Source organism: Mastigoproctus giganteus, chromosome 3 (genome assembly GCF_048544385.1).
Source record: "Mastigoproctus giganteus isolate SK-2022 chromosome 3, ASM4854438v1, whole genome shotgun sequence".
Lineage (NCBI taxonomy): Eukaryota > Metazoa > Arthropoda > Arachnida > Uropygi > Thelyphonidae > Mastigoproctus > Mastigoproctus giganteus.
Window position 1 is genome coordinate 225,746,948 of NC_143577.1, and position 288,358 is coordinate 226,035,305.

Below are 288,358 nucleotides of genomic sequence, written 5' to 3' on the forward strand. Positions count from 1 at the left end.
GTGGATCGATGAAACCACCCCCCCTTCGAACAGTGCAGCAAACAATATCACCAATCTTTTTTTTTTTTCTTTTCTTTCCAATCTCGGCATCAGAACAGCTCGTATTTGAGGCACAAAACTGAGGAAACTGTTTCATAGGATTTCCTGCGTCTGCAGACGTGACGTCATTGCTGAAGAATTTCAGGAGAGTACCCAGCTGATTTTTTTTCTTTTTTCTTTTTTTTTTTTTTACATAGGAGAAAGGCAAGCCCGATAGTGGTAGGCATTTCGCATGGAACATTGAAGATTAGGATTCTGCCCAAATCACCGTGGGGCCCCCTAGTTTACTTGGAACTTGAGAAGGCAGTCGATAAGCTCGCCCCCCGTCTAAGGGGCGTCTTTTCTGTGTTAGGAAAATACAGGTGAGTATGTACAGTGGCACTGCTTCCAGGAAGATCTAGTATATAACTTCATATACAGTGGCCTTCTTGTCCCCTGAACCCGTCACTATATACTTGTCGTCCGAAGAGATGTCGCAACTGAGAACTGAAGACGATTCTTTGGACTAAAAGAAAAACAAAAGGCATTTAGAATGTCAAATAGTCAAAACCTACATCAGAATTTATTATAAAATTAAAAATTTACAATTAACAAAATAATACATTTTCCATATTGGACTCCCACAGCCGAACTACACGCGCCAAAGCATTGATACGTAAGCTAGAAAGGTCTGTGCGACTCAAAAACGTGCAGGGAGTCTCGGAACAAGTGGTTTTATTACGAGCGAGTGTATGACGTGAGCTAGAAGTGGGTGCTTGACAAGATATTTTAAATTACGTTAATTAGGTGGGTTGTTTCATTAAGCTAATTTGCATACCTTATCTTTCCAGAGGAAGACGTTCTTTTAATAACCTGCTTCTAGCAGTCCGCGTGCGCCCTAGCATTAGCGTTGACAGTGCTGTAGTCGAGTTCTGATATAGATATGAGGCACTGTTAAAAGTTTCCGTGCTAAATCTTGGGATCCTATTTCAGCAAGGACTAATGAGGAGGGGCAGACGTTGTTTACGAGTTCACTGCACGTTCGCTGAGTCACACGTGGGTTGATTCATGGGAGGCCGGCTTGCATTACCAACACGGCCACCATGAATCTCTCCCACTTCTGATATTAAAGCGTTTTAAACAAGTAACAACTTTGGCTTCTTTAACTTGCATCACAAAAGCCACAGTGTGGTAATTAAGGACCGGAATAAGACATCAGGGCTCACCTGGAAAATGCTAGCTCCGTAAGGTGTACGCCAGGCGTTAAGCAGGTTATCTTTGCCCGTGCTTACGAACCACTTGCCGCAGTAGGCAAATTTAAGGGACAAAACGCAGCTCTCGTGGAGATGGAGTTGGTACTTGTCAGGTTTGGTGCAGTGGAGGACTTCCACATTACTACTCTCCATCCTGGAAGAAAATTCCATATTGAAAAAAATAAAAAGAAGTTATATTTTTATATATTACTTATTATTCTTTATATTTATTTTTATATACCGTATTTGTCCGCTTATAAGACGCACTTCTTTTCCCCTAATAAATACCTTAAAAATTGTTCTGCGGCTTAGAAGCCGAAAGTGGCAATAAAAAGGGTAATAATTTTAATTTTCCATTGTATTAACAATAATTTTTTTCCAAAAGTTTATTCTTAAATTTACCATTCCATTCCAAAATTAGGGTGCGTCTTGTAAGCCGACAAATACGGTATTTGTATTTTGTATTATTTTTCAATTTATTATTTTTTATATTATATATGTTAATTTTTATTTTATTTTTAATATTTTATATGTTATATATTTTTATTTATTATATTATATATATAACTTTTTATATAAATTTTATATTTTTATTTTATTTATTTATTTATATATTTTTTATATTTTATATTATATTTTATTTTTTCATTTATTATTTTTTATAGTTTATATATTATATATTATTTTTATATTTTAAAATTATTTTTATAATTACTTTGAAAAAGATATATAAATTAAAAATGTTTTTTTTCAAATCAAATAACTTCTAATGTCATTAATAATTAATTTCGAAAAGAGATAAAAATTAAGCTGGTTTTAGAAGGTGTAATAAAACTATTAAATTATTTTTAAATATAACTCTTTTACACGTGATAAGTTTAAATTTAGACTTGCTGATAAGTGAGAATAAAATGTGACAATTTTTTGACTCAGTCAGTATTTAAATTTAAATGGCAACGTTTCTGCATACCTTGTTGGATTTCGTCATCAGGGCAGAATGCGAGTTTTAAAAGAATCTAATAGGGAAAAGAGATTTTTTTTTGTTAAATTTAATTTTAAGAAAATATACTTTAGATTAAGGTCGTTTTCTTTATTTATTAATTTATATATTTTTCAGATGTCAAGCATCTTCAGGAATCCAAATCAGGAATTCAGAAAATTTTTTATTCAAATATTGATAATTGCAGGTCAAAAATTTCTAAAAAAAAATGTTTCCAGACTTATAAATCTATTTCAAAATTTACGTTTCGACACTTCTTAAAATGAATCATCATCAGGTATTAACAATTGATTGATTAGCTGTGCTGCTAGACTGTTTCAGCAGCAGCAGAATGTTTCAATTGACGTTTGAACGCGCCATTAAAATCTAAACACTGAATAAATGTTTTTTTAAAGGTGGTAACTGAGGCTGAGGGACTTACCCAACGGCGAGCCATTCTCCTGTCGGACAATACCCCAGCGAGAAGATCTGGGAGGTGAAGTCGTGTTGCTGCAACTGCCGACCCTAGAAAAAGTTTTGTTACACTCAGATTAAATGCTAACAGAATCGATAATTGGCAATATAAGAAAATATCCATTGAACTGCTTGTCGATTACCACTTAAGTAAAAAAAAGGATGATTTCATGATCAGACAAGTTCTCTATTTTCGTCTGCTCCTGAAATTTTCGTCTGCTACGGAAGCCATAATCGATAAGCTGCTATAAGTTTGATAAAATTTTGGTGTACTTTATAAGAAAAGTTACACCAAACACCTAGTGATTAGGCGGGCAGAAAAACCCTTTCTACAATAGCGCCATCTGTCGACATAATTATTAGATTAACGAAGATTTTAAATATAAGAATTATCGTACAAAAGATACCTCTCTCAGATCCCAGGAACGAACTGTGTTATCCAAACCACCCGTCCATAGTTTGGTGCCATCGCTGGAAATATCAATACAACTAGCGCCATCTGTGTGACCTTGGAACTGTCTGTAAACAAAAACAACGCTTTTAACAATTGCGACTTCAAAAATATAAAATCTGTTTCACTACAATAATACACACTACAAAAATGAAATTATAATCAAGTTGGGGGCCCCGCAACGAGGACCGGGAAGAAGAATGCAAACCCCCCCTCTCCCCGACTCTGACAGCAGTTGTTCGCTTTTGTCTTTGCGGTTTTGACTGTCAAATGAAGAAAAGTAAAGCTCTTAAAATGCAGTTAGCAGAAGAAGCCCGAATATTGCTGGCTGAACCCGGGCTGTGCATTCGAAGCTGATGCCAACTGGGGCAAATAATTCTTCCTGTGAGGCTGCAATTTCATTACTTCTGCAGCAGCAGCAGAAGTCGTGTTGACGTGAATATAAGAGGTCAGCTCGGCCTTGATGCGCGGTGTCGGCTGTCAAAAGACAAAGCGGATCAGCAACAGTCGCGGGAAAGCAAGCGGGGCTCGCAGTGATAAGGAGATCCATTTAACTTTCTTATCTGCAACGGGCAGACGAATACTAATTTCTTTAACTCCTACAAGCAGAAATACAATTTCTCCTCTTCTGCAGCGCATTAGAAGTTCTACAACTGGAAAAATTGGGGCGGGTGGGTGAGTGGGTGGGGGGGTCGGTGCGGTTGGGAGGGGAGTGAGAGTTTTGAAAACACGTTGGTGGCTCCGGGTTTCGTAATTTTGTTTCGCTCTGTGGTTCCGTTCATCAGGGGAAAGGTTCGTGCACGAATTATCGGAGAACTCGTCGTTATCCACTTGAAAACAATTAAGCGGGAGAGATTAATGGAGGAGAGAGCAATAGGGGAAGAAAAGAGAGAATGATGACCGGAAGAGCTAAAGAGAGAGAAAGAAAATCGAAAAAAGAAAGGGAGAAAACAGAGAAAGAAGAAAAAAAAAAGATACAGCAAAGGAGAAATAAAAGAGGGAAGGAAAAGAACGAAAAAGAAATAAAGGACCAAGGAGTGGAAGACAAGAAAGTAAAATATAAATGTGGCATAAAGTTGAAAAGAGAAATAATTGCTAAAAAAGGGATACAGGGACCGAGGGAAAGAAAGACAGAAGAATAGAAAGAGAAGGAAGAGCAAAAATAAAAGAGATGAAGAGAAAATAAAGAAAACGAAGAAAAAAGAAATAAAAGGAAAAGAAATGAAACAAAGAGAGGAAGAGAAGAGAAGAGAAAAGAAAGAAAGAGAGGAAAGGGAAGAGAGAAAAGAGAAGAGAAAGAAAAGAAAAAAGAAAGAGAACAAAGGCAAGAGAATATAAGAGAAAAAAGAAAGAAAAGGAAGAGAAAATAAAGAAAAAGAAGAGAAAAGAATCAAAAAGAAGAAAAGAAAGGGAAGAGAAGAGAAAGAAAAAGAAGAGAAAAGAAAGAAAGAGAAGGGAAGAGAAGAAAAGGAAAAAGAAAGAGAAAAAAAAGAACGAAGGCAAGAGAAGGTAAGAGAAAAAAGAAAAGGAAGAGAAAAAATAAAAGAGGTAAAAAAATAAAGTGAAAAGAATCAAAAAGAAGAAAAGAAAGGAAAGAGAAGAGAAAGAAAAAAAAAGAGAAAAGAAAGAAAGAGAGGAAAGATAGGAGAAGAGAAGAAAAAGAAAAAAAGAAAGAGAAAGAAAGAGAACAAAGGCAAGAGAAGTTAAGAGAAAAAAAGAAAGAAAGGAAGGAAAGAGAAAAGAAACAAAAAGGAGGGGAAGAGAAGAGAAAGAAAAGAAACAAAAAGGAGGGGAAGAGAAGAGAAAGAAAAGAAAAAAGAAAGAGAACGAAGGCAAGAGAAGAGAAAAAAAAGAAAGAAAAGGAAGAGAAAAGAAACAAAAAAGAGGGGAAGGGAAGAGAAGAGAAAAAAAGTAAAAAAGAAAGAGAAAGAAGAGAAAAAAGAAAATAAAAAGAAAGGAATAGAAAGCGATTGAAAGGAAAAGCCAGAAGGAGTAAAAACCGAAAAGAGAAAGCGAAAGAGAGAAGGAATTGCTATAAAAGGAAAGAAAGAGAAAGAGAAAGAGAGAAAAGAAATGAAACAGAAAATAAAGAGAGAGAAAGAAAGAAAATAAAGCGAGAATAAGAAAGAAAGAGAAAGACGTCGAGGAGAGAAAAGGTACAAATGGGAAGGAATGAGAGAAAGAAGCACCAGGAGAGAAAGAAGAATAAAGAAAAGAGCAACGGCCGAAAGATTAAAGAAAGAGAGAGAAAGACAAGGCATATCTTCTATTTTTTTCTCTTCTTTTTTGCACAAGACAAACGAGAGCCTGTCAGAGGGGCCCTGCTTCTTCTGGCAAGATCACCGGAAGGTTATTAAGGGCCGAAAAGTCCGAACAGATCGAAATCCGATACGTTTATTCGCGCAACAAATTTTCGGACAGGAGGAAACGCTGCCCATTACCCGATACCCCCTCCCTTCCCCTCCCCCTCCCCCATCAACCCAAACAGAAAACACAGAAGGTTTTAAAAGTTGAACGTACCTGACTAGTGATTGGTTGTGCAGGTCCCAGACGGCAATGTTGCCATCACTACAGCAGCTGAAGCACACCTTGGAGTCCGGACTGATGGCGAGGGCGTAACACGCAGGGGCACTCGAGGTCAGCTCGGCCTTGATGCGCGGTGTCGGCTGTCAAAAGACAAAGCGGATCAGCAACAGTCGCGGGAAAGCAAGCGGGGCTCGCAATTAAAAGCGCTTCCGTTAAAAAGACACCACGTGGGCACCGTCCGTGGTCACGTGACCACAGACGGAGAAGAAATCGGCGTCGTAAGAAGCGGGTTACATTTAAATGCGCCACGTGACCCACACTAATTGAGACGAATCAACGGAGTCCATCTACACGCATGCGCAATCGGATATTTAAATATCTTGCCGATTCCTCATCGGGGTTTACATCGGAAGTTGTGACTCATGGCCGCCAGTGTCAACACCTGATCGTTATCGTGGGAGGTAAGCGGCAATTGACAGACGATATCTTTCTGTTCCATCGTCTGCCTTCATACCAGCTTCCCACTTCACTGATTTGGAATGCGTCACGTTCGCCCCCCAATTTCCCCCTTCCATCTCGTTCCGCCGCCCTCTAATTCTTGAAATCGGCGGCACACTGGCGGAAATATGTTCGCTGCCACGTGTTTCTGTCCGAATGAACGGCACCGTGGTAACGAGGAGTCCGTGTCGAAGTCACGTCCAAATTGTCGCTTTGTCCACCTCATTTCGTTGTTCGAAAATCCCTCAAGTGTGAAGGGTGGATTTCATGGCTGTACGGCGGGTCTACAGTTACGCAGACGACTCCACCGATGGATTGTTTGACCTCTCCGAGAGGTTCCTTCCTCTGGCTCCAACAACTCCCTTCTATTACGAAAATTTTCGTGGCAATTTATATGGTTGCCCATCTGGAAGCACTATGCGCATGCGCTGCACTGTCCAGGTAGCGCGTCCAGTATCGTCTCTACGCGGCAGACGATATTGGACGCGTTCTTAAATGGATCAATTACCGGTTTGTTAATGAGGTGTCATTTATTAAATTTATTATTTAATTAATCCGTTTAATTTTATATTAATTTAATGAATTACCAATTTTTATTTTTATTTTTATTTTTGGGAATATCGCCAGATAGTTATCGAAGAAACTTACCGCATTCTTTACAAAAATTTATAATCATGAAAAATAAGGTGTAAAAGGACCCTTACCGCTCCAAGGTCCCAGATACAGATCGTGCTGGCCTCTCCTCCAACTATTAGAGTCCTTCCGTCGGGTAGTAGTTTACATGACCTGATGTAGTTATCCCTTTGCTAGAAGGAAAGACAAGTTGAGGTAAGGCCTAGACGTGAGGATAATAAATCAAACCACACTTAATGACAAAGAAAACAAATTTTTCTAAAAGGACCTACAGGACTGTTTGCAATCTGTAGGATCTTTTAGATCCATGCCAAGACGAATCCAGGCTGATTTGAGGTGTACACAATAACGTGAGCACTCAGTGTAGTTTAAACCTCCATGGTCCTAATAATGTTCCTTGGCAGTGTATAGGTGAATGACGTATTGCAGTGGTTGCATTACTTAATTCAGTTACGTCAATGCTTTGGTTGCACTGCAACATTGATTTCCCCAGCAACCGCTAGAGTTATACAACAGTGCATATCTTGTTTGATATATGATCTGCAGAAAGGAGTACTCGGAATAAAACCCAATCAGATGAATTTAAGCCCTAGGAAATGATGATCAGACGATTCCTAGCCCTAGGATGATTCCTAAACCTTTGAAACCTAGCTCCTAGGTTTCAAAGATGATGGCTCAGATGATTCCTACCCAATGAAATGATGACAGATGATTTCTAGTGCTAGGAAATGATGATCAGATGAATCCTAGCTCTAAGATGATCCCTAACCCTAGTAAATGATGATCATATGATTCCTCGTAAATGATGATCATTTGATTCCTAGCCCTATGATGATTCCCAAACCTTTGAAATTATGTTAATATGATTCCTAACCCTAGGAAATGATGATCAGATAATTCCTAGCTCTATGAAATGATAATCAGATGACTCCTAGCTCCAGGACCATTCCGAAGCCTAGAATATGATGATCAGATGATTCGTAGCCCTAGGAAATGATGATCAGATGAATTCTAGTCTTAAGAAACTGATCATATGATTAATAGCCCCAGGATGATTCCTGAATATTTGAAATGATGATCAGATGATTGCTAGCCCTATGAAATGATGATCAGATGAATCCTGATACTAGGATGATTCCTAACTTTATGAAATGATGACAGATAATTCCTAGTCCTAGGAAATGATAATCAGATGACCCCTAGCCCTAGGATGATTCTTTAACCTTTGAAATGATGCTCAGATAATTCCTAGCACTAGAAAATGATGACTAGACGATTCCTAGATTCCTAAACCTTTGAAATGATGCTCAGATGATTCCTAGTCCTAGGAAATGATGATCAGATGAATTCTAGCTCTATGAAATGATAATCAGATGACTCCTAGCTCCGGGATCATTCCGAACCCTAGAATATGATGATCAGATGAATCCTAGCCTTAAGGAACTGATCATATGATTCCTAGCCGTAGGATGATTCCTAAACCCTTGAAATGATCGGATGATTCCTAGCCCTATGAAATGATGATCGGATGAATCGTGGCTCTAGGAATCATCCTAGGGCCAAGATTTTATGAAATGATAAAATGATGACAGATGATTCTTAGCCCTAGGAAATGATGATCAGATGATTCCTAGCCTAGGAATCAACTGATGCCTAGACGCGACAGAATCTTCTAATTCCGTTTCTAAGGAACAAAAGAGAAAATAATTCAGAAATTATACTTACAAGGCAGTCTAGCTGGGAGACGGGAGTCTTGCTTCCAGGCTGACTGATGTCCCAAACCTTGACGCACCCCTGGAAAAACATCAGGAAATCTCATAAGATTAATCACCAGCGGAATCGAATCTGATATCAATGATTTTCATCCGGATAAGAAGAAGGACGCTTACCTTTCCTCCCGTGTAGACGTACTTTGTAGGATTACTGATCGTCACGGCACACACCACCTCCCCATGAGTTAAGGTGTTAATTTGGCGCGCGTGCCTAGGAATGCCTGGTCCAATTAGAGCATCAGGAGGAAAGGGAACTGGTTGCATCTGTCCATCGGCACTCACGTGGAACGAATACGCCCTGTGCACAGAAAGAAGAAAAAACGGAAAATGCACGCACACAGGTACATGGAAATAAAAAAAAAAAAAGAAAAAAAAAAGAAAAGTCAGACATCTCATCACCCCTTCATTCGTATTCCCTGGCCACTAAAAAACCACCTTATTATCAAATTCTCGATCTACTAATTGGTATAAGACACTTGGTATAAGTCACCAGTCTGCCCCTTCGACAATACACAGATTTTCCATCTAATAAGTTTGAGATGGAACCAAATATCGGGACTCATACAGACTTCACATCCTATAAAAACCAACCGAAGAGGCAAAGAATGTTCAATCCAAAAGGAGGTCCATCTATAATCCTTCTTGTGCCACATGAAAACATAGTCCCAAAAAGAAACATTAAATTAAATAATATAGTAACTGCGAAATCTCTATGGTTCCTGATTTTTGGTCCCCCTCTCTGCAATTAAAGGAAATCCCCAGGTGGCTCCACCATGGGTTCCACTGATGCAGAGATCAATATATTTGTATCTACCAACTACATATATACCACACTTAAGCAGCCTACTTTTGTAACTGTCAAAGCCTGATGATTTAGACTTATAATATCTAATAAAGTGACAATAAAAGTACACTCACTGGCCAAAAAATTAGAAACATTTTGTAATTGGTGTCAAGAGGTTTGGTATGTAAATGTAAGTTGTCAGATGGTGTGATCACAAATTCTTTGTGTGTCGAAAGCGGCCATCTCAAAAGCATGCAATGAGTGGAAGATGGAGAATGCAGCTATAAAAGGAAGAGATGTGGAAAACAGTCGGTACTCCAAGAACGAGACCACAGGAATTTAAAGGGAATTGTGCGTCAGAATAGGTCCAGTGTAGCAAATGACAGTAAAATTCGATTTAAGTTAAAAAAGTTCCATTTCCAACGGATTGTGCGGCAGAAGTTGAAGAATCTGGGATTTGGTAGTTCGACTGGAGTGATGGAAAAAAATCCAGTTGTCTGAAGAGTCTTGATTTACCCTACTTTTTGCCCACCAATGGTAGGGTAAAAGTGTGGCGTGAACCTCATGAAGCTATGCATCCAGACCATCTCGTGTTCACCGCTCCAGCGGCTGGAGATGGTATCATGGTATGAAGTATGTTCTGTTGGTATGGACTGGATCCATTGATGCAGTTATAAGGCCGTGTTACTTCCAATAAATATTCTTCTATCGTATCGGATTGATTTCACTCTTCAATGATTCATTTTTACCCGGAGTGCGATGCGATGCATTCTTTGAAGAAGACAACTCAACTATCCACTTTGTAAAAATTGTACCTGAATAGTTCGCAGAACATTCTCAAGATTTTCAACATCAACCCTGGCTGACTAATTCTTCAGATCTGAATCCAATTAAAGATACGTCTGGGATCTATTCTGATGGAAGAATGGTCAAATCTGGAGCTCCTTAAGACTAGTGGAATCCATGGCACGAAATGTACAAGCTGCAATTCGGGCAAAAGGTAGATCTATTGAATAAATGTTTATAATTTTTTGTACAGTGAGTGTACAGGATTCTCTGTAACATCTAATAAGAAACATTGCAGATGGATTGAGCCTAAAAATTTCATCTCTAATCCTGACCAATTACTGAATTAATATCACTGGATGAGTTTTTTTTGAATATTATACACTTGCCATAGTTATGCACATTTAAAAATGAATGAAACCTGACCTACGAGGATTGTTCAATTAAAACATGTTCAGGAAAATCCAAGATCGCAGATGTGCCCGGTCCTTCCACCCCACGATCTTAAGAACCAAATAAGCCAAAATTAACTCAAAATTAGAACCTGAGCATTAAAAGTTATAAACATGTTTTAATTGGACAACCATCGTGTATGAAATATTAATTTAGAATTTTAGAACAGTGCATGTATTTGAATATGAAATTCTACACTACATATACAAAAGTTAGAGCTCAGATATAAACATGTGGCTTAAAGAGGAAGAACTTAAAACTTTCTTTGAACAAAAATCACGTATATCTTTCCTTTTGTGTTTGGCCAATCATAGTTGCGTAATGTCAGCTGGTCTGTCACATTCACACAGGTTTCTACTGCCGCGTTTCATAACTTTTAACACAGACACAGAGATACATCATACAACCAAAGTTCACAACATTCACAACATCGCCATTTTAGATGTCCTTAGTATGTACTATCACAGACACAGTTTGTAAATTCGTCCTCTATCGCTTCTGCAAAGAGATCAAACCCGGATGACGACTATCCCCTTGAAAGGATCAGGATTGAAGGAAGATCACAAAGGAAGAAGAAGAAGAAGATTCCTGGAACGCGTAGCACACTTAAGTGTTTAGAGTTCTAACGATCTGTTGCGCAGTTAAGTCCACTAATAAAACCGGTGAAATCGTTGATTTTAATATTTAAATGTTTATTTTATTACATTAAGGACAACACGTAAGATATAAGGAAGTAGTTTGGTTCACCTTATATTTCTTGACCATTACGAAGCAAAGGATATCTTCAAACACGCAGACGTTTCTACTCAATGTTGGCTTGGATAATAAGAATTGAAAATAGCCTGGCAGTCCTTTGTCTTCGCTAGAGTCTCTTTAAACCTGAGTAACAGTTTATTTTTCCATAAGAATTTTGTTTCCACCCAGGATCCATCAGGAGGTCACTTCTGCAGAAGAAAAATTAACACCGAGCATCGCCATGATATACGAGATACAGGAGAAAAGCAAGAGTTTCCATTGGACGCGCAACAGTCCACGCAGAACTCGATAAGAATCAATTTAACATCCAGCGAATCTGTTCTTCGAATAGTTTTTGTTTTGTTCAAGCGTCCGCACATTTAAACTAATTACAAACTTCATTACGAACTGCGTCACTACTTACGGCTTTCCTCCGGGTATACTGCCAAAGCCGGGTGCCCTGATGGAAGGATGCGAATCGTACCCTACCTGGAAAAGATGCAAAGAGACTGCTATACATCACACATCCTTCTCGGGGAAAAAAGCAGCACAACATAATAACAGATACAAGTACTTGAAATTGAACTGCCTTTAATCCACGCTTGAAATCATGCTTTTTAATCCATATTTAATCTAAACAATACAGTTAATTCTTATATACATAATGAAGTTAATTCGTCTTTAATCCCAATAATATCAATTCAATCTGGTTAAACCATAATTAATCTCTTCAATCCTAATTTTACTCATTTAATCCCTTAATCCCCATTTAATCCATATTTCACTCTGGAAATCATCTGTGGTATTCTGGTCTTCTTACTGTACCAAGTAAAATGGTATCCATCTCAACTGAATACCGATTTCATCAATGGGGATTCGCCAACTGGGGATATCAAACTTCTTTCCTGGATTGTTTCCCCTCAGTTCTTCTCTAGCAAGCATTACCCAACACTAAAATTCCAATTAATAGTACTAAATATAAATTGAATAAATCAAGAGATTAAATATGGATTAAAGGCAATTGATACATGTTATCAGCTCTTTTAATGCACATTTAACGTCTCATTCATTTAATTTACATTCACACCTGGTAATTCATGTTAATCTCAACTTAATCTCAATATAATCCAGTTAATCCACACTAAATCCATATTTTACTTCATAGAAATCCAAGGTAGAATCTTGTTGTGTACCACATAAAAAGAGACTAATCTCAACAGGCTTCTAATTTTATCACCTTGGAATGGCATAACCAAATCATCTAGAGTAAGTTATAATAGCTGAGAACTGGGCAATCAGTCCTTTTCTTGGATTGCTTTCCTTCAAATTTTCACTACCTAGCAGCATTCAACAATAGAATATGGATTAATAGGATTAAATTACTTGAAGATACGGATTAATAGGATTAAATAACTTCGTGAAGAGATGTATAATTTCTCTTTAACTCTCATTAACCAATATTTTAACCAATATTCAATCCCCACTAATTATTTTAATTCAGACATAAATAAATCAATCTACTTCTAAAGTAGATTGATTTCATCCCTATAACTGAATCTGTCAACCCACACTAATCCATATTTAATCTGCTTCCTAATCCTCCAATCCGTCTAATCTGTTAATTCCATAAATCCCTAATTGCTCTTTTCATTCATCATTTAATTCCCATTTAATCTCTTCAACTCTCACTAAGCCATATTTGATGTCTACAACCTCTCTTAATCCCATTTAATCTCCTCAATCGTCATTTAACACCTATTTAATCTTAATATAATCATTCCTCATTTAATACCTATCTAATCTTAATATAATCATCCCTTGTTTAATACCTATTTAATCTAATCAAACCTCTAGACAAGTATCATTTAATCTCTTTGACCCTCACTTATGCTGTATTCAACTCTACAACTCTCTTAATCCTTATTTAATCTCTTCAGTCCTCATTTATTCCCTATTTAATCTTAATATAATCATTCCTCATTTAATCTTAATATAATCATCCCTCATTTAATACCTATTGAATGCAATCAATCCTCATTTAATCTAGTTAATTATCATTACATCTTTGTGATCCTCACTTATGCCCTATTTAATCTCTACAACTCTCTTAATTCTATTTAATCTCTACAACCTCTCTTAATCCCTATTTAAACTCTCAGTCCTCATTTATTCCCTATTTAATCTTAATATAATCATTCTAATTTAATCTAATGAGTCTACATGTAATTCATAATTTAGTGGTCAGGTGCGCAGGGTGTATAAGTACACGTGCCTTGAGTGAGCAGGGTTCAAGCCCGTGACTGCTGAATATGGTGCTGTTTCTTGTATTATGTCTATCTTGTGAACTCCTCTGACCGTTTGGTTGTCCCGGAGTATAAACAGAAAATTTATTTATTCATTTAATCTTAATATAGTCATCCCTCATTTATTCCCTATTTAATCTTAATATAATCATTCTAATTTAATACTTATTTAATCTAATGAGTCCACATGTAATTCATCATTTAATCTTAAAATACCTATTTAATCTGAATATAATCATCCATCATTTAATACCTATTTAATCTTAATATTCATCATTTAATCTTAAAATACCTATTTAATCTTAATATAATCATTCCTCATTTAAAACCTATTTAATGCAATCAATCCTCATGTAATCTAGACAGTTATTATTAAATCTCTGTAATCCTCACTTACACCCTATTTAATTTCTACAACCTCTCTTAATCTCTATTTAAACTCTCAGTCATTTATTCCCTATTTAATCTTAATATAATCATTCTAATTTAATACTTATTTAATCTAATGAATCCACATGTAATCCCCATTTAATCTAGTGAATCATCATTGAACTCGATTTAATCTCTACTACCTGGCTAATTCCCCATTTAATATAGTGAATCATCATTGAACTCGATTTAATCTCTACAACCTGGCTAATTCCACTTAGTCTCTTCAACCCTTACTTATGCCCTATTTAATCTCTACAGCTCTCTTAATTCCTACAACCTCTCTTAGTTCTCTACAATCTCTCTTAATCCAGATTTAATCTGTTCAGTTCTCATTTAATCCCTGTTTAATTTCAATATAATTATTCCTAATTTAATCTAATCAACCCACATGTAATCCATATTTAATCTAGTCAATCATCATTTAAATCCCCATTTAATCTCTTTGATCCTCACTTAAGCCCTATTTAATCTAGTTAATCATAATTTAAACCCTCATCTAATCTCTTTGATCCTCACTTAAGCCCTGTTTAATCTTTACAACCTCTCTTAATTCCTATTTAATCTAATCAACCCACATTTAATCCGCATTTAATCTAATAAATCCACATTTAATCCGTATTTATGGTGTTATGTTTGTCGACTGCCAAATAAAACGAGATTGAGGACAGGCTACCAATTTGATCACGAGTTTTCTGTTCCTGGATCAGTTTCCTCTCCTTTCTCTTTGTCTCGTGTCCAACACTAAAATACTAATTAGCGTTCCATTAACCCACTAATATCGTAACCTGCGAAGATCGCAACCACTATTTATAGGTTCAGAGAAACACGCAAGAAATTAGCGTGTGTGGGTGGGTGGGTGGTTGGGGGAAGAAACAGCGGTTATGCACACCATTTCGCGGCTAGCCACGAGCTCCTTAACAAATGATGCACGTCCAGAGCCCCTAATTGGCTTTAATGAGCGTTATTTGTTCGTCGCTGTTAACGCGAGGGCCGTGAGCATCAATCTCCAATGAAAAATACGTTTTAATTATTTAAATTGACAAAAATTGAAGCCGATCGCGGTAGTACGTGAAACAAGCCGCGCACACATTAATCGGATTCATTCCTCCATTTTTTTTTCTTGACTTTGTAAATCTGACAATCAGGTAATGAACCCTGTCCCCTCGAAGTCATGACACCGTCACTGCAACTCGATATAACAAACGATCCATATAATACCACGAAGTGTTTTTCTTTATATACATCCCCTCGCTGGTACTCAAAGCTATCGACAGGAGAGGTTAAACATCCCGGATCATAAAACCGATCGCATTTCCCCTGTAAATAACGTTTCCCCGTAAAGACCGAATGCAGTCGTTTACAAGGGAAGGCAACATGTTTTATGGGTAAGTGGATGGAATATACAACCCCCCACCCCCTTTTCTCTAAATGAGTGAGGGTGCTTACCAGTGATCGGGAGTAGGAATTGAGTGCAGGAGAAATGTTGTTATGTAGAACTCCTTGGGGATAGGCCGCTGCGTTGGAGCCGAGGTCAGCTCCGAGGCCAGCGTGAGTTGCTGCCGCAGCTCCATGTAAGCTGTACGGATAAGGAGGACCTAGATAGAACGAAAAAGAAAGAAATGAATTTATTAGAGCATATTTTTAAAAAAATCGTACGATATTTACTGTTTTGTGTACCTTTCAAAGCTTTTTACCATTTATACTTTTAAGTTATGTTAGAAAAAAGGTGTTCAATAAATTTTAAGATAGACATTTGAATTTCATTAATCAAATCATTTTATTGTGAAGATTTTAAATGTTTTTAAAACTTTACAAGTATGATGGAAGTTTCAGGCTAGGACGTCATAATTTGGTTATGTTTCCATTCCTTAACCTAAATGACACGTCTGGAAGGTGGGCGGTAACGTTTTCGATAATTCCTCGAAGTCCTCACCGTGATGAGGAAGTTTGGTAAGATGCGGTCAGCAGACGTATGTTTACATAAGAATTCGCAGAAGAATTTCCTGTCTTTCTCCTAGATTTAGAGCTCACGACGTGTCAAACATGACAAAATATGATTGCTCGCAGCATGCATAATACATGTCCCAGCCATCCCAGCTGCCTCCGCTGATCCCATTTGCTGTCTTACGACTGTACCATTTGTTATCGAGATCCCTCGCGGTTCTGGATGTGTCACCATTATACAATTATTCCTCAATAAAGCTATTCAATAACGCATAAAAGTTCTCTACCATCCTTTTAAACGTAACCATTTCCCAATCGTCTGGAAACCAGCCGTCTGCATACATTCTGGTGTGCCCCACCCTGCCCGTGTATGGATATAGTGGCTTAAAGAGAGGCCCTTCATTGTCTGCTTCAAGGTGTATAATTGAGCTGTCTGCTGAAGGACAATAAAGAGATGTTACCGCATCTGACACCATCCACAAAATAGTTTTCTACATTTTTTCCCTTGAGGTTAGAAAGTTCATCTACTCTTATCATTAATAGAGTTAAGAGAAAACAGATAAAACACTTACCTAAGGGGTGTTTAGGGATAGGTTTGATACTGCTGGAACTAGGAGTTGTGGAACCGGAACTTGTAGGGGTGACAGACTTCGAAACCGGTGTAGGGGACTTGTCATTCTAAACAATATGAACAAAGATAGATTAGTTTAATCAGGAATCTAGAAGCCAATATTTTTAATGTTTGAAAATTAAGCTCCACGACTTAGTCAGTTTAAAGACCAGATGGTAGAATGAAAGAAATCTCCACAAATGACTTTGTAGATGGAAGTAATCATATAGGTGTGGATGGTCCTCCCGCCATGATACCACACATTGTGGTATGGTACTAGAAACTACCGTTCATCTGATGAGAGACCAGTTGATCCTGAAATAGGCTGTCGTAGCACTCTCATCTTTGACACAAATAACCTATTGGATTTGAAAGAAGTTCAATAAGTTCAACATGTTTAAATGACAATACCAGATGGTCTTTCAACCATCTGATAAATTCCACTGATGAGTCCACATAAATAATAACAGATTTTGGTAATATATCGACGCGTGCAATGGTTCATGCAATGATTCTTGTGGTGTTGTTTTATTGAACATCTTGAATAATTCTTAAACAACCATATGGAAATTACCTGATTGGGGAAGGCTATAAATCGACAGAGTTTAAATTACACCGGAATCCATCTAGCTAGTAAGAACCCAATGGGTCCGGCCATGGAAATACAAAAGTTTGTAAAAAAAAATGATATTTTTAGAAACGAAAATTAACTCGAGGTTATGGAGGAGAGATTACATGAGTGGATACGTAAGAAGATTCTCTTCTTACGTAGGAGATGCATATTTCAGCTCTTTGGAATGATTATATGGAAGACTTTTAGAATGAAATGATAGCAGTGTTCGAAATTAAACCGAGGAAAATGCAACATATCTAACAGGTGGAATTCTTCTGGTACAACAAGTATGTAGTTTGTAGGTAAATGGATCGCGTCTGGAATACCCCCAGGAGTCAAAATGAGATATTAAAGGAGATGCTAAATCTTCGGGAAGTGATACCGGTAAAAGAAGGGTTCTTGGGAACAGAAGACGAAGAATCAGCGCGAATAGTGATAAATAAATCGATTTAGGACAGTTTGGTCCCTTGAGAATAAGGTGGAAGTAAACCTAACAAGGTTGAGAGCACACGGGATGGAATAAATCTCGGGTCCAATCTGGTCTGAAGTCGTAATACGATTGCACAATGTCTCTGTGTTCAGAGTACGAAAAAGATGATGGGTTTGTCTCGCGAACTTCAGCGTTAGATGCCATGGATCGCATTCGGCCAAGAAATATACGCTATTTCATTTGGCTCGTTTTAAATACGCTTTCCGGCCCTTTACGACCACACAAACAAATGCAAATCGCTCGCTACGTAACACGAAAATCGCATCGATGCGAAAGAGACAAAAGAAAAAGAAAAATAATTTGGAACCCGCGTGGAAAGATCACAACCTTACAAAGACAAAACGGAAACATTGATTTCAAGTATGGAGAGTGAGAGAGAGAAGGAGAGAGATCAAGGACCGGATAAAAAAAGAGAGTGAGAGACAGAAAGAACGATTTGTGTTTCGCAGGCTGCATTACTTACCACGTGATCTTTGTGCTTGGTAGAAATGGGTGTACTACGGCTAGATGATGACCCACTTCTGCTGGGTGGCCGATCGCGTTTGATGCTCCGGTCAGTGCCATTTTCTCGAGGCGATGGCTCTCCATTAGGGGGTGACAGGGGATCCTGTCGGCGAGAAGAAAGAACAGATGACACACTGTAGATACAGAGATATACACACGAAGAAGACAGACGTCATCCACTCATCAGATCCTTATTGCGTTTTACAGTCTCTTTGTTTCTATGGAAACAGCATCTAAAGCGATGCGTGGATACAAATTTTTAGGAAAAAATCGAAAGTTGGTATTTTGACTTTCTGCGAATATGTGGGACTCAATACCACAACAATGGTTGTCCAATGGGTGGATGGTGACTGCCCATTAAAATTTACAATCACTCAAATACATTTAAAAGAAAAAAGCATTAAGATTCATCGATTTCAGTGTTCCCCTCGTGATTGACAAAAGTGGGAGGATATTTTCCTCTGCGCATGCGTGCCTGTCTGTTTGTCTGTGTCTCTAATGTCATGGGATGCTCCGAGGGAACAAATCGTTTCGGTAATGTCCCTCCTGGCCGAAATCGCACGATGGGTGTCAATGATTGATGACTTGCCTGACATGTGAAAGGGATTAAACAGCGTTCGGGGGTTTGGAGCACAATGGGCAGTTATCTTAAGCAGGATATGGCAGTAAAGGCTGTAAACGTGTTTTCAAACGTACAATGGATGTTGATAGGCAAGAATGCAGAGTCCACTCGGGCATGGCATTTGTGATGCTAATTCGTTTCAGCCTCAACAAGTCTTTGTGGTATAATCAGCTGTCTAATTTAGCCCGGGAACCTTTTAATACATCTTATACATCTTTCTCTGACCACGAACAGCTAGTAGTTTTGACGATTTTCAAAAATGGAACGCTAAATGAGATGGTATTAGTTTCTGGCATAGCTTGGTCTTAACTTCTACTGGTCTGCCAGCGATGTGAGCACACTTCGCTCCACTGTCAGACTGCTCCCGACACAAAAAAGTCGATAGATGGAGCGTAGAAACATGCCTACTGTTGTCTGGCATCCCTGTGCTCGTATGGTACCTCCCGTTTATTTAGTGGAGTAAAATTTTACTAACTTTTGGCTGCAAATGTTTATGGATGCAGCGATGTTCTCATGTTCAGAGGAAGTTTACCAAAAAGTGGGAGGAAATTTACAATGTTTACGACGCCAATCCTCCTCGCTTTCGTTGGGGACTAATTCATAGACGCTAGCTCGTAACATGATGCGTAAATTCATGTCGTGAACACGATCTCAGCAGGTTGCCAGCGTGCTGACAAAGAAGAGGTTGCCAAATTCCTGTTTCTCTCATATTACAGCTTCCAGCAGAAAATGCTCGCTATTTCGACAAGTAGAGTCGCTTCAGAGGATGTTAAATGTGGCTTAGCTTGGTACAATGAGAATAGTTTGGCAAGATAAAGGAGAGAGTCAGTAGACACCTCTTTAAACGAATCGCGAGAAAAGTACTTCGAATATAGGGCATCATCCGGCAAGGGCTTATTTGTTAACGAGTGTCTTCTTGGAAATGAATATCTAGATGGTGAATTGAGTTAATAAAGGGGTCATCGTAGTGGGAATGAGGAAGGCGGTGAAAGCAGTTTAATTAGATGGCATTTATATATTAAAAATTCAGCAGTAACTGGAGACCATCAGAGGGATGCTCAATAAGAACTGGAGACCATCAGAGAGATGCTAAATAGGAGCACATCGCTGATGGATGGGAAGAGATTTCTAAAGATCTACTGGTAGTCGGACCAGTCAGGGAAGGAACCGACCCAGATGGAGAAAGAGAGGGCTTTGGCCAATTTAACCACGACGGGACTCAGGTAGAAAGGAAGAGACATTAGCCTGTCCGTTGAGAGACATCGCCAGGTGGAAATTGGATTTGCGTGTGTGTTTTGTGGATCCCCAATTATATATGGTATAACTACTACAAATACATCAAAGGTTTCATTCTTCTTTGAAAAACACGTGTCTGAAATGAAAATTAATAAATATTAGCAACTGTAATAGTTAATACAGACAGATTATACAGCCTTAACCAAAGCTATGACAAATGGAACATTCAAGATACAGATGCTAACCTCATTGGCGATGTCGACAACCAGATCTTGATCGCTTTTCTCTCCATCACTGCCCTGCTGGGCCGGGAAGCATAGGGCAGCAAGCTCACTCCATGTGACACCCTTCCCTGACTGGATATTTGTCGGGGGAGAAAGAAAAATCAAAAAGTGGGCGTGTGTTCTTTGGTCTAAACCTACACTCAATTCTGAGAATGTGGTTTAGCTTTTGTACAAAGTTAGTTTGAAAAAAAAAAAAGAATCTTAAACCAAAGCATCAAAAGTTTGTTTTATAAGAAAAATAGAAAAAAAAGAAAAGATCTTTTAAGTAAACTGGCAAACTCTGTTTCTGACAACTGAGGAAAATTGTTTTGAAACATCTATAAAATAACTGAAAATAAAAATCAAAGAAAATTTCAACTTTACCGATTCAATAAAAATCCATTAAGACAAAGTTAAGAAAGTCTTAAGACAACGAATTATCTTGGCAACATTTTTTTCTTAAAAGAGTTTATAATTAGTGATTTCAGCTCCCTTTCTTTTGAAAACTAACTGAAAGGTAAAACTCAACCACGAAGCGAAGCGTGGAGAACTTCAATTCATCCCTGAAATTATTCAAATATCTGGTTTTAATGCTGTAGGGCATACGGGCAAACTTCCCTCCAAAGAAGTGGAATTCAGTACCACCCATCTGGGAGTTCAGAAGGTTTACGTAATTAATTGAGGAGAGATTTCAACGTCTTTAGACACTGCGGCAAACCCGCCATGGATATAGTTGTCTGATGACTGCATCCGTTAAGCGTGAAGCTGTACCTTAATCAACCCCTCACAAGTAAGATTATTAAGACATAAATATTTACGATGTATTAAGCCAACACAATGATTAACTCCCCTTGGATTTAAACTGACGCTTAAAGTCAATTGGCACTCAGACATCACAATGTACACAATTCAGAAAAAGTTTTAAAAATGGCCGCCTAAAAAAACTCGTTTCATTTAATAACTTTCTCACTCTCTACTGATTTTCATTTTAATTATGTCTTGTCTCCTCTTTCTTTTATTTTTGATATTCTTAAAGGTTCGCTTAATTCTTAATTATCGTTTCCCTTCTTGCGTTAATTCAACAGATTCGTTCATCAAGAGTCATTGTTTTTATACGTATTTTACTAAAACAAAAATTTGTATTGATTTATTTAATTAAATATACAAGAAAACAAATATTTAATCAACAGAAAATTACGACAAGAACAAATTACTAACAGAGTAGTTGTACTGTTTTAATATGATCCCCCTCCCCTACCTCCTGTACATAATTCTTTCTAAAACTATTGCTCACAGTATAACGACTTCTCAATGTTCGGATATTAAACACGTTTAATTTATTATTTTGATTCATAAACTCTTGACGCCTTGAATATTTAAATACCGTTCTAGGATAAGAGGAAATGCCGACCAAGAAACTGTTGAGTCACTCGTGATCATTCTCCCTCTCTCTGCATCTGGCTCTTTCAGTCTCTCTCTCCGGATCCCTTCTTGATCTCTTAGCCTATGTCTCTTGATCCCTTAATCTCTTTCTTCATTTCTTTTACTCTCTTTTTCTTTTAATCTATCTCATACTCTTTTAATCTTCTTCTAAATCTTCTTAATCCACTAATCTTCCTTTTATCCATCTCTTGATCTTTACGAATTCCTCTTTTAATCTCACATTCCCTCTACCGCTTAACTTTGTACATCTCTTCTCGACCTCCATAACCTTTCATGCTCTCTAAATCTGTTTCTTAAACTCATCTCCTAATCTTTAATTTCCAAACCAATTAATTCTCATCGAAACCGTTTCTTAATCTTCCCAATATTAATCCCTTTATTAATCTTTTCAGTTAACTCCTTTTTGAATATTCTCAATTAATCTGTTTTTAATCTCTCGGAATCTGTTTCATAATCTTCTATCTTAATGCTTTTCTTTCTCTCTTTCTCACTCGACCTCTTGATTGTTCTCTCTCTAATACTCTTTTTCTAATTAGCCTCTTAATCCTCTTTTAATCTGCTTGATCTCTATGAGGTTCTGATTTAATCATCCCGAACATTATCTCTGCCTCTGAACCTCCGTTTATCTCTCCTCTATCTCCTTAACTTTTCATAATTTTCCTTAAATCTGTTTTTAATCCCATCTAATGTCCTAACACCTTTCTTAATCTAATCTCCTAATTCATTTTAATCTCGCTGAAACAGTTTCGAAATTTTCCCAGTTAATTCATTTCTAACTGACTCAATTAACTCTTTCCTTAATCTTCTCAATCTGTTTTTAATCTCTCAGAATCTGTTTCATAATCTTCTATCTTAATGCTTTTCTTTCTCTCTTTCTCACTCTACTTCTTGATCTTTCTGCTTCTAAAACTCTTCTTTCTAATCAATCTCTTAATCTTCTTTTAATCTGCTTGATCTCTATGAAGTTCTGATGTAATCATCCCGAACATTATCTGTGCCTCTGAACCTCCGTTTATCTCTTCTCTATCTCTGAACCTCCGTTTATCTCTTCTCTATCTCCTTACCTTTTCATAATTTTTCTTAAATCTGTTTTTAATCCCATCTAATGTCCTAACACCTTTCTTAATCTAATCTCCTAATTCATTTTAATCTCGCTGAAACAGTTTCGAAATTTTCTCAGTTAATTCATTTCTAACTGACTCAATTAACTCCTTCCTTAATCTTCTCAATCTGTTTTTAATCTCTCAGAATCTGTTTCATAATCTTCTATCTTAATGCTTTTCTTTCTCTCTTTCTCACTCTACTTCTTGATCTTTCTGCCTCTAAAACTCTTCTTTCTAATCAATCTCTTAATCTTCTTTTAATCTGCCGCTTGATCTCTATGAGGTCCACATTTAATCGCAAACATTCTCTCCACCTCTGAACCTCCGTTTATCTCTTCTCTATCTCCTTAACTTTACACATTTCTCTCTAAATCTCATCTCCTAATTCCTTTCCTAATCTCATCTCCTAATCCATTTTAATATCGCTGAAACAGTTACTCAATCTTCTCAGTTAATTCGTTTCTGATCGACTCAATTAACTCCTTCCTTAATCTTCTCAATTAATCTGTTTTTAAATCTCTCGGAATCCCTTTCTTAATCCATTATCTTCTTCCCTCTTGATTATTTTCTCGCTCTTTTTCTTTATCTCTCTTGATCCCTTTTTTATTTTTTCTTTATCTCTCTAAATCTGTCTCTCTTAATTATTCTTGGTCTCTCCTCTTGATCTCTCCCTTTCTCAATGCCCTTCTTAATTTCTCTAAATCTCTTTTAGCAGCTCCTTCTCGAACAATGACATAACTCGGCGAGTGGCACAAAAGAGATTGTCTGGATCTCCTTCAGCATCGGGAGGGATTAATACGCATCATTTCCATTGAGTGCCAATTACTCATGACAAACTATAATTGTACACCGACAGCTCGCACAACGCTTCTAACAGCTGAAAACGCAGCGTCTTTGAAATGATCGAAGTTCGAATGAGGCTGGCAGATAATTCGTTATCAATAAGACTTCCAACAAGATAATTTTCTATTAATTTTTAAACAATATCATTTGAACACACAAAGAGAGTACATAAATTTAATTATTCTATCTAATCTGTATTTAAATATCATTTAAAACAATAAAGATAAAAATGGCTCCATCGATTTAATAAATCACTACCAATTGAGATAAACTATTCAAAATAACACACTTTTCGATGTTCAGAAACATTACGTACAAGTTGCCATACAAAAATATGCAAAATAATTCTAAAGCTAGTTAATGAGGCGACTGAATCTCCCATCTGGTGTTTGTTCTGAAAATTAAAAAGGCAATCGAATTATCAGCAGAAATAAATAGTCCCGACCTGCATTAAAATCAAGCGAAATATAAATAAAAGTAACGAATGTTTTCTTTTTATTAATTACGTGTAAAATTGAACGGAAACGAAGATATCACCACCCCAATGTCAGCCGAGTAATCAATAATCAATAAAGTGGTGTCCGTTCTGAATAATCAAAACATTCTGACATTAATTAGCGGGCCACAAGCTGTTCTACTGCGTGCAACATCGCACGAGGCATCCCATAAATCATTTCGAACATTTAACACTAATTTCTACTCGCGCTAAAAGACAATGAAAGCAGCTGCTTGTCTTGGGAACAAATAACATTTTATTTGCACCAGTTATCGTACAGAGCAGCAAAAAGAAGAAAAGAAAACCCTTCGCAAATATGGGCGTGTTTAAATCGCGCTACTTATTCGTAATCTCATTAATATCTTCTATCTGTTGACTGTTTCGGGACAGGAGAGATTTCTTTTCCTGTCAGGGCCTTCCAAAGATGCTGTCCTTGCGACTAAAAGGGAATAAAGAAGAACAATTTCTTTACATTGGCACAAAATGGAGTAACAGATTTCACAAGTGGACACCAGAAATTGTTTCCGTCAACGTTTCGATCGTAGTTGCACACCCTCTTCATCAGAGTGACTATCAGCAATAATAACTCTGATGAAGAGATTATTAATCATCTTTGAAACGTTTATCTATTATTGATAAACAATTGGTTCGTTTATAAAATTAATGAAAAGTAAATAAATGAGAATAAACATTTTGATAAGTCTGCTTATTCTTATTTATTGTTTTTATTTTTTTAAGTATACGGTGCCTCATCTTGTTCTGTTGGTTCGTTGCTTCCAACGACGGTCCAGGATCAGGGTATCAGACTTTCAGTTGGATCTCCACAAACTGGACACCACTGAGCCGGGGAGAAGCCCCTTTAGCAATAAATCAACTCTTATTCCCTCCCCCCCCCAGGCTTATTTTTTATTTGGATCAGGATGTTCTGTTCATTCTGACGTGAGTCTGTTCAGAATATCTCAAGCCCATCAAGGATCTATCGATCTATCATCAAGCTTCCATGGGTATTATCTTAAATTATAAAAACCTGTAAAAAATTTAAAAAAAAACAGAAAAAAGTAGGAAAAATATTTTCCTTTGGATAAAATGGATGAAAATAAATGCACATAATTTTCCCGACTTAGAATGACAAGAGTATAATCTGTTACGTCATCAGCGTGACGTAAAAGAGTGTGAATAATTGTGTTATTGAAAATTAAAATTATAACTTTCACAGTTGATCAAAATGATTGCAATGATTTTAAAGTGAGGATTAATAGTCAAATTTTTCTTTTCTTATAGAGCATTACTTTGCAATTAAAGTCATGTAATTAATGGAGTTTTATAGTTAACAGAGGGATTAGAAATTCAACGTGAATCTGCTTACATGGTCGTGTTTTTCCTCTTTTCTCCGTTTCTTGTCAGGATCCATGTCTGGTGAACGACTCCTGGGTTTCTCCCTTTCGTGGGGAGATATTGAATTTCGCTAAAAGACGAAACAAATCTTAAAAACTTAGAATTAGCTTTTCCATACATTAAATTGCACTGAATGAATTGAGTTATTCTTGATAAACCACTTGAAATAACGGGATGAAAAACCTCGTCAGAATTGTTAAAGTAGTTATATTTATAACTATTTTTATTTCATAAACTTCATCGCTTTGGAAAGAAAAAAACCAGGTCTGGGTATAGTCCAGGGTCGGTATTGTTAACCAATCACAGCTCCCCCTAAAATAAAAGTAAATGGAAGCATGATCTCCTATTACTACAACCATACACATGCATGGATTTCTGGTATGGATTAAGTCCCTTTATTTCTCACACAATTTTCGAGAAATGGTGGATGGGTGTGCTTTGTGGTGATCGTATCTTTCAAGACGATAATATCTGCACACATCACATCTGGAGGAGAGGGGGGTTGATGGGGGATTGCATTGATTTAACAAGGAAAGAGACGTTCCATCGCTTGTCTCATGCAATCACTGGATCTCAATCCAATTCAGACTGTTTACAGTTATCTCTGCTTGGGAAGGTATTCAACACGCAAAAGTGACATTATCTAGGGGGAAAATGAGCAAATCTCAAAATACTTCACCATTTTATACATTTTTGTTTTGAAAATGTATAAAATAGAGAAAACATTTTCGGTGCTTAGTTTTAGTAAGCAGTTCAATTATCGATATTGTTATTTGAAAGAGGAAAGAGATTAATACTGGTCGCTTTATAATTAAAGAATGGATCTCGTTTGTCCAAGCACAAAGAGAAAAATCGTGTATTATATACAATAGGGAAGGATAAGGATTTACTAAAATTTTACAATAATCCAAAGTTGGTGTTCAGAGCAACTCAATTTTTAACATATCCATAGTCCTGGTTTGTGATTGTTTTTCGATAACCTCAAGAAAATATCAGTGGGGGTTAAATATGGCGATCTTGGGGACCATCGGATAGGTATATACGAAAGCTTATTCACTTTCCAGGAAGTTTTTCAACCATATTTCTGTACGACAAGAGATAATGAGAAGAGACACCATCTTGCTTGTAATAACCATCTTTTTCCTTCAGTCTGCTGTAACCGTATATAGAATAAAATCTCGAGGGATTCCGTCAACCGCCATCGAGAACTTCAGGAAGAGTTCGTATCTTTTTCAATTCGTCCTGGATAATTTGGATACAGGAGTCAGTTCGCCTCCACTTGAACTTCCTTGGTCTGCTATATCTCAGAAGATTGTCCACACCACGCATATTATGAAAAGTACGTATCATTCTACAAATTGTGGATCGTGATGGTGCTGGAATAGCATTTGTCTTTTAGGCATTACGCCAACAATTTTATGCTTCCTAGGAGAGGGGAACTTCCACCTCCAGAAAGGAGCAAATTTCTCCTAGAAAGGGACAGAGTTCTCTCTAGGAAGAAGCAAATGGAGAATTTCTGGGGAAATCTTCTTCGCCCCTTCCTAGAAGAAATCTCCTCCCAGGAAGGGTCAAACATTATGGAAGAATCTATCCCTCAGACGGTATGAAATAATATGAAATCCAGAGGGGGAAGTGTCTGAGACTACGTGTTCTGTCTGTAATTCCTCCCACTGCTATTTACAGCTATCCCTAAGATCGAAAGTGAATTCTACAGTCGAGTTAGGGGGTCAGACAGTGGTCTATTATTTTTTCTGTCCCTATTGTTAGCACAGCGGGGGAATTACTTGAACAGAACAGGGTCACCGAGCTTTCATCCAGCAGCCTCTCCCTTGCACACACACACACATCGAACTCATCATATATATGCCTGTAGAGGCAAAATCAGTCGGCAGCTACGCCCCGCCGAACGTGCTTTCACTGGTCCCTTATGTACTCCCCCCTCCCCCCACATTCCCGCCTTTCGTCTCGCTAACCCGTCATCTGATGTGCCCGCCTTTGTTCCCAGTAGCTCGGGGAAGAGCCAGGCCAGGTCTTGTCCTACAATGGCGTCGGGTGCAACCATGAGTGCACCCGTCACCCATGGCAACAGCAACCCTCTGCGTGCATGCAAAACATCGGAGAGATGACGGCGTTCGCGAGTGATGAACGGCACCGTGTCATCCATAATAAATTGGTCGGTGGCGTTGGCAATAACGTCGACGCGATGTTGGGAAGAACACGGAAAGAAAGAAGAAAAAAAAAAAAAAAAATGGAGGGAGGGGGGAAAGTTCAGTGACACTCTCCGTGCACAAAGGGAACATGACGCTTTGCTTTGTAGTGTTTGCGGTTCGTCCGTAAACTAAGGGTAGGTCTCAAGGCGTCTGGAAGGTCGCCTTGGTTTCGAATCGGACGTGAGATATTTCAGCGGGGAATATAAATATGGAAGGTGACACCTTAGCTAGACAGAAACGCAAACAGAGTGACAAGCGGAGCGTTTATTTGCGAATGAATGTGGTTTAGTGGATCCTGTGGAGAAGCAGTAGCTGGATGAGACGCTGGTAATGAGAACACAAAATCACTCCAAAAAGGGAACGTAAAAAAAACCCACTTTATTCCAACATTTAAAAACAAGAAGATGATTGGAAAAACAAGAGGGATTAGCAGTCCAAAAATAACGAACAGCAAGTCGAATTTCCTGGAGCTGTTCCCTCCCCCACGAGGAGGGGTCATGGTGTAACTGTCAACCGCCATGAACCTCAAGACAAATTACTTTAACTAACAGCATTTGATAGCGTGGCTAATGAAGATCTAAATCCAGACAAGATTGCACGACGTTGTCACCAGCATTGGACAGTTTAATGACGTAATGAATCCGTCATAGTCTGTAATTGATCCGTTCGAAAGCTCCCTTTCCATGGACGGACTTCGAGATTAAAGTAGTGCACCAATTTGTTGGTATTCCTATAACGAATCACCAACAGTGTAATTTTATTGATATAAAGATCGTGGTGTTGAATGCTGGATCTTTAATAGAAGCGCCAACAGTGTAATTTTATCTTGGTGCCGAATGCATTTAACACCAGGCAGATTTCCAAATGAATGTCAACAATTTAGAGAGGTTGAGAAAGCCATAAGAAAAGAGGAACTATTGTTACAACAAATTTTTGGAGCCTTGTTAGAATGTCTGGTGTCTCAGTCAGAACTGAAAATTCCAACGTTTAAAAACAAGAAGATGATTGGAAAAACAAGAGGGATTAGCAATCTAAAAATAACCACAAGTCGAATATCTCTGAGCTGTTCTCACTGCTACAACGTTGGGGAGGGGTCATTGCTGTTATTGTTTGGAGCATTAGCAACTAAGGCCATATTGCTCCGGGATATGCGGTGGTCATTCCCTGACCTTTCCGCATCTTCCATATTTGGTGGTGACGGGCTCGAACCCCGGTCTAATCAAGAAGCGTGTACTACGCACTGCTGCTCCTTCCCACCTGGCTACGGAGACGCCTGGGGAGGGGTCATAGTGTAACTGTCAACCACCATGGACCTCAAGACAAATTACTTTAACTAACAGCATTTGATACAAGATTACTCGACGTTGTCACCAGCACTGGACAATTTTAATGACTTAATGAATCAGTCATAATCTGTAATTGATGGTGGTACAATGATCCGTCTGAAAGTCTACCTTTCCATGCACTTTTGGAAGGACTTCGAGATTAAAATAGTACACCAATTTGTTGGTTTTCCTAAATGGATTTTTAATAGAAGTGCCGACAATACAATCTTGGTGCCAAATGTCGAATCTTTAATGGAAGCACCAATTAAAGATGCCAGATCTTTAATCAAATTAAAGATTCCGGATCTTTAATAGAAGTCCAACAACGTAATCTTATCGGTATAAAGATCTTATCTTGGTGCACGTAAGACCAGACAGATTTCCAGATGAATGCCAACCATGTAGAGAGGTTGAGAAAGCCATAAGAAAAGAGGAACTATTGTTACAACAAATCTTTGGAGCCTTGTTAGAAGGGGAAACCTCTCTGCACTGGGGGAAAGGGCTGTTCGCTACGTAAACAGGATTAGTAGCTCTCCTGGGTTCGCGATGAGAAACAAAGAGGCGCCGACTTGTAGTCGGATCAGAGAGTGGTGTATTCAGAAACGGCAGTAGATGCACCCCTGCTGACATTAATGGAAGAATTTTTACACGTCAATTAATAGGGGTTCCTGGTAGTGGAAAGAAAAATGGCTGTTCTCTCACGGCATCGAGAATACTTGGCACAAAGACTCGCAGACACATTCAAATAGCCCGAGGCAAGCTCGTAGGGTATATAGGAACTCGACTCAGTTCAACAAATAGAACGTTGCAGAGTGTACACAGTCAGCCAAGTGACGGGAACCGCGAGGCAGTAGCAGTCATCGCATGCAACCCCCCTGCTCTCTTTTCATTCCCCCTGCCCACACTATACAGAAAGCAAAGGAGCAAACGGAAGGAAAAGAGGGGCGAGTCTGTCAACAGAAGTTGTACGCAGATAAACGTGAGCAAACATACAGCAGTCCTGATTTGCGTGACACTCTTTTGGCGATCGATCAAGTGAAAGTCTTTGAGCGAAGCCATTGCCGAAGCTGCCAGCTCAAGAAGAGTAAACTACTTGTGCCGAACTCGACACAAGGCTAGTTTTGTGTCGATAGGAAAGCAATAAGGTTTCGCTTCATGCTGCCATATGTCGTATTTGCGTCTCATTGTCCTTGGAAAAACCTTGCCTTTTTTTTGGAGTTCTCTCGATGCAACTGCACGCCCCATTCGGGCGGTTTCTGATCCACCTTTTAGGTGAAAAATCGGTTGGTATAAACGTGATGATTCCAATTATTTCTAAGAACTGTTCTGGGTTTTGATTGACGCCAAGAATACCATAATACGTCCCTCGCATTATCCAAATAAGTTGATTCATCTTGCTCATGTAACTGAAATTGCAAAATGTTACCATAATCTTACACTGATTGCTGCCTTTTTAGGGATGAAAGTCTACAAAGAAGAAGTAAATATCATCTTCCCACCAATTTCTGCGTTTTGGACTGTGGTGAATGGCCTTCATCTTCAATCCTTATTACCATCTGTCGAAGAATCATTAAAATTTTCTGTGAAAACATCGACAGATCATGAATTGGTGAACCCCACTAAAAACGATGAAAGAATAATTACCAATCCTTGAAGATCATACCATAAATGAAGGGTATGGAAGGAACAGAATTTAGATCTCTGGAATCAGAATAAACAGTGGAGCCTCGAGCCTTTCACTGCCTCGAAGCTCCAGTTAAGTATACTGTGGTCAGTTTGCTGGATGAACCGAAGTTTCCAAGAGGTTAAAAACAAGATCCTTATCTAGCACGAGGTCTGAAGAAACTAATTTTCTTCGGATATAAGTTCCCATTGCGTAATTAATTCTTAACAAGTATAAACAAATTGCTTTCTATTAGATATGCTTGAGTGTGGCTTGAACATGACGCATTTATAATAGAGGGCGCATATGATGGTTTATTCAAAGTCTGGTCGATACTTTTGTCAATATAGTGTATTTGACATGAATTGTAATACGCTTTATTAGGGCAACTCCATCCGATTTGGTTTTTCACTTAAAAAAGAAGATTGGAAACTTTGGATGGCTAATTTTTAAACTGCACTACACTGACTTACCAAAAGTATAGGAGCACTCCTTATTGCTGCTAGCGCTAAACGTACCTATCAGTGGTGGTGGCGACGTATTGGGAAACGCGTTTCAGTCACGATGTCATCTGTCCGATTCATTTGGGTCGCACGGGACCAGAGGGGGAGGAAGGGCCTCGTGAAAAATTGCAGTTTGGAGAAAACGGGGAAACGTGAAAATATGCAAATAAATTACAATTATACGAGAATGTGATGCTGCGCGGAGATTTCTTCCCGTTTAATTACTAATTAAGAAGGAGGTCTCGTAAAGTAAGATTTACGGTGCGCGTGCCATATATCCTGGGCGATGTCGAGTGCAAAGGGAAGATCACATAAATCACTTAGGAAGGTTCATTAATTACGTGACTGCTTACTTTATGGAACCGAACCAATTAGCGTGTGAAAAGTATTAATTGCCGCCGTGCGTACTGCGGGCTCGTGACGAGACCTAGGACACTTCCACGTGAGACACAACCGTATATACTTCACAATTATCAGTCCGGTCTGAGGAACGGCGAACTTGGTTCGTAATTAATCTTCTTGCGCCGATCGGTACCCTCGGCACGGTTTAGTTTAGTTCAAATTCCACGCACTTGTTAAGAAACGCTGCCGGAGACCCGCCCTCCCACCGCCAAGTGCGGCCACCATTGGCCAATTCTTTCGCTTCTCGTGGCCGCCTTTAATTTTCCAAATTATCTGGTCCCCGTGGTTTGCTTACGTCGGGTTTCGGGAAAAAGCGCTCGAAGAGAATCTTGGAAGACGTAAAAGTGGGTTGAACACCGCTGGGCGCGGTAATTAGTCGTCCCCTGAAGGGTGCGAAGGGGCAGCAGCGAGTGGTGAGTTCCGTACGTTGATCTCGTCCATCACAGGACAGTGAGATGCCATCGTGAGGATTAAACCTTCTCTAAATACCCAGTGGTAAGCATCGTGCCACTTGCAGTTGTAAATGTTCAATCTGAGGGATGAAATGACCTTGGGGGGTGGATACCAACTGGGGTCGATGCTTGCCCATTTCGCTACTATCGGCGATTTGATTTTCAGAGATAAAAGTTGGTGAATAACTGGAGAGTGTCAGATGGTAAATTTCCACAACGTCGTGGACCATTATGAGTCAGCAACCAATGAACTAAATCTCTGACCATCACTGTCTCATCCCTTCAGCAACCCGATTGACATCATTCAAGCTCTTGTCTCCATCATTCCTTCTCCTTCGTTTCTCTCCTCATTTTTCTCTCTTTCGTTTCTTTCTTCTTCTCTTTTGCTTCTTACCCTTTCTTTCTATCTTTCCCTGCTTCTCTTTTGTTTCTCCTTCTTTTTATCCTCTTTTGATTCTTTCTATCTCTTTCGTTTCTCATTTTCTTTCTTTTTTCTCTGCTTCTCTTTATCCCCCCTCCCCTTCCTCTTATATATTCTTCTGTTTCTTTCTCTTCTTTCGTTTTCTTTCTCCTCTTTTGTTTCTCTGTATCCCTCTATTTCCTTTTTGTCCCTCTATCACGCTCTATCTTTCTATCAGTTCTCTTTCTTTCTTTTTTGTTTCTCGCTCTTTCTTTTTCTCTTTTTCTTCTCACTCTTTCTTTCTCTTTTGTTTCTCGTTCTTTCTTTTTCTCTTTTTCTTCTCACTCTTTCTTTCCTTCTTTTTCTGCTTCTGTTTTGTTTTGCTTTAAACCCCGTTTCTATCTCTCATTCTCTTATTTTTCTTTTTCGTTTCTTTCTTTCTCTGTTCTTTTGTTTCTCCTTACTTCTCTACCACGCTCTATCTTTCTCTCTCCCCCTCTCGGTTCTTTTTATCTCTTTTTCTCGTTATCTTTCTTCTCATCTGCTCCTCTTTCTCTTTCCTTTCCTTTCCATTCCTTTCCTTCTCATTATTTATCTTTCTCTTTCGCCCTCGTGGTAGCACATTTGGTAGAAACACCATCCTCCTCACATTGGGTGGAAACCACCTAGGTTCGAATCCCGTTAATGACGTGAGTAATTTTTATGGGTATTTTTCACAACGTAGCTGAGTTAGTCAGTCTCGAGCGAGGGTAGCATGGCTTTTTCTCCCGAAAACTCGGGTTTTTCGTCCATTAAACAGAAAATGACCTTACAGACAATATACACACACGGAGCAACATGGCTTTAGTCGCCGATGGTTCTAAAAACCCAACAACAACCAACCAATCTCTCTTTCTTTCTCTCCCACTCTCTAATTTATTATTTTTCCTTTTCATTTCTACATTCACATGGCGCTACGTTATACAAATTTCTACTCAGTAATAAACACTCTACTACTCTGAGGTAGACAAAAAAAAAAGCTCGGTGGAAAGAATACCTCTCATCAAGGAGCAGCAGGAATTATGAAGAATACATGGTATAAAGAGAAACAGCCAAACAGACAGTCATAGCAACAAAGTCAAATCAAAATTTCCCGAAACGGCAAAGAACGAAAACCAGAAACTGTTCTACAGGGTCCCCAAGAACATGAAGAAGGAGAAGGAATGTCCCTTGACGTTCAACAAATCGACGGGAGGTTCGCTTCTAATCGAGGCGGGTGAAGTTATGAAAAGGTGGGAGGAGTATCTCCAAAAACTCTTGGCAGGGAATGAAGATCGTGAGGGATCCAGCTTATGTGATGATATTGTAGATGCAGACAGCAAGGAGAACTATATCAGTGTGGCAGAGCTGAGTGCGGCTTATACGAAAGTTAGAAGCCGGTGGGGCAGCCGGACATGATGGCATAACACTTGAGATGGTGAAGTATGTGGGTGATGCAGGAACGGATCTTTTATGGAGAGTGATACATCTGGCATCGAAGAGTAAGAAGATACTGGCAAACTTGGATTTAACAGTCATTGTGCCACCATCCTTAAAAAGGGTGGCAACCGGGAGTGCCAAAACCATCGAGGCAATTCCTTGCTTAGCGTCCCGGGATGGTGTATTCTCGAATACTAGAAACAAGGCTGAGCAAAGAGATGGAAGGGCTACTGAAGGAGGCACAATGCGGGTTCAGATAGGGAAGGAGTACACAAGATCTTATCTTTAAGCTCCGGCAGATTATTGAGCAATCCATTGAGTACGACTCAGAAGTGAATCTTTGCTACCTTGATCTTGAGAAGGCATTTGACAAGGTTCCATGGTGTGAGTTAAGGAGAGGGCCAGAGAAGAAAAATGTTAACAGAAGTGAGAACTGGAAGCGTAAAGTCAGAAGAATTCTTGACAACATCGGGTATGAGCCAAGGAGGCATTTTCTCTTTGGATCTGTTCATCATCATCATGGATGATATCATCACGGACTACAAGGCATATACCAGGAATGGTCATTAGCTCTGGCAAGACCAAGCCTACGGTAGTTTCCCTTAGACCTGTGTAGCATCTGATCGCCTTAGATGGGAGAAACATTGAAGGGATTTGGTATTTCAGGTATTTGAGATCTATCATCAGCGAGGATGACCAAATAGATGAAGAGCGAAATCAAGGATTACAGCCTAAGAACGCCTGTACCATGCCATAAACTGAGGACTTATCAGCAAGAAGGATGTGAGCAAGAAGACCAAGTTAGATGTGGGTCATGGATCCTTTCTTTTCAGCATCGGAGCCTACTGCAGGCTGCCGAGATGAAGTACCTTCGTAGAGTGAAACAGAAGACAAGATGAAACCGAGTCCATAACCTGCATTAAACGTAAATCCGCTTCAAATGCAAATTCAAAGAAGCCCAAATTGGATGGTGGGCGACAATTGGTTTCCACGTTTGCCCTGACAAGCCAAACCCTTTAGGGGGAAGGCCACGTATGAAATGGGCAGATAACATCCATAATAGACTAGCTGAGAGGGGAGCGTACTGGAGACAGGTCAAAACCGTTGCTCGTGACGAGAAAAGATGGCGATCTCTCTGTGAAACCTCGACACCAGCTGGTACAAGAGGAGCGATTAAGTAAATTCTATTCAGTTCATATATTTTTCTCAAGATACCATCACGTGATTTGGCATTACCGGTCATGCGGTTCATTGTCTCCCGTCCATACACACTTAGATTACCACAGAGTGTTATGTGATAACTGATTAGTAGTCAAAGTCACATGATTGTGACGTCATTCCAAACATGGCGTCATACTGTCTATCAGTTCAATTCCAAACCGATCCGTCTGTTCTTTTGTGAGACCCGCGCAATTATATTCACCACCTTATTCTCCAAAGATAGACAGACGAAAAAACCTTCCACGTTTTGGGATGAAAAGTAGCGAAGGAAATCCGAGATTACGCATCCACACAATACGGTAACATCAAGACATCTGTCGTCTTCCAACGTCTATAAGAAATCGGTAGAATGGTAGAGGGAAAAGACACAAAGGATTGCGTGTGCACAAACAGACACCCCGTACTAGCGACATAATGTACACGTCAGCGGATATAAGAGCACAATATGGACACCCGTTGTGACGCAGGAGGGAAGACACCGTCCCTTCTCCAGCCCCCGTTCATAGAGGGAACAAACGACCTATTAACCACGTTCACCGAGCATCGCAAGGGGGGAAGATGATTATTAGTTTACGAGGTAGAGTACACCTGTTGTGAGCGCAGTGGATCCGACGGATGCGATAATCTAATATGATAAACATTAGACACCACCCACGGTTTGGCCATCGGAACAGATTGCCAAAGATGGCTCACTGACAGAGGTTTAACTTCAAAATATCGTTGGAAGATTGGAAAAAGGTGAACGCGTTCTTTTAGTTTTTATCGTTGGGTCATTAACACGAGACGCTGAAGAAGTCCCTTTCCAGGATTCCCTCATCCCCAGCGAGTATAAACAAACACTGTCAAGCTGGTGAATGAAATGAGTTACTCCACAAAATAAAGCCTGTTTGCTTCAATGGCGGACGATGGTAGATTAGTTGGCTGAGCAGATACAAGACCGGATGTTCCTGTCCCATCTGCTCTCCCCCCTCCTCTTTCCTACCGTCACTTCATTACCCCACCACAAAAGCGCGCATTTGCTGATATCGTGGTGACGGATCGCCTCGATTTTCGGAGACCGCGAGAAGGAAATAAAAAAACAGAAAAAAAGAGCCGACGCTGTTCTATAGAAGCAGGAATTCCTGACCGTGGAATCAATGGACACCAAAATCATGGCGCGAGATAGGTGAGGTCCCTGTGTCACTTATCTGCAACCCACTAAGACAGAAAACGACAAAATAATATCCTTTGAAATATCAGAAGGAATCTGCAGTGAATGTAGGGGGAAGGGGAATACGCCCCTCCCCTTTTCACACACACGCACACACGAGTGGGTGAGATTACTGGGAGTTTCAAATGGAGAGGATGAAACCGAGTACGATGGATCAAGATGCGAATCGAGACTTGAGCGAGAGAATTTCGAGACCCCCCGCTGTGGCTGTGACAAAGGTGTAGTGTTGACGTAGAAATTGAAGGAGATTACACAAGGGGGGAGGGGACGGGGGAACTGTTTTTATGAAACGATGCCAGCTTTAAGCATCATTTGGAGAAATATAAGGAAAAATTACTCCAACCACTTCTTATTGGACTTCTTTACTCCTTCAGATTTATGCACGCGTCACCACAATTCCCACTGCCTCCCGGATGTAATTACTACTGATGGGCGTAACCGAATAATCGAATAATTAAATAATCGAATGATTAGTAGTTACTAATACTTATCATTCGAATGATATAATTCATTTGAGTAATATTATCATTTGACATAATCGAATGAATCATTCTATTAATTCTGAATCATTCCGAATGATATAATCGAATGATGTGTCATAATCGAATAATGATTTGATACACTCTAATTCGATTATGTATTCGAATCGTTTCCATAATCAATGATTTTGCATAATCGAACGATTTGTCATAATCGAATGATTTGTCATAATCGCATGATTTTCCAAAATCGAATGAAATAATCTAACGAAATAATTGAATGATTGTCCACAATCGAAAGAGATAATCCAATGAAATAATCGAATGATATAATCTGGCGAAACAGTTGAATGATTTGTTATAAACGAATGATTCGATTATGGAAAAATCAGTAGATTTTCCATAATCGAATGAGATAATCTCATGAAATAATCGAATGCTTTGTCATAATCTCATGGCTTTCTATAATTGAATGATATAAGCAAGTGAAATAATCGATGATTTGTCATATTCGCATGATTTTATAATCTCATGATTTTCCATAATCGAAGACATAATCCAATGAAATAATCGAATGATATAATCGAGTGAAATAATCGAATGATTTGTCATAAAGGAATCGTTTCCCACAATTCAATGAAATAATCGTATGATTTGTTATAAATGATCGAATTTCAATAATCGAATAATTTGTCATAATCACATGATTTTCCATAATCGAATGAGTTAATCCAAAGAAATAATCGAATCAGTTAATCCAATGAAATAATCGAATGATTTGTTATAAACGAATGACTTCCCATAATCGAATGATTTTCCATAATCGAAGACATAATCCAATGAAATAATCGAATGATATAATCGAGTGAAATAATCGAATGATTTGTCATAAAGGAATCGTTTCCCACAATTCAATGAAATAATCGTATGATTTGTTATAAATGATCGAATTTCAATAATCGAATAATTTGTCATAATCACATGATTTTCCATAATCGAATGAGTTAATCCAAAGAAATAATCGAATCAGTTAATCCAATGAAATAATCGAATGATTTGTTATAAACGAATGACTTCCCATAATCGAATGAGATAATCGAAAGAAATAATAGAATAATTGGTAATAATCGAAATAAATAATCGAATGATTTGTTATAAATTAATGAATTCCAATAATCGAATGATTTGCATTAATCGCGTGATTTTCTATAATCGAATGAAATAATCGAATCGACTGAAATAGTAGAATGTTTTTTCCCATGGCATAACTTCCCATGGTTGAATAATCGACTGATTTTCCATAATCTAATGAAATAATAGAATGATTTGTCATAATCGAATGATGTAATCGAAAGAAATAAATGAATGATATAATCGAAAAAATAATTGAATGATATAATCGAGAGAAATAATCGAATGATTTGCCATAATCGAGAGAAATAATCGAATGATTTGCCATAATCGAGAGAAATAATCGAATGATTTGCCATAATCGAAAGAGTCATTCAACTGATACAGTATTAGTATAATCGAAATAATCGACTATGACCTCTTGATCATGCCCAATTACACCCATATATGATTCATCGACAAGGCGGAAGTGGTGTTTTGTATCATGAGGAGCGTCAACGTCGCCAGGTTGCCAAGATGCAAAATAAACAATCTCTCTAACTGAAGCTCCCTTTACAATCTGTTTTCCTGTTCACTTCACCTGACCCTTTCCATTTAAATACTTTTGCATAGGTTGCGCATAGTTGAAATTTCCTATGGTTCTAATATTGCTGCCAGGTAGTGTATAATCAATAATAAAATTTCTTTGGGTTTCACCAGCAAGTTTTAAACGAAAGATTCATAAAACAGTAGAACAACTTGTGATGTCGGCATTACTGAAATTGCCAAATGACCCACTTTCCGACTTCATGCGCATTCAAACAATTGAATGATCCTTGGAAGAGCCTTTGTGATCCTGCTGTAGCAAATGAAATCCCATGGGAAGCGCTACACTAGATGCTCTCTAATTTCTCCATGTGCGCCCGCTTCAATAGGACTCGGTCCAGCTCATAGGACTGCATACTGGTCGTATTGTCGTCTGATGCTATTTTAGAGTCCGCCGAACGCTTCTAACCATTAACAAACAGATCCTTGGCCCCCCTCTATGACCTCTCGTAATCTCCCCACTTTGATCAGTCGTTGTTTTACGAAAATCAAACTTCGGCTGCATTAATGAACAATATGGAGGGTTTTCCGATTGCTTGTAAAGTTTCATTTGAACAGGACACCCTCCGAGGAACCGATATTCATGCATCTGGGCTGGAGGAATTTCATTTGCATATGTGAGAGTCCAATGCATAGATTTCGGATTAGACAATGGTAATAGGCTGACACAGTCATCACTATACACGCCGTTGTGCCGAAATGCTCTGTATTTCCCCTAACTGATTGGAACGATGGAAATCCAAAGGGATCGCGACTACAAATCCCCTAGAAATTAGCTGCACTTAACAGCCTTGTCGAGGAATAAATGCATAGTCGAATATACGCCATTAACTGTGATTCTGTCTGAGTGCAGCTGAGATATAAAAAAAAAAAGGACGTCGATTATCCGAAACGTCTATTATCCGAAAAATCAACAGATAGCGCCGCCATATGCATATTTCAGTTTATTTTATTAATCGAAATTTTTGTCAATAAACCAAATTTATTTTAAAACTAACGAGAAATGACTTCTTTTCGTTCAATATAAGGTATAAAAAGAAAAATATATTGATGTACGGAATTCTGTTTGCGTGAAACTTTTGCGGTGAGTGAGAAATTGTATATATTTTTTTTTTATCGTGGTAATATGGCGTACAGCAACTATTCTTGTAAGTTTTTAAGAATAAATTTAATTGAGGGCTCTTAGTCAGTGTGCGATTTATAGTTGTTTCTGAGTGAAGGGGATCAAGTTGTGTCGTCCACTATACCGAAAAAAGGGTGACTCCTTTCATCAAACTCTTCGGCCGTGTCATGAATATCCTGTTTCGCCTGGCTATTCGTATTCGTGTGTGCCGTCCTGTCGAGGTCATCCGTTTCTACCCGATCGATGTTCTAGTTTTGTCTCTCCTGCCATGTTCCACTTCACCACTACATTGTTCACAGTTGATGTAGTGACATTAGCAAGGTTGATGTTACTCTAACAGCTGTTCCCGCCGTACAGCAACCTGCGACCACTGCGCGGAACATGTCATTTAAATACATTCTCTACGTACGCCAATAGCGGGCGGATACGATGCCCACGACACGCAGTGTACAATTCAAAATAGGGCACCATAACTTTTGACCACTTAGTGTATAATAGTTTGAGAAAAATTAGCAGCTAGAGCTCAGCCATTTCTTGCATCTGTATAAATAGGTGCTCCTATTGTTGATATTAAAAAATAATAAACAAATAAATGATAGATGGCGCGACAATCGTATCTCCAAAATAGGACACCATAACCTTTGACCACTTAGTGTATAGAGCTGAGACATTTCTTGCATCTGTATGAACACGTGCTCCTAGCGCGACAATCGTATCTCCAATATAATTGTGTATAATTGAAAATAGGGCGCCATAACTTTTGACCACTTAGTGTGTAATAGTTTTAGAAAAATTAGTAGCTAGTGCTCAGCCATTTCCTGTATCTTTATAAATACGTGTTCCTGTTGTTAATATTGAAAAAATAATAATAAATAAATAAATGAAAGATGGCGCGACAATCGTATCTCCAAAATAGGACACCATAACTTTTGACCACTTAGTGTATAATATTTTGAGAAAAATTAGCAGCTAGAGCTCAGCCACTTCCTGTATCTGTATAAACACGTGCTCCTATTGTTGATATTAAAAATAATAAACAAATAAATGATAGATGGCGCGACAATCGTATCTCCAAAATAGGGCACCATAACTTTTGATCACTTAGTGTATAATAGTTTGAAAAAAATTAGCAGCTAGAGCTCAGCCACTTCCTGTATCTGTATAAACACGTGTTCCTATTGTTGATATTAAAAATAATAATTAATAAATGATAGATGGCGCGACAATCGTATCTCCAAAATAGGGCACCATAACTTTTGACCACTTAGTGTATAATAGTTTGAGAAAAATTAGCAGCTGGAGCCATTTTCTGAATCTGTATAAATACATGCCCCTGTTGTTAATATTAAAAAAATAATAAATAAATGATAGATGGCGCGAGAATTGTATCTCCAAAATAGGGCACCATAACTTTTGACCACTTAGTGTATAATAGTTTGAGAAAAATTAGCAGCTGGAGCCATTTTCTGAATCTGTATAAATACATGCCCCTGTTGTTAATATTAAAAAAATAATAAATAAATGATAGATGGCGCGACAATCGTATCTCCAAAATAGGGCACCATAACTTTTGACCACTTAGTGTATAATAGTTTGAGAAAAATTAGCAGCTGGAGCCATTTTCTGAATCTGTATAAATACATGCCCCTGTTGTTAATATTAAAAAAATAATAAATAAATGATAGATGGCGCGAGAATTGTATCTCCAAATAATTGTGTATAATTCAAAATAGGGCGCCATAACTTTTGACCACTTAGTATATAATAGTTCGAGAAAAATTACCAGCTGGAGCTCAGCCACTTCCTGTATCTGCATAAACACGTGCTCCTATTGTTGATATTTAAAAAAATAATTAATTAATAAATAAATAACGGATGGAAAATAAATAGCAGATGGCGCGGCAGTCGTATCTCCAAAGATCTCGATGAAAGCGCTTCTGAAAATCGACTCCACTTCAGCGAAAGAATTTCTGACATCTCTTATAATATTTCTACACTACAGATTCTGTTTTTTCTTTCTTTCTTTCTTTCTTTTTTTTTTTTACTCCAGAAGTAAAGCTACCATTAAGAGAAGAAACAAACGTACAATTAAAGGAAAAGTTAATTTTTTTCCGATCGCTAATTCCAAGCCAGTGCCATTGTTTTCTATGTGACGCGAACGTTTCCTTTAAGCACCCGAGCATAATAACGAGAAGTTTTTAAATTCTCTCCTGCCGTCGCTTGTACAGCGGTTGCGGCGCGCGTGGCTGAAAATCCTCATCACAGCGTGATAGATAATTACCGAGAGAAGCGAGAATTAGCTACAGTGTTTTATTTGCCCTCCTCCATCAACACCATTTCGACGTAATTAAACAAGACGGTTAATTAATTAGCCGTTACATTAAGCGATAACGTCGGCACAGGCTACGGCAGTGGCGGCACCAATCCACACTTGTCTAGTCGAGAACTATGCTTGTTGACACACGCTACATTAAAGCCTCCTAAGTACAAAGAGGGTGCGGTTTCGTTTTCGGCAGAAAGAGTGCAAAAATACTTGACTAGAAACAAAAGAAGAGCTTGAATGCGCTGTCTGTAGACACACTTACAAGTTAATCGCTTCTTAATTACAATAAAAGTGTTTGACTTCAGTAAATAATCGGCCTCGTAAAACAGCGAGCACGCACACGGAGCTGCCTGCCGTGGGAGGGCACGATATACAGCGATTTTCGCTGAAAGGGAACACGCGAATGGAAACGTTGTACGACCCACTACCCCTCCCACCTCTTCCTGGGACTGTTTCTTTATTTGGGAAGTTTTTCAATTCCATACTTGTTAATTGATTCCGGAAGATTTTCCATCCTATATGGATGAACTGACATTTTTTTTTCTTTCTTGTCCCTTTAGTACAAAAAGAACATTAATCGTTGCTTGCTGGATCGCACCCCCACTCACCCACTTTTTTCGCTATCGCCATGTAAATCCATTAGTTTTTCTGAGAGTTCAAGCTACTGGCATAACGTTAAAAGCCTTGAACTAACTCTAAAGCCTTTTGAAAAGGGAGGCGATCTACTTATTGGATTTCTCCAGTTGCTTTTGATGTACTTCATAGGCTTTTTTTTTTATCTGTTTCTTTTAGATTTTCTACCACGTCTTTGAAGAGATATCTTCAGTTTCGCCTTGAATATTCTCTTACAGTAATGTGTATAAAATCCGAGGGGGGGCTCTTCTCCCACTCCCGAATGTAACATCGCTTTATATATTTTATCTAGATCTTTACACTTCTCTAGAAAAATTTCCAAGGAGATGTGTATGCATTATGTTATTTTTGTTACTTGTAGATAAAAAATTTTAATTTTGTTGAAACATGCTAGACGGCATAAAGACCTTCACCCAGTACTCCCAATTTACTAAAACTCTACAGGCTACGTGTCGGATTCTCTATGGAATCCTTCTTCGGGTAAAATGGGGATAAAATTAAGAAAATAATTTGTACTACCAGTACTTCCAATTTACTAAAACTCTACAGGCTACGTTTCGGATCCTCAATGAAATCCTTCTTCGGGTAAAAGGGATAAAATTAAGAAAATAATTTGTCCCAAAGACAACAGAAAAAAACTGATTTATTAAGGAACAATATAATAATAAAAATGCTATAATCTGATAGTTATTATCAAATGCTTTTGTAGAATAATTTTTAAACATTTATTGTGATATGTAATTATTGGAAAAAATATTTGAAAATTGTGTTTTGCTTTTCCAATTTTTCTATTTAAAATTAGATTTGTTATTTGAAATAAAATTAAAAACCCCAAACATGGTGTTCTAACCTATATGATATAACGAACTGAATGAAATAATTTAAAAAACTACCAAACAGAAATTTCAAGTTTTATATCAAATTATTATTTCTATTAATAATTAACATTACAATTAAGTAGAATGATTTAACTTAAATTTAAAAAAAAAATTACGAGAAAAATTAAATGAAATAAGAGTTTTTAGTAAATGCTGACAATTCTGCTGAATATGCAGATTTATATTATTTATTTATTTAATAAAAATAATAAAATATATTTAATATTTTTATATTATGTTTTATATTTTAAAATATTTAAATAATTTTTAAATAAATAAATTAAGATAATATAATAAATAAATGTAATTTAAATATTTAATTTTTTAAACATTTGTATTTATATTTCTGTTTTAATTTACCTAGATGGCAAAGTTCCAGTATAAGAAAATATTACATGTATATAATTAATAAAATATACTAGAGATCTCCAAAAGAATCAGAACATATAATTGTACATATTTAAACCTCAATAGCGAAAAATGTTATTTAATATACGGTCATATTTCTTTTAAATGATTATTTTCTATTCCTTATTTCATCATTCTTTAGTGCTTTTTCTATTAAAGTTTACAAACTATCAAAATTTGCATGTTCTATTAAAAAATAAAATGGGTGAAAGTTGTATTGGTGAAAATATTATCTACAGACAGGCAATCAATAGTTGAAACTTAAAAGGTAAATTAAAAATTTAAAACAATTTATGCAGATTCTGAGATATGTTAAATAACGAATCATATATTTTTAACATTTAAATGCATAAGATTTAAAAAATTAAATTTTTGTATCAAAGTCTATCAAATCTTACTGCATAATTAATATTTTTAGGGTATTTCAGTTCACTGGCGAATAACGAGAAAAGTTTTAGCATGTTGATAGCTGGAAATCTAAAAATTTGAATTTTCGTCCATATTTTCTTAAACAGGATGTGCCATTAAAATGCTTCACTAGAGGGCGCTGTTCTTTCTGTGTGGCTTCCGTTTTGTTCGTATAGTACCAACCAACAACTAAATTCTCTTATAATCAAATTTCAACTTAAAAAAAGAAAAGGTGGCTAAATAAATTGCTTTTAATAATAATAAAATTTAATTAAAAATATAACTTACTGAATAAAAGCATCTTTAAAAAAATTAATAATTTTGTAATATATGAAATTAGAGCTATTTTCTACAAAAGTATTTCGTAATTTATAACATTTAAATCGGTAATATTAAAAAAACTCAAATTTTTGTATCTTTGATTTAGTTATTTTCTCACTTGCGAATAATGAGAAAAGTTTTATCTCAAATTTTGAATTTTCGTCCATATTTTTTAAAACAGGAAGTGCTATTAAAATGCTTCAACTAGAGGGCGCTGTTATTTCAGCACCGCTTCCGGTTTGTTCGTATAGCATCAACCAAGTAAACTCTTTTATAAGTCATAAATTTCGCCTTAGAAAAAAGAAAAGGTGTCTAAATAAAGTGCTTTTATTAATAATAAAATTTAATTAAAAATATAACTTATTGAATAAAAGTATCTTAAAAAAATTAATTATTTTTTAATATAGAAATTTAGAGCTCCTTTTTACAAAAGTATTTCGTAATTTATAACATTTAAATCCATAATATTAAAAAAAATCAAATTTTTGTATCTAAGTCTATTAAATCTTACTGCATAATTAATATTCTTAAGGACACTTGCGAATAATAAGAAAAGTTTAATTGAAATTTTTGAATTTTCGTCCATATTTTCTTAAACAGGAAGTGCTATTAAAATGCTTCAACCAGAGGGCGCTGCTATTTGAGCACGGCTTCAATTTTGTTGGTATAGCAACAAACGACAATTAAACTCTTTTATGTCATAAATTTCGCCTTATAAAAAAGGAAAGGTGTCTAAATAAATTGCTTTTAATAATAATAAAAGTTAATTAAAAATATAACTCATTGAATAAAAGTATCTTAAAATATTAATTATTTTTTTAATATAGAAATTCAGAGCTCCATTCCACAAAAGTATTTTCCCACTCATTAAAAACAAATTTATTCAACCAATTCTGAATCGGCCCCCTAGCGGCGATAATGCGAATTAAGAATTATTATTAGCTAAATTTCCTTTTTCGTAAAAGCAAAGATTTTATTATGAAACGAGGATTTTTCTGTTCTTAATTAGTCGACCTGATCTTTGCAACCGGGAAAGAAATTTTCTGATGACAGATGCGTGTTTAAAAAGAAAAAAAAAAGTGTCGCTCACAATTACGATGAGCATTAAGAGAAATAAAGAGGTTGACAGTGCAGCACTTAATAAAACTACAGCCACTTTCATTCGCCGATGTTTGCAGTAATATCACATTTAGAAGTACAAGAAAAAAAAATTGACGTGTGTCCTCTAATACATCATCTTTTCGTTCCCGCTTTCCTTGAGGTATTTAATCAGTACTGCGAGTCTCCGTCGAGCCATACCGTACGCCTAGATTACTCCACTTCTCAATCGGAAGTCTCTCTAAGCTATAACACACTAAAAATTTAATGTTCCGTTCTCCGTCAACTGCCGTACGATGCCCTCTTTCCCAACACCACCCTCCCGCACGACCGCCATTATGGCAGGCTTCAGAAGAAAAGATTTATTGGCTGACTGGATGATGAGGCACGAAGGGAGGTCTGCTGGATGTCACCGAGTCCCGGAGCTAGTATCAATCATACGGGCAGGCTGCGTGCCCCATCTGGTGGGCAAGGAGAAGGGGGGAGGGTGGCAAAAACGACAATGATGAGCCGTCTCCTCGTTCCACGTGCACACAATTGGAGGGGTGACGCTATGTCGTCCCAGAGATACGATCACAGATTGGAGCTAATCTGCGGGTCGCTATATCAAGGTCAGAAGTAAAGCAATAGATCATAACTATAGAGTCATTAAAGTGTAAAACGCTGTTCATGCTTCGGCGCGATCGAAAGTGTCAGAGTTGAAGGTTTACTCCGTTCTTCATTAGCACGCGAAGATTTAAAATACGAAAGAGGCGCTGGTAAGTACTTTTTGTGAATCGAATATGAGAAATAGGTTGATTATTATTCATAGCGGGTAGAGTGCATCGTTTTACGCATGCGCGTGGTCTAATGTCTATTATGTAATCATTCCGGCTTCTTCCATATGCGAAAACGCTTTCGTAAATTTATTACTGTCGCCAGCTACTAATTCTGTCAACGGAATACACGCGATAGATTGATGCCGCAGAGGATATCTTCACTCAGAAAGGTTTTTGTGACAATTAACCAACGTCTATAGTCCATTATCGGTGTCGTTAGAAATCCAAGGCGAAAGTTAACAGCTTCCAGGCCCTAATTAAATCCGGATTATAATGATAAATAAAGCATGCGAAGCCACATTAAGTACAAGACAAGCAGTATCACCAGACTCTGTGATGTCTGGCGAGGAGACATTTAATGGGATCAGGGGAATTTTTGGCTGATAAGATTTTCTCCTTCAGATAAAAATCAGTGTCGTGCTACACGTCTGCTAGCAGGGAATGTAGCGAGGCGTATAAATTTTTGAACTTAACGTACTCCGACAGTACGTGACACCCATTAAGAATGTATGACCTTGTCTCAACTATACATGTACGGCAGTAGATTCTGACTACGTGCAATCTCAGTTCGAGTTCATCCCCCCCCCTTTCCCCAGCAATCGATATAAGCCGTTGTCAGCATGTTAACCGTATTATTTTTTCCCCTTACCTGTATAAATCATGTATTTCGGTGTAAGTATACAAGATTTATTAGTGTAGCTAACTCCGTTTCTCATGGGGTCGCGTGCGAGTTTTTTTTTTTTTTTTTTTTTTGCTGTAATAGTGGCAGGAACATATAGTAGCAATATATTATATACATACAAATGGTACCTTAAGTTCAGAGATTAAAGGCTAAAAAGAAAATTGTACTACCACACCTGTTTCACACCGGGGTTGGTGGTAACAAGAATTTTGTTACATTTGGATAAGAAGTATCCGTTTCTATTAACGGAGGATTTTAAGAGGTGACACAAAATGGTGCGCGTTAAGTGTTTCTCTTTGCACAGAGCAGTTTAAGTACCATGGGCGTTCAATAAATTATCTACCTAAGGTACTTCCAATACTTATATTTGAATGATTCATTATTTATCATGTTCCTACATATCTCAACTTGAATCATACTAATTTTGATCCCATTATGTTTTTAGGTGGTGCTGCTGTAACAGAAAGAAGGAGGCACCTGTATAGAATTATGGATTTGCTGAAATTGGAGCATCATTCAGTCACAAAAGAAGGAAATGGGTCAACGGTCATTCATGAAAGGACGGTGGCTGCGTAATGGCAACAATGCACCTTCAAAGTACCAGGTGAAACTCTGATCAAGGCAATTCAAGTGGGTAGAGAGAGTCCATCGAATATGATCCACGTCCAGGAAGGCCTGTGATAGCGACCACTCCAGAAATGTGTCAAGTGGAAACCCTTCTGCTGAATGACAGACGTTTAAAGGTGTCTCAAACCTCTAGGAAATGTGACATATCTGAGGGAACAGTTATAACCACCTCCATGAACATTTTGAGATGACTAAGGTCAGTGCAAGATGGGTCCCCAAATTTCTGACCCTAGTGCAGAAGCAATTCAGAGTAAGGTGTTGTGAGGAGAATTTAGAGCTTTATGGAAGGGATCCCGGGACCAAGCAAGAATCAGTGCAATGGAATCAAAAGGGTTCTCCCTCACCCAAAAAATTTCGAACACAACCTTCAGCAATATTATATGGCCACCATTTTTTTGGGATGCTGAGGGAATTTTGTACATTCACTACTTGGAATGCAAGCAGACAGTCTCTGGGAAGTTATATGCATCTCTACTGTGCAACATAAGGGAAGTCATAGAGGAAAAACGCCGTGGAAAACTTTCCAGAGGTGTGCTACTTCTTCAGGACAACGCACCAGTGCACAGGTCACATACTGTTGATTTGGGAGGCTGTGACTTTACAGAACTTACCCATCCACCTTACAATTCGGATCTGGCCCCCAGTGACTATTTCCTGTTTCGACACCTCAAGAAAAATGTACGTGGACGCACTTTGCTGATGATAATGAACTGAAGTCTTCTGTTTCTGCATTATTTGGTGGACAGGATAAAGAATTTTATTTTTCTAGTATTTCCTCATTGCTAACAAAATGGAACAAGTTCAAGGGAGTTACACTGAAACATAAAAAAAAGATTTTGCCTCCATCTCATTTCCTTTATTAGGCAGATAAAAACAAAAAAAAAAACGTTATTTCACATCAGTAACAAGCTCCACATTTTTGTGAAAGAAAATGGCTTCTCTATCCATGACTTCAACTACACTTAACTAACAAGACACAAATACCCCAGCTGAACGGTTGTGACATCACACACATATATATAATTTACTCTTATAATTATTATATAGATTATCTTGTAGAAAAGAATTCTTTTCTGTTCTTTTATTCTGTGCAATTCTTTAATAAATCGCACGAAATAAAAATTAATATTAAAGAAAAAAATATATACAAAAATTTAATAATAAATCCACGTATTTAATTAAATTACATATTTTAAACATATGATAATATAATATTTTTATTAAATTACATTTTTAAAAATTTCTTTCATGTTCTTAAATAATAAATATACACAATATAGTACAATGAAAAATGTTGCTATTTTATTATCAAAACACGTGAGAACGTATTTAAAATTCGTTGCTTAACAATAATAATAATTATCCTAATTATAAAAATATTCAACTGTAAGTGGTTGCCAAAGCGTTTTTCTTAGTGTTGAGTGAACTAAGTTTGCTAATTAGTGCACTGATCTCATATTGAGGTGGCATCCTTCCCACGAGTTGCCTTGGTCTATTATAAATAAAACGCACTGCTCAAGTGAAGAAATACATTCCTATTTTATTTAAAGTTTTTGCCACTACCGAAACTCTATAAATTCGACTCTTTTTGGACCCTCATCAGTGAGCAGGTAGGCAATGAAAGGTCCACTGGAACAGTGAGTTTTATTTATGGTACTCTAACACCAAGGCAACTCGTGGTGCACTAATTAGCAAACTTAGCTCAACACTACATAAGAAAAACGGCTTTCTCAACCAAGTCACTTAAAAATAAAATGTATACTTACTTGTCTCTCATCACTTAAAGCTGGTGGCCATACGTATTATCCACAATGATTCAAGGGCAATCAGAGAAGACAATGGTTGTTGAAAGAGAAAGTGGGAAAGGGAGAAAAATAGAAAAAAAAAAAAATGTTGTTGCAACCAGTTGAAAAAATAGCAATAAAGCAGATATCAAGAACTAATATGATTTTAACATTTTAGATTGAAAAATACAGCGCAAAATAATTGTATTTCTTTAAAACAACATAAAATTATGGTATCTAGAACTCATTTGTGGGTTAAGAAGTCTTTTAACCTGAAAATGTGATTTCTCCAGGCTCCCAAATTTACACTTTATTTGAGTTTCTAAAACAAAGTTAAACGACATTTTTCACATATAAATCAGAAGAGAAAATTTATTCCAAAATAATTGTATACATAATATTTAAAAATATAGAAATTAATATTCACTAATATATCATACGTCATATCCGGAGACTTACATCCGGGCATTTATCTATATATATAGTATTTATTCTGGTGTGTGAACGTTATTAATTATAATAAATTTAACTTTAAAATGTTCAATATTAATTTATAACAACAACATTATAAATAAGTTTTATATATAATATATATAGAAAATATTTAATAATATTTAAATTTACATTCTCTAGTGCGTTATACGTAACTCTCCCAGTAACTGAGCGAATTTTGACACTAGTGACACACATCCGGGCATTTTCCCATATATAGTGTTTATTCTAGTGTGCAAGACAATCTTAAATTTTTTTTTTTTTTATTATTATTATTATTATTTTTGTTAGAAAAAGGCCAAAGTAAATTCATCATTTTCAATACCTTCCTTGCGTCTGTCAGCTACATTCTTCTCCATTGAACAAACTTTTTTTTCTTTTCTTTTTTTCTTTAAGTTCTCCATCTGTCTGGGAGTTGCCAGAAAGGATTCTTCCAAGGCTTTCAACGGACAACGTGGCAATGGAACGATATTCACCAGTTTTCTTACTGTCGTTGACTGTCACGTGATGTGTCACCTACCTTACCGACGGAAATACACGATGTAGGTTATACTGTCGTGACGGCGTTCGTTAGTCAGTCACGAAAGGAAGAAGTATAAAAAAAAAAAAAGCTCGTGCTTCAGACACCTTTTCTACCATCTTCCTCGAATTCTAGGACATTCGTCCTAAGCGACAACAAACTTTACAGTCGGATGGCACGCATCAACAAAACTCTGTGGTCCACTATCACCAAAGCACTTAACAAACAATAAGTTAGCTTAAAATATCAGACATCCATAAATCTCTTGCTATACTTGGAAGATGTCTTGAAAGCTAAAGTTTGCCACAAACTTAAAAACTTTCAGGATTTCTTAAGTTGTTCTTTTATGATGGCTGACCGAAAAAATAAGTCTTAATAATAAACGCTATTTTAGAATATTTAAATGCTTTAATGGAGTGTTTTGCAAACTCCTAGCACCAGAATGAAACTTCTTTTATTTATTTTCGTTTACTTATCAATCCAAATAACGTTTGTCTGAAGACAGATGAGCTTTTGCAAATGGAAAGAATATATCTCAAAGATAATGCGTTCTGCGCATGTGCAAACAGATGCGTAATGATATTGCACATGCGCAGAATGCATTATCTTTGAGATATTCTGCGCACGTGCAAACAGATGCATAATGGTATTGCAGAATGAGGTACGGTACATCGCATCTAGCTTCTGCAGAAGTTATAGAAATATTGGTGGCTTGCTATTTGATGACCATCTTTGAAGTCTGTTCAAATGATCCTGAAGGAGCGCTCTTGGCACTGATCGCTAACGACTCTGCCATTCTTTAAGCCTGCAAATTTCGTCGATGTCATTTATGAAAATGAGAAACAACAGTGGTCCAAGAACTGATCCTTTAGGGACCCCATTCGTGACATTACACCAATCTGAAGAATATCCATTAATCACAACTCTCTGTCTTCTGCTCTGCAGCCACCCAGTGATCCATCTTATAATCTTACCAGGAATCCCAACAAGTTCAAGCTTATAAATCAAGCTCTCATGAGGAAACGAGTCAAATGCTTTGCTAAAATCCAAATAAATTATATCGAAATTGTTCTCTAAATTCAGTTCATGAGTAACTGTATCAAAATAGCCTATTAAGTGCTATATATGTCCCTATCTACATGTCCCTGGATTGCAATCTTACCCACAACCTCTAAGATTTTTCCTACCACTGAAGTCAGACTAACCGGTCTGTAGTTACCAACTTCACTCTTAAAATCTCTTTTATATATTGACGATTTTCAGACATTTTGTTCTCAGGCGAAATTGTGGAGTAATGTTCCAGTTAGTATATTAAAATACAGTAAAATCTTACTTTTACAAACTAATAAGACGAAGGAGTGTCTTTAATTGCTGAATATTCATTAGACGCCATTTTTATCCTACATAATTGACAATTTAAATGCATGCGCATTAATAACAATAGTACACTTAATGTATGTAGGATTGATATAGCATTGATATATATCCCTCGAAACGTTGTAAAGGCGACGTTCTTCTGTATTTTAATTACATTAAATACATTCTTCTGCATTTTAATAATAGTAGAATAAGATTGTAGGCGCATGCTTTCTCTTTACTCTCTGGTGTCAATAGTACATTATATGTATGTAGGATTGATATAGCATTAATATATATCCCTCGAAACGTTGTGAAGGCAAAATACATTCTTCTGTATTTTAAAAATAGTAGAATAAAATTGTAGTTATTTAAACTTAGACTTGCTTTTTGCAGTTTTTTTTTTTTTTTTTTTTTTTTGAAAGGCATCTTACATCTAGAACAAAACCAGTAAGAATTTGGGAAAGTTTAATTTTCTTATTTTTTTTTTATTCCTATAATGTACGTGCAGGGTTTTTATCTAAACGAGAGTGCACGTGCTGACAGTGATTGGCCAGCAATGCGTGTTGTAGTGAAGTAGGCTGCCGATAGCAGTAGCAATTAAAAAATAATCGTCTCTTGCTAATCTACTGTGACTACTGAGGCTTATAGTGTGCCTGTTCTCTAATTATCTTTGTGAGCTCATCCCCAACCACTGGCGATCATGTTTCATTAACTACTGCTCCCTTCTCTCTTATCAAAGGCTCGTATATTCCCTAAATAACTCCCCTGTTTTCATTCATTTTCCATTAAACCCCCTATCGACTGTAAAGTTCACCCGAACCAGCGAAGATAGTTCAAATATTTACTCACTAGGGACCAAAGAAACAATTAAGGTTCGTACAATTCGAGCTCCTCTTCTCTTCACGATGCTCCTTCAGAGCGGAGGAGGCTGCGGCAGCAGCTGCTGACAAGTGAGAATTCGGGGCACCCGCTGCCAAGGAACTTGAAAGGGCTAACAGTCCTGCGGCGCTACTCGGTGGCAGGGTTGGAGGCTGCAGGCCCGCCATAGCTGCAGCGTGAGGCATCATGGGAATGGGCGGTGCGTGGGCGTGAGGCGGTAGTTGCTGGGCATGCATCTGTTGCTGAAACACACAAAAGAAAACATTTTTTTTTTTTTTTTTAAATGATCGCTGTAACCTTTAGTGGTTTTGCGCGCGCATGCGCAGTTAATAACTGTTTATTTTTCAATAGCGCACTTCATAATATGTAGCATTGATATATATTCCTCAAATCGGTATTCGAAGTTATTAACGAATATATTAAAAAAAAATTAGAGAGAAAAATAAGGATCATCATTTGATTTCTTCTAATAAAGGGCCCTGAGGATCCCCTCGCCTCGCGTCTGAACCACCTCTTGAATCATATAAATATGAATAAATAAATTTGCTGTTTATACAATAACAGCACCGTATTTAGCAGTCATGGGCTTGAACGCCGGTCACTGAAGACACGTGTACTTATTATTTCAGGACTAAGGTGGTCCCTCATTAGATAGCCATAATGTTTCCCAAATTTTCTGGTTGGATTTTAATAAAAACTGAAACAACATGTATTTCAAGCATCTTCTGTGATTTAATAAAATGAATCTATTTGTTTATTTTATTAAATCAATTTTATTCAAGACAGCAGAATAAACTTGCCTTTAGGAGGAGTTGCCCTAGTATTGCACTACTTTGAATGAGACTGCTATGACAGCTTATTTCAGGGATAAGTGGTCCCTCATCAGTTTTCAAAGTTGTAATATAGCTGTTGAAAGCAGTTCAGTGCCAAGGCAAGTTTTTTCTGCTGTGTAAATTAAGACCATTGCATTACCTAAGTAGTTTAAAGCGCCGGATTTTAATTAATGCAATAATAATTCACTATTTATATATCTATCTAATTAATAATAATTATTATTACTATATATAGTTCCAAAACACATGAAATTAATTAGAAAGAACCACAAATATGCCGAAATTGAGGTGACCTTTTTTCAGTCACGTTAGAATTTTTCTGGAAAATTCTGCTGGAAGAATTTTTCCAGCAGAATATTGTGCCCTTTTTAAAACATAAAAATAGAAGTGCGTCGTATAGGTTAAACAATACGGTAAATATGAAATCATTCTGTTTTATACAATAATTCAAAGCAATAAATTAAATGTATACGACTGATAGAATTATTTAGTTTTATTGTCAGTTTGCAACAACTGAGAAGCATACTTCCTTAAGCATCGAAGTGAAATACTTGAACTAATTTCTGGAGATCAGCAAAATCATGGTGCGCTCGCAATTAGTGATCAAAGGAGTTTCTAATGTTGCCTCCAGTCAATAATGCTACGGCGATCCGATAAATTGCAGATAATTATTTCTCATTCTTTACTTTGTTGTGGAAGAAGATAAGTGATGCAGTTGCCTTAACGTGGTACACCGATTAACCTTCAATAGTTTATGCTTAATTTAGTTTCAATAATTGTCTGCGTGTTCAGTCATTGCAGCTGTATCTTCAGTAACACGTCTCAGAACTTTAAGAATTATTTAAGCTGCCCAGTTTGAAATTGCTTTTATCTAATGATGGAATTCTCCATCCTCTTTGCTTTTCTTCTACCACTGAGTCATCCGTTTCTTAATAGTACGAAGACTCCCTCCTAACAGTGGGATATTTGATCTTCAAGTCGAAGTATACTCACTGGTCAAAAAATTAGAAACCTTTTGCAATTAGCATTAACAGATCATGGTAAGGACTTTTCTAAAAAAACCAACCAAGGAATGTTTTTTAAAGTAAATCAAAAATAATTGAGAAAAAATCTTTGCTACACGTTCATTAAGATAAAATAGCTCTCCAACAGAGGTTCTTTATATAATTCCTTTAATTATAATCACTTCAAGTGTGTTTTAAACAAATAAATATAAATAACAACACTCCGAAAATACTAAACATATAATGCAAATCGTTATGAATGACATCACTACTTAATGGATGTCTGTAAATACGTCACTGTCATGTGATCATTTGGAAAATAAATAAAAAGGTGTTTAAATAAACTTTCATTTAGACTGTTATATTTAAGAAAGAAGCTAATAAAAATTAAAGAAAACAGAAATATTTTACATTTTTGCTATTTATATATACTATAAAATAAAAATAAATTGTATTGGCACAATTTTAATTCACTTAACTTAGAAAAGCCTAACGATACTACTACTTGATTGTTCCAACCATAATGTGTCATTATTTAAGTTTAAATTCTTAATTTTATTTACACTATTTATCATACTATTAGTATTTAGTTTACTAGACCTTTTTAAAGCGATATACACTTCAATTAGGTCACTACACAGGTGCCTAGGTTCCAGATAATGCAATTTACAGAATCTCAATATTTCTTAGTAAATAATATTCTCTTGTGTCCCAAACTATTCCTGTTTCCCTCCTTTGCATCCTTTCTAACAGATTTATCCACCTGTACTATTCCGGATGGCTTAACCATTGCCTTATACAATGGGATAATAATGTCTTTGTCCCTGATGGCAAAGTTCTTATATATCATTGACAGAATCCATGAGCTTTTCTTGCTAGTTTGCACTGTTCAGAGGATTTCATGCCAGTCTGTACAATTGCCCTGGGTCCTTTTCCTTCTCAACTACCTTGGGTTTGGTACCACAAATGGTAGGATAATCTAAGGTTAACCCACCATCTTTGGGGAACAGTATCAAAGGTTTTATTGATGCCTACGTATATGATATCAAAATTATTCTTTGCATTCAGTTCTTCTATAACCATCTCATATTGGCTAATCGGATTGGTCAGACTTGATCTACCTTTAACAAATCCACGCTGTGATCTCCTTATCGTTCCACTCCTATAAAGATGATCTCTGTATTAATTCTCTAACTACTGACTCCATTATATTACCTGGCACAGAGGTCAAACTTACAAGGTCTGTGGTTATCCACTCACTCTTCGAACTGCCCTTGTATATAGGAAATACATTTGTACATCTCAAGTCCATAGGGACTTCTTCAGAATCTAGGAATGCTCTCATTATTGTGGTCAAGGGTTTAACTACATCTTTTGTAGTTTCTTTTAATATTATTGGACAGATTCCATCAGCCATGTTCTTTGCTCACTTGTAGAAGCTTCTCCTCCATCTTCCTTTCCGTTATTATAAAATCATTTAACTCCAAGTCCATATTAGATAAACTTCTGCTAACACTCTCTTTAAAAACTTGTGTGAACATAGCTTCAATATTCAATTAATTTATCAGCAATCTGTACAGGATCATCAAGTTTGCCATTTATGTCCTATGGACCAATTTGATTCATCAGAACCATCTCTTGGTATACGAAGAACGTTTCCCATTCTTAAAAATATTTTAAACAGAAATGATAGCAGTAGTTCTTAAATAAACAAATGGGAAACAACCACGTGAATTAAATAACTTAGTGACGTCACTTCCTACAAGATGGTCTTTGGATATTGTTCCACCGATGGCTTGGAAGTCAAATTACCCTATTTAAATCCATTTTTTGAATCTTTAACGTTTTATTCCACACAGAAAGGAGGAAGCATTCTATAGGAGGGATACAAATTGTTTAGGGATCACCCTAATGTAGTTCTTAAAAGGAAACAAAAAAAAGTTCTTCAATATAGCGAAAGGAGAGGAGAAATCTGTTTACTGTAACGTTAGACAATTTGCACACGCTGGAGAGAGCGATGAGAATATCATCGGAGATAAGGTGGTGGTCTCGTGTATACACTGAAATTATCGGACACTTTAACGAGTGAAGAGGGTTGGGAACAGAGCAGTACTTGAGACTAACAGTTTCTGAGGATGCTGCTGTTTACTTATGGTTAATGTCGTGACCTCCGTGACAAGGTAGTGTTGACATAAGACACCCGTGTAACCACATCGGCGAGATGTTTATTATTTTAATGGCTCCTCAGAGGTCAGAGCTGGATAAGAGAATGATAAAGTGCGACAGCCTTAATAAAAAGATATCAAATAGCTACCGTGTCATGATAGCATTCACCGTAACTCAATAAGGGATTGATTGTGAAGATTGCCAAATAACTGGATCATTTTTCTTGAAAACGATTCTAGTCTATTAAATGAATAACAGTCTAATTCTTACGTTAGCTAAATATAAGTTTATCAACTTGGAAGTTCATAAAAACGGTTTAGAAAATTGGTTAATACCAATAAAAGCATGATAATGCGGACAAGTTGTCTTGATGTTGAACTACTTTTCAACAAACAGATCTGTCGTTTATTTAAATAATGAGACAATGGTGTTGAACTGTAGTTCAATACCAAGGTAACTTGCTGTGAAGACATTCTGCTGTAAACGCTAAGACATTTAAAGTTTAAATCCTTCCAGAAGATTTACTATTTTAAAAACAAATATTATCAAATGGGGAGGGGGGTTTCCCAGGAAGAAAACTTTCCTTCACAATGTGGATAAACTAATTATTGTTTTCTAATACATATAATAATAATAATAATAATAATTTCTGCTTTATTTTACCTAAATATTGACTTCAAATTAATAATTTTTTTGATGCGAAGATCACAATCTAAGGGTTCGCGTGAGTATGCTATATTTCATAGTAAGGAGAAAAACACTGGCAGCTCAGAGTCATTACCTGCCCAGCCACACTACGAAGCGAGCGACCTTTTAACCACCTACTGTTTTTTTACTTACTATAACAGGAAATTTCCTACACTTCTGCACAGAGGATGGGTTACACCGGCTTGGGAAGCGAGAGGAAATTTGATACACAGCCAATAGACGTAAAGAAGATATTGTTTTTATGTTAGCGACGTGGATGGGTTGAGGGCCGAGAAATCCAAAAGCTTTTGATCGACATAGTAGTGCCCAGCAACCTTCAGAGAAACGTACGAGGAAAAGATCAGGAAGAACACAGACCTAAGACAGGGAGTCAATGAAATGTGGCATATGGAACAAGTAATGATTCCAATCATCGTCTCAACCACACGATGATTGGGATGATCCACATGATTCCAAAGAGCCTCCACCGTCCTATTGTGGACGGTGTCCCAGGAGGCGAATATTCCATATAATAGGCATCCTGCTATGCAAATTTCGAGTATCCAATAGAAATCGATCTACCACGACGACGCCATTGCACATAGAGCTCACGCGGTGAAGAAATATCTTGAAACTGAAGATATCCAACGATTGCCGTGGCCAGCATGATCATCCCACTTAAATCCGATTGAACATGTAGACGTCGCATTGCACGCCGACAGCCGACTCCTCGGTCACTTGGTGAGCTAAAGTCTGCGCTGATGGAAGAATGGGATTTGTTGTTACAGGCCCTTATAGGCACCCTTATATCGAGTATGGTTCATTGTTGTCAGGCCTGTTTAGCTATTGCAGAGGATCATACGCTTTACTGATGTCATGTGACTATATTTTCGAGCATCTTGTACAGACTTCTGTAATGTGACCTTTTGGTAATTCTTATACAACCACTATAAGTGTCCCTTATACTGTCCGAAGTTTCTCTCTGTCTCCTCATTTCGTCGTTATTCTATGGTACACCACCATACCAAATTTTGTCTCGCTTCATCGCAAGCTGCACGAGTTACACTACGTTTTCTAAGTGTTCTGTTAATTTTGTCTAGTAGTGTATTATGCCTATAAATTGTCTATGTGCTATGGTCGATTTGCCCGTTTGTTGGATGAAAAATCCTAGTTTATTAGAGAAATACCATGCTTCTGTTGTCTAAGATTCCTCACCTCATCGATGGGATTCGAACTCAAATCTTTCCCATCTTGGCCTCGCATCCATAACGTCCATATATATATGGACGTTATAGTGCCACCTGGATTCTTCTGGGCAATGTATATAGCAATCCACCTTGGCTAGCTATCCATCATTGGCCGGTCTCTTAATAATGTTTTATCACTTTTGAAGAACAGAATCCTTTGTTAGCAGTTCCTCAGCAGTTTAAAATTTTTTTCCGAGAAAGTATAAATCCTCTCCAAAAGTAAATATAGAGACTTAATCTGGACTGAGTCAAAATCTGATCTCTAGGTATGCAAGGATTGTTTTACTTAAGCGCATAAAGATAGGTGGAGATTGATTTCTTTGCACACTATGAGTGGGGTTGGATCTGTGACCAAAACTTTGTCTGGAGACATCCTTGAAAATAAACTTTTTAAGGAATTTTAAGAATGGAGACGTAATTGAGATTAGTCAAAATTCAAACAGCAATTTGCAATCTGCCCTCTGCTACCACGAAGTAGATACTTTGGATGAAAGATATTTATGACTCTTGAATGATCTTATCCTGTTTTAAGTGGTGATCTCTCTACTATATGATACAATTTTTAATCCAAAGGTCAGAGTCCTGTTGCTGCTCATAGTAACTTTCTTTGGTATCGTGTTAATGTTAGAATAAGTTGTCAGTGAGATATTTCCAGGCTGCCAAATTAGTGAGAACTGCTGAACCTTATCCAAATGTATGTCAGCAGTCTTCGACGAAGAAAGTGTTCGTTCCATTCCTCCAAATTTAATAGAATTCTTGCGAAAATTCCAGCATTTTCACATTCGAGATAATGTTTTCAATGGGAAAAAAAAAATCGAAAAACTCTCCCAGCAAGTAGCAGGGAGGAGAGGAGAGGAGAGGAGAGGATGGTTTTAAAACGTCCACTGGACCATTGTCATAGAGCAGTCATTGTCTTCTAAAGCTCTGTCCGACGCTAAAATCTACAAGAGTGTGGCTGGCCGATCGCCAGAAACCTGCTGAAAAGCGATCCCTAATGATACGACCCTTACTAGAACAGGCAGCAATTTAGTAAAATGTTCCACGCATGTGACACTTGTAAAGACGTGCCACGAAAAAGAGGGGAAATTTTAATTTTAAAGTTAAATTAACAGCAAATTCTGTTCATTATTCAGGTTTGATCTTGCAATCTTATAAATGCTTTTGAGAATACCGTGGACTTCAAAGTTGGGCTGGTGGACTTCGTGTAAATTGTTGCCTGAAAATTCATTTCTAAAGCATATAAAAAAGGATTAAAATCTAGCGTTGGGGTTGAAGAAGTTCTACGGCCATCACAGTACCTCAGTCAACACTTCAAAGTGATAGACTGTCGTCCTTTGTAGAGCAATTAATGTTCCTACAGAATGCTGCCTTGAGACTCCAAAAGGCGCCATCAGAGAGTAAAATATAATCTAGAAAGCAATACTCATTGTGAATGGTATACGCAGTTATTGCTATTTACTCTGTCCACAAGTGTAGTGAGCTATATAATTTCTTTAATTCTAATTTCTAGTATCTTAAAGAAGCCAAAAGTGGGTCGAACTGTTTGGAGTTGTTTGATGGCCTATTTCTGTGCATTAGAAAACCGATTATTTGCGCTATACACTTATAATTAAGAGTAATTTCTCCCCCAACTCACTGGACATTTCTTTTTGTTATCTTCAATCAAATCCGCACTCTATGACTATCAGTTTAACCGCCAGAGTGCTCTGGTTCCCTCTCATAGTACACTGGTTCTCGTACCCTGGTTCTCGAAAGATGAAGAATATAAAAATGTGAATACATTTTTAAATACAAATGAAAATAGAGCTAAATGTTGGTTATTTAGAACCAAAGCAATGTATTTCTGTTCTCCTAAATAAATTCTTTTATAACCTGACAACATGCTACTAATACGTCCAAAAGAGTTTTCGTGTTTGTTCTTTACTTTTGAGCGTCAGTGTAGTTCCTTGATGATATCTGTTTAAATCTTAACATCTAGAGATCTCAGAGGGATCTGGAGGCGTTCGTCATAGCAAATATGGTGTTGTGTTCGATGTTTAAAAGGCGGAATGGAGAATTGTTACAGATATCAGAGGCATACTTTGCAAAGATATGTATAATCAGAGAAGTGGGCAGATGAGAGTACTTGAGATGAATTCTCCAATGTGTATGCATCCCTGTGTCCATATTCGACACAAAGTGTTCAGTGTAGAAAGATGCCTGAAGTCTCTATAACGGATTCTTCATATAATTCGAACAAGTGTATAGAAATCCCTTACAAAACTGCTGCCTTGGCAAGATTGGTTCAGAAGTACGGTTGGGTACCAGTTCAGAAATGGGCTCCTATCTGGATGGAAGCCAACATTGATGTTACACAATATCATTCGACCATAGCAGGGGACCATAGACGACAACTAACATGGTAGTTTGTCCATCGGGAACATGGGATAGTCAGATCTGATGATATAAACTATAAAATATTAATGGTCAGGTGAAGGGTAATAGTTTCCATACACAGAGAAACTCATCGCTGAGAGGAGAGCCTTTAAGGTATCCCTACATTCAGGCCACAAGGGATATCTTAATGTAGCCCTATATTCATCTCATCGTGCAACCCTCGAAATTTTTGTGTAACTTTCGCGCTTTCTACAGAAGGTGTTCATATCACGGGATGAAAAATTATGTATCTCTCGCCTAAGCCTGATTAACTCAGCCACGCCTTGAAAATTATCTATAAAAATTAGTTGCAATAAGTGAAGCATGGTCTGACTTTGGACAGCGATTCTATTCACAGTCTCGCCAGTGAGGGCATATTGGTGGCTTGACTCTCAATTTATTAGAGCCTGATAATTTGGTTTGTCAGAACACTTTCACCACGTGAGAGTGTTTTTGATAAAGACTCCAGGCATGTCTAATCCAGGGTGGATTGTATTGTAAGCGATTTTATCTCATTCAGAAGCTGCGTGTCCAAAGTGGATCCGTCGTTGAAGAAAATCATTTCATCTTAAAACAAATACCAGAAATGTTCCTCACCCCTAACCCCTCACTTTCCAATAATTTTGGCTTTACAGTCCAATTCACACTAGATTTGCCAAAGGCGTATGAGATGATGATGTTCATTTTAGGTTTTAATGGCGCAAAATCTTCGCAGGTTATAATGCGCGCGTATGAGAATTATGCTAAGTGTCGCCATCTTGTTTTAGATGGCTGACACTCAAATTATAAGCACAAATGTAGTACTTGCGTTTTTACGTGAGAAGGTATTGGGTACCTGACAGTGGTAATTTTATTTCAGTTCGCCATCTGAAATAGTCCCCATTTATGATATTGAAGGAATATGAATGTAAACCCCATTAGTTTTATTTAGACTCTTATGCTGGTTATATCTATATAAGATTTTTATATTAACAATCAAGAATTTTATTAAAACAAGTTTATAGTGCAAAATTAATTCAAATTTGTGCACAAGTTAGCTATCCCTTGATGCACACTTCAATTCTTAAAAAAGTTAACCAATGCCCACATATTTATAACTAGCATATCTCCTAATTCAGATATCTCAATTATCAAGATTATCGATAAAGTGCGTCATCCCTTCAAAGTGCTTTAGATTAAACAAGCTGTCTATGCAACTCATGCAAGGGGACATGCCACATGCAACGTCATGCAACAGTGAGGTAAATACTTCACAAGTGCATTTAACAGAATAAATTCACCTTCATGGATTTTCTCCCTTCTGGATGGAGCAAGCTCTGGAAAAATTAGAAAATTTTCGAGAGGAAAATTGGCAACATTTTTTTACGCACACATCCTTAAAAGTATTCAATGGTATATGACAATACTACTACACTGTCCTACTAAAATATTAGAGAATACAGTCAATAGGAAGTTGGTCTTTCTTTAGAGGCAATGCGACAGAAACCATCTTGTTAAGGTTCCTAGAAATTGTGCACATGTATCGCTGATGATGTTGATCTATTAATCTTCAGGCTGGCAGCTGCTGTAGCCCTTGGACGTGTCTTTTCACATTATCCACAAGTTCTTGACATTTCAATCACTTGAAGATTCTTTCCAGTAACATTTCCAGGCAAATTTGTGATTGAAGTCAGAAGTAGAGCATTTTGAAAGCAACCTCACTCATTAAGAGTTAGTAATAATTCTTTGGTTGTTAAATTTTAGAGTTATTCTGGATTTTTACTGTCGGAACATTGTATGCCTGTTCAAACACCCAGCTGCTTAGCTCCCGGAATGGAACTGGTCGCTATGGATACCTCCTGCACAGTATTAAAGTTGACATTGAAGTGCGGCTCTCCTCCATACATATTGAATAACATGGACCATTCATTTCAATTCGATAGTAGATGGAGCTCATCTAAATGTCTGATTCTCTAATAATTTGGTAGGGCAGTGTATTACTAAGCTCACTAAAAGGAGTTACACGAACAGCAAAAAACTAGTTGGTGCTAATTAAAAACAATTGTTTTAATCGTAACAGGGGATATGAAACAGCACAATTCTTTTTCCATTGCATGCAACACAGCCTTAAATTCTCGCCAGGGGGCGTACACCTATACACACATACAAGAGAATGCTAGTTATTAGTGTAATTAATCGTGTCAGTTTGCCACGCTGTTGTATTTCATGCAGCTAGCAGAGTCTGCACTTGCATAAACAAGAGAAGATTAGATACTCTTATCGTGAGACTATTCGCCACACACATCCGAGCATCCGGTGGAGATAGGAGAGCATCGCAATAGCGTGCTACCAGAAGAAGAAAACTGGATTCATTAAGCATATGAAACACAAGCTCCATTTCACAGAGTTTAGCCTCTCGATAATTTCACTCCATTGCTCTAAATTTCCGTGAAAGCAGTGAAGCAATAAAACCCACTTGAAACAAACAAACCCTTGCCGTTCCTACAGAATGGTTTGTAATGTTCTGTGGTGGCCCATGGAGACTCGTGGCGCTTGCTCACTAAGAATAATTGCAGTGTTTTCATTAATTTCTCGACGGGAGATTTTCGTAGCTACTTTCTGTGTGGAGTTAGTCGGTCCATATGACAACTAAAGAATATTCTTGTGGGTGGGACGGCGGTAACGATATTTGTTCTTCCATGCCATGTGGAAAAGTCCCGGGTTCAACACCGTCTTGACAAGAAAGTTTATGGGCTTTTGAGATTGACTAACTTACTGTGGCCGAGTTAGTCGGTGTCAGGCTTTTTAGCCCCAAACTTCAAGTTTTCATCCATCAAACCTGACCATAGACTACAAGAAATTTATAAATGAATGCATTAATTTAAAAGCAAAAGAAATTAGCTGAATGACCAGAAATAATTCATCGTTAAGGCAAAACAAGAAATTGAAATATATATATATAGGACCGCACACACAGCTGTTGTTCATATTGTCAAAGAAGAGGGACCACCAACAACCTAAAGCGGCTGAAAAGTGTTCAATTTACAATTATTTCGACTTATCTTCTGTAGGCAATCTGCAACAATTAATATAACTTAAATGGGCTCATATTTCTTCAGAGGCTGGTTGGCTGTTGTAGGGTTTCTCGCGCATTCAGCAAATTAGACTAAATTGTTGCCGTGTATAAAATGTCTGTAAATTGCGTGCTCTGTGGTCTATTTGCTGCCTTGCTGGACGAAAAAACCCAGGTTCCTGGAGAAAAAACCATGCTACCCTCGTCTGAGACCAATTAACTCAGTCACTTTGTGAAAAAGACCCATAAAAATTCCTTGCATCATCGACAGGATTTGAACTCAGGTCTTTTCCGCCCAGTATGGGGAGGATGGTGATTATACTAACTGTGCAACCCACGAGGGCCTAGAGACGGTCTAGTTCACACTACAACAACTATAGAATAACTTTTATGAAAGTAATGGATAAGTGCATGGTACATGTAACAGGTAAGATCCACTTTATGTTAAATTTAATTGCTTCAATTCTAGGATTAAATTTCTTTGAATTAATTTTAACAAGTAAAGAATCTGCATTTCACAATGATGTTCTACGATGAGTCCTATCGTAGAACACCATTTAAATATAGATTCCTCCAAACACGAAAAGCTTGCAAGCATATAAGTGACAATCTTCTAAGTACCATTCTGATATAACTGGATCACACCTGGTATAACTGGTGTATAACTGATATAACTGGATCTCATGGTGCAGTTCGAAATCAGCTCGTGTGACACTTTTCGCACGAGTTCCTTAGATTGTCAATCTCTTGCTGGAATGCTTCAGTAAGCAAATATTTACAATGACCTTCGATAAGAAGGTGATTACGACATGGTTCTAATTCGATACCAACGATCATGCAGGAAATTCATCCTTATGTATTCAGATCTGAGTAAACATTCCAAGAATTATGGTGTTTCTTAGCTCGCATGTGTTTTAGCTGTTCCTGATTTCACTTCTAGAGAGATCACACCTTATAATGGCTGTTTAGCTTCACTTTTTTTAGGTTTCACCTTAGGCTGGATTAAAGGAACTATACATAGGTCCAAAAAATATTTGGACCAATCTATGTATCATCCATGCATGCCTTGATAGTACAAACACTGGCGGTTTGCAATTCAATTTCTTTACACAGCGGTGGAGTGTCCACGTTACTACCTACACCAAGTGGAATATGAAAATATTCCACGAACAATTTCGATTCAAATACATCTACATTTCCAAGTCCCACAGAGTTTAAAGTTAAAAAAAGAACACCACAAAAATAAATTGAGTTCAATCCACTTTATCATGGTCTTCTCAAGAGAATACACGACGTAAAATTAGCAGCATTCAATCTCATAAAAAAACAGAACACGATTACGTAGTTTAAACCCGTCCCTTAGAATAAGTCTATTGTTTTTAAGTTAATAACTTAGTTGACACTGCACCCAAGTGTTTAAAAAAGGAACCTCAAAATTATGAGTCGATTAAGATGAAGAAACGTGTTCCGATTGTAACAGAAATTAATCTTCAAAAGAAAACAAAAATCGTACACAGATTGCAGAAACTCTTAAGTATGTTTACGTTCCCAGCTACTTTTCATGTTAAGATACAACATGACTCAATGGTTCCGCTTAAAATATAGCGTTTAAGTTGTTTCTCTTTTCTTACTTCGGTTTATCGAAGATGCCTTTCCAATCTGACAAGATTCATTTAGTATCGAAGTGTAAACATTTCTCTTCGGCCAACGTTAAATGTTTGTCCAATCACAAAACAACCACAACATTACATACAGAAATTGGATATTTCTTTGCTTACGTTAAAGTGTGTGGCGGAGAGTTAGGGGTCGAGACATTTCCCCCTCAATTCCCCACGTTAAACCAAACAAGGCGAGTAGAAATAAAAAAAAAAACATCTCCACGTCCTTCAAGCCTCTCTCATTTGTCAAGTGCTCCATTGATTACTGAGTAAATAGATGAGATAGCAGAGTGTTAAAAGTTGAAGATAAAAGTACTTAGGAGCGGGCGCCAAAGGAAATAATGGTAGCGGAATTTTACACGCTCATCTCTGCTCCTAACGTCATCGAGACTGCTGAGTTTCAACCAGGGGCGAAAAACAGAAACAAATCAAAAGATCTCATTAACACTTGGCGAGGCGTAAATTAACTCCTGTCTACCACCCTTGATCTTAAGAAAATTACTTTACTCTTCTTCACCCTTTTGCAGATATCCAGATTGTTTATGTAACAATTTATCTCATTTAGCAGATCATGTGCTGCAATCATTATTTGGCATAATTTAAGTTTCAAGCATAATCCCCAGAATTTTTCGAGTTTTCTTCTGATTTAAAATTCATTATATTGGGGACCTGTAATACACCAGTTAAGTGCTGTTGTCTTTTAATCAATAAGATAATCGGACTATCAAATATCTTGTTTTCTAGTAGTAGTGAATTGTTCCTAAATTTAATTTACCTCAAACTTTAACTGTTTCACCCAGAGACGAGCTTTCCTGGTGAGCTCTTGGACTTTTTCCGATGAATATGAACGTCATGTTGACGGTTTTTTAACGACATTCGCATGGTCTAATATCTGTTTTCCACTCTGGTCATAGCAGCACAGCCCGCAATCGCAATGCTCATCAAGTATACATAGATACTGAGAGAGGATGCCCATTTTTCATCCTTGATAGCTCACAAGGTCTACTCTGGCGTACAAAGGTCATTCTGACCTCTGCCTGTACAAACTTACTAATCAATTGCTGTAGTCTTTCTTGTAAACATACAAGAAAGACTACAGCAATGTTACCGTATTTATGGTGTCATGTAAATTACTCAGTTCTTTCACCCGATCATCGTATAACCTCTAGATTATCGTTGTAATGAATAAATGGAAATACGGTCTCATTAATATCAGCTTTCCCTTAAGGATAAGGAAGACAAACCCTAACTACCTAAGATTTGCTTACCCTTTACAACAACCACACATTCACCCACAGATGACCTGAAAAAGGTCCCTCGTGTAGGGGCATTAAATATGGTTAGAAATTTCCAGAAATGACTTTATAAGTAAGTTAAAACTTCACTAACCAATTATTTTCTTTTGTTTCCTTCAAAATACGTTCCTGGGGTTGTTTCATATGAAGCTATTCTTTCCTCACAAGAGTCGAAGCATCTTTTCGGAACTCGTTCAGTGATATCAATTTTAATGCATTCTATATACTGTTAGATTTACTTCAAAAAATTTTCAGGCTCAAAATCTGTCCCTTTCAGCGAGATATTGATACTTCGGAATAAGAAGCAGTTATATGGAGCCAAATACGAAAAGTAGGGAGAGAATACGCTGAGTGATACCGAATTATGACCACCCCTATGAAAACTGAATGCGACCCGTTGACCATGTGAGGTACGAGAGTGCGGAGTTAGTCGACCTACGTAACATAGATAAGGTGTCAGTGGTTCAGTAGGTAGTAAAATTCCGAGCCTGATGGGTAAAAGGAAAGATTTATCGGACTTTTATAAAGGACAGATTGTGGGTGCTCAACGAGCTGGTGTCTCGATTTCCCAAGCGGCTGAACTGGTGGGGTGTTCGAGAGCCGCCTTAGTTAAAGTGTACCAGGACTGGCGTCAAAATAGTCAAACAACGATCCTACGGCAAAACTGCAAAGGTCAGCGAAAGGTTGATGTTACAAGTGAGCGCCAGGTCCGATGACTCGTACAGGCGAACAGGTGCAGCGCTGTTGAAGAGTTGACTACCCAATACAACATGGGCCAACCCGGAACAATATCTGGTATGACCATGCGTCGCACACTCGCACGTATGGGCTATACCAGCAGACGACCCCTACGGCATCCTCTCCTAACCAAGGTTCATCGGCGTAAAAGACTCGCCTGGTGCAAAGAGCACGCAAGTTGGACGTTAGAAGACTGGAAGAAGGTGTGCTGGTCGGATGAGTCACGTTATTTACTCCACACCGTGGATGGTTGTGTACGGATTTGGCGTCAACATCATGAGGCACTTGATCCATTATGCACGGTATCAAAGGTGCAGGTCGGTGGAGGCGGTTGTATGGTGTGGAGTATGTTTCACTGGCAGGAACTTGGACCCCTGGTGCATGTGGAACAACGTATCTGGGATCTTCGCTATCGTAAACTGCTTGCTGACTGTGTATATCCAGCTATGTTTCACTTTTTCCCGAATGGCGATGGTGTCTTCCAAGATGACAATGCGCCGAGCCATCGGGCACTTGTTGTGCAGGAATGGTTTGAGGAACGCAGTTCTGACTTCCAGCATATCGATTAGCCTCCGAACTCTCTAGATATCAATCCCATAGAGCACTTGTGGGACAATATGGAAAGGCATATCAGGAGTCTGTATACACCAATCACCTCCATACCTGCATTGCTGACCGCATTACACACAGCTTCGTTGGCCATACCTCGGGAACGCTTCCAACAATGCCACGTCAGACAGCTGCTGTACTGAGGGCAAAAGGAGGACCTACGAAGTATTAGGTAGGTGGTCATAATTCAGTGATCACTCAGTGTATATCTGAAGGATCTGTGTTTCAGTAAATTCCCCTCATCGATAACTCAGAGTGAGCAATCACATCGTGATGCAACATTCACTTCTCCGCCGGCCACATTCTGCATCTTTTTCACTCAAGCGCTTCGCAACTCGAAGATAAAATGTCCAATTGCCTTTTCTTCTTGGGATCACACTGAGATACCCATATTTCATAATTCGTCCCAATAATATAATTCCCTACTCATGATCAGCATTCTTTCCCAAACTTGAGTTTTTCATATCTCAAAAAGTAAAACCAGACATTAAACACGATATACCGACTTAATAACATAAATAAAAAAACGCACCTCATTACTAACGCTACATTGCAGACAGTCTAATACGCATGCACACTACAAACCCTCTTCGAAATCTGATCATTAGATACAATAAAAGTAACAGTGATACTGAAAATTGCAGTTCGCCATTCTTCCAGAAATAGCAACCTTTAAAACGCCTTGATTTGCAGAGAAAGTGAAATATTTTCGATGCGGTAATGACGGCGGACATCCAGTTCTGTTATCGCAGTCTCGCGCTTAATGAGAATTTTTAAATCGTTCCGTAAATGGATAAGGAGAACTTTGTGCGCCTTCTGTATTTAAATCTTCATCAGTGGAATCCTATTACTTGGATAATTTCACTAAATTACGTTGCCCACGTTTTAATATTTGTCCCGTCCACCTCTAAATTGTTGAATATTATTCTTGGAGAAGCTCGTTCGAGGTGCCAGGTACTTTTTGTTGTGTTGATTAGGTGTTAGAACATTAAGATATAAGTTCATACGTTTAATCAAAGAAAGAAAACGAGACAAGTTTAATTAAATTGGAAAACTGTGCTCGAAATGCATGCCTTACGTGTTTTCTAAAATCTTCAAGAGAACATTACGGAAATGATAGCCTTAAACTGGATTAGAATCCTTATTACCGCCTCCCCATATTTCGCCGAAAGAACACATGTTCTGACAATAACGAGATAGTTAAGTACAGTAATTAAGACGTACAAGAGACCCTTAACGATGCGCAGCCACTAGTTCTCACCACAAGCTTTCCGCCATGTCTTCTATCTGAAGCGATCGAGCAAATTTAATTAGTGTGCACTTAATAGCTAATTACCCTAATTGAGATGAGAGAGGGAAGCGCTTACACCATGACGACATAACTGCGCTAGAGGGAGGTGGTGGTAGGGGGGATTTTCCACGTGCATGCTTCACTGAAAAGATTGTATTGGTGTTTCTTTTTCAAATTCCTCTCTCTCCTGTTTTTTTTTTTAAATCCTGCCTTGTATTTAATCAGAATCATCGTTCGGTATTTTACGATATTTGTATAGCAGAGTTTTTTATATTTTAAGTGAAAATCGGATAGTTTTCTTCATTATAAAAATTTAGGTTTCAAGTATCTTAAAACCTCTTCTCTGTTTTCATTAATTAGAATTTTTTTTATGAATAATTATCTCTAAATTACGCAAAGCCAAACGATGATTTTTACATTAAAATTGACTCGATTGTTTTGTTTGACTGTGGTGACGAACTCAGTGTCCTCTAGTGACCGATCGGTAAAATATACCAAATATATACGCAGTGACCTCTGGCAACTGCTCTGTTATTAGTCATTAGACAGAATACTTCGAAAAAAAAAATGGAAAAAAAAATTCCGATTTATCCGAAACAAAAGTATTTATTTTTTTTAAGATCGGATTAAATATCAGAAAAATTTAAAAAATTTAAATTTTCGATTCATACATTAAGAACAAAATGAAATTGTTCAAAACAATAAATAACAGAACTATAATTTACAATTGACAATTTTCACGCTCTATGATTTAGCTATAAAGTGAAAATCCAGAAAATAAAAATCATTTAGTGAAATTTGTTTGAATGTAGTCTTATTCAATTACTGGGTTGAAAGTCAGAGGGACAGGGAAAGAGGAAGAGGCCACTGCTTTTGTAGCGGGGAATGTTTAGGAAACAGTGGTACTTGAAATACCGTGGATCGACATCTGTAATGGTGTCAGCAGGCTCATCCAGCCTAATTTTAGTCTAGTAATAGTAATAGTAATAGTAATAGAGGCATGTGACGCAAGAAAGCAAACGTATGAGCTTACGTAGAATCAGCCAAAAAAAAAAAATTCACACAACCATTCCCTCTAAAAGTTTGTCCAATTCCTCCTTGAATTTATTAAATCAATCAACTTCCACAACGACGGATGGAAGTTTGTTCCAGCAATTAACCACCCGCTGGCTAAAGACAAATTTCCGCACATCTATTCTACATCTGTCCTTTCTTAATTTGAACTTATGTCCCCGTAGGTTGGTAATCTGAACAAGTGGAAGGATCCCATCAGAATTCAGCGTGCTCAACCCATTCAAGACTTTATACAACTCAATCAGATCACTTCGCATGTGCCTAGTCTCCAGTCTCATCAATTTGCAGAACTTAAGCCTCTCTTGGTAAGAGGATCCCTCCATTCTCCTCACCAATCTTGTTGCCCTTCTCTGTACACGCTCAAGAAAATCTACATCCTTCCTAAAATGAGGCCTCCAGATCTGTACGCAGTACTCAAGGCGTGGCCTGACCATTGCTCGACCTGACCTGACCTCCCTGCTAGCAAAATTTCTGTATATCATTGACAAAATCCAATGTCCTGCTCTTGCAGCCTGTCTGCATGGCTCCGAAAACTTCATATCTGACTGCACAATTACTCCCAAGTCTTTTTCATTTTCTACCAGCCTAAGTGTAGTACCACACATTTGGTACGTTCCTCTGGGGTTACTTCTACCCATATGCAGTACCTCGCATTTGTCAATGTTAAACTTCAGTTGCCACTTCTCAGCCCATTCTAGCACCGTGATGACTATGAACATCACGGGTGCTAGCCTGTCCTCACTGAACATAATCACTCGATAACACTTCCCTCCCTGACCTGCAATATTTGCGAAGTACTGTATAGTTTTCAGAATCCAATTCGAGCGATCTTCGTCTTACCATAGACCTTTTTCTCTATAACATGCAGGCAGCAGTGTGTGTAGTGGCGTCAGCCGCCGTAGCCTAGTGGTCAGGCGCGCGGGTGCATAAGTACACGTGCCTTGAGTGACCGGGGTTCAAGCCCGTGACCACTGAATACGGTGCTGTTTCTTGTATTCTATCTATCTTGTGAACTCCTCTGACCGTTTGGTTGTCCCGGAGTATAAACAGAAAATTTATTTATTTATTATCTACTACTACAACTTATATTAGACGATGTCCAAATCATAATGCAATGGGACAGTACTTGCAACGGTTTGGCGGTTGTATGGAGCTCTAATTATTCCAGCATGTCTTGTCCGATAACACTATCACAGCCCTCTGGGCTCCTACCATTATCTCCCATTCAAAACGTTGTCACGTTACTTGCCTATTTCTGAATATTCTCTGTCATCCTGTAAGGTCCCAGCCTTACAATAATTTAATAAAGTTTGTTAAATATTGGAAGAATTAATTGTGGCGTATATAGTTAGTTTCAGACAAGTATCATTTGTTAAGAAACACTGAAATTCGAAGGTTAGTCCAAACACACCCAGTTAGTTAAATCTCGGTTGTATGGAAAAATTCCTTAAGCGAGTCAGTAAAAGCAATCATAATGGACCGAAACAAATCCCACTTAAGACAGGAGCATATACACTATAGAAAGGGCACTGAGTGCGGAAGTGGCCCTATTAATAAATTTCACGGTTCGACCTCTAGCAGGTGTGGGCGACGTAGTAATGGGGGGTGAGGTCACAAAGAAAGCCTGAAACTCTCTTAGCTGACCGGAACTTACGTTTAATTTCGAGAAATTACCAGTATTTTCCAGATTATCGGAAGTTCGGTCACACTAGGAAAAAGAAAGCACGCCCACGGAAATGAAGGGAGACGAATAGGATCACGAAGGAAAGGATAGGGAAGTCAACGATTGGCCAGGAAGAAAGCGGTGGGAAATTTGAGAGAAAGGAGAGAAGGGAAGAAGAAATGGATACTGATCATTCGGAGAGGAGTTTTTGTGGTGGAAGCAGTCCTGGAGAGATGGAAGCTGTAGTGGGAGAATTTATTATAAGAATTTATTTTGTGAAAGTCTAGAGTCGGAAGTATCGTTCCCTTGAAGAAGTTAATGCAGTCTATGGAGGAAGAATGGTGAAACGCCATAGAGGCAAATTTCTCGATTGAGCAGTTGAGTGACTAGTCGACCCGGAAGGTATCCCAGTCCTCGGACGCAACGCAGATGGAGGAAGAAAGGAGATAAGATCCGGTATTATCTTCAGCCGTGCAGTACCCGGTAGAGAAACCCAGGATAGATTACTATGTTCCCCGGATGAGCAACCTTTCGCTTTCCAGTCCTCACCCCGAGCAGATAGGAAGAGAGACCGAGCAGGGAGGAATACCAGACCATTGCGTAAGTGTTAGAATAAGTACTGAGAATATAATTTGTAAAAAGGGGAACTAATTTAATAATGAAAAGGACTCTAGGAGGACGCTATAAGTTTTAAGAGAGAATGTCAAAGTACTAAATATATATACATATATATTTGAACGAGTGTAATACTTAAGGAGTGATAATTTAATTTAGTATAGAGATCAGAGTAATGCAATTTAAGAGTAAGTTAATCTGTAGTAGGAAGTAAAAATTTTGTCCTTGAATTATTGTGAATGTTAAATTGCTGTGAGTATGACTTATTTGGGGTAGAAAATGATTAAACAGGTAAACAATTAAATGAGCATCTAGCCCTAATTGTGAAATAGTGGATTAATTGAACGGAAAGGTAACTAAGTAAATTGGTTGGATATTGTTGACTGTTTGCAAGTAAGGATTCTGGAATGAATATACATGTATTTCCTAATAAGTTGGGAAACGAGCACTTATGAAATTATATTTTGTCTGTTCATTGGCTGATGGTGGTTTATTGACTTACATGGACTGTTAAGGAGCAAAGAGACAGATTGTGCATTGTGAGGGGTAATAAATGCCCGGACCTACTGAAATCTTTGTAGAGCAACATGAAGAGACACAGTGATATATATGTAGATATATATAAGTATTAGGATTTAGTAGTTCTTTTGATAACAAGGTTGACTGTAAATTACAAGATATATACACATTTAAAAATTAGTAAAATAACAAGTGTCAAACTAAATACTGTATTCTGTTAAAGGTTATTGTAATTTTCTTATATATAATATGACAATAAAAAACAAATTTGTATATTCTACATTCTTGTGTGTGTGTCTGTCATTTCTAAACTCAGCCAGTCCAGTGGAAGAATACCTTAATATATTAGGGGTCCCCGTGAGTCTGGGAATTTTCTGAAATCAATCAAGTCAGGTGTAAAAGTGGGAGGGGTTAAAATAAGGGGATATAAAAAAAATATAACATAATATAATATAATTGTAGGCCTCTTTGAGGAATAGGATTTTCAGAATAAATAACATAACGAAATCCCCCCCCCCACAATTGGCGAGCCAGAGCCAGGATAATTCTTCACGACGGAAGGCTGAGTTCAGAACGACAAAAAAGAAATATATATATATATATGTATATATATATATGTAATCCAGTTGCTGAAACTGATAGAAAAAAATTCAGCTGGCGAGCCAGAAAGTGAAAAGTGAAAAAGTAAGTAGTTAAAGTGGGTACTGAAATAGAATTTCCTTGTGTTTAGAATTAGGTGAATTAAGTTATAGAATAAGAAAGGTATTGACAACAAATAACGAGTTAATTAGATTAAACCCCAACCTCGAAAGATAAGTCATGGCTACAAGGAGAGCGAACAGCAGTAGGGATAGAGAAAGGGAGGAAAATATCAACGGGCAGGAGACATCAGGAGAAACAATTGTTAGTATAGGGAATGATAATAGGGGCCCAATTAAGTTAAGCAAATTTTTAAAAGTATTTAAAGGGGAACCATCAGAAAATGTGGAACATTTTCTGAGAAAACTGAAAATGATTAAGGAAAAGGAAGAATTAACGGAACTAGAAATAGTCATGATGGCGGAATTCAAACTGGAAGGCAGGGCCCAGACTAGGTATTTAGAGGAGACCCAAGGGATGGAAATAGAAACATTAGACAAATTTGAAAAGATATTAAGGAAGTTATTTTCCCCAAAGATCACGTTCCTAGAAGGAATCGGGATATTAAATAATTATAGTCAAAATAATCGCGAAAGCATAGAGGACTATTACAAAAGGTTTTTAACAGTAAAATTAAATACAGAAGTATCAGAAAAAGAAAATAGCGCCTTTGACAAAATCCTGATGGGACAATTTTTGATGGGGGTCAGGGATAAATATAAGCGAGAAATCCTTAGGAGAAAACCCAATTCATTAGCTGAGGCCATGAAACTAGCCACTGATGAGGAAAAGCTAGATCTCCAAGGTCGGGGGGCAATAAGGGGGGAAATAAATGTATTAGCGACAGAAGAAGAGACAAAACGGAAAGGTAATAAAGAAAGGGAAGGCGAAATTAAGTTAGAAGGGCTAGAAAAACAGATAGCGGGAATGGAAATAAAATTAAATAAATTATTAGAGCAATTAAACACAAAAAAGAATGCACTAGATGAAAATAATAGGCAGGGGGGCGAAAGACCACAAACAGGGCAGAGAAGATAGGCGAAATGGACAGAGGAGGTGTTACATATGTGGGGGCAAGGAACATCTCGCTAGATATTGTCCACACAGGAATAGCCAAAGGGGATACCGCGGAGGTAGTAACTACAGCCAGGAGCAAAACCCTGGGAGGAGTGAACAAGCATTACACATAAACACAGCCAAAAGAAAAAACATATCTTTAGGCGCTGTAAGTGATAACGGAAGGGGGAACGACCTGTTATATGTAAAGGGAAGCTTAGGAGGGGTACCAGGTAAATTTCTTGTAGACACAGGAGCCTCGAGGTCAATATTAATGTGGGATTACCTCATCAGATACTGCAAAGGGTCAAATAACGGAGATGTGAGATGTTGCCGCGAATTTCTTGTGAAAGGGGTAGGTGCTGAAGAAATTCACACCAACTATATAGTCAAAGACAAGATAAGAATACAGGGATGTGAAATCATGATACCCCATTCATATTTAGTGGCAAATAGGGTGAATAGTCGTCGACATGACGCAATACTAGGCACGGACCTACTAAAGAAGTTAAGAGCCAAGATAGATGTGGGGAGTGGCTGCATTAACTTCGATAATGATACCCCTGTGAGTAATAAAGTAGGCAGAAGGCAAAATGCTGGCGGCAGAGCCCAGTATGAGCCAGAGAGAGGGGAATCTTCAAAGGGAACGAGTGTGAAACAATTAGAAGGGTGTAAGGCAAACACTGTTAATAAAGTTCTGGTGGCACAAGAAGAATTAAGGGAATTGAAGAAGAACAACAAAACTAATAAGAATAATGAGAGAAAGTGTCGAGAAAGTGGAAGGATGCTACACGTGGGAGTTTTGGAAATGAGAGAAAGGGTCAATAGAAAATCTGGAAAGAAAACGTCTCGAAGGGAAGAGAAACGTGAAGACAGCGAACTGTTAAATAAAGTGGAAGAAAGTGGAGGTGAAAAGAATGACAACTTGGTAGATGAATCAACAGAGCCGAAAAGAATCGAATGGCCATGGAACCACAGAGCTGAAACTTCCTATGGGGAAAGGGCCCTCAAGTTGAAAGAGACAAACAGGCTACAACAAATGTATTTAGGAGCAGTATTTAATGAAAACATAGGATGGGAATAGTTTAGTGGAAAAAAAAAAAAAAAAAAAAAAAATTTATGCAATTAATTAATGTACATGTATATAATTGTATATAGAAAATTTAGAAGGGGAGATAGATTGTAATTAATAAGTAGGCCCTGGAAGAAGGCACATCCGCCTGAGGACATGTATAAAATTTATATATATGGGATATAAATTTTAGGGGGAGAGGAATGCAATGTAAGGTCCCAGCCTTACAATAATTTAATAAAGTTTGTTAAATATTGGAAGAATTAATTGTGGCGTATATAGTTAGTTTCAGACAAGTATCATTTGTTAAGAAACACTGAAATTCGAAGGTTAGTCCAAACACACCCAGTTAGTTAAATCTCGGTTGTATGGAAAAATTCCTTAAGCGAGTCAGTAAAAGCAATCATAATGGACCGAAACAAATCCCACTTAAGACAGGAGCATATACACTATAGAAAGGGCACTGAGTGCGGAAGTGGCCCTATTAATAAATTTCACGGTTCGACCTCTAGCAGGTGTGGGCGACGTAGTAATGGGGGGTGAGGTCACAAAGAAAGCCTGAAACTCTCTTAGCTGACCGGAACTTACGTTTAATTTCGAGAAATTACCAGTATTTTCCAGATTATCGGAAGTTCGGTCACACTAGGAAAAAGAAAGCACGCCCACGGAAATGAAGGGAGACGAATAGGATCACGAAGGAAAGGATAGGGAAGTCAACGATTGGCCAGGAAGAAAGCGGTGGGAAATTTGAGAGAAAGGAGAGAAGGGAAGAAGAAATGGATACTGATCATTCGGAGAGGAGTTTTTGTGGTGGAAGCAGTCCTGGAGAGATGGAAGCTGTAGTGGGAGAATTTATTATAAGAATTTATTTTGTGAAAGTCTAGAGTCGGAAGTATCGTTCCCTTGAAGAAGTTAATGCAGTCTATGGAGGAAGAATGGTGAAACGCCATAGAGGCAAATTTCTCGATTGAGCAGTTGAGTGACTAGTCGACCCGGAAGGTATCCCAGTCCTCGGACGCAACGCAGATGGAGGAAGAAAGGAGATAAGATCCGGTATTATCTTCAGCCGTGCAGTACCCGGTAGAGAAACCCAGGATAGATTACTATGTTCCCCGGATGAGCAACCTTTCGCTTTCCAGTCCTCACCCCGAGCAGATAGGAAGAGAGACCGAGCAGGGAGGAATACCAGACCATTGCGTAAGTGTTAGAATAAGTACTGAGAATATAATTTGTAAAAAGGGGAACTAATTTAATAATGAAAAGGACTCTAGGAGGACGCTATAAGTTTTAAGAGAGAATGTCAAAGTACTAAATATATATATATATATATTTGAACGAGTGTAATACTTAAGGAGTGATAATTTAATTTAGTATAGAGATCAGAGTAATGCAATTTAAGAGTAAGTTAATCTGTAGTAGGAAGTAAAAATTTTGTCCTTGAATTATTGTGAATGTTAAATTGCTGTGAGTATGACTTATTTGGGGTAGAAAATGATTAAACAGGTAAACAATTAAATGAGCATCTAGCCCTAATTGTGAAATAGTGGATTAATTGAACGGAAAGGTAACTAAGTAAATTGGTTGGATATTGTTGACTGTTTGCAAGTAAGGATTCTGGAATGAATATACATGTATTTCCTAATAAGTTGGGAAACGAGCACTTATGAAATTATATTTTGTCTGTTCATTGGCTGATGGTGGTTTATTGACTTACATGGACTGTTAAGGAGCAAAGAGACAGATTGTGCATTGTGAGGGGTAATAAATGCCCGGACCTACTGAAATCTTTGTAGAGCAACATGAAGAGACACAGTGATATATATGTAGATATATATAAGTATTAGGATTTAGTAGTTCTTTTGATAACAAGGTTGACTGTAAATTACAAGATATATACACATTTAAAAATTAGTAAAATAACAAGTGTCAAACTAAATACTGTATTCTGTTAAAGGTTATTGTAATTTTCTTATATATAATATGACAATAAAAAACAAATTTGTATATTCTACATTCTTGTGTGTGTGTCTGTCATTTCTAAACTCAGCCAGTCCAGTGGAAGAATACCTTAATATATTAGGGGTCCCCGTGAGTCTGGGAATTTTCTGAAATCAATCAAGTCAGGTGTAAAAGTGGGAGGGGTTAAAATAAGGGGATATAAAAAAAATATAACATAATATAATATAATTGTAGGCCTCTTTGAGGAATAGGATTTTCAGAATAATAAAGATAACGAAACCCACCCCCACAATCCTGTACATATATTCCCATGATATGGCACATTAGTACATAGCAGTACACTTGATTTTTTTTTTTTTTGGAAATGCAGATGTGATGCGTATTAAGCACCAAAGCAACTAAGGCTATGATGTCTCAGTTTATTGTGCTTGCGATTGCTTTTATTCTTTAGTAGGTTTACTGGATAGAAAAACCGAGCTCCTGGAGATAAAACCATGTCACCTTCTACCCTGACAGACTAACTCGGCCAAGTTGTGAAAAAAAAATTTCCACCGTCACTGATAGGATTCGAATTCAGACGTTCCCACCTGGTGGGATGGTGGACAGTGATAAGAGGTGGTTTTTCTCTACCGCAAATAATGAATTATTTTTCTATGAAAAATGGTGAATACTCAAATTCTAAGTACCACTAGTCAGAACTTGTGTTCAAAAATCAACAATATACGTACTCGAAATTTACAGTATGGGGGAGGGGGAAGAATGGGTTCTTAAGGTAAAAAAAAAAACAAAAAAAAGCATCTTTATTTATTAGATTTTTGTTTTAACCTTACAGTTCGTCATTTATTGTCATGCGCGTTCGATTAAATATTTCCTGGAGTTGCAAAGATACCTCCAGTCTACTATTTATATTTACATTCAGCAATAATATTATACATAATCTCGATATCAGATGATTTATGTACCTCACGTATACTGAAGCTTAAAATTTGGATTGGCTAAGAAATCGTTATGTTTAAGCATGATCGCTAGAACTCTTGTTTAGTTAGCAGCGAAGAAATTCTACAAAAACACCGATCAGATTGAACCATGCTATTTGCGTATAGATCTAAAATATAAACTTAAAAGATACCTTGAGACGCTTTAACTGCTGTACAGGAAATATCATCCCACGTGAGTGAATCACTAAAATCCTGGTGTCGGTAGGAGCAGTTATAAAAGGAAATATTACAGCTTATAAAGTCTCCCAGTAGCTTTCTCCTTCCATAAAATCTATGGCGTGAAGTGTCTGAGGGTAGCTCATAATTCGAAATGTAGTTAGATGCAATTCTGTAGGGGAGACTCCCGACCTCTTTTAAAGTGAGAAACACTTCTCAATAAATTATTCCCAGAGGATGAATATGTTTGCAGATAATCGCGGAACAAGACACAACTTCAAACGAGGAGTAATTTGTTTGAGAAATACAGGAATACATCTTTAAAAAGTCGGAATACCGGTATAAGGTAATTTGATTTGTATTTGCGATTTGTAACTTTTTCTAGGGTTTAATTAGATTGGAATTCCGTGGGCTGTACAAACCTCCTGGGGAGATATTTGAAACCTTTTTACATAAAATATAGAAAACCATTAAGTGTTGTCGAACCATAAACAAAACAAAAACGGTTATCAAATAAAATTTTGCCTTTCTTTTAACTTTGTTATTCAAGAGTTGTGTTTTCTTGTCGAAAAATTAGATCCTGATTCACTGTCAGAACACAAATTCGTTATTTTATTTAGAAACAATTAAAGATATTCAGAGCAATGTGACATCACTACTGAAAGGACTTTATTGTAAGATCTCACGTATTGTAGGCGACCTGAATATCTTTGACAGGGCAGATCGAGCTCTTCTTAATGAGCCTTAATCCATAACTTTGTCACGTCTTAGATACAGGAACTGATGATTGAATCGAACTACACATATGGTCATTTCACCCTTGCCCTCTTGGGGAACACGGTTGATAGAATTGCCGTCCTCTCCACACCGAAATGAAAAGACCAAAGTTCGAGTCCCGTCGATGGCATGTGGAATTTTTATTGGTCTTTCTCACAAAGTTGCTGAGTTAATCGGCCTCAGGCGAGGGTAGCATGGTTTTTCTCCTGGAAACTCGAGTTTTTTGTCCAACAAACAGAAAAACGACCACAGAACACATGCAATTTACAGACAATATACTCGGAGCAATATGGTCTAAGTCGCTGATGCTCCTACAACCCTATTACAAGAACATTTCGCACTTAGTCATCCTTGAAAAACAAAGTTACAGAGCTGAAGACGTCATTAGATACAAGAACTGATGAGTGAATCGAACTAGACATATGGACGTTTCACACTTAGTCACTATCGAAGAACAAAGTTCCAGAGCTGCAGATACTGTAGAAAACGACTTAATGAATTCCCAAAAAACATGACCAATCGCATGCTGAACTATCAGTTGCAAAAATAGCCACTTATATAGCACCCTCGCGTGGTTCTCTGCTCAAATTTACAGCTTCGGGTATCTAGCAGGATTTATAGGATCGGGGGTCGGCGAATAACGGCATCCTTCTGTCCTTTCTTCCTTTGTGTGACGGATCGATATTGTGCACCGGTAACATTGGTCTCATGATATGGCGCGATGACACGACCCTCACTGTGACCACCTACGGAACGGCCGATTACGCTTTCTCTTGTGAACGGCGCAATTACCGTGGAAAAGAGTAATTGCCGATACCTCCTGCGTCTCTTTTATAGCTGATGCTCTGCATGATTGGCAGGAACCAGGCGATTTATATCAGATGGTATTCTAAGCTCTTGGAAGGAAAATGCAATTGAATACCCCCGCATCGAGATCACAATCAATGTCTAAAGTTAAATCCAGTCTCTCCGGTTTAGTCCACAATTTCACTGACGTAACACTGCGCCATTCCGCGTAACCCAAGGGAAATTTTCCAAAAGGTATTTTTTGAAATATCAGCTAAACTGATGAGCTTTTCCTAGGCAGATGAGTGGTACTCACATAAGGTTAGAGTTTGCAATGCTACTGTGGAATTAATAAGACTTACGAGAGCAAATTTTATACAGGAAACGATCATTGAGGGATCAAAGGATAAAGTGTATTGTGTTTTGTTTTACTTCGGTCAACCGTTTAATAATTGTGAGTTCAGTTCTCCATACATCGGAGGTGTAATTTAGTGTTTAAGCATTGTAACAGGTTCAGGTGTCAGTTCAGATAATGCTGAGAAGCAAGTGAACGATCGTTAGAGTGGTCTGGATAGGTTTACATACACAGACAGATAAGAATTAGCTAAGACAGAGAGATAAAGATTGTATAAGATAGAGAATAATTTTGTTCAATTCAGAAGGCCAAATGTGCAGGCAGTAAGTTTTAAATCACTAACTAGAGAACACGATTTGTTTTCCATAATTATCAGCTAAATTTATTTTAATAATGACTCCAGGTGGGAGTGTAATAAAAGTCAATAACAGGCATTTATGATAAATATTGTCCATTTAACTTTTGTTGCTGTTTCAAGTTGCTTTACCAAAGCCACTCATCGTAGCAATAATAGTTTGTATTATAGTCATATGGCTCGGTCATGTGGTATATGTCAATGTGTGTTTTTCAAATTGTACTGACACACAATATATAACTTCCGCAACGTGCGATGTGGCATTTGTACCAGCCACACCAGGCTACTAATTGTAAAGTGCCATTTCACTCACGTTCACGATTCCTCCTTTTCATAAATCGATGCTGCGAGGACTCTTTGAGATGACTTCCAAATATAGAACTCGTAGAAGAAGTATACCTTCATCAGGTACAGCAATACCATCGTAAATTATTATAATGTTCTCTTCAATATTATCATTGTGATAAAGTTGCTCAGCTTTCGTTCTTTAAAAGAGATTAGAACGAAGACTCTTCTCTGATGGTCAAGAAGAGAGGAAAGTGGGTTGGTGATAAATAGGGTGAATAAGACAATGCTCCCAAACGTCCATGAATGTTTCAACAATATACATACAATAGTAGAACTTTTTTTTGAAAGCTTTCCAAGTTTTCTCAGCAAAATAGTTCCTTAAAAGATTCATGCACCACTTTGGAATCATCCTATCACCAAGTACGACTATCAATAAAGTCACGTGATTTTTAAAATCACCTTACCTCCCAAGTTATAGAAGTATTAATTAATTAATGCTGATCAAGTTAACGTAATCTATTTTGCAAATATACAAGTGACTATAATAGCTGGAAACATTCGCTTTCTGTATTATTGTTAGCATCTGGACCAGTTCCAGTAGACTACACAATTTCATGACAACGTAGGCTGCCAACTCAAATTATCTAAAGAAAATGAGAGTTCAGTTACTTGGAGTTTCGTTTGACTTATTCTATTCTATTTCGATTTTTGCCAGTGAAAATAATCCAACGATTTTCACTTGGAGAAGTTGCAATAATACCGCAGTTGTATAGTCCCATACACTACAAATTTTGTTTTATACGCATATTTATTTTTCTTGCTGCTGCGATTAAGATGTACATGCTTAGCATGATATAATAATGTACAGAGTAGCGCACAAAAATGTTCTTTAAGACACTGATCTCCATTTTCGAGAGCAGTGTGTCTCTTTTGGAAACTCATTATTCTTCAAAATACCCACAAGAAGAAATGAATAATTGTGAAATTTATCTCTAAAGGGCACACATTTCAAGTACTGTTTTACAGAACTCCAATAGTTCTTTATCTTCATCGGTTAATTGGTTGAAATTGGCGTTCAAAGAGATAAAGCCCAGAGTGGAGGATCCTTTGAATCTTTTGCTTATTTCTAAAGCTGCCGATACTTTCGTATTTTCCCTGGAACTGTTCCTTACCATATCAATTACTTCTGGTGCATTTCGTGTTCTTGGATTGCCAGTATTTCTTTTATTTAGATTTAAGATAGTTCCCATTTCCTGAATTTTGCTTGCCATCTTAAAAGTTACAGTTTAGAACAGTATTCTGTCTACAAACTTTCTTTGAAATGGTTTCTGTTGTTATAGAGTTTTAGGTGCATCAGCAACTTAAGCCATATCGCGCCGTATATAATATTTCTTTAAGTTGCACGTGTCCTGTGGTCGATTTGCTGTTTGCTAGACGAAAAACCAGGCGAAAAACCAGAGAAAAACCGGAAAGGATGAGACCGACTAACTCAGCCACGTTGTGAAAATGATCCATAAAAGTTCCACGCGTCATTGACAGAATTCAAACTTAGATCTTTTCCACCCTGTGTGAGGAGGACAGTGATTATACCAACTGTGCTACCCACGAGGGCGAAATGGTTTCGCAGCGACCTCAATTTTGTTTCTATGCAGTTCTTAATAGCCAACACTCTGATTTTGTCTGAAATGGTGTGGAATAGTTTTACTTTACCTGAAACAAAGAGAAAAGTTATAATTTCTGAATCAGTTGATATGATATATAGACTCCTAACTTCAATACAAACTTTAAAACTGATAAGACAGGATCCAGACGGATAGGAATCAGGGTGATCGGTTAGCTCATCTCACGGGGATGACTTACCCGATCATCTGCAACCTATGCAGCAGCATTTCTCCCCATCCAGGACGGTATCTTTCATGATGAAAATGATGCACCACATAGGACACTTATTCTCAAGAAGTGGTTCAGAGAACATGAGGATGGAGATAACCAACTGACAGCGCTATCATCAACTGATATTATTCCCATAGAACTCTTGTGCGAGTTTAATGGCATCAACAACACAGATCTCCATTAACTATCAATTGGTGACTCTCTTTTGGATGAATCGTGCCAGATCTCTGTAGGACCGTTCCGTAGTCTTGAATTTCTTACTGTTCCATATCGGTGTCCTTCAGGTTTCGCATGGTAATTCAAAAGCTTCTGACTGACTTCTGATAGATGTTTCTATTGCTTTGTCCACCATCTGTGGTACAATCCAGCCGCGAAAGGCGCCTCCGTAGCCAGGTGGGAAGGAGCAGCAGTGCGTAGCACACGCTTCTTGATTGGACCGGGGTTCGAACCCATCACCACCAAATACGGAGAATGCGGAAAGGTCAGGGAATGACCACCGCATATCCCGGAGCAATATGGCCTTAGTTGCTAAGGCTCCTAAAAACCAAATAACAAACAAACAAACAAACCATCCGCGAAAAACCTCTGTGATTATGAAGTGGCGGACTATCGTGATGAAACAAAAAATCTGATTATTATTGTTTTTCTCTAGCAGCTGGAGTAGCAATATATCTAGTAAACTGCAGTACACGATGCTTCTTTTCCTTTTCAGTTGGTCCTTAAGAAAATCTCCAGGAAGAGTAATTACAGATTTTCTTGGATGACAGGAAAGTACACAAAACCCTTCTTTGGGTTGAGATGAATGGACCAATTTCTAAACTGCTCTTTAATCCAAGCTATAATTTTGGGCCGATCTCAGGTGGTGGAGTAGTAGAGTTCCCACTTCGCGAGTAATTCCGAGTTTTTCAGCCCGCAAATCGGGCTGTAAACATTCACTTCTGCAGACAAATAAAGCTATATGGATACGAGTAACAAGCTCTAGTTCTGTTAAAATAATAATTTGAATTTGTATCTTTATTACTTTTTTCAGAATAAGATTTTTAAATCAGAAAGATCATATCTAATAACCCTGCAATGCTTCTTCATACTACATTATCACATCACTGCTTTTCTAACTCGAGTTTTGCTAAATTTCAGAAATATAACGGAAAAAAAATTTAATCTTAAAATTGCCTAAGTTGCATTGTGGACTAAATAAGAAAATTTAGAGTCATATGTGTTCTGTATTACCTTAAATATATATGTCTGATGCTGTCGCAATGCCACTTTTATACCTCCCCGTTTGCATGTTCTGGAGCTTAAATTGATATTCCAACGTCATATTCGGATTTATCATATTAAATTAGAGAGAATATTAAATTTACTACATTTTGGTTGGACCTTAACTTTTGAACACCAGTGAAGGTGTTCACTATTGAAACCAAGATCCAGCTTAAATGGAGAAACACCCTCTCTCTAATTCTCTCGGTTTATTTCGCCTTGTCTTTCGATCTATGAATTTCTTTTAACATTCTTTATTCTTTTAATTAAGATTTTGAAGCGAATCTATTTGAAGAAAGATAGCGATGTTTCTGGTATGTAGTTAAATTAGCCATGGTGGAGGTATTCATTGCAATCGGAAGTAAAACAAGCCCTATCCTCCTTGTCCTTCTCCTCCTCTCTCTCTTTCTGGATTATTATAAAACTTCATTGTTACCATAAGAAAAAGTTGAGGCTAATAGAAATTACTGATCACACAACGAGTCCTGTAGGCACAAAATGAGTTACATCTCTTGTTTCACATATATGATCCTTTTTCTAATTTAAAACTAGAAACCGGAGATAACTTAAAGATCACTACAATGTAACGAAGCTCGCCACGGATAAAATCCAATTTTCTTTCTTAAAGATTGCTGATACCAAATTATCTTATCGGGCACTGGCGTCTGTAAACAAATAGAATACAAAGGATTAAAAAAAAAAAAAAAAAAAAATCAAACCTTCACTCAGCTATTGCGAATAGTAGTAAGTAATCGCCCCACAGATGTTTCCAAGGAAACAGATGACGTCACGGTTGTTCTAGAAAGCGAAAAGGTAACAAATGAAGAAAAAAAGGTACACCAGTATTGTAAGTTAAACAACTAATGAGCGAAAATGAAAGTATACGAACCATGAGGTGGGCGATCCCCGAGTGCTGTTGCTGAAAGAAACAGAAAGGCAATTATTATTTTTATAATTCCACAAGTGAAAGAAATGCAGCATTAGCAAAGACAAATGGCACTTAAAAATAGAAAGGGGAAATTAAAGTATTTTAGAAGTAAATGCGTTATCCTATTGTGCAAACAAATTAGAAAATATTTATCTTTGCCAACTACTCAGGTAATTGAAATACAAGGGAATTATGAAATACTCCACATTTCTACCGGGTACTACTGATATTAAATAGGATATTTATTAACATAATTTACTGCACTTGCAACTGTGAATATTGCAAACTTTTTTTTTTGCAGTAAATATTCCGAAATGCATAATACTTTGATAATACATCAAAACGAATATTTTATCATTTTCGTATGCAATCAATGGTAGTAGGATAATTGTAGTCTTAACATAAGTAGTTAATTAACCCTTTATTATTATTATTTTTTAATTTATCCGTTCTTTAATTTATTCAGTTCTGTTTTATAAAAAATTATAAAAAACAGAACTGAATCCCTTACGAAGACTACACAAGATGAAGCAGGAAACTACAAATAGCAAATAATAATCTCGTACAATTTTGATAAATGAATCTATATGGTAGCCATTATTAATTTGCTTCTAAGCAGAAATCCAACAAGGCTCTGAATTACAAACGACTTCGTAATTAAAAGAAAGAACACAACGCCACCTGGAATTTTTTATGCTCAGTGAATTATGTTTATTATTATATATGTTAAATATTATAGGATGTCTAAAACTGGAATTCAATGTAATCAAAGATAAAAGAAGTTATTTTAATTAATATTATAAAAAAAAGAATGGTTCTCTTGCATTAATTATTATTAAAACTAAGAATTTTACGACTTCGTAATTAAAAGAATAATATATAACACAGCGCCACCTGGAATTTTCTCTAATCCGTGAATTATGTTAAATATTATACGTTACGAATATGTCAGTGTATAAAACTGGAATTCAGTGTAATTTGAGGTAAGCTCATACAATTTTAATAAATGAATCTATATGGCAGCTATTATTAAGATCTTTGTTAGATTTCTAAACAGAAATCCAACAAGGATCTGAATTAATAACATCGTAATTAAAAGAATATAACACAGCGCCACCTGGAATTTTTTCCGCTTGGTGAATTATGTATATTATTATATATATTAAATATTATATGGTGTATAAAACTGGAATTTAGTGTAATCAAAGCTGAAAGAAGTTATTTTAATTAATATTATAAAAAAGAATGGATCTCCTAGAGTAATTATTATTAAACCTACAATTAACAACTCTGAATTAAAAACCGTAATTAAAAATATATAAACAGCGCCACCTGGAATTTACACTGCTTCGTGAATTATGTATATTATTATATATATTAAATATTATAGGGTGTATAAAACAGGAATTCAGTGTAATCAAATGTGAAAGAAGTTATTTTAACTAATATTATAAAAACGAAGGGGTCTCCTATGTTAATTATATTATTAAAATCAAGAATGACAGTCCTGTGATTTTAATTAATATTACAAACATGATCGAGGTTTGATTATTTTTAATTAGCATTAGAAAGCAAGGATGGAATTCCAACACAGTGATTTTAAATCACTACTGATTTTACGAGTACTAAAGTTCTTATATATTTTTTAACAAATTATTTATTAATTTAATCATTAAATTATTAAAATATTTAGAGTAATTTCCCTCTAATAAAAAAATACTTCAATACATAAGTGTGGATTTTGTGATTTTTTTTCTCAACTGATCAGGAAACACGAGAGCTGTAAATGTAAGTGAAAGCAGTTTGATTTCACCATTTTATCGCTGGACGATCTACACGCTAAAGTAACATCAAGAAAACCGGGATAATTGCGGATGAAAGCAGTGAAAAGCACACAACACTAGAGCTAGAGCTGCATGTTAAAAGTAATAACTGTATTTTCAAAACCACACATTATCTGTTGCCCAACAAAATTGTTCCTTAAAAGGCGCAAAAAAAAAAAAAAAATTGATGCTCTTTAATTCCACACGTTACCTCACTCCCTTATATCGCTATAGGTCCCCTGCAACGCCTCGAGGAGTATTTTTCCGCGTTTAAATTTAAATTTCATTCCACCTCTAGCAAAGAAAAGCCCGTAGATTACATTTAACAGCGGCGAGAGTTCACAGACGCACAATACAAGCAGGCGGACAGCTCTAGGCGAATGAAAAGCCTTCTCACTAGAGCAGTAACAATTCTTAAGGAAGACTGAACAAGAAAAATCTCGCAGTAATAAGAGTAGTCTTTGAACTGCAAAATCCCCGCATTTATCTTCATCAGAGCCCGGAGATTAGAGACAACCAATGCCCTTGTGATGGAAGCAAGCACTTATAACCAGCCCCTCTCCCAGTCTTTTAGCTAGCAGAGATTAGCCATTTTTAATGGTCCACCAAGTGCTGGTGAAACAAATACACCTCCTCTTACTTCTGTCACGCACCAACGGCGCCGCGCTACATCAAAGCCAGAAATGTCGCTAACCGCCGCCCATCTCTCTCTCTTTCTCGTTCCTTACAGGCACTCCTAGGTCATGTACGGTGCAATCCCTTCCATTTCCCCCCTCTTGGTCTCACCTGTCGAGCGTGAAATAGGACTGCCAAGATCGGTCGTGCTTCAGACGACCATACAATAGCCTAATGGTCCACACATTGTAGTTTCTGTCCTGCTCCTGGAAGGAGGTCGAGCTACAATATTAGCATCCAGTCAACTGGTTTGTTGTCGAACGGTGAAGACGTGACACGCAACGTAATGATCGTTTCCGAATTAATGGGTGGGATTACAGTTTCAACTAAACAAGTCCGCCAGAAAGTTAGGAACTCTGTTGTGTAGTCTTTTGTTTGAGGGAAAAGTGGGCCAAGAGACACCTGAAGCACGCATTCAGAATCCATTTAGACATTACTGCGTCTGATGTAGCCGTTACCAATTCCGAATGAATAACGGCCACGAAGCCTACTCGTGAATCTTCAGTGTGTTTAGAGTTAAATATTAGAAATTCTGACAACATTTTACGCATTTTATGAGATTTTTAACAGCTGCATTGTTAATGTATGTATTCATAGTTTTTGTTGGCTGATATGGGAGGAAATTTAATAGATATTTAAGAAAACGCCACCTATAGGTTATTCAAAGTTATTTTGATGACGTCATGCGATAATAATTATCGTAGGAACATTTCATTTCCAGGTCATTTTTTGTTTGAAAATAAGAAAAGGTGTCTTTCGTATATTTTTTATTTTTTAATGAATATTGTAATTAATTTAAGAAAAAGATTCAGTAGAGAAGCCTAAATTTTAATTTTCAATATTTTTAATAAAAATTATAACGCTTTAATCAGGAACAGCAATTTTTAGGGCAGAAAATCAAGACCCATATCATCGAATACATTTCTTGAAGCAGGAAATGACATCACAGTTAAAATAAAAAAGAAATGCGCATGACAGGAACTTTATCTGCATAGCGCAATTTAAAAATTTAATTTTTTTTCAATCAGCTATTAATTTTAAAAAAATATTACATAGGTGTAGATTAAAATTTATGAAACTTTATCGTTCTTTCTTGTGTGATTTTAACTGCCAGAAAACCGAGTGGTTTTAATTCAACGAACTTCGTTCTGCACGAGTTGCCTTGGTATTGCACTATACTTAAAAGCCCAGGCTCACATAGCCCCGGGCTTTTAAATAAATGTCAGATTAACCAGGTGATGTAAATTGTTTAAAAATAGTGCAATACCGAGGCAGTTGGTGGTAAAAGACAAGTAGATTATGTTTATATCACAGCACGACCACATAGTTAACAGGTATTTAGTTAACAACTAGTTGTTTGTGACAATGAATACTGACATTAACCGTATTTAGCGATCACGTGGAATCGAACCATGGGAAACTCAAATGCATGTACTAATGCACTCCTTCTTTCGCCACTCTTCTACGTAAGACTGTTCTGTTCATAACACGGCACGATCACATAGATTAGAAGAGTTTGCAGCTAACAATATTGATAAGGTATTTATCACGTGGCTAGAACTGCTGTCAACTCAAATGCGTGTGCTACACCGCACAACTTTCCAAAACAAATGCATCACTAAGTTCTCAAACAAGCCATCATAGCAGAGGCTCATCTTTTAAATAAATTGCAAATTAACCTTTTAGAGATGGCATTTATATGAAATCTAGATACATGTATAGCCACCAGCTGCACAACTTGTATACACGTATGTGGCACGAACCTCTTCACATAAAACCCACGAGGAAATTTTGTTGTTTTTAAATGGATGTAAATTACCTTTAAAAGAAAATATAGACTTTGCCAACCAGTGGATGTTGTTGTATTCAGGTGCATGCCATGCCAGAATTGTACACAGCTGGTTCCAAGAACATGAGAGTGAATAATTCAACCTACTGCAGTGGCCGCTTCAATTACCAACTCACAATCCAATTGACTACCTGTGGGATGATGTGAGCATACCTTTCGGAGTAGGGATCCTCAACCATCCAATTTGTGAAACAGCATTATGAAGTAGTTGAGTTAAATGGTCCAGTATCTCTGTGGCACACCTTGAACACCTCACTGAGTCCACCACACCATGAATCCAGGCTGTTCGAAACGCTAAAGGAGCGATGGCTTTCTTGTACATTCCGTTAGTGGAGTACATCTTATGTCTCAGCTAGGCATCATTCAGATGGTGGATTGCATTCTCTGGAAACATTTTGCTTTGGCTTTCCATGTTATTTGCATCGAATCTAAGTCGGAACTTTGAGTTTCTTCTTGGACTCAATCGGATGACAAATTTAGTAACTTTAAGTAAGTCGATCATGTACTAGTGAACACCCCTAAATAGAAGCTGCTGAAACATCAGGTTTAACGAGCCCCTACTCTAGTCCATGAACTAAACTTCTCAGGAAAACCAAAAAAAGAGAAAAATCGAACTCTCTTTCAAAAAGAAATTTCTTTCTTATTAAGTTTACCACATTTATGAAATTTCCCCTTAATTTCGCGTATTATCCGGGAAAACTAATGTCCCAACCATCCCGGGAGTTGGTTCTGGTTGTTGTTGAGTTTAGGAACATCGACAACCATGTTGATCAGTGTATATTATCTGTAAATTCCATATGTTCTGAGGTCGATTTTTGTTTGCTGGATGAAAAACCCCGACTAACTCAACCACGTTGTGAAAAAGCCCCATAAAAATTCGTTCCGCGATCATACCAACCGTGCTACCCACGAGGGCCCATCCCAGAGTCTAGTATAGTGTATAGCAAACAATATGCTTCCAAGCACAAGATATAATAATAATAATAATAATAATAATAAAAGTTTTAAAATTTATATATTAACCTGCTTCCAGTGCATGGATGAAAAATTAGGTTTGTCAGTTCCAGTACGTTTCCCTGCTGAAGTTTTGACACTGGACGTTAAAAGATTCAGATAAGAGGACATCAAAGACCCACAACTTTTCAAACAGCATTAAACTTGGAAAGCGATATCATAAAAGCCACGAAAGGTGCAAGCATCGTAGCCCGACAGACTCATTACCCCCCCTCCCCCCACCACCCCATCTATAATTAGAACCTAGAAGGAGGCAGCAGATTAATTATCTAATTATGCGGTAGTTGATCTCATTAAATGACCTGTCTCTTCCGCTAGTTTATGTGCCGAATAAAACAACGAACCAAGAAGTCCCGCAGAACAACCCCCCCCCCCCCGACCCCGGCGATCTCAGCTCTTTCGTGTGCCATTGTCGGAAGTGATCCCGCAACAATTTCGTGTCACCTGCGTGTCCGACGGGACACGGAGAAGGCGTCTGCTCTTCTCTGGAGAACAGGACAACACGACCGAGTCTGTCGGGGTCACAACGTGTTCGTCACGCGCTTGGGTGCCTCGGTGGGGAGACGAACGGACGGATAGAAAGAGAGAGAGAGAGAGAGAGAGAGAGAGAGAGAGAGAGAGAGATGTAGGTGTCTCCGCTGGTAGTACGTCTCCGTCGGCGGAACCACCGGAGCATTCAGACGAAAAGATCCATAAAAACTGCCTTGTTCATGCGTCATTTTCGCTGAGCCAGAAGGGAGCCGAAGCGAGGGGGAGGGGGAGAGAGAGAGAGGGGGACGGGCAGAGAGAGAGAGAGAAAGAGATAGTGGAAAGAGAGAAAGAAAGAGTGAGCGAAAAACGCCAAGTTAAAGCAAAGTAAAGAATAAACGCGCCGCTTAGGCAATTCGCCTCCTCAACACCGGTCATGGTGACTTGATTTTTGACAAGTAATGCTTATCATCGGGGATTCTGAGAAAAGTTATAGAAGGGGCCGCATCCAACATCCGACCAGCTAAGTTATTTGTTCGCAGAGAGAAGCAAGCTGTTCTAATCTGACTTTTTGGAACTAGATGAATTCTTGCCATAATCCTGTACAGCGTGCGCGCGCCTGAACAGGAACTGTGTGTGTGTGTGTGTGTGTGTGTGTGTGTGTACGCTTCTAATGTTTATACTCGGAGATACTTTAGAAATTCTAGAATTCCTTATCACTGTTTTGGCAATTGATTACCTCTTTTGCCTTTTTTTGCCTGGAGTAGCGTACAGATTTTATTCTTTATTAAAATAAAGGTCGTTGACCTCCTTTTTTTTGCCCCCCATTTAATAGAAAATATTTATTGCGTAACCATTGATTTTTATTTATTTTCCACGATGCGAACAGTGATTCAAAAAATAATTTTTTCATCTGTGACATCATAGTCAAGTTGTTTAACCATTTATTTCTGTGCTCCCTCTGCTTTTTTTACAGATAACGTTTCATTTTAGTTAAATGTTGACTTTTAAACGGGTTGGTAAAATGCCAAAGGATAATTTCATTTGGATGAAAGCAACTTGTGAGAATTTCGCACCATGGATAATGAAGTAGCTAATTACCGTATTTTTCGGACCATAAGACGCATTTTTCCCTTTCTTGGCTGTTGTTGTAGGATTTAAGGCGCATCGGCGATCATATTGCACCGTATATATTATGACTGTAAAGTGCGCGTTTGCTCGACAAAAAACCGACTTTTCGAGAGGACAGACCATGCTATCTTCGTCTGAGACCGACTAATTCAGCCACGTTGTGAAAAAAAGCCCTTAAAAATTACTCACGTCATTAACAGAATTCGAACTCCAGCCTTTTCTGTCCCATGAGGGGAGGAGAGTATAATATTCATTGTGAAACTCGTGAGGGTTTTCTTTTTCTGGCAAATGTTGCCTAAAATCCCCATGCGTATTATGATCCAAATATATATTAGGTGAATGCAGTGATATAGTTGTTCATGCAGGCCTGGTGAATAATATGCAATAAAATATTCTCCCCCAAAATTCTTATTATAAAACCAGGGTGCTGCTTGTAGTCCGAAAAATACGGTATGTAATAATAAATCAAATAAATTAGCATTTAGAGCATTCCACTGACTCAAAAGGACACTAAAGAAACCTATTATCGTTGAACAGCTTGTCTCTTCAGCTGGATGAAAAATCGAAATTAAGCCAAGGCCTAAAATTTTGTTTTTTGCACCTTAAGGGGCTACAGTGGTTAAGTTTATTTTGGATTAGAAAACAGTTTTTTGTACAACTATGCCATATTACATCTACAGTCTGTAAGAAGTTAAGAAGTCTTTCATTTCTTTTGTCGGATGTTAAATTTGGAATAAGAAGAAATCATAGAGTCCATTGATTTCTTAATTTAAATCCGAAATTTAAAACCTGACAGTCTTTCTTGAACTTTCAGTCTGTGTGGAACAAAACCAAGACGTAATTATTGTAGTGACAGAATAGAGAGCGAAAGACGTTTCAATTGGTTGGCACTCACAGGGATAATAAAATACCAGAATAATTGATTCAGACACTATCCATCTTCGGCTGGTAGACGAAAGAAAAAGATTAATAATACAAAGAACCCTTGAAAATATTGCAAACATTGAAAGTTAAAAGATAAGAGGTAAGATATTTGACTTCTACACTACCTGGCATCTTCAAAATGAACACGGCGGTTGCAAAACATCTATAAATCTAAGAGGTCACCTGGTATGTGGTGTATTTAGGAAATCTATAAATCCGCACAACCCGACTAGAGCCCAAATCAGTACACTGGAATGGGGAAAAGTACAAGATGTCGTGGACTTCCAAAGTGGTATGATTGTTGGTGTGTAAAATATGCTCTTTGATCCTAGTGGAACGCACCGTGCATGTCACAGCATATGAAGATCGTTATGGATCAGGCACACCTGGCAAATATTGCATCCATAGCGCCAAATGTGTGAAAGATGGATTGAGGAACATGTAGAAGACTTTGAGAATCTTCCCTGGCTAGCTGAATCTCTGGATCTTTGTCCTATTGAACATATGTGGTATGCTTTTCAGCGCAATCCTCTACTCACGTCACTCGAGGTATTAAGTACAGCTTTTTTACATGAACACCTCGTTCACTTCGTGCCTCTTAGTGGCAAACCAGAGATTTGGGCCACCGGTAGTCCACCACACTATTACTCATATTCCAAATAAAGTTGTTGTTGTTCTTTGGTTTTAGGAGCATCAGCAACTAAGGCCATATTGCCTTGTGTATATTGTCTGTTAATTGCGTGGGTTATGAGGTAATTTTTCTGTTTGCTTGATGAAAAACCCTAGTGCCCTCACCTGAAACCGAATAACTCGGCCACGTTGTGAAAAAGACCGATACAAATTCCTCCCGTTATGGACAGAATTCGAACCAACTGTGCTACCTACAAGGGCACCTAATAAAGTGGCCAGGCAGCGTATATAACAGGGAATAATAATAATAAAAAAATAACTGTGTTCTGTTTGAACAAGCTACGTTTGAGACAAGAAGAGAAGGGACAGCACAGTAGCTAAGATTTCTTCTGGCTTGTGGAAAATGTTTTGGTTCGAATCCCTTCTCGATGGAAAAACATTCATGGACTTAGCCAACAAAAGTCTTAAATCTACACACTTAAGTAGATATTTCTTCATTTGAATCGGGTTTTTCATCCCGTAAACAAAAAAGCGAATAATTCTTCATGCCTTCAGTTACCTCGCGCTTCTAAATTACCCTATAGGGACCTAAAACTCGCTAATCAGATTTTATTATGCACACGACACTAAAAAAAAAAAAAAACAAACAAAACATGAACACTTACAAACAACCACGACACTTAACATGGTCAAAACACGGATAAACACTTAAAATGGTTAATATGAGGTAGAGAAGTCCATTTATCAAAGGCAGAGCAAGTATTTAAAGATTGCCTCACAATGGACCAATGACATCAATGCTTATAACACCACATAAACCCCAGATAGTGTGGGTCTGCGCTGGAGGCTGAAGAAAACGAAGGGAGGCAGTTGGAGGGAGGGTTGAACGTGGTTAGGGGGAACAAGAGTGAGTACTTGTCACTCAGCTCGTTTAAAGATAAGTCCCATTAAATTTTATCCACCCTCGGAACAAAAATAAAAAAAGAAAGAAACTATGAAGGACCAAAAAGACTTCCGCTTGTCAACAGTGGATACCGGAAGCGATCCGTCACTAGCGCACAGGTCATATTCGCCAGAGGCTCGTGCTATGAGAGTAACACAAGGATTGGCAACTTACCCCAATAATGGCGTTCAGCTCCGTCATTGTAACCTGCTTGGCCCTCTCGACTGCCGCTGCAACTTGTTGTTGATGCTGAAAGGAGTAAAGCGAGTGAGGATAGTGTTCTAGCACGTGGCTGGTTTGTTATGGGCTTAAATGTGTCCCATTTACAATATTCAATTATTATTATTATTATTATTATTTGAGCGAGACTGATGTCCCGCTACAATCTTGTCCTCAATATAATATTTGGAAGCAGGAAAACTTAAAAATATATATTTTTAATTAGTATAATTAACATTATTTGATTGGTTAAAATGGTCCTTACCTGAATCTCAATATTTACAACACAATTTTCACTCTTAACAAGTTCTCTAAATATTAGGTTAAAGATACTTAACATATTCTTGGGCAGAATCTTCATTTTGCCCAATTCTTCGAGTAACGAATCCACTTAAAAGTGAAATAGGCTGGAAGTGTGAAATTCAATACGAGAGGTGGTCAAAAAGATTGTTGACAAAAAGACACAAAAGGATTGTTGTTCTGACTTCAGTTTTTGGTACACAAAAGGATTGTTGTTAAGTGATTATCTTCCACCCGAAACCATCGTAACAGGAAGAAGATTATGCCATAGTCAAAATCCTCCAATTCCAGAAAAGAGACGAAAGTTGGGTCAGGTTTTTCTTCTCCATGACAGCGCACCCGTGCCCAAAGCCCGATTGGGCAGGCTATGGTCCATGAATGTGCATTTGAACAGTTAAACTCTCTTGGCCACATCTTGTACCATTGTCTTTTATACTCCATTCTTAAAGCTTTTTGACCACCCCTCGTGTATTTTAAGATTCCTGTAAAGGAATCGTTATTAGAAGCAAAATATGTGGAGGGAGTATTGTTTTTCTCAATGTTATTGCCGAAAAATACCACCAGGTGATGAACACTACAAAAGTCACAAAAAAGTCATCAGGATCTATATTTTAAAGAAACGCTACTGGCAAGTCCTCAAAGGTGTTTTTCAATGCTATTCAACCGAAGCCATCACTTGAGTGATGTCCTCAATTTCATCATTGGTGTGACTCCCTCTAAATATTTTGTTCCTTAAATTTGTGGTTTGCTCTAGGGCAGGTGGTTCCAACTTTCTTTTCTTTTTTTCATGCACAAAATATACAAGATGCATTTTTGGAACCGGAAGGCCCATTTTTTGTTCACAAATGAGTCTCAATTTATTCTTGGACTCAAGAAACAATTTTCAACACCGATTTTCACATCACAAGTTGGAGAACCTCCACATTTCGCGAGAGAGTGGTTAAAAAGTTCTAGAACGAAAATAATTTAGAAAGATGGACAGATAGAACTGGTCTTTAAGTCATCAAGCTTAAACTGTTAGAGTTATTCTTTTGGGGGTTGCATGTAAGCCTGAAACGAAGCCGCTACTGGCATCCGAACTGGAATTCATGCTTTTGGGACATTCGCTAAAGCAACCCCTGGCATGCGGTCACAAAGTAGTCTTTTTGAAAATTGGATTTAATTGTCAGTAAAGTTTAAGTTGGAAATAACGAGGCATTGGTCTTGGAAGCTGAAACTCATGCTGCCACACTGGTTATTCACAACTGCGGTATGATTCCATTAGTCGAACTACAGTGTTAATGTCGGTGTCGGTATTGGACTGTTTGAAGCCCGTTTTACACAGTCATATTTTTATGGCACAAGTTTGAACATGTTCCATACCTCTTTTAAAGATTGTAAGCTCCACTAACGAAGAGGCTTGTCTCGGCCATATTCTAATTCTGCATTCCAATTTTATCCAAAAGACGATGGGTTGAAATCGGTTTCTGTGCTGGCCACTGCAATGTTTTGATGTTCCTCTCTTCAAGCCAAGCGTTCACGGTCCTTGCTTAGTGATATGGAGATTTTTCGTGTTGGAAGAACTGAGAATTCATGGTTCCATGCACTGCGACCCACAATAAAAACCATTTCCACCAGACCACGACACCACCTCCTCTTTCCAACTCCAAAGTTCGGATAGTTCTACCACCTAAGTGTGTCAGAAGTCCTACCATGACTTTTATTGGGACAGTGTACGCTAAATAAAGGTCATTATGCGATATAAAATACTTTAGATGTGTTCATCTTACTAGAAATTCCACAAGATGCAATATAATCGAGAAAGATTTTTAAAAATACGGTACAAATATACACTATGTTTTCAAAAGTATTGGGGCGTCAATCTAAACAACAAAAGCTATTTACTGTTCTACTCGTGCCCCTTTGCCTAACTAATCTTTAGAAAGTTTAAATTATTTCACTTATTTGAAATTCTTTTCTCTTTTTGATGTTAACATCTCCTTTGATTAATATGGATGAAGTACGCAAGAGCTCAACTTGATCATTCTGGAGGTTTAAGGCGATGGAAGGAAGTTTGGAATAAAATATTCACCGACATCTAAGCAGTTGTTGGTGAAGTCGCCCAGTGACATCTCCCGGGGATGGAAAGTTATCATCGGTTTGATATTTTGGACACGAGTCACTGAGTTCGTTGGCATATACGGTCTCGTATCTCCAATAAAATACCAAACAAAAAGGGGTCCAGGCGCATCATCCAAAATCCAAGTCTACCTATGAAGATAACTGGGAGAAATCAGGGAAACATTTCGTACAAAATATGCGTTCTGAAGAGGGCGGCGGGGACCACATTAGTAGCTGCGCGCGATAAAAATTCGCTCATGCAAGACGCTGATCACGTGCCTTTGCTATCCCTAAACGTATTCCTCCCCGTTGCCCACAGATGTCTCCCTGAACTGACGCCTAATACAAGGAGAGGACAAAACCCTCCCGAAATGCTGTTCCCCTAAAAGAGAGAAGAAGAAGAAGCAAAAAAAAAAAGTGTGCCGATATGAAATAGAATCTCGAGAGTACGACGTGCCCCAACTAGCAAGGCGTTTCTATGACAAGTGTGGTCTGGTGAATTCCCAAAGTATGTAGAAGCAGCGACAGGGTCCCTATCCTTCTGGGGCTAAATAAAATAAAGATTACCGAAGTCATTTCTGTATGCGGGTGGCAGCTGGCGGTTTGACAGGTGTCATCTCTGGCAAAGCGTAAGAAGATGAGTGGAGAGGTGTATGTCTGTGCGTGCGTGTGTCTTGGGGAGGGACACAAGTGTTTTATTTAATGTAGCCAGACTGGCATTCGGGTAAGCACACAAATAACCCATTAGAAAAGCAGTAAACCGCAGAGCGGGCAGAATCACTATACCGTATTCGGAAAGACAGAAAAAAGAAGAACAGAGAGTTGTTCGGTGGCTTCTGAAGCGACTCAGTTGGTTGTTGTGTGTGTGTGAGAGAATCTTCTTTCTGGGAGACTAAGCCTAATTGCTTCTGGTATTAATCAGTAAAGTTTGACCGAGTCTCTAACTCATTTTTAAAGAACGGCTTTGTGGAATTTGGCAATGACTGGTTGGTAACTGGATCCGACGTACCAGTGTGTGGAATGGTTCCATGTAATTGCCGCTTTTAATGAACCATTTTGGAGATTAAGAATTCGGTACTTTAGCTTCTCAATGACGTCATCGTGCTGAGAAGAATAAAGTTGCTTCTGGAAGGTGTTAACTTGCTGGAAAGCAGACAGATAATGAAAGTTCCATTAAAAGTGGATGAACTTGTATGTAAATGAGATCGAATTGCAGAATGTGTGTAATAGATTCTAATGTTCATGTTGATACTTTGTAAAAGGTATAATCAATGGACAAAAAAATACGAATCTTTGTTTTTAAGACAATTACAGATAGAAGAAATGCAAATAGATGCAAAGAACGCTGTTGAATGAAAGATATTTCGCTGGAAGAATGGTTATAATTAGACCAAAACGCACTAAAACACTTTCTAGAATTCATCCATAATACAACACATTACATGTAATGGAATGTGTTGTATTGTTCGCAATCTTTGTTCGAGTGCTCAAGGTGACTCTTCGTAGCCTTTATTTTGGATATGGTAATGTAAATTGTTCAATGAACCAACAAAGCAGATGACTTTTTAAAGAGTATTATTATTGATGATGGATTTGGGGATTTTATTTTACCACAATTTCTTTTTATGAAAGCATTTTTCACGTCGAATTCAAACTGGCATGCTGAACTGTTTCTACAGAGCTGTTGTTGTAGGAGTTTAGGAGCATCGGCGACTAAGGATTTCTGTTTGTTGGACAAAAAACCCGAGTTCCGGGAGAAAAATACATGCTACCCTCGCCTGAAACCAACTAACTCAGCTATATTGTGAAAAAGGCCCATAAAAATTCTTTACGTCCTGTACTATTGGGTTCACCTCAATTCGTTGCAAGACATCTCGTTTTAAGTGACAGTTTGGCGTAATGCCTTTCTTCTAGATAAGATTATTTATAATTTTTTACTTATGTACTCAATTGGATCCTGTGCTTTTCCAGGGGCATGACCTGGTTGAGAGTTGGGAAGCTAGAAAAGAATTACAGGCGCAGGAATAGATCATCGTGCCATCCATTAGTCAGGAGCATCGAGAACAGCCACGAGCCGTGGTGAAATTGCCTTACTGAGCCAGAACGCTTGTCCATGTAGGGCAATCGGACTCCAATTTCGAATCTTACACTATCTCCAGGGAAGTTTACCTGCCTACAATTAACCCATCCACGGTACTAGACAACTACTAACTTCGTTCAACAAAAAATAAAGCGTAAGCCGCAAACCGAATGTCAGAAGATACTTAGTACTCAGCAGGCAGTAGCAGGGTTTTAGGAGCATTATAGTGCTGAATGTATATTCTCTAAATTGCGTGTGTCCTGCCCTCGTGGGTAGAATAGTTGGTAGGATTGCTGTCCTCCCCACACCGGGTGGAAAAGACCCGAGTTCGAGTCCCGTCGATGAGATGGGGAATTTTTATGAGCCTTTTTCACAACGTGGCCAAGTTAGTCGGTCTCAGGCGAGGACAGTTTTTTCTCTCGGAAATTCGTGGTTTGTCTAGTAAACGGAAAATCGACCTCAGAAAACACGCAATTTACAGACAATATACACGTAGCAACGTGTCCTCAGTCGATGATTCTCCTAGAACTTTATCCACAACAACAACAACAACAACAGCGTGTGTTCTGTGGTTGATTTTCTGTTTGCTGGAAGAAAAACCCGAGTCTTTCACCAAATTGTCATGCAACAAATTATCATATAGTCCTACAACGAATTGATAACTAAACTTTTCTCCTTCGATTCGGACGATGCGCAAAAGAATCCTTGTTTTTCTCAATAAGTTTAGAACTCCTCGTGTCCAGTACAGTTACCCTTACACAATTGTTTCCACCGACTGCAATGGAATATTAGTTTTAATGTTCGGAAGTCGACCATCGCCTTCGGGCAATCACGAGCGACCAAAGCGATTCCAAGAAGAACGCAGTTAATAGAAATAATAGAAGATCACCAACGTTCTTCAATCTACCGTCTTCTGTTTTAAAGGAATTGTCTGTTTAAAGGATTGAAATATTTCTTGCTCTGGTAAAGACTTCTAATGTCAACAAACAAAGGCAAGTCTGATGCTGGTAGGAAGTATTTCTTGAGGGATAACACGATGCCATACAGAGTTCTAATGCCCTGGTGTACGTATGAATGTACGAAGGTTTGTGAAAACAGCTTATCCGCCTCCCGTTCTCGGGTCCGTCGGGATCTCGACGACATGGCTTGTCTTAGGTCGGGACATCTCCCATGACCGTTTCCCTGTTTGCCTATCGCCTGGTTACAACACAAGTGTGTTTGTCTTCTACCCCACCCTCCCGTAGGCTGAAGGCTGCTACACACACACGCCTGCCCTACTAAAGTGCTTCCAAGAGCCGGTAAAATGCCGAGAGAAAGAAGGGGATAAACGTATCGAAGGTCTAAGGGGGGTGGGTAGGGGGGTTACTGGCCGAACTCACGTGTTCGCGTGGCAATAAGAGCGCGGAAGTACAATCTTTGGGAGGGGGAGGGAAGGACTGAACGGAGCCCAATCGGTGGGGCTCCTGAGCAAACGAAGCCGCTTTCGTCAATATTGACAGAGCACCTAAGCTCTTGGTCAAACACTGTGTTTAAGCGTTTGTGTTATGCCCGCTGGCAAAGAGCAGTTTCCAACAGTCCATCCCTTCGCTGGGAAGATTTTTGTTTTCACTACCATTTAGAGAAGCAAAAACAGAGCTGCAAAAATTGCTTTGATCTACTAGAAACAGAGGCGATAGGCAGTCCTCAGGAAGTGATATAGAGCGGAAAAAAGGGACTCTTTTAAAGTTATCCAATGGGACCAGTCGCCCGTAAGAGCCTATGCTACGCCTTGTATAGTTTACCAAGAATTCGACTTTGAAATCTGATAATGAATCAAAATGGTACCATTAACAATTGAATCTCATTACTGGAATGAAGAATGGACAGTCAGGTATATGATGATCATTTTGAGGACAAGCCCAGTTTATCAGCGTCAATGAATCTCCTTAAAAGTTAAAAATCCGTGTTTGTTGGTCTCGGGGAAGAAATTTAATTTTTTTTGCGCGCTGGAAGCAAACAGATGGTGAGATGGCATAAGACAGAACTTGGAGTATGATGGATTTTGGGACTTCTCAACGTTCCAAAGCTACTTTCGGAACTTTTTTTGAGTAACATATGCATGTACATGTGTCAAATGTGAACAGTTGTGGGTCGCATATTTTAACAAGAGACCTCCAGTTAGTCGTGTTGTTCAATAAGAGTGGCCGAAAAATCTCCCAAGAGGCCCAGAAACATATTGGATCCTTTCTTCATGAAAGTTAAAGCGCAGCGAACGGTGTTGGGTTGTTATGCTTAAAGGAACTGGCCCCTGGAGGAGTGTAAAGGATTCTCTGGTAAGAAGATTCGTGATATAGGAAGGAAGAAATATTAAATGGAGGAATCTGGATGTGGCACCAAACCGGAGAATGGCTTGAAATGGACTACATTGTCCCTACGCTGTCATATCACAAACTCAGTGTACGACGAATTGGTCTGGGAAGAATAATGGGACATTGATGGACTGGCACACTTCATCTAAGCTAAATAGAATCATTGTGGGCAAGCGAGACGTGTGGGAACTCTTTCATAGAGGTCAACATCACAATGCCCAATCAAAAACTGTTTTGCAGGAAGAAAAGGATATCTTTTCCTGAGCGTGTGGCAAATGTGCGACATAAAGAAAGGGTAGATCCCAAACATGCTGGAGGTGTTTGATGATCGGATCTGTCTCATAGTAAGACAGGGCAGAACATTATTCTTCATGCTTCTTACAGACCACAGAACATTCTTTTGCGTTTAATATAACTTTTCCACTCGCGTTCACTTACGAAACTGCTTGCTGCACAACTGTCCTGTCTACTCTTATACTTGATCTATTCTATTGTCCTTCAAAACCGTACAGAAAAGGTCCAGGTTCGAATCTTATCATGACGAAGAATTTTTATTGGCTTTTCTCATAAAATGGCCAAGTTTGTTGGTCTGATGGTCCCAATTTTCTAAAAACCAGCTGATAAACCATTTCAAGGTTCATTCTGATTGAGTTCATTCTGAAAGTCTGTTGGAAATTGTGGGAAATAAACTGGTGAACTATTTCCACTAAAAATATTTAAAACATATTTTGTGGTAATCGGATGTCAGTTAGAGCTCATTTGTATTCTAGAAGATGTCAGTTAATTATCAGCACACTTGTAGGTAGAATCTTTGCTGGTAAATCATGGTCCCTTTCAAGCGACATATTTTAAAATTTTCTTTTGAGTGATTTCAATGGTTTTTGTGTCTAACTTTATTAGACTTCCAAGTTGGTGAGGTGAACTTTGTCCATTTGAAGGAGAATCTCCTACAAGACACTGAGCAGAATTTGACACGAACAGAAATCAAGGAGTACATCTGACTGCTCTTCGATAAATATTAGCCGTCACAAAGGGTGTTCCTATAAATTTGTACACTGTTATACACAACAATGAAAATTTGATATAAAATAGCAATTAGCCTTCGGAGCAGCTAATGAGAATTTAGCTGAGGACGTTGTTGAAACTTTGACATAGCGTTAAGAGGGTTTGGATTAGTAAAATAAGAGTTTTCGTCTGGAATATTTATGAGATCTTCTAAGCGGTTTATTGAGGAAGACATCGAATTCCAGTCCATATAATTACTACAATATCCTTATCAGCCGCTCTTAAAACAATTAATTAATTGCAGTAAATCTGTAGCTGGTCTGGTACAGCCAACGTAATAATGCCTACCACACAGACTCCATTACACAACGCCCAAGAGAGCTGGCTACTGCCTGTTAAGGGAATCAGAGACCATATCTTGTACAGGAGTTGCTCTCTTATTTCCTTAATAGTTAAAATCTACCTGTAGGCGTCTAGCCTTTGTGTCTAAACAGTGTACTTCGCTTTGCTCCCCCTCTGTCCTCGGTGAGGGCACAATCGACACGCAGCTATCGATTCTCTTCGCTGTGGAATCCATTTCTCAGTGTTGGTGTTCGCTATCCGGATGTAAGGAACGGTTTAAATCCGTGTCTCCAAGGTCTGCATTTACAGATTACCAAATTTCAGCTTTCTGTTATGTGGCTGTCTAGTCTCGGATGCTAACTGCCGTATAAGCACTCTCCTGGCAGAGGTCAAGCAGCGATGAACCTCACGATAGATTAAAATGATGGGTCTTTCTCTCTGGGTATTAGTAACGCGAAATGGATGCCACGCCAATGCAAAGATCATGAAACAGAACACGGCATTTTGAATTAAAAAAAAAAACAACCGAAACAAATTCCAAATTAGTCAACAGCGGTTTGTCATGACAACCAGATGCACTCAGGCTCGATTGAGATGGAATATTCTTCTTTGGACTGAGTTATTCTATGGTGGAGAGACAATAACTTTGGAATATTCCAATGACAGACGAGTTTCTCTTAATTACAAGAGTGCCATTATCGGACGAATTATAATCGTTTAATATTCATTGGCCGCTGTATGTTCCTTAATCTGATATGCTTAATTGTCGATGAAGGGATAATTATGAATCCTGATTTGTCTGGACCTTGACTTAACTGTCTATGCTGTCCAGTCTGCAAAACCCACAATTCGAAAAGTTGGAGAATGAGTGGTTTAATTTAATTTTCAATTGCATTGTCTGTTGTCTTGTTATTGACAAAGCAACCTCGTCGTTTTCAGAGTTAGATGATGGATGTATTTCTATGCAATTGAAAGGCCTGCCGAAGTCTAAGAGCCACTCCTGAAAGTCAAGGCCAATGTAAATAAATAACTACAACTATTGGCCAAACTCTAAATTTCGTTTAAAAATTTGCACAAATTAACTTTTGGACTCTTTAAAACTCAATCTGAAATCACCATTTTCTGGGCAGAAATTTGATTAACAATCACTCTTTTTGGTCCAATTTACAGAGTTCAAAATATTCACGATTATGAGGGTGATAAACTAAGAATCCCTCGGATTCGAATGTCTAAATAGTCCAGTTGTATAAGAGCGTTTGAAAAATGGACGAATAAATGGCAAATGATGTCGGAATCATTCATTCCGAGTAGAAGACTTGACAGGGCATCCACACCCACTCTCCCACACCAGCGAGTGTTAAAGATCTTTCAAGGATGAATATATTTTGCGGTCCATTGTACGAAAGTGATATATAGTTTCATATAAAGGCCTCAAGAGATGGAAAGGCTCATCACTTTCTTTTATAACACGGAGATCTTCATGGTGAGCTTGATTCGGAGAGTCAGACAGTCAACTGGCACCTACACCGATGCTTTGGGATGTCTCCGTAAGGCAATCCCGACACTAGTAACGGTCGTCCAGACAAATAGTGGCACGACAAACCGGTGCCTGTTGAATGAATGCGTCAGCAGAAACGGACAATGTTAGTCAGGAGATATTTGGAAAACTATTCGGACCACGGTGACAGACAGCTCTTCACCCTCCACTGGTTTCCTTCAATGGGATGTCCCCTTTATACAAATTGAAACATTTTCTGAAATGTTTTCTTCTTCTCAAAAATAGCGGACGCTAACAAAGGCAAAGACTTTTATAGCTTTCACTTACTAAACGAACATCTCTATAGGAATTGAAGAAACCGTGGTAGAGGAGTAACGCAGAGAAATACAGGCCCCCATCTGCACCATAATCCAATTCCTTTCAACATCCACCAGCTGGAACAATCGGACACCAAGCCCAAACCGTAAAGATGTCCTTGATTGGAAGAAACAGTACATCGTTCTTAAGTCCAAGGATAATTTCTTACGTCAATAACAACCTGACGATGAGTGGTTGAATTTTTAATGTCCTATTCAATCTAGGCGTTAATCTCAGGGGGAGGATGTAAGTTTTCAACCTGTTCAACGTGAAAATTGGCCTGTGGACGCACAGCTGTACCCACAAAACAAAACCATGCATAAAATCATCCATGATGGACTGGTGTACCACAGAGTCTGTTACAATATCCACCATTAATGTTTTCAATGGAGAAATAAACAATATAATCGAAAACAATCCTTATAATCCAATAGATTATTATCTAAAATAGATTCTTATCATCCAATAAGTTATTATGAAAAATCGCAATCATTAAAAAGGGAAGAAGGATCCAAACTAAGAGTAACTTACCTCTTGTGAAAGGAACGGTAAGATCTGTGCAATAATGGCGTTTAGTCTCTTCGCAATCTCTGTCTGAAAGGTTCAAAGAAAGTCTTCATTAACTCCTAAATCAATCTTACACATTAAAACACGCGCCAAAGAACATTATTTTAACAAATTCCAATGTCATACAAACGTTTTTTGCTCTACTCAAGTGTAATAAAAGCCTCACCAACAAAATGCCACTTCGATGGAATCGTTTAGTACCATAACGCATTACAACCCCATGAAAATGTCAACAGAGCCTTGTACAGTTAATTAATCGAAAAATTGCTTCGAGCCAAATGTGTTGTGCAACTATTATTATCCCTCACAGTGCCGAGAGTGCACTCCGAAGTCAATTACACCCGATATTGGAGTCTAAATATTTTATCAACAGAACATGATATCAGATAACATAAATCCGCTGAAACCAAACAGCTCATGAAGTGTTGATAAGAAGGATGGGTTCAAATTGTACCGTTTAATGGAATCTTTGTGACCACGCTGCTTTTTTCCCTACTGGAGCTTTGCTATTTTAATATTTTTGCCACTTTGGGAAGGATTCATTTAGCTTAAAACCCGAAACTGGTAAATAATTGATGTAGTTGTAAAGGAAAATATTTAAGTTACTCCTGTAAAAGCATCTTTCCCGCACAGCTATTTTCCATACCAGGAAATTGGCTAAATTTTCTGGAACTCTTAGAGATTTGGGGTTTCAGTTCCAACCAATTAAGATCCTATGAAGAAACGCCATAAATGATTGTATTTTATAATATTCTGCTAAAAATAAAATGGAGGAGTAGTCCATTATCATCATCTTCCTCACTACTCCAATCTAGGGTTGGTCAGGTGAGTCAAAGCCTTCCATCATCTTCCTAGATCTTGTCTTCTCTCGTTCTCTCCCACTCAGTTCCATTTGTTTCCACATATTCTCTAATCTGATATCTCCACCTCTTCTTGGATCTTCCTCTCGGCCTCTTCTTGTTCATTTTCATCTCAAACATTCTTCTTGGTAATCTGTCCAATTATCTGCAATCAAAGCAGGAGTAATCTTTCATAAACTCTCCATTTATTTCCTTTTGTTCAGAATTTTCGCCATGAAGGTTAGAGGCATTTAGACAATTTTTAAATTGTCTAAATGCCTCTAAATTCAGTGTTATAATACCGTTTATTACTCGTATAAATATTAAAAAGCAATTGGTCCCAAAGAGAAACCTCGTGGGACTCCTGTTTGACGCTTTTTTAGATTAGAACAGTTTACCAACAACTGTTCATAGATGTAGAGAGAATTTTTAGTATTCCAAAAATGGGTTTTGCGTCACATGTTGGAAACAATTTATAAAGAGGAATCTTCAGTAGTCTAGAATCTACCATTCGGCTGAAATCCAAAGAGATAGCATCTTCTTGCAGTTCGTAATCAATAGCCATAGCCTAGATACGAAAGAAAAATTGCTGGTGTTCACCAGGGAGAAACTGAAACAAAGATTGTGTTCTATTCATTAAGGACTCCGTGGTCGAATATATGTCGTGTTATTAGTGCCCCTCTTTGAAATGTTCGGTTTCAAATCCTATCCACCAAACAGAGAACTCAGTTGGGTCTTCTCAAAGAGAACTAAGATTTAAGAATTTTTGTGGTAATCACGCATTCACGTATTTAAATGGTTTAGTGTTGATTCGTCTAATTATTTATTGTTTAAGAGGTTTGGCGCGGGTTAAGAGATTCAGAAAATTTCAGAGGATTAATGTGGTTTAATCTCATTGTGAACAATGAGTTTAAACCACATCGGAAGGATTACGTGTGGGTTAATCTAATTATTTACAAGATTTCAGAGGATTGATGTTTAATATCATGAAACAGGACTCTGTAGCCAAGTGGTTATCAGCGGAAGTGCACTAGCAGACACTCTTTGAGTTGACCGGGGTTCAAACCCATGACTACTAAATAGGTCAATCTGCCAACCCGCGCTGGACCAGCGTGGCAGGTTATGGTCCATTTAGCTCAACATGAATCGTTCGGGATTCCATCCTGCAGTGGATTGATAATGGCTGCAGTTGGTCTTTTGATCTCATTGTGATCACCTTTTGATCTCATTGTTTAAAAGATTAAAGAGGACTTACGTGTGGCTTAATCTAGTTATTTACAAGATTTAAGAGGTTTAACGAAGATTAATTTCGTTATTTACAAGATTTATTTGGTAATCGTGCATTCAAGTATTTGAGGGGTTTACTGTTGATTCATCTAATTATCTACGATATATTAAGAGGTTTGGCGCGGGTTAAGGGATTCACAAGATTTCAGAGGATTGATGTGGTTTAATCTTATTGTTCATCAAGGTTTGAAGAGCCCCTACGTGTGGATTAATCTAATTATTTGCGAGATTTAAGAGGTTTAATGTGGGTTAATTATGTATTCACGTATTTGAGGGGTTTAGTGTTGATTCATCTAATTATCTACGATATATTAAGAGGTTTGGCGCGGGTTAAGGGACCACAAGATTTCAGAGTATTGACGTGATTTAATCTCATTTATTGGAAGATTCAAAGGATTTACGTGTGGGTTAATACCATTGCAAGATTCAAGAGGACTTACGCGTGAGTTAATCTGATTATTTAAGATTAATTTCATTATTTGCAAGATTTAAGAGGTTTGATGTGCGTTAAGTTAGCAGGTCCCAAATTTTATTGGGGAAAAATACTTCTTAAAGATGTGTAGGTCTTATTGATGTGTATGACAGTCCTAAACATGTTTGGATGAAGCGTTTGCCGGATGATTTTCAAATAAACTGCTTTTATGGAGAAGAATGTTGTCTGTGGCACACACCCTTCTTCTACCAGGATTCCTACACCAACCTTGGATTGATCAAACATTTCGAAGCAGGAAACACGCTTTGTATCGTTTTTTCCATTAGGGAAAGTTATATTCACCGATCATTAGACGCTCGTGGCATTTATTGGAAGTGAAATGTAGCTGGACTGGAGAGAAGTGACCATATTCGAGCGCATGTTAGCAATATCCACTCCCTCTCCTACACTGGATACGCGGGCGCATGTGGCATCCGAACAGAGAGACCAGGGACACTAATTGTGTCGCGGACATTTCAATCAGCAACCATCCATGTGTAGTGACAGTCGTGCTCGTGCACACTAAGCCCTCCTTCCCCCCTACTGTCAGTAGTCAGTTCGTGTCATGTCCGAGCGTCTCTCTAATCTTTCACAGACGTTCTGGACGCTTGCGCATGGTTAGCGCAGGACTCGCGGGCGCCTAACAGTGTCTTGCCATCGATTCATAGCTATTCGACGTGTGTTTGCCGGGCTACGGCGCACAAGTTATTGGCTCTAACTAGATCATGGGCTACCGGGCTTCCCACAGAATCGAATTTTCCACACAGAGCACTCTCGGGTCCCCGTAGCCATCTACTCTATCTGGGGGCCCTGCAATTACTCGGCTACGTGTAGAATTGGCCACCGCCGGAAGGTCTGCGTGTTTCTCGCACGTGACTTGAGCGGCGACTGCACAGCCTCCAACGGCCCTCGAGGGCACGCACTCCGAGTGAAGAGTACGGCTTCAACAACGTTTTTAAAAACTTTCAAACCGCCATGGATTAGCAGTGGCGAGAGCCCTCGCTGCTATTAACGCGGTCCTCGACACACGCGGCTGACAAGCGCACAAAGATGGCTCTTTGGTCGCTAAGGAAACGGAGAAGGCAGAGGGAAGGAATGCGAGGGAGGGGGCAGCAACGAAAGTAGGCACTTTGGGACTACTTGGGTGATGGGCTGCGTCGTTGATAATGATTCTCGGCTTCGCTGGTAATGGCGGTTCTTCTGGTGTGCTTAATGAGGCTTAAACTGGGTTCACACTTCATCCCGAGGCTGAGCACATTCTTGGACGCTGCAATGGTGGATTTCCGCTTCTCCACGCTAAAGACTCCGGAGGATACTTACACCAGCTACTGGCCTAAAGAGATGAAAACAGTAATCCGGAGGTAACAGATTACTCTTTCTCACCACCGACCCCCTAATAACTTTCTCTTTCTGTTTTTTCCCCTTCTCCACCGTCTCTTTTTATCACCGTTCCTTTCTTTTCATCTTTTCTTCTGCATTTTTAGATGATCGAGATGCGCTCGTTCCCAATACCATCTTCCTGTTTTCTTGACCATTTTCTTGTCTATCAGACGTACGCAGTTTAAGAAGTATCTGGCAAGAAAGCGTACCAATACCATAGCTGGAGATGGATGCTCACCAAACGTTGGATGTTTGGGGAATACCTTATTGGTTAGGGGGAAATAAGGTGAAATACGAATGGTACGTGTGGGTTAATATCATCATTTATGTTATTTAAAATGTTAGATATCGTGAATCGTGATATTAACCTACAGGTTAAGAGATTTAGAAGATTTAAGAGGGTTGATGTGGGTTAATCTCGTCATTCGCGATAATTAAGAGGTTTGATGCGGGTTAACGGGTTTAGAAGATAATCCGTTTGACGTTGATGTTAGTCTGATTGAGTTTATGTGAGTTAATCTCATGATTTACGATGTTTAAAAGGTTATATATCATAAATCGTGATATTAACCTACTGGTTAAGAGAATTGGTGTGGGTTAATTCCGTCATTTGCAATAATTAAGGTTGGATGTAGGTTAAGAAGTTTACAAAATAATCTGTCTGATGTTTTTGTTAATCTGAATGATTTTTTATGTGGGTAATCTCATGATTTATGGTATTTAAAGGGCTAAACACGGTAAATCATGATATTAACCTACAGGTTAAGAGATTTACAAGATTTAAGAGGGTTGATGTGGGTTAATCTCGTCATTCAAAACAATCAAGAGATTTGATGCAGGTTAACAGGATTACATGGTAATCCGTTTGATGTTAGTCTGAGTTTATGTGAGTTAATCTCATGATTTAACCTACTGGTTAACAGATTTACAAGATTTAAGAGGGTTGATGTGGGTTAATCTCGTCATTCGCGATAATTAAGAGGTTTGATGCAGCTTAAGGGATTTACAAAATAATCTGTCTGATGTTTTTGTTAATCTGAATGGGTTTATGTGGATAATCTCATGATTTATGATATTTAAAAGGCTAAATATGTAAATCGTGATATTAACCTATGTTGTTAAGAGATTTAAAAGATTGAAGAGGGTTAATCTCGTTATTTGAGATAATTAAGAGGTTCTATGTAGATTAAGAGGTTTAAAAGATAATCCGTTTGATGTTAACCTGATTGAGTTTATATGGGTTAATCTCTTTATTTATGATATTTTAGGTTACTGCAGGTTAAGAGAATTACGAGATAAGTGGATTGATGTGGTTCAATCTCATTATTTAAAAGGTTTAAGGGTATTCGTGTGGATCAAGAGAATTACAAGATTTAAGAGATTTAGTTCAGGTTAAAAGATTTATGATAAGGTTTGATGTGGGTTAACCTCATTATTTCCAAGATTTGACAAGTTTGGCTTTGTTAATCTTATCACCTATAAGACTGTAGAGGATTGAAGTGGATTAAGCCGTTTTCTAGATTTAAGGGCTCATCATTCGCGACATTTAATGGGTTTGTTGTAGGTCAAGAAACCTGCAAGATTTATGGGTTTGGCGTGACTCGCAAGATTTCAAGAAAGGAAGATTTTAAAGAGATCAGATGATCTAGCATCTTCAAAGACTAATTCAGATGTGAGAAATGAGCATCGATTGATTATTCGGGAGAACTGAGCACGAAGAAAGTCTCTTTATTCTTTAAATATAAAACCCGACCGATAGAAATTTGAAAAGAAAATTTATTTTCGCTCATTCTCATCACAAAGAACACAAAAATATATTTTGTTTTGTTACAAACATTAAGTGGACAGACAATTACAAATGATTTCTGCTTCGACCGGAAGAATAATTTTTATTGATCACAAAAGATATAAAAAAAAAGGGCCCGCACGCACTGCTTTTAAGTTATTTGCTTTCTCTCGCTGTGATTGGTTGCGCACCACAGAAATAATAGTGTTCACAGGGATAAAAAGACAGTAGTCGCGGGCCTCTGATACCCTGCCACTTGTAGACCGCAAAAATTAATTACTTCCCACATCTCATCCCATCACCCTCAGCACACATCAAAGGACTCTGGCACAGACGCGCACACACACACACAAACAGTAGAACTATCATATAGCCTCCCGAATGAAGAGTTTAAACTCTGCTCTCTTTCTTTTATAAAAAATAAACACGTCAGAACGAAAGAGAAGCTCCTTGGTATTAATGATAAAAGCAATTTGAAAATTACACGCAAAGTATTAAGTGAAAAAAGACAGAAGAATTGATACGCAACTTAAGTTTGTCTGTCTGTCTGTCTGTCTGTCCACATGTAATAACCCGATTTCCAATAGACTGATTTTCATAAAATTCTACATTTTGGTTTTACAGAAAGATCTGTCTAGCCATTCCAAATTTCATTAAAATCGCGCCAATACAAACCCGATAATTATTAATTCTCTGTCCGTCCGTCCGCATGTAATAACTCGACTTCCACGAAATGTTTTAATTCGTTCCGTTAGAATCAGTTGTCCAATCTTCCCAAATTTTAATATCAGAGTATCTAATAAGGGCCGGCTCTCTAAAACTTTTCCCAATATGATCTATTAAATTGCGATTTTATTAATGATGTTATAAAGCGATACAAAATGATCCAATCTGCAGCTTCTACTCTCTTCTGTTTCTGCTGCATCATCCCACCACCACCACCACCATCTTTGACTTTCTTCCTCTTCTCATTCTTCTCTCCAACAAGAAACTCTGTCACCTAGCAACAGTGGTATCAAAGATGAGAGAAAATACCTTTATCCTCTCTGGCTACGCAATAACAGAATCAACTTGGAAGAAAGCGTACATAAACACACTATACATTTAACCAGTTGGCATTTATCTAAAGAAGATCGAATAAATCCAGAGAAATGCTTTTAACCTCTCCGTTTCAATCAATAGACGCACCACCCCCTTCTTCTCCCCCGCCCCCCCTTTCAATCACAGGGATGATCTGCGCTAGGATCGGCTAGGGACACTCGTCCTTTATTTCCTCTGTTAACACTGACAAGCTAGCTTCCCCTCTCTCAATCTCTTCTTACTCTCGGACTCGGAGCCACGCGAAGGAGCACGTGAAGACAACTCTGGGGAGGGAGGGAGGGAAAGAGAAAAAAGGACGACAGGGATTTCCGGCTAAAAGCGGCACCACGCTACTCTGAGCGATGACCAATCTACGGGCTCGCCAATTTCCGGGTGTACCCCCGCTGACTTGGACAGAGTACAAGAGTTATTGGAGAACGGAGATGAACTGTTATCTGCCACAGCTGGACCGCATCGCACACCGACAACACACTCTGGACAGAGCAGAAGAAGAAGAAGAAAGGGGACAGAGAGAGAGAGAGAAAAAATAAATAAATACTTTCTTTCCATACGTTAAATGTGTTGCCAAATAGAAATATAAAATATGTCCTCGTGGCAGACGAACATACATTATCCCGGGAGCACTTTGAATGGGGCTTTCATATCTTCGAACCATCGTCAGGAGTTGCCACCGTTTATTTTTATGCTCCCGTGGACTAAATTTCGGTGAGTAAATGCCACAATTAATCATACGCTCCGGTTATTCTTCTGGTACGAAGTAGGGGTGCTTAATATCCACTGCGTTCGCACTCCACAAAATAATGGCGTTTTTTCTTTGTTTTTTAAAGATTTTACTGGACAGAGAAAGAAGAGATTATTGAGGTTAGGAAAGAGGTTTGACTTCGGAGAGAAAGATTTATTAATTAGCCAGTGAGAAGTTTGGTTAAGGGGTATGAAGTGCGGAAAGCCTATAAGAAAGAGACAGAAACAGACAGAGAGAAAGAGTAAAGAGAAAAACAAAGAAAGAGAGAGAAGGGGAGAAGAAATGGAAACAGCGGCAAAGAGAATGAAGACAAAGGTACTGAGAAAGAGATAGAAAAGAAGAAAGAGAGAAGACAAAGAGAAGGAAGAAGAAACGTAAAAGAAAAAGAGATTGAAAAGGAAAAGTTAGAGAAAGAGAGAAGAAATGGAGGAAAGAGATGAAGAGAGAAAGAAGACAAAAGAAAGACATGCAGAGACAAAGAAAAAGATAGATGAAGAGACAAAGAAAAAGATAGATGAAGAAACAAAGAGAGAGAGAGAGAGAGAGAGATGAGGAAATAAAGTGAAAGAAAACAAAAAGAGAGACACGAGGAGACAAAGAAAGAGAGACATTAAGAGATAAAGAGAGGGACATGAAGGGACAAAGAGACAGAGATATGACGACACAACGGGAGATACATGAGGGGATAAAGAGAAAGAAGACAAAAGGAGAGACATGAAGAGAAAAAGAGAGAGAGAGATGAGGAAATAAAGAGAAAGAAGACAAAAAAGGGACATGAGGAGACAAAGAAAGAGAGACATTAAGAGATAAAGAGACAGGGGCATGAAAAGACAACGAGACAGAGATATGAAGCGATAAAGAGACAGAGACACGAGGAGATAAAGAGAAAGAAGTCAAAAAGAGAGACATGAAGAGACAAAGAGAGAGAGATGAGGAAATAAAGAGAAAGAAGACAAAAAAGGGACATGAAGAGACAAAGATAGAGAGACATTAAACGATAAAGAGAGAGATATAAAGAGATGGGCATGAAAAGACAACGAGACTGAGACATGAAGCGATAAAGAGGCTCTTTTTTTTTTTTTTGGGAAGTTGTTGGCGCATCGGCTTCTGTGGCCATAATGCACCTCTCAAGGTTTTCTTGCAGTACTTCCAAGCCCGAGGCGGGATTCGAACCCGCGATCTTTGGGTTGCCAGGCAGGCACTTTACCCACCCGGCTAGCCCGGTCGGCTATAAAGAGACAGAGACACGACGAGATGAAAAGAAAGAAGGCAAAAAGAGAGATATTAGGGGATAAAGAAAAAAAAAAAGACATGAAGAGACAAAGAAAGAGAAAGAAGACAACGAGACAGAGACATGAAGCGATAAAGAGACGGAGACATGAGGAGATAAAAAAAGAGAGAAATGAAGAGACAAAGAAAAAAGAGAAGGGAAAGGGAGAGAGAGAGAGTAAATTTACGAAATAGAGAGGGGGTTGCGCTTTCTGTTTCTGTTGAAGCTTCCGATGATTCGAGGCATTTTCTGCAAAAGACGTTGCTCGTGAGACGATTGTCAGGTTGTGCATCCCATCATCTTCGGCAAGCTGCTTCATCCCCACAAGCGTTTCCTTCTTACTGTTCCGTACATAATTTAAGGAACCTCCCTCTCATCAGCGCATCGATTCCTCATTTACTGCGAGAAAGAGCCGGAAAAAGTCCGAATTCGGTCGAGACCGCGCTCGCCCCCGAAAGCATCCCTCGCTTTAAAACGAAAAATTGCCGAAACGTTTCCTCGATGGAATTTATATATTTAAGGATAATCCGCGAGCACACAATCCCCCCCACCTCCCATCGCTTCGGCCCATCTCCTTATTCGTAGCCGCACCCCTTAAAGGAGTCGAATTACCCCCCCCCCCTCCTCTTAGATCCATCTGCACGCGTTTCGCGATTTTCATTTCCCCACCCGTCATCGGGCGATGCCCAATCTCGTTTCTATCAAAATAAATAAAATAAAATAAAACAAAACCCCCACTTATTCATTTAAAGATGTTCGATAAACGGAAGTGATCGTCTCATTTCTTCTGTTCTGCAAAACAAACCGACTATTGTTCGAGCATTTCGCGCGCCGAAAACATTTAATAAAAATCGATGGAGGGGAAAACAAAGAGCGGAAGGTCTTCCATTATGCCCCCCCTCCCTCCACGCGCGGCATTTATTCATCTTCGAGCGAAGACCGACATTATGAAAGCCAATTGCGGCCCGTTAGCCGACTGAAAGGTGATTGGGCTCCTCTCGCCGGGACGCGAAACAATGACACCCGTAATGAAAACAATTTCCAGAAGCAAAAATCCTCGACACCCACCCACCCACCAACCCACCGTTGGCAAACGCCAGAGTGCAAAAGAACCCAATTTGCATATTGTCGCCCGAATCGGGCCAAGGTGCGCTAATAAATGTTAACGAAATGGAAACAACGCGGCAAATTTATTCCACTCCCCGATTAAATTTCTCGTTTGGCAAATAAAACAAAGCCCGAAAACGTGTCGGTGCGAATACGGGCAACTGTCGGCAGGAGTGGATATTACGGAGTCTTTTACAGCGTTCGTGAAGCACGTTCCACTAAAGACGTCGGCGACAAATGACAAAAAGCTCGTCGTAAGTGGAGAGAGAGGCCGTGTCGCTGGAAGTAATTGATCGTCGAGGAAGCCAGCAGCCGACGAAGTTCACGCGGTGCCGGTATCAAGTACCGCCGGGACTGTAGCCTCGTATCTTGGCCGTAGTCCCATCCATATTTATGGGCTGCAAATCTGCTTCGAGGAAGCCGAGAGTTAGATGAGGTACCAAGTCGAACTTGATGGTCGTATCTCGGAGAACATTAGCATCTGTATGACAGACGGCAGCGCTAAAGGTCGGGGAGGAGTGGGCTGCACGCGCAGTTTATTCATGAGCCGGGCTACCTTCTTACACCGTCACGCAGGATTGGCCGAATGATGATCTTAAAACACAGCGGGAGAAATGCCGCAGGCCACATCTAAAACCGGCTGCCCCATCAACATCCGGGATCTCTGGAGATGCGCGTGATTATATAGAGTAAAGATGCGTGCCCACCCCCACCCGCCCGCCCTTCGCTGTTATGCAGAAACTGATGGCGCATCCCGAGCAACGCGAATTACGGATCAAATTGACTGCATTACAGGGTCACCCGTACGCGCTTCTTTTGCCAATATTAATTGATTGTCGACTGCTGCTGATGATTTGAAAAATATGATTTGCATCTACTTTACACCTACAGACACTTCTGGCCAATTAGGAATACTCGTTTTGTTTGTTTATATAAACGTCATAATGGAAAAGTAGAAAAATATATTAAATAAAAAGATTTAAAAAAAAAAAACTAGGTGAGAAATGTAATAAATACTCGAAATACACGCTCGAGTACGCAAAAATTAAATAATTATCCTAAACCTTTTGTCAAGAGTATAAATAACAATTCTGCTTTAAAAAAGTGATTTGCTCCAATCAGAATTTCCTCTTTGTTTAACAAAAACTTTCCACGAAATCGAAATTAAATTAATATTTTCAAGAACTCTTGAATTTCATCAGTCCATCTCAGTTGTCTTCCAGGTTTTCTCCTAGCTCCTCTTGAATACCATTCTGTTATTCTCTTAGTCCATCTGTCATCACGTCTTCGAGCTATGTGTCCTGCCCAAGACTATTTTAGTTCTTTACTGGAGTTTGCTGCCTAATTCATGTGTTTTGATTCTTATCCAACGGTCTGATTCATAGTATAATTCATTCCATTCATCACTGTGTAGTCCTCAGCTTCTCTTCCATTCTTTTGGTGAGTGTTGCCCAAGTTTCACTTCCATAAGTCATGGTGGGGAGTATCCATTGGCTCTTTATTTTACGTTTCAGATAAATGAGGATATTTCTCCTCAGTAATAATGACCATTCATCCTTATTCCAGCTAGACTGGTCCAAGATAAGTACACGAATCCACCTGTTCAATTACTGCTCCTTCAAGGATTATATCCCTTTCTGTGGCATACTTGTTCATCATTTAACCATATTCATCTTTAGTCCGAAATCCTTACATAACATTTTCCTCTAATCCTTCGGGATCGTGGCTTATGACCACGATGGTTTAGGTACTCTCCATTCACCTCAATGATCACAGAAATCAATTTGTGCGTCTATTTTGTTTACGATGGAAGAGAAGGAACGCTAAAAAGAAAATGGAAACGCAATAGCCGTATTGGTTCATCGAAGCTGTTTGTTGGAGTGGAAATTGTTCATGGGCACTCTCCACCAAACTTCTTGTTAATGAACGTGGTAAAGTCGTTAATTATTTTCGAAACAAACTATTCTGTCGTTAGTTATTCATTTAGAGACTCAATAGGTTTTTGTATCTTTTCATCCCACCACTGATTTAACCATTTATCATTTAGGGCGTTCATCGTACGCCAAACAGGAGGAGGAGGAGGAGGAGAGTGGGGGGAGGGTTGCGCATTTTGCCGATATTTAAGCGTTTGTTGGTATCTTTCATCATTTGCAGCGAGCGTGGTTGCCAGAAGACCCATTCGGCAGACTGCATTGAGCACATTTACAAGCCAGCCAGCTTTCGTTAAGTTAAAGGTGGACTAATTGGGTTGTACTTCTCCTCTGCTTCGCCTTCATTACAAGATAATGGCGATGGGTAATTTATTTAAGATTTCTATCGTGTCATTTGCAGTCTTCTCCAGTTATTTCGCTTTATTAGTACATCGTGGAATGGCAAAAGTTTTATTATCCAAAGTATTGCGTTCTTAGCAGATGGAATTCCTTGTTATTCGCTCTTTGTACTTTCATCAAACTTGACATCTCTATGGGACCAACAAGTTTCGAGGGTTCGTTAAAATGTGCAACACTATCTTAAACTTTAGCAGTAACTTTGTCGTTATGCAGGTGGCGCTGTAGTTCGTTCTGCCACAAGAGTTGATAATTGGAAAGGAAGGCTCGTAAATGTAAAGAGAAAAGAGGATGGAGAGAGAAGGCGAGAAATGTGGTGAGAGAATTACATTTAAAATAAATTTATCATCTTTTTCTCTATTTTTTTCCTTTGAAAACAAAAATGTTTACGAAGCGAAACAGAACAAAAGAGATGTTTACGAAGAGAAAGAGAAAAACAGAAATATTTTTATAGGAAGAGCAGACGAAATGTTTACAAAAAGAGGGACTTAAAAGAAATGTTTAAAAAAAAAGACGTGTAGAAAAGAAAGAGATGTTTACTGAAAGACAAATAGAAAGAGAAAGAGATGTTTACTGAAAGACAAAGAGAAAGAGATGTTTACTGAAAGACAAATAGAAAGAGAAAGAGATGTTTACTGAAAGACAAAGACAAAGAGATGTTTACTGAAAGACAAATAGGAAGAGAAATATATTTTGATTGATAAGTATAAAGAGAGAAATAAATATTTAGAGGAATAGAGAAAGAAGAGAAAGAGAGGAAGAAATGTCTAAGAAAGAGATATATAGAAGGAGGGATAGGAATGTTTACAGAAAGACATATAGAAAAAGAGAAAGAAGTGTTCACGTGGGCAAACAGACAGAGAAGAAGAAATATCTAAGATATATGTATACAAAGAGAGCAAGAAATGTTACAGAAAGCCATAAAGAAAGAGAGAAAGAAATGCTTACCAAGCACCATATACAAAGAGAGAAAGAAATGTTCTTTCTCTCTTTGATGAAAAGAAAAGAAATAGTCAGAGAAAAAGATATATCTAAGAAGATATTTCTTTTTCCTTGTTTGAATTTTTACAATACAACAGAGCAAGAAACGTTTGCAGAAAATCATATAGAAAGAGAGAAAGAAATATTTAGAAAAAGCCATATAGAAAGAGAGAAAGAAACGTTTGCAAAAAAGCCATATAGAAAGAGAGAAAGAAATATTTACAAAACACCACATACAAAGGGAGAAAGAAATGTTCTTTCTCTCTTTGAAGAAAAGAAAAGAAATAGTCGGAGAAAAAGAAATATGTACAGAAAGAGAGCAAGCAGCGTTTGCAGAAAGTCATATAGAAAGAGAGAAAGAAATGTTCACATGGGCAGACAGAGAAAAAGAAATATCTAAGATATATGTATACGAAGAGAGAAAGAAATGTTTACAAAAAGTCATATAGAGAGAGAGAGAGAAAGAAATGTTTACAAAAAGTCATATAGAGAGAGAGAGAGAAAGAAAGAAATGTTTACAAAAACACATAGAAAGAAATTTTCGCATTTCTTTCTCTCTTTTTTCTTGTTCTGTGTCTTTCTTCTTCTTTGTCTGTTTCACAAACAGACATAGAAGAAGAAATATCTAAGAAATATGTATACAAAGAGAGAAAGAAACGTCACAGAAAGCCATACAGAAAGAGAGAAAGAAATGTTTGCAAAAAACCATATACAAAGAGAGAAAGAAATGTTCTTTCTCTCTTTGAAGAAAAAAAAAAAAGAAATAGTCAGAGAAAAAGAAATATCTTTTTCTCTGTTTATATTTTTAAAATACAAACAGAGCAAGAAACGTTTGCAGAAAATCATATAGAAAGAGAGAAAGAAATGTTTACAAAAAGCCACATAGAAAGCGACAAAGAAATGTTCACATAGGTAGAGAGAGAAAAAGAAATATCTAAGATATATGTATACAAAGAGAGAAAGAAATGTTTACAGAAAGCCATATATATAGAGAGAGAGAGAATGAAACGTTTACAAAAAGACTCATAGAAAAAGAGAAAGAAATGTTCACATTTCTTTATCTCTTTCTTCTTCTTCTTCTTTGTCTTTCTACGTCTTTGTCTGTTTCATAAATAGACATAGAAGAAGAAATATCTAAGAAATATGTATACAAAGAGAGAAAGAAACGTCACAGAAAGCCGTATAGAAAGAGAGAAAGAAATGTTTGCAAAACACCATATACAGAGAGAGAGAGAGAAATTTTCTTTCTCTCTTTGAAGAAAAGAAAAGAAATAGAGAAAAAGATATATCTAAGAAGATACTTCGTTTTCTCTGTTTGTATTTTTAAAATAGAAACAGAGCAAGAAACGTTTGCAGAAAGTCATATAGAAAGAGGGAAAGAAATGTTTACAAAGAGCCACATAGAAAGAGAGCAATAAATGTTTACAGAAAGCCATATAGAAAGAGACAAAGAAATGTTCACATAGGCAGAGAGAGAAAAAGAAATATCTAAGATATATGTATACAAAGAGAGAAAGGAATGTTCACAGAAAGCCATATAGAAAGAGAGAAAGAAATGTTTACAAAAACCCATGTACAAATAGAGAAAGAAATGTTCTTTCTCTCTTTGCAGAAAAGAAAAGAAAAGAAATAGTGGGAGAAAAAGAAATATGTACTGAAAGAGAGCAAGCAGCGTTTGCAGAAAGTCATATAGAAAGAGAGAAAGAAATGTTCACATGGGCAGGCAGAGAAAAAGAAATATCTAAGATATATGTATACAAAGAGAGAAAGAAATGTTTACAGAAAGCCATATACGAGGAGAGAAAGAAATGTTTACATGGGCAAACAAACAGACAGAGAAGAAGAAGTATCTAAGATATATGTATACCAAGAGAGAAAGAAACGTTCACAGAAAGTCATATAGAAAGAGAGAAAGAAATGTTTACAAAAAACCACGAACAAAGAGAGAAAAAAAATACCAAAAACAAATAGAAAGAAACAAGAAATGTTTACAAGCGCAAATGGACAGAGGAGGAAATAGCTAAGAAAGACAAAGCATCTAGAAAGAAATGGTGACAGAAACACTTATACAAAGACATCAATATGTTAACTAATATAGAAAGAGAGAAACGAATGTTTACAGAAAGAGAAAAATAAATGGTTACAAGAAGACATAAAGAAAAGCAGAAAGAAATACGCTAATACTATCCATTATGAAGAAAATTGTGTATGACCACGAAATATGCAGATATTTTTGCTGAAAAAGGTGATCAGAGTTTAACCAGGAATTCATTAAAGAAGTATTCCGAAAGGTGAGCACACACCAAAGGATCTAATAGAATTCCAGAGAGTAATGAGTTGGACGTTGGAGTAAAATGTCCGTGTGCAACTGTTTAGAACTTAATGTAACCATTTCTAGGACACGTTGAGAGCGGCCTACCAAGAATTGTCATGGAGAAGGGCAATGTGGGCTGTGGAAGGAGTTCCATGGAGTTGGTCCACTGGTCACAGCGTCTGGAATCATGAATATTGCATCCTGAATCGATGTTCCGATAATTTTAGGTATCACAAAATTGTGGTAGATTTATAGTTACTGCTCTTTCAGCACAACAGCGTTCCATGTTCATTTAACTAAACATCTTTGGTACGACTGGAATCCAGAGTTTGGGCAAGGTGCCCCCTCTTCTCCGAAGGAACTCGCAGTAGATTCAAACGAGAAGCATTTTATGGCCAGTGGAACCTTTTTTTGGTGCAACGCTGAATTTACAAAAAGACTTATAGAAAGAAATATTTGAAATGATGACCAAAAACAGGGAGCGGGGAGATTATTAGTTATTCTAACCTCTCTGTCCGCATCTACTTTCCTTTTAAATGTTTTTTAAGCTAATATTTTCGGGGAAATTCACGCAGTTCCATCGAAAGAGACTGAACACTCCAACAAGCCCACACACGAACACCATTGCAGAGACCACAGAGATATCAAAGGTCCGTGTCAGTGGCTATGTAACTGTAATATGGCCTTAGTGATTACAAGCCAGAAGAGATTGCTATATAACCCAACGATGTTAATGGAGTACTTCTAACCACCCTCCATGCACGGTAATTTGCGTGATGGATTAGTAACAAACCTTGTTACCTCGCTCTCTCTCTCTCTCTCTCTCTCTCTCGCTAATTACCTGAACAACATACAATACGGGAAGCCAACAAGCTGACAACACCACATTCTAATTACCAACATTTAAAATTGAGGGGTTTTCCCCCCTCTCTCTTTATATTTATTCTTCGAGAATCCGTTGTCAGGTGGGGGAGGAGTCAGTAATTAGCTTTTAAAAATTAAAAGGCAACGGTAAACAAATAAATCGGGCCCCCGATAGATTTATAAAGAAATTGCGAAACCCTGATCTAAAAATATGGTGGGCAATTAGCGAGGGAAGAGAGAAGACATTTAAAAGGGAATGCGTCGATGAGAAGACCAAAATAACTTTAATCCCGAGCTGAGAGTAATCCACATTGGCGAAAACCGGAGATTTAAATAAATACTTTAAGTTAATTAATAATTGCCTTTGCCACGTCTTCCCAGGCGCAACAAATAAAATATTTATGACTTTAAATGCGCCTTCCTCTAAATGAGGTTGCTCTTTATGATTTAGGTAAGCGCCTAATTGGAAGCGTTACTTAAACGCGATACAAATACAAATGTTGATGGCAAATTTCGGTCGGATTACTCGCTCTCGTTACGGATTGCACACAGACCGAAGAGGGTGGTCGTCGTTTTGTTATTACACTTATCGCTCTCCTTAAATAAGTTTATATTGGTCGCATCACGCTCATTTGCGCACATATTTTAATGTACGATGACTGCTGAGCTAATATATAAACTGCAGCAGATGATTAGAGGAATAGAATGTTGAAATGACGTCATAGCTGAGCCAACATCAACCCACACTACATAGGCATACAAATAGAGATGTATTCGCCAGTCACCATCCCCCCACATAGATACCATAAACACGTCTACACTTGGCTAAATCCCGACATAAACAGAAACCATAAACACGTGTTCATTTGCCCAACATCCCGACATAAACAGACGCCATAAACACGTCTACACTTGGCTAAATCCCGACATAAACAGAAACCATAAACACGTGTTCATTTGCCCAACATCCCGACATAAACAGAAGCCATAAACACGTGTACACTTGGCTAAATCCCGACATAAACAGAAACCATAAACACGTGTTCATTTGCCCAACATCCCGACATAAACAGACGCCATAAACACGTGTACACTTGGCTAAATCCCGACATAAACAGAAACCATAAACACGTGTTCATTTGGCTAACATCCCGACATAAACAGAAACCATAAACACGTGTTCATTTCGTCAATATTTTAATGTACTAATATCTACAATGACTGCTGAGTTAATACATAAACTGCAGCACATCTTTAGAGGAATATAATGCTGAAATGACGTCATAGCTGCATCAACATCATTCCTCGCTACATAAGCACATAAATAGACACGTATTCGCCGGCCACCAACCTCCCCCCCCCCACGACACAGATACCATAAACATGTGTTAATTTGGTCAACATCCGGACATAAACAAAAACCATAAACACGTGTTCATTTGGTCAAGATCTGGACATGAACAGAAACCATAAACACGTATTCATTTGGCCAACATCACGACATAAACAGAAGTCATAAATACGTATTCATTTGATAAAGATCTGGACATAAACAGAAACCATAAACACGTATTCATTTGGCCAACATCACGACATAAACAGAAGCCATAAACACGTATTCATTTCGTCAATATTTTAATGTACTAATATCTACAATGACTGCTGAGTTAATACATAAACTGCAGCACATCTTTAGAGGAATATAATGCTGAAATGACGTCATAGCTGCATCAACATCATTCCTCGCTACATAAGCACATAAATAGACACGTATTCGCCGGCCACCAACCTCCCCCCCCCACGACACAGATACCATAAACATGTGTTAATTTGGTCAACATCCGGACATAAACAAAAACCATAAACACGTGTTCATTTGGTCAAGATCTGGACATGAACAGAAACCATAAACACGTATTCATTTGGCCAACATCACGACATAAACAGAAGTCATAAATACGTATTCATTTGATCAAGATCTGGACATAAACAGAAACCATAAACACGTATTCATTTGGCCAACATCACGACATAAACAGAAGCCATAAACACGTATTCATTTCGTCAATATTTTAATGTACTAATATCTACAATGACTATTGAGCTAATACATAACGTGCAACAGATGATTACAGGAATATAATGTTGATGACGTCAGAGCTGCGTCAACATCTTCCTCCCTACATCAGCACACAAATAGACACGTATTTGCCGGCCACCATCCCCCCCCGACCCATAGATACCATAAACACGTGTTCATTTGGTCAACATCCGGACATAAACAAAAACCACAAACATCTGTTCATTTGGTGAAGGTCTGAACATAAACAGAAACCATAAACAAGTATTGATTTGGCCAACATCCCGACATAAACAGAAACCATAAACACGTGTTCATTTGCGTACATATTTTAATGTACTAATATGTACGATGACTACTGAGCTAATACATAAACTGCATCAGATGATAAGAGGAATAGAAAATCGAAATGACATCATAGCTGAGTCAACATCATTCCTCGCTACATAAGCACACAAATAGACACGTATTCACCGGCCAAAATCCCCCCCCCCCCGACATAGATGCCATAAACACGTGTTCATTTGTGGTCAACATCCGGACATAAACAAAAACCGCAAACGTGTGTTCATGTGGTCAAAATCTGGACATAAACAGAAACCATAAACACGTGTACATTTGGTCAACATTTCAATGTACTAATATCTACTGAACTAATATATAACCTGCAGCAGATTATTAGAAGAATAGAATGCTGATGACATCATAGCTGCGTCAACATCATCCTCCCTACATAAGCACACAAATAGGCACGTATTCGCCAACCACTATCCCTCCCCCACATAGATACCATAAACACGTGCACACTAGGCTAAATCCCGACATAAACTTAAACCACAAACACGTGTTCATTTCGTGCAAAATTGGCTAACATCCCGACGTAAACAAAAAGCACAAACACTTGTTGATTTGGTTAAGATCTGGACATAAACAGAAACCATAAACACGCGTTCATTTGGCCAACATCCCGACACAAACAGAGCCATAAACACAGTAGAGAATATAAGAAATACTCCATTGAAGATGACTTTATCCGTTCCATCTGTGGATAAACTTTTTCAGGCTTCTTGAATAGAACTCCTCACTTTGAATAGAAAGCCAGGCTTCCATTTCATCAGTTACCCCCTGATTAATCAGAAATCTTCTTCTTCTCCATAATGGTTTCTCCATTTCAGCGAGGAGGAAGAAGTCTGAAGGTGGGAAGCACAAGGCGGGTGTGGCAGATTTTCAAAAACACACCTGATTACAAAGTCCATTGGAACCCTCGTGGGTAGCGCAGTTGGATGAATCTCTATCCTCTCCACAAAGACCCTATTCGTGTCCCGTCGATAACGTGAGGAATTTTTATGGGCTTTTCCACAACGTGGCTGAGTTAGTCGTTCTCGGGCTAGGTTTTTCTGCTGGAAACTGAGGTTTCTCTCGCGTCTTTTCAACAAGACAGCCACTTTTAACTTTCCCAGTGATGCTGTTGTCTTTTGGTGTAAGGCAATCTTAACTGAAATACCTTCAGAAGATTGAAGACAAGGCCTTGTTGGCAGATAATTGAACCTCGGAGAGGGGAATCGCACTCCTTCAAAAGCGCTTCCTTATTTCAACAGAAAGTCTGAAGCAATGCAGTACTGAGGCAACTCATGATTATTTAAAATATTGCAATGCGCGGAAAGTCTTTAGCTAGCGTTCCGTGTTCAAATGAACAGAACAGCACCTCTCAGTGTCAAAAAGGGAAGTGCTGTTTATTTGAGGTAGTGCAGTACCAAGCCAAGGCAACTCGTTGTTAAGATGGAAACTATCTCGTCGATGCTATTACAGAAAATCGTTTGTTGTTGTTGTTGTCTTCAGCATTGTAGAAAACTTTTTTTGTTGTTGTTTCTTGGAGTAGTCAAAGAGAAATAATCCGTTTTTAAATAACATTCACATTTAATTTAAAACAGAAATTCTGCAATCCTTCTTCGCTCTACTTTAAAAAAATCCATTAAGCGAGATAAATTCTCAATACGTTGACTCCATTACTGTAATGTGTACAAAATTTGGTGCTGTTCTTGCTGTCTTTGAATGTAGTCCTCAAGACAAAGTGGTTAAACATTAATGGAACATCATATTGGAGAGTTAAAAATCTACTGTTATTAAGGATCACATCCTTAAAAAATAAATAAAAACAGGGTCGAAAACAACGCAACTTAGTTTTGAGAGTCAACAGTCAGTAAACCAGCTCTGATGTGTTTTAAGGAAAAACTTAAGAGCGAATATTTTCTTTTTATGCAAATTTTCAGTTCACTTCAGTTTCTTTTTTCTTATAATAATATCGAAGACAAACACCACATCTTAGAATTTCAGAGCAGTGGAGCGTGGGTTTAAAAATCCCATGATATTCACTCTAAAATTGTAATTTTTTTTTTTTTTTCGTAGATGTATTAACCACCAAAATGGATTTCTTCTCCTGGATTGGTTTATTTAAACGATATATATTAACGCAATGTAAATATTTTCATCTTAGAAGACAGAAGTAAGAAAACACGATCTGTATTTTCTCATCCAAAATGTATTTGTCGTTATATACATCTCCTGTACTGTGTTGGATATCCATGTGCATATTAAGTTCCACATGCACTACCCTCTCAAAAAGTAGTTGCCACAAACAATAAAGGCCCAATATCTGCTTTTGGCGCTGCTATATCGACTGCCATGAAAAGCTACCAAAGTCGCCAACTTCCCAACCATCTGAGCCATAAGAAGGTACAAAAATAAATATAGAGGAAGAGGTGTAAAGCTGGATCAATGCTTTACACCTCGTGCATTACCAATGCTTTGTCCAAGAGTAAGAAGATGGCTGTTCGATAAGTAGTGGTACCACGCTTCAGTACGCGTTCTCGTGAGCTGAAATTACGAAACGTAGGATGCGTATAAACTGACGTTGACGATAAAGGAGCCACTGAAAAGTCAATGCCTTCGGGTAACACCAGACATAGTGAGAGCAGTACATTATTACCCACCACCTTTCAACAAAGGCTGCTGATGGTATCAGAGGCCTCCAATAAGCTTGGGCTCGAGTTGTACAGCAGATCGGGGATTAATTGGACGGAATGTAACTTGAAATACTTGTAAATAAAGCTCGATTTTTTTGTAATAGCCATTACCACTACTTTTTGAACAGCCCTCTTATATATAGAGGAGAAAAGACTGTATTTCTATAACCTTTAATTTTACACAGCTATCAGAACATTTAAAAACTAGATCTCCATGCTGGTAATGGGCAAAAGCTATTGACGATGCTATTAGAATTGTTTATCTTGCATTACTGGATTTTTTTAGTCCGAATCTAGGGGATATTGGGGGTTAGATTCTACTAGAAGATACAGTTAATCGGGAAGAGGTACCAAGGAGGGTAGGATTAAGCTATGATGGGTGAATATAATTAATACTTAAACTGATTATTAATACCATTATAGGCGTACAAAGAAAAAAAATTGAAGGCGTTAAATTTTCGAGTCGGTCCCCGAGTTACGACACCCGACTTACGACCATCGTTAATGCGAACGAAATTCCATACGATACAGCAGTCCAATCTGACGGCTACCAACCTCACTTTCGAACACTAGTTGCCATGGTGACCAAATTTGTTGAGCCCTGTTGATTACGATGTACCAACCCGCAAATTTTTCGCCATCAGTGTAGTTAATTCACAAATCGTACGGAATTTCTTTCTCCCAAAGAATAATTACATCTAAAAGAAATTAAAAAATGCCCTAACATTTTTCCAGTATTTCACAGCATCAGAGAGAATAGAGAAGAGCATAACCAATGATTTGCTCTTTCCTGTCACCTATTTAATCCCATGCAACACTTGTAAAGATTCTTTTCGACCTAATGAATGATTTATCCCCTTTTTTTTTTACCTCTCCTACTCTCCCGCATCCAAATAAGAAGATGAAAGGCACGCAGATATGCAAAACTAAGGATTTTTAATGCGAAAAACTCGGATAAGACTGACAACGGATTCAATAATATTGGAATAGTTTTATAAATATTTATAAACAGCGCATCTAAGTCAGTGGATATGTTCCAAGCAATGCGTGCTTTCATGTGTGAATACCTGTGTGTGTGTGCGTGTTATTGAGGGGAAACGATAGGGGGGGGAGGAGCAGGAGGAGGAAGGCGAGCGTGCGTTCGCTTTAACTGTAATAGCTAACGGGATAGAGCTGTTCTATTCGTTTCTTCAGTAGATATCGCGTTAAGGATACAGATAGAAATCACTGCTATACACGCTCGCTATTAGCGAAGGCAGGCGCTGTTTGGCACCACATCAAGGTTGTCCTCTGGGTAAACATGCGACTTGTCAAAGTTAGGAAGACGGAAGAAACACAGTGGGAGGGAAGGAAAAACGGTTCCAGTGTCTGCAGTACGAGAATGTCAACACCTTGTATAACACCACTGCTTAAATCGGGGCTCCGACGCACGTGTTGAAATTGATCGAATGTCAACAGCGATAAGTTATTCCCTGCGACGAATAGGTTGTCAGGCAAATGTTTGCCTTTGTTGCTGACACGAACGATCCAGAGAGCTTAGAAATCTGAAACAAATGCTCGATATGTTTGTTCAAGGTGGTAGCAGTGAAGGCGCGTGCAGCTGCAAACAACGACTGCAGTCTTACAAACCGAAAACGGACGACGAAAACGCTCTTGTTTGCTTACCAAACAGACGGTGAAGATTAATTTGCAAATCAAATTGTCGTTACATTAGGCTAATGACTGTCAGCTCGCGATCAATTATTACACTATTCCACGAAGCGGTGGAGAGACGACTGGACTTAAATAACTGCGGAATACATAGGGGGTAGTTATCGTCTTTAACTGGCAGTGGGAGCGTGCGACAACAGCTGATCGAAACTTATTTCCACCCTCTTCTACTTCATTCGAGGAAATTTAAATTAAGTCGAGTAGCGCAGTCCAAATGATTTTTCGTTGGTGGTTTTTAAAAGAATTAACCTCCTCCCCAACAAAGAAAACCAGTGAGGGCATTGAAAATTGTGTTCACCCTCCAATGCACAACCCAATGGCTTTTATGACTTTGACGATTTTCCTTTGTGTTCGTTCTCCAATAAGTTAAATAAGTTGGGATGAAAATCCTACCATCATTTGTTTTCAACGAGCGAACGACATCGTTAATTTCAAATAACAATCCTATTGGTAATTTTCATTCTGATTTTTTAATTATATTATCATTATAAATCAAAATTGTCAAAATAGAACAAAATAAATCAAAAAATCTTTCGAGTTGTGCAGTCCCAATGTTGGTTGGCGATTTTTAAAAGAATTAAACTCCCTCAACAAAGAAAACCAGGAGAAATACTGTGAGGGTGTTGAAAAGCGTGCCCAGCCTCGAATTCACAACCCACTGGTTTTTATTACTTTGAAGACCTCCCTTTATGTTCATCTTCCAATAAATTAAATAAATTGGGATGAAAATCCTTCAAGCATTTGTTTTCCATGGGTAAACGATATTGTTAGTTTTAAATACCAATCCTATTGGTAATTTTCTATGATTTTATTTTCAGAAACTACCTTCTTATTTTCATTAGACTTTAAAGGAAACCATTTGTATACAGAATACAAGACACAATCATCGATTAAGAGCCAACTAATGGATAATTTGTTTCCAATTTCTAATCTTCGACAATTCTCTTTAAAATGGCATACTAATTACATCGTAAAGCGAATCGGTTCTGTAGATGAACGAGTTCTGTAGTTCTCTATAGAGCTAAAAGTCGTTATTAGAATTATCTGTAGTAGATCAGCAAACGTAAAATCTTAATTAACTGCAGATCCAGCGCTTCGGGCAAACAACCGTCTTAAATATATTTGCGATTGCCTGCGTAGGCAAATTTTAATCTCACTTTACAATGCACTACGAGCTGGAATGGGCAAATAAGAAAGCTGATCATGAATGTGAGAGAAAATAATAAAAAAAATGTGGCTCTAGTACAAGTTAATTATTTTCATTGGCTTCCGCGTGAGATGCATTCATTAGCAAGCGCGAGATCGTACTATTACTTTTTTTTTATTTTTCCCTTTGTAGTCCATGATAATTTGTCTGTCTAATGTACACCTTTTTAAGCCTAATGATACCCACGGGTCTCATTAGGGTTAAAAAGTCATGGCATGACGAAAATTTTCTTAAGCTAGCAACAACCGAAGAATCTCGTCTTTTAGACAAGGAACACAGAACCCTAAAAGAACGAATAATTTCGTGTTACAAGGATTGTGTCTTCTAAAACCCTTGAATCACAAATTAAATGAATCACAAAAGATGCTTATTACCGATGACTGGCCAATTCTACTTCCTCTGGTTATTTGCTGACTATTCCTTGTTGATGTAGTGCTGTCGAGGGTGAAACGTTAACAGCCATGTCATCATTCCTTGCAGTCTAATGTTTCTGTTTGGAAAAATATCTAAAAATGACTTAGGAGTTCTTTCCGTTTATCCACAATCATGTATCTCCTTTCCTCTTCTATAATTGTTTTTTAGCCTAACACCCAATAAATATCATGGTGTAAACGAAAAAGGAAACAAAAAAGAAAGCATTAAAGGAAACATTCGTATACAGAAACATTCAAAAAATACGAAAATAAATGTATATAAAAACAATGTTCTTCTTCCTTCTGCATGCTGCTCCTTCAACAGATCATTATTCAAAAATGATCGGTTATAAATTAAATGTAACATTTGATATATGAAGATATATCAGGTGTTTAAAGCGCTATAACTTTTAGAAGTTGCAGTAAAAATTAATCAGTTTAATTAGAGCTCTCAGAAATCCCTCTTGATATTTTTAAAAACGTTTAAGAACATATATCTCATGATCTGAAAGAACCAGGTCAAAAAAAAATTTGACTTTTGCTATCTCTCATATTTCGACCAGTTCTTAACTGCATTTTAGATGGGCCAGTTAATTCGAAAATATAAAATATAATTATATAAAATTACAAGAAACTTAATTTTATATAAGAATTCCTTCAATAATTTATCTTTCTCTAAATAAGTAAAATAATTTTTAGAATAAAAAATACACCGCTTAAAAGATATCATTAATTTTATTTATTATCTTTTAACTCAGCATAGATTAACATTTGTAAGTCTGTGGATCTGTGTTCGTTTCTGATAATTCCAAGTCTTAAAAACAAGCGCAAATATCCTCATTTTAGTTTAAGTTTATAATTCCAAAAGTAAATCTTGATGGAGGATAATAACAAACATCAGTGTAAACGAAATGTAAACATCGCGTATTAAGATGTTAAATAATGAAACGCGATTATTCATATTTAAGTAAATAAATCGTATTTCAAAACAAGTCTGGAGACAGTTAAAACATTTACACTTACTTGTTCCACCTTTCGATTCAAAATAAAAATCTTAGCCGACACAAGATCTTTCCAAAGTATTTGGAAGAGCTCATTGTAGATTTTACGTGGCATGTGTGTGCAGGCGCGTGTGTGTGTGTGTGTGTGTGTGATGGCTACATATGTTGGACGGACGATACAAAGAAGAAATCTCTCCCAAGCACCAATCGATGTTGTTGATTTCTTCGAACGCGGCAACCCTTCGTATAACCCGGCCAAGAGAATGGCAGACGAAGCTTTAGCTAGGGGTTCGACTTCCTTGTCGGCAGCAGTGGCCCATAAATTACCAGGGCCATTAAGGTTTCTCAAGGCAGAGTGTTCCTCTCTTAAACGGTTTGAAACATCAATTTTACCGGAAATAAAGGCTGAGAGTTAAGTCTGGCCAGTAAACAAAGAGGAACAGGACCCGGCAATATTCTTCTGAATAAAAATACGAAAAAATAAAAAAGTATGGTTACTTGGAAAGTACATATGTAGGTCATATTTATAATGAAGGAGAGAGCCACATCTGTGGACTTATGAATAACAAGGAGTACCTTAATTGATTTCAACTCAATTCCAACTTAATTGATTTCAACTCAATCCTCAACGATGCTTTCCATATTCAGACTTCAAAGATCTATATTTCCACTATATTTTAATGACAGGTTTTCTTCTATTAAAAAAAGCATTGCAATTTGCATTTTAATAGTCTAGCTAATCACTTTTTCATTCCATTTATTTAAATCACAAATTCATTTGTATTTAAATATTTATACGTCTTGATTGAAAAAAATCATATGCGTTTCAATTAGCAATTTGTTTATTTTCATTTATACTTCTAGAACTTCATACGAAATTAGATACTGTATTGGATTCATGACTTGGAAAATTATTTGATTTAGGATTACAGGTATCCTACAAATCTTACTTTGCTAAAGCAGAAATATTTAAAAGAAAATAAAGTATATTTGAAAACCTTCAGTACGATGATTGGAAAAGAAGACACAGCTCTAAGCAGCCTACTTCAGCATAATTTTCTTTGAAATATAAGATTCTAACAAGCTGCATATTTTCTAATTTCTAACAAGCTGCCTATTTTCTAATTTCTAACAACTGCCTATTTTGTAATTTCTAACAAGCTGCCTATTTTATAGTTTCTAAAGAGCTACCTATTTTATAGTTTCTAACAGGCTGCCTATTTTATAGTTTCTAAAGAGCTGCCTATTTTCTAGTTTCTAAAGAGCTGCCTATTTTATAGTTTCTAACAAGTTGCCTATTTTATAATTTCTAGTAATCTTGTTTTGTACTATCTGCAAACTATTGAATAAATTTAAAGTATGCATTCCCGGATTTTGTTCGAAAATAGTTCAATACCAAGTCAAGTAACTATAAAATAGCATAATCGATTTTATAATTTCGAAGTTCTATTATTTTTTTTTATTTGCTTTAGACAGTTCTTTGGAACCCGGAAAAATTTCTGCCCTTAAAATAACAAAATGTGCTTCCCGAAATATCATTCTCGACTACAGCGATTAACATAACTTACATTAAAATATAAATAAAAGAAATATTGACCGAACTGATTCGAAAGACGTTTTGTATGTCTGGACACATTTTATATTCGAACAAGACCTGTAAAACGGAATTAACTTGCAATTCTTGGTCATCTCGTTAAAATTCATGTTAGTTCAGCAGATGTATATAAGTTTATTGCTTTTTTAAAAATTCTTAGCATATATTTCGTAATTGTTCTAACTGGGTCATCTTCAGGCGTCTACTTCACTAAATGCATCTGTTTCTGTTAAAGTTATGTTTGTATTTATTTAATTAGGCGTTTATAATAAAACATAAGTAAAATAATATTTTAACAACTCTGGGATTATTCGTCTTTAATAAAACTATAACGAGCATGAATTTTATTTCTGATGTGTCTGCAGTGGGAAATTACGTTCGAAATTTAAACTCTTCACTGTGGTTTATTACAGCTGTAAAACTGGAATTGATGAGGTTTGAGTGAGGAAAGGACGTTTGCTTCATATTAAATCTTAAGAAGCGTGGAAGTTCTTCGGTTTTATATTTGGAATTATGTGTTTTTAGCAGTCCTGCATTTTAATGTTTACTCCAATAAATATTTTATGTTAGCAAGTAAGTTGTTCTGCTTTTAACTTACTAGCTAGCTTCATTCTCGTAAATAAGTATAAGATTCTCTAACCATAAAATTCAGGTATTACAACACTAGGAGGTTCTGCTTCCAGAAAAAAAAAAGAGAATGCTGTGTTCATGAAATGTGCTGATTGTGCAAGAACAGTCTAAACTTATTAAAAATCTATTTCTTTGTTTTCTCTCTGATTTTAATCGATAAACAACAATTGTCATTTTTAAATGCTTATCTCCAACTGTGTTCTGTAGGAGTCTTTATTCTAATAAATAAAGACTCCTACAGAACACAAGGACCTCAAAGGATACTTATCCAAGGATTATTCCAAAAGCACATTCTTGAATGTCATGCTTTTATTTATCTATCAACAGAAAGATGGTCCCCTCTTGATGTAAAATCCCACAACGTTCACCAAGGATTTTCCAACAAAAATTAATAAATTGATCTTTAATAATATTAATATCTTTAAGTTGTCAGAACTGATGACATTTCTCTAATTGCTTTTACAACCTGTGTTACACAGTTCATTAACTTGTACACTTTCTTATTCCACTGTTTTTTTCATATTTTTCAATTCCCATCATGCAGTTCATTTTCCCATCATGCAATTCGCACTCAAAGTTTTGATACTGTATTTGTACATTCGATTGGGTCTTATTTTTAAGGAGTTTAAAAGTACATTCCTTAAAATGCACTTTTAAATAAACTCATTAAAAATAAAAGTTTTCCAAAAAATGTCAACCTAATCATTTGTATAAATCTGATTATTTTTATAGATATGCACGAAAACAGCAGATCAAAATTTTTTTTCAAGATCTTCACACCTCATAGAGCATTTTCCCATCATGCAGTTGGCACGATGCCAACTGCATGATGGGAAAATGTATTTGATACTGCTTATTTAGATTAGGTCTTATTTTTAATGATTTTTTTAAATATTTTTCTTATATTTTTAATGACTTTTTAAAATATTTTCTTGTATTTTTCTTATTTTCTATCGATCGAAAACAGCAAGTCAAAAATAAAACTTTTCGTAGCTAAAATATACCGATGACAGGATATGTCTACACTGTCTACATTTATGAAGTTTGTTAAGTTACCTTATTAAAATAAAATTATTATTCACATAAAATACAATTGTAATTATAATAATAAAAACTTTTATTGAATTTACTTTTTTCTTCCGGCTTTTTATTTATTTTTTTCTTAAAAATACCAGTACACCTTTATTATTGAAAATTAATACAAACCACGATATTTCTTTGTAGAATGGATTCAGTTATGATATGGACTGACTTTTCTTAATTTATTTATTCAATTACTACACAATTAAGGAAACTAATAAATCGAGATATAATTAATAAAATTAAAGTTTCATTTATTCACAATTATGTGAGTATTATAGCTCGTTTAAATATAAGTGGTTTGATGTCTTTAAAAGTATCACTTTTCTTCATTTTGTCTAAGGGGAGATCGTGTCAAGCGGTACCAAGGATAATCACGTTACTGAAAGGATTAAGTGAAAAAACTATAAATATCCACAGTTCTAGTCCCATCGTCTTTGTAGTTACCCCTGGGTCCATTCTTTAACCTCAGGACCTGAGCGTAAGAACCTTCTGTCCGACATGACCCGTTTATACGGTCCCCGAAGAGCCGTTTGGCTTAACATGGAGAGAAGCCATCATACAAAGAGGTGTCTCGTTTACTACTTTTATGGCTTTCTCGCGCTCTTAATTACGACACACGACACTCAAGAGTCATCTGTACCTGGCGGTGGACACAATTAGATATCTTCTCCGTGTGTGGCCCTTCTCGTCCGGAGGCCCATAAAAATTTGATCGTGCCGAAGTCTCCAGACATCAGCGAAGTGTATGGTTGTGGCTTCACGAGCAGGCACACGTTATGCTAGACATTGGGGTGTTTCTTAACTCGTTTCTTTCTTTCGCCCTTTTTTTTTTTTGGCCCCCCATTTTTTTTATTCTTTTCTTCTTCAGCGAGAGAGCAGGAGTCGCTATCGATCTCAAAGGGAGTTCCTGGGAGGCCACGTTCGTCAGCCAATAATGAGAACTGCCGTCGAGGTAATGGTCCTCAACGACCTGCCGACTAACCCCTCCGCATCATTTCCCCCCTCTCATATCACGAGCAAAAGCGCTAGTTTCGTCCTTGACGACACCGGGCCAGCGACATCTGAGGTGCAAGTTGCTCTTGTTATACTAACGTCAGGATGGCGTCCAAGACAACATGGTGTAAACGGACATAGAAACATCATTGTCTGCACTTTTAGTCCCATAAAAGTGTAGCGGTTTCTTTTTTTGAGCCAGAGAGGATGGGATTAAGAGAATGGAAATCTCCTACAAACATGGTCACTTGCACAAAACGGCCCTATTTGTCACGCAAAGTTGAGAAAGACCGACTTATCTAAGCAGAACTCAAAACCAGCTACTTTTATATACTCTGTAGTACTTGGTTTGATTATTTAGAGTAGTGCAATACCGAGGTAGCTCGTTGTGCAAAGGCAATCATTGTGCCTTCTTACAGGGTGGTAGATTCCTAAAACAAGGAGAGTAAAAGGTAATTTCAAATTATCTTTAAAACTTCAAACGTTTATAAAGATTTTATTTTTCACACCAAAGGAAAAGGAATTATGATAATCATGAAGAGAAATACATCCCGGATGTGAAATTTATAAATTCCCCATACTTACAAATCTTAAATCGGTATTTATCTTCATGATTCTCTTCCTTTCGCCAAAAAATAAAATCTTTGTGGACGTTTGAAGTTCTAAAGATATTTTGCAGTTTATCTTGTATTCGCCTAGTTCTAGGAACTGTCACCTGTGTAAAAGGGCGCAACGATCGCCTTTTCACAACGAGTTGCCTCAGTATTGCACTGAGAAACAGTACTGAATATTGCAGAAAAAGAAGCTACTTGTACTTTTGGGGTTTTGTTTGGATTTAAATAATGAATTTTGTTGGCTATTCTGTGTCATGTGACTCTTTTGCTCATGCTCAATAGAATTAGTCAGTTGGACAAGTTTATTAGGAGTGAGCGAGATTATAAATAATTTAAAGGAGGTCTAAATTTATGACTCCTATTAAAATGGTATAAATTATATTACTCGAGTAATATTGATATATTTTTTTTTAAAAATCGGATGTCTCTTTATATCGTGGCTGCGTTATAAACGAAGCTTTCTGGTTTTAGTCACAGAAAATCTTGTATACATCGAGAATGTAGATATATAAGGTTTGATCATAAAGTTCGGTGAAAATGTTGATCTGGGTGCATCGAGAAGACTGTGAGAGGAGTTTACAATGAGATCTTTTGAGAATGCACACACACCAAGTCCAGCCACGCAAACACATGATAATGCTCAGAATAGTTTACAAAAATCATGATATGACGGGTAAAAGGGGTTTCGTGGGGGAAATTTTTGTGTTACAGTTAAAATCATATGTTCTTTTCTTCAGAACGAGTTGCCTCGGTATTGTATCTCTTCAAATAAACTCTAAATAACAATAAATACTTTTATTTTGAATAATTTTTAACCATTGATTCTAAAAGTTTCGTAGAGCAAGTTATTCAGCAGAAGGGTGGAAGGGCAACATTATTCTATTTCTTAAATTTATTAGAACTATCTAAATAGAAGAATGTTGCTATAAGTCCATTACCTACTCATTGAGATCGAATAACTAAGGCCTCAACTAAAGATGTTTTTACTCCCTGCGATGTCCGAATACTTTGCGTTATGTAGTGCATATGGATTTAGCTAAACTATTAAAACGAAATAAAAATAACAAAAAGTTGTTATAGGTCATAATTTAGTAGATAACGAAGAGAAAAGTAAATTTACTATGAAACGTATAAATCTCATCTTCGAAGAAATTCACAACAACTTGCCTCAGTCTTGCACTTCGTATAAACAGCACTACTCCATAGCGAAAGTTGCCAACACATGTACATTATTTCAATGATGACTCGATAACACTTCACCCACAATTGTAAACTTTTTTTTAAAATTAAATTTAAGTTTTAAATTATTACACGTAGCATCTGTAACTTTGTTCATTAATGCTGATAACAATCTCTATACGTTTCGGGGCTCATTTTTCAGTTTCCAATTACATTCGACTGTCCCCAGGAAATTTTTCATTAAAACAAATAAATGCATTTCGGTAAAGTCCGCAATGAAATCGATAAAAGTTATTTTTTAAATATTATTATTTTCATCGCAAATAAAGATCATCTTTCGCCCTCACTCATTTCCTTTCAAACGCGTTTTACATTTGAAACTCATAAGGGTCAGGCTGAAAAAGGTAATTACACGCAAGTTAACTAATAAACGTAGAGCAATTAGTGGAGCGGTGGAAAAATCAGATCGTTACTGAGTCCAATAGAAATGACGATTAGAAAAAGAAAAAAAATTAAAAACGGAAAAATAAAAAGAAAAAAAAAACTCGCGTTTCGCTATTCCCACCTTACAAATTGCAACCGGACTAGTTTTACCGATAATAATACATCTGGGACATCATGTCTGAAAGTACAGGCGTCATCTATACGTTGGAAGGTAAAAAAAGAAAAAATAAATAAAAAGCGAAAACATCGACTAAGTCTTAGTAGCTCCCCACACCATAAATAGCAGAGTTAGTGGAGTGAATGATAGATATAGCATAACTTGAGTATGTCCTCCTGGAGTAATTTACAGATTTCATTACTGCAGCATCAATTTTACGTCTCGCCTTCCATGCTGAGATACGACCTAATTAAGCCTTGGATACTAAGGCTCGCAGGTTTATCTTCTAGTGAAGCGTATGCATGTGCACATCAGGATGGTCATAAGAGATTTCAGCTTTTTTTTTTTTTAAACCTCTTGTTTCCTAAATTATGTTGTTTTTTGTTGTTTTAATCTTCTAACAAGATGAACTGCGCAACTTAGAGTAATGAAGGATCCTCCGAGGTTAACTTAGTTAAACACTTTTAATTTAGTTCAGATACCCGAACGCTGATAGAATCGTTAAGGCATTAGAAGTACGTAGCTTGCTTTTTTTTTTTTTTTATGTTTTTTAATTTTTTTTTGTATCGAATACCTATTTCCATCACTGATGTGCATTCTTTGATCAAACTTTAATTTTTTGATCGATCTGAAAGTTAATAGAGTCACTAATTTCTTTTTACCTCATACTTTCGATAAACATTTGAATTTTAATTCATTCCAACCCACTGTTTATTGATGCGTATATATGTCCTACATTTCTCACTTCGTTTTTTAAATGATTTTTAATTTTTACCTTATACTTTGCATAAAGATTTAAATTTTAATTCATTCCGACCAACAATTGTTCATTTATTTGACTTTTACAATTGTAAGTATAAAATTTATTGGTGTGTATAAATTTTCCTTATATTTTTCATACTTTAGATAAACGTTTCAATTTTAATTCATTTCCACCAACCATTGTTGAGTGGTGTTTATAAATTTTCCTAATTTTTAACTTCATTTCAATTTTACCATATTTTTCAATTTTCCTAATTTTCCACTTCATTTCAATTTTACCATATTTTTTCAATTTTAATTTTTACCATATTTTTTCAATTTTAACTTTTACCATATGTTTTAAATTTTAAACCATATATTAATTTTTAACATTTTTTCAATTTTAAATTTTACCATATTTTTTCAATTTTCCTAATTTTCCACTTCATTTCACTTTTACCATATTTTTTAAATTTTAATATTTACCATACACTTTGCACAAAAATTTCAATTTTAACTTACTCACCCAACCATTGTTTATTTATTGGCTTTTACAATTCTATTATTGGTGTATTCGTATTATTCTTATATATTTCATTTTTCTTCAATTTTTACCTCAACAATTATTCGTTCATTTGGTTTTTGCAATTCTAAATATAAAATGAAATAAAATTTATAAAATGAAAAATGCATTTTTCATCTCATTTCAATTTTTACTAATATTTCATACTTTCAATAAACGTTCGAATTTTAATTCATTCCACCAACCATTGTTTATTGGTGTAATACATATTTTCCACTTCATTTCAATTTTTACCTCATATTTTCCATAAATATTTGAATTTTTATCTATTTCAACCAACAATTATTCATTTATTTGGCTTTTACAATTCTAAGTATAAAATTTATTTGTGTTGTGTATGTATTTTTCTTATATTTTTTATTTAATTTCTTACTTAATTTTTAATTTTTTCATACGTTGGATAAACGTTTGAATTTTAATTCATTCCAACCAACCATTGTTTATTGACGTATATATATTTTGCTAATTTTCTTATTCTTTTCTATTTAATTTCGATTTTGATAAAAATTGATAAGAATTCATATAAAATTTCCATATTTATAGAAAGTATCAGGTAAAATTTTAATTTTAATCCATTCCAACCAACAGTTATTCATTTGTTTGGTTTTTACAGTTCTAGGTATAAAATTTATGGGTGTTTATATTTTTCTTATATATTTCATTTAAATTTTACCTCATTTTTAATTTTTTCATAATTCCGATGACAACCGTTTCAATTTTAATTCATTCCAACCGTTCCCCAGGAGACGCACAAGGTAATTAATTTATAAAAAAATAACATAAAGGCAGAATTTTCACCAATCTATATCGACAAACAAATCTCCACGTGTCCATCATTATTTTTAAATAAAATATCTAGATGGCACATTAAAAAAAACTTCAAGGGTTTTTAAAACTCTGCAAACAAGGTGTTTCAGATATCCCCACATTCACAAATATGATGGAGTTAGGTCGAAGATCCTGCAGGCCAAGGAAGTGGAAAACAGAGACTGATAATTCGCTCTTGCGTGAAGGTTAGAGATTGTTGACATTGTCAATATGTGTGGGGGGGTAGCGCAATCCTGCATAATATTATGTATTAAAATATATATGGAAGTCATCCTTTTTTTTTTTAATAGAAAAATAATACAAATAAAATCGGATCAAATATGACTGCATGTTTCGGTGGCCATTCCAAACAAGGCATAAATTTAATTAAATTCGCGGAAGTCATAAAATGTGTTCTTTGCTTGGATGTTGTTTATTTTCTTATGCGTCTAGTAATTTTACAGACTAAAGAATAAACAGGAGCATCCATTTATTTTGAAGAATAGTAAATAAACAAATCCCCACGCTAATTTTGGCAACTGACTTTAGGAAGAATTACAGGAAATAACGAAATGTGTTTGGCAGCCGAGTAAAATCTGAATATATGAACTTCTTTTAAGCCAAACAGCATCCTAGTAGGATGCCTATTTGTCGAAAAACAAATCTATGAATACGTAGACGCTAAGAAGTTTCTAAAATATCCTTAAGAAAAACACGGGAGAAGTGGAGACACGAGGGACACTGAAAGAGAGGAATGTGCAGTAGGAAATGTAGATGCCAGAGGCGAGTACTCCCTGAGCTTGGTGTCTACTGTCGTACCCACTCTCCTAGGACTGACATTAGTATCAAGATCCCTCATTTCTCCTCTTCTTAGCATCTGTAGTGGCTGATCTCCTCAAATATGTTGACTAACATTTGCACGGATTGTAACCCATCCTCAAATAGCTATTTAAAATGTTTCGGTTGTCATGGTATCAAAAGCGCATGATGGTTGCCCTTGGATACATGAATTTCTCCACTAATTGCGTGCAAAAAAAAAAAATTAAATTAAATGTAACTCATGCTTGGAATCACATTTAATTTATCTTAATTTTCAAAGTTTTTATTAAAATAGGAGGAACTTCTTTAAAATATTTCTGTTACGTATAAAAACAAACTGGAAAAACGTACTGTGGATTGATGAATCCAAATCAGTGATAAAATCAAATGGAGGATAATTTGATGAAAAATATCATCCCGCTGGGGAGGTTAAATGTATTTTTAAAACTTATTGACGCAGTGTTGCCTGAGTTAGTCTGAGTGGAGTCAAGCTATTACAGCATCCACCCTACTCACCGGCTTTGACTCCATCAGACTGTTTACTATTTCCAAATCTGAAAAAGGACAGGAATTCGACAATGCGATGGATGCAGTCTGGTTCGAGTCAAAATCTTCTGCAAGGTTATGAAAGCTAGTGGATTGTGCTGGAAAGTGTGTTCACTTAAGGGGAAGGGAGGAGTACGTTGAAAAATAAATGGTTTTCATAACTTTACAGCATTCCTTCTATGAAAGACTAGAAACTTTTCAACCTTCCGTCGTATATTATTATTTTAAAACTTTTATTGTTAAAAACAATTTTAACACTTATTATTAGGACATAAACCTTACATAAATCTCTCGGTTTGCCTTGTATTTTTGGGAGTGAACATTTTATTTTGTGGAACACATCCTCTGGCCATGCTGGAAAAATTGCTCCCAATTTACGAACGTGTAGTGTTCGTAAATCGGGAAAGCAGTGCAGTGCATTCGTTATTGACTTTTTCCAAGTCAACTTAAGTAAAAAACGTTTTAAAAATGTTAGTGGCTAAACGATACAAGGAAGAGGACTTTTCTTTGCACTATCGAATTCCATTTTGAATTTTACCAAACTTTTCGCCAAGACTAACGGGTGGTGAAGTGGATATAATCAACTTTAATTCGAACTACCTTAGCATCACACCGATCAATTTAAATATCACGGCTGAATAGGAAGTATTTAATATATTAATCGTACTAATCCATGCATTAAAAGTAATTCCACCTTGGAAAACAATCTCCAAAGTTTAAGAAACGAACGGAAGACTACAAATTCAATTTAAATCACATTGTTCATATTAATTTGTCTTTTCAGTCAGCATTTTATTTATTCGTTTAATTTTTTTTCCGTCTGTTTATGGCCATACGAAATCCTACTAAAAAAAATATAATAATAAATAAATAATAAAAAAAAGGAAAAGCAAACCATCAGCTAGAAAATTATATTTTGGAAGACGCAGTGAAAAGCATACCTGAAATGAAGAAAAGAAAATATGCATTACCTTGACCATGTAACCATATTAAATACTAAAAAATCTATTCGTTACTCCACCAAAAACAGAATTCATCGAGGCAGCGTTTCTTTAAAATGCATGAAGGCAGACGAAATTGCTTAGCGAACGCTAGAAGCTAGCAGACGATGTTTCTTAGCAGACGATGCTTCTTTTACTAAACGCTCTAGCTGATAAATTCTTGCTATACATACGCAGTGTGATCCTTAACTATATTATACGTTTAATGTATCTTTACACCGAACTTCTCAGAGGCAATGACTTTTAAAGATTTTGCTCTTCTGCTCTACAGTGCAAATAACCCCCGCTTTGCCACTATCATTTTAACCAGCTTCATTGGAAACCAGAGAGGCTTTTTCTTCACAAAAAAAGAAAGAATCAATACCGAACCTACTACGAACACAACGAGTCTCTGAAAATTAATATTTCATCCATTTTGAAGAGTAATCTACCTTCTCATACAGACTACGATAAGCTTTTCAGGTCCATCCCCCCACCCACACACACACACACACACGCACGCACGCGCACATACAGATGGCTGTTTCTATCTAGACACCGAACGGCCTTTTTTTTTTTTTTTTTTCCCTACACAAACAAGGAATGAAAATTAAAGACACGAAGGGAAAAAAAAGGGGGGAGAAAAAAAAAGGAAAATCGATTTTTTCTTTTTTTTTTTTTTTTTTTTTATACAGAGATGCAAAGAAACAAGTTATCTCAGCGTGGGCCCTGAGCAGATGGGCTACTTTAAACGGAAACTAATCTTTGTTAAAAGCGGAAAAGAGTAGAAGAAGAAAAGGTAGTAAGAATGAAGCCCCGGGGCACGCTACAACTACAACCAACCAGACAATGTAAGTGAATTTTTGGGAATCAGAAATATCTCGATTATCAAGCCAAGCTAAGAACACATCTTGAAGGTTATGAGAAGACTGAACCACCCTCCCCTACCTTTCTTTACCCTCCCCTCCACACGAAAAAAAAAGTGCATTGGAGAAATACAATTAGAAACGTATAAGGTCTGCCTTAGATAATATGCAAAACAGCACACTTATTATCTCCGGCCCTCGTGATTAATGTTGTTATTCAAAGAACGGATACGCTGACTCAAATTACTTTGTCTGGCTCAAACTATTCGCTGGAATTTCTTTCAAAAACAGCCTGCAACCTTACATTTATTTATAAGTCTGTAGAAGACATGCGCGTAAAGAAATAGTGCCACCAGCTAAATAAAAAAAAAATGTTTCTAAAAAAAAAAATGGTGCTCGCTTCTTCAACATTTATTGTTTGCAAGCGAACGAGAAATAATTACAGAAAAAAAAAACACAAACAAACATTAATTTTAGTTCCGTTTTAATGAAGTATAATACATACTTAGCAATCGCGAGAAATAGGATCACGTCAGTTACAATTTATTTACACGTGGCAATTATTTTTAATAACCTCACACCCAGGATAGTTAAAGCTCATTCACACGTGCTAATTCTGCTAAGATACGTGATAAATTGAGAACTTTTAATTTATTTTTTTCCTTTCAAAATATGTACGTCTAATGAATGTCCAAATAGCGTGCTTCTTCCTAAATGTAATATCGCAACTTTTGCAAACAATTATCAATAGGGAAAATACGATTAAAATGCGCATGCGCGTCGAACGAGCGTTCATTATTTGTGCAAGAAAGAGAGTGTACAGGAAATGTATACAATTGCTTAAACTCTACGCAGTTATCCCTCTAAAAGCTCTCTTGATGCTCGTTGATCACGCTAGGTGGCGCTGCACGCTTGATTGATGTTCGTCGAGAACGCCACCTACAAATATGCGCAATAACCGCTGCTAAAAAAATCGTAATGAAATGGTATGGTTCTCTATGAAAATTTAAAAACAAACTGCCTCAGGTGTTTACAGCTTTAGGTCCCAAAATATGACAATGTAATGAAAATTGTTTTTTTTTTAAATAAAAGGACATGATGGATGTTTAGGAATATAAGGGTGGAAATGACGTGCATGTACCGACTGCAGAAAGAATGAAAATTTAAAAGAAAAAAAATACTATTACCTATTCAGACGTCTGAGTCTTCAAGAAAGGGTAACACTAGTATACGCATGGCGCATTTCGCCTGTCTTTCCTTAAGCAAATAGTGTGGCAACAAGATTTAGGCTTATGCAGACACATTGCTTGCATTTGGAGCATCCTTTGTTCCGGTATTGTGATGGCCGTCAAAATCAATAGGGTCACATAGAGCATCTTTATGCTTCTAGACAATATTCATCAACATGCAACAACACACGTACTTCTCTTTGTGTATGGCGTCAGCGAAAGAGGAAGGGAAAAAAGTGTTAGAAATGGTGTGCGTGTCATAACATGTATATACATCATCCCTCGTCTTAAAAAAAGAAAAAGAAAACACACTTAGATATTAGCAACCAAAGATTTTTTCTTATGCTTATGAGTAGAAAAATTTATTTTGCATTAAAGGAGTAGAGCAAAATACCACCATCTAGATCGTCTCCCACGATGCATTGCAGATGAAATCTTTGAATCAATATGTGTTTTGTTTATAACTACAAATGACTTTGATTGGCTTCTTAAGATCACTAATTTTCTTTCGAAATTTAAAGGATGCTTGCAAACTAGATTTCAAAATGCAATTTTGGCATAGCTGTTGGAGAATCTTTAATCATATAGAGTTTAACAATCTTTATGCCCTAAGTACAGTAGACTGTCTTTTGAGTAGGTTCCAGTCCAATCAAATTTTACGTCTGGCTCAACAAACGGATGCAACAAAGCTCAACAGGTTTACCAAAGATGAGAGATATGGATTTAATGTCTTACACAAATCCCATTATCCTTCTATGTTTATTGAGCCATGATACAATGGGATTATATAATCATTATATGTGAAAAAACTGGAAATCTTCTTGGAAGGGCAGTTTTTGGAGCCCTTGTAATATTCTTATTGAGAGCTCAGAAGTCGCCCCCCCCCCGTTTCGATGAGTTTCAAATCCAGGCCTTTCTCACACTGGATGCAGGTACAACGATTATAACCACCGTGCTAGCCACCACAAGGTTGTATTATTAGTTTGCGTATAAGGTAAGAGCAAATTCTTTCTTCCTGTAAGGGTTATTGTAAATAAATAAATAAATCTTAAACATCATTTGAAATTAATGTCGTGTCAATTGATTCCAAATTAACATTTCAGATTTTAATTGGTTAAACGATGACATTGGAATTGTTAGGTAACATAAATTGTTATATCGTAAGATTGGTGAATCAGTTCATTACAAATTAATATTTAAAATTTTCACTATTGAATAAGCTCATAATATTTTAATTGTTGGATAACAATGCAATTTTAATTGTCCGACAAGCATGCATTTTAATTGTCCGACAAGCATGCATTTTAATTGTCCGACAAGCATGCATTTTAATTGTTGGATAAGCATACATTTTAATTGTTGGATAAATATACATTTCAATTGTTGGATAAGCATACATTTTAATTGTTGCATAAACATACATTTCAATTGTTGGATAATCATATATTTTAATTGTTGGATAAGCATACATTTTAATTGTTGGATAAACATACATTTCAATTGTTGGATAATCATATATTTTAATTGTTGGATAAGCATACATTTTAATTGTTGCATAAACATACATTTCAATTGGTGGATAATCATATATTTTAATTTTTGGATAAGCATACATTTTAATTGTTGGATAAATATACATTTCGATTGTTGGATAAGCATACATTTTAATAGTTGTATAAGCATACATTTCAATTGTTGGATAATCATATATTTTAATTGTTGGATCAGTTGATTAAAAATTAATATTTAAGGTTTTCATTGTTGATAAGAGCATAATATTTTACTTGTCGGACAAGCATGCATTTTACTTGTTGGACAAGCATGCATTTTACTTGTTGGACAAGCATGCATTTTACTTGTTGGACAAGCATGCATTTTACTTGTTGGATAAGCATGCATTTCAATTGTTGGATAAGCATATATTTTAACTGTTGGACAAGCGCATGATATTTTAATTGTTGGGTATGTCCATAATATTTTAATTGTTTAATAAGCGTCTATATTTAAGTATTGGAGAAGCACGTTATATTTTAATTGTTGGATAAGCACGTGATATTTTAATTGTTGGATAAGCACGCGATATTTTAATTGGTGGATAAGCACGTGATATTTTAATTGTTGGATAAACAAGTGACTCATTCTTCCCGCTTTAACTTCGGCAATGTTATAATAGGTCTTGCTAAAGCTCAATAATTACATTTTTTTTAAATCTATTATTTTATTTTCTGTATTATTGTTTCACGCGGGAGTGTCTACTTTATTTCCCTTAATCAATCAGAATATCTCGGACTGTGCGTGAACAGTTAAAAAGAAACAAAAAATTACTATCATATACTTAACTCTCGGGTAGCGATAAAAGATTTAGTGAAAGAAGCCGTGAATTCTCTGAGAGATTCCAGATCGATGAGGACGCATGCACTATCGTCCCCGAACAACGGCTATTTGCACTCCTTACAGCTGGAAGCTTCTATCGCCGATTAATGAAAGACCACTTTAATTACTTGGGCTTGGCTCCAAGCGTGGTCGCCCAAGTCCACCCAATAGTCCTACAAACTACGATAGCGAGAGGGGTTGGACCGAGATCGTGACACTAATAACAGGGATGAAGTAAAAGCGGGAAGTTTGCCACTTCACCCACTGCTCTATGAGGCGTTGGCAACTTTGCGATGCGGTGTGAGTGACACCGAAATAGGCGAACGCCCACATCTGTACATAAACACGTCATGTCCGGAACTATTACCGAGAGAAACAGGTGCATGTTGATAATCGGATTTATTCACTCTTGCTGTGTTTACAACAGCCACTGCATGACGCACACATCTTCCAATCTCTATTTACTTTGTGTTAAAATGTCTATTATCGGAAACGAGAGCGGATTTTCAGCAGCTACAGTACTTATTTTCTAAGCGCAGATTTTTTCCCCTCCTTTTTCTGATCACAAATTTAAGATTGTTTCCCGCAGTAATCTCTTTCAATTAAACGAGGAACTTAAAAAAAAAAAATTCCTGACATCATCAAATGAATATTGGTACATTTGTCGAAACACGATTACCTTAATGAAGGAAGGCTTCAATAGCTGGAGAAGATAGAATCGCTTTATGGAGGTTTTCTTGCTTTGGGCAATAGTTTGATCTCCAGTTGTGATTGTCTTCTGAGCTACAGACCATCGTGGAGTGACACTAGGGTTGACTTTAGTTACCATTGTTTTAATATCATCTAGCCATTGAACGCATCAATTATTCGTGTGACCAGTTTTGGTTATAACACTTATTTGGAGGCAGAATTTCGCTGTTCCATTTCCAGCTGGATTCGATGGTTCATTTTGCTGGTGTTTAGTTCCTTCAGTATGCATCTCTGGTCTTCTTTGACCCTAGGATTAATTTTCATTGTCTGGGCTACAGACGCGATGATTCTGTAATTTTTTTCATTTGATACTCACTTTCTACAGACCTGTTCTCTCTGAGAGTCAACCTTCAACTCCTGACTCCCCTCCCTTTCTTATTTTCATTGATCATTTATCAAAATGACTTATTCAATAATCTCTTAAAGTACTTTGCGAAAAATATTATGGTTTTGGTATTACACTCGTCTAAAATGTAAGCTTTAATCTCTTAATACTCCTAGACTTATGTAGTTTAACTTTTCCCATTAAGCATCACTTAATGAAGACATTCAACTAGGTGGAATTTTTATCTATTTATTTTTTTTATCACGAAAAGAAAACATCATGGATGGAAAATTATTTTTAAGTGAATTGCTGGAGAAAAAGAGTCTTCTATTCACACACCAGAGAACCTTGTGAGACGCTGGTGTTTTATATATTTTTATTTCATGCAGACTAGCAAATCCCAGATAAAATCATCTCCAGAGTAATATTTGCTAAACCTTTTTATAAAAAATGATTTCAATATTTAAAGTTTCCGAATCTTTTCTGACATATGTACAGTAGAAAATGACATGTGCAGAAAAACAAATCCCGTTTGTTAGAAAATAATATTTTGTAATATTATTTTCAAATTCCGGAAATACTTTCCAACTATTATGAAGACATTTTAAGACATCGTGCTTATTTTTTTCCTTTCAAGAAATATTAAATTTTAAAAGTAACATCAGTAAAATATAAACACCAATTTTATAATCACTATAAAGACTGTTTTTCGTTTAGAGAAAAATTATTTTAAAATTAAAATATTCACTAAAATAAAGCTTACAGTACTGGTGAGAGATTATGGTAATTTTATAAAAATGTAAAATAGGACTTTTCGGTTTCTTCTTTCTGGGTTTAATGCTCACAGCAGAACAAACTTCACTTTATCGTGAGTTGCCAACGCATGCAAATTAACATTTGTGATTTTGATTGTTGATTAAGAGCATAATATTTTAATTATTCGACAAGAACGCATTTCAATTATCGGACAAGCATGAATTTTAATTGCTAGACAAGCATAGATTTCAATTGTTGGATAAGCATTTATTTTAACTTATATTTTAATTGTTGGACAAGAATACATTTTAATTGTCTGACCAGCATGCATTTTAATTGTTGGACAACCATAGGTGTCAACTGTTGGATAACCATATATGTCAATTGTTGGATAAACATTTATTTTAACTGTTGGATAAGCGCATGATAATTTAATTGTTGGATAAACATGCATTTTAATTGTTTGAAAAGCATGTATTTTAATTGTTGGACAAGCATGCATTTTAATTGTCTGACAAGCATGCATTTTAATTGCTGGACAACCATAGATGTCAACTGCTGGAAAAGCATGGATGTGAATTGTTGGATATGCATTTATTTTAACTGTTGGGCAAGCGCATGAGATTTTAACTGGTTGACAAGTGCGTGATATTTTAATTGCTGGATAAACATTTATTTTAACTTACATTTTAATTGTTGGACATTCAGGCATTTTAATTGATGGATAGTATGCAGTTTAATCGTCTGACAAGCATGCATTTTAATTGCTGGATAACCATAGATGTCAATTATTGGATAAAGCATTTCTTTTAACTGTTGGACAAGCGCATGATATTTTAATTGCTGGATAAACATTTATTTTAACTTATATGTTAATTCTTGGACAAGCATGCATTTTAATTGTCTGACAAGCATGCATTTTGATTTCTGTACAAGCACAGATGTCCAGCATTTATTGTAACTGTTGGACAAGCGCATGATATTCTAGTTGTTGGATAAACATTTATTTTAATTGTTAGACAACCATGCATTTTAATTGCTGAACAAGCATAGATATCAATTGTTGAATAAGCATTTATTTTAACTGTTGAACACGTGCATGAGATTTTAACTGATGGACAAGCGCGTGATATTTTAATTGCTGGATAAACAGTTATTTTAACTTATATTTTAATTGTTGGACAAGAATGCATTTTAATCGTCTCACAGGCATGCATTTTAATTTTCTGAGAAGCATGCATTTTAATTGCTGGATAACCATAGATATCCATTGCTGGACAAGCATTGATGTCAATTGTTGAAAGAAGCATTTATTTTAACTGTTGGACAAGCACATGAGATTTTAGCTGTTGGTTAAATATTTATATTAACATATTTTAATTGTCTGACAAGCATGCATTTTAATTGCTGGATAACCATAGATGTCCATTGCTGGACAAGCATAGATGTCAATTGTTGGAAAAAGCATTTATTTTAACTGTTGGACAGGTGCATGAGATTTTATCTGTTGGAGAAGCATGAGATATTTTAACTGCAGGATAAATATTTATTTTAACTTATATGTTAATTCTTGGACAAGCATGCATTTTAATTGTAGGATAAATATTCATTTTAACTTATATGTTAATTCTTGGACAAGCATGCATTTTAATTACTGAGAAGCATAGATGTCAATTGTTAGATAAACATTTATTTTAACTTTTGGATAAGTGCATGGTATTTTAGTTGTTGGATAAACATTTATTTTAACTTATATTTGAATTGTTGGACAACCATGCATTTTAATTGCTAGGCAAGCATAGATACTAATTGTTGGATAAGCATTTATTTTAACTGATGGACAAGTGCGTGATATTTTAATTGTTGGATAAACATTTATTTTAAATTATATTTTATTTGTTGGACAAGCAAGCATTTTAATTGCTGGACAACCATAGATGCCAATTGCTGGATAAAGCATTATTTTAACTGCTGGACAAGCGCGTGAGATTTTATCTGTTGGACAAGTGCGTGATATTTTAATTGCTGGATAAATATTTATTTTAACTTATATTTTAATTGTTGGACAAGCAGGCACTTGAATTGATGGACAAACATAGATGTCAATTTCTGGACAAGCGTAGATGTCAATTGTTGGATAAGCACTTATTTTAACTGTTGGGCAAGCGCATGATATTTTAGTTGTTGAATAAACATTTATTTTAATTTATATTTTAATTCTTGGACAAGCATGCATTTTAATTGTTGGACAAGCATGAATTTTAATTGCTGGACAACCATAGATATCAATTGTTGAATAAGCATTTATTTTAGCTGTTGAACAAGCGCATGATATTTTAGTTGTTGGATAAACATTTATTTTAACTTACATTTTAATTGTTGGAAAAGCATGCATTTTAATTGTCGGACAAGTATGCATTTTAATTGCTGGATAAGCATAGATGTCAATTGTTGGACAAGCGCATGATATTTTAATTGTTGGATAGTGTCCCATGACCTCTTTAACTATCATAGTATTTAAAGATTAAAAAGAAACAATATTCAGCCTGACCACTGATTACCACGTGTGGTTGTAAAAATCCACTTTTATTATTTTTTTTTTAATTAGTAAATAAACGTATTCTCCAGTAAGCTTATTACATTCTATTCTCATTATATAGTAAGGAATATTACTTTAATCACGTATTTATTGCGGAAAGGAATTAACTACATGCCAGTAATTAACTTAAGAGTTTAATTAATGATTCTATTTTAGCGATGGAAACCATGCTGCGTTGTAATTTTAATTTAACATCAATTTCTCCTTCCAGAAGTGTTCGTTTCTGGGAATTAACTTTCATCTTTCCGATTGCTCTGCGGTTGTCATGACAACGGAGAAATAGTGGAGCGTTTTTGTTCACGCCATTTACCAAACTATACGGAATGTTCAGTATTTAGGGAGTGGGGGAATATATAAACAAGAGGGAAAAAACGCATTCTTTGGAGTATTTTAGAATTCACGAAAAACAATCACTTTAGTGTCCCATATTTAAATAGGTTCAGTGATGAAGTTTTGCTGTGATAAGGCACAATCTCTATCTGGAAAGAGTGTTGGATAACAACTTTGGCTATCTTCAGGGACAAAGTAATTACGTTTGGGCTAGCTCTTCTCCAAACCGTCTCCCATGTATCTCAATTAACTGCTTTTCACTTTCTGGGCTGCAATGAACGCTGTTTTCACAGGGGAAACGAGTAGAGTGTGTCGATTCGAGGGGAAATAGGATGGGGGTGGAAAGAGTAGGAGGGGTTGAAGCGAGCCAGACTGGGTAATCGATCTCTCCATTAGTACGACAGAGCAGCAGATGGTGTACTTAGTTCACACTCATGTCTTACGTGACAATTTGACAGCCGCTTGACAACGGCAAAGCATGCCCAGAAAATTATTTCTAAAATGAGCATACTTTCCTTTCCCCCCCCTCCTAGCTTCTTTTACTTCCTTCGACATCAACAACCTTTTCTCTTCCCTCATTTAGAAAGACGAGCGTGATTTGAAGAGAAATTACTGCGCGCATTTTCTAGGAGTTAAAAAAAAAACAAGAAAAAGAAAGACACGCTTAATATTGTATGTAATGACTGAATGTGAGCTATTTAATCAAAGACAGTAAAAAAATATATATACACCGACAGTTGAAGATGATTAAATCAACTGAACAGTTCGAATTACCCACTTGAAAAGGGCGTGCAGCAAGGAGGAGGGGTCACGGTGATTATAATGGGAACAAGCTGTCACTAAAATATGAAGAGGAAGCATTTTACTCTTGTTGTTCATCTATTACTTAGGTCTGTTATGCTTCTTTTTTTTTCTTTAAAGCTTCGCGACACGAATAGACAATTGAATTTTCTTTCTATTAAGCCTTGCCAGTTACTGAGTGGAGTATTCGTCGTGTATTTTATCATTTTTTTTTTTTTTTATACTGCGCCACAACGCATTTTTCCCGCTTATAACATTCCCGCGATGTACGTTTGCGCTCCGGTTTACTTCTTTTATAACGCGCTTAAATACGCAAAAAAAGTTTTTCCCGCTTATAGCATTCCCGCAGTGTACGTTTATCAGCGCATTAATTGTCTATTATTACTCCTTTTAATTATTTTCGGGTAACGACCGAATGTTTTATGAGCGCTTTCGTACACTGGATGAATAATGTACGATGGAACCTCTTCCGCGATGTGACACGTTATCCATTGATACGCAAAATGACTTCGAAAATCTCGTTCTCGGCAATCTCTTAAGAGAACTTCATCAAATATCCACGTATGTGTGTGTGTGTTTGTATACTTACGCGCGCCCTCTTACAAGACGAGTTCTCGGAGTAGCGAAACGAAATTTCGTGATCACAGTACCACTCACAAGAGAGAGAGAGAGAGAGGTCAATATTTGTCTACCGATGTCCTAGAAATGTTTTAATTCACCTTCTACACGACAATCTAAGGAATCCCAAATGTAACATGCTCGAAAACGTAAACACCGAAGATCCAACCCGGGAATTCCGTACGCAACCTCATTTTCGGAAAGAGAGAATGTTGAAATGAGGAAGTGAAGCTTGATGCTAAGATAGCTTTTAAGTGAATCATTAAAGCAATTGTTTCCACGTCTGCAATATGTCTCCAGATAGCAAGGAAAATCTCTACATTTTACGGTGCCTTTCTGAGCGCGAGGACTTGTCAGATTTTCTTGCGGCTACTGCACCACAAAATTAGATGTAATGCTGTAATTAATATGCGAGCGAGAAGCGCGGTATCCACTTATTATTCATCAGTGAAGTCCCTACGATGTGCTACCAAAGCGTATTAGAACAACGGATTTCGCTTTCATGGTCACTGCTCGCAACGGACTGCTGGTGGCGTCCGTTCTTCCGACTCACCGGATCGCTACGAATTCCGCATTAAAAGATGATGTAACGGAAGCAAGCGAGAGGTACTAGAATTGGTACGTGGCCAGACGACCGCGAGCAACGAGGGGGGCTCGGCGGCAATCTCTGCCGGAGGTCGTAAGGCGTGAAAAGGCACGGAGGCTCTCCGGCGGGCGTAACCACGCTCCGCTGCTTCTGCCTAACCCAATAACAGAGCCATTAAGGTCCTCCGTAAAAGTGCATGGCTTGATTACACCCGGCGCAGTAAACGGACACCTTAGGATTCGAATCCCCCCTCATAGCTCGGCGCTGTTTTCCCGTAGGCTGACGTTCCACTGGGAAAGGCCTCGGATTATACCCTTGCACCCAGATCACGTCGCGAGAAATAATGGGATGAATTTTGTTGGCTTGCTAGTCTCCATAAAGCGTTTGAGGTTTGCAATGACGACAAAATTATTGGCAAATGTTTGTCAGGGATTGCGACACATTTAGTTTCGTGTTTGGCTCGTTGTATCACAGGGATTTACACACGCAAATGCATCCTTTCTTGGGACACGCAACAGCGAATATTTTGTACATTCATAACGCGACCCAAGTGGATGATTACGTCGAGGAAAGCTGGAGAGATAATCCATGATCAGTAAATGGACTCACAAACAATGCAACAGATATCCGAAGGGTCATCTGTTTTTTTTTTAAGCTTTGCAATTATCTCTTTAATATTAAAAAATAAAAATTATATATTTTTTTGTTTACGCTCCTGGACAATCGAACGGTCAGATGAATTCACAAGATACAGAGCATACGAGAAACAGCACCGTATTTAGCAGTCACGGGACTGAACCCCGGTCACTCAAAGCATTTACTGACCACTCAGCTACGGCATGCTGAAGGCGAACTGTGAAATAATATATCTATCTTATTTTAAACATTAAAATAATGAGTAACATCTTAGCCTTAAATACCTTAATTTAAGGATATATTAATTTAGGGATGCGATCAAAATTTTTCAAAAATGTAATTACAGTTTTAGGGATAACAGCCTAAATTCTACGAAAATGTAATTACAGTTTTAGGGATAACAGCCTAAATTCTTCGAAAATTTAATTAAATTTAGGGATGCAGCCTAAATTCTTCGAAAACGTAATTAAAATTTAGGGATATAGCCAAAATGTCTTCGAAAACCTAATTAAAGTTTAGGAATATAGCCAAAAAGTCTTCGAAAACGTAATTAAAATTTAGCAACATAGCCAAAAAAGTCTTCGAAAACGTAATTAAAATTTAGGGATATAGCCAAAATGTCTTCGAAAACCTAATTAAAGTTTAGGAATATAGCCAAAAAGTCTTCGAAAACGTAATTAAAGTTTAGGAATATAGCCAAAAAAGTCTTCGAAAACGTAATTAAAATTTAGGGATACAGCCAAAAAGTCTTCGAAAACGTAATTAAAATTTAGGGATACAGTCAAAATGTCTTCGAAAACCTAATAAAATTTAGGGAAACAACCTAAATTCTTCTAAAACTTCATTAAAATTTAAAGATACAACTTAAATTTTTCGAAACTGCTATTAAAATTTAGGGATACAGCAAATTTACTTTAGGGATACAGGCTGAATTGTTCTAAAACGTAATTACAGTTTAGGAATACTGCCAACTTCATTTAGGGATCAGTCTAAATTCTTCCCCAATAATACGCAACAGGTGGAGTGGGAACAGACATTAAACTGTTGGCCCACTGAAAATTCTAATTATTTAGCTGCATATCAAGCATCATAGAACATATATATTTAATGTGACAAAGGTCAGTATTTAAGCACAGCAGAATCTTTAGAAACTTTCCAGTGTAATCACTCTAAAATATTTACAATTTAAAATTTCCATCTGGAATATTGCAACGATCTTTGAAGAAGACACGCCAGTGATCCAAAATATCCTAAATAATCCAAGATGCAGACATAATACTGCGTATAATTGGATTTCGTAATTATCTGATAATCCGAAAATGAACACATGTTCATAAATAATCAAATAAATCAAAATAAAGCTAAGATGCTTTCTGATCTACCAATCCAATAATCAGCAGTGGGTGTTGAATTTCAGATGCATTTTGGCCTTATATTCGGTAACAAATTACTTAATAATAACATATAAGAATTATTTTCAATGCTTATCCACAACATTAATATAGTTTTCATATATTTTAAAAGAAATTCTCACGAACAAGAAGTATAAAACCATAATAATGACCAAACAAAGGCAATTTAAAGACTTGGGAGGGCATATCGAAATAAGCCACATTTCATATGCAGAGATACTACACAGAAGCCTTATTTTATTTTTTGCACCAAAATACTACAAAATTGGACATAGAAACATGAAAAGGAAGGTGTCATTCACCTTTAGGCCATTTCTCCAGAGATTCGCGATATGAAAAACGTTCTAAAATATAAGCCACAACGTCGGATTGCGCCTACAAAAAGACACCATGTTTAACAGTGTGAAAATTGGCTGGAAATGCTCGCTCCTTTTAAGCCAAGATGCTAAAGGTAAAAGATATGGTATTCCACGCCCGTGATTCTCCTGGCACCAAGCTAAAGGCATTTTCTTAAGAATTCCAGCTTTCGTAGTAGCTGTTGCTTCGAACAGAGCAACATGCGAAACGCCTTTCCGAATAGCAGCACATAGAACCAAGAAAAAAAATTACTAAGGTACAGGTATAAGAGTTTCTCTAAGTGATTTTTTCCTTTGTGTTATACTCTTATATAAGTGCTATATATGCGTCATGTTATATATATATATATATATATATTTAACATAATGCATAAGTAAAATCACAACAAAAGAGATGTGAACACAAACAGATATCATCAGGGGCATTATATCATTGTAATCAATGAAAGTCCGTTTCTGAATGCTGGGGAAATGTTCCTCCCCCACCACTATGTATTCCAACACACTTTGACAGTGTTTCTGTTTCAATAGGGGAAAAGGATTTGCCTTCGGGACATGGTTTTGTTGTTTTCGTCCAGCGCTGTATAATATAGCTACGATTTTTCTGTTCTCTTTCTCTCTCGATAGATTCTGTAACTTATTTTCCTAGTTATGCTTCCCTCGGGAAATGTTTTGACTGCGAGAGTACTGTACAAACCAGAAGTTTGAACCATTTCATGTCTATTATAAATTACGTAACATTTCAGAATTGAATTTCCTTTGTACAGCACGTGGTAAATATTAAATTAAGAATGTCTACAACTATCCCGAAGTTCTTGGTATTCTTTTATAGATTATTGAGCATTTACAAACATAGCGTGCGATGCTCCATTCGCTTCTTAAAGTCTGTAGAATGCACCAGTCAGAAACTAAACACACACACACACACACACACACACACACACACACACAGCTTCGTTTAGATGTTCCAATGCATTCCAACAAAAGTTTAACAAGCTGACTAATGTTTGATGAAATCACACAGCCTGGGGTAATCTCTAACTGATAATTAAATTCAGGGACAGAGAGGAGAAAAGTGAAGGAGCATGGGAGGTTTAAGCGAATGCAGTGACATCACCTGAAGCTAAATAAGTGAAGCATGAAAGTCAAATCTTTAATGCTTTTTTTTTAGTACATATATAAATATAGAACATGCTCAAAACCGAGAGTAAACGGACACAGATAGTGAAATGATAATAAATGAAAGAAAAAACAATTGTGGTACGTGAAGTTAGCCTTAAAATACAACCCGTGTTGTCATTAATAAACTGAGGTATAAAATAGAGTGAAAGGGATTCCATTGATTTTTTCTCACATATCTGCGCGCCTGTAGAAACATTGATTAATTTAATGGCGTGTATTTTTTGTTTTGTTTTTTTACTTTAAACAAACGTTAAATTTCAATTTTGATTATTAGCAATTGATATCACAATTATCTAACATATTGAAATAAATAACTGAATATATTGAGTACACTATTCAAAGAGTTAAGAAATTTAGACATTAAAAAAGAAAAAAATCTTCCTAACTGAACAAATATTTGTGAAGAATTTTAATGAAGATTTATAAAATGAAATTTAAGTTTATTTTTATTTGCGATTTTTTAAAAATTTTAATGGCCTGTTAAATGTAATGAATAAGAACACCATTTCTAATTTATAAGCTTTGACTATATAAAAAAAATAGCAAATTACTTTTGTGCATGTTTCGTGTTTTCTTTTTACTTAAATTTAATTCGGAAAAAAATCCAAAAATGAAAATTTGAATGTAATTAAAAATAGCACAAAATTTTTCTACGAAATTTCTTCAGCAAAATTATAACATTATATATTATATTATGATATTTATTATGCTATTTATTATTATAATTATGCTATTTATTATTGTGATATTTATTATAATTATGCTATTTATTATTGTGATATTTATTATGCTATTATTATTATTGTGATATTTATTATGCTATTTATTATTATTGTGATATTTATTATGCTATTTATTATTATTATGATAAAAAATCGGATATTGAACTTTAATTTTCTTAAATTTATTAGCTTTGGCTAATATTTTTAAGAAAATTTATTAGCCTGATTAAATTCCTAATTAATTAAAACTAACAAAATTAAATAATAAAACTAATAAACAAAATTAGCTAATTAAATATATAATAATTTCCTAATTAAATTAGGAAATAAAATTCCTAATTTCTAACGTACATTTCGTGTTTATTTTATTTTATTTTTCTCAAATTTAATTCGAAAAAAATTCCAAAAATGATATTCAGATTGTAATTAAAAATAGCACAAATAAAAATTTTCTGCTAGATGTTCTTCAGGAAAATCATAACAAAATTGCTATTTATTATGCTTTCTATGTATATAAAAAAAGAGAGATTCGAATAATGCAATTTTATTTTATTTTCTTAATTTTTTAACTATAATTTTATTGTCTTAAACTTATTAGCTGTTTTAATGTTTGTTTATTAAATGTAAAACTGTGAGCGCCATTTTTGATCCCATCTACATATAAAAGTTAATCTGAAAGACAATTAAGGAGTAAAAATCCAGCAAAGTTGTCTTTAAATATAACTTGCGTTTTTAATTGAAACAGTTAAGTGAATCCGATTGATTAAAGATTGCATTTTTTTAAACTTAAAGCTTAAATTCGGGTTATAATTGAAAATAGCACAAATTAAATACAATTAAAGAAATTTAATTGTATATTTTATTATGGTTGGTTTTGTAAATGGCATTTATGATGACTTTTATAAAAAAAGAGATTTGGATAATGAAATTTAAGTTTATCTTCTTAAACTTACTATTTAAAAAAATACTGATTATTAAACGTAAATTATTTCGACACCTCTTCTTTTAATTCCAAGATGCCATTTACAAAACCAACCATAATAAAACCTTAACAAATTATAAATAATAAAAGTGGATTGTTGATTCCTTTGCATTAGTAGTTTTGAAATTAGATTGGGACAGAATGGATTTTTAATTAGAGCTCACGAAGAAAGAAAGAATCTTCTAAGATTCTATTCCACCACAGTTTTGTCTAAATATTTAAATGTGAAGAATAGAAACTTATGGAATTTGATTACTGTATCTCGAATATTATTTGTTTAACATTACTCTATCCTTTATCTTACGCACTTATTTACTATGGTGATTAGTGGATCCAGTTATTAATGGACTGGTAAAGATTTCTCCACTGAAAATGCTGCATCTTTTGCTGCTCCAATGGATTTTCTATTGTTGTTAATTCCTCTTCACATTCTCTATTGATTGATGATTTTAATTATTAAATGCACTACGAGTACATACACACACGCACTCATGCACATAAAGCAAACTGTCGCGAATGTTTTAACCTCCGTGGAATGCAATTCTAGGGATACTATCGATAAGACCGCTCCCCCCGATCACTCATTGTTTGTCTAATAAGGCAAGAACTGAAGAAACACGTAGTTGTAGAGATAGCTGGTGATGCTAAAATATGTAATTACATTTGTAATTCTGAAGATAAATCATCGCAGAAGGAAGAGACAATTGTTATATTTAGAGAGTAAATTTATGCATCGCTGAAAGAGCTAAGTTTAATTTCACTTAGAAATAAATGCATCAATGGAATGAAGTGTACTGTTATACTCACACAGATCTCTTATCGTTCAAGATTCCGGTAATTTTCAACGCGTCTAAAGAAATCGAATTAAAATGGAATAATTGAACGTGTTTATGTAGATGCAGCAATGAAAGAGGTAGAAAGAATTAACCGATCAAAATTCTTTAATATTTATACAATATGTACTTGAAATTCGAAAGATTGTTAAATGGCTATAACTGGGATGGGAGATACGCGGTCAGATGAGGAAGAAATTGAGGACAGTGGGATTAAAGGATGTAATTTCACCGTCTGATCTTGTATATGAGGTCTTGGAGAGGGCAAATGTTCTTGAACTGTTCCTTTCTGAACTATTCAAGAGCATTGGAAAGATGGTTATCAAAGAACCGTGCTGCTATCTAATGCACTTGAGGAACAGAAACCCAGGAGTAGTTTGTATACTAGGAGAGAGAGGAATTAAAGGACGCAATTGATGGAAAAGACTTCGGGACTTGCTTGTAAGGGAGGAGGAGGATTTGACAAATTCAAGGATGAATTGGATATACCCTTTTTATACACAAAATCATTCATTATACTTAAACACCAATCAAATTAAGAAATCTGGTCACGTATAGGAGAAGAAAGGAAAATTGAATGATGGGAAAAATCCTGTGGGCGAGCAAGCTGAATTTGTAATTAAGAATCAGGACAGAAATACTATATTTGGCCTTATATGGAAGGGAAATTTGACAATTAAAAAGATTGGAGTTAGTAATGACAGAGTTCTACAAATGGCAAAGACTGCTAGACACTTAAAGATAGTACAGAGGAGATAATTGGAATACAGCAGAAAGGTCCCGAAAAGGCAGAAACATGAAATACTAAAATGCAGAGGAGAAAACGAGCACATCCTGAGAGGAAGGATATATGAAATATCACAAATTGTACTGGAGGGAAAGATAATGGGAACCGGAGGAAGAGGAGATGGATGGATGACCTGAGAGACTGGATTGGATGCCCGAGAAAATAATTCATGATGCTAGGGACAGGAAAACATGGCATTTGCTAACTACCAACGTCCCTATTGCAGACGCATCTAAAGATGCGTCTGCAATAGGATACAGGTATGGGGAGTGATTATAAGGGAATATATATTAATAAGATATGCTGAGAACTTATTTCATGTAACTAGGCGCCCTCTTACATCAATGCAACAATATAATTGGATATCCTTGTTGGTTTGAACGATCTCTTGGCTTATTCAGATAACGAAACCCCGATCACAATGGTATAAAAGGCTAATTATTTGCATTTAACGTAAAAAGGGTTGAGCTCACTTACCTGCTTGTGCATTTCGACATTCAGACCATAGGACATCTCATAATACTGAAAAAGAAAAGTTAGTTTATTAGTTATTGCGAATGAGTAGATTTTTATTAAACTATAATTCCATTCAAATCAAGTTCATAATTCTGATACAAATTAGTATTCTATATCATGTTAATATAGTATTTAAAGGCAGTACTGAATCAAGAGGAAAAGCTTTGCTTTTAATTAATTAAAAATTAATAAATTCTGTTAGCCAAATTAAAATGAAGACGTCATCAAGAGTAGAACCACGTGATTATGACGTAATTGTGACGTCATAACGTACTTCATTATATGTTATTATACTTAGTAGGTGAGAAAATGGTGTTGAAATTAATTTCTATTTAATAGCTAAAATTAAAAAATAAAACATAAGAAATTTCAGATAATTAATTTGCATTTTATTGCTAAATCGTTTTAATAAAAAATTAATGAATGGGGATGTTGTTATATCTCCTATTTCACAAATTTTCGTAATAGGGAGAAGTGATCACATGATCAGCACAGCCAAATAAAAAGGATGAGTCAGGAAAACGAAAGAGAGTAGAACCACGTGACGTATAAAAGAAGCCAATTTCGTTGCTCTTTTCTTTTGATTTTCAAAATGCTTCGTTTTAATTGCAATTTCATAGCAAAGTAGCAAAGATTTACACCCTACAGAAATCTCTTTTCCATGAGGTAACTATGACGTCATCACGTCATTTCTTTATTAGTAGGCTAGAAAATGGCGTCCAAATTAATTTCTATTTAATGGCTGAAAATCAAAAAAGCTTAAGAATTTCTGATAATTAATTTCCATTTTATTATTAAATCTTTTTTATATGAAAATAATGAATGTTAATATCTCCAATTTTACAAATTTTCTTAAGGAGACTTAATCACATGACCAACACAGCCAAATCAAAACGATGACGTGACGTATAAAACAGCCAATTTCGTTGGTCTTTTTCGATGTAAATTTTTAAATGATTTTCCGAACGCTTCGTTTAATTGTCCGTTTTGTCAATAAGACAATTTCCTTTCCTTTGTGTATTTAATTGTTTTGTATTTCAATGGATGTCAGTTTGCATCTCTAGCGCTTCTGGATGCCACCTTTAATTGCTGCTTAGCTCAATATTGCGTGACTTCGTTTAACTGCGAAGCTTTTAAACTTTAACGGAACACCCCCATCAGTGTCACGTGGTCTGATTGTTTAACCGAAACTACATTCGCCGGCTATTGCTTAATAGTTCATATTAATGACCTAAACAGCAGATTAGCGTGCAAGTTTAAACACTTCTCTTGGAAATCTCAAACTGTACAGTAATTTATTATTAATTCATGTCAACCGCCGCGAACAGTCAACCAACAATCTGGCTCACTACCTCCCACACCGGGAATTGCTGCTGTAATGGCGACATTTTTATGTAAAAAATATAAATAAAAAATGTAGAAACGAAAAGGGTGTTTAAAATAAATCTTACCATGACGTAATGTCGCTGCATCTCCGTCTTTTCACTCGCTAGCTTTTCACACTCTAACTTGAGGCTGTAAATGGAAAAAAAATAAATAAATAAACCATCAAACAACTATATGGAAAAAAAGAGTGCACTGAAAGAAGTATACTGTTTATATATTTATATTAATCCGTTTCTTTCTATTTTTATTTGACCTTAAAACCGTCCATATACACTGTGTCACCAAAAGTATTAGGACACTAACGAACAGACTCGTTTCATGTATATTGTTGAAGCGCATTTATATGAAATTGCAGACATTTCTTTGCTTTTCATGCAGTTCTCTTCATGTTTGGACCTATTTGACCAGCCTAATTCAGCCACGTTGTGAAAAAAATTCATTCCATAAAAATTCCTCACATCATTGATGGGATTCGAACCCAGGGTTTTGGAGGAAAAGATCGATTATTTTTAGTATAAAAATTGGAAATTTGTAAGGACCTATTAACTTATGTTAATAATCAAATCAGTTAACATAGTGTCCATTTGGCTAGCAGATTGTTCGAGTTGTAAATTGGACTGAGTCGCTTGTTGGGAGTTTGATCTTCAAGTTCAGCTACACTAATGAAAATTTCCTAAAGACTATCATCAAGGATCTCAGGAAATTTAGGATCAGTATGACCAAGGAGTTATTTTTAATCAAATGAGGAGAGGCATTAGATTATAACTTGCAGGTCAAGAAATCTGGGGACCAAACACTCTATGACGATCCAATGAGGAATCTGCATTTTGCAATAGAAGGATGGAGGTTCTGAAAAAGCATATCTAACTGTTGATGTCTTCAATTCGCTGGTGTAGGAGGAGGTTGAAGGTTCGGAATATGGATGAGGTTTATCAGGATGGTCTCTGCATGCAGAAAACTTGAGAGAGGCATCTTGAAATCCCCTGAGGCGAAGGTTTGAGTGTTCAAATTCCATCTTGGGTTATTACATCCTTTCATTCACAAAGAATATCGAGACTTGTTAGTTTAGCCATGTCATTTTGGTAACATGGTGTAGAAGAGATCACCAATGGAACAACTTCGCGCAGTTGGTTTTCATTTCATTAAGAAGGTGCTCAAATCCCAAACAGGGAGTTTGGTGGAAGCAAGACTTCAACAGAATTGCGTCATGAATCTAAAAAAAAACAACAACAACAACAACAAACTAACGGACTGCGCATGGCAGAGATTTTTATAGAAAATCGCATTCTGAAAGTCATGAAAACATTATCAGTCCCGATTCTAAACACTTTAAATTGCATTAAAAGATTAATTTTAGATTTGAACAGAAATATGATTCCCTTGACAGTTGAGACATGTCGGAATACTATTTATTATTTTGCATGACTGGCTAAACATAATGAATACAGCTACATCTTAACAAACATCTCAAGAGAGAGACAGCGTGTTTTCCGTCATTCTTTTCGTCTCCATTGGTTCCTTGTATCCGAGAATTCAATGCTCTTCTGTCTCTGTGATTTGCTTCTCTTTTAGCCTTTCAAACTGATGCTGATTGCCTAAGGATTCTGTTTGCTTCCGGTCTCCTGTTAACGCTGTTAGATATTAAAGTTTATACACATCAGTTGGAAAGTTTAATCGCTAGGGAAATGGTTAATTTTCAATACTTCCCGTCTATTTGATTTATTAGTTCGTTACTCTTTGTTATACATCCTTTTCGCAAATATTTAGACCTTTCATTTCGTACGGAAGTCTATCTACAGTCTGGCGAACACTCGAAACCACGGGGAATTCAGGTCTCACTTTGGGGGTTTCGCTCCTTTGACAACTGAATAAACCTCAACAGTCCTTCGGGGACTTTCTCGGTCTTAATCAAGTCAACTATTCCAGTTGTTCATTAACATTGAAACTTAATTTGCGGGGTATTGCTGTGTTTGTGGTTCGATATTTTTGTAGGTTGTGGTGGTGATTGAAGGTAGAGCTAATCGCGAGCTTCGAAATTTATTTTTCACTCTTTTTGTGTTGAATCAGGAAACCTGATATTGCACCGTGGGATTGTTTGGTCTACGCTGACAACGCGTCTGGACACTGCTGACTTTATCAAGTTGATAAGGACCATCAGTCATCTCTCCATCGAACGAGATTTTGCTGAGATATGTAAAATAATATTGACACCTCGTGTATTTGCCAATTAATTTTAATACAGAAGTCTTTTGTATTAAAAACTTTACCAAAACTCTCTACACAAGTGCAGGAAATATGGTTCACGCAGAGCCATGCTTCTTTGCCCTTGTGCTATGAGTTGGGCAACAGTGGCCCTTTTCTTAGAATGGTTTCATTGTGTCTTGCTAGTCAGCTAGTGGGTGCAAATGATGACACTAAATTGGAAATAGAGGAGGTGGAGAAAAGATGAACTTACGGTTTTGTACCGCTTATAGCATTCTATCGACTGTGAATTTTATTCCCTCCCTGACCTCTCCACTCTCTCTCTATTGAAGTTGGCGGACCTCAGTACACGAGAAGTTTACAGACATGACGCTCAGGATTCTTTAAATTACTTAAAAAGTTTGCTAAAACGCCTTAAACAACGTACACTGTGCTGCCCCTTTATAAAGTACACATACCCAGTAGCGTGTTAAGCCTCCTTTAGCTTTTAAAACAGCCTGAATTCGTCTAGGCATGGATTGAACGAGATGCTGAAAACGTTGTGCAGGAATGAAGTACCATGCAGACATGAGTCCTTTCCAGCCCTTTCCAGCTCATCCCAAAGATGTTCAATAGGATTGGGATTCGTGCACTGAGCGGGCCACTTCAGCAAAGAAAAGGCATTGTCATGTTCCTGGAACCATTCCATAGTGATTCGGGCTTTGTGCACCTGCGCAATATCCTGCTGGAAGTAACCATTTGACTGAGGATAAACTGTCAACATGAACTGATGCTTAGGTACGATGTGGCATTCAGACGTGAATCTATGGGTATCAATGGACCCAACGTGTGCCAAGACAACATTCCCCACACCATAACACTGCCCCCACCACTTTGCACAGTAGTCGTCAGACATGACGGGTCCATGGATTCATGTTGATTTCGCCAAATTCTGAGCCCTCCATCAACACGATGCACCAGGAACTTCGACTCGTCAGACCAAGCAACTGTTTTCCAATCTTCGATAGTCCAGTGCTTGTGTTGCTGTGCCCACAGGAGGCGTGCTCTCCTGTTCTTCATTGATAACAAAGGTACGCGATGTGGCAGTCAACTGTTATAGCCCATTCGCGCCAAAGTGCGACTAGTGGTCAGTTGCGATATTTTGTTCTGCGCACCATGGTTGTATTCTGAAGTGATGTGCCACATTGTGGCCCGTCTGTTTGCTTGCACAATTCTAGCCATCCTCCTCTGACTTCTCTCATCAACAAGCGATTTTCTTCCACTGGAGTGCCGTTGAGAGGATGTTTTCCGTTCGTTGCACCATTCTCGATACACCCTTGAAACTGTAGTGCGTGAAAAGTTCGGGAGAACTGCCGTTTCAGAGATGCTTTGTCCAGCACGTCTTGCACCTACTACCATGCCACGTTCGAAGTCCGTTGGATCACCCCTTTCCCACATTCTTGCTACGGTTTGTACGCTTAACTGATACTAGAAAGGTTGTTCTGCTGCATTGATATCCACAACTATGGTCATGTGACTTGCAACGTTGTGGGACAAACCATTTGTGTGCACAGCAGGGGTGTAACTAATAAAGTAGCAGCACAGTGTATAGTATAAAGATACTGTCAGAGAATTTGGTTTTTTCAACGTACAATGAAACATACTTGAGAACAGAACACAGAAATTAAGTCATGAAAATCAAAAAGACTGCAGGTCTTTTGAGTTGCATGATATAAATTAATAATAATAAAAAAAGGGGCACGATTAGCCTAGTGGTTACGACGCCGGACCACTAATTCGATAAACTGAAGTTGGAATTCGAATTCCGCACCAAAAAATCGTCGAGAAAGTCGCTTCATCGGACCTAACACCCACCACAGGATGCTTTGTATCGTTTAATATTTATTATATGTTGGGTATAATATATTTCTGTGTTCTTAGACACGATCATCATCATAAATATAAAGATGCATAAAGTCAAAGCTAAACAGGTTCACTTCCATAGCAGGATGAAAATGAGAAGAAGAACTATTGAACATACTCATCGAGTGTGGCGCAAGATAAAGTCACTCGCCTGCAGGCCTTAAACAGAGGGGTCGTTCGAAAGTCAGAGGAAGAGGGTGGAGCTGTCCCCCTTATGGCTACCATAAGGGAAGGACAACACCATCCAACTCAATCAACTGGAAGCGCTTCCTGCATAACCGCGCTAGAGTCCACCTAGGAAGGAAGAAAAGGCCAACAGAAAGGCCAAGTGAAGTGGAGCAGGACAACGTACAGGATAAAACTACACACGAAGTGGTTGGAGCAATTCCCGACTGTTGAGGTCACCGAATAGCAGACCAAAGACGAACCATCTTCTGCAATCTTGGAAAAAAATCAAGCAGGATGCAAGTGAACAACTAGAAAGAACAAGGAATATGGACACAACCAAACCAGAACTAGAGGAGGAACAAGAAATACAGCCCTGAGCAGCAGAAGTGGAAACAGACCAGTTCCTCGATTAACAACAACAATAATAATAATAGTATGTGTGGAAAAAAATCTCGTATAGAGAAATGGTCATAATAATAAAGTCCTGATAGTTTATAAGGTTTTCTTGCTGTCCATGATCTTGTCTTTAAAACTCAACTCTGCTATAAAGACTTCATAAACACACCCACACATAGCAGTGAGGTTAAGAATATCGGTTTTGTTCTACTATCCGTTTTAGAGTCCGCTGGCCTCTTGTGATCATATTTATTCCACCAGATCGATGCTCGAGGTTAGTAAAGCAGAATTCTGTCTTGTCTCACTCGACATTATGTTGTTCACAGTTGATGCAGTGGTATCCAGCAGGCTTCGTGCTACCCTGACAGTACTTTCTGTTACATAGCAACGTATCACTCCGGATGGAATTCAGTTAAAGTCTCTCTGTAGGCATCTTGACAGATAGTCTAAAAATCACACTCTCGCGCATATTCAAAGTTCTTTTTGCCCCTGCGGTTGACGGTTCCCCGACATTCGAGAGACCCATTACATTAGAAATAAAAGTAAAAATCATCTACCACGAAATCGACCCTGGTGCCAACTCGATTCATTGCGGCAACAATCAAAAAAATTTCTTGGGTATACCGCTAGGTGGCACTGAGGTAGCTACGCCTGGAATGAGTATTCTAAAATGAATAAATAATACGGCACTGGCACTTCGGTACTCGCAGGCTTCCTGTTAAGTGCTTTCTACCGCCACATGTTCTCCCGTTCCCTTTTCCGCCCCCATCCTGCCCCGGTAGTAGCAAGCAGAGCACGTGTTTTACCTGCTCAAATGTCAAAAGACATTTGGTTGCCGTATCCGTACGTGAAAGGTCGGTGTCTCGTTATCGGAGCGATTCTTTCGGTGTAGAACGACGTGCCAATGAGACGGGTAATCAATTATTAAAAAGGAAAAAACCAAGAGCAGAACGTGAGGGGTGGACGTGTGACTCACGTGACAATATGGGATGGTCTTTGCTCTTGGCCCTTAGGCGAAGTAGGGAAAGCGATAAGGGGTAGCGGGGTTATCCCCGGTTCCCACCATATTCGCCCCTATGCATAACCGCGAGCTTTTTATTCTTTCTCATTGCTTCCCCCCCATCTTCAATACACCCCACGTGACAGATCCATGAAGTACCCTGACGCCAGTGTTGCATATCTCCTCGAGGGTTAGAGTCAGGTTTCACGTTAACCTGAGTTTCGTTCCCAGCCATCAGGGAATGTCACGCAGATGGAAGAAATTGCTCGTCTTAGAACGTTGGGGAAAGAACAGGAAGAAGAAAAAGAAAAGAAAGAAAGAAAAAAAAACTGACAACGCAATACAGATGAACCATCACACGTTACTGGATGTCTGTTAGATTTAGCTGTTTTCACATTCTTCTGAGGTCATTTTAAAACCCCCCAGTGGTGTAACCTTCTATAAGTTACACACTAGTCACGTATTTTACACATTCAACATTAATGACAACAACAACAACTTCCAAAGCTTTTATTGTAAAATACATTCCACCAATTCAAATTGCAACACGTACTCGTTATATATTTATATATTTTATGAAATATAATTCGTTTACTTTTTTATATTTACCATTTTTTCTAATTTCTCTTTATTTTTCAATTTATTATTATTATTTAATTGGAGTTTTATAATTTATTTAATTATTTACATTTAAAAATTTAATTTATAGGGACGTTCACACCCGTTGCTCTTAAACCTCACTATTTTGATTGATTTATGTTGATTTGGATACACTTTCACAACTTGATATACTTCACCTATCTATCAGTTATTTAAAATTATTGGACAACTTATGCGTCGTTCAATATCTGAATCCTGCGGTTAATTTTTCCTGCTTCCTGTCACACAAATTATGTCCCAATAATCAGGACCTTCAAATTTTCAGTTCCAAGTTCTAGAATGGCAGTTGGTATTCGTATAATTTAATCTAAATGCTTCTGTTGAATTTAATCTAAATTCAAAGGGAAAAAAAAACTATTGAGAAAGTCCCACCACTTTTTTTTTTAGATCAAATAGAATTGTAACTCCACTGTAGGTGTCCTTAATGTTTCTTATGGTTACACCAGCTATTAAAAATGCGGGATGTGTTTTAAGAACTAGGTGGGGAGAAAGAGACTTATTGGCATCAGGTTTAAATTCTTGGACCCTAAAGTAATTCCAAGAAGCAGTCAAATTGTATTTACTTGTATTTATATAAAAAATAAGAGAGGTGGTGTACAACGTGATAAGACATGAAAATCGGGTAAAAAAAGAAAATTAAGTTGTTTTTGGAACCTCTTATTTCGTGTTTATTGCTTGCATTATTGATTTCAAGATAGCATCATTGCGAAAATGTCACAAAGACACCGTCTGGAGAATTCATTGAAATGGAGAGCAATAGGACGATGAAAGAAGGTCAAAGTCGAGCTGAAGTGGCCAGGTGGCTGAAAGTGACTCAGAACGTTGTAAACAGGCTGTGGAACGAGTTTAAAAACACGCACACTGTCTTTGAAGATCTGGAAGACGCTATCTTCATGTTATCACCACGCAAGATGGCAGTAACTGTGAGGCAACATAGAGTTCACAGCATACCAACTTCCAAGAATACCGCCTATGGGTTTAATTAATTGGATCTTATTCAAGACAACCAACTGTCTGTATGAATACACATAATACTCTTGAATTGGGGACAGATTGACAGAATTTCGACTGGACCCATGAGCAGTGGCACTCTTCACTGAGAAGATCGTTAGGAATGGTCAGCACCCCTAGTCCACCATGCAATTGAACACGCCTGGAGATCGTGTTCCTTATTATAATGCACCTTGAATACATTTTAACTCATTATCAGCATGAAAGTTATTAACACTTTTTTGACTAATTATATATTCAGATATTTCATAAACATGATTGGTGTATTCTTAAATTGATCTTTTTTATTCAATACATTAAATTTTTCGCATTTTTATTATTTCAGATTCGTTATTATTATTTAATTATAGTTTCATAATTATAATTTATTTAATTTGCAAAATTTAATTTATAGGAATGGTCCCTGTTTATCTCAATTTTTATTTCAACCAAATTTTATTATTAAATAATAATCCCTGTAGCAATTTAAATATTTCAATATGGACGTAAGAAGCACATACGGTCGTCATGATTTCGACAGAAATTCATAAAACATAATAAAAAATAATAATCAGCATTTAATATAAACCAATCTAATCAAAATTAGCATTTCATTTGACTAATTCATTACCTTATTTGGCAGTCACGTGAGTTCGAACTGCGGTTAGCTCAAACACGTGCGTATATCACATAAAAAGGCCTAAGGATAAAATGATATTTAAGCAAAATGAAAAGAAAGTATGAATAATTTCTTTAAAATAAGCATTTGATAATATTTATAAATTTTAATAATAAATAAATTTAAGTAATTCGCCTTATTAAAATTCCATTCCAGGTTTATGAAAATTATTTTAAATAATCGATTTTGCTTTTATTTTTAAATGCAACTCAGAACTCTCTTGATGAAAATTAATTACTCTTGTAAATAGTCGATTCATTTAATTGATCAATAAGCAATTATACTTTCACTCTTTTAAGTTTCATTATTTATTTTATCATACAAGGAGGCTTTTTTTTTTTTTTAAAAAGCAGTCATTATAACCAAGATGAATGATGTTTGCTCCTGTTTGTACTTACTTTTCACAATCAGTATTATTGCTCGTGATGTTCTTAGGTTAATTAAAATGCACTGGAAGAGTCTTAATTCTGCTTTTTCAACATTGTCTCTGAATTTGAAAGGAAAAAAAAAAAAAAAAATGTTGCTTTTATTCGAGCGATATCTTTCGAATGTAATTCGCCTTTTTTAGCTGATATATAGATTTTATGGCTGCAAGGTGCATTATAAAAACGGAAATTCTTTGTTAAAGAGAACAAAGCTCCATCATTGTTCTTATCGAAGACATTAATTTCGGGTTAGTTATTAAGAAGAATAAGAAGATAATAATTAGAGGAACTGAACGCTCTGTCAAAACTAGTATTTCGAAAATTAAGTTGTAATCAGACTATTATTAGACAATCGTTAAGGAAAAGTGTACAAGAAGCTTCTTTTTTTCTTTTCCCCCCTCTTTAAGAAGGATGAAAATAAAGACTGTAAGCGCTTAGAGAAAATGTGGTGTGTGACGTCACATCTATGTTACTATGTAACTTCTCGTTTCTATGGCGACCGCTGTTTTCTAGCAATCTTTAATATTTAGTTTGATGAAAAGGAAGACGCATGCGCAGAAATTCTCTATTACAATATGAGATTCTGTAACAAGAGTGAAATATATTAAAATATAAGGGAAAAAAATGAAGAAAATACGAGTGAAGAATATTATAAATAAAATACGAGTAAGAAATATGTACAGGAAATAAATAAAACGTACGAAAAGGTTATTTTGTTTTTGAAATAAAAATTCTCGAAAGAAAAAGATTTTTAGTTTCGAATAGCTGAAATTGTTTTTGTGTTAAATGCTATTTCTCCCTTCCCCCCATGTTTATCTATTAAGTGTCATAGCAATAAGTTTTGTAAAAGAATTGGTGTGACATCATAAGTATGTTACTATATAACTTTGTTCTTTTTGGTTTCTATGGCGACCGCTATTTTCTAGCAATTTTTTAATATCTAGTTTGATATGGCCAGGAAAAAAAAAATATGAGAAATCTATTAAAATATAAGAAAAAAAATGAAGAAAATACGAGTGAAAAAAGATGATAAATAAAATATGAGAGAAAAATGAGTAAATAAAACGTACGAAAAGATTATTTGTGTTTGAAATGAAAATTCTCGAAAGTGAGAGGTATATTTTTGTACTTTTTTTTTTCTGTTTATCTATTAAGTAGCACGTCATAGCATTAAGTTTTCTTTTAATTGAATTGGCGTGTTAAGTACAAATTGGTGTGTGACGTCACGTGTATGTTACTATGCAACTTTGCTCTTTTTGGTTTCTATGGCAACCGCTATATTCTAGCAATTTTTTAATATCTAGTCTGATGAAAAGAATGCGCAGAAATTCTCCATTAGAATATGAGATTCTGTAAAAAAGAGTAAAATATGAGAAATATATTAAAATATAAGAAAAAATGAAGAAATACGAGTGGAAAATATGATAAATAAAATATGAGTAAGAAAAATGGACAGTAAATAAGTAAATAAAGTGTATTTTTGTTTTGAATAGCTGAAAGTGTTTTTATGTTAAATGCTGTTTTTTTTTTTTTTTGTTTTTTTAAATTGTTATCTGTTAAGTAGTACGTCATAGCATTAAGTTTTCTTGTAAACGAATTGGTGTGTTAAGTACAAATTGGTGTGTGGTGTGTGACGTCACATGTATGTTACTATGTAACTTTGCTCTTTTTGGTTTCTATGGCGACCGCTGTTTTCTAGCAATCTTTTAATATCTAGTCCATTGAAAAGGATGACTCATGAGCAGAAATTCTACATTAGAATATGAGACGCTGTAACAAGAGTAAAATACAAGACAAATATATTAAAATATAAGAAAAAAAATAAAGAAAATACTACTGAAAAATGTGACAACTAAAATATGAAATAAAAATTCTCGAAAGTGAGAGAGAGAGAGGTATATTTTTGTTTCGAATAGCTGAAAGTGTTTTTATGTTAAATTCTTTTTTTTTTTTTTTTTTTCAATGTTTATCTATTAAGTAGCACGTCATAGCATTAAGTTTTCTTGTAAACGAATTGGTGTGTTAAGTCCAAAGCAGCAAAATAAAAACAAAGAGGGGGAAGAAAGAGCTGGAAAATAAAACGAAGGGATATAAAGTTGTCTGTAAGAAAAGATGGTGTTTATTTCAAACGTCTTCTTTATTCTCAAATACAAGTTTACGCTGGCTAAATAATCTGAGTTCCGATCTGCCGCTGCTAAGACTGCTAGAAGAACACAGACACGGTTTTCGTTTGAACAAAGATAAATACTTTATGTAGCTGAGGATAAACAGAGACAACCAGCTTTGAATTTGCCATCGCATTTTTCTTCATCTTGTGTTCTTTGTGCGGACGTGAGTTGGGAATAGAGTACGTGACACAAGAACATGTTTCTTGCTACGTATATAAGAAAGATTTTGATTGGCTGTTTCTCTTTCTTTTTTTTTTATTTTACCCCAGATACAACTTAAAGGAGAAAAAATTAAGAATTTAAATTATCTCACGACCTTTAAGAAAACGCGAGATCGTTTATGAGTAGTAACGTTTTTAAAACCCACCGAAAAAAAAAAAAAAAAATCGGTTTTAAAATATTTAACTAAGTTCTGTAACATCTGATTTTTAATTTATCGCATTAATATTGTTTTTCGCAGCAAACTATGCCGAAAATGAAAGAACAAAATGTCTTTCAAGAATGTCACCTACAATGAAATTCTTCTCTCAGTCGGCTACAAGAAAAAAAAAAAGGTAGGGAGTGCTCCTCGCTCGCTCACAGTCACGTTGAATCACCGTTACTTTGTCTTCAGTAAACCTTTCGCGGTCTCGTAGGCACAGCCCATTATTTGTGGTTTTCTTTAATGGTTTGGCTAGAGAAATTGTAACAGCCAAGTGTGATAGATGGAGTTACAGAGGCTCAACTACTCCGTGTAGGATTTAGTGGTAGTGCAGCTACTACAATTAGAACATTTCCAACACGTAGCTTTCGATAAATTCAACCAAACTGACAGACTTCTTGACCATAATCAACAGCAAGTGACATTCTTTTTGCCTTTGGTAAACAATGACAGATGACAGAGACATGAAAAACTGTGGACTGCTTTCTTTCATTAACATCGCCAGGAGGAGTGCTCGACTCATCAGGCAACACATAAATGTACAGTACTCAGTAAAAATATTGGATCTTTCATCGGATCTGGCGGTCTGATACTCTGCCCGTATAAATTTCTTACTAACTGATGATTTCTCCACTTCAAGAGGATAACTCTTGCGGATGAACTTTCCAACGATAAATTAGAGTGCGCGTGCCTTTATAGGTCCTCCATGAATCAGACGGAGGGAGTAGAGTTTATCCTCGTGGAAAAAAAAAGGATCATATTTCGGTCACTATTCAGAAAAGTGTCAATGGATGTCCCTGTACGAATAGAACTCAAACTTCAGAAGTGCATCACGGCCACTGCCCCTATAGGTACATTGGCAAATATAACAGGTGTTTTGTCCACCCCCTGTAAATCCCTTCTATTATAACTTAGTCGTATTAATTATTATTATTTAATAAATAAATAAGGGCCGGATTTAAGATTCAAGTTCCCTTCTTACATATTTAAAATGCTCCTTTTAAGAAATTCTTCTGAAATAAAATCTCCAATATTATTAGAGATTTAAAGAAGCTCTTTAAATCTACAATAATGTCTCTACGCAATGGGCACAAATATTAATGTTTGCACTAATAATTCTTATAACTTAGTTTCATCTTCCAGCTTACCAAGGTGAACAAGCGATCTCCATTAAAACCGACACGTCTTTTAGCTTCTCTTTGCCCACGTTCGAACCACAGAAAGAATGAATACTTTCCCATTCAAGCGCTTATATTCAAAGTGTAATGAAAACAAAGCAAAGCTACGCCCTTTTCATTTGCTTCCATACAAAGACAAGTGTACTCAATAACTAGTTTGAGTTTCATTCAAACCAACGCCATTCCATTAGCTTTGAGAAAATGCGTTTCTTTTTCTACACAACCTTTTCCTGTCAACGAAATCAGTTACATAGAGCGTAAAGAAAATAATGTAATTCCATTGTGTGAAAGAGAAAGGATGTGGATTCGTAAAAATTAAATTGCATAAAAAAATAATAAAAAATCTTCCCAAAGCAACGAAGTTCTAACCTCAACAAATGTCGTTTACTCTTCCTAAGGCATCAAGGTGAAGTTTGTAGACTGATAACCCTCCCAGAACAAGTTTTATGAAACGTATATCTGATAATCCTTTGTTTTCCTCTAAAACAATTATCCAGGAGCCAAAGAAGAGATGGTGAATCAACCTAGTTTTTTAATAATTCTAAGTTTTAATAATTTTTTGTTCCAAAAACTTCAAATCAACAAGGTTGGTACGCACAGACTGGTCATTGGCAAACAAGGTGCTGAATTGTTTAGTATTAGGTTATTAAATATTTAAATTTACATTTTATTTCTATAAAAATTCTAAATATTATTATACTTCTTTATATATTTAAAAATTTCAAAAGTTTCTTTAAAAAATTAAAGTTTTTTTTTATTTTTCATGTTTAAAATGTTATTTACAAACACACCATTAATAGATAAATACAACGATTTTATATATAAAAAGAGAACAGTTGGTCACGTGACAGGCCGGAACTGACGTCAAAACAGCCCACAGTATCCCTAGCTCACTCTGGTGGACAAAGTGGTAAATTACCCTATATATAGATTGCTGCTGAGCTGGAGTATTATCATGGTAACGAGATCTACTTTCACTATGCAAACATTTACACATAATTGGATATCAAAAATTAGTAGAAAATATTTAAACTTCAAAAAAAACCAAATAATAATAATGACAAAAGCATTTACACTGCCTGGACACTTTATTAGGATCATAAGCTAATGGTGTGCCGGACTACTAGTGGCTTCAATAAATACTCAGACGTTGCAGGGAGTCAACAAGATGCTGAAAAGTGGGAAGAGGAATATTAGATCATTTTCAGTGCCAATTTTCTCTATTAATGGATGTTTACCATTCTTTAAATACTCGAATGAATCCAGTCTTTGGACGTTCGACAATCTCTATCTGTTTGGAAGTCCATGAGATCGTCGATTCCCTATTGGCAGTCACCGTGTTACAACAACTAATAAAGTGACCAGGCAGTGTAGATTATTAAAAATGTCAAATAAATTAACTTACACAAATACAAACTAACCATGTAAATATAAAATTAATTAAAACCGCTGTTCTTCTGCAAACACTGGTCAAAAAATTAAAAACCTTTATTCAATATCTAGTAGGATCACCTTTTGCCCGAATTACACCCCTACAAGTCGTGGTATGGATTCCACCAGGTGTCTGCAGGAGTATAGCTCCAGATATGACCATTTTTCCATCAGGCTATATGTCAGACAATTTGAATTGGATTCAGATCTGGAGAATTAGGCGACCTTGGTCTGAAATCTTGAGAATGTTCCTGGAACCAATGAGGTACAATTTTTTTAGTGAATAGTTGGATTATTGTCATCAAAGAATCCATCTCAATCTAGATAAAGATGAACCATTGCAGAGTTAGGTTGGTTCCATATGACAGAACGATATCCTTTGAAGTTACCATGACCTTGTAACAGTATAGGCAGACCCAGTCCGTACCAACAGAAAATGCCCATACTATGATACCACCTCCAGTCATTTGAGTGGTGGACATGACAGTCTGGATGTATGGCTCCATGAGGTTCAAAGCCAATTTTATCGTACCACTTTCCTTTCGTCTTCCACTTATTGTGTACTTTTAAGATGGTTACTTTCCACACGCCAATGATTTGCTTCTGACAAAACGCCCGGACAATAAAATCTTTTAAAATCGGAAAGTTACCTATCGTCCCCAATCGACTAAGAAACCATAGGAAAATACAATATTTATCTATCAAAGGACTTGTGATCATACCATGTGACATCTTACCATACATTTAATGATCTTGAGTCCAATTGCAAAAGGGTTTCCACTTTTTTGGCCAGTGAGTCTAGAAATACAACAGTAGTTGGATCCAATCTTTATCCAGTAATTAAACCTCGAGTTTTTCGTATTTCTTAGTGTAAAATGATTTTGAACTTTTGAATGAATATTAGTGTTAGTTCGATTTTTAAATTATTCATTGCCGAAATTAGAAAGAGTTCCAATTGAGTTAAAGCCTTACCTGTGGTATTGTGCCTGTAGAAAACTAAATTCTTCTTTTATACGATCACAAGTCTCCACGACTGTAAATTTGAATGGTTGCCCAGCTTGAGGAGGTGGACCCTGCAAAAGAACACATTGAGCTCATTTAAAAATAAACTAAATGGGTACATTTATTTTATAATTCCACTATCTAATGTTGAACAGGTTATCGCTTGTTAAAGTGACTTTGAATTAGCTCCAACTACGTTGGCTGCAAGCACTTCAATATAATCCACGTCGCGAGCATGTCTGACAGCCACATAAATTTCCCTTTATTGCTCCTGCTAGACATAAAGCATTTACCTAAATATAACCCAACAGAACGAAGAGTAAGGACTTCATTCAGTCCTGCCATTGCTCTCCCAAACATCCGTTGAATATATGAGCATTGAGTTGTAATTAAATAAATGTAATAAATCCGGTTGTAATAAATCGCTGCTTCTACTATCTCTCTTTCTCCATTAATTCGTACCAAGATGGAGCAGTGACGTAAGAAGGACTATTGGAAATAAAAAATTTCTCCATCAATGTTGGAACACCTCTCCAATGATCTTCTTCTTCAATTCTCATTAAACTACGATTGATGTAACATTTTATAAAAGGATATGTTTCTCTGCTTCAGTGGTGAAGACACTTGAAGACTTTTTCTTTTTGGGTCCATAAAATTGATGTAGTTATAAGATGGAGTTTTCGATGAAACTTTTGTTTTTAATGAAATACCCAAATAAGAAAGGTATTAGACCCTACAGTACAGTGCGTGAGTTGAAGGTTAAGAAGATTGAAGATAGTTGTTGACATTAGACTTGAACTTCTGTAGACTGCAACTTTCAGGAAATACATATGAAGGAAGGTTGTTCCAGAAAGCAGAAGTTGAAGGGATAGATGAGGAAGAAGAAAAGTTGGTTCTCTGAGTTTGATGGACTGTTTGGAAAAGAGGAGAATTATAGGAGCCAATTCAGAAGAACAGTGCCCATGGAAGTATCTGTAGAAAAGACATTCAGCAGAAACAGAACATCTGTGAGACAGAGAGTGGAGAGACTTTGCAAGAGATGGATCACCAATTAACCTAACTGTCCTCTTTTCAGTCTAGAAGCCTGGACACCATGCTCCATGGTAGGGCTGATTTGAGATTTGTAAAAAGTGATTAGCTCTTTGGACGAAAAGTAACGCCAAGAGCGAAAGAGAAACCCCAGTTTTGGATGCAGAGGTGCAATATTTGTGGTGTGTTTATGTCAAGAGAGACACCAGGTGAAAAAGATCTGAGTTCGAGTCCCGTCGATGACAGAAAGAATTTTTATGGGACTTTTTCACAACGTGGCCGAGTTAGTCGGTCTCAGGCGTGGGCAGCGTGGTTTCTTCTCCCCGAAACTCGGATTTTTTGTCCAGCAAACAGAAAATCGACCTCAGAACACATGCAATTTACAAACGATATACATGGAGCAATATGGCCTTAGTCGCCGATGCCCTTAAAACGGGTTGAAGTGGAAGTAGATTTTTTGGTGGTCGGGATTCACATCTCGTGGTAGCAAGATGAAAAAGAAAAAAAATGGGTGAAAGAAAGGAGTAATGAGGGATAGAGGACGCGAGTACGTGTGGACTGAAAGAGATGATGTTTTTTTGGAGGTATGGAAGAGTGGGAAACATGCGTGTTGATAGGTTAGGTTAAGTTAACAACAGCCAAGAGAGATTAGAATTCAAGGTAATCCAGATATATGTGATCTTATCTAGAAATCTGAGTTTCATCGAAGATAAGCATAGGAGAAGTGGACTCCTCTTTGCGAAGTAAAAGACAGCAATGAGTTTAGAAGGATTGCAATTAACTAAGTTATTTTTGTCTCATTGGAAAATTACTTTGAGATTAGCATTTAAGGAGTAAATCAAGTAGAAGCAACTTGGAATGTCTTCAAAGAAGTAACTAACAGTTTCCTTGGTAAACATAGATCGGAAATTATGTTGATCTCTTGGAAAACATGCTTAGAAAGGTAAGAAGGGTGTCATATAGATGTTGCCACCGATACCATGGATTGGTTGAGGGTTGGAAAATCAGAAAAACTTGACACATAGTAGATACAAAGAAAGTAAATGAAGAATAATACCACGGATGGGTTGAAGGTTTGGAGGAGCGAATAAACTTTGTAAATGCTTAAAGAAAGTAAAAGATTATTTTTTGGTGGGTTATTTTTTTTATTGGAGGCTGTGGCTTAAGAAAATATATCGAGAAACACGCTAGGTTCGCTAAGTTTACTGTGATCCAAGATTTTTTATTTATCTTTCAAGAGGAATATTAATGCATCATTTATTACTATTATCCTTTAGCTGGCGTACAACAAAACAGACAAACCCGGAGCAACAATTATATTACTAAACAAGTATTTTTAAATATTTCAGATAAAAGTGTGTAAATGAAGTATACATTTGACTCAGGCTGAAGGAGAGGCCACGGAAATTGTTAGCCTTAACTGTACTTTGTACGCAGTGACACACACACGCGCTGTCTGACTACCCCGAAGAGTCGATCGCGGCGGGTGAACAGTGCAGGTGGTTCCGATCTTAAAACGAAACGAGCTAAGAAAGCATTCAGATGTTTGCAGTCTGATCAGTCGTTGATCTTGGGGAAGAAGGGATATGGTATAACGCCCCCATTCCCCCCCTCAGCACACACGTGTTCGTGTCTGTTTAATGTCGATTGTTTCCTATGTACATCGACACCTGAAGATACACTTCCTTCTTCGAAATGATAGCACACCTGTGTTTGTGGTAAACACTTTGGCTCTTTCAGGTAATCGGCGTCCCTTTGGCAAATTTAATACGGAACTGTAGCTTACAGCGATTCTCTCCCCCCCTTCCCCGAACACATCAAAGCTCACCACTGTCTGGGCGAGAATCACCATGGAAAATGGTTCACAATCATTCTAGAAAGGACTCTTTGAAGTTTCTCTGGGATTGTTTGACACACTGTAAATCAATTTAAGGGAAATGAAACAATCTCTCGCAGATTTTTCAATCTGTTGCTTCACACCAAAGTAATTAAATCATTTCGACTTTTATTATGACCAGGAACTCTAAATCTGCATCCTTGACGTTTTAGTGGTTTCTTACTTCTATGGAATAGACCGGGTTCGAATCCATCGACCCAAAGACTATCAGAGCTCTCAGTTAGGGAAATAAATGTTTAATTGCAGGTGGTTTGAACTTAATGTAATTAGACTGATTTTATTTTGTGGTTTCTACAAGGTAAGACGTGTCCTGACAAGTTTCGTCATGCATTCTTGTTAGATTTGGATTTGTCTGTTTCTGGATATTGAAGGGAAAGGAGATGCATATTTTTCTTTGAGAAAATTTTCATAAAAAAACAACTAGCGTCACTTCTGTTCAGTGAAGAACATAAGTGAGAATCTTATCTTTCAAGAGAAGATCAAGAAGACAGCCAGATTGAAGAAATTCCTTTATTTCTTTGATATCAACGGCATTGCTGATTCAGAATTTATTCTTGGCAGGTTAAACTGTAAATCCAGTTTTGCAATTCCCGATGGTTAAAGTATTTCCTTCCCACAGGGTCTTTAACCACCTGAATGAATTTTTAACCTGACAATTCACCAACTCACAGTCCGTCAAAAGGGAAGAATAATCATCGATTGATTTCTATTGGGCCCTCTGTTAATATTAAAGAAGACTGCAGAAGTGTAAAGCATGTGGTATAGAAGATCAAGCATGACTAGTTTGGTACCAGTGGGGGACCTGAAGATGCCGCGGTTCCTTTTGGATTTGCAAGATAGGTTCACCAAGTTCTCTTGCTTTTTCTTCCTCTGGACAGCAGGGCAGTAGGTGAGCACTACAGGAGAACAGAATGGCCTTTGGAAAGAGTCTTGCTGCACTCCATATCAAGCTGAGAATGGTCGAACAAATTGTTAAAGCATTGGGTCCTCAAGGCGACACCTCCAACGTATGTACGAGTCTTGGGTTGTTAAGTTTCACAATTAAGCTATTACCGTACAATATTTTGACTCCTCATAGTCCTAGTTACTTTGGTTCCCAACGCACACCCAAGTAATCTGAAGGGCCCTTTAAGAAATACTCTGGTTGTCAAAGGGATTTGAACCAAGACCTCTCCAAACAACTCCACTATGCTGTCACGGAGGACTCTGATGCAGGTGTTGATTGAGTGTTTGGTTTTCATGGTTTGATCAATTCCTTCTCTATTGACAATAATCCAATAAATACAGTTGAGGATTACAGGGGCTTCTTAATGTTCTTTTATTATGATTGCATCCTAACGAGCAGAAGGAACGCAATTTCGAAAAATATAGAATTCCATCGAAATGCTACTGAAGGGGATTGGTTTATTGTCTCTTTGGACCAGGAGATTCCTTCTTGAAAATTTAGACATTAGATTATTCTTCGGTTTGCTTTGGATCAAATATAATTTTCTTATTACCTTGTTTTAATTCGGACGATCACGCTTTATCTCCCAGATGAGAAATTCGGCAACTCCAACAAGGTTAACATCTATCGCTAAATCTCTTCCCAAAACAGGTAACCCTTCTACACGTATCCCCTGAAATGTGGGGGGAGGATAACCTCCATTTCAACTGGAAGTCTTAACTCTTTCTTTAAAATTCCTGAACAGTGTTTAATGCTTTGCTTGAGAAAGCTTGAAAGTGGTAACTACTCTCTGTCATTAAGTTTGAAACATTGTTCACTGAATCGCGTTAGATTTCCTATTATTTATGCACTGTCTTCTTGAATACAGCATTTCGTTGATCAGAATTAGACAGGAAATCGAAACTGCACCCAAAAAAAAACTTTAAATTACATGGCACGATGAAACGATGTGCCCTATCTCGAAGCGATCAATTATTTGCACTACATTCTCCAACTAGCAACAGCGACTGAGCATTGCGTGTGTTTTCTTCAATTTCATTTCCATCGGTGGTTGAAAATACGATAAATAAACAATTTAAATCGGTATTAGTTAAGAAACGCGTCCTTCTCTGGAATATTATTTCCACATCTGAAGGCGATGCCCTGATACTTCTCCAGTATTCTAACCAAAATAGAGCAGTCAGGTTAATTAACGACCCATCTCCTACAAACTCTCCATTCCCCATTACAAAGACGTTTAGTTTCAATTTGGACCAGAGTCCATACTCAAACTCTCAACCAAACTAATAAGAGCTTCAACAATCACATTTGGCTTTTAAGAATCCACGCAAAAAAGAGCTACATCTCTCTCTCTCTCTCTCTTTTAGTGATTGCTTATTCAGTAAACTTAGTAACTTATCGAGAACTGCATTTGCAAATTGTGTGGGCTGGACATTGAGCTGGTGACCAGTTTGATGTCACTTTAGAACAGCTTAAAAGATGGATACTGCTATGGTAGATTGCTTCAATATTAACGGGACTCATCAGATGGCATCATCTAGAGACAGGATAGATATTCAATGTAATATTTTTTCTCTGAAGCACATGTATATTGATATCATGTTTGATACTGTATTAATCATGCATTTGAAGTTATTATTGCACGTTTATGTTCTAAAAGTATTGCCAAATTAACGAAAACTTCCGTGATTCCAAACTTTTAGGCAGGAGTGTAGCATTAAGATAATCATCTCCCTCAAGGTTGATTCTGGAACATTTTGATTTATTTCAAAGATAAATCAAAACGTCCAGTTTGAAAAATGGATTGTATAACTTATTGAAGGGTGTATTCCTATTTACCAATGCAAGATCCTTTGAAAAGTCACTTTTCTCTTGAGGCACTTGGTTTGTTTAAAAGCTACGATCTAATTTTTCATGTTCAGTTCGACGATTACTTTTTTCTTTATGTCCTCAACATTCTGAATCTCTTTCTTTTGAGGGCAGTTTTCACCTAGGGGAAGAGGAAAAAGTCCGCTGGTGCTAGATCGGGCGAGTAGGGTGGATGGTTAATTTGCACAATGCATGTTTCGTCAGAAATGTCTTCTCAACAAGTGTGGAACAAGAACCAGCGTCCTCTCTCGAAATTGCAGCCTCACATGGGAAATGAACTTCAATAGTCTTTGAAGCATCTGTAAGTAGAACGCACCATTGACTACAATTTCCTTGTGAACCACATCCCGTTTGTCAAAAAACATGATCAGCATCCTGGACTTCTGCAAACGAAACTTTTTTGGGCCTTAATGATGATATTTAAGTCCACTGCATGCTCTGACGCTTCGTCTCTGGGTCATACTGAAACACTTAACACCCATCTCCAGTGACAATACAGTCGAGGAAATTAGGATTGTCATGACAAGTCTGGATGAAGTCTTTGCATGATGACCCTCCTCGTTATTTCTGCTAATCCGTGAGGCTTTGGGGCGCAAATTTTGCACTGGCCTTCCTTTTCTCTAAATCTTCATGCAGAATCTGACGAATCATTTCCTTATTTATATCCAGCTCATCAGCCATCGTTCTGAGGGTCAAACGACGATCTCTTGCCACAGTTTTCCCAAACTGTTGTGATTCTATCCTCATTTTGAGAGCTGATGGACGCCAGCTTCATGGGTAATCGCAAACATTTTCATGCCCGTCTTTGAACCCCTTATACCATTCAAACTTATACTAATACCAAAAACTTTGCTTATATTATTCTTTGCTTAGGCAAACGCTAGAAGAAAGGTGAATCAAATTTGTCCACTGGAGATAAATGTCAAAGCCATAAATGATCCTGTATAGATTACTGGAAAACTGATGAATATTTTTCATCTACATTAGCGTATGAATAAATTTTTAGAGATAGGTTTAGAAGAAGTCCATCTAACATGGACCAGGAGTTAAATGGTTCTATAATGGAATCTGAAAGAGAAATTGTTGCCGAGGAAATCTATCCTATAATACTAAAAGAAGCTGCAAAGGAGGTACTTAAACCCTCGGCCATAATCATGAGAGCATCTCTGTTTTCAGGGGAAGACCATGTAGATTGGATGAAGTGCAAATGTATCTCGTATTCACAAAAGTTTGACCTCTGTGCCAAGAAAAATAATGGAATCAGTAGTTAGAGAAGTAATGCAATATCATCTTTATAGGAGTGGAGACATGAGGCGATCACAAAGGAACTGGATACAAAGAATAATTTTGACGTCCCATGCTTAGATTTCGGTAAAGCCTTTGGCACTGTTCCACACGAAAGACTTCTGTACAAATTGGAGCAATGTGGCATTAAGGAAACGTTACTACTATGGATAGAGAGGTGGTTGAGTGAGTGAAGGTAGAGTGGTTACAAATGGGCATTGCTCTTCGTGGACTAAAGTGATGAGCGGGGTATCACAGGGATCGGTGTTGGGTCCCTTACTGTTTTTGGTATTTATTAGGTGACAAGTTCAAGCTCGCAACGACACCCTAGTTTCAAGATAAGAAGTCGGTCCCCGAACTTTTTTGCTCAAGTATAAATTGGTGTGGAAGACGGCCATGGACATTCTTTTACATCTGCGTCTTCCTTTATTGACATGCCCTCTGTTATGAGGCAACCGATTTTCAATTGACATGTATGACATGCGTTATTTTGATTTATTTATTCGAGATCGATGAAGGGTTACATGAAATGCAATAAAGTACATATTTATGCTAAATAATCTACCACCATAATGCTTATATAAATATTTAAAAACGGATTTATGAAACAAACACCATCCAGGTGTCATTAATAGGTATAATGGCATCTGCGCTCACGCTAGAAGACCATAGAAGTAGAGTAGATGGCTATCTACATTGAGCTTAGCAACTGTATCCATAAAAGATTCATCGAAACATGTACATGTCTAGTTATTATTGAATGTATATTCAATATGAATATATCTTACTATTTAGGGAACTAGATGTGATACTGATCTGCTGTACTGTCTGCAAATAATAATGTCTGCAAGTGCTCATAGAATCACAGGAATCGCAGTCTTTGGAATTCATTTTCTTCAACCCGATCTCCGTTTTTCAGTTCAAAATTTGGGACATGTAAGTGATTTGCAAGGGGAACACTTTCATTAGGACATACCCACGATGGAAAAGTGGCATCAAGGTCGCTGGGATACTGACAGACGGGTGACTACTGCAGGTTTTAAGAGGCAAAGAAAAATGGACTATAAGAAAAGGACTAAAGGTTTAGAGAAAGCCTATAATATACTATTACCATCTATAAGTGGGAAGCTGAAAGAAACTTGTTGAACTCAGGTTTCAATTTCCATAGGCTGTAATTTTTAAAGAAGTACAGAGAAGAAAATTGTTCCAGAGAGCACATGCAGAGGGATTAACACAAGCAGATAGCTGTGGTCATATGGAAGATAATATGTAGCACGCTTAATTGAGCGCCATTATGAGTGTCCCATAACCATGTTGTTAACATGTTTTGTAAGAGATCTCTGTTTAAGATCTCTGGTGTATTGTGCCCATCTCTCTCCTTAGGTGTGTAGTTGTGTTGGGACTGGACTGTGGCACACCAGGATGGTCAAAGGACCCTTCATTCACCCATTTGCTTTTGTACGAACGTTGTGTTGTTGGAATCTATCTTCACTATCTGGGTGGTGTCCTGGTTGGATATATCAAAAGCTTTTGAAGTCTGGATTGGCATTAGGTTAATTTATTTGTATTATGCATTAATGATGATAATGTTCTATCAAAAGTTAATTTCACGTATGAAATCATGTCATAGAAGAATTTGCCTTCTTGGTACACTGATAACTGTTGTGAAATACGCTCACTGTCCAAAATATTCAAAACCTTTATTTCGTATCTAGAAGGGTCAACTTCGCTCGAATTTCAGCCCATACACATCGTGGTACAGGTTCAACCAGGTGTCTGAAGAAGTATAGCTCCAGATTTGACCATCCTTCCATGACGATATGTGTCAGCTGCTGTATTGTGGTTGGTAGATTACTGCGAAGCCTCAATTGGATTCAAATTTGAAGAATTAGACTGTTGGGATAGATGTTGGAAATATTGGGAATGTTAGAAAGATATTCATGGGAGATAACACGACCATCTAGCGATATGAGTGGACACAAGCAGTAGCAACATTATATACCCCATTCCTTGATACCATCTCCAGCCGCTTGAATGGGGGACACGAGACAGTTCAGATGCATGGCTTCATGAGGTTGATATTGGTGCGAAAAAAGTGTAAATCGAGACTCGTCAGACCATGATCTTTTCCCATTGTTCCATAGTCCAGTCTTGGCGTTGGCGGCACCACTCCAGTAGAATCTTTCGATTTTTTAACACCTTTCTGAAATTCGGAAAGATCACTCGTCTTTCTCATGACTGGATCGACCAAGAAGCTTCAGAAAAGCGTACAGTATTTATCTGATAACAAGGAACCTCTGTTCATACCATCTGACAACTTGCATTTGCATACCGTCTAAAAATACATTTAAAAAAAATTTAAACACAGTCCTTGAATAGAAAATCCAATTTCAGATAAAATTCGGAATAAACATTGCGCTGAAACAAACTTTACTTTTCAATCTACCCTTAGAGCATTTATTTTTAGAGAGCTACGCAAAATAAGTTATCAGTACAGCCCAGGGGGTTACCAAAACAGAAACGGCATTTGCATAAGGGGTGTGAATATTAAAACCTTGAAGAATACAACTGGAGGGTTGTTAAGATCACTATCAGATACTGAACTGAAAATTAACGGATGAAAAAGGTAAATTCTCCAAGAGAAGTACAATGACCCAAATAACGAATGCTGATCATTGACACAATTCTACAAGTTAACTACTTTTGAGTATTTTAGAAATATTATCACCAAACAAAGAAAATATTAAATTAATTCAAGAGTCTCTTTCTTCTATCTTTGAAAATTATTGATATACCCACTCTCTTGCGAGAAACAAAAATAAAGAGTAACTATATTGATTCATTTTGGAGTTGTTTATATTTTAGGGGACTTACCATGGCTTTAAGAATCTCCGTTAATAGAGTTTACTTATAGAAATAGAAGGGAAGAATCAAAGAGCAAAGAAATCTAAAAGATCAGGGTTGTTGAGTGCAAATAGTCCAGTTTCCTTCCGTGTTATTATAAGACTTATTACAATCAGTTTGGAAACACATCCGACTCTCATCAAAGGTAAACTGCAGCCATTATCAATCCACTGCAGGATGGAAGCCTTCTGAACGATTCATGTTGAGGGAAATGGACCATAATTCCACGCTGGTCCAGTGCAGGTTGGCAGATCGACTGTATTTAGCAGTTAGGGGCTTGAAACCCAGTCTACTCAAAGGCTTTCCAATCTTAGCTCATGAAGATTCTTAGAGGAAATCCAGGTGACCCAGTCTTCTCCATAAACCATTTTAAATATGCTCAGTAGGATTTAATTCCCGAGATCTGGCTGGCCAACCCATCCGAAGAATGAGTTCATCTCGAAGGAATCTATTAACCAGTTGAGGTACATGGAGACCATTTCTTTCATTAAAATAAAACGAAATCGTTTCTGAAAAACCTAGTACTCAAGTGTCTCATCCGTTTATCTTTTGAACAGCCAAGGTACCACACTCAAAGATTTGGAGTTCGTTTTTCTTGAGACTTTCGGTACAATTTGGACAGAGGACTGTCTGTCCTGGAGTTTTCAGTTAAAACACGGTTTTAACTGAAATTTTGAACACCAGTGTACATAAACTTTATCGATTATGTACTGCAGGATGCAAATAGTGGGAAGAGCACTCACGTAGCTGTCTGAGCGTTTCAGAATATGAGATAGTGGGGAGGGGATTAGTGCTAGGTAAGTGAGTGAACGAAAAAAAAAATTATTTTGAATTTTTCACGCTACATCCATCTAAAGTTTTCAGGTAAAGCTTAAGCTGCAAAAAAACCCAGATTAATTAAGAATTTACTGAAAAAAAATGAAGATTTTTTAGCGATACCAACTGAGGATAAAAAAAAAATATTTTTTATTTATTTTTTTTTCGATACAAAGAACGCTTCATTTTGAACGTGTTCAAGAAGGAGTTATGCGAAGGGACAAATTTCCTAGTTGGAGTGGATGCAAGGCGGGGGAGAGCTAATCATTCGCATAAAAAAGAAAAACAGAATAAAAAAAAGCATTCTAGTAAGAGCGAGATCTAAAAGATACACAAAGCAGAGAGAAAAAAAAGCACGAAGCCTGCAAAAACATAGCCACGCCTAAGTCATAAATAACACAGCATCCCCACCCCCAGCTAACCCCTCCTGAGAAATGGGCCTGATTGATGCTGGAGGTCAATCGAGGATTTTTCTAAAGGCAACAGACATTAATTAAGCAACCCTTAACAACAGACCGATAAGGTAATTACCAACTAAAGGGTTATTCCTTGTGGCAAAGACAATGACCCTAAGCGAATGTTGGGGGTACCCGATGAACGATGTCCCCTTTTTTTTTAAATAACACACCTTGTCGAGCTTCCTCTGCATAACGGATGTGTAAAACACTTCCAAACTTTTTCTCCTTTTGGAAACCAAAGATTTTCTCATCTCGATGTTGCAGAGGACTACAAGAACCTTGGAACATTAATGAAGGGTGGAGCTTGGATGCCGAAAAAAAAGAAAAGAAAAAAAAACGAGCTATCTAACGATTAATAAATTTAATTACTCGCAGTGGAATAATCAATAATGAGTTTTCCTAAAGATAAATGATTTTGTAAAAAATAAGAAGCTGAAAAAATCGCGCGCACACACACACGAAAAAAAATAGATCTGGTTGTCTTGGCAACCCGGGCATATAGGTGGTGCAAGGGCCGTTGAGTTTTAAATCAGTAATTATAATCCACATACGAGTGGAGGGTTTTACTATCGCTTTGTTGGAAGCATTCCATAACTGATATTAATTACAAAATAGTTAGCGAGATTTTCTTGAAGATTTTGATGGAGAACGCTATTTAATGAACTGAATATGATAATTTTTTTTTTTTTTAAGCAGTGACGCGTGGAAAGTATAAGCTGAAGGATTAGATTATTTGTCAGGAAGAAATAAACCGAGAAAAATCGATATAATTGAAATGAATACACTTTAGGCTTTTGTTTAACGAAATAATTATATTACTGGTCATAAGAGCTGCTCTCTTCCGTCTAAAGAATCATTTTCCATGGCGTGAAGAACAATTTAGTCCTCTTATTTATGTGTGGAAGATGCGACTAAACAGAAGAGGAAATTACCCTTTTGCACAGCTCAGATGGTGAGTTCTTTGTTACAGTTTGTAACTTTTCGTATGGAATTTCAAGTAGATGGTACGTTCTCAATGAATTAATCTTCAATGATTCGATTTTAATTGATGAAAGGAGCCACAGGAAATTCGCGAGGCTGTAAAGGATAAGATTGTGATAGATGAGGCTTAATGCTAGCTTTCCAGTATGCAGAAGTTTCCTCTTCTTTCTGACGTTTAAGAGTTTCTTTTGGATAAAGTTTATATCACTGAAGAAGGGGTTTCACCTTAGTGGTGACTAAAACAGTCCAAACCGGAGAACGGACCTTATATTTTCTGCGAAATCCCCCTTAAATGCCCATCTCGAAGAAGGATAGTTGTACCCATATTTTTTGAGCAAACGGTTACCTCTGATGATTATCAGGACATCACAATACAGTTTATTGCATTGATAGAAGAATATGCAAGAGACATCAAGCTCCAGCAGAGCAGGGTAGCCTGCAATGGCTGCATTTTCATCCAGTGAAATTTTGCAAGGGCTTTTTTTGGGGATATTTAACGACATATATAAACAACTTCATCCTATGCGTGAGGCATGCGTCCATTGTTTTGACATTTGTTTAGTTTCAGGATCATAGTGATGGATCCAAGTTTCATCCATGGTGACTAGCCAAGGAAAAACTCCTCTTGCTTTTCCTGGAACATCGACGACACTTCATGTGCACATCGTGCCCTTTCCTTCTTCTGGTAAGGGGTTAGAAGCCTGGGAACCCGTCAAGCAGACACTATACTCATATGCAACTGTTGATGGATGATGTTCTCCACAGACCCTACACCAATTTGGAGCACTAGACCCTACACCAATACGGCAATCTTCCAGGATTAATGGCTCAATTTTTGCAACTCTCTTCAGTTACAGCAGTTGCTGGGCATCATGGGACTTCTTCATCATGCACTGAGGTTCCTCCACATTTGAATTGTTTATACCAATGCGCAACAATTCTGTTACCTGGGTTTTTTTTTCTCCATAAACAGCAACCATTTATTCGTGGATTGTTTTGAGTGTTTCTCTTGCAGAAAGAGGAACAGAATCCCTGTTCAATCTTTTTTGAACCGCTCTCGTAGGTAAAAATCTGGAACTCTCTCTCTCTCTCTCTCATTCCTTTTATTATTTTGCATCCAAGTGAACCCTATGGTGGTTTGGTAACCGGAATAGTAAGCGAATTACTGAAAACAAAATTGCAAACTCCTTTTGCCACCAGGTGACTTTACTACCAGAATATAAAAAGAAACTTTCAAAAAATGATACAAATCTTGATCAAAAGAATATTATCTTACTATCTTTTGCAATGATCTAGCAATAGAAAGCTCGTGGAACATAAAAATTTTCACTCGAAACACAGCTTTCAATCTTCTCCTGGAAGGTCAAGGGCTAAGAAGAAACACATACCCTTTATTTATATATAAGATCAGAGAATGATAGATAAGAAGGAGACTGGAAGAGATGGATAAGATGCAGGAGAGACGGAAAAATAGAGCCGAAAAAAGTGAAAGATATAGACAGATGAAATCCACGTGAGGGTATGTCTGAAAAAAGCGAGAACACGGTGTAGTGAATAGAGTTTGAGATTTAGCTGGACTGAAGGAGACCGTGGTCACAAGAATGTAGGAGGGCCTTAGTTATAAGACTGAAATGTAATTTACTAGCACGAGCTGAGAATCTTCAAGAACAAGTTAAAATTTACTGAAAACTTTGCAGCGATAATGAGCGGCTCACTCCCAGTGCGATATAAAAACCTTCACTAATAGGCTGGAACAACACACCCCACGATAGCTGAATTAACTTGAGAGTTTGAAAGAATAAATAAAAAAAAAAGTGGGGTTAGGATCATAAAAAATAGCCTTCGTAAAATAAGAAACAAAAGACGTCTTTGCAAACAAAAACACGAAGAGAAATGTTAAACTTTGAACGGGTAATTAAAAATACTACCACCAGAGGGCGTTACAGATTTATTTAGGTGATGTCATATACAATATGGTGTACTTCTGTGATTACTGAAATAATAGAAATTCTTAAACTATCTATAAAATTTTATATTATTTTGAATTTTCTTTTAATATATGATTTTATGTTTTTACTTTTGGAACGCGTAGGTTGGCCAAGAAAAGTTCTAAGATTACTTTAAAATATATGACGTAGGTAGTCTTTGATTTACGTCGGGTGTGGTGACGTATATCGAAACGACGTAAATCGGATATAATTTTTAAACAAATGCGTTTGTAAGATGAGACGCAATTCAATTTCAGTTTTATATTTAAATAAATTTATTAATTTTATTATTGGCTGTTCATTGGGTGCAACAGAGGTCTTATTTGATCCCATGAATCCAAGATAAAGGTTTTCAATTTTTGAAATAGTTTGCAATGTTTATATTCTTATGTTCTCTTTGTCCTCCCAAGAGTAATACTGTAATATGATTTACAAGTGGGCTGTGAGAAGTTCTCAAAATTTAGGTGAGCTATACTCTTAAAAAGTTTCAACTAGATCTCACCATGGTGAGATCGGCAAAAAGAAGCTCAATGTCTTTTGTCAGATGAGATGTATTTGGACGCAATATTCCAACTGTGGTTTTACAATTGTCATATACAGTGGGACCATGACCTCCCTACGAAGGTCTATGGGTCTATGAAGGCCGATTGGCAGAAAATTACAGAGTGGTTATGCAGGTGTCCGGATAAATGTTAGGGCAGTGTATACGTTTTCTAAATGCGCTTTGGATGCGTTTTGAAATTGTATTTGATCGTGATAATCATTAGCTGCAGATTACAATTTAAAACTTCTTTAGCGATAAGGGCAATGTTCAAAGTCTTATGTGACCACTTGAGATCTGGACTTTTCAGAGATTATATATTAGAATTCTTTTAAGGTTTTTCTAGATGAAATGCTCGCAATGAACGGTACCTAATTTAAGAATATTCAAAAATAGCCCGATGACTATCTCATAATTTAAAAGACTTGTACGATCTTCCCTTAGCAACACGTCAATTTCCCTCTTCGTTTTATCCATTTATTAAAAGAAAAAAAAACATTACTCCAACATATATTCGAAGCATGTGAAAGCAATCGCCAGAAGTCATCAAATATTCATTTCAAATGTAACCCTTTTGATTAGGTTAAGCCTAATAGGTTTATTGAAGCGAGTGCCACTCTTTTTTCCTCGATATCTCTTTCCTAATCCTGTGTTTAATCTGAGAGCGTGATGTTCCCTAGATTGGGTAGACCTCCCTCGAAGGCGCAATGGGTTTAAATAACACACAACTGCTGCAGCAGTGAAATGCTGCAATAGGGGTTTCGTGAGAATTTACCATGAAAGACAACGCAACACGAAGCTCATGACATGTCCTCAAAGAAACGTAATAACAAAATTCTTTTTATCTGAGACCCTGCTTTTGCCTTGGCCGTCACACTATATTGATTTAAAGACATTTCATTTGGAAGGCACGGCTACGTGAAACAGTAATCATCGACCATCAAAAATACCAGGGATGGAAAGAAAAAGAGAGAAATCCTTGTAATGTGTTTGCCAAAGCGAGCTATGAATCGAAGAACAAATGACTATTGTAATTTTGAACTTTTATTTCTATAAAAGTAATTAGTATTTTAATTATTTAATACAATTAATATAAAAGCGTTTTAATGACTCCACGAGCCGTTTCCTTTTCTTGTTTTTTAAAAGGTTTCCTGTCAGATTTCTTCACTTTAAACGTTTGTAAACTTAGCTACTTGGAGGTTAAACCACACGCGGGTTTCTAATGCCCTTTGGCAGAACGGAAAAGCACTTGAACGTGGGTGAAGAAGGATATTTTGTGACAAAGTATTCCTGGTGGTTAACATGCGCCAACATTTCTAAAATATGTTTAAAAAAAAAAACCGAGAAGAATGATCACTTTGTGTGGGCTAACATGGCACTGATGCACCATCCGTTTTGTTAATGCTGAAAGAATCATTGTGTCTGTGACAATGTGTCTTAGAGCTAAGAACTTTATCCAACACAAATGTTGTGTGTGAAAAAAAAAATCGTGTACTTCGCATTGTACCAAAAAAAAAGAGGCCTCGTTTTGTTGGAAAGGTTCAGCAAATCCATTCACAGTGGCAAAAGCAAAAACAATAGCAGATGCGATAGTTGGGAACTGGTGTTACCATGTATAAGTGTCCTTGTACAACCTCAGTGACATAATTGGGTCATTGGGTTTTGCTTCTCCATGAAGAAGCAGTTGACAAAGTCCGATTGCACACACTTAAATTCATTAATGTCTATTTGAACGATTAAACCACCACCCGCAGTCCTCTTTGGTAGGATCACCATCCATTCCCACCCCGGATGGAAAAGAGCTGAGTTCCAGTCCTGTCGATGACGCGAAGAGTTTTTATGGGTCTTTTTCACAACGTGGTTGAGTTAGTTGATCTCAGGCAAAGGTAGTATGGTTTTTCCTCCAAGAAAATCGTGTTTTTCATCCAGCAAACAGAAAATCGACCTCGAAACACGCAATTTAAAGACAATATGGCCTTAGTTGCTGATGTTCCTAAAACCCTACAACAACCACAACCCGTATAGTTCAGATCTGGCGCAAAGCGATTATTATTTATTCAGAAAACTCAAGTTTCATCTTTGTGGAACTTATTTTAAAAATGATAATCGCTAAAAGCAACTGTGGAAGCCTGTTTTTTTTTTTTTTTTTGATGGATTAAATTCTTTGCAGATTAAATACTCCATTTTTCCAATCTTTTATACTCCATTCTCAGAAATTTTTGACCATCCCTCGTAAGATGAAGCTAATTTGAATGTATTTTTGAAACAGTTCTGTACGTATTACTTACCCAGAAATTTTCAGTACTCTGGCATTGTCACAAAGATTGCAAAGAAACCTTGAGTAGTAATAAACTTTTTGCTAAATTATTAGTTTCATTTGCACCTTAATCCACAGACATATTCTTCCCTACACAGTGAATAACGCAGATAATCTAATCCATCATTAAAACATACATAACTCCAGTTAGATCAATATCTATTTTAAACTCCCTCAACGTTCAGTTCTATTCTCACTACCTCAACTCAATCCAATGTTAAAAGTCGAATGTTAACAAGTTTCTTCTAACTTCTCAACTATGAATCCATCCACAACGATATAGATTTTACATTTTTTTTTATGCTGATCAGATATAAAAGGTTGCTGGAACTTAAGGCACACTAATAGGTGTATTCAGAAGCTAGAACAACAATTTTTACACTGGAATTAATTTCTGTTGGTTGAAATTTTCAGGAAAGATATATGAAGAGAGTTCTTCCAGAGAACAACTCTAAAATGTTCTTTTCAATACTTATAACAATATAAGGGGAATAGAAGGAGGAAAGTAGGCTCTCTGGATAGTTGCTGGATGTTTTCAAACTGATTTGAAAGATCGAAGTGGAAAATGTAGAATTGAGATGGAATTGCAGTTAAGATGAAAGTGTCTGTGAGAGAAATATCTTTGTAGAAGAGGCACGAAGTAGAAACTGATAGGACGTATAGCCAGTTGGTGAGAAATAGATAATGAACTCGATGGGTTAGAGTCCAGGACTCACACTTAGAGGGCCTTTTGGAGAACAGAAAATGTTTGCATTTGACTTGCTCAGGTGTTCATAAGGACAATGGCAAAGGCAATGTTTGAAATGAGAGGTTGAAAACGCTTCCCACACCACTTTAAATAAAAAGTAATCTACTTTTTATTTAAAGTGTATGTGGTTTCCAGACAGTGGTTTCGATTCTTATTAGAGTCTCTGGGGTAGCGGCATTCAGTTTAAAACAAAAACAGTAGATTTTTCCATTGGAGCAGTTTTCTATTTACAGTAGTGCAATGCCGAGGCAACTCGTGGCGTTATTAGGTTCCAGTAATGTATTGACAGCCTTAGTACACTCAGTAATCATGTGTTGTGAACGTTTTCAATAAAAACCTATCTGTCAATCCCTATTCTTTCTTTCTTTCTCTTGTGTGTACCACATAGAAATGAATTCTTTGCAGAATCACTTTAGTATTTCCATCGAAAGAAGAAATGAATGGATATTTGTCCCGTTGCCTGCCCAATCGCTGTTAGGGGTAGATTTAAAAACGGCTTTAACAAAGTAATGCTCTTCAATAGTCTATCAATCCCAAGCAGATGTGGTGTGCAGTCTGAGAACGAAAATATCCACTGCTGACAAGAAACATTTATAAATAACAACCACCTTAGCTTCTTATTGTAATAATAAAAGGTTGAAACACTTCACCAAGTGTTTCGCCTCAGTCCAAAAAGATCGGATTAAGAAATTTGTGGTTTGAATGAAAGCTGTTCTACATTTTTTGTTTTTTTTTCATTTAAAACCATTTTTATATTTAGAAGGATACAACGTCTCCCCTCACCGAAATATATTAGAATGTACTTATTATATTTTAGGGCGGGATATATAGAGAAGATGTCCTAGGTGCAGCCTGAGAGGAGACGCATATCCTCATTCTTTTGTTCTGTAAATTAGGGGAAGAGGGCCCATATTCTAAGGCTTGCTCCCGGTCCAAAAATACTTAGCTGCACCACTATGGTTAAGTAAGGCAGAATTTACATCACAATTACTTCCTTCTGGCTAGCTTTGAACGGGATTCGCCCAAGATTTTTGCTAGGGGCAGGTCTTCCGAAATCGTGTGCAATTTATGAATTCATCCTTTGACCTAACTGGGATTATCTAAAATTCAACGTTTTATCCTAAAATCAGGATGTACACTTTCTAAATTCCATGATTTTCTAGTAAAAATGAATATTTAAATGTAGAACCTTGCTTGGCCAACCTAACCACTTTATTGCCACGTTTTTCAGCTGTTCAGAGGAAGTATCCCTAACTTTTTTTCACTAGTCCTTTCTAACTTCTAAAATTTTGATTAAATACCCTAACACTATTATACGGACATCAAGCTCACGTGAATACTAAACACGGTAATGTTCTTGTATTTTCTCTTTATTGTTAACTCCTATCTGATGTGATCTTCCTGGTATAAGCAGAAAATTAATTAATTTATTTATTTTTAACTGGAGGAGGCTTCGAATAATAAGATTTAGAAATAAAATTATCGTATTGCTCAGAAACAAAATTATTAATCTTTAAAAATGCGCAGATTTAATTAAGAACTTTCTTAATTGCACGAGATCTTAATTAAAAAATGAACTTTAACATTTTAATTTACATATATAGGTCAAATATGAACTATAGGCGCGCGATCCGATCGAGTGTTTACGGTGACATAATAAACATTTTAAATTAAATAAATTTTAAATATTATCATAATATACAATATTTTAAATTTGTATCTTAAATCTAACACAAAATTTTCTCAATTTTACAATTATTAAAGGGAAATCTATCTGGACACCTTTTCTTTAATTCTGAGCGTGTACCATTGATCAGTGTTTTTATGAATACTTTGTGGTCATCTCATTTCTTTTAATTTTTTATTTATGTACACATTTTCAGTCATGCGTACATTTTAGAGTCATTGGTGCATTTTATTTATGCGTAGTTTAGGGTCTTTCGTACATTTCATTTTTATGCATACATTTTAGAGTCATCTCATTTCCTTTTATTTTTTATTTGTGTGTACATATTTAGAGTCATTCGTACATTTCGAAATGGGTTAAAACTAAGTGGTCACGTGGTAGTTGTGAAAGCAGTTGTCACGAGCTTGTGACGTCACTACAAATCAAATTTCGTATCAAGCCTTATAAGCTGTACTTAATTGGCATATTCTCCTGTTTACTTAACTCCTACAATCTCTGGCACCTTGTCTTAAAGTTCGTGGCTTAAGTCTCCTAAACAACAGACCCTGGTTACTTTTTTTTTTCATTCGTTTTTGCCCAATTAATTTCGCAGATAAACTGTCTCGATAAAGCGATCACCTTGACTAAACATTCAAAATAAAGCTGGGTAGGTAAAAAGCGTTGATAACAAGATGGATGCCGTTCATGGGGAAACAGATAAGTAGCTGTCTGGTGGGTTAAATAGCATTGATGCGTGTACACAGCATTCTACATTCCTTGGCATCATTTGTGACGCATGTCACTCTAACCACCTTGTGTCATGCTACAGTAGCCAACAGCAGGAAGAATTGGGTATAGTCTTACCACTTATACGAGATATTTGTTTTCCCCAATTGCTTCTTCTTTCTATACGTCGAATTAAATTGTGCTTTGAACTGCCATTTTGATTTTCTACTCAGTTACAGCACCAAGCAAAAGTAAAATCTTATTAGTGACTTGCTAGAAACCGCTTTTAAGTTACAATTTTCGATTGATCATTTATTATAATCATGCGTACATGACTGTAAAGTGTACAATTTAGAGTCATTCGTACATTTCATTTTTATGCGTACATGACTGTAAAGTGTACAATTTAGAGTCATTCGTACATTTCATTTTTATGCGTACATTTTGGAGTCAACCGTAGATTTCGTTTTTTTATTTATGCCTACATTTTATTTTATATTTCTTCTAAAATTTCATTTTTTATTTATGCATATATCTTTAGAGACATTCGTACATTTTAATTTTTTATTTATGCATACATTTAGTCATTCGTACATTTCATTTTTATGCGTACATTTTAGAGTCATCCATACATTTCATTTTCTATTTATGTCTACATTTCATTTCTATTTATTCTACTCGTACATCTCATTTTTTTTATTTATGCGGGTATTTTTAGAGTCATTAATACATTTTATTTTTGCGTACATTTTAGAGCCCCATACATTTTATTTTTTATTTAGCACACATTTAATTTTCTATTATGCCTACATTTAATTTTCTATTATGCCTACATTTAATTTTCTATTCATGCGTGCATTGCATTTTTTATTTATGCATATATTTTTAGTCATTCGTACATTTCATTTTTATGCGTACATTTTAGAGTCATTCGTACATTTCATTTTTTAATTATGCGTACATTTCATTTTTTATTTTTCTGATTAATCCAAAAGTTACTGTTCATGCTTCCCATTCAGTTGATACAATTTCAAATAAAATCAGTTACTGAAACTTAACAGTTAAAATAATCTTAATTATTTTTCAATAATTCTAATTAATTCACTTTTGTAGTTGTTTCAAGTTCCTGCTTTACTCAGTTTTCATTTTATTTTTAAAGGAAAAAAAAAACATTCTTTTTATATACCATTTTTTTTTCAAAAAGGACAGGACGTCGTTAATATATTTTGATATCGTGTTTCGGTATTTCTGCTTGTCATTCCAATTATTTGGGATTCTTTTTTTTTTTTTTTTTTACCTTTTCATTGCGTAAGAATCGCGGTTAATAATCAACTTTTCACTAGAAGGAATGACGAGCAATAAAAGGCAGCACAAGATTCTTTAAACGTACAGTGAATGCAATAAGATTGGGTTACTTCCTAAAGGTAAAAAAAAGAAAGTATTCAACCCAACTCTTATGGTCTAAGTATATAAAAAAAGCAGTTCGTCTAACGTAGCACTTTAAGTGACCCGCAGTGTAGCAACTTGTAGTATTTAGGAACGCGTGCAAAAACAAACAAAAAATCTACCAGCGTTCGGAATTTTTCTGATACCCCAAGCGTCCCTATGATCATGGGTGGAATGTTTTATTTTTATAGAATTTGGTGCCTCACCAAAGTGATGGTTGTCTCTTCCAATAAGGAAAGTGATACTCAACTTGTAGTCAGGGTTGACGAATCACCGTTGTCTTCGGGATGACTCATAGTTCTAGAAATCTGTCACTCCGCAGCGTCTACCAAAGTCACGTGATAGCTCCGAAGTGTCTTATGGTTCTCAAGAGTTATCTGCTTGTCCTCAGCGTTGATGATGAACACCAAAGTAATCTTTGATTATTCGAGAAAGAAGACAAATCTACAGAAAAGAAAGACCAACAAAGTCGTCTTGGAGTCTAATTAGAAAAATTGCTTCAAAGAGACATTTAACACACCGTTCTCTTGAAACTATCATGAGAAAATATATCTTCGCTTAACCTCTTAACCATGAACTCCTTCATAAAAAACTATTTCTGTGTCATGTACCACTTGTTTGTCATGAATGCTGTTCATTAGGCTTATCCATCTGTCAGAAGTGATGCAAGTCACACCCTTTCTCTGATACATGGCATGTCAAGAGGGCAGGAACAATGCTGTTATTCACCGGGGTCGTTAGAGGCACTTAGTAATCTTCCATTTCCGGTTTTATTCTAATTATATTGCATCCTAAGCCACGAAAAGCTATACTTATGATTTCAAACCCTACAATTCGACTTTGGTGTTTGAAGTATCACAATGACTTGGTGAAAACTTTCTCAAAAAAAAAAAATAAATAAATAAAATAAGGGTTATTTTATAATAATTATATTGCGTTTTCAAGCGATTGCTTGTTTTTATATTGGAAAGATTCAGAGACAGATGTCAGCTTTCTAACTTATGTCTATATATGAATATTAACAATGCCAGCAACATTTGCACACGCGTTTTAATTAACCGTGGTTCAAGCTCACGCGACTGCTAAATACGGTAATGTTCTTATACTCTTTCTATCTTGTGAACTTTTACGTGGTTGTCCGGAGTATAAACAGAAAATTTACTTATTCCATCTTTCATTATTACTGACGATGTATTCACCGGTGTATACACACTGTTCCAAAGAAATGGATTCGCCCTACTATTTTTAAGAATGTGCCAATCATGCGCTCAGAAGAATAAAGGTAAACGATTTTGACCTTTCATATTAAGACATGCAATAATAATTATTATTAAAATAATTATTTATCGTAAACTGTACTGTTCTTATTCATAAAGTTAATAATCAGAACAATTCAGACTAACTATTATAGAATTAATTTCTAGGTGTACAAGTGGGTTTGCATAGCAGTGCTTATTTACTCTTGAATTTTATATGGCAAACATATAAAATGTACAGTATATTTATATATTATTTGATATGAAAGTAGGATAATAAATTCGTCAGACTCCTCTGACCATAATGGCTCTACTGGAATATGAACTGAAAATCAGAATTTCTCCTTACAGCAGGAATTCTCACACTGTCGGTTGCGATCAGCAGGGAGGTCGCGAGAGAGAGAGAGAGGGAGGGATATAAATGTTTTAAATATGATTTTTATTTTACAAAGTTGTAAGACTATCACTTCTACTCCATTCTTCTTCTTCTTCTTCTACTCCATTAAAGAATTTATTTATCAGATTCTGTTTTTATTTTTAGATAATATTAATTATCAAATGACCAGACACTAAACTGATTCGCCTATATTTTAATCATAATATTATCCATTATTTAAAACCTTATTTTGCGATATTTTTGTGTACATATAAAATAAATGTATATATATTTTGTTTTCAAACTTTGAGAACTGACATTCCCCCTTATTAGTGGTGAATATCTGTGGTTTACTCTCAGAGGATTTAAAAAATGCATCCAACTCTGCAATTTATGCTTTAACATATAAAAATGACAATTTGAATACATATTAAGTCAGCATGCTTAAATATATCAACACACATTTATTAGTATCAGCATATTAATAACAAAAAAGTAGTTAAAAATGCACAGATAAGTTAAAAACTATTAGCCTAGTTAATACTTCCCAATGGTCAATTAAGTAAAAATATGGCTTAAGAGCCAATAAGAATGATGAGCCAAAAAATAATTGTATTAAAAAAGTGGCTACAGTGAATTTACCTGAAAATTTTTTTTTTTTAAATTACGCAAATGACTTTCTCTATCAACGCATTTACTACAAATAAATACTTTTAGGACTTCCAGTCAACGATATACATTAATAAAGGAGAAGCAGTTAAAATTACAACTGACATAAATAAAAATGAAGTTGGCAGATTGCCAGCAGACTGTAAAATGTTTTTGATAGGCGAGCATTGGCTAGGAGATAAACTCCTACGTATGTCACTTATAATTACAGTTTAGGAACAAAGGCCTTGGAATGACTACTTACTATTAGTTTTCACTCAGTCCATCGGGCATTACGAAGTAATAAAAACACATATTTATAGGATTAAAAAAGAAAAAAAAAATAGGAATCTAAAAGTGAAACAACGCACATGATGGATATTGTAGTAAGGGCCGGCGAAATTAGCAACGGACAGATACGAAGTTAAGGCAATTCTCGAAATTAATTTTCCCATTAGCGTGCAGTCAAGTTGACAGTATCAACCCAACCTCCAACAAACCCTTAAAAGATTTGTAATAAAGCTCAGATAACCTCATGGAAGATGCGCGTGTATATTCATCATCAGTGGGTTTGCATGATGAATGTGTAATAGTTGCTTGAGTCGAAAATTGAACAAGTGTCCTGTCGAGTGTTCTGTTTCCCGTCATAGTGTCGAGAACGCTAACGGGGGTTAATTAAATCAAATTTGTGGTTACAGTAATACACTTGTTAGACAGTCAGTGTGCAATTCTCGTAAACCATGAAATTATATTTAATAAAGGCTACTCTACGAACCCCCTCGATTCAAGAGTATGGTTAATGTTAATCTCATGCAAGATTCAGTTTTTGATCAAACGAATTAGCCAGGTGTTAGGGTCCACACTCTATAAGCCAGAAAAATAAAGGGTTACGGTACCTCTTTGGGTCCCAGAATTCCGAGCGTAGTTCCAAATGCATTCCCATGGAATGGCATTAACCCCTCTCCCTTAAGAAGAAGAATTAAAAAATTAGCCAATTTATTATTTTAATCAAAAATGCGACTTCATTAAGTAACCTGTGAATAATAAACATTTAACAAAATTAGGATTATGAACAATATTTTGATACAGAAATCCAAATTTTATGTTTTATAATAATTTAAATTATTACATATAATTTGAATAATATTTTTCTTATTTAAAAACAAATTTTTATATTTCATGAAAAAAGAAAGAAAACAGCAATTATTTAGAATTATTAAATATCACTAAGAGATAGAAAGGAGCACATATAAAATTTTTAATATTTGGCTACTTTATTAGTAATTTGATCTTTTGATTGTAAAATTGTCAATTTAATTATTTGGCTCTGGTTATTTGAACATGTGTGATTTGTAGGCGTGGTTTCAATTTACTATTTTGATTTTTTTGATAGAAAAATTGTTTTTAATTGACCATGTGTGATTTGGAGGCGTGGCTACAAATTACCAATTTAAGTTTTAGTTCAAAAAGAACGATTTATAGCAATTATGTAATCACCTGTCGCTATTCGTAAGCGGCTATTAAGAACTAAAAAGAGCTCATTTGATATTTTATTATAAAAAAATAATAATATAAATTATTATATATAATTTGAATAACAGTTTTATTCTTAAAAGAAACAAATTTTAATATTTCATGAAAAAAGAAAGAAGACACCAATTATTTAAAATAATTAAATGTCACTAAGAGATATAATGGAGTAAGCAAAACTTTCCAAGATTTGGCTACTTATTATTTTGATCTTTAGCCAAATTTTATTATTTGGCTCTGCTTATTTTGATTTCAAATTACTATTTTGATTTTTTTGATAGTGAAATTGTTTTTAATGCGTGATTTGGAGGCGTGGCTACAAATTACCAATTTAAGTTTTAGTTCAAAAAGAGCGATTTACAACAATTATGTAATCACCTGTCGCTGTTCGTAAACGGCTATTAAGAACCAAAAAGAGCAGACGAAAGTGAGTTACTATACCTGTAACGCTAAAGCCGCCCGTAGACCTCGGGCAAAGATACGAAACAGAAATACTTTTATGGTCATTTTACATCAAAAGATAAAAACAACAAATCATTTAAAGTAAGCGATAGGAGTATAAATTTTAAGTATGAGATCTACGAGGGCCGGCTAAGCCACTCAAACACCCAAGTTAACAATGTTTAACAAGAGACGTAGGTGATGTTAGGCCTAAACGGGTGACCGCATTCAGAATAACTTACCGGGTGACGGTTAGGGTACATCCTGGGAGAAAGAGCGGGGTCGGTGTCGACAGCTAGGCCGAAGGCAGGAAGGCGTGCGCTGACACGATTCTCTACTCTCTCGAGCTCTTAACACTCCCCTACGTGTAGCTGGGGCAATCGATACAAAACAGCCCTGGCAGTCTGCCTTTTCGCTACGGCGAGCAGAACTTCGCCTTTCTGTGACCGTTAAAACCACCTGCGTCCATTACCGAGCGTCGATGGAAAAGGCTACACCATTGTTCCTTGCGTTATCACTGTGGACAACCCTGTCTTCACACCAGCGTCCCCGTCATGCCGTTTTTAGCAGATATAGCCACCAGCGAACAGCCCTCCGCGCGCCAGATACCAACTCCCAAGGTGAACTGCAATGGCCGAAGCACTATTGCCTCCTTAAGTTGCGCGCGCAAAAAGATGACGCTTCTCGACGGTCGCCAAGTGAAACGGCAAAGGTGCCCCCGAGGCAGTACTAAATGCCACACACGGAGCGTAAGGTCAAGCCGCCCCGTTGGACCTACTACGGGACGGGAGGAGGGGGTCCCCCGGTAAATCCTTACACCAAATATGGCCCACTCAATGATCAGCCTTATCAACAAACATGACCGTCCACAAGCGGTGTCTTCGCAATCCCACGTGGTACGACCAGACCGCGAACCCTACGACGGCGAGCGGGCGTCCAATCAAAACCGAACCGAGAGAGGCGGCAGCGAGAGGCTCCGCCTATGACGTCACCGGTCGTTGGCAGGTGTCAGTCAAAACGCGGTGACCAATTGGCTCCGCCCATTTCTCCGCCGCTTTGCCACACCAGCCCAGCTAAGATCCTCATTATCAAGGAGTGTAGAACGTTCGTTTTTTGATAACCAGTGGAGTGTGCTTGGTAAATATGACAGGTCAGGAAAAACATGGAGAGAGAGAGAAATCGGTTAACAGGGAAGCTCCCAGTAGCGTTCCAAATCAACTAAACAGTCCTCCCTGCGGGCACAAGTGGCTCACCATTGCATCTGGCTCACTTTGAATATAGTCAGCAGACTGAAGTAAATTGAAGGTGTTGGCCGTAATTAGCGACAAGTTATTTACCCAGCCAAGGCGACGAGCAGTGTCAAATTGTTCTGGAATTAGTTCCACACTGCAGCTAGAAACAAAAGTAGCATTAATTACAGCCTGGAAGCGTTGGAGAGTCCAAAGGAAAAAGGCGGCAGTGAATTAGAGCTTTGTTAAACGCTCTGAGAAAATTACTCCTTTTCGCCATGAATAGCGCGATGTTTGTTTTCAACACTCTTTAACAAGTCAAAGTCTGAGGAGTGTGATAACCACCCTAAATAATTCGCCCATTGGAGGAGCGATGGAAAATTTAAGAGCAACATAAAATTATTGTAATTCTCAATTAACCAGCTTAACACGACTCTTTTTTTTCCCTTCTCCTATTGTTTTCGGGCCATTTAAAAGATGCAAAGATTAAGCAATTGCAGTTGGTGGTTAGTGATTCTTCATTTTCTTTTATTGACATTAAAGAAGATGGAGAGCTCTTTCTTCAATTGAAACAGCCAATATTGTTTGATTTTGATAATTCTTTGAAAATTATAAATAAACTTAATTTCAATTAGTACACGTGTTTGTTAAATACGGCGATGTTCTTGTATTCTATCTTGGAAATCTTCTCACCTTATCTGTTCATTTCAGAGCAGAGGACCACATTATCCATTGGGCACGATGCCTATGAACTTCCAAAAATTTTAAGCCAAAAAAAATATTAGATGGCTCAAAAATGAGAAAAGAAAATTGCCGAATCAAAATTAATATTTGATTTGACTGAATTACTTATGTTTAATTAATTACTTTAATCTGGCTCCAATGATACCCGATGAGTTAACATAATAAAAAAATTCTATCCAAATATTCTGATCTCCTATTTCTGTATTTTTTGATACATTTTACTCCTACCAGAGTAAAATGTATCAAAAAATAACAAAAAATCATGCTGCTTTTAGCCATACTCCAATAAATTGTAATTTGAACAGGATAACTATAAATAATTTGCAAAAAACTTTAAAATTCAATAAGCTCTGAACCTGGGGAAGGAACGTAGAAATGATACTGTCGCGTTGAGGAAAACAAAACTTTTCAGAAAAGTTTTTGAAAAGCCTGCGAAAAGAAGCTTAAGGAATTCGGAAGAGAAGTATATTGGGTAGGGACTGGAATTGAACTACAAACAAGGAAACAGAAGGCAGGGTATACAGTCAAAAGTAAGATATAGAGAAAGAACGAAGAGAGACAGATATAAAGGTAGCAAATTGCTTGAAAGTACTGAAAAAGATATTTTAATAGTCTCAAAATTTCTTCCATTTTTTAATGTGAAATTAAAATTGGAGTAATGTTCAGTTGGTAAAGCTATTTAGAATAATATATGGTGTTTTCTTTCAATTACTTTAATGTCTAAATTTTATTTAGGGAATTTTAAAATTACTTTTATTTTAGTTCTTTTTTTATTATCACACTCTTTTTTTATGTTTTATTCTCAACAATACATTAAATTTACAAGCCAATTAATAGATGCTCAAAGTACCGGTTAAGCAAATACAACCAGACTTGGAGGCAGTGATGTATGAAGTACTGTGAATCAGTCTTGTATGTCACTTTTTTTATGTACGCTATTTGCCCAAGAGGTGGTTCAAAAAAGGGCGTAGTACGTCTGACAGACCCACGTGACTTTGAAGTAGCCCTGCTACAGTGGAAAGACGGGGAAGTAGGGGAGGGGGGAGGGAGGAATGGTTGAAACGCCGGGAGAATGAAACCAAGGAAGATTCTTACACAGAATTAACACAGACAGGAACTTCTGCCACTCCCTTTGTAGCAAACTCTCCCGTGTGAAGAGAGGTGCCGATTTAAGCCCACAGTTTCAGAAAAATTATAAAATCGGAACGGGATGGTAATTTTAGTCCCCGGTGTTGGGCTGGAAGGTATTTTTGTTGAATGAGGACTCTGCTAGAAACCAGTTTGTGACAATTACTGCCCGATAAACAGAGCCTTGAAGGTAGTAACACGCAGTATGGGGGAAATGACGTTATTAACGTCATTTCCCCCATACTGGGAGGACTAATTAGTTGTGGTGTGTTTTATAGCGTGCTAGATTAACTATTTCTTCCTTCAGTGAACTGAAAAACTAGGACTGCTAACAACTTAATATTTGAAAGCTTTTATTATTTTTTTTCATGTGTCTAAAGGGTTTAAAAGTGTTATTTTTTTTAATATCATTTATATATAGGAACTCATCGAGAATTAATAATTATTTTATGATGACAGAGTGGAATAACTGTCTTATTAGGGACACATAGGTCTGGGCTTGTGGGTAGAACAGTTGGTACGATCGCTGTCCTCCCTACACCGGGTGGAAAAGACCTGAGTTCGAGTCTCGTCGATGACGTGAGGAATTTTCATGGGCTTTTTCATAACGTGGTCTCAGGCGAGGGTGGCATGGCTTTTTCTCCCGGAAACTAGGGATTTTCATCCACCAAACAGAAAATCAGTCTCAGAACGCACGCAATTTACAGATAATATACACGGAGCAGTATGGCTTTAGTTGCCGATGCTCTTAAAACCGAACAACTCGCGAGCTTATAAGCCAATGCGTATTATGTCCTTAAATTGCGCATGTTCTCTGGTCGATTAGTCTGTGTTGCTAGAAACTGCTCTCAATTATAATTCAAAATTGTAATTAAGGCAATGCTCCTTTTCCTCGAGAAGTACAAATCTGAAAGAAGTACACGACCAATCTTTAAAGTGTTCTACAGTTTACTTTAACTTCATTAAACTATGAAGGGCCATCTACAAGCGACAGTTTGAGCTTCCAACATTTCACTAGTTACTCCAGTCCTCAGGGAAATCTGTTGGCATCATGGACTTACTGTATAACCCGAAACCAATTGAAGATTCACAGGCAGAATTCACCGCGTACAATTGAGATAAGGAGATTCAATCTTAGCCGACAACGCAGGTTCTACAGAAAGCCTTCCTACAATGGACCTCAACAACTGTGGTCATACCACTTGCAGTCCAACCTTCCACTAGTTGCTCCAGTCCTCTGAGAAGTCGGTGGCATCATGGACATACTGTATATAGCCCGAAACGAAAATAATATAAGATTCACGGGTAGAATTCACCGCAAAGTTGAGATCAGGAGATTCAATCCCAGCTGACAATGCAGGTTCTGCAAAACGCCTTCCTACAATGGACCATATCAACTGTGGTCATGCATGCCACTTGCGGTCTACCCATGAGAAAAGAGCTTCCTTTTCTGAAGTCACTAAACGCTTTGTCTGAATACAGTCTGTGGAAGGCCTTGCGCACTGGTTTATACTGTTTAAAGATTGGTTTCTGGTTGTGGAAGAGGTTTAAGTTTTTCATATTTTAAATTTATGCGAAATTTAAAATGTCTCTGACTAATGTTTGTTTCGATATTCAACTTGGGAGCCAAAGTCTCTTGATCTTGCTGTCTACGAATATAAGAAATGTAGAAAAGGATGTTACCAAATCTCGGTCAATGGAGGACCTATCTTATTTTCAAGAAGGAGAGCTAATAACCCCGAAATAAGGTTCCGCTTCGGAGATAGCTTATATCTGGAGAAAGGGTCTTTGACTGCACTTTAGTAGTTTCGAAGAAAAACAGCAAGGCTAGGTGTGTGCGGGATATCCAAACCTTTCTGTGTCTAGCTGTCCAATTATGTGGGGAATGGCATACATTTTGCAACATCCCAAACTGTTCTAATGGTTGCAAATGATTCGTGCAGCCATGATTACGAACGGGTAGTCGCCTTGTACAATAAGATTGCACAACGTTCTTCTTTCAGAGGGAATAACGTTTGTCTTTATTATATCCAGCTGTGTTGCCGGGTGTTATCAACAGCCAAATCTCCCTTTCTTAATCTTCTTTCTATCTTACGCACGAATCTTCTTTCTTTCTCCGCTAATACCCTTAACAATTGCACGATAGAGAAAAATATTTATAGGAGTGGCGCCATCTAGTAGCGGGTAGTATTATTGACTCGATGGACCTTTCTTTCGTGTATCTTCGCAAAAAAAAGGAGTCCTTAGGTTGCGTGAACTCTCTTGTAGGATCCTACGACCCCCCTTCGTTTTTCCCTTGGGTAAAAATGGGGGGTGCTAATGGAGTGAACTCTCAGCAGCGATGACGCACGGAAGAAATGAAAAGTCTCCAGTCACGCACTTCAGAAAGAAAAGGCGTTCCCAACACGCAACTGAGCGAGTCAGAAATTGTGGTGCTGTTCGCGATAAACATCACGGAGATAGATACATCCTAACACAGCGTGGCAACCCAACACGCACTGTGATCATAGCGTGCACGCGGTCTTAACGTCTTCATGTCACAATACACAATGGACCTGTGGTCGCCGTATTGACCTTCCATCCAGAAATCGGTGTGCCTGATGAATAAATACAGGCCAGCCAAACAGAGCTTCAACTGACTCATGTACACGCTGTGGACTCAACCCCTAAAACAAATGTTGACACAGTGTCCGCTGTAGATCTATAACGACAGGTTGTCTCTCGGCTTTTTGCACTGTTTTCTCCAATTGCCCCGCCACGAAATTAAATAGCCGCTTTATTAAATTAAGACTGTCGGAACTGATCGTTGTACGGAGAAACAGAAAAGATACACGCAGTAATGAAAGTGAGACCGGCGTACAAAATTTTATTTCCTTCCTTTTAATAAAAGAATTGTTGGCACGTCCATTGCACAAACGATGATTGGTAAGTAACAGTGATGGACTCATTTACTGTCGCTGTAAAATAATATCGATAGTTTTTTAGTTCATAAATATCATTCGGAATAGTTAAGATATGAAACGTATATTGCACAAACGTTGATTGCTAAGTAACAGTGATGGACTCATTTACTGTCGCTGTAAATTAATATCGATAGTTTTTTAGTTCATAAATATCATTTGGAACAGTTAAGAAATGAAACGTATATTGCACAAACGATGATTGAAACAGTGATGGACTCATATACTGTCGCTGTGAATTAATATCGATATTTTTTTAGTTCATAAATATCATTCGGAATAGTTAAGATATGAAACGTATATTGCACAAACGATGATTGGTAAGTAACAGTGATGGACTCATATACTGTCACTGTGAATTAATATCGATTTTTTTAGTTCATAAATATCATTCGGAACAGTTAAGAAATGAAACGTACATTGTACAAACGATGATTAGTAAGAACAGTGATGGTGGACTCATATACTGTCACTGTGAATTAATATCGATATGATTTTAGTTCATAAATACGGTATCATTTGGAATAGTCAAGAAATGAAACGTACATTGCACAAACGATGATTGAAACAGTGATGGACTCATATACTGTCACTGTGAATTAATATCGATATTTTTTAGTTCATAAATATCATATGAAACGTACATTGCACAAACGATATTCGGTAAGTAACAGTGATGGACTCATATACTGTCGCTGTGAATTAATATCGATATTTTTAAGTTCATTAATATCATTCGGATATGAAACGAATCAAATCACTACAGATGATGAATCATTTAAAGCATAAAAGTAATTATTGAAAGTAATCATTCGAGCATTTTACATCAGATGAATAATTCAAAATTTGGAGATAATTATGTACATAATACAGAAGCAATTCTGTAAAGATAAATAATCCCAATGGACAATAGCGCATCAAATTAGGAAAATAATTCAAACATTTCATATTAGATAAATAATTCAAACTGTAAATAATACGCAACACTACTGCAATAAATCGATTTTAAAATGGTGCTGAAAAATAAATGTAAAACTCAAATTCATCATAATAGATAAATTATTCAAGCTGAAAAATATCACACGAACAACGTTTTGGAATATGACAAATAATTGAAACACTTTATGTGTTGTTAATAATTCAAACACTTCAATAATGTCATCAGATAATAATTCAAATGCTCCATCAATTAATTTAGACACTTCGTCGCATGATTTAAATTGCCAGAGGTGTACAATAATAAAATGTAGAATAATTCTGTTTTGCAGTAATGCAGATATTAGTTAAATAATTCAAAGTGGTAAACTTTGAATAAACTGAAACGCATCCCAGAATTATATAAATAATTCAAAAATTTTTTAATATGAGAAAAATAATCCAAACGCTGTGGGATAAATAATTCAAACCAAAAACAGTTCATATTAGACGAATATTTCAAGCACCTGACAAAACTACGTGAATAATTCATTCGTTTCACAATTTTCGATTAATGCAATAATTCAAAGATTACAAAACTTCAAATAATTCAAACACATCACAGACACAGAAATCGTTCAAAAATGTCGCAACATTGAAAAAATAACTAAAATGCCTGAAATATTAGAGATATAATTGAAACCTAAAGCCGTTCAAATTAGACAAATAATTCAGACACCTCACAAAATTATGTGAATAATTCAAACGTTTCACAATTTTCGAATAACACAATAATTCAAACGCATCACAGAATTATACAAATTACTCAAACATTTTGCAACATGAGAGAAATAATTAAACGCCTCAGACATAAATAATTCAAAATTCGAACATGAATAAAACATAAATAATTAAAAATAATTCAAACCAGAAACATTCAAACCATCATTAAACGAATAATTCAAACCATCATTAGGCGAATAATTCAAACCAAAACAGCTCACATCATTAAATGAACAATTCAAACCAAAAATAGTTTATAATAGGCGAATAATTCAGAGACCTCATAAAATTATTTGAATAATTCGAACACTTGATAAAATTATTTCAATAATTCAAACGTTTTACAATTTTGATTAAGGATTCAAACGTCACAAAATTATACAATTCAGATCACATCACAGAATTACACAATTAATTCAAACACATCACAGAATTACACAATTAATTCAAACACATCACAGAATTACACAATTAATTCAAATACATCAAAGAATTACACAATTAATTCAAACACATCACAGAATTATACAAATGATTCAAATATTTTGCAACATGAGAGAAACAATCAAAACGCTTCAAATATTAGATGTCCAGAAATAGTTCACATTAGCCAAATAATTCAAACCAAAAACAGTTCACATTAAACGAATAATTCAAACACCTCACAAAATTATGTGAATAATCCAAACGTTTCACTATTTTTAATTAAGGCAATAATTCAAACATCACAGAATTATACGAATAATAGAAACAGTTCGTAAAATGAGAAAAATAATTCAGACATTCACACTAAACGAGTAATTCAAAATACTTCTCCATTTCAGGTAAATAAATCAAATATTTCGCGATATTAAAATAACAATACAGTTTAAAGCTCGAGATGAGCAGAAAAATCAAAATACTTCACGAGCCACGCAAATAACTCAAACACAAATACAGAGAAGAAATAATTATAAATAGGCATCTGAAAAGAACTTTATGAAAATACTTTTGCAATTATTTATTTAAGAATTGTTTCTAAAATGCTTTTTTGCCCATTTAAGAATTGACTGTTAAGTAGGAGGAGTGCAAACATTGGACGCACTTGCCGAAATTAATAAATAAAACAACAACCACTTAAAGGGGAGGATTTTGTGGAATTAAATGTTTTTATAAGGGGGGATCGATTAAAAGAGAGAGAGAGAGAGAGCCCAACGTTTATTTGGGAATATTTTTATGCGCTGTAGTCGTTTGTCCAGATGGGCTCCTGTAGACGATGGAAAATAAAAAAAAAAAGAAAAAAAAAGAAGTCTTCTACGTTTCCTACCGGTTACGTAATTACTACAACACAAATCTCCCGAGGGATCAAGGAAATTGGTCTTTTGATCATTTAAGCGAAATAACTGCGGCGTAAAGTATTTTCAGCCCTCTGACATATCTCGGGTGGATAAAAAGTGCCCACGCAGTTGGAAAAAAAAAAAAAAAAGGAATAAAATGCTCGAAGATATAGAGGAGGAGGAGATGGAGGTGTGGCATTTTACGAACAAGTACACTTAAGGTCTTTATGCGCACAGAACTAGAAATTTCCTCGGACAAAACTTTCTGTCCTTTTTCCAGCTTTTAGACTAACTGAATCATCCAAAGAATTTTAAAAAAACTTCCACTTTTCCCAATGGCACTCATTCTTTTTGATTCCTTGCGTAAACCATTGGACTTAACGTCTACAGTGGCAACTCGTGGTGAATGTCTTCGCAGTATGAAATCGATGCACGCAGTTTACTCAATGCTACGCACAAAATGAGACCAGGTCCTATTTGTACAATAAGTCGTTTTCCCTCCCGGATTCAAAGAGAATCGGCAGCTCCATTGCTAAAGGATTACGATTGTATTTAAAGCGTAGGACTGTTCCATTCTCTAGATATCAATTCTGTTGCAAACTTATGCGATCATATACTCGGTGGTTGAAAAATTAGAAACGTTTTGATATTGATGAGCTTCTTAGTCCATCGGTAATGAGGAAGACAAGTGATCTTTCCGATTTCCAGAAAGGTGTTGTTGTTGTTGGAGCGCGTTTATCAGAAGCCACAATTGAGAAAACAAAGTAAATCACTGTTGTGTTAAAAGCAACTATCTGAAACGTATACAATGAGTGAAAGAGGAAAGGAGAATGCAGCTCTCAAAGAAAAAAATGTAGTAAGTCAGTTCTCCAAGAAGGAGACCACAAGAATTTAAAGAGCGAATGACCAAAGCGTTCAATTTAGACAAAGAGAGATCTTTTTTATCGAAGTAAGCAGCAGGAGTTGAAGAATCTCGTATTTGGTGGTTGTGTGCCTAAACGAAAGCCACTTATGGTCTAACGAGACTGGATTTACACTTTTTGGCACCAATGGTAGGGTGAAAGTGTTGCGTGATCCTCATAAAGTCATGCATTCAGACTGTTTAGTGTCCACCGCTCAAGCTGCTGGCGGTGGCATCATGGTATGAGGTAGGTTCTGTTGGTAAAATGTGGGTCCACTCATACTGTTAGAAGATCATACCTCTAGTTGAATATCTTTCTGCTGTATCAAAGCCATCGTGGATAGCACAGTCGTAGGATCCCCGTCCTCCCACACAGGGTGGAAACGATCTGAGTTCGAGTCCCGTCGACGACGGAAGGAATTTTTATGGGCCTTTTTTACAACGTGGATGAGTTAGTCGATCTCACGCGAGGGTAGCATGGTTTTTTCTCCCCAGAAACTCGAGTTTTTCTTCCAACAAAGAGAAAATCGACCACTGAACACACGCAATTTACAGACAGTATACAAGGAACAATATGGCCTTAGTCGCTGGTACTCCTAAAACCCTACTACAACAACAATGGCTGTATCGAATCAACTTGAACCTGTAATGCTGCATTTTTACCAGGATTGCAATGGATTCTCTCAATCCACCGTGCAAAAACTGTATCTGAATAGTTCGAGGGACACTCCTAAGATTTCCAAACATCGTCGCGTAATTCTCCAGATCTGAATCCAGTTGATGTCCCGGATATCACTGAATGAAAAGCATTTTGGCTTCGCAATTCGCCCATGCAGCTAACAAATATCGCGATGGAAGAATGCTCAAAAGACTCCTGCAGGCACCTAGTGGAATCCATGCCAAGATGTGTACGAGTTGTAATTAGGGGAAAAGACAGCCCTACTGGATACTGAAAACAGGTTTCTAATTTTTTGGGAGGTGAGTGTATATTATTTAATAAAACGTGACATACGATTTGGATTTTTTTTAAGGTTATTTATCTGTTTTACTGGAAAGCACATTTAATTTACAGATAAAATTTTTATTATGTAAACTTCGCTGAGATTATATTTTAAATCAAATATTTTGCAATTATCCAATGGTTATTTTTGAAACACTAATGGTATCATTAGCACCATCTCTCGACGATCAGCTGAACTAGCTATCACGCTATCTTGCTGGAAATTTTGATCTAGCTATCAAGCTATCTTCCTTTAAGAAAAAAAAAAAAAAGGAAAAAAAGAAAGGTCGATCGATGTCAGGACCATTTGGCGTAGTTATGACAGCTAAAATTACCCACATTTGGCATAATATTTTTATACGTTTGCTACCTACACGGTTGTAAAATATTGCCATGGTTTCTATTTTTTATAGCCTGCATCCTTTGAAATAATAAATAGCCTGTTTTGTTCATATATGGGTTTACTGTTGGCAGGTCAATGATCCAACATGGCCTATAAGAGTTAGTTCATATAATTGACCTTGGTTGTGTTTTTATTTGGGTGCTAGCTCTGGGAGTGATGCTGCAGTTAATTATAACAGGATCCTTCCATTTTTCTCTTCCTGCGTTTGCGCATATGCAGATACAATCATGAAGTAACTGTTCTCATATTGTCTGCAAATTGGCTATGGATGAAAAGCAGAAAGATTTCCTTCTGAGATTTTGCCTATGGCTGGCAAAAAGTGGACAAAAACATAAACTGGATGGTACAATTCCACATCTCATGCTGGAATAGTATCATCCAGTTTTGGGCCACAATCACCCTTCAGCCCTGACCTGTCCTATGTGTCTTTCTTCTGTTTTCGGCAGTGAAGATACCGTGTGAAGACCGGTTACTTCAAGACCAGAGAAGCCAGCCGTCAAAGCCACTGAGATGGTTTTAAAGATAACCAAGATTGCTTAGTGAGTTCAGAGAGAAGTATATGGTGATCCTAATTAAAGTTCTCGTAATCTGACATTTGTATCGTACTAAGGAAAGAATGGACTGCATTCAAATTCAAAATCTACGTGTTTCAAAGGATTCAAAAGTGGTTTTCAAAAAGAAAGTTTAGAACTCACCAACAAAAGGACAATGATGATATAAACATACAAATTCATTTATTTTGCATGTTGGGTAGGTTTGATGTATATGGAAAATTTCGCTAATGGCAACTATACCTTTTGAGATGAAGGCTATATTTTCTTGAGAAACTGTCTTATGAGAATGTAGTGGCATCAGAAGTGTTGGCACATTAGGATCAAAGTAGCCGATGCCTACAAAAAAAGCAGCACAAGCGTTGAAAGAGTAACAGGTGGAGGAAAGGATTGAAAGATTCTGTGGCGCCAATAGGTCTGAAAAATCAGGATCAGCAATCGTTCTGCGACTCCTAATTGGTCACAACAAGTCCAGTTCCAATTTTAATTTGTATGGTACGTTGTAATCTCTAAGATATTCTTCGAGGTTCCTTGAAACACAGATCATGGTCTTTCAGGGATCATAGGATGACAGGCTCACCTTTGTTTTAATGGAAGAACGAATGGTTGTTAGTGGATTTGAGCAACAATTACCCTTTCTTTGTCTCCTTCTAGTGAGTTTAGGAAGTAACCATTTCTTCAGATTCTGAACACTTTCCTCTGGTTCTGGGATCGACAAGGGCCTGAGAATATGGGAATGTTAATCGCGACTACTTTGTACTTTGAAATTAATCACATTTGATATAAATAGCAGCTAAAAGAGAAGGAGATAAAGAGAAAAACGTGGTTTTCTCTTTAGCTAAAAAGAATTCAAAGTCTAGTTAAAATGTTTCCCCCAAGGGCGTACTTTTTTGCTGCTGTAATATACGAATCGCATAGTGAGTTGGGAGAACTCAGAAAATGCCATTTCTCCTTTCCTACTCTGCATCTTTGTATAAACATCTCTAATATGCATAATGGAAGGGTGAAGGCATTTTACGCAGATTAGTTCGTAAGAGAAAATTATCTCCTAGCAACGCCCAGGGTGTTTTGTTCCTGAGAGATGCCAATATGGTGACAATATGCTTAAAGTTACAATGAGGGGGAAAAAAATCCGGACGAATATTCGCACAAAAACGAAGAAATAAAGAAGAAAAAAAAAAAAAAAAAAAAGCGCACACACAGAGGCAAGCCAGCTCCCAGTTTTTTTAATCAAAGTTAATAAAAATCTTCAGACTAATTTTTGCAGTGGAAAAACTGGTTTTTTTTTTGGCCCAACCATTTTTTTTTTTTATCTCGTACGTAATTTCTTTCCCAGTTAATCACAAACTTTGCAAGGTTCTTTGTGACACGTAAAAAATGATTAAACAAGCGAAATCATCATCTCAAAAGTATTCGCTTTAATTTAATTCGAAGCTGCCTGCGTTTCTTTGGTACATTTTTTTTGTTTCTTTCTTTCTCTCTCTCTCTCTCTCTCTTTGGCCGATTCTGCTGCACGCTCTTGGCGAAAGTATTTTTTAAGTAGTCTTGTATTTTGTGCGAGTTCTTTCTCTCTATTTTTTTTTTCTTCTCTCCGTTTCTACGTACAGATTAGATTATTTGGTTTTAAAAGAATTAAACGTAATTATATTCAGAGAAATGATGCACAAAGAAATGAGAAAATATTTATTCTCAGTTAAAGGCCCCAGTAGTAGAAGAAAAGAAACAAGGGGAGGTTAAAAAAAAATACAGAATTTAATAATTCGTTGCAATATTAGCCGGAGAATTAATGAAAGTTGTTGTGGCAAGATTATAAAGTGCCTTTCGTTTCTATTAATGTGACTCCTTTTGCCTATCTGTACTGGCGATGCTGTCTAATGTGTTGGACTTTTCATTTCTACCTAATTGTTTTCTGCATCATTAAATTTCTAGAAGGCTGAACACGCTTCATTTAGAACATATACGCGATGCTGGGTGTGCGTTAGATAATGGTAGGAAGCATCTTGAAAAAGAAAACAGAATGACAACAAAAAACGTACATAATTTTGGTACTGAAGATATACTCTCCTTCTTATGGGATTTGAGTCTTTTGGAAGAAATCGAAAAAGGCAGATTCCAATCGCTAAATACCTATTTTTAGCTTATTTATGGAGATAACCGAACATATATGAAGAATTATTTGCATTCGGTCGTCTCTTCCGATGGTTATCTTCGGATTTCATCAAGGTGATCTTCAGACACTGGTGTTGAGACACATTGAGAAGAACTCAAATCAGTCTGTGATGAGTCTCAACGTGAGTGAGTAATTTCAAGAGTTTACAAACGGTCTTCCCCCTTGTAGAACCAACTGACCAAATCAGTTTGCTCAACGGTGCTCAAATCAAGTCCATATTATAAAACAATCATTTTGGTCTTCACCAAATACTTACAGCGAACATGACATCCGAAAATTCTGTCCCCAAAACTGTTAAAATTGATACTATTTCTTCAGATCCAGCCAAGATCCTTCAACCAAGCTCAGTAACCATAGAAATGATGTATTAATTTGTTAAACAAAGTGGATGTCCAAAGCTATGGGCTTCCATTGGTTTAAACTTTCATACCATTAACGAATAGATGGGGCTCCGATTCAAGAAAACGAAAGACAACTGGTTTCTAAAAAGTATCCACTTCAAATGACTGGAAACCAAGCAGTTCCACATCTGAAAGGCGCAAATGTGGCAGAAAAACAATACTTAAAGAGGGAAGCCATCGTATTTTAAGGAGGACTTGTAAGATATAAAATCTTACAAATATGTTATTTTAAAGAAAAGTGATATTAGTTTAAAGTAAAACTTATAATAAAGCAATATGGGGGAGCAGAACATTACAAGTCAAGAATATTACTAAGATCACTGGCAAGGATTAAATTAGACAACGTCTATACAAGGGGAGCGGTAAGGGAAAAGCTATTAGCAAGCTAGGTACACTCCGACTATCAGCTCACAGACAAATCAAAACAATAGAAACTAGTAGCAACTGCTATTAGTAGAAGGGTCAACTCTGGTAAACAATAGCGCGGTGGACCATGTGCTGCCGGACATTTCTTTAATCGGTTACACCTGGACAGTAAAAACGGAACAAATGCTGGGAATTAGATGTAAGTCTGGCTCTGGCTGTCGGTGATGGCAAGTTTTTAGATCGTGGGATATTAGTCTGCTACAGTATAACTATAAGCGGCTGACTTGAAAGGTACTGACAGCCTGAGAAGGTTTACAAATTTCTTAAAATAAGAAGTTGGATAGAGCACTAAATAGACAGCGTGAGAAAGATTAAAATTAGCGAATAAGAAGAGAGTGGAAGTTGATAAAATGAGTAAGATTGGTTAAACTGAAAACTAGGGCGAATTTTGACATAAAAAGTGAGTGAACAGGGGGAGAAAGACACAGATCCCTGAGTTGAGATTCATGTGGGTTTTATGGAAATGAGTTAGGGGAGACACAGTTGAAGTTTTTGTCAGTACTTGGGAAAGTGAGACAGAGACAGATCCCCGAGTTGAGTTATGTGGGTGTTTAGGAAAATGGGTTAGTGGGATTCTAAGTTGAGTTTTGTTGGTGATAGGGAAAATGAAATAGTCAGTGGACACAGCAGTCGAGATTTTCGTCGAGATAAGTAAAATGAGTTAGTAACATGGACAGTTGAGGGTTCTGTTGTGGTAGGAAATATGTGTCAGTTAACAGTGGAGTGTTTGGTCGTGGTGGGAAAAGAGAAGGGTAGCGCCCTGGGAAGTTTTCTTCTTAAAAAAGTTCTTAATAGGTGGAGCGGAAAAACGAGGGTAGCACCCTATGAGTTTTTCCTTGTGATAAGCTTTAATAAAGTGGAGTGGAGAAGGAGTTAGTGTGAGATGCCCTATAAGTTTTCCTTGTGATAGGTTTTAATAAGGTGGAGAGAAAGGGAGCGAAATCCGCAGAATCAGTAGCTCGAGAGAAAGGAGCGAAAATGTGAAATTAGTAGCTCTATGAGTAGGAAGGAAGCAGCGAATGGATGGTAGTCCGAATAAGGTGGAGAAAGAATGCCAGTCCCAGTGCAGCAAAGAGTTCCTGAAAATCATCTGTAGAAACAGGTGTAGCTGATGAAAGAGATCCCCAGAAGGTAACCTGAGAGCCAGGAAAGCTTGGAACCTCCCCGGAAAGGAAAGTAAAAAGATAGAAGTAGGTAAGATATTATTAAGTACTGTAAGTCAACAAGGACTGTTAGTGAAATAGTATAGTGATTAATTAATGAAAAACAGAGATAGCACTAGAAGTAACTTGATAGATAAATTATCTCTTAAGTAAATTATATATATACTAACAGAGTTTAATTAATTCAAAAAGGTTATTGTAAAATGCAAGAGAAACGAAAGATAAGTAATAGAGTAAATTGTTGTTCAAATGATTATAATATGTTAGAAGGATAATAAAGTTTATATGAGAAGTTTGATTATGTTTTAAGGACAGATAATGGATTTATATAAAAAGTTTTGATTATGTTTAAGGATAGATAATTGAATATAGTGATTGTATTAATGAAAAATTGTTGGTTCATCTGAAAGACTAATAACAAATAGAGACTTTAGGAAAGTTAAGATTGGTCTTCAGTGTATTGTAACAGAATGGCGAGAACACAGAGTATAATGATGAAAGTAGCATATTGATGGTTAATATAAGAATAATATTTGCAAGGTATCCTGATTTAACCTTGTATGCATATTACATGTTTTTTTATTCAATTGTATATTTTGTTGTATATATACAGTATATGTAAATAAACTATGTTATGTTATATATTAATGTGTGTGTTGTTTGTCATTCCTGAACACTCAGCCTTTCCGAAGGGAATTATAAATATTTGAGAAGTTCCCTCGAATCTGGAATTCTCATAGGAAGTAAAGTCAGATGCGTAAGTGGGGGAAATAAGAAAAAAAGTGGACAAACACATAATAGGGAACAAAACGAAATAAAAATAAGAATAAATAATAAGTAAATATATAAACAATCATCTTTGTTTTCCACCCCCCACAGACTGAACAGAAAATAACATCTGAATACAAATGCTTTCTGAACTGCTCTATTTTAACTCGGTCCATGTACAGAGAGTTGAAGAATTTGGGTATTTGCAGTCGCCTGCCTATTCGGAAGCCACTTGTTTAAAAGAAAAACAGAAAAATCTGCTTGCAATGGAGAATGTTGTCATTGGACATCAGAACAATGGAAGAAAGTCGTGTAGTTAGAAGAATCTGGAGGTGGTATCATGGAATGGGGAATGTTTTGTTGTCACGGAATTGGTCCGTTGATACCGGTGGAAGGTCGAATGCCATTCAGGGAGTACCTGGATTTTGTACTAGATCTACTCCACCCTGCAATGTTACACTTTTAATCCCAAAGGTGATGGCCACTTTATGGATGACAGTGCATCGTACCAGAATCGAATGGTTCGGAGACCATGACGAGGAATTCCATCACCCTCCTTGGTTCCCACATCTACTTGATCTCAATTCTATTTAGAATTTGTAGGATATGCTGGAGAGAGACAGCAAACTCAAGTAAAGGACATTCTTATCAAAACTAAAGAACTAAAATGGTCTTGGGCAGGACACATAGCTCGAAGACATGATGACAGATGGACTAAGAAAATAACAGAATGGTACCCAAGAGGAGCTAGAAGAAAACCTGGAAGACAAAGGCGGAGATGGATAGATGAAATTCATGAGTTTGTGGGTAATAAATGGATGGCCAGTGCTCAAAACAGAAGGAACTGGAAAGTTGCTGGAGAGGCCTTCATCCTGCAGTGGATTGAAAATGGCTGATGATGATGAGGATATGCTGGAGATTGCTATTGGGCAACTAAGTCCTCTTCCTTGAACTTTTTTGCAGCTGCTTGATATTTTGCTGGAAGAATGGTTACAATCAGACCAAAACGTACTAAAACACCTTATAGAATCCATGCCATGAATGACAGAAAAATTAGCAAAATACTCATTTAAAATAACTATTGTCAAACAATCAATAGGTAATCACTTTCGGGTGATATTTATGGTAAATGATGCGTTGAGCTTTTCTCCCAATGAGTGGCAATTAAAAAAAAAAAAACAAAAACGTAGAGGGAAATGCAACCATTCTGCCATTGTCGCTACTTGGAAATGGAACTACAACGTTCCAGCTTATTGTAAAAATTCGCCGCATAAAAGCGTACTTGGGCAGAAAATATTGTCTGTAAATTTACATACAATTGTGCGTAAAGATGTCACAACTGCAGGATGCATGGTGTCGCAGGAAAATTATTGATATCATTTACATGATTTCTCCTTATGAGCTTCTACGCTACAAGTACAAATACGCACTTCCCTCCCTAGCGAGATTTAACGACGCGAGGCGATCACCATATGAAAATGTGTCCCCCACAAACCCGCCCACCCCTCTCCTTTTATATTGTTCTTAATGGGCCATTTTTGCATCAATGCGGAACTCCGTGTTCTGTTCGTTGATTACTTGCGCCAAGAAATGTGGGCGAATATGCCATTTTCTTTTACCGTTTCAGAGTTTCCTTACGATTCGCCTCAGCACTGGCCAGCATGCAAACGATCATGAACGAAATAACAAGATGACCATATTTTTTTCCCTTCTTTCTTCTTTGTTTCGTTGGTGAACTAAAGAAACGCACTTTGTTTCCACAGTTTTCTTTTGATGCAAAGGCCGAGTATGTGTGTGTGTGTGTGTGTGTGTATAGGTGTGTGCGCTCGATATAGAGAACTGAAGTTTTTTTTTTCTTTCTTCTTATTTTCTTCATAGGAAGTAGGATTACGTCGAAATCTTTCCTGCCTTCTAAAAGCTTTCATATGCACGCCGGCATCTGAATTTCTTCCAGATCGAAAGAAAAGCAAGGGCAGACTCTCTCTCTCTCTCCCTCTCTCTCTCTTTCCTTTCTGTCCGTAGATGCAACCCCAGTCCGTAGTCGCGAGCGTGTCGTCTTTCTTATGCATTTTCTTTCACAGCGCACTTCGATATGAACGCAGCCTATTTATCGAGGCACTTCAATCTACGAAGTTTCTGTAAAAGGCAAGGATCAAATAGTGACAGTTGCAGACTTCGCAGGACGAAATGAGGTAAACAGTCACCCAATGCACATCCTATAAAGCACTCCCCTCCTTCCTCCCCCCACTGTACTTTGATTAAGATGAATTTTCTTGCTTCTTCCATATATTTCAATACTATTAAGATGTGTATTTTCCATCGAAGTTATTTTTATATGACCCAAATACAAATTAAAGACAATTATTAACCGATGTTCAACTAATTAGCATAAAGGAAGACATAATGGCATTCCAGAGAACTCTAGAACTGTTCATGACGTATATCACGTGACTGATCACGATTTGATTAAGATGAATTTTTCTTGCTTTTTCCATATATTTCAATAATATTAAAATGTTTTTTCCATCAAGGATATTTTTATAGGACACAAATGCCGATTAAAGACAATTATTAACTGATATTCAACTAATCAGCATAAAAGAAGACATATTGGCATTCCAGAGAACTCTAGAACTGATCATGACTTAATCACGTGATGTAGTCACATGACTTTTAATACTAATGGCAGCTAGACGTAATGGCTCATTCTTTGGCCTTTATACACTTAGAATTTAAAATAAAGAAAAGAAAACTGTGTATACATGTATATAGAAAGAAAAAAGGAGTTCTTCCTGATTTTATAAACTTATAATATTAAAATTCCTCAAGGATATTTGTTTAGAATTCAAATGCCAATTAAAGATAATTATTAACTGATATTGAGCTAATCAACATAAAAGATGGTCGAATAGCATTTTAGAGAACTGACGTTTCATGACGTCAGTATCACGTGATGCTCTCTCCCTATGAAAGCTTGATTTTTAGCCGTTTCACTTTTAGAAAGAAAGAAAAGGTGTTCAATTAAATTTCGAAATTTTAACTAAAATATTATAAAAATGATCATTAAATCAAAGAATTAATAATTTTAATATAAATACTTTCATATTTTTGGAGGACCACTATTTTTAAGAAATTGTAAGAGCAAAACACCTGATCATAATAATTGGTAACCATAAAGCATTAATACAGCTGATTATACTTTTTTAATTACCAGTTATTTTCAAATGTCACTTTATTAACTACTTGAATTTTTATTTGTGGTATGCAGGATTGTGCTCCCACAGGCTCAGTCCTCTCCATCCTGTCGTTAGATTTTGGATGCTAATTAACATCAAAAAGTCAATTAACATCAAAAAGACTTCAGAGAATAATACTGTTGACTTTTTATGACGTCAGTTTTAAGTGTCACTGAAACCTAAATACACTCAAAATTATCTTAAATATTATTTAGAAAAACATAACTAGTGTTTACTTAAATAAGCTGCTTAATAATAAATTAGAATTTCATTAGTCATATGCTGCAAAAACAAACAAAATTATCAATTAACAACCAAAAAAATCTTATGATGGTCATCTATCAATTTATATTTAAATTAGAAAACTGTAAGTATATGATACCTACCTCCATTATAAGCATTTATTAAATTTTGCTAAATGAAGTTTTAATATTGACTCCCCCCCCCCCAGTTACTGTATTACTACGTCATAACACGCATCACGCAACTCGAAGAAGCGCCATCTATAGGCAAAAATCTTTTTTTTCCCCAGCGGTATGCCCTTCAATCTGTTTGTCAATAAATCTAATGCTAACTGACAAATGCAGCTGTCATTGGTCTGTAAATGATAAATCTTTTGAGCTAAACAGCACACCTACCCCAGTCTATCAAGCAGCCAATGATGGCTCCTATTTATATTACACCTTCTAACTGCGACCGTATATCAAGCAATTTATTAAAGAACACTGTATGACTGCACGCAACATTAGGTGACCTGTCTAAGCACCGATAGCAAGTATGTCCAAACAGATTAGATTAATTTCGCTCCGAATCCCACGTCCTATGTAAGTAATTAGGCTCTTCTCGTAAAACAATCGCCCTATCCTCGTGTAGCTTAATAATTAGCCTTGTTATAACAACGTAGACAGATGTCATCCGCTTTCGCATGCTGGACACTTAGCACACCGAGAATAAACAGCCTTTATAAATGATAACCACCGTTCTACACTTAAAAGTACGTTTGAAGAGGTGCTCCTCATGTTTGCATAGTCTCTTTCCCCTTAGCAATCCATACACGGCGAAATTAATCAGATCTGATTCTTAACAGATGCGTTTTACTATTTCCGCTCTTGTACACTGTGTTACAGATATTAATGAGGCCTCTCCGGAAATAAGGGACTTTCAGAATCGCTTCATCAGTTCCCATCCCCCTTCCCTCCACTCGTCTTATTCGAAGACTTTTGGATTATTTGACAGAAAGTGCTTGCTAGAATAATATTGGTGTGGGAATGGTTGTTGAATCATTCTTCACTGGTATCTCTAATTGGTCCTGCAAAACGACATGAACTATTACTTCTCTCTCTCTCTCTCTCTCTCTTTCTCTCTCTCAAATTAAAATTCTGAATGTTTAACTTCAAATAAATAAATACGAAAGCTATCAAATATGTCCTCAGAGAATGTTTTTAATGAGAATAATTTGAACTGATTTTAAATTCTTTGACGTTTATACAATTCAAATCTATAACATCTGTAGTGGTTATCCCTAATTATGAGAGGGAGGTTAAAAAGGTTGTAACCTCTCGTAGAAGGAATACTGGAAAGCTGTGAAAACCCATTTATTTTTCAACATTGTCCTCCCTTAAGCTTTCTTAACCCGTTCAAATAAAATTCGGACAATTTTGACTCAAACTAGTTGTTGACTGCATCCATCACAGAATTCTCACTGTCCAATTTCTGTCTTTTCATGTTCTTTTTGAGATTTGGAAATAGAAAATAGTCCGATAGAGTCAAATTCGATTAGTAGGGCGGGTGCTGTAATAGCTCGAACCCCACAGTCATGCAGTGTTGCCCTAGTCACAAACGCTGTGTGTGCCGATGCATTGTCTTGATGCAACATGACTTCTTTGGCCAACATCCCGCGCCTCTTGAACTTCAGTTCCTTGCGGAAACGTATCAGTAGGCTATAATAATACTCGGCACTGATAGTGGCCCTTCGTTCCAGGAAATCAACCATCATCACTCCTACCGCATCCCAGAAGATGGATGCCCTGACTTTCACAGCCGACTTGTGCACTCGAAACTTTTTTAGGAGGGGGAGAAGAGAGATGCATCCACTGCTTTGATTTCTGTTTTGTTTTTGGCTCGAAGTGGTGCATCCATGTTTCCTCCATAGTGATATACCGCCGCTAAAGTGAGCTTCATTAGCTTCAAAATGCTGCACAATCTCATCACAACACCTTACACTTTCCCGCTTCTGAGGTGTATTTAGTACTTTAGAGACCCACCTCTTCTTCTTGCTCAGACTACACATGAGGAGACATAAATTCAAATTGAGGAAAGATGTTGCAGAATAGATGTGCGGAAGTTTGCCTTTAGCCAGCGGGTGGTTAACTGCTGGAACAAACTTCCATTTGTTGTTGTGTGAGTTGGTAACTTAAATAAATTTAAGGAAGAACTACACAAACGTTGGAGGGAATGAATAGGTGAAATGGGAAGTGTCTTTTTTTGGCTGATGATGTATAAGCTTGCTTTCTTGCATCATTTGCTCCTACAAATACTACTGCTAAAAGAAACCTTCATTCCTAAAACATTCACAAATATATCGTGAGCTCGATCATGGGAGATGTTGAACGTTGTCTCAATGCGCTTCAATGTTATTCTGCAGCCTTGCATGATCAGGTCATGAATGGCATCCATATTTGCAGATGTCCACACTGTAACAGGTCTCCCACTGGCGGGGTACTTCACCAACACTCTCGTCCACGCTTAAATTCTACAACCCGGTTTCCCCTAATGTTTGCCACATGTCTTCATGAATCAATTTGGCCACATTCCCTTTAAATGAAGGTACTCAATGACGGCACGGTACTTGAATCTCTGAGTAGTCTTCATCTTCATTCACCTTCCACACTTCAACGCCTTCTATAAAGAGGAAGAATATAGATACAAACTTGAAACTTTTTGTGAACACACAAGAAGGGTGACATTGAGTAGAAATTTCAGAAGAGATTTTGATAAGCAGAGGAGTTCCGCAGAGTAATTTTCATTAAAAACAAACTCAAAACTACTTGTTAACTTACACCGAGGATTTAAAAGTCTGTGGATCCGTCGAATATTTGAAAGACTATTTGGACTCACAGGACGTGACAGATTGGTTAGTCAGTTGGATTGGGTACAACTCTCTTCTAAAAAATCATGACAAATATGTACGCATAACTCATGAAGATCGTCATAATATTAAATTAGTTCTTTACAGTTAAAATATTGAGGAGAAAGTAATCACCACGGCAGGGCAGGTGAATGAAAACATTTTACGGATATTAATTTCATGTTCAGATTGTATAAAATAGTGGTAAATCTCACTTTTGGACATACATCTAATGATTTGTCCCCAGAGGTTTTAAGATAAAGGTATTATATCAATCTAGATGTTATTAGGTTGGTGCAAACTCTTCGGTTTCATTTCTCCCTAAGAGAGAAGACAATTATTAGACTTGAATCCGCTGAACAAATTAATAATGGGAAACATTGAAGACTCTAGACCGCTGTGTATAATTCTCCATAAAACTTGCCATAATGAAATATTTCAATATTTAAAGAATAATAATAATATTATTATTATTATTTTAGATTTAGAAAAGCCATGTCCATCGAAACTATAATTTCACAATAGAAGACAGTTGGGCAGTAATGAAATAAGTTTAGATGATGGTTGTCCATTATACAGTATCTAAAGAACTGTACTGCGAATTCAAAAGAGGTCGTATAGCTACCAAAGGCGAACTCAAGTCTGGATAAGCTGTGACTCTATGTCAACCACAAAAATCATTGATGTTGTTCATGGCCTACTTTCGAAAGTCGTAGGATTTGGTGCTATAATATGTAGCATGAGCACGAAACATGTCCTGTAAATGAACCGAATTGCGGAAAAAATCTTGCGAAATTGTCCACGATTCGAAGAAAGAATTGTCCACGATTCGAAATTGTCCAAGATTCGAAGAAATATGTGAACCAATTAGTGACTATGAATGAAACTTGGATTCATTACTGTAATCCATGGACCAAACAACAGTCCACGGAGTAGCATCACGAAGGATCTCCTAGCCATAAGAATTTTAAATGGGTGATATCAGCTAGCAAGGTGATGGCATCAGTTTTGTGGGATAGAGAACAAGTGATAGTCATTGAGTACCTTAAAAAGGATAAATCTATTACTGGTAAATGTAAATCTTCCTTGCTACTGAAATTTCATATTCAGTAAAGGTCAAACGTCACGGGAAACTCTCTAGAGTTATCTTCTACATACATGACAACGCTTCGAGTCACAAGACTCGGAAAATCGAGGAGTCAATCAATGACTAAGTTAGGAACAATTTCCACATCCACTGTGTTCTTCAAATATAGTTGAAAAGCGACACTTTGGGACAAATAATGTTATTTAATTTCCAGAATGCTTCACTCTATCTGGAAATGAACCGACTTTTACTTCTTTTATCTTCAATTTACTACTAAAAACATATACTGGGATATGTTCTATGTAGTAAATTGTACATAAAGAGTTTTTCGTCCAATAAACATCAAACCAACCGAAGAATACATGCCATTACAGACACAATACACTGAAACCTCATGAAGTTAGTTGCATTGGCGCTTAACGCACAAGAACAACTAAGACAAACTTCGTATTAAGGTATTGAATATTTATTTATTCTCGACTTTTCTTTGATTGAGCTGAAAACCTAGCAATTAAATGTCTCTGTATCATTGGTAATACATCCCTTTGAAACCATTAAAAGAGAATGTGTTCTATTATGAGGTTCCATTGACGGTAATAGATTTTTTGTATAATTGTTTGCCATATTTATCTGCGATTCTTCTTACCTTTGCCTCGACCTGTTAATGTAAATAAGGACAAGAAATGATCAAACCATGTGTTAATGAGATTGTTTTAAACTATTGGCATCTGCTCCACATGCCTTTTCATCCACAAAGAATTGAAAATGTTTCGGGACATTTCAGTAGGATGAATAGCTAATAAAATTTACATATTTAGAGCCAATAGATTTTAATAAATCGAGCTATAACCACCACGATAAATTCAGGAGGCTGTTTTTACTAGCATTATAACCGTAATGTTTGTAAAAAGGAGTAGAGGAAAGAGTATTGGTATAAGTACCGTATATCGTTTTTGTCAATATTTCCCAAACTGTGAGATATTATTGACATAAAAATGCTCTTGAATGTTGTTGGTAAACGAATGCTTGGGGTCGTTTAGTTTAGTACTAAATCAGATTTCATGGGCGTTAATTTTAGATAGAGTGGAGCGTCTAAATTTTAACAAAAAAAAAAAAAGTTTTTTTTTTTTTTTTCTCTTCCGTTCCACTAGATGTGTTAAAAGAAAAAAAGAGTAATGAATGCGGGCACAGCCTTTAGAAAGAGCACAACACACACGAGCGCGATCGCCGGTTTCTTTCCCTTTCCCTCACTCCCAGTCAAATCAGAAAAACTTTAAATTCAAGTTTTATTGACTTTTCGAAAGTAGACTGCGTGTCTTTTGTGTACGAATTCGAAATTCCTTCCTACTGAATGCACCTTGACTGGCATAGTTAACAGGTCTGCTTTATTGTAATGTAAGAAGCATCCTCACAGTCCGAGACGTACACAGCCATTATCCGAGAAGCGGCTGGCTTCATTTATGAAGTTCAGACGCACACTCTTGTATAACAACCCCCATCAGTATTACTGCCGCGCATCCAGGAGAGCCGATTCCAAGTAGGAAACATCTTCAGAGAGTCGCTGGTATAATGAGCTAGTTTGAATTACAGAGTAGCCTCTTACAGACTCCTGGTAACCAGGCAGCTTCTAATTAGCATAGCCGACTGGGAGCTGATCCCAACGCAGCGGTGATAAAAACAAAGTACCTTCTAAGTGAAATCCGAATCACTCCCAACTAACAGGTTTTTAAACCACCCTCTAGACTGTAGTCCATTTAGCAGATAGGCGCGTTGCTCTCTCTCTATCCTCCATCCCCCTTCACTTTCTCTCTGTTGAATAATAATGTGACCTGGTTTAACGATCAGATAAGGGAAACATTACATTAACACGAGATGCTGCGTGCTTCTTCTACTCTGTGACGTAATAACATGTAATTAAACAGAAGACCTCGCAGTTTTTGTTTTTCTGATTGCACTTCTTTTTTTTTTTTTTTTTTTCCGCAGACAAAAACACCCTCCTAGTGGATCCTTAATACTCTAGTTTTTCTTGGAGTTTTTGTTCTCCATTTTTTAACCCTTAGCAGTAATATCGATTTTGGCAAGTATTAGCAGAGAAAACAGCATATCTGGATAAAATAAAGGTCAATGTGTACTTGGAGTAATCTTCAAATATTTTTGAGTCATTATTTTCAAAGGATGCAATTAAAGTGGCTTTGGGGGGTATTTAGAAGCGATTGCCAATAATAAACTTGAAGGCAGAAAGAAAATTGCTAACAAACTTCGTTAAAAAACTAATTAATTAATTGGAATTTATTTTGTTTTGATCCAATTCATTTAAAACACTTGTTGATATCTGATTTCTAAACGTTAGAATAAATTGAGTGACGTCACATGTTTTTTCCAAGTTGGCTTTGATTCACTGTCATTAAAAAAGTGACCGATAGGTGTCGCTAATACATAACATTTTATTTGATATATTTTATGTAAAATAAACAGTTATTTTCTGTTATTATTTTTAAAGGCCAGAACCTTTATTTTCCTCATTCCAGCTATTTTTCAGAAAAATAACTCTGCATATAACATCTATTTATAAATATCTGTGATAATTATTTACTAGATAAAATAAATAATTTTCTTTAATTCTCATTAATTTAATGTTCCTAAAGATGTCGCTAATGTAGGATTATTGTATTGAGGAATGCAATTAAGGCGTTTGGAAGTGATTCCAATAACAAAATTGAAAGCGGAAAGAAAACTGCTAAGAAACTTAGTTAAAAATTAATTAATTAATTTTAATTTATTTTCTGATTCAATTCATTTAACACACTTGTCGATTTTTGCTTTCTAAACGTTAAATAAGTTGAGTGACATCACACATATTTTCTAAATTAGCTTTGATTCATTGTCATTAAAAAATGACCGAGAGGTGTCGCTAATATACAAGAAACATTCTTGTTTCATATATATTTTATGTATAATAAGACTATTATTTTCTGTTATTATTTTTAATGGCCAGGACATTTATTTTCTTCTAGCTATTTTTCTGAAATATAACGCTTGTCATTCTGCATAAATAATATCTATTTATTTATGCAGAATGACAATAACATTTGTGATAATTATTTACTAGATAAGACGAATAATTTCCTTCAATCTCATTATTTTAATGTCGACAAAGATGTTGCTAATGTAGGATTGTATTCAAAGAATGCAATTAAGGTAATTCAATGAGGTATTTTGTTTCAATAACAAACCAAAGGAAAGAAAACTGCAGAAAAGCTTCGTTAAAAACTAATTAATTAATTAGAATGGAATTTTTTTTCTAAATCAACTCAATTAGCGCAATTGTTGATTCCTGTTTTATGTAAACAGAGTGACGTCATACGTCTTTTATAAGCTGCTTTGGTTCAAAAATTATTTTCTGTTAATACCATGATGTTTCTTTATTGCCCCTATATTTTTGGAAATGTAACTATTGTCTTTCTGCATTGATAACATCTATTTATAAATATCTGTAATAATTATTTACTGTATTTTTGCCATATTTAAGTTCCTTCAATCTTGTTGGTTTAATTTCCCCAAAGAAGTCGTTACTGTAGGATTTTTATGGACCACTCATCTCAGTTGCTCTAATAATTCTCTCCATGATTCCTTTCGCTTCAAATTGGTACTTGTGTATTGTCGACTCTGATAGTCTTCCGAAAACTTCATCATCTACAATCTCCTCGTTTTGATCTTCTCTGGCTTGAAATCTCTTTATTCCGTTCTGTCAAATTCATCTGCTGCCAGTATTGTCCTCCAACTCTACTAATCACTCTGAACCTTTTGACTTCCTTTCTTAGAAACGAGATTTCTCCACCCTGACTTTCCTAACAGTGAGGTAATTTTCCTTAGTGATTAAATGTTCACAACTGCCGCTGCTTCAATTTTCTAATTACATTGACCTATTGGTTGAGATGCTGAGAATTTTGCGATTACTGATGACCCTACACAACTTGCTTGTTTACCTACCAGAATACTAGACCAACCCTAACAACACACCAAACACTCTAGATCTTTTCCTCACCAACAACCGTCTCTAGGAACAGCAAACCAAAACTTGGTGATGGACTCTTCATTGATGGAGCTTATCTTTCATATTAAATTTTTCGACCCTAATGTTTTCTCAGATCGTGTCAGTGAAATTATTTTTATACGGATGAAATCCTTTAATCCATGTTGCTAAAATCTCGGCCTTTAAATCTCTTTTAAGCCAAGTGGTGTTTAAATTTCTTTCAAACTCTGAGACTGTCCCGCAATCTTCCATCTGATCAATGATCGCCAATATGAATTCTGTCAGTGCCGATCCACTGGTAATATACTGACTTATGTTATTCATATGTTAACAAATACTATATAAGTCAGCGAAAATCAGATAGTTGCTTGTGACATTTCCAAGGATATCGACCATGTTTGGCATGAAAGTCTTTTAACCAAGCTCCCAGCTTATGAATTACTGACTGTTTTTTACAATTGGATCTCCTTGACTGCTCACTCCGAGTGATGGTAGATGGTTCTTCCTCTCCTACCTTTCAACTAATGTTGGTATTCCACAGGTTCAGTTCTTCCTCCTACTTTTTTCCTCTTGTATATTAATGACTTTCTTCCATTGACTAGAAATTCTGTTCACAATTTTGCTGTTGATAACACGTTACACTCCACCTTCCAGTTTGAGAAACCTTGCTCTGCACAAACAGCAAATATCCACTGCCAGTTTATTAAATACCGATCTTCACGTAACTCTCCAATGTTGCGAAGAAAACGTAGTTTTAATTTTAATTTCTCAAAAACTCATCCATATCGTATTTCTCGCAAAAGGGATTCTGTTGTTCCTATTCTTATCTTCGATGACACTCAGATCTCTAGACAAAATCACATATCTCTATTAGAGATTACCCGAACTTCTAATCTCTCTTGGCATAAGCACATCACAAATTTGCTCACTCTGCATCTAAAAAACAGGTTTTTCTCTTATGCACACGACATTACTTTTCTTCTAAACAACTACTCACTCTGTACAAACCTGAAATCCCCCCTAACGTAGAATATTGTTCCCACATCTGAGGTGGTGTCCCAAAACCTCATTCAAGCTTCAAACTATCAGCATCCATTCACCGTTCAACTAAAAACTCAGAGAACCAACTTTTCCACTTCCTCAGTTATCCCTTGTACTTCTGTTCTATGAAACAACTTCATATATATTTACAGAAAATTACTACAAAAATTCGTGTGCTGCCACCAAGTATTTCTTACCTTCTCAGCACTCAACCAATGCACGATACCAAGTATTATAGCTTTTAATAGCTTTAGTGTTTGGGATTTTCATAAAAAAATTATTAATTTAATTAAAATGAAAGAAATTTATTTGGAATAAATAAATATATAAACTGAAATGGAAGAAAATAAGTATAAAGCAGAACCTTGCATTTGTCAATGTTAAGCTGAAATTGCCGAACTAAGCAGATGGACTGGGAAATGGCAATTGAAGTTTAACATTGGCAAATGCAAGGTACTGCATATGGGTAGCAGTAATCCCAGATTAACATACCAACTGTGTGAAATTCAGGGTAGCGGAAAATGAAAAAGACCTGGCGGGTAATTGTGCAGTCAGATACGAAGTTCTCTGAGTAGTGCATACTGATTTCCAGGACAGCTCAAGAAGTTTTGTCAGTGATGTACAGGAACTTTGCTAGCAGGGATAATAAGGAGGTGACCATCACATTATACAAGGCAATAGCTGGCCACATCTTGAATACTGCAAACAGGTATCTGGAGGTGTCATCTTAGGAAGGATGTGGATCTGCTGGAACAGAGAAGGGCAACGACATTGGTAAAAGGAAAGAAAGGGTGCTCTTACCAAGAAAGGCTCCAGTTGTTCAAATTGCAGCGTCTGGACTCTAAGCACCTGCGGGGTGATCTGATTGAGGTGTTTAAGGATTGGAACGACTTGAGCAAACTCAATGCTGATGCTCTTGCTCAGACTATTGGTGACTCAATTGTTGAAACAAACTTCCATCTGTTGTTGTGGAAGTGGATAGTTTCTATAAATTCAAGGAAGAAGTACTTAAACTGTTGGAGAAGATGGACAGGTGATGCGGGAAGGTTTTGGCCGATGCGGTATAAGTTTGCTTTCTTGCATCATTATAATATTGATAAATATTATCTATTTATTTAGTATAGTGGTAATATTACTGTTTCGTAGTTTTTGACAATTTATATAGAAGGGAAAACTTAATAAACTATAATTATATATAATCTTCGAACGATGAGCTTGCCAGCAGCCAATTTTAGGTGCATTGTGGGACTGGTTATTGTTCTTTGTTGGCAGAGAAAGGTTATCAAGGAAGTTGCGGTACGAAGAGTGATGATTGACAGCCCTACACAGGAGTGGGTTGTCATCCACTTTGCCGAGGTGGCGGTACTTGTCTGTGTGTGTGTGTACTGCCGCAGCTGAGCATTGGAGAGTTAATTGTGATGAATGATTCTTACAAGGAACAATTGGTCTTAATAAACGTAGGTGGGTCTGGGAGTGTTGCACAGAAAGAGAGCGAATGTCTTAGTTAATAAAGCGAACAGCAAGAATTGGAGAAAGGTAGAGGAATGAAGATTATTTTGAGGAAGAAAAGAAAATATCACTATTGTAGAAGTATTGCCATGATTCAATAACACCCGATATACTGTATATAAATGATGGCAGTTGTTAAGGAAAGAGAAGCTTTAAGGTGGAAGAGAATTGTTGTATTTGAAATATCATTTTATCTTAATTAATGTGATTTACATTTTCGGGTTCAATTCATTTCTATCTTACTTAAACCACTTGAACATTACATAAACATAATGCTTATGTCATAATAACGTCGTCAAATACGCTCACAACATAAATGTAATTAATTTATTATTGGTCCAATTCATCAAAGCTATGATATAACTAAATAATTGAATATAACTAGAATTATCATCGTTTCTGTCTTCCCCCCCAAGGCGTATTGAAAATATCGCTTCTTTGCATTCATATTTAATGCAGATTATAAACTATAGTTTACATTTTACATCAGATAATGTTAATATTTGATTATTCAAATAAATAAATACTTCAAATGACTGTCGTATTCTTTTACGTTCTTTTATTCGAGCTGCAAAATTAATTATGTGAATTATTACTTAGAACGATATTTTGTTTTGTTTTTTTTTCTTTTGCTTTGGGTTCGAGTAATTAATAAAATATTTTCTGCATTTACGAATGACGATCAAAAGTTTTCCTGCTGTAAAGGAGCAAACAACAAATAGGAGGGTGGCATTGTTCTCCGGGAAGAAATTTCTTAAAAGATTCTACAACCAAAAGCTTATTTAAAACAAAGCATTTTAATTATCTGCCTCAGGATCTTTACGACAGGAAATGCTTAATTAAATATTAATAATGATATTAGATAATTAAATAGAGTTTTATTTATTTTTTTTTCTTTTTCGGAAAGATGGAGGAAAAGAAAAAAGTAAGAAAAAGAAGAAAGAAGCCGAACTGAAGGAAGATGAGCTTCAAAATGAACGCTTGAGTCGGGCTCTTGGCAATAACACAACGTTTGAGACTTTCATTACGAACTTTTCTCCTTTCTGATACGGTTGTCATGACGACCGCTTCCAGCTTCGCATCCTTTATTATTCATCTGTCATTTTAGCTGTTCGTAGATTTTAAGTTAAAGACGTACAAAACCATGTCCCGGACTGCTATAAACGAAAATCCATACTCACGAAGACGATACGGAACGCTACAGTTTTGTCTTGGCACACACACACACACACGCACACGCACACACGCGCGCACACACACACACACACACACACGTGAACGCTTAATTTCCCCGACGGTAGATTGCAGGAGGCCTTAAAACAACGTTACAATCTGTCATCTGGAATGGGCACCATTACGCATGACTGCTCTCAGCCTCTGAGAATCCCGGTGAAGAGGAAGAAATGAATCACCCCGTAGCTGTTTGTTAGAGTTATAACAAACAAATGAACATAGAGTTTCATAACATTAGCTCGCAGCTTCCATCAAAGTGGAGGGCAAAAATTGGCAACGGGAGAAGAGTTGCTAAACTAGACCATTTTTGATGGCTTAATAATTTCGTTTCGCTTCTTTTTGCGCGTTTTCTAACCCTCCTCTCCGTCCTCCTCCATCCCCCAAGTACGGTGGCACTGTTAGTGCGTTGATTAGCGCCATGTTTCTGTGTAAGAATGTCTCTCCTCCTTCACTTTCTTCCACATTCGTAGTTAGAAAGCAATTAGGACAAATGACATTAAGAGAAAAGAGGGGAAAATGGCCTCTGTTGACCTCAATGGTAATGATTCCAGCAGTTGATGAGAACATCCTCGCAAACGAAATTAATGTAGACGCTACTTTGGCCCCGCGTGCGAAAGAAGTTAGCAGTGGTCCTGGAAAGTCATGATTATCAAAGCTACTTATTTCATTAAGGGTGGATAATGGCACATTTCAGGGCGAGGACACATTCTGTGATGAAGGGTACTTAGTATCACTTAGCTGCCTTACGTGGAAGTGACGTAACAATAACTCATTTTTTCACCACCAGGTTCGTCATGAACTTGGAGAGAAGTAAACACGGGTCAGACAAGACGGGTGGGGGCTCTAGTTTTTACTGCAGGATGCCCATAAAAGTGAACGTCGTTAACGAGCTTAAATGGATCAAAAAAGAATCACGTGAGACAGAACGTTAAACAGTTGCTATTCTTAGGCATTTCATTAAATGAAATTATTTGGAATGCTTTGTTTTTATTAATAGAGAACTCAAACGAACAGATCATTAGCCTCTGTGGTTTTAGTTTTGAACACTCGTATTTTTATATTTAAGAATTTTATAATTCGAAACCTCAGCATTTGAATTAATTGAAGTCAAACTTTCTGATTTCGGAACCTGTCGAAGAATTGGACAGGTTTATGGTAGGATATCGTTATTTGATATTAATCTGTATCCCGTCTGTCCGTCTGCATGTAACAAGTAATCACGATGAACGGATTTTCAGGAAAGTTTATTCAGTATGTGGCTCTTAGAAATATTTTTTGAATATTTCAGATTTCATTAAGCTCAGACAAACAGATATCCAACATTTTTTTTTTAAATCACATTTCGGGTTATTTATTTATTTTTTTTTTCTCCCTTGGAATGTAGCGTATTACTTACTACCTATTTTTTTGCCTTTTTATGTTTCTGGATGGAAAATTTCAGTCACTGAGGAAAATTTCAGCCCTGACTCCCTTTCGCTCGCTCTGCTGGTCTGCCCTGTTCACATTATTTAAATTATTTCGTTTTATAAAGGCCATTATAGTCACTTATAGCAAGCACGAGGGCTGTTTTCTCCCAGCCAGCTAAGGGGAAGCGGATGAGGTACATTCGCTCTTCTCCAAATCGCCTATTACTGTGATTATGATTCCTTCTATCTTCAGCTTCCAAAGGTGGTGACAGTTTCCACACTCAAACTTGCTTATTTGCAGATTTTAACGAATATTAAGCTTGAGTCGACTTAGTAATAGAAAGAACTGTTTTTCCATCCTCCCTAAACCCTTTTTTTTTGCTTAATTTCGGAGCACCGACAATTTGCTTATTCCTTTAATTTTAATTTCCTTATCCAATCAAATAATTGCTCTGAAAGAGAAATCCTTCGCATTACCTCAAGCACTAAATGCAAACGTTAAGAAAAATCTGTAAAAAAAAGAAGAAGCAAAAACGCAATGGAAGAAATATAAGCCTCCGATATGAGAAGATAAAGCGGACATGTGATTAAAAGCTTTGGAAAGTGGTGGATGTGTTCAATCAAACTTCGTCTTTCACTGAAATCACTTGCTGTCTGTACCAGAGTTAATCAGTTCGGCAAACATAAGACACGGGAGAAGATTGACACGGACATCTCTCGAGAGTACAGACTACACTGTCTCTTGAACTCCAGACGTACCTTTTGGGATTCTGGGAAAGGTTTTCTGGCTGAATTACGTACAAATTTTACAGACAGTAGACTTTTCTCAAAACACAAAGTTGGTTTATTAATTTAGTTAATTTATATGGAGTTCAGTCGCTATGACAACGAGTTTTTGTGAAACAACTACCCGGTGGAGGGTTGTTCAATAATGAAGGAGAAATTCGACGAAGGAGATTGCCGAGGAGAAAAAAAAAATCTTTTTTTTTTTGATTTTCCTGGGCATGACAGTTTTTTTTTTTTTTTAGTTGGACAAATTCTCTTAAATGTTAAAGAGATCAGAAGAGTCAGCTAGAAAGTTTTTAAGGAAAAAAAAAAGGTAAAAAAAAAAAAACAAGTTCTTTAAGCTCTTTGTTGGAAATGTCTATAAAGACAGGACCCTTCTAATAAATTTACTATAAAAGCGGCAAAGATGAACTGCACCAACTGCGCATGTGCAATAAAAAAAAGTTTTTTTTTTAAGTTCTCACCGTGGTGACTATTTTGCCTTACCTACAGCATCTGCTTCTTAATTTATCATCGACCTTAAGAAAGGAGAGAATCTTTAAGCACCAAAACAACAAGAGAAGGCCACGAGATGCTGTTCTTTCGGTTATGGTTTAAGTACAATGCGAGGCAGATAACCTTTTATGAAAGCCTTTTACAAAGAACTGTAAAACTATTATATACTATTTAAACAGTTTAAATTAAATCTTAGGTTTTAGTAGAGGAGTTTAGGGTCTTATAAACAGAGAACTGCTTCTTGTGCCAGTAGCTGAAACGTAGGATATTTATAGAGATTATCTTTAATGTTCAGTTTATTCTGAGTAATTATGCAATTTTCCCTCTTTTATTACTTTCTTCTCTTTCAAATCAAGAATACCTTGAGTTGTCTCCTCTTTCAAATCAATAATACCTTGAGTTGTTTTCTCTTTTAAAGTTCAAATGGCTAAGGGTGCTCATACCCGGTACATTTTTTCAGATATATCTGGAAGGTATTTATTTTCACATCTATCTTTGTTTTGTAATTTTGTCTCAATAAAAAAATCTTGTATCTGAAAGTTCAGTACTGTTTCATTTTTAATGTTCTTGTGGTCAGCTTTGTTATCTAGAATAAATAATACCAAAGCATTCCAAAAGTGGTGGGTGGAAGATTGACACGAGGCACGATTTGGTTGCTAAACAAAGTAGTGGAACGACCCTTCTTAGAATCATCGTCATCATAATCATCATCGGCCATTTTCAATCCACTGCAGGATGAAGGCCTATTCAGCAACTTTCCAGTTCCTTCTGTTTTGTGCAATGGCCATCTATCTGTCTGAAATTTGAATTTCATCTGTCCATCTCAGTTGTTGTCTTCCAGGTTTTCTTCTAGCTCCTCTTGGGTATCTTGGTCCATCTGTCATCATGTCTTCGAGCTATGTGTCCTGCCCAAGTCCATTTCAGTTCTTTAGTTTTGATAAGAATGTCCTTTACTTGAGTTTGCTGCCTAATCCATGTGTTTATCTTCTTATCCAACAGTCTGATTCCTAATATAATTCATTCCATTATTCGCTGTGTAGTTCTCAGCTCCTCTTCCATTCTTTTGGTGAGTGCCCAAGTTTCACTTCCATAAGTCATGGTAGGGAGTATACATTGGTTCATTATTTTGTCTGCAACGTAAAAGGAAGAGATATCCACCATCCACTATCTCGAAGGAAGAGATATCCACTATCACTCTTGCAGAAGAAACCCCATCTGGTGTTCTTGATGTGCGCAGTTCGATTGAAGGTAGTATTGTGTCGCCTGCGTTGAGAACACCTGGAGATTTAAGCTTATGCTTTGGGAAAGACGTTGCTTCTTCGAATACGGAGTTTGATACCGCTCCTGCTGCCTCCGCAAACTTGCAGGTTAATAGCCCCTTTGATTGTTCGTCAATTAAAAGCGCTCTAAGGGACAACACCTCTAAGGGACAAGCGGATGCCTTCTGTCTCTCTGACCAAATTAACTATCTTGCGCAATTCCCCAGGCATAACCCACAAATGGCTTGCGCTCAAAGTGTTTTGACTGTGAAAACACAAGATAACAGAACTCCATGCGAGGAGCCTAATATGTCGGTTCCTACTGAACCTGCCTCGGTCCCTCTGTCGCGGAGACTTGAGGAGATATATAATATTTCAGCTGTCCAGACCCGAGAGAGAATTTTTGTTTCCAGACTAGGACCAGCAACAAAAGTGGAAAGTATCAGGGCACTCTTTGCCCAAGAACATGGGATCAACTTAGACGCAAAAGCGATCAAAACTAGACACCCGACCTATTCTTCCTTTATCATCTCCTGCCCTGCGAATGCAAAGCATATCGTCTTGGATTCTAGCTGCTGGCCGGTAGGCACCCTTATAAAGCCGTTCCAAGAGAGGAGCAGATCGATCGCTTATAGCGGATCCAGGCGAGATAAACAGCCATAGCTACAAAAGGATGACTTGCTACCAGGTTCACACGAAGGAGAGATTCTTTGGTTTATGCAGATTGTACGCAGCCTAAAAAACAAGCTTCATTGTCTCCAGACTCTCCTATTGCTTAATGAGTTTGATGTCATCTGCCTTACAGAAACATGGTTAGCGGCAGATAGACAGCTTGATCTTACCCATTTTAACACCCCTTACAAACACATTGGGAATCACAGAATTAACGGGCGAGGCGGAGGTGTTGAAATCCTGTTCAACGATCGCTTCCAGCCAATAAGGACACGAGTGAGCCAGTCTAACAACTTTGAGGCAGTCTCCCTGACACTGAGGAGTCCTCTTCTTCAAATCCAATGCTGCCTGGTTTACCTTCCTCCGGACCACAATGATGATTCTAGAGCGGAGCTGCTCACGTGGTTAGCAACCAACTTAATGCCTAAAATTCCAACTGTTGTAGCAGGTGATTTTAACTTGCCACTGCCCAGGCATGGGAATGCTCTTGAGGGCCTTGAGGCCACTCTTCGGGCCTTTAATTTTACACGGTTAGTGACGCAACCAACTAGAGCGTGTCAAGCGCTGGACCTAATCTTCCACAACTTAAAAGATATCAAACTCCTACCTGGCAACTTTCGATTCCAATCTGATCACTCGCCAATTGCATGTAAACTATCCTTACAGAGCAATTCCCTTGGGTTACCTGACGAGTACTCTGCTGAATTGCCTAGGATAGCTTTCTCTACCAAATATCTGAAGCCAGAGATCATACTCCAATGCTTGATTGGATTTTAGCATTAGCATTAGTAGAGGCATTTGATGCAAGAAAGCAAGCTTATGCAGCATCAGCCAAAAAAAAAAAAAAAAAAAAACCCACTTCCACGTCACCCCTCTGTTCGTTCGAAATACCTGTCCAGCTGAGCCTTAAACTTATTTAGGCTATCAACCTCCACCACAAGGGATGGCAGTCTGTTCCACCAACCAACCACCCGCTGGCTAAAGGCAAATTTCCGCACGTCTATCCTACATCTGTCTTTCCTCAATTTGAATTTATGCCCTCTCAGGTGATTTTTCTGAGCTAGAGGAAGAATCCCATCAGCATTGAGCATGCTTAAACCATTCAAGGCTTTATACACCTCTATCAGATCACCTCGCTGGTGCCTAGTCTCCAGATTTGACTGGGGATTTGACTCCAGGATTTGACTGGGGGCGTCTCTATTCTGAGCCGTTGGAGGATGCCATTATGCTCTTGTCGGAACAACTGAAGTTAATTGCACTACATGGTGCAGCCAGAATCACCAGGAGTGGTAACAGGTCGAATCGGGGTTTCAATAAGGAAACTAAGATGGCTTTCATCAAGAAGCAGAAGGCCTACCGGAAATGGCAGAAAACTCAACTTCCCTCAGACCATTCCATCTTTAAGAAAGAAAGAGCTTGCTTCTTGAAAAAGAAAAGGCTGGTCCTTAACCAAGCTGTTCTCAATAGGTTGAAGAGTGGTAGAAGGATCCTTTCGAATCATCATCATCTAGCCATTGACAAAAAGCTTGTCCAGGAATGGGCACAGTTCAGCTTACAGCAGGCAGATTTTCCTGACTCTGATTCCTTTCTCTCGCAGGAATACTGGTTACCTAGGGCACACTTGTCTGAAATAGAAATAACTAGAGAGACCCTAATTGATGTCATCAATAAACTACCCAACAAAGCCACTGTAGGTCCGGATGGTTTCCCACTCTTTATTATCAAACTTTGCAGCCCATATATAGTCGACCTTCTCCTTCACCTTTTCAGACAAATCCTGCAATCTGGAATAGTTCCTTTAATTTGGAAAACTTACCATGTTAAGCCCATTCCAAAGATCAAGAAACCCAAATCTCCTAAAGACCTGAGACCAATATCCATCAGCTGTTCTTTACTCAAAATTTTCGAAAAAGTAATTCAGCCAACAATTGCCCAGCATTGCTTTGCACACAGGCCCAAGTACCACCATACCGTTCTACAAAGGAGATCGACAACTACCAATCTTCTTGATACCCTCTTCAGAATTCAGCACACCCTTAACAACAAATCACAGATTGATATCATATTCCTCGACATAAAATCGGCTTATGACAAAATACACCTCCCAGCTCTTTTTACCATTCTGAAACACTACTTCGGCCTGGCGGAAACCTTACTTCAAATTTTGAAGTCTATTTTACTCCCTAGACATCTGTCTGTGACCCACAATGACTTCCAAGTAACTATTGACGTCTCAAGAGGCATCCCACAAGGAAGCGTACTGTCAGCTATACTGTTTGCAGCAGTTTTGGAGCCTTTCCTTGCTCAGAATCCGTACTTTGTTTCTTATGCCGACGATCTGAAGTTCTACGTGAGCTCAGATCATAATCATCAGATTCATGATATCAACCAGCAAGCTTCTAGGCAGATATTGAGCTTGGAAAGTTATCTTGCCACAATAGGACTGCATCTGAGCCCTTCCAAATCAGCACAACTGACGATAACCAAGAAGAAAGCCAAAAATGATATCCAAATCTTTGTGAGTGGGAAACCGGTGCAAAAGGTGAGCTCTCATACTGATCTTGGCCTCACTTGGGACGTTGGGCTCACATTTCAGCCTCACTTTGCCAGGATGAGGCAGAAGACGTACGCTGCTCTTTGGGCAGTGCGCAAGAGCTCGTTGGTGTGCATCAGCCAGCGCTGCTTGTTCGGCACATCCTGAGGTGTATTACGCCGATTCCTCTCTATGCTTCAGAAATTTGGTCATCTGCCCCTGCCTCATACCTTCAGAAGTATCTTAGTTTAGAGTACTGGTTGCTTAGATGGATGAACAGGGTGCTAGGCCACCCCCTAACTATCTCCAGATCTATCCTACAAGCAAATCTAGGCACCACTCCCTGGAGACATATCATCATGACAAAAAATGTTCTCACGCTTGCACGGCTTATAACGAGGCGAATTGATGCTCCATCAGTATCCGCATTAATCTCTGGCCCGAAGAGGGCAAGAGGGAAGCACCCCGACTCCTGTCTCCCTCTACGTCTTACGCTGTCAAGCATTGATTCCCTGAGGAACATGTTTCCAGCCAATTGTCTTCGGATCTTCAATAAATTTAGGATCCACCCTGATAGGTTCTGTGAAGACAAGCCCTACAGGAAGGAAATCCTCAAGAACTGTTACCAGATTATGAACCTATAATACTCACCTCCGTAGCCGAGTGGGCAGGAGCGCGAGTGCAGTAGCACACGCTCTTTGAGTAGACCGGGGTTCAAGCCCCTGACTGCTGAATACGGTCGATCTGCCAACCCGCACTGGACCAGCGTGGCAGATTATGGTCCATTTCGCTCAGCATGAATTGTTGAGGAGGCTTCCATCCTGCAGTGGGTTGATAATGGCTGCACTTTAATACTCACCTGCTCCTGGACAGACCTTTTTTTTTTTTTTTTTTATTTATTATTATTATTTTTCTTTTAACTTGCCTCTTTGTATATGACAAAGACTTTCTGTCTTCATGTAATCATGTATATTACTGTATATTTTGTACATTATTGTTTATTTAATCCTGTAAAAGTCTCGGGTCGAGCACGAATGTACCCTTGTGTATTGTACATTGTGTTCCTCGCACCGTAGTCTGTATTAACACCCTTCTGGCACAGAGCCGTCCCGGGGTGACCCAAGGTTTCTTGGGAAATAAACTGATTTTAATAATAATAAAAAAAAAAAAAAAATTGGGATACTGCTCCTCAGTATGTGACTATATTTCCTGAATGCTATCCATCCAAAATTATTCTTCTCTTGACTTCCAGCCATTTATCATTATTACAGCTAATGACTTGTCCCATATGAATCCATCTTTTCAATCTCTGCTTCTTCAATGATTATATCCCTTTCTGTGGCATACTTGTTCATCATTACTTTTGTTTTAGCCATATTCATCTTTAGTCCAAAATCCTCACTAACTCTGCATAACTGATTAAGATTTTCCTCTAATTCTTTGGGATCGTGGCTTATGACTACAATGTCATCTGCAAATCGTAAATGGTTTAAGTACTCTCCATTCACATTGACTCCTTTATGCGACCAGTCTAATCTTCTGAAAGCGTCTTTAAGGGCAACATATGTTCGAATATACCCTATGAATAAACGAGCGCCGGTCCTGTGCAAACCACCAATTTCAATTCTTCGCTCAACATCCAAAATCACAACCGGCATGAACACCAACTAACTTCTTCTCACTCTTTAGATAAAAGATCCCTTTATAATAATAAAAAGGTGTGTTTTATATTATTTATAAAAAGAAAGAATGAATAATAAAATATCTGTGTTTTTTTTTATAAATTAAAAGTACAAAAAGCGCTTTCATCAATATTACTTTTATTTTTTAAAGATAAATACAATTTTAGGCTAATATCGAAAGAAACAGTAAAGTTTTAAATTCCTTCATCGTTTTCTCTACAATCGATTTTTTTTATTTCTCCCTAAAAGTAAGAGTGCAGAAAATATGGAAAGATATACGTTTCGCGCATGCGCAGAAAGAATATTAAAAGAGATTCTTTTGAATAAATGCATAGGGAGGTGTTTAATTACATTTTCTAGTGGCTCTGCAAATAATAATGATGGAAAATCGTTAATATTTGTTTTTCGGTATCTCTGTTTTATCGAGAAGAAACTGAGATGCTGAAAGCATTTTATCTTAGAGCAGTGAAGAGTATTATAAAGTAGCTCACCACTAGAGCTCCATACTTTTCTCTTCCTCCCAAAAATGCTTTTATTGGAGGTTTTATAAATGAAGCAGAGACTTTGATTGCTTCTGGGCCAAACAAATCCGCTGGTAATGGGCGGAGTGATAAATTGCTTCCAGATGAGAGAAGACGAAAGGGCAAAGAATCAGTTGGAGAGATTACAAAAGTCCTTCCATTAAAATATGACAGGCCAGCTATGTATTACATTGGAAGAGTACAATATGCAATAAATTTTCTTGGTAATTTTCGTGTTTCTTTTCTCTACACACTAAAGCAACGAAGATTTAAGATGTCTGTCTTATTCTTACTATTAATTAATAGATTTTTGCAGGTAATACTGTTGGCAAATACACACGCTGCTATTTTTCTCTTCATTCACTTTTTGTTCGAATTTAAGCGCTTTGTTGGCTAACTAATCACTCAGGAGAAATGAAGGAAAAGACTGGTCTTAGAAAAAAGATAGAAGAATAATATTTGATGTACGCAAGTCATGAATAAATGATTTAAAATGGACATATATTCGTGGTTGTTTTTTTTTTTTAAATGAAAAATTTAAATTCTTTTTAGCAGAATATTCTCCTACACCTGAAAATACTATTAAAGTGTATTTTGAAAACGCAAATATTAAATGAGACCTTAAATCCACTGATACTTTTTATAATGTCTGTAGATGTTGCAATCCTCAGTATGTAGAAATCCTCAGCTATTAAAATAGAGTAAGAAATATGTGACAAGAACAGATTAAATCCCACGAGTTGTTAAACATAAAACATATGGTGTTAGGGTACATTTTATGCGCTGTGATATCTCTTAAGTTACTTATTCAGGTATAAATGACTTTTAGTAGGGGGGAAAAAAGCCAATAATCAATTTTCGTCGAATAATTTTCCTGTCAAATACACGAACAAAAAAACTGTTATAGCTTCGACCCATGATTAGCTTACAACAAAACGTGTTTGTTTAATGCATAAATAAATCAGAGATTTTATTTAAACCGAAGGGGACACATTTATAAAAAAATTATCAGGTCTGAATACATTGGAGAGAAAGAAAATTGTCCGCTTCATCGATTTTCACCAAATGTACCCTATAGACTTACGCATAAAATAGAAGATGGAAATGAAAGTTAACTAAAGTGCAAATTACAATTATTTATCTGTTTTCTGGGCAATCCGCTCTCCTGTTTTCATCACCAACACCGGTGATGGTATAATTTTCTGGCGCATTGATCGAATCAACATAAACACAGTTGTTAAGGAACCGCAAAGAAAAATGTGATCAATGACAGCACCCTGCAATTGGCTCTGGGCATAATAACAAACTGATTCCATCAATAGTTAGCGGGATAAAGGCTTTTGGCTGGGCAATTACAGAGGCACGATGTTCTTTGGTTTGGCTTGCAAGCACTATTGAACATATATATTATACCCTCATTATTTCGAGGTTGTCTGTGAATGAGAGAAAGTGTGTGGAGTGAGTGAGTGACTGAGAAACCACCCTACCCGTACTCCTGCTCGTAAATCATTCATCATACCAACCCCTTTCACTTTTGTACTTTTTTCATATCGGAAGCTACCTGGCGAGAAACAGTTGTGTGTGCCGTTGCTATAGTAATTAAACTCAACTTGTGCAGTAATGATAGTGTTTAGAAGTCACAAGGCACCCTACACATGAACGTGGCCTTAAAGGTATTCCGTTGTGCTCTATGACACTAAAAAATGAAGGCAACTTGCTACCACTGTTCTGTTCTTAGGAATATAATCCTCTTTAGACCATTCAAATCGCTTAATTTTGCTTTTTAAGAATAGTTAACTATAGTACAATTTATTCCTTTATTAATTTACTATTAAAAACACATTTCGAGTCTAAATGTACTTTCGATATGCACTGCCCTACCAAAATATTAGTGAATATGAAAGCCCACTGAATCGAAATGGAAATACACTAGAAGCTCTCTTATCCGACTCAATCGGGATTGGTCTGTTTATCGAAAAAGTCGGTTAAAGAGGGGAAATCATAAAAAAATATTTTAAAATTATTATTATTTCTTTTATTATAACTTTAAATTGTCACACTGAATCCATTGCTGTGTGTCTTTTTCCTGTAAACCTTCAGAACCTTCAATTTGCCTACAATCTGTTCATAAACTATGTTCTTCATTATCTCCTTGTAGTTCAGGACTTTCATTAGCCTTGTCAACCTCGGGTCCAGGGATTCTTAAGTATTTAGTAACTCTTTAATTTAGAATTCCTCGCACCCGAAAAAAAAATTTTGCCTTCACAACGAGTTGCATCGGTATTGCACTACTTTTCGAGTCAAAAGCAGTTCTCGTGCTCAATAACTCTACGAAAACTGTAAAAATAAATTCGAAAACCATGCCAGGTAAAATATAACTTGTATTTAAGAAGGTTCTGAAAAATGCTGATTTTTATCTTCAACCAACAGTTAACGCAGGCTCGTTATTTTCAAAAAGGAACCTCATAGGTCTAGCGCTGTAGTAGACCTGTAATGAATCCGGAGGGGATAATGTCCTCTGTCTAGGAGGACATCGGAAATGACACGATGGTGTCCTCTCCTTGGTGTCTCTCCTCGAGGACAGGGAACCATTGTGGCATCTGCGATTTCCTTTAAACTTCATTAGGATTTTCTTAAATGAAGCCTAGGACAAAAAATACAACCCCATATTCAGAACCCCCCAGTAAAATCTAAGGGGAGATTTGCCTCACTCCTTATCACTGTTGGGGTTTTCTTATTTCTGTCAACCCTTGTGGTTTAACGGTTAAGATGAAAGCTTTCCAAACCAAAGGCTGTAGCATTTTTCCAAATATTTTGTGTTTATATTTTAGTTTGTTTCTTCTTTTTTTATGATTGTTTGTGTTCTTTATGATATAATAAACTAATTCATTCGCTGTAAGAACGTTGCAACGTAGTTAAGCAGCAACAATTTTGATTATTAGACTCATAGTTCAATACTTGATGCTTGCATCCATATGCGTGTTTCATATTTTAATGCTTATCATTTCGAGTAGGAGGGACATAAGTAATTAAAGCCGAGTGCAGTAGTGAAACTGTGTTTGAAAATGGGATCGTACTGCTTGGAACTTTTGCTTCATTTAAGGAATTGGCAAAAGATTAATGACATAATCCAAGGGATCCACTGTGTACCAAACTGACGGAATCCATATTGGTGATTGATAATCAGGTGGAAGATTCCTGAGTAGTGTAAGATTAGCAGTTATGGGATTTCTCCTTAATTGGAAAGGATATTGAGATGAGGACTGTAGAAATAAATAGAAGTCAAGGATTTGTCACTATTTTTAGGAATTGGGCGCAGTCTACCATTTAGAATCGGTACTAATGAAAACTGATATCTTGATCTCCACAAAAAGATGGATTCTTTAATATTTTGTGTCTCAGTGCATTAAGGTATTTGAAATCCAAACTATTGGAACGAAGATACAGAGAACCTTCTCGCAATTTTAAGAACTTAGCTTCGAGGTAAGAAATATATATAGATAGTTTGTGCGTAGCCCGTCTTGCGTTTAGACATTGTATTCGCTAAAGATATACTAATACACTGACATGTCCAGTATCGACTGAAGCGTTGCCTTTCTGAATCCCTAAGTGTTAAGGCGAGATACTGAGGATGTGTGTGTTACTTGCAGATAGCTTTAAGGTATTGGAAAACATATAGCGGCTACGTAAAACCTCCTTTCCGAATACTTTATGTTTTTATGCATCCTTCCCAGGCTGACATATTTAAAGTAGTTGTCGAAGCTGTTCCTATATACTACTACTCGGTGCTGTCGTCAGTGCTTGGGAGGAGGGATGTAGAAGATGGTAGAAAAAATAGCTCCTACCGAGATGATTCGATATATTGTAGCGATGTAGTTAAAATGAGCTGAGGATAGGGTAGTCATTTATCAGTGTGCTGCAGAAGCTGATACGGAAGAGAGAGATGTTTATCCAGCTAAGCAAGAAGAAAATCTAGGCCATAAACAAGTCACCATTTATGTTAGTGTGCAGTGGAAAAGCACGGCTCAGTGCCAACTCGGAGCGAATAATTTGTAAGTGCTTTCCACTTGTGGAGAAATAATTCTCCCAGCACGCCATTACTACTACGTACGCTTTTTTTGATAAACAAACTATCTCCATAGGGAAGTAAAAACAGCTTCTATTTCATCAACACAATTTATTCAGCTGCATATAAAGATGTCCAAATGTTGGCACCAACTTAATTGTAGTTATATATGCAGCGATAGATAGCAGTCAGCCATCTTGGTTTTACATACAGCCATTTTTGGACTACAGATTTTTTTCTGTTTATGCTTTTTTTTTTCTTTCTTTTTACACTGCATTAATAAGACGATGTTTTGAAAAATCTTTGTGTACACACGCAGCTCTTTAGCTAGCTTCGGCTACATAAATAGCAAAGAGTACGTCTGCATATCTGTTTGGTAGTGTGTGCTAAGGCAGAAATCAATTGCCATCCATCAACCATGAATAGCCGTTTTGCATTAGCACAATAATGAATGATGCTAAGAAGTCAGTTTTCCTGTTTGACAAATGATGCGGAAAATTCACAGCACAACTCTGATCTATCATCAATAAAAGAGAAGCGAATGGCGTGAAAAATGTCCCATTGTACAAACTGAGAACGTTAATACGATGTCTGTCTAGTAAATAGGTTTCGGCAAGTGTAAGTATCCTGGTATGGAAAAATATCACTTAGATAAGAGTATTTTAATAACATTTTTCTTTATAGTGCTCTGCAAGTGTTTTTGATGCGACCAATTTTAACTTTTGTTCTTATAAGACTTTGTAAATCATCCTTTGGTGTGTTTGAAGAAAATACCTGATAGTAATGTGTTCTAAAAACAAGAGTATTATTGAGCCATATTTTCTTATTTTCAGTAAATAATATAAATTATTTAGCAGAAAATTATTTAAAATATATTAACATATTTTATTTATTATTTATTTTCATAAAAATAAAAATTTGTTTTACAATTTCCTTTAATATTTTATAAATACTTAAATACATCGTTAAATATATAATATTTAAATTGTACATATATTTTGGTTATAGATATAAAAACTCCTTTGCAATTCGTTTTAAAGCAACATAAGCGAAAGTTTTATTTTTTTATATAAAAACAATAGATTTTTAAAATAAAACAATAAGTTTTAAATAAATTTAAAACAATATATATAACATATTGCTATAAACAATAAATTTTAAATTGCCATGATTTGTACAAGTTTTGTACAATGCAGTTAAAAATACCTTTATTATTTGTTAAGTAAACACGTTTGAACAATAGAGATTAATAGATTTATAAAAATAATAATAATAAAAACGCACTATAACCTACGTTACTACAATTTTAAATGTAATCTTATTCTTTTAATATTACTTCATTGTTCTTCTTTACAAAAAATTACTTTCGATTACGTATTTTATTCTGTTTTAAATAGTTAAATAAAAAATAAATTTTCTGTTTATACGACCAAACGGTCAGAGGAGTTCACAAGATAGACAATACAATAAACAGCACCGTATTTAGCAGTAATGGGCTTGAACAATGGGCCAATTACTTGAGTAATGGGTCCATTGTACTGCATATAGGTGGAAGTAACTCCAGAGAAACGTACCAACTGTGTGGTACTACACTTAGGGTAGTAGAAAATGAAAAAGACCTGGGAGTAATCGTGCAGTTTGATATGAATTTTTCTGAACAGTGCAGACAGGCTGCCAGAGCAGGTCATGGGGTTTTGTCAATGATATACAGGAATTTTGCTATTTGGAAAAAAGAGGTGATTATCCCCTTGTATAAGGCAATGGTTAGGCCACGCCTTGAGTACTGCGTATAGGTCTGAAGACCTCATTTTAGGAAGGATGTAGAGCTGCTGGAACGAGTACAGAGAAGGGCAACAAGATTGGTGAGGGGAAAGAAGAAGTTCTCTTACCAAGAGAGGCTTAAGTTCTGCAAATGACAGTATCTGGAAACTAGGCCCCTGCGAGGTGATCTGATTTAGGTTTAATAAGGCCTTGAATGGGTTGAGCAGGCTCAATTCTGATGGGATTCTTCCTCTTGCTCAGATTACTCACCTGAAGGGACATAAATTCAAATTGAGGAAGGACAGTTGTAGAATAGATGTGCGGAAATTTGCCTTTAGCCAGCGGGTGGTTAATCTCTGGAACAAACTTCCATCTGTCGTTGTGGAAGTTGATAGCTTAAATAAATTCAAGGAGGAACTGGACAAACGTTTAGAGCGAATTGGTTGTTGCTAACCCCAGTCACTCAAGGCACATGTACTAGTCTGATAAGTTGCTTAATGTATTTATTAGAATCTTAACTTATTAGTGAACATCATACTTTTTTTGATATTCTTCAATTTGGTATTTGAAGTCCTAAACCAAAGTTATTGATAAGTTTACGTTTGGTGCATGTTCGATAATTTCTAGTTGTATATTATTAAGCTATTAAATGCAGGCCATTTTGATGACGTCATTGCGCATGACAAATAGGTATATAGTGACGTTTCATTGAGAGATCAGTATTTTTCAAGAACTGGGTATAAAAAATATATATTTATTAATCGTATTCAGCAAACGTAAGAAATAATTATTAAAATTTAGTTCGTCTTTCTTAGAATTATTTTTATTTTTTAAATGAATTTTATGTTTTATTTTATTATTTTTTTAAAATCAAATAGAACTTTGTGATTAGCGACTGTGGGCTAAAGAATAATTTCAAGCATGGAACATTATAGATGGCAGCACAGGACAGCCACCATTTCTTTTGCATTTTGTCCAATGATAGAGAAGAAATAAATAATTATTGAAATACTGGAAATTTATACCGTATTTAATACATTCACGTGTTTTATTTAATTATTTTATTTAATATTTATATTCCATTTGGATTTATGTGAAAGCTTTATCAAAATATATCTATCAGCTCATTTATCTCAATCTCAAACAATCAGAAGAGCTAATCAATCACCAATAAATAGATAGGCTGGAACAGAAAAAGAAAATAAGATCAAGATCAAAAATCGTGTCTCTTTTTTTTCCACGTTTTTTTTTTTTTTTTGTTGTTTTTTGTTTTCTGAAAGTTTAGGACAGGGAAAGAGAGAAACGAAGTCTATCAAAGCAAGAGGAAGAATTCTTCTGTCCTTTGTGTTTTATAGCCTAGTCCAGTATGTGACCAGCCTGAGGGGGATCGATACAGTATTCCCCAAGGTAGTGCCAAACAAAACAAGCAGCTGTTTAGCGGGCTCGTATCTCCTCTTGCACGTCCCATTACCCGCTGCCGGGGTTAAAAAAAAAAGGGGGAGGAGGAAAGGGGGTTGTAAAAAAGAAAAGAAAGTCGGGCGAACCGAGTATTTTCTCCCGTTGGCGTTCGCTTGGCCTCCCTTCCCGCCACGGTACAAATGGTCTAAGTGTTGGCTTTAACAGTGGTCACTCTTCTAGAACGAGGAGTCACAAGGCCGACGAATCAATGGAGCAGTAACGGCCGTAATTAAAGAGGTATTCCCCACAGACGGGAGGCTGCAGTTGGAAAAATCGTCTTGTGATTGGAGTGGCTGTTAGAGGCTGCGTTATATATACTGTATACATATGGACTATATTTATTTCTTCTTACTATTCGCCCTTTTCAAAAAAAGACCCACAGTTGATCGAGAAGGGGCGATCGACTGCCATCGTCTTCCCCTGACCACTAGGAGAGCTCTCCCGCCACCCGAGAGGATCGAGTGGGGATCAACGGCGAGTCGCTGCGAAGATCGGGGCTTACTAGAGAGCGAGAGGCTTCGGGAATCAATCGGCAGACCATATAGCGAGAAGAATAGGTAGCTTACCAGAGAAGGATGATTCCAGCCTGTAGATCGATTTTTGTATACAGACTGTCATTTTTTCTTTCCTTGATTTTTTTTTTTTTTTTTTGTGCCTTTCCGTATGTCCATTGATCCTAAGATTACCTGGCACGGTTTGTTCAGAGAGAAAAAGCGACAGCGAATAAAGTGATAGCGAACAGAGAAGGTTTAAAGAATGGAAAGGTTTATTGCAGCTAAAAGATTTGTAATTATCGCAATGGTGCGTTTTATCCAGCAAAAAAATTCTATTAGTTACTAGTATTGTTATTTGAGGGCGCAGGAATCTGCTATGGTTAATCTATTTGTGAATGAATAAAATATCGTGGAAGTATGCAGAGAAGGAGGAACTCTTCCCTTTCTTATAGCCGGAAAAAGCGTTTTGTCCCCAGTCTCCCCTTAATCAAATTTCGTTGAACACCCTTGTATATAATACATAAATTGATGAAGTCGTATTAATCAAGGAGAAAATGACTAGTTGAATATAGGAAACTGATTAATACTGTATTCCAAATGAGGACTCACCATTGTCTTATACAGAAATCAATGAGTAACTTATATTTAGAAGCCTCATTTGCCATTTTTCAGACCATATTTGTAAAAGATCCAAATGCTTTTGAAACAACCTAGCTGGTTATGCTTATTAACCACCCTCCCAACCTTCAGATCATCTCCAAGCTTTGACAACTTCTCTTGGTACTCCATTATCAATACCAAGGAAATTTAAAAACAGAGGATCCCAGAAGCAATCCTTGAGGGACCCCCGCTTGCTATGCTTTATTGTTGTATTGTAAGGTTTTGGGTACATTAGCAACTTAGACCATATTGCGCGTGTCCTCTGGCTGATTTATCTGTTTGCTGGACGAAAAACACGAGTTTCAACCCTCAACCGTCTAACTCAACCACGTTGTGAAAAAGACCATAAAAATTCCTCGCGTCATTGAAGGAATTCAAACTCGGGTCTTTTCCAGCCAGTGTGGGGAGGATGGTGATTATATCAACTGTGCTGCGAGGGCACTTGTCCTGGACAATGACATGAGTACCCATTTATGATCATTCTCTGATTCCTATAACCACATAAGTATCTTCCCTGTAATTCCAATTTCTTTTAGTTTATACAACTGCTTCACCCTGCAAGTAGATCAAAGAAATACTCGTAGAATAGTTGGGTCAAGGTGCTGAACTTACGATGGGCATATTAGCAAGGAATCTTTCCTGCCATTGTTAAAAAATAATTGCATATGCAAATTATGTTTACCAGTTACTTAAAAAAACCCCACTCTTTGTCCTAAATATATAAATTAATGTCAGAGACAAAACTTTTCGTCGATGACAATTCCTTCAGGCTCAACCCAGAATGTTATCCAAGTGGAAATCTCTTAAAAAGTGGACAGATCTCCAATTAAAGAAATTAATTTTTTACTTATGATTTCCAGCGTGGGGAGTTAACATCCAAAGATAATTTATAAGAGAGGATTAATTGTTGAGGGATGTCAGTATTTTAATGGTCCACTGTTATTGAGTCACCGAATTATATGGGGGAGAGAATGAGAGAGACATTTTTTGCGAGTATAATGTCTTTCTCTTATCACCACTCATTAATCGGCCATGGTTACTGCCTATCCTCACTGCTAATTACAGTTTAATTGCATTCTTTCTTAAGAAACTAGAAAATTGATTTCAGTGTAATGTGCTTTTAAGTAGCTGTGGTACATAATGTTGCAGGAAGTCAAAACCCGTCCCATATTTTTTATTCTTTCACCCTGTACTTGTCCTTAATTCCAAAGCCTGGTTAGGACTAATCACAACATAGTTAGGCTCGCAATAATTGCAGTTATGGAAATTTTTCAATTTTCTTTTATTATGGACCGTAATGGAAGCGTGTTTTGGACTATGAAATTAGTCTTCAGCAGTTTAAAAAGTCAGTATGATCATTTGACTTTATAAACAAGGTCATATTTCGTTGGCCTCGTTTTTGCTCTTAATGGTTTGGGGGGAAATGCATTCTCTGTTTTCCATTAAGCTCCTGCAACATTTGGTTATTAGTTATGCGAAAGTTTATAGCTAAAATGTTTTAAATGGGCACAAAGAAGTATCGGAATTTATTCTGAATCTTTATAGCTGTTTTGGAATATCCAGCGAAGATAATTTACAAGTCAAAAGTGAGCATTAAAAGTATTAAAAAAAAAGTTGGTTCCTTCCAATATAAAATTTTATATTTGTCTAGTTAATCATTTTTAAATTAGAATTATTGCAATGAAGCTGTATCTCCAAAGGAGGATGAAGCTGACAGTTTGAGAATCCCAATTTTGGTTTGAGGTTTTCTACCAGTAATCTGATCTTCCAGGAGAAAGTGGAGTTGGTTCTCTTTTATACAGAAACCATGCAAGCGTCAAGAAATCTGACTTCGACATACCAGGGGTTACCTAAACGTTCCTTAACCACAACTTCGCTGGTGGAAGAAAGTGGTGTGTATATAATGGACCTAGAAACAGCGAAAGACATTTAGGACCTTCCAGTGAATTATTTGGCAATGCTACAGAATCTTTTAGAACCATATTTAGAATTTTCTTCCAAGAGACCGGAAAACAGCTGATTTTGCTAGAGCAGTGTGAAAAGATTTATGATTCTGTATCATCCTCGAGGGTCGATGTACCTCTTTGAATTCCTTTTCTCCTAGAACGCTTAAAATATAATGTTTAGAAATCTATTTTGCTCAATATAGAACTCCTAAGGGAAACTGCAATGAGTGCGCCGGACTTACCCCATTCCAGTCAACCTTAGCAATGTCCAACGATCTCTCCAGGGGCGAATCCTGATCAACAAGGAATTCATTAATTCTGAAGCCATGAAATGTTTTTCCAAAAACATTTCATGGCTTCAGTGCGTATTTGGAGCCAGATTCAACTCAATCCATGCAATAATACTCTGGTTGATGCCGTATTACAATCTTATGGATGCAGTTATTCAATAAGGGAGTTTGAAATACTTTGCATGGCACCAAATCCCTCGAATTGCATCCTAAATTTTTATCATATATATGACATAAAAAATAAAAATAAATCGTAATAAATATATCCTACATATGCGTACTAAATAAATAATTTTTAAGCAATTTTAAATATTTGAAATGTAGTTTTTTACACGTAGTATAAATAAGATATACCCTGTTTATATATATATATATATATATAAACTAGAAAACATAAAGGAAGAAATACATTTTGAACACCATGAAAATTTGTTGTCGTTGTTTTTACAGTATTCGTATATAACCAGAAAGAAATATTTGGAATTTTACCAAGATTTGGCATTCATATTTGATTTTTATATTGGTGAGGGAGAGCATTTTAAATGCTATTAAATACAATATTTCCCGAAGAATAGAAATACTTTTCCTTTGCATAAAAAAATGCGTCGTGATGACCTATGGCAAACAAGATCCAATTAACGTTATTGGAATGTCCTTTGACATCATCCTTGCTATGCTCTGGTGGTCCCAGAATTTGCCTAATGGGAGTCACGTGACTCGCGAAGGGTGTTTATTTGCCGCAAGTATAGAGCACCAAATATTTTAATATGTTTTCTCCAGGAACGTCTGAAGTTTTTGCTCCGTGAATTGCTGCATCTTCCAGAAAAGAACCTTTAGGAAATTCCACGCTAAAGAAGAGAGTGCAGGCCAGCTGAGCGTGGAATTATTAGTCAGCTTCCGATAAACGGGCGTCATATTTCAGATCCCTCGCCTTCCGCTTTGCCTTCGCACATGACAGATGATTCTGAAGTCTGCTAGTTTCCACAATCGTCCCGACCGTTCGTCCGGCTAGAACTCCCTCTCTCTCTCCCCCCCTTCCCCTCTTTGCCATTCCCCAACTCTAGGAAACTTCACCCCTTTTATCTTCCCCCTCTCCCTCCTCCGCCCAAAACCCTGGCTTCCTGTTGTTGGCGGCAGACTGTCACATTACCTAAAGCGTTCGTAGGAATTCATGACTTTTCTTCGTCTTTCAAGGCGCAGAATGAATCAAAGAGGCCCCGAAGATGCCCAAGGAAAAGAATGAAAGAGTAATAAAAAAAAAAAAAACAAAAAAAAACAGAGAAGAATCCCTTTGCTGTCTATTACCTCTGTTCGTGGAAGGCGAACAGGGTTCGTAGAGAGAAACAGCAGTTACAAGACAAGCAGATCAACTCTGGGTATGTCGGAACTTATTATTCTTGTTTAACTTGGCACTCCTGTCACAGACACACACACACACACGCACATACAGAGAGAGAGAGGGGCAAACTGAGAAGCTGTGAGAAATATCTTTGACTTCTCCAACAGTCCATTTTTCTTAATAACAAGAGGCTTTATTAAGAGTGAAGTTTTGTTCGCTGTTCGCTGGGTGTGTCATTTAGGACAATTTCAGTTGGGAATTATGTTTACAAGACACTCCCATGTTCCAGGCCGCGCTCAACTGGTTATTGCTCACTTTTGCAGTGCTCTTCTGTGTATCTTTGATTTTTTTTTCTTGATAAGTCTATTTTTTTTTCTATATTGTCTCTTATAATAACAATAAAAGTTGTCTTTCCCCTTAAATAAAACTTTGCCAACACGAATTGATTCGCTGTAATGGTAGCGAAGATTCTGAAAGGATTTCAGTGGCAGGGGGTTCGTGTAAACCCCCTTTTATGCCTCATTTCAGATAAAAATACGGTTTATAATAACTCCCCTTTATTATTATCCCTCTATATTTTCTTAATCTTTCGTTTTGCGCATCTATAAGCAAGTAATTAAATATACAAAAAGAAAAAAACCAAAATTATATTATTAGAGGTCTTCTAAACTCTAATTTTGATCTTTAGCCTCGGTGTGGCGCTGTTATGCAATCTCAAACATCTATTAATAATTATTTTTAAGCTTATTATAAACAAAACAGAGAGAAGAGTATAAAAAAAAAAGTTTCGAATCTTAAATCTGGGAAGAGTAACGAACAAACAAACAAATAAAAAAAATAAGAGATGCAAATTTAATTAAAGGTAGCTGTAAAGATAAGAAAAGACCACGAAATATTAGCACTCTTAGTAATAACAAATTTCCACATAAAGCCGCTAGATGGAGCCTCTACTGCTTCCTAACGGTTTTGTAATCAGTTATGCAATTTATTAAGTCAATCTTACTGAAGATTAATTCAGAATAAAAAAGATAGAAAAAGCTTTATTATTTTCTTCGTCGTAAAAGCAACCTCACACTCAAAATCTGTTCATAATGAAGAAAAGTTAATGGCATTTTACGCCAAGTCGGGATGTTCTTTAGTAATTCGTCAGTAAATTAAATCTTATCTGAAAAAAGAAGTTTTTATATGTCTGCTTAGTTGAAGTAATTTGAGTGCTCTGAATTCATTGGGACTTACCAGGAGAAACCGTTTGATGTAGAGAGAGAGAGTGGGGGAGGGGGGAAAAGCATAAACAGTAACAAAATTTTTCCGAACTAAGGAGTTTTTTTTCCCAGCAATTAAAGAACTAATGCATAATTTGGTGATCGTTTAATTTCTTCGATTATTTTTAAGTAAAAAAAAGTTTATGACCTCTGGAAGGAAACAACACAAAGTGTAAGTTCAGCTGGGATAAATTACAGGAATAATTAATTCGATATTTGTGAGAACTATTCGCGTAGTGACGATATCGATATAACTAGTCGTTTTTTGACTGAATAATGTCAAATGTACATCAATGTAAAAAAATAATAATTATTATAGCTTGCACATTTATTATTCAATTATTTCATAAAAACATTTTAGCATTATAAATAAACTTTGCTTTTCTAATATTATAATCTCAATTTTCGATATTTTGCATTATTTAAAGAGAATTTAATAATTACACCTTTTTTCCCTTAAGATAATATTTAATGTACATATTGATTATGTGTACAGCGTACACTAAGTACAGATTTTGATTTTTCGAGGGAAATTTTTTTCTTCTTATTTTTAACTGTATCAGTAATTTTCCTTTTTTGAGCTAATCGGAAACATTTAAAAATTGAAACTTTAATTTTATGTTCAGTTAAGGTTGGAATTAAAAGTTAATACCAATTTTTCGGAAGGCTGAGTGCTACATGAAAGAGGTGTTGGCTTCATTTACCCGGCCCTGGTTCAGATTTAGTTTCATATCTTCGTGGAATTATTCTGTTTTTTTATGCTAATCAATGCAAATAGGATAGTACATGACGAAAATAAGATGGTAGACACAATATGTGATGAACAAAGAAGATTGCAGCTACTATCAGATGAATAGATAACCATGACCAAAATATTGGATGCACCCAGAAACCTCCTTTTTTGAAAGTATGTATATATCTGACCCTTTTCTCTCTCCTTTTTTATTCTGTATTAGTGGTATATTATTGTATAATATTCAATGTGTGATAGCTTTTTATTAAACTATGTAATATTCTTTTTCATTTATTTTTATTATTATATATATGGAATGGTTATGGATGGGTGGTCATAAATTATGGACACTGGAGACAAAATACAATTTGCTATGCAGATGACATCAAGCTAATTATGCATATTAATATAAATCGTTTAACTGCCAATCTGTCTGACAAATTAAATGATATTTCAGCATATTTACGACAATTTGGACTGTCTCAACCCAGCCAAATCAGTCCAAATGGTCTTCTCTCTGATTCCATTGCTACACAATTCCATTCAGATCCCTGATGTACCCCCTCACACTGATGTTTGAATCGGTTTTGACCCTAAGTTGACTTTTCATTATCACCTAAATATAGCTAAATTTAAATGGCAAGCGAAGCAATATCTCATCTATGTCAAGGATATTAGCATCACGACGAAGTATATCACAACAGTTGTCATCCAGCAGTTCTGTATGGGGCAGAAACATGGGCTTCGGCGTCCCCCACAACACTGAAACCAGAGTACGCTTCTGAATACTGGCTGCTCAGGTGGGCAGATCATAAACATGGCGTTTCTCTATCAGCAGCACTACAGCCCTAGTGCAATCCATAAAAATACCAAGACTCCACGGCCCAATCTTTGAGAGAAGACTTACTGCCACTGGAAATATTCTAACAGGACTTATTTCAGCTGCTGATCTGTGGGATATTGTTCATTGGAGGTTCCCACTTTGTGCTCTTCGGGAAACTCCTTTCCTAACCACCAACAGAAACATGTTTCACATGGCTGATGGATTTCTCTTTGGGCAAATGCTAAAAGTTGCACAGTCACTAGATGCAGACCTTTCTAAATTCGCTACCAACAGTAAGTAGCGCAGAAAATCCTAAATTTTTAATCCGTAAAAAATTAAAAAATAATCCTTATTTTTAGTTAGTTAAAATCGAAATCCTAAATTTCAATTTTTAATTATCTAATACTGATAATTAGATAAAAAATATTAGTATGGTTTAAAATTAAAGAAGAAAATTACTGGCTTGAATCTAAAAATGATTATAAAAATTGCATGGATGATAAATTATATTAAAATATTTTTTTGAAGTGCATAAAAGATATTATGACAAAATCATTTAATATCTGAAATTATTAAAAAATAAAGATAAATTATGAATGAATAATAATACATGATATTGTTTATTATATAGATATTTATTTATTAGGTGATCACGCATTTGAGTAATTTTTGATTCTCAGAATTTGGAATATAGATAATGATACTTTACAATTCTTATTAATTAATTTAATTAAATAATTAACCAGTGGAATAGGGAAGTTGTGTAATGCTTTCATTGACTTGAATTTACTTTGTGGGTCGCTCAGTTGTGTTTTAGGTGAGGTTTATTTTCTTTGTATGATCTCATGGATTTCCTTGTTCATTGTCAATCCTGATATTGTTTTGTTAAAACAATTCCCCAGAACTTTTACACCATGGGAATTTTATAGTGTTTGTTTTTGTCCACGCAGCAATACGAATTACCAAAAGAAAAGCGTACACGAATTTTGAATTAATCCCCAGTTCTCTCGCCTCCAAAGTTACCCACTGTAGAGTAGAAGTAATCAAAAGATATTTGTCGAAATTGTGGATTGTCGACACGGGAGTACGAGACGCTCAAGATTAGCTGTTTCCTTTTGTTGGGTATTGATCGGGATAGCTCTGTAATTCCTTCTCACTTTTTTGTGTACTTTAGAAGCTTAAAAAAAAAAACTTCAAACACTACTAGTTTGGTTCCAGAGTGGACAACAAGAGTGCGCTGTAATCGACAACCTCTCTGTTATCTGAGGTTTACTATAAGTCATTGACCTTCATTTTTTCTTTTTTTAGATTAATTCTCCCTATCATCTTCAGTTACTAATTAAAAAAAAAATGCAGCTTTCAATTACGTTCAGCAGAAATTGAGAAAACAATAGCCTCTAATTGGCTGTCTTTATCACGTGTTTAAATGACATTTGACGCTATCCAATAGGAATGCCAATAAAATGTCATTTTCAAGACTCGTTGGTATCCATGGTTACCGAAAGTAAGCGAACTGTATTAATAGATTTTTATCCACGTTAAAGGACATAATTATTTGATTTTTTTTTGCATTCATTACGAGAAAAATGTTTTCTTTTTAACGAGCCACATAAAATTTATTTTACTGCAAATGATTCCACGATAACTCAAAGTTAATAAAAGTCCGTTACAAATATTCAAGCGTTTTCTTTCAATGGCATTCAGAGTGGAGTCCTTGGCAGAGGCCAGTTGCTGTCTGTAATGGCAATGACAGTATCTGTGTGACTTTATTGTCGCCTGCTGAGGTGTTTTGTCGATCGAAACACTTCTGGTAAGACAGAGAAATTGAGAAACGATTAGGGTCGCTGTCTCCATTTGTCAGTATATTCTGCTGATGGAGAAATGGGCCCCGGCTTGATACTTTTTTTTTCTTTTTTCTCTCCTTCCTCTGCATGTTTCTTTTGCTTTGAAAGTTCTTACATTTAAAAACTCCAGCGACAGGACGCGATCGGCCGTGGAGGCTGTTCGGAGAGCGGTGGTTCTATTAGCGGACAAGGTGGGGCTGCTTCCTGCTAATGCTGTTTAAATGGGAATTCAATATTGATTCTAGAGAGGATAAAGAAGTCGTGAAGGTGCTGAGTTCCCGCGTGTAGCAGCCGTAGGAGGAAAAAGTGGATCTAAAGGAACGTTTTACCTCCGCGTGGCAGATAGTGGGTGACTCCGCCCCTGCTAACAACAAGAACCGAAATTTTGACGCCCTTGGCTACCTGCCAGGACACGAGGCACACGAAAACATCGAGAATGTGGCCGCCTTCCTTTTGTTGGGGCTGCCATCGCTTTTTATACGTGTGTGCGTGTGTGTGTGTGTGATTGAAAGGCAGCGCGAGAAGGATTGTCACGCGAATTGCCAAGCGTTGAAGTGACAGCTTTAATCCTGTCTGCTTTCCCTCTCCACAAACTCTTCCCACCCCTCAAATTAGCGGCACCAAATGACATCGTGTTCCCTACAAATGAAGACCCCACTCGTTTGTGGCATTCACCTGCTTGCTTGGCTCCAGCGGTTCACCACTTCCTCGCTCTTTTTATCTGAGTTTCGGTCAAAGGTCACACGCCTTGAACTTTTAATTGCATACTCAAAGTCCCGACGTGTTTACACCTCACACGTCACTACTCAGGGTACGAAAAATTTCCCCCTTTCTGCCATTGTACTGCATTTCGCTCACTTTGTTTTATTTCCTTTCTATTTTTCCTCTTCCTCTGCAGATTTCTTTTTTCTCTTTGGTCCTTGTTTCTCTCTCTTTTTTTGCCATTTCAACAACTTCCGTTACTGTCGTTTATTTTTATTCATTCCCTCAATTATTGTCCTTCTTTTTCTCATGTAATTGCAATGGTTTTTTCACATTAAAAAAATCTCTTTATAATATCATTTTCAATTTTTATTTACAATACTAATTGAAATAAATAATTATTTATCTTGGATTTCTTCTTTTTTTTATGCGCTCTCTCTAAGATAAGTAATGTTATCCTACAGAGTAGAGAAAAATATTGTTACTTATTCTCAGCGAGTACCACCACCCACTAAGGCTGTTTCCGAACTGTTTGGCCCCTCATCGATGAGTGGGTAGTCACCCATATGGTATAACAAGTGACGTTGTCAACTGTTATAAATTTTAAACTTCGTACCTTACGTTTGTTTTAAATTTATGAAAAATGCTAGTGAAAAAGATAAATTAATTATAGTTTTTATTGTTATGGTCATAGTACTCTGGTCCATATGGTTTATCTGGAAATATACAGTTATAAGAACGTGTGTCTTCATAGATGTTGTGGTGGATGAAATTCCAATCTTCCACAACATGCAAGCCTATGAACACACTTTAAAACCCTCTTATGTTAAACTGATTAAATGCATAAATACCCTATAAAGAACTCCTTAATAAATCAAAAAGAAAAATAAGTCTCTTTCAATCGCACAATTCTACTGCATTTCGCTAATCTTTACTTCTAATGGGTGTGTTTCATTTTTCCCCAAATCCCAGGGGTATCCGTATACTTTTGGCAATGCAGTGTATACACACAACATGGCATAAGGATAGTTTGCTGCTAAACTGCTTAATTTTGGTTTATATCATATAATATCAAAAACTTGATTCAATTTAAGACCTTTCGAGCGATATATATTTTTAAATGCCAGACCCGAAGGCGAGATTGTCGATAAATGTATATTCAAGAACAATTTTCACGTCTTCGTAGATAGTACAGAAGGGATTCGAACCCAGAGATGAGGATCACAGTTTATTGGCTTGTAGACTGGGTTTTTTCACCCAGTCTCCCAACCAACGTGCTGTCATTAACCCCACGACAGAGGTTGTTTATTACAAACAACTACAGTAATCAGGTTGGTGAGGGAACTAAGGCCACGAGGAGTAGCACACGACGTGTAAATTTGTGTTTATTTGCTTGTCATTTTGCCTACAAAGAATATTGGGGGCGAAATCCTTACCAGAATTTTTTTGGGAGAATAAAAGCACGCACCCCTATCCCCCAGCAGTTATTATACTACAATTACATCAAACATATCGTTATATATGTTTGATAACTAATTCCTAACTGATAGTTTTTAATTTGTGGTAGATGTGCAAAAACAACATGGGCCAGAGAGAAAAAATTATTTTTCGCTTCATTTCTCTTTCTCCCTTTTTCTCTTACTTTCCTTATTCTTTTCTCTATATTTATTTTTTTCTAAATACTCTCTTCCTCTCCGATATTTCTTTCTCAGCCACTTCTCTCTTCTGTTAATTCCATGAAAAAAAAAAAAAAAAAAAAAAAGAGAAAAGGAAAGAAAAAAAAACTATTTATCATTGAATGAGAACTTAAATTACCATAATTGCATAGTGGCGACACCTACCAGCAAAATAAGCAATCATTTCTTAGTAATAGACTTTCCTTTTAGCTGACCTCCTATTTCAATCTCAAATTAAAAAAAACATAACAAAGTAATCTTAATATAATTCACCTTTATTTATTATTGTAAAGGAAATTTTAGAAACCATTCCATTCAACCTTTAAAAAATTAATTAGAATAGTTTTGTCCTCTCGTATACCTTTTCATCTCTTTCATAGCCAAAAAAATTGAGATTTTGATTTGGATTAAGCCAAAATTTTCATGTTCAAGTCTACTACAATTTGCTTCTTAATGTTAAAGAGGCAGTCTGAAAAAATGTTTCTTTAACATTAAGAAGAAAATTGTAGACTTGAACATGAAAATTTTGGCTTAATCCAAATCAAAATCTCAATTTTTTGGCTATGAAAGAGATGTGGATATTAATATTTGTACTTCTTATCAGTTGTGGCTTAAACTCTCTTAACTTCATCTGTTTGAAAAATAACGCTACGATATCCTAACTGCATATCAATATCCCTACCTTCACGAATTTCTCCAATAACTCTAGTATTTCACCACGTCTTCTCATATTAAACAACTTTTTTCCCTCTACTCTTGTATTTATTTATTTATCTCTCTATCTTTTACTTCTGTTCTCTTGTGGAATAAAAGAAACGGTCCATTGTGATGAGAAATAAATCAGTTGCTATTTTTAGCATCTCATCCTGATGAATCCCTCAGAGCGATATCTCCAAGAAAATTTCTTTGTCCCGAAAGATGACACGACATTGAATAAAATACTTTTTTTATTTATTTTTTTTTATTAAGATATCACCAACGTTGGCCGGAAACTCTAGAGCTACCGCAATATACCATTTTTATTCAGTCAGATAACCATACTTTGAAATAGCAAAACTTTTATCTTACTCAACCTTGGTGATATTGATGGAAAAAGAGGTTATACCTACAACTTGTTTTGACAAGGTTTGTTTCTTATTTATTTTTATTTTTTTTTTCTTATTTAATGCAGTTCAGTTTCAATTCAATTTTAAGCTCTTTTTGGAAATGAAAAACGTAACACGCATCTTGTTGCATAAAGTATAAGATGTCGCAGAACATTTTTAAGCGATTTGGCTATATGGATATGAGTTTGATCATTTTGATTCTCTTATTAGGAATTAAGAATTGTCTAGATTTGGAAGATATTCCACTTTGCCCCGATTTGAGGTTAATATAGGCCGATCATTTTAAATTACCCAAGAAAATTAGAATACTTTCGAGCAAAAGAGTGCTAGAGACATGAAATTTATAAGTAATGTCCCAGGGGAACTTAAGGGACCTTCCGTGCAACAACATCGAGTATTTTGAGAGTCACATACACAGTCAGATGAAATCAGGCCTCATCAGAGAAGAAAGTAGGGTCTTCATCGACGTTTTTCCAATAGAAAGCAAACCATCTACAGTAATGACATTGTTTTCCACCAAACAAAAGTTGCTGTGTGATAAACATCAATACAGCCTTAGCGCTACATGATATCTGCTCTAAGATTCTCTCCTTTGCTCTGCATGCCTGAATAGTGACTTAAGTAAACTTTCTGTCAAGCCTATGCTAAACATTCCTCAGTCATGACAATCGATGTATGATCAGGTTTCAGCATTCACATTCCCAATTTCTCTGAACATATTTATAAACGTCACATATTGTGATGGTGCCTTATGATGTCAAAATTATCTGCAAATCGCGCAGCTTTAAACGAGTCTGTTTTGAGGTAATGGGGCATGATTAACGCCTTTCCCTCTGTGCTGCACGCCATGTTAATTTACTGCTGTGCACTGCGCATGCGCCTTCATAGTTTTGCATATTGCCGACAGATGGCGACACCAGCCACATACCAGTAAATTTCGTGTCTCTAGCACTATTTTACTCAAAGTTATTCATTTTCTTAGGTTATCGTGTAAAGTGATCACTCTCCATTTTGTTTGTGGGTTGCAACGGTGTTATTCTTTTGTTAAGTGGCCCTCGGTTGTATACTTTAAAATACAGAATTATGAAAGTACAGATATTTTAATTATTCGATTAAATTATATTCTAATAATCCCAATATAGAAGTTCGAAAAAAATAATGATACAAATAATTTTTAAAATCTTTTAGATGTATAATTTTTCGGGAATTGCCATCTTTCATCATATATCACAGCCCTACCAGTCTAAAATGACTGTATACCACTTTATTTGGTTATAAACTATTAAGTTTTTAAGATAAAGTTCTATTTATATAAACTGCCATTAGTTCTTTGAAACACAATTCTTCCTTTACACACTAGATGGCGCCACTATATTAATAAAGAGTTTGATTTTCTTTCGTTGAATTTAACGCTAAAGAAAGATCTTTACTTTTATTTTTTTTAAAAAAAGTAGCGGATTTTAAAAGGATTCTGCATTTAGATATAACGAAGTTGTAAATAAACATCGAAGGATTTAGAATTCTAGGATCTGGGTCGCTTTGATGTATGGGGTTTTTGTAATGGAAGAGAAGGACGTTCTACAGCTCTGTGTGAGGTAAACTCTTCACACAGACGTCTCTGGAAGGCTAAGAGATTAAAAAAAAAAAAAAAAAAAAACGTATCGTTTACTTACAGGCTGTAAGACACCTTTATTTTTCCCTTTAATTCATTACTGGATAGACAGCAACTAAAAACGTCTCTACAGTCAAGAAGCTAAGTGTTAATTTGTTATTCCACAGGGGCTGACAGAGTGAACGTGCCAAAAATGTGGACCAACCGATGTTGCTGTTACTGCCACCTCCTTTGAGTTGGCAAAGAAAGAGTTAATTTGTTCTCATTTTCGCGCAGCTATTTAGGTGTGAAGTCAGCAGGAGTGGGATATTTTTATCGACGAGTTGAAGCAACACACGACCCTCCCTCGTTTCTCCCCCCCGAAGCCACCCCTAACTAGTAGTAGTTGTTTCTGTATATAGGACTTGTACTTTTTCGAAGAATGAGTGGGGTATTGAAGGATGGGGGAAAAGAGAGGGGGTGGGAAGTTCTTCGTAAATGTCTTGCAAAGCCGCAATCCGATCTCTGCTTACTTTGGCTCTCAACACTTACTGAGAACTTGGTTGTCGGCCTCTAATCTTGGCGGAGCTATTTCTTTTGCTCGCTGCGAGAAGGATGGCAGGGAGCACGAGGCCACAAAGAACGCTATTGATCTGTAGGGTTGTCCCTCGGAATATGCGAGAGTGGAATTGGTGTTGACAGTTGGACGCAAGCGGCCCCGACTTCTAAAATTAAACTTTGAAAACGACACTTCGCATTGGGGCGAACGTCTCCTCTCGAGCAGATGTGGAGCGGAAATTGCTTTCACTGCGTCGGCTGTGAAACTAGATTTCTCAGCGTAACGAATGCCGGCTGACTTTATTAAGAAGTCGCTTTTCTCGCACTAGCTATGAGGCTATGTGTGTGTGTGTAGGAAAAAAAAAGAAAACAAGACAGCACTTTAGGAAGACCCCCATTTTTGCGACACCTACAACAACGCAATGTCTCGAGCCTTTGTGTAATGGGCTAAAAACTGCTAGAGATGTTGTGACATCGGCGTGTGCAAGATAAGTGATTGGTATTAGCTGTGTCCCCTCAGATAACACGCTACTCCGTTGTTATGAAAAATTTATCTTCAGAACAATCCGGCACTGTAGATTCGTAGCGGAAATAACCAAAGTGTCTCCTTAATGATTCTTATTTTTGTTCCCTTTTTTTTTTTTGCAACACAACCACCCTCATTAATTCAAAACAGTTTACTGTCAAAAAATAAAGAAAACATTCATCTACTAGAATATCCAACGAATGGTTTAGAATGAGAAAAAATTTTATGTTATTTTTTCATTTTAAGTTGTTTAGAATTCTTTTCGGTTTAGAATGGAGAAAATTACATTAAAATTACGTTTTTTTGATGTTATTTTCTCATTCTAACTCGAATGAACATTAACTCGAATCAACGAACTTTGTTGTTTAGAATTCTGTTTGTTTTAAAATAAATGAGAAAATAACCAAAAATCACGTTTTTTTTTATTATATTCTCATTCTCACCAAAATAAACATTTTTTTTGATGTTCTCTTTCAAAACCAAATGAACTTTCTAGACTATTTGACTTAATAAAAAATCAGAGTTCTTATCCTAATTACTTTATGGAGTGTATAGAACAGTTGCTTAATTAATTTTATAAATTAACTTAAGCTAACAAAATAAAGAAAAATTAAAATACTTTTTATATTTCAATCAGTATTATAAATCCTAATAATGATTTTTCTATATATTATTATAACTCTAGCACAGAATCACAATCATCATATGACTCTATTTTAATAGATATAATAATGTTCGCTAGATGGCAGCACCAACATGACTTATCACACTCACAAGTGTTGCCACTTTCTACTTTCTCTAGGTTAAATTAACACATTAATAAATCGATAAAATTTTAGAAAAATAATCAATATTTAAAGTAAATTTTATTGTTATAATATTCTAGAAGTAACAGTAATGTTATCTTATGGTTATTGATATCTTAAGGAATATTTTTAAAATTGTAAAGAATTCTGAGAATAAAATTCTTATTAATCAATATATGGAGCGATTTCCAACTGGTCTTAGCCGAAATATATCACTGAAGGAAACAGCTTCATACAATAGTAATAAAAAAAAAAACGTTTGTTAAGTTGGAAGTCTGCGAAAGATAGGAAAGTAGAACATCGAAATATATCAGTAGTGACAAGGGGATAGCTCGTGAAAAGTAAAAACGTAAACCTATTTGATAGCGTTTCTCTATCTCTATTTTTTTGCCCTTCTCGGAAGCTGTTATCCTCTGTTCGTATTGATTGTGAGATAGAAACACTGAAGTGAGAGTAACATAAACTTCACGCAAGAAAGAAATAGAGCGAATGGTAAAAGAAGTAGGCAGTTAAATTGACAGAAAAGTAAAAAAATAAAAGAAAGGAGAAAAACAAACAAAAAGGTTTATTTTTGTGGATTTGGGAACAATGGTTTCTTTTGTGTCCCTAACTAAAGAAATTGCAACATACGCCAAGAAACGAAAATCCTTGTTAGGATAAAATATTGCCACATTTTTCACCGTGCAGAAGGAGTGTTAGACACCTATCTGTCTCCTCTGTGCATCTGCCTAAGGTTAGACGAAAAATCTGCGCTAAGACCTTCATCCCAAAGGACAAAAATATAATCCATTAAGGGTATAAAAGTCAATAGGAGATGAATACTGCACCCAAGCACAGTCTAAGAGCAGTTGAGCACTCTGTGGAGAAATTAAACGCTACTGGCGATCGTTGTAAATGTAATCAAAGACAAATGAATTCTTATTCAAGCATCAACGATGTTTGTCCAAAGATCATTTGCTGCTACGTTTATCCATATCGGGTCTATTGATTACCACTGTCTTCTGGAGTCTTGGAGACGCCAGAACATCGTGTTTAAGCACGGCGCGTTTAATTCTCGTGTCTCTTGCCAGCCGCTGTGCATTTACTGAACATTATTACATCGATTACGTTGTAGGTCGACATCTGATTACGTGTCGTCCCAGACAGCTGCGACATTCATAGAATAAAGATCTCGGCTCAATTAAATCACTCTACGCTTTTTACGCTTCGTGAACGTGTTGACCTCTGCAAGAGGTTCGGAGGTTTAGATAAGTGAAATCTCCTTCTCCTAGGTTAACGTCAGCGCGTGCACTTTGAGAGTGTTGTGTGATTATGCAGCGTTTCGCTTCGTGTTAATTGTTTCTGTCTCAGTTCCACTCCTCGTGAACAAACTGTTGATCTGTGAACCCCACTGCAGTGGGTATCACGAATTATGTGGATGAAAGATATGCGCAATGAGAGAGAGAAGAAGGCAACTAGTGAGTGACCTTGAAGCGCTCCTAGAATTTCTCTACATTACAATCATTCTATATTGTTATGGAAATTTATTTATTGGATGCACTCACGCCTTTCCCATTGCCATACAAGTGACCTTCGAATTCCGCTTTGAACTTTATCAAACTTTCCTCTTCTGCCACGTAGGGAGGAAATTTATTCCAATAACCCACATCTATTACTGACCAAGATTTTATATTTGTGTTCCCGATTCTTGTCTTTCCATACAGCGAAATTAAATGCCCTTTGTTTATTTTTCTGATCCCCTTCAGGGCGTTGTGCACCTCAAGGTGCACAACACACCTCACGTTTCTTTGATAAGCCGATCTTCCAGGATTAATGCCCCAATTCTTGCCACGCTCTCTCCTGTCACAGCAGTTGCTGGGCGTCCTGGAATTTCTCCCTCATGCACTGAAGTTCTTCCACATTTGAATTGTTTGTACCAATGAGCAACAACACTGTAACCTCGGCAGTCTTCTCCATAAACAGCGACCATTTCTTTGTGGATTGTTTTGGGCGTTTCCCTTGCAGAAAGAGTAAACGAATCACTGATCTGTAGTCCACCTTATCCATCGCTGCAAAGAGATAAAAATAGATTGTTAGATCATAACCAAAATCGGGATACGTCGCGTGGATTCTACAAGGTGTCGAAAGCATTCCACGGGGCTGCTGGTTCACATCGATTCTACTGTTTTCCTTTGCAATATAACAATCAAATATTACAGTCAATACAAAACATCAACGTTTCGGCTGAATGTGGAAAATGTCGTCATCAGTATAGCAATTTTAAACTGATGAGAACTTAATCTATTTTTCACAAAATGTTAACGGTATTACCGATATGCTGTTTCTTCACTATAATGTATAAAATTCCTTTTTTGCCACACATGTCAAACCAATATGGCTTTTAAATTCTACAGAAACCGCCATATTTCCTGATAATCTCTTTCAGACTTCCTCTTTTCACCCCTGAAGTCTCGTTTGAGTTAAATTTTTTTTTATAATGATAACGCAGAGATTTCTGGGACTGAGCTGTGATTTTAGTGAGAACTTTCATTGGTTTCTCTACAAAAATGGTCACGGTTATTCATCGAAGTCCAAAGATGTACCGAATTGTATTAATGAAAGTTTTCATCACTAGATGGCTCCACCGTATCGGTGATATTAAATGGAATTTGAAATACAGCAGGATTTATTTTTGTATAATATTGCGAGTCGGCCATCACAAATATTGATCAATAAAAAAGGAATTTCTGTTGCGCACTTAAATTCCTTCTCCATTTTAAATAATACATTAAAGATGAGGGTGGTTTATATTTATGAGGTTTCATAAATGTGCTTTTTGATATATGTCCTAATATATCCTGATCCTAACAGTTGGTTTTCGTTATCGAACAGAAATATATTTTTACTGAATATCTTTATTAAACTGTTATCGATAATTCCCGAAAAAAAATATTTATTGTATTTATCTTTGCTTTTCGAAAAGTAAAGTTTTCACTGAAATACTGATTTGTTTTGAAGTTTCATCGACAGATGGCGACACAGGTAAAGTGGAATTTCATCTTTTTTGTTTTGTCAGCTTTTCTATTATATTTAAGAAAGTGGAATTAAATTACTTAAGAAAATTAAGGCAAAGATATAAAAGATATATTATTCATAAGACCATTGGCCAATTATTGGTGTTATTAATTGATCTATTAAGATCAATTATTATTAGTCTATTATCAAAAGACCAATATTGGTCTTATTAATAAGATTATTAATATCATTAATTGGTCTTATTAATAGTCTATAAACTTGTTAATAAGACCAAGAGACCTATCAAAGACATATTACCAATCAATAAGAGGAATAAACATTATTGTTGATGTTATTAATGAAACTATTGATCTATTGTTGGTGTTAAGACCTATTGTTGGTCTTATTGCTAATAAGACCAACAGACCATTAATAAGGCCAATTAATAATATTAATAATCTTATTAATAAGACCAACATTGGTCTATTGATAATAATAGACCAACAATAATTGATCTTAATAGACCAATATTGGTATTATTAATAAGATTATTAATTGGTCTTATGAATTTTTATTATAATTTCTTTATACTGGGACACCTTTATTATTATTAATAAGACTAATATCTAGACGGTGTCCCCAATCTATATACACTACGTGTTCAAAAGTTAATTAATCGTATCAATTTAAACATAAAGCAGGATTTTTTTATTTTTTATTTTTATTTTATTTACACTCCAAACATTTCTCCTTTGAAGTTCGTTTTCTTGGTGACAGTCTCTTTAAAAAAAAAATATAAAAAAAAAAAACCTCTAACATTTTCCGTATTAAGATCTTATTCAAGATAAGATATTAAAATGATGTGAACAAAGGATTATGTAAATTCTGCTACTTTAACAAGAGAGAAACAGCATTTTTTTTTTTTTTAATATTCCTTTTACTGTAGTACACAGAAATCAATTAATTTCTTAAGAATGAATTTCTTTTGTGGCTTAAGATTAAGTTGCAGAAGAAAAAAAAATATATCTTTTCTGATTGATTTTTTTAAAATCTTTAAAATTCATGAGTGAAAGCGTTCATCTAAAAAAAAAAAAAAGATTTAATTCTAGCTTTCTTTACTCTGCCGCAACAGTCCTTTTTTTTAAGGATACTAAGAAGATGCAAAGGAGTTCTCTAAGCTTTCAATGTGAGTTTAAAAAAAGCTTTTCCAGGATGGTAACGAGACATCAGGACTTGTATGGATATGGAAAGATGATGGAGCGAAAATCGAGATAAATTAAAGTAAATTTTTAATCAGGGATGTCGCTGCTCCCCCCTCCTTTACGGCTTACTAAAATTATTAATTAACTAATTCAAAGTAATTAATTTGAATGAATTAATTAATTCAAATTAAATTTACTCCCCCCCCAGTGTTATCTGCGCCTGAGACCGACTAACTCAGCCACAGAGTGAAAAAACCCCATTAAATTTCCTTACATCTGGTAATTGGTAATATAGTTTTGATTGGTCTTATTAATAAGACCAATAAGCCATTAATAAGGCTAATTAATATTAGTAATATTATTATTTATAAGACCAATATTGGGTATATTGATAATAATAGATCAATTAATAACATCTATAATAACATCGGTCTTATTAATGGTCTATTGGTTTTATCAGTAATAAGACCAACAATGGTCTTAACACAAACGATAAGTCAAAGATCTTGTTCTTCTCATTAACATTGGTCTTATTAATAAGACCAAGAGGCCATTAATAAAATTATTAATAGATCAAAATTGGTCTATTATTATCAATAGACGAATAATAATTGATCTTAATAGATCAATTAATAACACCAATAATAATATTGGTCTTATTAAGAAATTTATTAGTAAATAAGTCCAATTAAGTAAATTAAGACCAATATTAAGTAAATAAGTCCAACAATACATCTTAACACCAATAATTGGTTTGACCAATTATTGGTGTTAAGATGTATTGTTGGACTTATTTACTTAATATTGGTCTTAATTTGACTTATTTACTAATAAATTTCTTTCTTATTATTCTTATTAATAATTATCTTGTTAAATCATGGTAAAATCCATGACACATGGTATCTTATTAATAGACCAATTGGTCTTAATTAGATTAATAATATAAGATTGTTGGTATATTAATTTAGAAGATACAATATTTGAGAAGGTATTCTTTTTACAATTATCCGAATATTTTCATATTGTAAATTATATTAAATAGAAAAGTATAGAACATTAAAAATATAAGTTCATTGAAAATTATATAACCTTATATAAGATAAATTAGTACTTTCCATAAAAATATGCGATAAAACAAGCTGATGATGGATTGTAGATGGCTTTCTTAACGACTTTTTTTTTTTTTTTTTTTATAATCCAATAACTGACATTATTTCGTGCTCATAAATGTCTGCGCCAAATGGCGCTGAATTCAAAATGACGTAATTTTGTGTTAACATCAAAGAACTACTAGTAGTAGTAGTGGCATGTGATGCAAGAAAGCAGTGTATGAGCTTATGCAGCATCAGGAAAAAAAAAAAAAAAAATCACACCATTCCCTCCAAATGCCTGTCCAGTTCCTCCTTAAATTTATTTAACCTATCAACTTCCACAACGACAGATGGAAGTTTGTTCCAGCAATTAACCACCCGTTGGCTAAAGGAAAATTTCCGCACATCTATTCTACATCTGTCTTTTCTTAATTTGAATTTATGCCCCCTTAGGTTCGTAATCTGAACAAGTGGAAGGATCCCATCAGAATTCAGCGTGCTCAACCCATTCAAGGCCTTATACACCTCAATCAGATCACCGCGCAGGTGCCTAGTCTCCAGCCACTGCAATTTGCAGAACTTAAGCCTCTCTTGGTAAGAGGATCCCTTCATTCCCCTCACCAATCTTGTTTGCCCTTTTCTGTACACACTCAAGCAAATCTACATCCTTCCTAAAATGAGGCCTCCAGACCTGTACGCAGTACTCAAGGCGTGGCATGACCATTGCCTTATACAGAGGGATAATCACCTCCTTTTCCCTGCTAGCAAAATTCCTATATATCATTGACAAAACCCCATGACCTGCCCTAGCAGCCTGTTTGCATTGCTCAGAAAACTTCATATCTGACTGCACAATTACTCCCAGGTCTTTTTCATTTTCTACCACCTTAAGTGTAGTACCACACAGTTGGTACGTTTCTCTGGGGTTACTTCTACCCATATGCAGTACTTTGCATTTGTCAAGGTTAAACTTCAGTTGCCACTTCTTAGCCCATCTGCCCAAATTATCTACATCCTGTTGCAGTAGCACACTGCTATTACTGTCAACCTTTGTATCATCTGCAAACTTCGACATTAAGCCTGATATACCTTCATCAATATCATTGATAAATATACAAAACAACAGTGGACCCAACACCGAACCCTGTGGGACTCCACTAATAACATTAGTCCACGAAGAGCAGCACCCATTGATTACCACCCTCTGTCTGCTCCCACTTAACCATCCTTTTATCCATTGTGGCAACTTACCCTTAATACGATTCTGCTCCAATTTGTACAGTAGTCTTCCATGCGCAACATTGTCAAAAGCTTTCCTGAAATCCAAGTATATGATATCAAATTTATTTTTTTGCATCCAGTTCCTTTGTAACCGCATCATAATAATCAATCAAATTTGTCAGACAAGACTTTCCTTTAACAAACCCATGCTGTGTCTGAATTATTGCTGCAGTCTTGTCTAGATGATTCTGCAATGCATCTTTAACCAGTGACTCCATTATTTTACCCGGAACAGAAGTTAAACTAACTGGTCTGTAATTACTGGTGTCACCCTTCGATCCCCCTTTGTGAATTGGGGATACATTTGCACATCTCCAGTCTTTGGGGACCTCCTCTGAGTCCAAGGATGCTCTCATAATTATGGCTATGGGTTTGCTTAGTTGCTTTGCCGCCTCCTTTAATATTAGTAAAATAATAAGAGGAGTACCTCCAATGAGAGTTTAAAAATACAGCTCTGATTCATACTATCCGCCTCCTTTAATATAACTGGATAGTATTAGTATTAGTATTAGTAACGGCCGCATGGTGCAAGAAAGCCTATGGCTTATGCTGCACCAGCCAAAAAAAAAAAAAAAAATTAAAAAAAATAAATCCGAACAAAACAATGATAAAAACAAAAAAATAAATAACTAAATAATAATAATTAATAAAATAAAAAATAAATAAAAAGGAAATTAAACCTATCATCCTATGTGCTTCCCTTACCCGAAAGTACTATCCAGATGACCTTTGAATTTCCCCAAACTGTCGGCCTCTACCACCCATGAAGGCAACTTATTCCAGTAATTTATAACTCGCTGGCTAAAATAGAACTTCCTGCAATCCAATCTAAACATTTCCCCCCGTAACTTGAATTTATGTCCCCTAGTTCTAGCATCATTTATAATCTTGAAAATTTTGTACTCATTCATTTTACTGATGCCTCTCAGAGCCTTAAACACCTCAATCAAATCTCCTTTAAGGTGTCTAGTTTCCAAACTCTGCAACCCACATATTCGAAGTCTTTCTTCATAAGGACGCCCTTTTGCCGATCTCACCAGGCGAGTTACCCTTCTTTGCTCCCTTTCAAGAAGCTCGATGTCTTTCTTCAGGTGCGGTCTCCATACTTGAACACAGTATTCCAAGTGTGGTCTAACATAAGCCTTATATAATGGGATTATCACGTCCCTATCTCTACTTGCAAAAGTTCGATAGATCATCGATAGGACGCCATGGGCCTTCCTTGCAACCTGTTTACAATGCTCACAGAATTTCATGTCTGACCGTATCGTAAAACCCAAGTCCCTTTCCTCCAGTACTGGCTTTAGTTGAACTCCACCAAGTGAATAAGTTTTTTTGGGATTACTGTTTCCCAGGTGTAATACCTTACACTTTGTTGGATTAAAGCACAGCTGCCATTTTTCTGACCATTCCTGAAGTCTATCTAGGTCTCTCTGAAGAAGCTCAGCTTGACAGTGATCATTAACTACTCTCCAAATTTTAACATCATCTGCAAATTTAGACATCACGCCCTCTATCCCTTCATCAATGTCGTTTATGAAAATTAAAAACAACAGTGGTCCTAATACTGATCCTTGGGGAACCCCACTTCTTACATCAACCCAATCTGAGGAATAGCCATTTATCACAACCCTCTGCCTCCTGCCCTGAAGCCATCCTTCTATCCATCTAAGGATTTTCCCAGTGATTCCAACCTGTTCCAGCTTATAAAGCAACCGCTCATGTGGGACTGAGTCAAAAGCTTTGCTGAAATCTAAATAAATAATGTCGAAATTATTCCCTAAATCCAGCTCGTGAGTGACCCTTTCTAAATAGCGAACCAGATTTGTTAAACATGATTTTCCCTTTACGAAACCATGCTGAGTATCCTTGAGAATTTCAATTCGATCCAAATGATCCTGAATTCCACCCTTGATCATTGCCTCCATGATTTTCCCTACTACTGAAGTCAGACTGACAGGTCGATAATTTCCAACTTCACTTTTAGAGCCACCCTTATGTATGGGAGATACATTTGCACTTTTCCAATCCAAGGGAATCTCCCCAGAGTCTAATGATGCTCGCATAATTAGCCTCAATGGTTCAATGCACTCGCTTGCCGCCTCTCTTAAGATTATAGGGTATATTCCATCAACTCCAGGAGCCTTACTGGTCTGTAGGCTCGAAAGTTTTTTCATTAAATAATCTTGCGAAATTTCAATATCATTAATTACATATTTTTTAACTTCGCTCCCACAATTTCCCTTTGCCACAAAAGGCTTTTCATTTGTAAATATCGATGCAAAATAACTGTTGAGTTCATCTGCAACGGCAGCTGGTGTATTTATTACTATCCCCTTTCCCTTACGTAAAGGTCCGATCTGGTTTGTCCTGCTCTTCTTGGCATTTATATATGTGAAGAATTCTTTATCCTGTGGTGGATAGATCCTATCCACCCCAGGTGCCTTTCTTATGTTTAACTTCAACAATTTCTCCTCCATTTTGCTCTCAGTTATTACAAAATCATTAAGTATCCTGCTACAATTTGATAACCTTCTGCCATTTTCAAACCTTAATAACTCCTCACGTGTGAATGTAGATGCAAAATACTCATTCAGTTTGTTTGCTATCTGAGCAGGATCATCAACAGTCGAACCATCGATGTCAAGTGGACCAATCATATTCCACCCCTTCCTTTTGGAGTTTATATAAGTAAAGTAATCCTTGCTGTTTTTCTTAGCATCCTTTGCCAAAGATTTCTCGTAATCTGCCTTCGCCTACCTAACCTCCTTTGTGACCTGATTACAGATTAACTTATATCTGCCATAGGCTTCTGAGTCGCTTGATAATTTATATGCATCCCATGTGTTTTTCTTCTCTGTTACGAGTCCCATTAGTTCATTTGATAACCATTTCCTAGTAACCCTAACGCATCCCATATACCCACCTATTTCACGATGACTGCCATCCGTCCCTGAAACCCCCAACACCCCTCGCTCCAGGTCGTTACTTATTCTAATAGAACTGTGTGATACTGCTGAAAATTTCAAGGACAGATTACAGTTTACTGATGAATGAAGTTATCTCGTGATGATCTTCGAATAAAATTCATATTTATTGAATAAAAAGAAAACTGCGTGGTGTGTAGGCTAAAATAAACAGCTGCTACAGCAGGAGTTATGTCTTATCACGGGAAATGTTACTAAACCAATTAATTTCAGCCAGAGGAAATAAATAATGAGAAAGACTCCGATAAATCGAGAAGTTCGCTCTTACTGGCAGCCAATTAATTTGAAGAAGCATTAATGGCGTCGCAAATAATCAAATTCAAAACTTATCGCAACGATCGCAGAAATCAAGTTACTTTAGCATCATCAATTAATAATCACGCTTATCGTGCAATATTAAATGAGCCGAGACGAAGGCAGATTTTCTGATGAGGCAGGGCCACCTTTCATAATGAGATTGGACTGCCCATGAGACAGTGGAAAGATTGTTAAACAAATATACGTTTTTAAGAGAGTTCAAGACGAAATGTATTGGTTTGTAATAATGTCACTCTTAATTATGATCGCACGACAACCAAAGACAGCATTAGCCCTGTACAGAACTCCACTTCTTTTCAGCAAGTACACTGCACCGAGTAGTGTCTGTTACAGTGCCCGAATTACAGCCAGTAGATGGATTCCATTAGGTGTATGAGGGAGTCTGGCTCCAGATTTGACCATTGTTCCATCAGGAGGTTTGCCATCTGCTGTATTGTAGAGAACTGTGAAGCCTTGAAGTTACAGAAGGCTTCTAATTTTTTGGACTCTGAGTGTACAATATATAAATGCAATATAACTGCTTAAATACTTCTGAAATATCTTCTGTATATAAAGCTTAAATAAAATATATAAAACTAATTGTTTTAACTTCACTCCGAATATTTGTAATATTCACTGAACGTTCTGCAGTATTTTAAGAACCCTTCCTGAAATTTTAATAAAAATTGAGACGCAACGCGTACTTCATGGACCTTCTGTAATTCTGTTGTAGTATGCGGTCAACATTTTGTAATGTACTTTACTTACATCCTCTTATAACAGTCGAAATATAACACGTATTTCATGTTTCTGCTGTAATTAATATCATAATTTGTGATTTATACATTTAGTAAACTGATAACAAAAAAGGTGAGCGCCTCAAAACACAGTAACTGTCATATGCGCGAACCAATCGAGCAATTTCTTTTCGGTTCACACATTGTCCTCCAATCAGCGCACGGGCTCGACAATTTTATTTTTTAAAGAGCCAAATATGAACTGTCATGCTCACTTTAGAGAGGCATTTTCTCCTTTTATTTGCAACTCGATACCACCACCCTGACAGCTGTTTCAACAGCATTGCCATCTCATGAGAGATAGCCTTAGGCATTTTAGCACATTGCATCAACTCCCCTTTCATATTGCAGATTTAAATCACCACTGCTTTCGAAAAGTACGCATTAAGGAGTTGCCAACCTTTTCATCAGATAGCAATATAATCGAAACAGCTGTCGATGCAGACCTTATGGGCAAAGTAAGTGAGTCTGAGACGTAGGTGATCCAGTGGAAGATCATTTCTAGCGAAGTAATTTATTTTCTGGGAAGAATGCTCTCCATAACTACAGAAAAGAAGAAAGCTTCATTTCGACAAAATCTCTTTTCAAAGTTCTTTCGGTAGCAACACGTTGTGTGAAATATTATTTTGCATATTAAGTGTAGGCGTAAAAAGATCAGAGAATTCAAATAACCAGTTTCAGGATAAAAACAAATCGAACACAACAAACAAAAAAACAAAACAATTCGTAAAACAAGCTCAACCTTCTCAGTCTAAAAACGCTGATTGAACTGATATTCAGGTGACACTCAAGTCAAGTGGTCTGGGATAATCAAATCCCCTGTTTGCACCTTCACGATGGTGGGACGGCTAGTAACCCTGGATATAATCCCCATGTTCAAGTCCAGATGCATCTAGTATACTGGAAGTGACCACCCGAGTGCGAACCAACTAAGCAGGGGTCGAGGTGTAGCGCCCGCACCACGCCTCTGTGTTACCAGGCAATACTAGATGGCAGATGACTCTCAATGAACCGAAATATCCTCCAAGCCTGATTTTGAGCCATTTTTTCTGATGTGCAATATGTATTCCACCATGGTTTGGGAAAAGGCGCAAATCTTTAACAAAAATCCCACTTTAAGGCAAACTGCAACAGCCTCTCTTCTGGTTGTAAGTAGCAAAGGCTGAAATGGGGTCTGGTTGCCCATAAGGATAGCAACTCCTCCATGAGCAGGACCATCCGCAATTCTGTCCTTAAGACATTTGTGATATTACGAATAGTGAGTCATCACTTGCCTCTAGACAAGTCTCCTGTAAGAAAAAGCAAGCTGATTCTTGCTTTTTCAGGAGTGCCTTGGTGTGTTTTGCATTTCGCCAAAGGCACGATAATTCCACTGTAGGAATTTAGCCATTACGTGGGCTTGTTGGATCCTTCGGTTGACTTCCTAAGTGCTGAGAGCTTAGTTTGTGCAGTCCTGGATTTATCTTTTTTTTGGGAAGCATGAACGATGCCCTGTGTCCATTTATTTCTCCTCAAAGAGTTCCAACACCGAATCGCTATGTACCTCCTTGGTTATACGTTGACTCCATCTGGGAAGAAAACTCGGTGGCAGAAGTGTATTTGGTCCAAAGTTGAAAAGTAACATTACCAGACTCTTCCAATAAACCTTTCTTACTGAGGACAAGAACTTTTCAAATACCCCTTACACCTCTTATTTAAGAAAACCAAGACTGAAAATAAATCCCTTATTTTTTCTAAAACAACAAAATCTGCAAACGCTTGATGGTATTTAAATGATCGATTTATATTTTAATTTATGAATGGTGTATTAAAGTAAAATCATTGTTCTAAAAAATATTTATTATTTAGATAGAAACTAATGGAATTTTATGTAGCTATTTTAAAATTTTTATGAATTTTAAAGTAGCTACAGTCTTTAGTAAACGAATTAAAAGGAAATTTATGTACATAATAAAAACCTCGTGTAAATAATAAATCCATAGAAAAATTGTATTAATAGTAATATTAAGAATCACGTATTAAAAATTACTCAAAAAAAATAATCTTATCTGTTTCTCCTGGGCTGATAAAGAATTCATATTTCAATTCTCATCTTCCACATTAAATAATTGATATTAATTACTTAAAACAGAAGATTAATTAATAACAAATAATCGTTATTAATTAATTAATTATAGCGAATAATTAATACAGACATTCTCTACTGTGAAAATTAGTAATTTATGCAAGCAAGGATTGATTTATAAATTTCAGTGCTCCAAACATTTTATATTTATTAAAACTTCCTATATATTTATAATTATAAATTTAACGTTATTTTTATTTATCCATAATTTTTAATGATTAAAAAAATTTGAAAATGTAATTCATTCGTATAAAACACACCTTATTAATTACATTATCTCGTGTCATAACTATTTGCTTCCTAAAGTTGTGGACAGATCTTTCCTCATATATGCAACCATTTTTTAACTTTTCGAGTTGCTCTCTGCTTTATAGTGGGGAGTTTGATTGGAATAAAATTGCCCTCGTGGGTAGCGCAGTGGGCAGAATCGTCCTCAATCTACCATTCTAAATACGCGCCATCGCCATTCAATGCCTCCTGTGGTCTTCCATCAAAAGGATGTCACAAGGATTTTGAACAATCTTGATGCTAAGAAAGCTCCAGGTCCTGATGGTGTTTCTCCTCTTGTTCTTAAAGCCTGTGCTCCTGAACTTATTGCTGTTCTCGGTCGCCGTTTTTCGCTTATTCCAAATGTGTTTTTCCTTCTGCTTGGAAATTTGCTCATCTCCAGCCAGTTCCTAAAAAAGGTGACAAATCCTTCCCATCCAGTTATCATCCCATTGCAATTACTTCTACTCTTTCTAAAGTAATGGAGAAATCAATTAACCGCCAACTCTTAAACTACCTAGAAACCTTCCGTCTGATCAACGATCACCAGTATGGATTCCGTTAGTGTCGATCCACTGGTGATATTCTGGCTTATGTTACCCATTTATGGACTAATTCAATGGAAAGGTTCGGTGAAACACAAGTAGTTGCTCTTGACATCTCAAAGGCTTTTGGTCGTGTTTGGCATAAAGGTCTTCTAAACAAGCTTCCATCTTATGGTTTGCCAACTGTTTTTAGTAATTGGTTATCCAGTTTTCTCTCTGATCGCTCACTGAGGGTGATGGTAGATGGCTCTCTCTCTTCTAACTTCTCCACTAATGCCGGTGTCCCCCAAGGTTCAGTTCTTTTCCCCCACTCTTTTCCTCTTGTATATTAATGACCTTCTTCCATTGACTGGAAATCCTATCCACAGTTTTGCCGATGATAGCACATTGCATTCCATTTTCCATTTTGAGAAACCTTGTCCTGCACAAACAGCTTCAACTTCTCGAAAATCTGCTACCAATTCCTTAAATGCCGATCTTCAGGTAATTCTCCAGTGGGGCAAAGACAACTTAGTTGATTTCAACCCTTCTAAAACTCAGTCTTGTCTTATATCTCGCAAAAAGGATTCTTCTGCTCCTATGCTTATCTTTAGTGACACTCCGATTTCTAGGCAAAATGATATCTCTTTTGGGGATTACCCTGACTTCTAATCTCTCTTGGCACAAGCACATTACAAACATTGCTTCCTCTGCATCTAAAAAACTTGGTTTTCTCTTTCGCTCTCGGCGTTACTTTTCTTCCAAACAGCTGCTCACTCTGTATAAATCGCAAATCCGCCCTGCCATGGAATATTGTTCCCACATCTGGGGTGGTGCCCCCAAAACCTCTCTCAGGCTTCTTGATTCCATTCAGAAGAGGGCAGTTGGGTTAATTAATGATTCATCTCTAACAGAGTCTCTCCACTCGCTGTCCCATAGTCGTACTGTTTCTGCTGCATGCCTCTTCTACAGATACTTCCATGGGCACTGTTCTTCTGAAGTGACTTCTATGATTCCTCTTCTCTCTTTCAAAGCAGTCTGAACACGTGCCGTTACCACTGATCACCTTTTACTGTCCAGCTTCAAACTTAGAGAACCAACTTTCCTTCTTCCTCGTTTATTCATTCATCTTCCATTTTCTGGAACAACCTTCCTTCACACGTATTTCCCGATAATCTCAATCTACAGAAGTTCAAGTCTAATGTCAACAAGTATCTTCTTTCTTCTTCTCAACCTCCAACCCATGACTAAGTACTGTAGGTTCTATTACCTCTCGTGCTTTGGGTTTTCATTAAAAAAATAATTGTTATTAATTAATTATAACAGAAGCAAAAACCAAAGGATGTTTTCCATACGAAAACATTGTTCTTGAAGAAGAAGCAACTAGAGAAGCTTCAGCTTTCCCCCTTTGAACTTACTACTAGATATTTATCAACAAATCAGACTGCTCAGAAAGCGGTAAATGCTATTGTTAAATTATTGCAAGACGGAAGAACTCAAATTGAAAATAAGGCATCTATGAGGAACAGATGGAGTCATCTCTTGCACTCCTCCTTTGATGGTAATTGCTTTAAAAACTGTGCACAGGTGAAATCACAGCATCGATGGATGGGCGATGGAACTAAGTTGCTATCCGGTCACGCCTATAATGATCTGGTTAGAACCAGAATCAATTCCCTTCCTACCCTCTCCAGGTCATTTAGAAGAAGAAGGATGGATCGGCAATGTCGGACTGGATGCAATGCGGTCGAATCGCTCTCCCATATTGCTCAGAGATGCTTTAGAACTCATGGTATCCGATGCTGTGGTTAGCTTGATTGTAAATCAACTATCACAAAGAGGGTGGAAGTTCAGATAGAGCTTCGCTTTACCACTCAAGAAGGATTGCGTAAACCTGACCTTCTTTGTACGAGGGATGGCTCAGTCTACCTCTTAGATGCTCAGGTTGTAGAAACCGGATTAGATCTTGAGGAAGTTCAATCGAATCAAATCTCGTTATTATAATTCTAATATGGACTTGAAGAACCAAATAAAATATAAATATTATAAATTCCGGGTTGTTTCATCAATTACAGTCTCATACAAGGGAGTATGGTGCAGGTCTTCTGCTAGCCTCCTGAGTATGGGACTGACTTACTCTGACTTGAAAATTATTGCAAATTGGAGTGACTACGTGGGTAGCATAGTTGGTATAATCGCCGTCCTCCCACACTGAGTGGAAAAGACTTGAGTTAAAGTTCCATCGATGACGTGAGGAATTTTTATGGATCTTTTTTCACAACGTGGCAGAGTTAGTCAGTCTCAGGCGAGGACAGCATGATTTCTTAGACAAACAACGTTGACCGAGGTGGATACTATTAATATCCTGCACCTCATGCAACTGATCCTATAAACCCTTTACCAAAAGAGCGTACCTCTAAGGGAAATGGGGCCTTGGTAGCCTCTCCACCAGAGGTATCTGGATCTTCCGGAGACCCGGATTCAGTTGCGGGACCTCGAGCTGCGCCATGTCCAAGCCCATCTTCATCTAGACTCTTTCCCTTCACACTTTCATCTGTGCCTTTTATTCTTGAGGAAGAAGAAGTCTGCCAAAGAAGCGCTCTACGATGCGATAGTTCATTCGCTTTCACAGTTGCCAGAATTGACGTATAGACATCGAATGTTAAAGAATCTTTTAGCTGAGGCTCTTAATAACAGAACATTTAGAGGAGCTTGACAAGTGCATTGGCACTGTCTTGATGGGGATTGATTTTACTGTCAGAAGACCAACTAGACGTCCTAGGGTAAACGATAATCGTGATTCTGATCAATCAGTTTCTAGGCGTAAATGAGTAAAAGAGACTTTGCAATGACACAGGCTTTGTATCTTAAGAACCGGAGAAGACCCGTTATTCAGATTTTGCATGAATCTAAACCTGGAATTTTTGACATTGATACCGATGAATTCTTTGCCTTCTGGAAGGATCTTTTTTGTGTGGATATGTCCCAATTTGAGTATCCGCATCGAGCTTCTACTTATGTTTTGCTGATGAAGTTCTGCATAATAACTTATAGAAACCAATAACTCCGTTAGAGTTGAAAGCTTCATTTCCCGAATTGCGTTCGGCCCCGGGACCTGATGGTGTTCCTTCGTTATTTTTGCTGAACATTCCAGCACAGGTCCTGATAGATTTGTTTTCCATCTTTCTATGGATGGATAAGCTACCAGAGCCATTATATTCAGCGAATAGTATTTTTATTCCGGAAAAGAGATCTCCATCAGAATTGAGTCCAATTTCTGTTGCTTCAGTGTTGACAAGGCATTACCACAAGATTTTGGCTAATTGGATTTCATCAATAATTTCTTTAGACCCGAGAATCTTCTCTCCTTCAAACTTTACTTTGTCATGCACTGAAGAATTTGAAGTGCCTTCATATTGACAACCTTGATGTGATTAAGAATTTTGACACTGTTTATCATTCCGCAATTATTGAGGTCGGATACTGGTCTCTGCAGAGACCGCTTTTCGATCTTGTTTGTGCAATATGTACGTGTCCTCTATGAATCATCGTCCACTACAATGAGATTTATGAGCAAGTTCTATTGTGCGCATCCTACTAGAGGAGTTACAGAGGGTGTTCCCTTGTCCCCAAAGATGTTCTGTTTGGTAATTGATATGGTCCCAAAGGATATGCTAATTATGTAGGGATTAAATTGAGTTTCCCCATTCAGGGAAGACGTCATATGGTGCTCACTTGGGAAAGCTATCGAAGGTCCCTTTAAAGCCTCAACAGCGGCTTTTTATCCTCAAGCATTTTATCATCCCCAGGTTCTACCGCCGCCTCGTCCTGGTAAGGAAGCCAGCAGGCAAGCCGAATGCCCTGAATTTACAGGTCAGAGATAAAAATATGGTTACGTCTGCCCAAGATTTAGTTACCCCTTATTTTTATGCGGACGTCTCTGCTGGAGGGTTGGGAGTTCCTTCATTTCCGTGATATATCCCAACCCTGAAGGAGAGACGTCTGGATAAATTCCAGTACTCCGCTTCCCCTCTCATCAGAGCTGTTGATGCCTCCTCTACTCTGAACTAAGGGTTGCATAATGCCAAGAGATTGAGTATGATGGTAGAATTTTAATTGACACCAAGTTCAAGATGAAAGATAGATGACGACCCCTCCTCCACAATACTTTTGATGGTCGGGGTTTGGAAGAGTCAGACAATTTCTCTTCCCAGCATCAGTGGGTTGGAGACGGGACCCGGCTCTTCGTATATTGATGTGATTAAGACCAGAATAAATGCCCTCCCTACCCTCTCCAGAACATCTCGAGGGCGATCTTCGGATCTAAACTATAGGGCAGGGTGTGTTACCATTGAGACTCTTGCTCACGTTGCCATCAGGTGCCACCGGTCCCATGGCTCAAGGATTCGTAGGCATGATGCTGTGGTAAGCTTAGTCAACAATCGACTAAGACAAAAAGGGCTGGTTGACTCTTCTTGAGCCGCGATTTAACACCCAAGAAGGACTTAGGAATTGTATCCTGAGCCCAGGTCGTCGGCTTAGGATACAATCTTGAAACCTCTCAACTGCTTAAGCGTCGGTTCTATAACGGCAATACCTTTTTGAAACAGCAAGTGGAAGAACAGTTTGGGAAAATTCCCGAAGTGTCGACTATAACTATTTCGTATAGGGGAACTTGGTGCAAAACTTCTACCACCCTCCTATCAGACCCAAAATGATCGCAATTCGAGCTCTGCAGAGATCCTTTGGCTGCTGGAGAGTTCATCAGGGGACCTGCTGGAGAGTTCATCAGCAAATAACTTCAGTGCAATGAATGATATACCTCCAATGTTACACTAGTCGGACACAATTACGTAGGCTACCACGGCCATTGTACATGGAAAAGGATTAAAAATAATTCAGCGTACAGTGGTCATATTTATTAAAACTTCGTCTATATATTTATAATTATAAACTTAAAGTTATTTTTATTTATTGATTATTTTTAATGATTGAAAAAAATTGAAAATGTAATTCCTTCGTATAAAACACACCTTATTAATTACATTATCTCGTGTCCTAACTATTTGCTTCGTAAAGTTGATTTAGATCTTTCCACATATAAGCAACCATTTCTTAACTTTTCGAGTTGCTCTCTGCTTGCAGTGGGGAGTTTTAAGTTTTTTATAGGAGTAAGAACAGTAAGGAGTACATTCGCATCGTTCAAGGATGGTTCGGACAACGTGATTTCCACCATCTTCCCTACCCCACCCCCACATTCACCTGATCTCAGTCCTATTGAGAAAGTGTGGCATATGCTGGAGAGGGCTATTCGAGAACGAGGTCCTCTTCCTTCAACTCTTCAAGATGGCAGAA

The 288,358-nt window shown here is 36.7% G+C and overlaps 1 protein-coding gene across 4 annotated transcripts; it reads right to left on the bottom strand.

Moving 5' to 3' along the window:
* Window positions 1–211: 211 nt before the first annotated feature.
* On the bottom strand, window positions 212–205,197 carry LOC150088797 (transducin-like enhancer protein 4). Of its 4 annotated transcripts, XM_090369659.1 has the most exons (24): window positions 204,562–205,197; window positions 203,245–203,313; window positions 178,423–178,523; window positions 163,896–163,959; window positions 162,406–162,450; window positions 106,677–106,739; window positions 96,071–96,145; window positions 86,401–86,430; window positions 53,053–53,293; window positions 49,784–49,803; window positions 25,631–25,729; window positions 20,362–20,472; window positions 18,218–18,361; window positions 16,614–16,719; window positions 15,544–15,692; window positions 11,787–11,851; window positions 8,722–8,902; window positions 8,558–8,626; window positions 6,904–7,005; window positions 5,696–5,841; window positions 3,132–3,243; window positions 2,693–2,775; window positions 1,245–1,425; window positions 213–544 (listed from the first exon to the last, which is right to left on the bottom strand). In XM_090369659.1, the coding sequence occupies exons 1-24, from the start codon at window positions 204,580–204,582 to the stop codon at window positions 437–439; spliced, it is 2,385 nt and encodes a 794-aa protein (XP_090225785.1). In that variant the 5' UTR covers window positions 204,583–205,197; the 3' UTR covers window positions 213–436. The 4 variants fall into 4 exon arrangements, with proteins under 4 accessions (XP_090225788.1, XP_090225789.1, XP_090225785.1 ...); XM_090369662.1 differs by lacking the exon at window positions 96,071–96,145 and having other exon boundaries at window positions 212–544; XM_090369663.1 differs by lacking the exon at window positions 20,362–20,472 and having other exon boundaries at window positions 212–544.
* Window positions 205,198–288,358: the final 83,161 nt, after the last annotated feature.

What these genes read in the sequence shown, in the direction of transcription:
- LOC150088797 (XM_090369659.1), bottom strand. Translation starts at nt 204,582, where the DNA reads ATGTACCCTAACCGTCACCCG. An exon ending in ATGTCGAAATGCACAAGCAG is followed by an intron (nt 106,740 to 162,405) that starts GTAAGTGAGCTC and finishes TGAACCTTTCAG; the next exon opens with ACAGAGATTGCGAAGAGACT. An exon ending in GTATCTGGGACCTTGGAGCG is followed by an intron (nt 5,842 to 6,903) that starts GTAAGGGTCCTT and finishes GTCTTTTGACAG; the next exon opens with CCGACACCGCGCATCAAGGC.